This window comes from Quercus robur, chromosome 1 (genome assembly GCF_932294415.1).
Source record: "Quercus robur chromosome 1, dhQueRobu3.1, whole genome shotgun sequence".
NCBI lineage: Eukaryota > Viridiplantae > Streptophyta > Magnoliopsida > Fagales > Fagaceae > Quercus > Quercus robur.
The window spans coordinates 17,076,568-17,332,666 of record NC_065534.1 but is presented as its reverse complement, the minus strand read 5'-3'; the positions used below and the strand labels follow the sequence as shown (position 1 = coordinate 17,332,666).

Sequence of the window (256,099 nt, the reverse complement as noted above, 5' to 3'; positions counted from 1 at the left end):
CCAAAGGAGGCTTAACCATTTCCCTTTCCAAATCAATATTGAAGAAGCCTGCATGAGAGGCACAAGAAACAGCAAAGAGAGCAGCTATACGTGCATGCTTAATTTCCACAAGATTACATGATTCTGATCTATACTTTTCAATGTACAGCTGCTCATTGAAGTGGAAAATAAATAAATAATTTTGAAAAATGTGTACCATTCCCATATTTTGTGGTGTAAATTTAAATTTGTATATGTCTAAAATTTATTTTTTATGTAAAATAAACCTGGAACAGTATAGAAGTACGTACCTATTCTAATATAAAAAACAGGAATGTTTGGATAGAGTATTGGAAACATAAATAGCTATGACTTCAAAGCACTAGAAGACTAAAATCCAATTCAATATTTTCATTAAGAAGAGAGATTCCTTTTATCACTCTAACTAAGATGGGAGGAGATACCTTTTACTTATCTTTAGGCTATGCTTTTCCACGTAGAAGCAGAAAAAATTGCTAGCTAGCACATGTTTGAGCACTCATGGACACAGGAAACATAACATTATATAATAAATATTCCAACCTTTGTACACATAGAAGTGGGGATGAGACTTGAGAGAGAGTGTGGAAAAGTATATGAAATTGTTCTTTCCATCTTCTTTTAAGTACATAGCAATCAATGAATTTTCTAATGCTTTGCAGAGCTTGACCCATATATTGTTGTCTTTTGGAGAAAAGAAGGTGATGTTCCTTTCTAAAGCATATTTTGTCTTTCAAGTCACTCATCACCAAGAGTATCTTTCCACCTTTTTTTTCAATGAAATTTGAAAAAATAAAAAAGCTTCATGAATATGACATTATTGCTTCTTCTCAGGCATCCCTAAACTCACTTTCACAAAGGGGAAAAAAAATTTACTAAAAAAAGGGGGAAAAAATTACTAGATATGCATGAATATACCAACTATTTGGTTGGAACCCACTTCTCCAGAAAGTGAGAGAAAGAGAGGAGTATGGCTCTTTATCATTGGAATTTCAATCATATTATTCTAGTATGATCCTTCTTTAGAATACTGTACAGAGACAAATGCATGAGAGGTAATGATGCAAAAATCCAAGATGCAAACCCATTTCTCTTAAGGAACATAAATCCATTATGAGTTAAAGTTGTCCTTAGATCCTTTGCATGTGAAATTTAATGATTTGGCTGAGATATGGTGGTGCAGGTTTTTTTTTATAATAATTTTTTAAAAATATTGTATTAATCTAAACCCTGAACTTTTCAAATTTGGTTTAGGGGGTTTGATTTTCCAATTTGATTGGGAGTTTAAATTTATACAATTTGAAATTTTCAGATTTTATTTGAAACTTAACAAAATTATATGGTTCAACTTGTAACAATTTCAAAAAGTATCTTTAAAGTATGAGCAAGACATATGTACAATACTTAGATGTTGTTCTTTAGGTTTCACTCTTAAAATTCTGTCATGTGGATTTTTTTTCATAGGATGAAAGTATATTTTTTAATTAAGTAACCACATAGCAGAATCTTAAGAGGGGAACTTAAGGAACAACACCTAATATACTGTACCTAAGTTTTGTCATTAAAGTATAATTAATTAGCACCTCCAATTATTTCAAACAAAGAAGTTTATGGGTCAAATCCTCCTCTCTTTCTCTCTCCCTAACTATAGAATTATGAAAAAAAGAAAAAGAAAAAGAAAAAAAAAGTGAGTTATAGTTTGCATTATTAAGAGACAGCAACATTATGAAGGGAATAGGATCACTATAATGGGAATAGTCACCATGATAATTGATAAGTACACCATACCAATTAGGCATATAGTATGTGGTATGTTCTGTTGTCAGATACTTTGAGAAAGTTGATGTTTTATATGCAAAACCATGAGCATGATGTGTGTGTGTCTGCAATGATAAGTGAAGGCCTTGAAGATACTAAAACCGAGGACTTTTAAGGCCAAGTTTCTGGTATATCATTTCCCCATAACCAATTTTGATCTATCAATTATTTGACAAGACATTGAAGATTAAAATGCAGATGCTTACTCTTCAAAGCAGACAAAGATCTAACATGAAAACAACGAGGTATATGACAATGATACTCTAGCGTGACTATTTGTTGTCTGCAATCTGCATGTGAAAAATGTACGTACTTTCTTTTAGCCTGTGTTACTGTGTTAGGATTAAAAATTTGGGTCTTATTCAGCCCCTTATTCAATCTGTTTTGTACTTAACACACACAAAAGGAAAGGACGAGTTGGTGTTTGGTGTCACCGTTATGCTTGCAAGCAGGAGAAGAAGGAAGAGCTTATTATAACACTTAGGTTTTCATATGAGTGTCAATTTAGTTCCTGTTTTTAATCAGCTTTGAGCAATTAATCCCTAAACTTTATTTGTGATAAATTAAATCTTCCAATTAATATGTTCAATTAAAGATTAACGAATTTAATCGTGCGATGTACACATGGTTCTACCACGTCATTTATAATTTTAAAAATTACATGATTACTATATCACATGCTTATATATGTTATTTTTAATGAAAAAAATCGAACATATTTGATTTGTCACAAATCTAAAGATTAGAGAGTTAATTATTCAAATCAAAAGTATAATAACTATGTTGACACTCACTTGAGTCCAACTGACACTAATATGCTTAAATCTGTTAGTTTTAATGACAAATTATTAACATATTTGATTTGTCACAAATCTAAAGATTAGAGAGTTAATTATTCAAATAAAAAGTCTAATAACTAAATTGACACTTGCATCAAAGTTAAAAAGGTGGTGTTTGTAAAACTTTCAAAGTTTAAAAGCAGCACTTTCTCCCTACTTATTTTGAATTCACATAATAACAAGAACTAAATCTATTTTGTAATTTTCAGCAATATATTGATATATAATTCAATCAGACATATATGTTTTTGTCCTCTATATATGTACTAAAATATTCTTCACCTGCAACCATACTTTATTGCACCAATAACGTGGAACACTTGAAGCTAAAAATTGAGTGAATGTAGCTCTGCTCGATCTGCAACTTTATCATTTTTAAAATTTTAAAGCAAGGAACTTTCATGTAGCTTCAGTCAGCAAACCATTGGAATAAACTTTATTAAGCTGAAGACAATTTTTATTTCCTTTCTGCAAGAATCTGATCAAAATCTCTACTTGATGTAACATATGATATTCTTGTTTATTGATGGTTCCTCTCGCTCATAACCCACATGCAATACATTTAGATTTGTGCCAATATAAGACAAAGGGTCTCTCTTTGTTCACTTGTTGATGCAAAAGTGCAAGCAGTGGGTCACATGGAAATTTGAGATATATCATGTGATGTAATGCGTAACACGTCCACTGCAAATTCTGAACTCTGAGGAAGTCGGTCATATTAATTTGGAATAGAATCTTCCTCATTATTTTAATCTCTTCCTTTGGACCTTAGGATTCTAAGCATTGTATTCTGAAACAAAGGTCTCCTATAGGGAGGACCAGTCAATCATTGTGTAACACATGCAAAAGGCAAAGGGTGTGTTTGGATCCACCATGGTAATCAAAGAAATGAAATCAGATGTGGCTTTCATATGATTTTGGTGCACTTTCCCTAAAATGTAAGAGAAAAAAGGGGGAAAAGAGCCCATATTATCTTATTAAAAGTTAAGTCTGTCTTACCATCCGAGTGATTTGAATCTTTGAAGATATATAGAGTGGAAGTTATAATTTTCAATCTATGTAATGATACTTACTGATTGGGAATAGAAAATGGTTACAAAATTTTGGATAATAAATTTCCTTTCCAAGCCAAAATCCAATTACAATGTTATAAGAAATGTTTAAATTTTTATTTTGCCTTATGGTTTCATAGTGATCCTATTATAATCGACTTTTTCATAACTTTTAAAAGTATTGATAGTTTATATTCAATTGTACCCTGTACAATGTAATGATATGAAAACTTCTTAAAATTTTCAATTGACCAAACAAATATATATATGCAAAAAGTAATACAACATAAAGTGGTGTTGCAAGCTTTTGGCATAAGGAGACTAGCATTTGGTTTTTCAAAAGCCTAAATAGAGTCCCGAAGCACCAAATCACCCTTAAATGTCCCTCACCCTTAAATGCAATGTTGCGTTGGTTGATTGGTTCTGTGGTTTCAAGCTTTGAACCCCAACTTTCCCCTCCTCCCCCCAACAAAACTATCTACTTATCTATAATAAAAAAAAGTTTTGATCACACCAATTGATAAAGAATTTAGCCTTTTGAATTTACGAGCATATTGTAATGGAGATTTATTTTGCTCTTTGTTTAGCATAGGGCTTCAACCTCTCTTCACCTCTGAAAGTAATGTTTATGAGGCTTTCTTTTTAAGTGTTATAAGTAGGGTTTCAATAAAACACCAAAATCTAGAGTATATTTGGATACTGCTTATTTTATTGAAACTGAAAAGTTATTATTAAAAGTACTGTAGATAAAGGTAAAAGTTAGTTGAAATAGTACAATGGGGCCATAAATAGTGCCAAAAAGTGCAATGAGACTCATGAATAATAGCAAAAACAATCTGAATAGTGAAATAATTTTAATTTTTCCACCTAACCCAAACGTACACCTAATAAAAAAAACAAGTTTACGTAAAACAAGGTCTACAAATCTCAATCGATTGATAATCAATCAAGTTTTAGTTGAAATTTAGTGCTTCTTGGATTCAACATTCTTGTGTCAACTCCAAACAATTATTTCTAACTTATTTAAAAAAAATTCAAACTCGGTCAAAGTTGTCTATGTTTTGAAGAACCGAATATCTACTTTCTAATGAAACGAGTTTCACTCATTTTGATACAAAAGATGTGGGCAAAAGAAAATCTATTCTCATTTTTAAGTAATTTTTTTACCAAGACTTAACCCACTTTTACAATGAAAATATTACACCAATAAATTAAAATTTTCCCTCATAAATTCATTTTGGTGCAAAAATATGGGCAAAAGAGTATCAACTCCCCATCTTGAACATATTGAAACTTTATCTTCTTTAAAAAATTTATAACCCAAACTCAACCAACTTATACAATGAATAAATTACACCGATAAACGTAACTTTTATAAGCAGATGTCATTGAATGAGTTAAATACTAAAGAAATTAACATATATTTTCAAACAACTTGCAATCACATCTTCCAAATTTTGGTTTTGTTTGATTTTTATGTTTAAAAATACAATTAAACTTAAGGTGCCATACAAACAAACACATGGTGTTACAGGTCACCAATTCTATGCAAGGTATTGATACAGGATTCTATCTGCCTCAGCAGTTCTACTATGCTAACCAAATGAAAACCTCGTCATCAGTGTCATGTCAGCAACATAAGATCTTGCCACGTCAGTCAGCATAGGTGCCACACCAAACTATACATTCAAGACATTTCAAACTCAAACTTTCTCCTTTAGTATGAGGGGTGTGCATAACTGATTATGACCCAGGTAGTCCAAATCAATTGTAAGTATACTTTCAGATATATAAAGAAGAGATATCAAGAGAAGGGACTCAGTTGACATCTCCTAATATTTTTAATGAAAACATTCGTGAATCACACTCAACCACCTAAGTATCCGAGAGAGAGAGAGAGAGAGAGAGAGAGAGAGAGAGAGAGAGAGAGAGAGAGAGAGAGAGAGAGAGAGAGAGAGAGAGAGAGAGAGAGAGAGAGAGAGAGAGAGAGCCTCATATTAAATTATTAATTAAGACTAATGTGATGGGGTCATTTGCGACATTCCCACAATAAGGGAATCTAATGGGGTCGTGCATGAGACCAATTTTTTTCCTCTCATAGAGGGAGGCAGCTTTGAGAATTGAAATCCGCACTCCTTTGGCCATGAGTGACAGAAATGAGAATTAGAAAATGATTTTTCATTTTAAAAGTAGTCTTTTACCAGAGGATAAATATACTATTTTTTTTGCTCTGTTACAGGAAGGAAAAACTTTCCTAGACCCTTTAAGTCACGGGTGTGCCTTGGAATGTGTACAATGCTATGAAATAAATGAATAAAGAGGTCAGAGCTCAGAAATGAGGGAAGGCTAGGAATGTTCCAACTAACATACATAAAATACATCCATATTCTTTTCTCTTTTTGAGTAAAATATATCTATATGACTATATGCAGACATAAGGGAAAGGTTATAAAGAGCGGATCCTCATGTGCTTGCCTTTGTGTCTCACTGTTAACCAACCTTATAGATCAATTGGTGAGGGCAATATACTGTGGAATAAGTAATGAAGATTTAGATTATAATACTGTTTACATCCTTTAATGTGAATTGCAAATTTTGAAAGTTGAAGGACGAATTTAAAACCAACCCTAAACTTAGAGGGTATAAATTACATTTTAACTAGGATTTATCATTGTTTAGAAGTTCCTAGTTACATTAACTAGAGGGTATTTGCCTTGATTGAAATACAATTGAAATGACACCTAATATTCAATCCCTGGTTTGGGAAGCACATCTATATTGACAAACACATTTACTATGTCCAAAATTAAACTCTATAAGTTAACTTGAATAGATGAGAATCACAAATTTTTTAATAAGATGATTGAACAGTGTTAATTATAACAAACAACCCAAGCTCATTGGATTATCTTAGTCAATTTCAAGTACATTATATAATCTTAGTCTGGGTTCTTTGTCACACAATTCAATCTATTCGCAAGTCAAGTTACATGACTCTACGAGTCCCTACTTGAAAAGGCCACACATTGTGTCTTGCATTTCTTATTCTTCCTTCCCTATTATCACTCGCTATCACTAACATATGTCTTGCATGCTCTATGAATTATAACCCTACCTGTAGTGCAAGTAATTTGATTATATAACACATGCTGTAACCATAGGACTAGTCTACTATATGCATACCATTTAATGGATTTGTTGTAATATGCAAAGTTTAATACTAAATATTTAGTAATTTAGTAATTTCTATTGTACATATAAGGTCAATCCATGTTGATCTTTTGTTCTCTCTCTCAAATAGAAAGAAACCTTTCTAAATTGCATGCACCAAACATATACACATTGTTCATGTGATTTCTCAAAATTAATAAGTGCATTCATTGTAAAGTATCCCAAAGTTGCAAGAATTAAAGGTTCATGGTAAGCATGTGATGGCTTTCAATAAGAATTTTTAGAATAATAAGTGCATTCATCGTAAGATATCCCAATGTTGACTCAATCTTGTTAGAGAAATAATGTTTAGGATTCCTTTTCTGATTATTTAATTAGGTAAATGTTCAAAATATGATTTCTGTTGAGGTAGCTTCTAATAATTAAGCTTTCCTTACCATATGCAAAATATAGGCATGTGAATGTCCTATTTAGTTTGTTTAATTGGATCTTTTATCTAAAATTGGCATGGAACTTAAGCTCTTGTACAACCATTCTATTCCTACATTGATTCTAATCAATTACAAACTATAGTATGTTGTACTTGCAATAAATCAGAGACAAATAAACTTTTCCCTTACAATTAATTAATGTACTAATTAATTAGATAAAAAATATTAAAAAAAAAAAAGAGGCAGGAAAGTCAGTGCGTCCAACATATTGAAATGGACGGTGTAATTGGTGAAATCGCGGGCCTATATGCATCAAGTGTTAAAATCTATGGATCACATTAATTAATTTATGTCATCATGAGCTTTCAAGTTCCATTTCTAGATAAGAATGATGTCCCTCCTAGAAAGAAATAAAAATCTAACAATGTCTTCACATTATTATCCTAGGAAATTGCAAGACTTGGCTTCTTTATGTTTGGAACAAAAATATAAGCATTTAAAAAATATATATATATATATATATATAAATATATATATATATATATATATATAAATCTTTGATTTGAGTCTCTACCCTTTATTTTAATCCTTTTCCCCTTGAACATAGGGAAGAGCCTTCTTGATTTTTGGTCAAGGATAGTGGCAAAAATATAAGACATCAAGATTATTGTATGGGATTTGAAAGTAATATTTAGTGTATAAAACTCTTATTTGTATTAGATTTGAAAGTAGTGGTTGGTAAACCATTTTAATTTTTTCAGAAAGACTGAATTCTTAACATTAATTTTATTTTATTTTATAATTTAAAGAAGAGGAAAACGACAGTGATAAGCATATCTATTTTCTACTCAAGCATCAAGGATTCATGGTAGTTTAATTGGTGTGAAATTGTCAATACACTAAAGGGCACTAAATAGTCAGAAAAGTGGAGTGCCCATATAAATTCAACTATTAGAAAGAAGAAGAAAAAAAAGGAGGGGGGAATAAACAAATGTAAAAGCTTAAGAGACATCCACATACATCTCTACTGTCAAATGCAGTCAAGGGAACAATCAATAGCTAATTAATAGCTCATAGGATCTTATTACATAATAGTAATTCTAGAAATAAAAAAATGAAATAGTTTACTGACATGCCCATCTGCTTTTTAAAGGTAAAAAACCAGAGAGCACAGGGATTAACTTTTATTTTAGTGACATGGTCATATGTTTTTGTTTGCTAAAGTTAGAAAATTCTTTATGTGTGTGAGAGAGAGAGAGAGAGAGAGAGCTTTAAACATGTTGCGGGGTTGGAGTGAATGAATAGAGAGTCATTGTAAAGACATATGTGGTAGAAGAAGAAGCATAATAGTCTGGTGGTAATGGCTTTCACAATGGAGAGGTGTGAAGAGATGGTGTTCTCAGTGGAGTCTCAAAAGACAGTGCCAGCGCCATTTCTGACAAAGACATACCAACTGGTTGATGACCCTCGCACTGATCACATTGTGTCTTGGGGTGAAGATGAAACCACCTTTGTTGTGTGGAGGCCTCCTGAGTTTGCTAGAGATCTCCTACCAAACTACTTCAAGCACAACAACTTTTCAAGCTTTGTTAGGCAGCTTAATACCTATGTGAGAATACAACACTAATCTCTCTCTCTCTCTCTCTCTCTATCTCTCACACACACACACACAAGTCTCTGGTTAACCTGGTCACTCTATTTTGAGACCATGAAAAAGTCTTTTTCAATGGGTGATTTTCAAATCACGTTAATTGAGATAAGTAAGCTGGATAGTGCTTTTTTCCCTGTCTTTATCTTTTCAGTTCAATTGGTATAAATACCTATACACCAAACACACACATACAGCTTTATTTATCGATTATATTTTTCTCTATAAACTATACCTTTAATCAGTTTCTGTAAACTGTTTGTGTTTGATGAGTTGGTTTATATCAGTTTGGATACATTCTAGTGTGTTTGTCACTTGCTCTAGCCTTTGATGACAAGTGAACGTCTGAAGTACATTTACAATATATATTCCTTTGGATAGTTTAAAGACCAGTAGTATCAATTAAAAGGGTGAGAGAGTCAAATCATTGATGGCTTTGCTTTATAAACTGTAGTCCTAAGACCATTGTTCTACCCTTTAGAAACCTTAGAGAAAAATTGTAGTTTGTTTTTTTTTTGGAAAAGACATGAGATCACCCAAATGGAGATCTAAGTGTGCAAAATACAAAACATCTCTCAAAATAAAATTTTTGTATCCACCTCTTAGTGTTATACTTTATATTCCATTAGTGATAGTACATCACATCATAAAATAACCAAAGTTAAAAATAGAATAAATGAATAAAGAATTAGACACATGACATGTTACGATTGGTAATTGGTGAAACATAAAATGAAAGATCAAGAATATAATAGATGATTATTCATTCCATTTTCATCTCAATAAATATTCCATCATAATTTTTCAATGGGTGTCTACATACTTCTAATATATATATAGACAAAACTTTCCCTCTCTTCTCTCATTCTTGTTAATGGCTATACTTTCAGGGTTTTAAAAAGATTGTTTCAGACCGATGGGAATTTGCAAACGAGTACTTCAGAAAAGGTGCAAAGCACTTATTATCCGAGATCCACAGAAGGAAAACCCCTCAGCACCATCACCAACAGTACTACCATGACCAACCACACCAATTTTTCCAACCAGATGATAATGCAGCTTGGTTTGACTCTCCATTGCCATCTCCAAAACCCAATACCGATATCCTTACGGCTCTCACAGAAGATAATCAGCGACTGAGGAGAAAAAACTTCATGCTATTGTCAGAACTAGCTCACATGAAGAATCTCTACAATGACATTATCTACTTCATTCAAAACCATGTAAAACCTGTATCTTTTGACCAAAGAAACAGTCATGCTATTCCCAAGCTCATAGAGTTGGATTCTTTATGTGAGGCTCAAAATGTTGTGGGTGTTCATGGGGCTAAAGGCTGCAACTTGGGTAATAAGTCTTTGGTGACTTCAACTGAGGATACAAACAGTACTGTCAAGCTGTTTGGAGTCCCTCTTAGTGGCAAGAAGAGATTGCATTCTGAAGAATTGAAATTTGGGGTCTCTAATGTTTAAACTGTTGGTAGGCTCCAGTTGTTTTGGCTGAGATTTATTAGCAAAAATGTTATGTACAGTTGAGAGCTCAAGTTCAGCTGAGCTAATTAAGCTACTTCATGATTCAGTAGCAATTCTTGGAATGAGCAAGTTTGGCTTTTCCTCTACAGTTTTTCCTAGGAAAAAATAAAATAAAATTAAAGACTATGAAACCTTACCAAAAATTACTAATATGCAAAGCCATCTTTCATTTTTTTTTCTTTACCCTGAGCATAAGCTGGTATCTATAGATTCTATATTGTTAGCAGATTAGGTACTATTGTAAAGAAGTAATCCTGAAAATAAAGAGAGATAGAGAAGTTAAAAAAAGAAACACGTAACTGATAGTAGTCTGCTATATGATATATTTATTAGATCATTCACAGTAAAATAGGTCCATCTTTACTATATTGAATTGTACATTATAATGAATTCATTATTGAGGGTTATATAAAGAGATCAACTCGAAGCTTAACCAGAGAGACTAAACCGTGTAACACAATTTAATGTATAGTACAAATACCGCAATACAATAATTCAAAATTTTTTTTTTTTTTTTTGAGAAACAAAAATAAGGGCCTTTATGGCTATATTACACCCCCGGGCAGAGCGCCAGATGGCCTCGAACAGGGTAGCCTGATCTCGTGGGTCTGCTTGTACCACTATGTGGGGAGTTACCCCATTAAGGATGCCCACCAACGGACTCCTGCGGACAGCGAGATTCGAACCTAGGTGTAGTGCACGAAGCGAACGAACCTTACCCACTCAACCAAGCCCCCGTTGGCTAATAATTCAAATTCAAGTGATATAAACAAGACAAGTACATTGGACTTACACGAAAATCTACACTTTTATTTCATCTTGCTTAAAACAATGTCAGCTCTAGACCCAGGATTAAGGCTCCACCTATCCGAAAATTTTATAGAAGGTCACAAAGCCCTCCATAACTTAAACAAAGGGGCGCCAAAATTGTACAAAATAGTCCTAAAAGTGTATGTAGATAATTGATTAAAAAAAAAAATCATATATATATATATATATATATATATATAGGTTTTGCATTTTTTTCTCCCATCTCCAAAAGTGCCCCAAAGTATTGAGTTATAGAGATCCAACCCAATTGAAATTCTAAAAAAAAAAAAAAAGGGCTTTGCCTTTATCAAATAATCAATGATAGTCAATTTTACTAACTTGTAAAAGATATATTAACAAAATCTAAATACAAAAACTTAGTTAATAATTTGCAAATCAAAAAACACAGAACGATTTTGTAACTAACCCCCCCCCCCCCCGCACCCCCACCACCACCACCACCACACACATATATATAATACAATAAAATATATCGTTTTAAGCTTCAAAATTTATTAAGGCAGCCCTAGCTTAATTTAAGGACAAATTTTATGATTTTTTTTAAATTGTAGTCTTATTTATGTTTGAGATATAATGAGGCATTAAGAACCTCTTATGTTATTTTATTTGAATTCATTTTTTTTATATAATTCAATAATTATAATAAATAAGGAGGGGAGATTCAAACCATGGTTCTCCTCTTATAAAAGACCAAATAATATCTCTAAATTACAAGACTCTTAATAATTTTGATTTATAAAAATGAAAATACATGTAGCCATAAACCTAAAACCAAATACTTTGAGTGCTATGATGTATTGTCTACTCAATTAAACAAACCAAAGAGGTGATTGCGATGAAATCTATAACCTTAAAATATGGCATCGTTTTCATAACTGCTTCCAAGTGTTCCTAGGCAAGGTGGAGCCAAGGCCCTCTTTACATAGAATTTCTAATTAATCATTATACCAAATTATCCATAAGGAAAAATTAATAGAGTCGTTAATTTGTAACAGATGGTCAGAAAAGGGAGTCATGATTTTTCTTTAACCAAAATGTTCTACTGTAGGAATCTGAAGCTTTGCATTATTCGTATTTAATAATATAGATTGTGTGTAAAATACCATAGCCATACATAATCTTTGTAAGCTTCTTCTTTCTTTGTTTAATTTTTCCACCCCCTTAATTTGTATTAATATCCCATATAAAAAAATTGTGCTGATGAGACCAGATCTTATGAAATAGTTTAAATTTCTCATTTTTCACCTATTGGGGCTAATTAAAATTAATTACTTCTCAATGTGCTTTTTTTTTTGTTTCTGTGTCCCTCACTTTCAATTCCAACAACAATTTAAACACTAACCACTACGGCTAATCATTTTTCTTTACTAACAAACTAACTAATTAGGCACTCAGCAATCTAGGTGATAAAGCAAACATTGTTTTCTTTACTTTTCAGCCAGAATTCTAGGGAAACAAACAGATCATAAGTGGGTAAAAAATAATGAATTCGAGAATATCCAGAGGGTGTAAGTGGAGAGGATATTGAGCAATCATTTCATGCATTGAGTTTGGCGATTTCATCATGTGGAATCTAATTTTATTTTTACTTTCTGTTTTCTCTGAAAAGAAGAAAAGAGGCCATAGAAAAGGGGGGAAAAGAGTAGCCAATTAAGCAAGCAAAGTGAGAAAAAGAATATTTTTGATGAAAATTGCTTTGGGATTGTAATATAATACACCTTTTTTTGTGCCTCGAGTTTGTTTCCTATCTTCTTATATAAGTTATTAAGGTTTTTTTTTTTTTTTTAAATTTTAATATTATTTTTTAATGCTCATAATATAGGTGCACCTTCAACATCAAGAATAGCAGTAAAGTAAATTATCTCTCAAGCATGTTGGGCCATTTTGTGCGGGGCCTGAGTCGGTGCAACCAAAACTATGAATGGATTTATCCAAGGCCCAGAAAATTAGTTGTTCAGAGTTCAGACTTGGGTAAAGAATGCTCTTTAGGGACGGAAAAGGTTTGGCTTCAATTACTAATAGGAAAATAATGTGTCCCATCATTTATAATACACATAACTCACTTAAATTAACTAACCAAATAATATAAGTCATAGGCATTGTACATGACAAGTACTAATGTCATTTTTCTATTGGTGGTTGGAGCCTAATTAAGGCTCCAAACATATTTAGAGTCAAATTTTGTATGTTAAGAATTAGGTGTCCAATTTTAATTCATGATCTCAAGTGAATTAAAAGTAAACAATATATCGTTCTAGCATGTATAGATCACTTATCTCATGTTATTTATGTATGTGAGAGCCATGCATATGGATCCTACACGTGTGTCATGAGTAAGATTTTACCCGGTCGGATCGAGGTTAAAATTCTTAATCAATTTCTTCTTGGTGGTGGTGGGTTAGGAAAATTCCAAACCATCACTGACCCACCAGCCTCTATAGTTGGTTGATCGATTGAAAATATAGGTGGTTTCAATACGCAGATTGGCCGGGTTACCAATATATATTTGATTAAATTATAAATGGGTCATAAAATATAACTTTTAGTGTGTCCTTGATATTCTTTCAAATAGTTTTTTGTTTTCTCTCGAATAGCAAATGAAAGAAAAAGAATAACAAAAATAAATAAATAAATAAATAAAATTGACGCCTAAGCTTTTTTAATAACCATATTTTTTTTTTGTTTCCCTATATATATATATATATATACACATATATACACATAAATATAATTCAACCCACAGAACAGCCCAACCTACTATTTTTTGAAGTCAAGTGGGTTTTTCGCATGGCCCAAGTGGGAATAAAGTTCTTGTTTGATGTGGTTGAAAATCTTAGTTAACGAGAAATTTTCTTGAAGTCAACAAAAAATAACCAAAAGAGGATTACTTTAATGATAAGTGCGCAATAGATATACCCAAAAAAAAAAATAGTCCCAGAACAGTATTTCGAGCTCTCATAAATGGTCTCTCAAAAAAAATAAAAATAAAAAGCTCTCATAAATAAAGGGGCTCCATGGTGGGTCCCACCCTCTTTGTGAGAGCCCGAAGCACCACTGCAAGACTACCTAACTTTTGCCCAGATACACAAAAAGATTGGTGAATTTTCAGCCAAGTATCAAAAATCTTTCTATCTTATTCTTGAGTGTCCTATTTATTGTAAGTAGTATAAGATAAACAATTTTGTTTATTGTAAGTGTAAACCCCAAGTCCACTCCCCCCCCCCCCCCCCCCAAAAAAAAGTTTCTCTAATAAAATAGCCATTATTTTAACAACTGAAGAGAATTATATTTTCCACAAAAATCTTCTTGGAGTTGGATTTTTCTTAGTTCTTTGTTAAGAAATAAGAATTTCATTGTATATTGTAATATGTACAACGACAGCTTAATCAATTTCTTAGAATGCACTTTTCTATATTTCAAAAAAAAAATTTTTTTTTTTTGAGATAGTTTTAAATTATAACATCCGCTTCTGATCATTACTCTTTATAATTAAATCAAGATACTAATTTGTTTTTAGTGTAGGTGGAGATTTAATGACAATGGATTTTACCAATTAAGATAACTGGAACTCACATATTTCAAGATGATCTAAAGTATTCTACCAATCATATATATATATATATATATATTTATATATTTATATTTGTTGAAAATTCTTGTTAACTCTTTACAAATGATATAATAAAAAGTAGAACTAGTGTAACCAAACCAACCCTTTCTGGGTCATCAATTCAAGACAAACCCAAAAGCCTGTATGTTATAACTAAAGCCCCTTGAGGTCCATCATATACAAGATGTTATGGATCAACCCCGCCTGGCCTACACAGTACTCACCGACCCACTATCCTGGTCCATTGCTCTTCCATCCGTTTCTCCTTACAATTTACAAACAAAATTTTATCTTTTTCTCTCTCTTAAAAATTTATAATTAAAAGAAAAATCAAATTCATGGAATAAGATTAAGATTGCAAATGACTTTGTATCTTTGGTAATTCTTCTACGTTTCAAGAAGAAGGTCTAATTATTTTGCGGGCCTTAATTATGGAGGATTTTTCATTTTTATGCAAATTACTTTCATATTTGTATTGTTTGTAATGAAAAAAACTTACAGAATAAGATATATTGATGTGCTCAAAAAGACTTGTATTACATCACGTTTTACAGCTATTTATCAAGACAACACATGTGATGCCCATCAATATTCCATTTTTTTTTTAACTCCATAACTTAGCAATAATTTATTGGATTTGTTGCTAAAATATCGGTATTAAACCCGAAACTCCCGGTGGATGACCATAAATCCATGGAAAGGAAAAAATTGGTTATATTTTTCATATAATCTCCTCTTATATATAGATAGACTAATTATCTATTTTTCCCTATTTTATATTTTATTTAACTATATTTAGAAAATTAAATAGACTTTTTTTCTCAATTTTATTATATTTTTAAATAGAAAACGCATATTAGTTTTTTGTGTGGGATTTATTTACTATTTTCCTTCATCTAACAGATTTCAAGAAACCAACGTTTTCATTCCCTTTTTTTTCCCTTCGAGCAACAGAATTTGAAAAATATGATAAATAGCAGTCTAATGGTAACCCTCTCTATCAATCCTCCAACGTGGGCAAGGTTGTTTGGAGAATGCATGCTTGATATGAATTTGTTGTCGCGTAGAAAATTAAAGGACATTTATTCATACACTTTTAACCATAAACCCTTTTTTTCTTTTTTGAATTTTGATTCATTCAAGTGATCATATGTGTCTAATTATGGGTAGCTTAAGTTATTGGAGAGGATGCAACCCATGCCCATTACTACTCATTCATAAATGTCAAGATGAAAATTTTTCCTTACAACAATCAAGCAATCAAGCATTAGTCCTAAAACTTTTGAAACTAGCTTTGTATTTTCATAAACTAATTCTAAGAGATATTTCTCCTTTTTATTTTTATTTTTATGAATATATATATATATAAGGAAGAGAGAGAGAGAGAGAGAGAGAGAGAGAGAGAGAGAGAGAGAGAGAGAGAGAGATTTACTATTCTAATAAAAGGAAGAAAAAAAATAGTATAAAAAGAGAAGCAAAAAGTAAATATCTAAGAAATTTTAGATTCTTAAGTGCATATGCCATGTAGATATCCATGAACTCCAATTATGTATCAAAATTGGTGTTTATTTTCCCGTTTTGTAAAACTTAAAAGTAGGGGGATTGAACCCTAATACACAATCACCAGCTGGAATCGGGATGATGATTGACCGAAAGGCAATTGGAAATGAAAGACTATACAACAATTATTGGCATTATCTTTTTGACAACGAATCACTCGTCTTAAAAGTTTAATCGATAGACTTCCTTTTAAAATGACTTACTCATGGCCCACATATATTTTAGGCAATACCCCTTCTATTTAAGAATATATAGAGAGGAAGATTTAAATTTACTATTCTAATAAAAGCAAAAATTAAAAGCAAAAAATAAATATCTAAGAAGAAGCTTTAGATTCTTACGTGGATATGTCATTTAGCTATCTATTATCTCCCATTATTTTTGAAAATTATTGTTTCTTTTTATGTTTGGTAAAACTTAAAGGTGGGTGGATTGAACCCTGATACAAGATCACCAGCTGTAATCAAGATGCCAACTAACCAAAAGGCAATTGACAATGAAAAGCTATATGTTGAAAATTATTATTATCATTATTATGATAATATACCACTTGTCTTAAAAGTTATAATTTCTAGATTTCCTTTTAGAATCATTGATTCAAAAAAACATTCAACCTAAAAGGTTTAAACCGTTAAGAATTTGTAATTTTAATCATTTAACTTAGATTGTTACTCCTTAAAATTTTAAGGACTTCATTTGTATCTCCCATTTCATCATGATTCATATGAGTGGAATTGAATATTGATCTCAATCTCTTAAGAATTGAAATTTGAAAAGGGAAAAAATTATCTATTCTTTACAACCTAGCATTACAAGTGTCATAAAAAGAGGCTATTCTAGGACGGGCCGGGAAAACTGGAGTCTTCACGAGCACCATGACTCTAAGTGGGGCTAAGGTGTATTATTGATTAAAATTTTAAGGAGTCCACATCATAGTTTTCTTGATGGAGATTGGTAAGAGAGAAAGAGAGTGATAATTTTGTATTGACAAAATAGGTGGGGCAACTAACTTCAAAGATGATGGGTTTGATGGATCATGTGCTTAAACTTTAGGAGACAAAGCATCTAAATCTAAAGTTTGTATGCCTTAGTGGAAATCTCCAAGTAAACAAAAGAATATGTCTAAATGCCATATTACCTCATCCATGATCGAACACCAAGAACTGTTTGTAAAGCTCTTTCAGTGACAATTCATCTATTTGCTCCATACTCTATGGAGAGAGAGAAAGAGACTTAGAAAAACAAAGAAAAATGCCATTTCCTCAAAAGAGAATGAGAGAGTTTAGTGACTAGTTACTTAGTGATGAGAACCAAAAGGGCTTCTATTTTTTCATTGATTATAGCATATGCAATGAGATAAGATTCCAAGAATGCATGTCACAAAAAAATAATTGTAGTATGACACACTTTGCCATAACTGTCTTACTTTTATGTAGTAAATTATGATTGATTGTTTGTAATTATCATCTGAACCTACCATTTTTTATCTACTACTTACGATCTGTCAGGTAATTAAGATAGTTGTGACAAAATGTGTATAAAAGTGTGTGACCTTAAAATTATTCTTCACAAATTCACAATGTCACAATTCACATGACGACATACCACATCTATACCTCTCTTTCTACCTATGGTCCTTGACTAATATATAGTTGTTGGTCTAATATATATTCTTTTATTTCACTTGTCCCACCCCACCAATACCATTATACTAATGACAGTGTTCCTTTAGACCATCATATGAATTATGTGCCAGAATCATATCTTGCATGACTTTGCAAAATTCATTCTTAGTGTGCCAAAGTGGGGGCTTGTTGGTGGGGGTCAATTTTGGTTACATTGCTCTTCTCGAGCCACATCACCCACTATACCAAACAATAAAATGTTCATACTTTTTCGGGGTGTCAATTCTGAGGGTTTCTTTGGTCAGGTGGGTCTAACCTTATCCTCATTATGCACTACCCTTTGAAGAACACTCTACTGCTTTAGGGACCAATTGTTGACCACATTTGGGGTCCCTTTGAAATTGATTTTTTTTTTTTTTTTTTTGGGCATTGTTTGAAATTGAAATTGTTGTTTGAAATAGAGTTTTACAAGTTTTTTCATCATCACATGTAGATTTTTAACATGGAGTTTTAGTAATAAAAAGATTGTCAAAAATGGAGAGAGTATAAGAAATAAACGTATTATTGATTGGTTTAATTACGTAACTAGCTTCCTTTACTAATAAAGCTTTGTTTTTTATAAAAAATAAAATAATAATAATAATAAAGCCTAACCAACTAGTTAACAACTACCTAATTAAAAAAGGCACGTGTGGAAAATGTGAAAAATATGTAGAGAGAAAATCTAACCTAAGTACAATTTCTAAAGACTACTTTTTGAAACTAATCTAAATTAGAATTATAACATGTTTTGAAACTATTACACTGCCTATTTAGTAGTTAAATTAATAGACTTTTTACATGTGACAAATTATAAAACATTATATTATATAAGTGTTACTATTTTATTATTTATTTATTTTCATACTTTAATCCAAATAACTCAACTAAGGGTTAATGTTTTTCTAAAAAAAAAAAAAAAAAACTAATTACTATTATTATTATTTGATTATGAGGATTGGATTTTTTATTTTTGAAAAAGAACATGGACAATTCTGTCATTTCACTGTCTTTATGAAAGTACGAAATAAATCTTAAAAGAGCTTTTAGGGCAAAAGTTTCAAATTTAAGCCTTCCAAAATTGACCATAAAAATCCTTAGCAACTTCTTTAAGTTCCTTGATAATTTTATCAAGTGGGGTCTATAAAATTCACTATAAGCCTTTTTAGCTTCTTTAAAACTACTTTAGAGATTTCTAGATTTCGGTTAACTCAATTAATAAAATTTCTTGTCGTTAAATAAAAGATTTAGGTTAAAACTCTACTTATATTAACAACCAATTGATGTCTTAATTTGATGTTAAGGAGCAATTATCATAAAGCAAACGTTAGAAGTTGAAACACCATCATATCTAAAACAAATATATATATATATATAGACACAAAAAAACTATTTTAGAGACTTGCTAGTTCAATGCTAAACTCGATATTACAATCCATAGCTTCAACCAAAAAGATGAATTATAGGTAACTGACCTAATTGGCATCAAATTCTTTAAATCAGAATGTTTTAGTGCCAATCTAGTAGCCATCCATTAATTTGCTGCAGAAAGTTAAATAAAATGTTATCATTTGCCCAAAATATTTGCATATAGTGTTGTCCAAGCATATGACTCGACCAATCAGCAAGAGCATGCTATTGTTGGATAGGAACACAAAGCTTTAGAAGCCACTGGACCTTGTACCAAAAATGGACACACATACATACACAGACAATTTTAAAAAGAAAAAGCAATTCAAAAAGTTTTGATTTGGACTAAAAAGGAACGGTGGTCACTCATTGGTAACCTTTATGTGATTTTCAAGTTACCATAATATGATTGCATGTCATTTGTACTTCATTTCTTTCTTTCTTTTTCGTACGAGATAAAAAGTGGTTCTACATATAAATTATTAGCCTAATTGAGTAGAATAATAGTTGTTTAAACTATTAATTCTGCATCCTTATGATTCATGAATGTGATACTTTCTCTTTTGATCAATCTAGAAGATGTATTAATTATTTGCTAATCTATCAACTTTTTATCGATTCGACCATGTGTTGACCTCCGAGTACCCAGATCTTTTAAAGCTGAAAAATCAATTAAGCTAACTAATGAGCTAATTAAGACAGGTTCCTCTTTTGTACCTAATTGTTTGCTATATAAAATTCTCTCTTATTGCATTCAAATCAAGTGGAACATTTTTATTTTTATTTTTGTAGGGATCAAGTGGACGAAGTGGAACATTGAGTAGTTAGTTTGTTTAGCATGCATGTTAATATAGGCAATAATATAAGCAGGGGAACAAGGTAATCCAATAGTAAATTTGGCAATATATATGATTACGCCTCATATAATTTTTTTTTGGTTAATGTTACACAATTTAATAACTTTTTATAAACATTAAAATTCTAAAAAACTCACTTTTGGATTCTTGACATGTATATCAAATTTTGTGCTAATTGGAAGTTATTTACAATCCGATCTATAAACCCAAGTTTTTTATGTATAATTTTAAAGTATTCAAAACAAACCTTGAACTTTAAACATTTTACCAATGAGATAAATATTCATATTTGATTATCTTGATGTTTTGTAAACATTAAGGAAATAAGGAGACAATGTACCTTTGAGAAATTAAAAAACAAAGCCATAACATAATTTATGTATTACATTTCATTAAAACACAAAAGAAAACAACAACAACAACAACAACACAAGTTTTATATTAGACAAAGTACTCATACTAATTAAATATTATGATCAAGGATTACTTGATCAACCACCAATTACATCGACTTCAAAGATCCCTCTTGAAACATTTTTCAAATACAACAAGAGTTTGATCTCATTGATTTTACCAATTCCTTACATGTTGAGGGGTCGCATGGGCAATTCTTGAATATCAATAAAATGTTGATCAATATTCGGGAAGAGATCGAGGATCATAGCAAGATCCTAGCTATGTGATCTTTTTCAATACATGACTCTGAGCCATCTGCTCAAACAAAAGTGTAATCCTTTGGAATTGAAAATTCCTTTTAGATTTATTAAAATCTAAATACACATCTAATATAATTTTTTTTTTTTTTTAAATCTCCCTTCCCGAATGGCAACAAGGCAGCCCACCTACTAGTTCAGATCTTGGTTTGAGGAAGACCCAAGTTTTCTTATTTCTGTTCTAAATGAGGATGGATGTGCTGTATCTTGACTGTTTGTTTGGATTAAATGAAATTTTCCTTATAAAAAAAAAAAAAAAAAAAAATCCCTTCCAAACCCCCCCCCCCCTCTAAAAAAATTCAAATAAAATGACTTTGATTAAGTAATTAATATTATTGCATAAAAAAGTGTTAACCATTATCTTGAGGTTCTCAACGTTACCAGTGGCATCAGTCGAGAAAAGGACTTTTCCATTTTTTTACCCACTTGAAAATAATAGTCTAATTGTGTGATGTGTTTAGATGATGGTATAGCTACGAGTACATGGAAAAAACATGTTACGGAAATCATCTTCTTCTATTTTTTGGTTTTTTTTAATTTGGTGTCCAACGTAATTAATTCCAATTGCATTTGTTATTGTTTGTGCGTGCTTTTTTTTATTATTGATTTTGTATGAATTACGATTTTTTTTCCCTTTTGAATTAGCAATACTTATTGGGTTTTTTAACTTTAAAAATAGGTTTCACAAAAAAAAAAAAAAAAAAAAAAACTATAAAAATAGTGTACATATAATGACATAATGAACACGAGTTTCATTTAATTTGTTATTATGGGAAAGTCAACTGCAAAAGTTGAATCTTTTGATTGTGTACATTTAAAAAGGAAAATGTCTTAAGATTTAGTATAATAAGAAACAATTATTTTGTCATGTAGTGTCTTTTCTTTTATTTATATTTTGTTAACATTGCATAGATATTACTTTTAATTTCATATATTAATTTAGTCTAAAATTTTAATATATCTCTTAATTGTAAATTTTGAAAGAAAAAAAAAATCAACTTTGTCTCTTCAAAAAAGGAAAGGAAAATTCTAATTTTGTCCTTTTATCTATCTCTCTTTCTCGAAAAATATATATATATATATATATATATATATATATATATATATATATATATATTTCTCGCTTTGTAACAAAGTGATATTGTTTACACTCATTTATAAAGCAAAATAAGGTTGAATCTCGATTTTTCCACATAAATAAATAAATATATATATATATATATATATATATATATATTTCTCATTGAGTTTTCTTTGACAAATTCTTTCGCATCTATCTGTTATTCGCTATTTTGGCCACCACTATTATAATTTATAAGTTTATAACAAGACCCTTTTACTAGAATTACTTGTATTTTAAACCTCTCTTTTCTCATCTAAATTTGTATTTATTTACCATTGTCAACTTCATTAAGAACTTAGTTTGTTTCACATATATACAAATGGAAAAAAAAATTATATATATGTATATATATATTACTTGGCTGAGTTGACCTCCAAACTAATATGATAAAACCATTTGACTAGAATTACTTGAAACTTGAACAACTCTTTTCTCATATTAAAATTATTTAATTATTTATTATTTTTCCAAAATCATTTAAAACTTATTCTGCAAAATATATATATATATATATATATATTAGTTTGTTTATGGATGATTTGATTACCACTAATTAATAATTTAATAGTATGATAAAAGTCATAGATAATACTGATAGAACTGTTAGACTATAAATACTTGAGTTTTAAAGATATCTTTTTCCATATAAAATTTTACAATTATTAATTATTGTGAACTTTTTTAGTTTATTTAGAAAACGTACTCAATATAAGTATTATAAGTTGTATGACATAAAAAAAAAAAAAAAAAAAAAAAAGTATTGTAAGGATAAGGGCCCAAAATTATATATTAGGCCTTGAGTCTTGGCCAAGGACATTGGTTAGTCCGAGGGCGAATAAATAATAATGAGGGTGTTAAGCTTAGAGTCCCATGAGTATGTTGCAAATGGAAAGGTTGGGGGAGGTAGTCCAAGGAGGAGTATCTCCTCGGATAAAGGAAGCACAGACCAAATGTATGCCCTATCGTTCAAGGTGACCTTCCAGGAAATTCCACTAATAAAAACGTCCATTATGAACGTATAGGAGGGATGGAAGTTCAGAAATATCTAAGGAAATGCTACTGCCACCGCATTAAATGCTCTGCAACTAACTTTCTAGTTGCATTAATGTGGAGAAGACCCCTGAATTGTGCTACCTTGGCTACCCCAACTCACAGAGGGCTTGGAAGGGTGTCCAATGGGACAAGCACTCCAATAGTGGCTTAGATGATTAACAAGTGTAGGACCAAAATTGTTCAAAGGGAAGTATATAATGTAAGAGACCCTCCATGGAGGAGGGATCGAAGAAAGAGAGGAGAAACACTGTAGCAATCAAGAAACAAAACTTGTAATCAAACTTGAGGATTAATACAAAAGAGCTGATCCCCTCGAACTTTGCCGATGACAATTTTCTTAAAGTTTAAACTTGTCCATCTTTATTCTATTGTCACCAAGATCTATCTTATTTGTTGACTAATTCACTAAATCCCAGTTTTCTAACTCATTCTTTATAAATTCATTGTTTTGAGCTTTTTGGGCCGAAGTCCATTCATCTTTTAAGTTGCGGACTCAAATCGGGTCCTTACAAGTATTATAAGTAATTCTATCTATTATTTCCAAAAAAAAAAAAAATTGTATGACATAATTATGTCATATGACTCATTATAACTACAATAAATTATTAGTATTGTTTATTACTTTATTTAAGTAAAACTCTATTATCAAAGATTTAAGAACAAAATAAAATCATTTGATTAATACTCAACTATCAAAAGGTTCAATAAATTAATAAAAGTTTAATTATTTGCTTTGAATTATTTTAAGGTCTATTATAATATTTGTATTTTTACTATCTATTTCATTACTTAATTTTATTTAAATTATTGAAATAATTTATTTAATTTACATATGATTTTTGACTAAGCCATGGACTGCATGAACATAATACAAGTTTTATAAAAATTTGAGTTATATATAAAATGGGAGAAATTTGAAATTTTCTTACAACTGCACCAACTAAAAAAAAAATTTGCAGAGTCAATTATATAGCTTATCTTACAAATATTTGAGCTTATCTATGGGCAGAGTTTACAGAGAACCCATTATGAGAGATTTGGGGCTCCTTGCAATTTCAAAAATACATGGATAGATAAAATAGAAAGATAGTATTTTTTTTTTCTTCTAATTGTGGTCCCAAAAAAATCAACTACATCTTTTTAGACTTTTACATTCTAGATTTTCCTCATAGAGGTGGCACTAGTTGTGGTGGTGACAATAATTTATATAAATAATATATTCCCCATGAATATTGGATGCTCCCAAATAAACTTTCACAATAATTTTGAATTACCTTTCTTTTAACCCAAATCAAGGAATTCAATATTTGAATGGATATGTTTCTCAAGAGGAAACCAACAACAAAGTAACATTCACTTATTATTTTCAAAAAAAAAAAAAAAATCTCTCACTTATCAAAGATCACCGCATTGAAAAAAAAATTAGTTCAAAGTAAAATCATATTGAAACTAACTTTAAAATTATTTTTGCAAATGCTAAATTATGGATTAAACTTCAAATTACTATCCAAATAATTGGAACAATTTTTAGAATTTACACCCACTGTGGGAAATTCTAACTCCAGGCTTAAAATTACCCATGCTACTTTTTGTAGATATGAAATAATTTATCATTTTCAGGTGACAGAATTAAATCAAGTTTATAATGAGATGGGACAATTTGGACAAGCAACATTTTCAAGGCCTTAATCCTGTCTGGTCTCAGTTATGGATCCAACTTATTGATGTTGTTTCCCCACCCCACCCCCCCCCCCCCCCCACCCCCCCCCAAAAAAAAAAAAAAAAAAAAAAACTTATTGATGTTGAGATCTGAATCATCTGATCAATACCCTTGCTACTTGTTGAGGCCAAAAATTTATTAGTTTGTCTAGTAAATTCGGAGCACTTTTTTTAATGATTATTTGAGCCAAACAGTGCAAATATTCTTTGGTCCCTTCTGTTTCAATACTCATATTATGTTGAATTACAAATTTGAACTTTTTTCATTAAAAAAAAAAATATATATATATATATATATATAATTTGATTGTAATTTTGTAGAGAATAATTACGCTTAAGATCTAGATTCTCATAAACCTAATTTATTTTGGAAATCTAGTTACTTGGAAGAATTTGTTAGTCTTAGATTCTTAACTTCAATTAAGTCCCAACAAAATTATCATAACATTAGATGAATATTGACATTAACAATTAAAGTAAATACTTAAAATCACAGCGTGACAAAAAATGAATCCTCTAATAATACCCCTCTTTTTTCCTTTTTTATATTTATGTTTTTTTTTTTTTTTGAGAAAGAAACTAATGGGTTTTATTAATAAAATTCAACTACATCCAATTGTAAAATCGAACTAATATGAGATGGGACATCTTCCATCTATACTTGAAAATATGGCATGCATAATGCATTTTTAGCCATACTATAAGCAACCTCATTATCGTTTCTCTTACTGTGAGAATACAACAATCCTTCTCTATGAACATGTGAAAACCTAATACAATGAAATAAACTTGCAAAACATTTACTCATCACTACTCTATTTCTCTCTTTTCTATTTTTGTTAGTTATATTATGGAGTATATTAAAGGATACCTTTAATATAATTGTTAATAATGTCCTTAACATAGCTCTCTTACGCTGAGAAAGCAAAAGGCAAAAATTAATTAATAAAAAGATGAACTAGATTATTTTGAAAATTTCACCCATTCGTTTGTTTTAGGACACTCAATAATTAGCTTGCTTCCAAGCCGGCCAACCGTAAAGAATCAAGAGATCTTTTTCGATGCTAACTTAAATCTCGGGTAATGAAAAAAGGTAACTAAAAGCGACGAGCCATCACAGTTGAAGCTTAGCTCTAGCTGTGACTTGTCATATATATTAGGTCACATTGAATTTTATCATTATCCCCTTCTCCAATCGAGATATTCAAACGTGAAATACAATTAATCCTATTTATTAGGAGTATTAAATTGTTTGCTTTATTGGTGAGCCGACAATTGAAAGCCAAGTCCTTTTCAGCATAAAGCTAGCCATGTTGCACGTGAATGGAGCCTTGAAGGTTGAAACGTGTCAGACCTGGATTGAATCATTTATGTCTAATACAAATTAGAATAAGCAAATTCATATGCAGATTAATGGACGAGGTTAAGCTACATCATTGGAGATGGGCACACATCCCTATGCATTAAATTATTACAGTATGTCGTAAATCATTCATATGGAGATTTTTAAATTCAATTCACATGGATTATATATATAGAGTTGGTATCAGAAAGAACCCAGAAAAAAAAAAAAACAAAACAAAACAAAAAAAAAACAAAATAGAGCAATCCTAGATATTCAATTATTTCCATAATTTGATTTTCACAATTTATCAGAATAATAAGACATTATAGAGAAATATCAACTTCATGCATAATCACCAGTACTAATACTTTTAACTCAAATTAATCAATTATTGAAAAAAAAAATTGTAAAATATTTTATATCCCTAAATTTATTATTCAAAAATAATCACCAAGCAATGTGAGGAAAATAGAGTTAATCTATAACAAAAGTTTGAGTTTACAAAATCAAAAAACTGTGGTTACAAAATTATCTTGAATCCAATAAACCCACTTGAGGTTGAATCTTGATATCAAGAAAGATTTATGATGTATGCCAACACAAAACAGGATAGCCAAGGAAATTAGGAAGAAGAAATCTCCCTCAATTGAGTGCCCTTTGATCCCTACAAATTCAGGGGGATTTCCAATATGTGTGTATATATATATATATATATATATATATCTATCTTTGCATTTTCCAATCACTTCTTGAAAATACACCTTTGTAATTTCATCTCTATCTTTTTTGAGAGAAAATCTCTATCTTGATATATGGTTCTTGACATTCAGAATTTATCAAATACCTTAACTAGTAAGTCTGCTGGACTAAAAGAAGAACTAGTAAGTCTTCTTTTTTTTTTTTTCTTTTTTCTTTTTTATGGGAACTAGTAAGTTTATTGACAACGTATGAGTGAACTTCTTCAAACTTTAGCCCCGCCAATAATGTTAATGATTTATCAAACACCCATAAAGAATAAGTGAGTCAAATCAACTCTTACAGTGTATATATGATCTCTACAAGGCTCCATCTCCAAACTAAAAACAATAAAATATTCAGCAAAGAAAAAAAGCTAATTAAAAGCAATAATAACCGGTTACATTGTTCCTAATTGATCAAGCTCTATGATTTGTCAAACGCCCCCATAAAGAATAGTAGTCAACTCTTAGAGCATAAATATGAACTCTACAAGGCTCCCAAGTGAGAGAGAAAGAGAGAGAAAAACCAAACCCTTCAAATTTGATTGCAATACGCAACAATCTTTATGATTAGTTTTTAAGTGGTCAGTGTGAAAGCAATCTATGAATAAGATTATATTCCTTTACCTAGATTAGAGAGGACACCAAAAGATTGATAAGAAATGTTCAACAACTTCCTTAAGACCATGATAGCCTGAAAAAATTAATCCTTAGTTGGTTTCATGTTGAACGAGTATCAAAGTATGACTTAGACCTTAGCAACCAACCTTAGCTTAACCCATTTATTTTATTGAGTTGAAATCCAAATTCAACCTATTAACTATTGGTTGGCTCAAGTGCCTATATTTTTGGCTAGTTATTAGTGAGCACCACTAAGAAGTTTGGCTACATTGAGCTGCACTTACTAATTAGCTTAGGATTATTAGGAGCTTTAGCTCTCTCAATTTTGATAATCTCTTATTGGGGTCATGTACATCATTGCACACATGACACACGAAAAAAAGTGTTTAATGATTAAAATTGAATTTTGGGATAAATTTGAAGGATATAATTACATACAGCTTTTCTCTATATTTTACTAGTGTTAACTGTTGATCCCTATAAGACAAAAATTGCAGTAAGTTTTAGTTTCAACATGATGTGATAAGGTTAGCACGCTTGGTCGAAATTTTGATTGAGTAAATAGTTAGATGTAACAATATTGCCAATGGGTCTATTTTAAATGAGATCTATTATGTGGTTTTCAATTAGTTCAACCGATAAAGATTTTTGTTGTCAAATAAGCGATATTGGTTTGAATCTTGGTTTCATAAAAAATAAAATAAAAATAAAAATAAAAGTTTTTGTTTGATAATAAAAAGACAAGTATCATGAAGCGAATACCATAAAATCAAAAGCAATAACAAGTTTTAATTACTAAATAAAAGTAGTTTGAGTCCACACAGTAAGGGTTTGGCTTACTTTCAGTATTTTTTTTAACTGGACATGTCCTTTTATTTTAATGAAAGATTGTCGCATCACTCACTAACTAAATAAAATGTGAAGAATAAAACTCACTACCACTTGCCATTGTATATTTAAAATAAAATGACATGTCTAGTTAAAAAAGTACTGGAGGTAAGCCAAACCCACACAGTAAAATATCTCTCGAAGCTGTGTCGATAGTTACCAACCAATAACAAGAATATCTTTAGGACTTTAACCACTTAAGAAGAATCTACCAATGATAACTATTTTTATCCTTAATTATTCTCACACTTGTTGATGTACACTTTTTACTAGAAACTTAATTATTCTCTCACGGTTGTTGATGCATTCTTTTTATTAGAAACTTCATAAATTTAAGTGCGATTTACATATATTTTTTAAAGGGAAATGTTAACGAATGTCCTAATGGCATTGGTTTAGGAAATGTTTTTAAAACTTTTTATGAAAAAAGAAAAAATAAATATTAAAATTTTTTAACGGCTATTTATATTTTCATTAAAAGTGGTGTAAAAAACTTTTATAAAATGGTTTATTAACAATTGCTCTAAAGATACTCGTTAATATAATCCTTTTCTAAATAAGATTTATTTTATGGGTTTCAATTAGCTCAACTAATAAAGGTTTTTGTTTTCGAATAAGCAACATTGGATCAAATCTTGCTTTCACAAAAAATAATTTATATATTTGTCTGATAATAAAGAAATAAATATCATAAAGCAAATACCACATAATCAAATTCTCAAATTCTATAGTATATATATATATATATATATATATCACCTACCCCAATGAGATCCAATCAAATCTATGGTCTCGTATTATAAATCTTTGGTCTCATATAAAATATGAGACTATAGATTTGACTAGATCTCCTTGGAGTGGGTAAGGTCCATCAATAGTAAATTCTTAATGCTACATGAAAATCTTGTTTTCAATATAAAAGCAATAATAAGTTAAAATTAACTCAAATAATAATAAAAATTTATGATCGAATAGAACTATAAAAGAGTTGGATTTGAATTTTATTTCCACAAAAAGATTCTATTTAACCAGCAAAACAACATTAAAATATGAGAAAAAGTTAACAAATGTTCTAAGGACATTAATTTATGATATATATTTTTTAATTTACAAAAAAAGAAAATAATAATTTTTTTATTTTTCTCATAAAAATAATTTTAAAACTTTCCTAGTTTATTAATAATTGCGATAAGACTCCGTTAACCCAACCCATAAAATATAAATGCATGTAAATAAACTGTCCCAGGTGGATGTGCCACATGTTGCTAATTTGTTGGTTACAATTCACAAAAGATTGATTAATTACTAAACTAAAAGTAGTTTGAGACCACATAGTAAAACATCTCTCAAAGCTGTTGGTTGTTAGTTACCGACCAATAAAACAAGAATATCTTTTAACTGCCCAAGAAGATTCTACCAATGATAACTATTGTTTTATCCTTAAGTGTTCTCTCACACTTCTTAATGTACACTTTTTACTAAAAACTTCAAAAATCCACGCAAAATAATTATTATTATTATCCTTAATCGTTTTCTCACACTAGTTTAAGTCCAATTTACACACACACACATATATATATATATATATATATATATATATTTTTTTTTTTTTTTATTACGTTTAAAATCGAAAAATAGTTAGCTGTGTATGAACCAAAATAACTAATATGAGAGGATTTAATGTCTCTGGCTAAACGTTTTTTCCTCCAATTTGTAACCAAAAGAGAGAGAAAGAGAGAGTTCAGCAATTACCATGCATTTTCTATGGAAATCAAAACAGTTTATTTGTTGTTTAACTTGTTTTGTCCACACAAATATACCCTCCAAAAATATTTGTTCAGTTATGGCCGCCCATTCAATCTCATAATTACTACATATAAGACATAACCATTTGTAACCAACCTCTCATATTTTTCCCTCCCTTGAAATTTTGTACACAACCTGTTTGCTATTTTGTCTTAAGAGAGAAAAGAAACAGAGATTATTTAGAGGCCTGTGGGTGGAGGGGGATTTGATTGAATTGAAGAATTTATTTGCTGGACTGAGGTGTGAGAGGGACCCCACACTTCACGTCCATCATCATCTTCTTCAATCTTCATAAATCTCTTTTGGCTTCTCTTCCTCCTCCTCCTACTACAAAGCTCCTCTTGTTCTTGTTGTCTTCTGGTGTCTTTTTCATTAGTTTAAAGTTTGAACAGGTCTTGTGGCGTTGGGTGCACCTAATTCTGCTTCAATCCCAACTACCCAGATTTGTTTTCCACCTTATTATTGGCAAAACATCATATTATTTACCAAAGATCTTGTTTTTGTTGTTTCAATAGCAATTCAAAGATTTTGGAGATACGGGTCTTTGTATCTAGACTTATCTTGGTATCTTTTTTTTTTTCTTGGGATTCAACGAGTTCCATGTGTCAGATAAAAAACCCATAACAGATCTGAGTGAGAGTGCCCCACCTTCATTAGGTTCCTGGTTCATCCAATACAACCCAATTTCACTCTTTATCCCCTCTCTTTGTATGACAGCTGTTGAACTTGTCTGTACGGTTGGGTTCTTTACTTGGGGGGCCTTCTTTTTCTTTATCCAAAAAAAAAAGGGTGAAGAAGTTCTTAACTTAGCTTCTTTTGCTTTTTAGATAAAGATTGGATTGGCTAAGGTGACTTCCTATGCATCAAAGTTTAGTCCTCTGAAAAAGCAAAAAAAAAAAAAAAGTTTAGTCCTCTGAGGTGTTCATGTTAGTTGCCCTCTTTTATTCCTGATTAGACTTTGACAAGGAGGCCCACCTCTGGGTTTGGTGGGCTTTGGTAGAACCAATAAAAACCCAATCTGTTGTTGAAAGCTTTTTGAAGATCCCACTTTGCTTTCTTCTTTTTTTCAAGGTGGTTGAGACTTGAGAGAGAAAATTTGAGTTTTTTTCTTTTGTACTATTACCCTTGTGTTTTTTTTTTTTTTTTCCCCTCAGTAGGTTCCTCCATTGATAATTGCCATCATATTCATTTATACGCAACCCGTTTTTGACCCTTATTAGTAGTCCCTCTTTCTAAATGGTACTTTGCTTCTTGATCACTTGCTTCTCCTTCATCCTCTTTATAAAGTCCCTACCTCTCAAGCCACTCCCACCATGGGCTAATGAGATGAGACTGTTGTCCTTCTGGTTTTGGAAAGACTTACCATCATCCTTTCTAATATCCCAGTTGATAAACAATAGCCTGTCAAGTTTCTATCTTTCTCTAATCCCACCTTACAAAATGTCTTTGATAAAGAAGAGCCTAAGTTCCAAAGTTGAGAATGTAGAGGAAGAAACTGCAGAGATGTCAGTGTTGGACTTGCCAGAATTGGCCTTGGAACGCATTCTTGAGATGTTACCACCTGCTTCACTATGTACCATGGCTGGCGTTTGTACCTCTTTGAGAGAGAGGTGTAAAAGCGACCACCTATGGGAGAAGCACATGAAGCAGAAATGGGGCAGAGTAGTTGGTGCAGCTGCTTACAGGAATTGGCAATGGCATATTTCTTCTAAAACAGATTCAAACAATCTCAAGCAAGGCAAGCAGAAGGGCCTGATGAGGCTTCTATCTCTCAGCTGGCCTGTTTCATGGTTTAGATCCAAAGTTGATGACTGTAGCAAACAGAGAAGCTCTTTGCCGGTTGATTCAATCATGTCTTGGTATCTTGCTCTGGAAACTGGCAAGTTCTGGTTTCCTGCTCAGGTCTATAACCGTGAGGTATTGACTGTAGTTATATGTATTCAGCTATGTATAAAGCTTTATTCAGCTTCAATTTTATATTTTGGTTGTTCTCTTTTGAACTAGTTGTGCTGTATTGCAGAATGGCCATGTTGGGTTTATGTTGTCATGCTATGATGCTGAACTTAGCTATGATCCCCGCACTGACACCTTCCAAGCCAGGTAAATGAACAAATAGCCCTTCTTTAGAACATGGATTTTTTGGTGGTTCTTAGTATTCAATTTTTTTCATATATAATTTTGGACAATTGATGATAATAAGTGGTTATTTGATCTAGGTTGCTTAACTTTAGATGATCTTGTCTATTGCAGGTATCCACCTCATGGAAGGAGAGCAATTGCCATTGAGAATGCCGTGCCATGGGAAAGGCTAAGAGCACCACCTGTTGAAACTACTCCTCATGATCTTCATAGCTCTGACTGTTTGAATGAGTTGTGCCCGGGTGATCACATTGAGATTCAGTGGAGAAGAAACAAAGAGTTCCCTTATGGTTAGTTTCTCACAGAAATTATGAGTATGGATATGATGAATTTTATCTTTATGAATATAGGGTAGCTACTTGTTTTAATTTTCTAGATCTTTCTTTTCCCTCTTTGCTTTGCTGTTTATTTTTTTATATAATTTGGATTGGTGAGAGATGGATAGAAGCATAAGAAGAGTTTTGGAGAAACTTCTAGGAATTAATGAATGTGATGTCCAGAAAGATGAATAGACATGTCATGTTACCCATATTCTGAAGGAGAGGGAGAGAGGGAAAAAAAGAAAAGAAAAATGACAGTTCAGCCTTATTCCTATCAAAGAAAAGTTGTTCAATCATAGTCATCACAGTATTGCCTTTCACAAAAAACTGTTTACACCTAATTTTATATATTGTTCAATCTAAATTGGTATGGAAAGTTTCATCATAAAAAAATAAACTTGTTGTCAAACAGAGCTGAACAGGGAACTGCTTTTAAATTTAAATTATTCTTCCTTGCATTTGGTGGTATGGTGTTGTAGGGCACTTGGAATACATAATATAACCATCAGATATTTCAAAAATATATATTAATTATTTGTAATAGTTCGCTTTGTGATAAGATGTGCCATATATGCTGCAGGTTGGTGGTATGGTATTGTAGGTCACTTGGAATCATGTGATGGAAATGAACTTTACTGCCGTTGTCATATTAGTGGTGAGTTGATCTAATCCTTCTTTTCCTTGCATAGTTGCATTAGAATTTGATACTCCATATGAGTCTGTGACTGCCTAGGAAATGGATGAAAGGGGGGAGGGGGGGGGGGGGGGGGGGGGGGTGGGGGGGGGTGTGGTTTAACAGCTAAATTTGGCTGTAACCGATCCAAACTTAACAAAATTTTCTTCTCAAAGTATATAGAAGTTTTTAGAGTTTTATATTTATATTTTTTGGTATTGGCAAGTTTGCACACGTGCCTACTAGCGGGTCTTGAACTCACGACATTACCTCGAACCATTTCTTGGGGGGGGGAGATGTGTAGTTTGAGCTTATTAGATCGGTTGGGGATTAAAAATGTGTAAAAGTTGAAGTTAATTTTTTAAAATGTTTTCTAGAAGCCAATAACTTCTTTAAAAATGTGGACGACATGAATGTAAAGTTTACTTTCACAGACCACACCAGTTTTAGCAAGGTCCCTTTCTTGAACCCCATTTTTCAATATGTGGACCACCATTTATGCTATTTGATTGGTCCCCAAGACATATCGTTGTCAACATGTCATAACTTCCACCAACATAGTGATAACTTGTGTCTCAGTGGAATATTTATGGCCAACCATACTGAAAGAACTCAATGCTTCCCATACCCTGTCTTTTACCAAGATGGAATTTTATCTTGTTATGTGGGCCGCAATGATTTTTATAAGCTTCCAAATTTCTTTGATTTTTCCGACTTCTTGGCTGCCAAATTGTGCGCCTCAAAGTGACATGAATCCACTGCTCAGCTCACAAAAAATCCACCCTTTCCTTGACCACAACAAATTAATAAAGAAAGAATGATTTATATTAAAAACAAAAAGAAATGTATGCTTGCTACTTGCCACTTGACAAATGAGGCAACAAATTGATCTGAAATTCAGTTGTTTCAATCTTAGAAGAATCTGGTTAAGGATGATTGGTTCCATGCTTCTACATCTGTGAGTCACTTTTATCATGGAATTGGGGTGTTTGGAATTTGGATAGGCATAATAACAATGGAATACTAAATTTTATAATTTCCATGAGTAGTTCAAATGGTCATCCAAATTCTCTGGAAATTGCAGAAAGAGTTAGGGAACACAATAATATACATTTTTCTCGGTTACTTCAAGACTTTGAGTCAATTGCCTCAGTTTAAGGCGGTGTTTTAATAATTTGCTTATGCTGATTTACTGGTAACTTTTTGTAGTAATAAATTCAAATGAATGGTATATGGAAAGAACATGAAGAACAAAAGAAAAAGGCAAAAGGAAACAATGGCATTAGTAACTATTAATGATGTTTACTAGATGCTAGTTTTAGTTTTTAACCTTGAATTTGTGCCAACAGACACTGTGGTGCTGGAGTTCAATCAGTACACCCCTGGTTCACGGTGGAGACATACAGCCATTAACAGGAAAGACCACAGGGAAGAGGGGAATGAGGCAGATGGGTTCTATGGAGGAATCAGAAAGCTTAAGCACAAGGATGAAATTTCCACTTGGAAGCAACTTTGGCCTAAAGAAACCTTGGAATAGTAAGCTTTGTATGGAAAGGGTTACTATACTCAACAACACTTTGAATGTAGATTCTTCTGAATCAAGTGAATTATCTTTACAAAAGTGGTTGCAAGAAGTTGAAAATCAGCTTTTTGATCCAGTTGCATGGATGTGGAGGACATGTTCCCTTTTTCTATCAACATCATTTTTTTGGGGAGGTTTCAGGATGCAATGCCAAATCACTCATGTAAATTACCTTCCATTTATGCCAAATTGATGTACAATATTTACCCCCACGATATATTGAACTAGTAGATAATCTTCCTTTTTAGTTGTTGGAACAACAAAACATAAGAAATTATTAGCTTTGAAATCATACAACATTCATTTCCCCAGATTTTGGATTATCTATTGTTTACCTGCATCATTGATAATTAAATGGAGAATCGGTAACAACCCCCCCCCCCCCCCCCCTCTCTCTCTCTCTCTCTCTCTCCATGCGCAAGCACACACCCCCTTTAAAGGATGGACTCCAATAAGCCTTTTTTGGTTTATCCATCCTCATATGCTAGTTTAGACATCCGTTAAGAAAGTACTTAATGGAATATTCTTTTCTTTTACTTTTATGATAAAGTGAGCTATTTTTATATAAAGAAGAGAAATGAGTATGAAAAAGTTGAATTCTTAATAAAGGGATGAAAATACCCTTCTCACATTTCTCTTTAAATCAAATGACTAGCCATATTTATTATTTTTTTTAAAAAAAACTCAAATATTACATGAGTTTAAGTTAAATGTGAGAAGGGCATTTTAAACCTTTATCAAGACTTTAATTTTTCATAGACGTATCTCTTCCTCTTATAAAAATTGCTCACTTCTCTATAGAAAGAGAAAGAATAAAGTCTTACATTAAATACTTTCTTGAAGCATCTGTTAACCATATTCTTTTTCTAATCTCAAAAAAAATGGGAGTATTTTGTTGTAAATAATTCTCTACCTTAATAGATGCCTTGAAGCATCTGTCAACAAAAGCCAAAAAAGAATACTCAACAGGAAAAGCAAATTATTGTATTTGAGGATCTTGAGAAAAAGCAAATTATTGTATTTGAGGATCTTGAGAATGATGAGCACCATCTAATTCTATCTTAGGCCTTATCCTAATTAAAGGCATCTATTGAATGGTTCATGTTTCTCTATGTGAAAGATTCCTAAGTCACTAATTGGAAGAGACAAGACAATTCTCTTTTGCATTGGTGATGATTAAAAATTTGACTCAGACATAGTAGGCTGTTGGATAACTTGGTGGTGTTAAGCTCAAACAAGTTTAAAGCTTGGGTAAACCTAGTTGAGCTCCATATTGCTGCATTTAAGTTCAAGGAACCTGATCTTAAACAGGGCTATAGTTTGAATATGTGCCAAAGGGATCTTTAATGTTTGATCGAGGACTTAATCCGATTCATGATGTTGATTGGTTAGGTATAAGTTGAAAAAAACACACAAAAGACAAGCTCATAGAACTGTTTTTGGAAGTAAGTTTTTACTATAAATTTTTTTTTTTAGATGCAGAGTGTGTTTGGATGTAACTTTTTACTATAAAACCTTCTTTTTTTCTTTTTTTTTTTTGAAAATTAGTTAAAGTATAGTAGTTTTACCTAAAATAAATATGAAAAAAAAAAAAAGTAGTACATAATTAGATTAGATAAACTAAAAAAACAATATCATAGACATATGGTGTATTTTTAATTATATCAACTTTTACAGTCTATTAGAACAAATGGATCTTCTGTTACATCATTCAAATCTTAACCCAAATTTAATTGTTTAACAAATTAACTGTTACTAATTACATTGCCCATGAAAAACCCACTTAATTGAAAGTCACACACGAGGGCTATCATAATTCATAAAGATAAGAAGAAGAGCACAACATTCTATCTGACACAAACTATTTTTTGATTTCTTTGTTTTTTGTTTCTGCCACTTATCCCCCATTCACTCCACATACTTTGCCCCAAAGCCCATGCATAGAAGAAGCCTTGGCCTGTATTGTATCACAGTCATCTTAGCAACTTTAGCCACCTTTTTGTCCTCATTGCATTGGGCTACATTTTGCTCTCTTACTGATGCACTCCTGAATAGGAATTTCTTTATTTTCTGCCTCTTATTTTCCCTTGTAAATGACCCTCCAATTTCTTTACCACTCTCTTCAGCTTCCACAGTGGGGCCTGAAGGTGTAGTCATGTTGGGCTTGCTAGGAATTTCATGATCCATTTTCACAAGTCTCACTTGTCTTGCAAATGACAACCCCTTGGGCTCTGCCAGCTTCTTTGGGCTTGGGCCTACTTGTTCTATTGGCTCATGGGGATTGTTCAATGTAGCACAAGCAGAGCCATTGGACTCATGCTCCATTGGAATTTGGGGGCCCAATTTCTTGTCTTGATGGTGGATCGAGCCCGTCGAGTAATTGGACTCTTGTGGTCTTGCGGCCCGCAATGGCGAAAGGGACCGAGCCCGCCTATTATTGTGTCCTTGTGTTTTCCCTCTCTTTTCTTCCCTTACATTCTCCAGAGCCACCATGAATGGATCAAAATCATCATTCCACTTGCTCCGGCGAGAAAACGAGAGCTTAATACCCGAACCTGGCGACCGAGGGGGTGACCCAGCTGGGCTTTGGTTGCCACTTTTGTTGTTAACATTTTGAAGGCGTGGTGGAAGCTTGAGAGGTGATTGTGGGAGTACTTTGCCATCACTAAACAACTCATCAGCAAATGCCATTGTTGGAAGTGAAAGTGAATCCTCACTCTGTCTTTCTTGCTTTTGTTGTTGCAGTTGATGTTCTAATGGGTTCTCAAAATTCTGGTACGTTTCAGTGTTGTTGCTAATAAGACTGAAACGCCCACTAGTATCAAATTCAAAGTCATCAAAACTGGATTTGGCATCTTCATATGTTGGTGTTGTAGGCTCAATTGCAAACCCAAGTTGAGCACTTGATAACCCTCTTGTAGGACTAGTTGGCATACTATAGAAGTTCATGTTCTCTATGTTGAATCTACTTGGACTAGTGGGTGCACTCACATAAGAGAATTGATTTGGGATCTCCATTGAGTGAATGGAAGAGATGAGGAAACTTTGTTTTGACTTTAAGTTTGATGGGTACCTTGGAAAAGGGATTGAGTCTGGAGATTTTTGCTCCTGGATTAAAGGAAAGCCTTGTCATATATATGAAAAGTTGGTTTCCATTGTCCAAGGTAGTATTCAAAGCCTAAAAAGTATAGAAACTAAATGAAAAATATGTGGTTCATGTCCTTTTCTATGCACTTGGTACATTGATAGGGTCTGAAAATGCATAATGCATATCATTATACGTTTCATCAAAAAAGTATAATGAAAATGCATTATCTATATATATATATAAAACCGAAGACTTTGCTGGTACCACAATTTTCCACGTCAGCACAAGAACTATTTAGGTATGTATCCCTTGCAAACACACATGAACTTAAATTGTCTTTTAATATATGCATGCTTTATTATTTTCTAATAGTTTTCCCGTGTATCGCACGGGTTAGCGACTAGTGATTATTAATTCTCGTTGCTATCATATCATTTTAGGAGTTATAAAATTACACCTAATCTCTTGGTGTCTTGCTAGTTGATATTCATCCATGACGAGATATTTGTCTTGTGTGTCTAAAATATTCATTGCATTAACCACTCACTATTCATGGTGCTTAGCCTTGTAGTTTTCTCTCTCTCTATATATATACACAAAAGAAAATTACGAATAAAATTATGTCACCTATTGTTTTGCGATCAAGCAAATAAATATATGCAGTGCAAAACAATAACAAAGAGAATCAAGCATCCCAACTTTGATTTACCAAATATTTTCCGAGTGAAATGATTGAGTCACGGAGCTGGATTGTGGTTGAAGTTGATCCAAGATTTCAACCACTCTGGGATAATCAATCAACCTCTATTTTAACTCTGAGACATTCCCCTCACAACAAGTGAAAGACATAAAATATAAAAATAAAATAAAAAAACAAAAACAAAAACAAAGACAAAAATAAAAAATAGGAGAAAATGAAAAAATAAATAGGTGATCGAATATCCATGTTGGTTTGTCTATAATCAACAAGAATAATTGATTTAGACTTGTGCAATTTTTATTTTATGATAAACACATATGAGTATGACAATATAGGACTCTCAATATCTTGCCTTTAGAGATAGTTCATAGTACTTCTTGTGCATGTACCGTTAGAAATTAGAATAGCCATTTTTATTTTTTATTTTTATATACGCTAGAATAGCTTAGCCATTGAGTAGCTAGCTTTGGCACTAATAAAATGTGGTAAACTTAGCAGCTTTAACACCAATAATATATTGAGGTTCAATAGGAAGTCAAGGAAAAGATCTACGGTTAAATGAAAATTAGGTTGGGATATATATATATATATATATATATATATATATATATGTGAGAGAGAGAGAGAGCCCGAATTTATCGATATGAGGACCCGACTCATGATCAAGTCTAATATATGAGATGCACCTTATATGGCAGACCCGACTCATGATCAAGTCTAATATATGAGATGCACCTTATATGGCAGGTATATATATACGATGCATTGTATATACCCATTGCAAAACATATTTCTTTTACTAAACTATATCAATCTTTTGCCAACGGAGGCTTGGCTGAGTGGGTAAGGCTCGGACGCTTCGTGCAACACACCTAGGTTCGAGTCCCGTTGCCCGCAGGAGTCCGTTGGTGGGTTATCACGCTTCTTACCATCGTGCTATGGCCCGGGGGTGTAATATAACGATAAATCCTCTCTTTTTTTTTTCTCAAAAAAAAAAAAATATATATATATATATATATCAATCTTTCTCCATTTTTCTTCTCTCTTAGCATTGTTCTCTCTCTCTCTCTCTCTATATATATATATATGCACACGTACAGTCACTTTAATGTTTTTCCCTTAGTTTTAGTTTTAGTTTTTTTTTTTTTTTTTTTTTTTTTTTTTTTTTTTTAAGTTTTCATATATCTAAATTTTCAAAACTATTAATAGTTTGTTTGTTATCAGCTTATCTATAGAATATCTAAAAGCTGAAATATAGGATTTATAGTTGCTATCTCCTTTTAAGCAATATCAGCGTAGCATTTGGGTCCACTTTGATCTATTTAATATATTTTGGTCCAATTCAGCCAATTCAGTCTAATTTAGTCAAGTTTAGTCCACTTCAGTTTACTTAGGTTCATTTAGTCCAATTTGATCTAATTCTATCCATTACGGTCCACTTTAGTCCAGTTTGCTCTAATTAAGTCTATTCGGTCCACTTCGGTCCATTCAATCCATTAGACTAATTGAGCCTAAAATTCATTCTTTTTGTAGGTTGCCTTTTAGAGCATCAGCAGTGGGGCTTCTAAATGCCAAATGTTAGGAACATTTGGCATTTAAGCCCCAAAACTACTCAACAATGGGAAGGCTATATGCCATATGCCAATTCCAAATTTGGGATTTAGCTACAGTACCATCTCAAATGTAAGATGGTACTGTAGCTGAATGTTATAAAAAAAAACAATTTTTTAATACTCTCATTTCTCTCTCCTCTCTCATTTAACCCGGGAATTTCTCTCTCCTCTTTCGTTATTTCTCTTTCTTTTCTCTCTCTTCCTCCTCTCATTCTGCTCTCTACTCTATCTCAGATCAGTTTGTTTCCATATAAAAAAAAAAAATCTCAGATCAGTTTGTCTCAGATCAGTCTTCTATAAATTCCGATGGGTTTGTTATGGATTCCTTCCTCACTCTTTCTCTCATCTCACATCTCTCTTTCTCGTTCAAGGCTTGCACTATAGCTGGGTTTGGTTCGTGGTCACGGCATGGAGATCGGTGGATCGGTGTATCGGTGAATCATGGGTCAGGTGGTGGCGTGGGTTTGGATCGGTGTATCGGTGAATCATGCATGGGTCAGGTGGTGGCGTGGGTTTGGATCGGTGTGAGGGCTGAGTTTGGATCGGTGTGAGGGCTGGGTTTGCTGGTGATTTGTTTTGAATGGGTTTGCTAGTGGTGGCTCCGATGGGTTTGAATCGGAGCTCTAATGGCTCCGATATTGATTTTTTTTTTTTTAATGGGTTGATCGTTGGGCTTGATGGTTTTTTTTTTTTAATGTAGTTTTGGTTTTGGTTTGATGGTGGTGGCGATTTGTTTTGAATGGGTTTGCTAGTGGTGGCTCCGATGGGTTTGAATCGGAGCTCTAATGGCTCCGATATTGATTTTTTTTTTTTTTAATGGGTTGATCGTTGGGCTTGATGGTTTTTTTTTTTAATGTAGTTTTGGTTTTGGTTTGATGGTGGTGGCGCTGCTTTGGGGTGGTGGCGCTGTTTGATGGTGGTTTAATTTGGTTTTGGTTTGACGGTGGTTGAACGGTGGTGGTGTTAAGCCCATGAGAGACCTTGCCGGTTGTTTTTTTTTTTTTTTCTTATCCGTTCTTGTGCCAGAGGTTGAGGGACAGAGACGAAAAGGAAAAGAGAGAGAGAGAGAGAGAGAAATAGTAAAAAAATAATAAAAAAGAATATTTAAATAAACTGAGAAAAGAAATAGAGTTTTGGGATGTTGGGTGTATTGAAAAATGGTATGGTATAATTGATAAAGTAGCTTTTTGGGATGGTAAAATAGGATAGGATGGCATTTCCGGCTGTGGATGCTCTTAAGTTTTTGGCTCAAAAAATCAATTTTTTTTTTCATAAAAATTTGATGGAAAAATATAAAATTTTATTTTGTTTAGGCAAAACTTTTTAGGTTTGGCCTAAAAAATACAAACAAAATAGGCATTAGAATTTAAAAATATGAGCCTTAGAAAAACAATAATATGATAATTATTCAAAAAATTATCTTAAAATTCAAGTTTTAATAATATAGGCATTATACTTGTAGGGGTGAAGGCCCAAGATCGTATATTGGGCCTTGGGTTTTGTCCGAGGACATTGATAGGTTCGAGAATGAGCAAATGGTTGTTAGATGTTCCCAGTTAAAGTCTCAAAAGTGGGGAAAAAATGAAAGGTTGTCCGAGGAGGAACTTCTCCTCGGATATGATGAATATAATTCATAGTATGTACTCCAGCAATTAGCGTAATCCTCTAAGAAGCTCCAATGATAGGGACATGCCTCATGAACGTACGAGAAGAAATGAAACCTAAAAATATATAAGGGAAAGCTGCCACCACCGTATTAAATGCACTGCAGTTACTTTTCTAACCGCATTAATGTAGAGAAGACCTCTGAATAGTGTTACCTTGGTTACCACAACTCACAGGAAACCAGAGAGGGTGTCTAATGGGATAGGTACTCAAGTAAGGGCTCGGATGATCAACAGGTGTAAGGTGAAGATGGTCCAAAGGAGGATATATAAGGTGAAAGACTCTTCATGAAAAAGGGATCAAGAAAAATAGAGAGAAAAGACTGTAGCAAATTCAAATTATCTCTGTATTCATTTGTGATTAATTTATACGAGGGGGACCTCCTCGAACTGAAAAGATATTAAGATCAAATCTCTTACTTGTGTGTGACGGTCGTTCAAATTAAACCTATCCATTGTTCAATTCATTAGGGCTTAGTTCTTCAACCCACTCTTTACAAATTTATTGTACTGAACTCATTGGGCCAACATCCTATACATTTTGGGCTTGGACTAAAAATCGAGACCCTACAATACTTATATTTGGAAAAGAAAAAAAATGCTACAATTCTAAACTTATATGGGAATTTAAAATTAATGTAACATGTTCCATAAAATGGTGGTGTACATTTTAAATATATATATATATATATATATATATATATATTCTTAGATGTGTTCAAATTAGTAAACCAATTATGGTATATCTTAGAAAAATAAAAAGTCAATTTAATAACATTTTCTTCATTTATATAAAACAATATTATAATTATGTAATTTAAATATTTTTATTTAATTATATTTCTCATATATATATATATATATATGTATGTATGTATGTATGTATTGTTGTTGAATGCAAAATACATTATATGTTCCATTACATAAAACTTATAAAAATAGAAAATATTTTTAAATAATACATGCACTATTTAACTTACAAATTTTACATTTTTTTTCATGAATAACATGGATTTGAAACTGGCTTTAACTGATTTTCAATAATTAAGTAATAAGCAAATACCAAAATTTTGCACCTAAATGCAGACTAGGATAGATATGACCCATTTCTTCTTTTATTTCTTTTTTACCAATAAGATCGATAGAGATTTCTATATTTCTTTGTACACCTATTCATATAATTTTAAGGTAAAAAAGGAAAAAGAAAAAAAAATTCATTTTTAAATTTTAACATATCTTATAATATTAAGAAAAATACAAATTACACATTTTAAGTTTGATCAATTATTGTCATTTCTGGCATTACTAAAAATTAATCTTGTTAAATACTCAAAAATGATAAAGTAATTTGTTAAAATAAAATCTAAAATTTTATAATTAAAAAAAATCACTATCAATGGAGCATCAACAAGAATAACGAAAAAAAAAATCATACCTATGACCAAAACCCAAAATCAAACATTGAATTTTGACCTAACAAAATCAAATACAACCAAATAAAACCGAAGACCCCTAAAAAAATTTCAAAGAAATACCCACTGCAAATGTAAATCAAACATCACACAACATTAACACAACCTCCATCACTCATTTCACCACATAAAAACATTCAAAACCCAAACACCATTTGAAACCCTCTTCAAGCCAAGATTCAAAAGTCACTTAACAACCAAATATAATACCGAAACCCTCAATAACCCAAAAGCACCAACAAAACTTGTTATTTAAACTTCTAGTTAGCTCAACAGATAAAATTTTATATCGTCGAATTAAAAATTTAAGATTTAAACCCCGTTTACTTCATTAACAGGTTGATGTTTTAGCCTCTAATCATGGAGTGGATGCAATAAATTAATATTTTATGTATTTATATAATAAAAAATTAAAGAACTAAAATACTAAAAATAATTTAAGTAATAAAAATGACAATGATCAAACATACCATTTTTTTTAAAATAATTTATATTTTTGCCTTAATTTTATTTCTTATAAGCTTTCAAAAAAAAATTTATTTCTTCTACTTCTTCCTCTTTACCCCTCAGTCCGCCCCAGCATTTTTTGAACTCTCTCTCTATCTTTCTCACTGTGTGTGGTTTTGATGGAATGGAAGCCCTCCAATTTCACTTCCAAATCAGCCCACACCATCATCAACAACTAAACCAACCCAATTTCTTCATGAACTCACACCCACTCTCACTCTCCTCCAAGCTTCTCAAACCCACAGCAAACCGTTTCTTCTTCTCTACCTCTTCTTCTCTAACATCCTTAACAAACTCAGACCACAAAACCCCACCTCCAAAAACTCAAAAACCAGCGCTTTCAACCAACGTTTCTAGAGTTAGAGCTGTGAAGACCTCCCAAGCCCATGAACATGCCCAACTGAAGGAGAACTGGTTGGACTCCCTCACTTGCCCATTGAATGCAAATGGGGCCTCCACTCCCACCAATGTCACAGCTTCCAACTGGGTTATCGGTGTCGACCCGGATATTCATGGCGCTTTGGCTCTCTTGAACTTCAACACCCTCCATTCCTCCATTTCTTCTGCTCAGGTAAAATGGGCTTCCTTCAATTTTCGTTTTTTCTTCCATTTTTATCACATATATGTGTTTTGTTTGTTTTTATCAAATTTTGAGTGAGATATGTACAAGTTGTGTTGGACTTCTAAGTGGGTATGTTGAGCATAGTGGTAAAATGTGGTTCTTTTTTGGGTACAAATTGCTGAACTTGTTGGTTAAATCCCTAGTGCAAGAAGATGGGATAACCCAGAACTGTAACTATAATAAAGCAGTAAATTCAGGTGTGTTGCTATGCGTGTGGTGCATTATTAGGGAATTAGCTTGGTTGCCAGTGTGTACAAGCTTTAGACAAAGGTTTATTTGCCTTTATTTTGAGAATGTTTCCTTGACTATGGTTTTTAACTTTTTGTTGAATGGGGTCCTTTGAAAATGGATTTTGATGCAGTGCATTTGGAGCAAGCATTGTCGGTTCAAGCAAGGCCATTTGGGAATTAGCTTAGCTTGCAATTTTTTTTGCATGTGACACATTCATTTACTGATGCACTTAGGAATAAGTTAGTTTAGTTTGCTTTCTTTGTGTTCATCATTGTGAACTCAATATTTTTAATATTTTGATCAATATAACTACATTTATTAAGGATTTGATGAGAAATTGAGTAGGATGCTTGTATCTTACTTTTGGGCATTTTTCTTTTAATTCATTTAGGTCTTCTAGTGATTATTTTGGCAGCTCTGGCACTTGGGGGAAGGGTTCCTTTTATTTTAATCTGTCTTATTCATCACGTTTTGAAGGCTTTTGAGCCGTTTCTTTTTAAGAAAATAGATGGGGGATTCGTTTGATGTTTTTTAACCCTTGTAGATTCCCATTTATCCATATATATACCTTTTTGAGAAACAGTCACACACACACAAGGGAGAGGGAAAGGGGTTCTAACACAAAGGTATACTACTACTCCACTCAAAAGCCATGGTACCTTGTAGATGATAACTTTGCATTCTATGGATAGTACAGTGTGATATGGGATAGTGTTCTTCCCTTATGTATTATGCTTTGAAATTTGTGAGAAAGAAATGCTAGACACTTGAGGGGACCAATTTTGATTGACTAAAACACATTTCAAGTTGATGGTGGGATCTTCTCTCTCTCTCTTCTTCTTCTTCTTCTTCTTCTTCTTGTAATTATTAAATCCCTTAATAACATAGGACTTAGCTAGAGTTGCATTGCACCCCTTGGTGCTTTTAAAATAAATTTCTCAGCTATGCATAAAAAGAGAGGGAAAAAAAAAAGTCTTGCTGCAAATTATGACTATAAGGTGGGGTTTTCTTACATTTCTTGTGTGGGGCTTCCATGGATTCAAGTTGTAAAGAAGTAGGCTAGTACAACTAACAGAACTGCTTACATCCCATTTGATAAGGTGCTGTTCAAGCTAACAATGACTTAACTTGTAGGATAGGTGAGTCAATCTTGAGTAAAGTACTGATAGTCTTGCTACAAGATAAGATTAGAAAGCTAGCTCATAATCAAAAGTAACATAAATTACCTTGGGCTTGAGCAGCCTGCTACTTCGCTTAATGTGCCTTAACTTTGAATGCGAAGCATAATCTAGCCACCATATAAGTATAAATATTAAAACTGGCAACACATTTTAAAACTTGAAATATTTCATGATCAATACAGATTGCTTCATCCAGTTATAGGTTACTTTTAAAATAAATTTTGGATATGTGAGAACCATAAATCTAGATATTCCTAAGCATGGCTTCTAAGAGAAGATATGTGTGGTGAATGTGTATCATAACATTTTGCATGGTTTTGCTTTGCAATTCATCTAGTAAGATTATATAGTAGCAAGGGCTCTATGGTCACCATTTGGGGTATAGTTGGTGATCCTTGGGGAAATTATGGAGATGCTTACATGATGAAGGGAAGGTTTGGTGGCAATAGTAGCTAAAAGATTTGGTGTACAATATGACCTTGCATTATGTGGATTTTAGGGCAAGAGCACAGAGATCAAACATTTAATAGCATTAAGCTCAACCGCAATGCACTTAAGAGTGTGTTTGGATGAGATTATTTTGTTTAAAAAATAAACGGTGTAAAAATACAACTGTACTTAGTAAAAGCGATGTCTTAAAAAGTTGTACATAAGCAGGATGAAATTAAGCTGACATTTTAAGCTTAAACAAATAAACCCTAATTCTTTATTTCTAAAATCATTATATGATTGGATGAATTCCCTTGGAAGCATCTCTTGTAATTATTTTTTAGACCTACACACAATATATGTATGTATGTATGTATGTATCTCAACAATGGATGGGGATTGTTTTAAGAAGAAGATTCTATTTTATTAGCTTCTGAGGCCGTGCATGGCTATAATTTTCATGTTTCAATTGATAAGCGTTCTGCAGTTATTGATTGTTTTGTCATGAGAAGGACAATACAAGACTTGACCTGTCATGTTTAAGTGCTTTATCTGTTTTTGGTTTTATTGCATCTTGCTTTGTCTGGTTCAATAATACTGATTCTCTAATGAGTTTATAGGCCTTGTGGACGTCTCAAGCTTAGAGGCTTTCTTCTCTGATATTATTATTTTTGGTCTAATGCTACAGGTTTTTGATTCTCCACACTTGCCAGTACTGGTTAGCAAAAGAGTTCGACGACGTTTAGATGCCAAGTCAATTGTTCAGTTGCTTCGCAGTGTTGATGCTCCCATAGGTATCAGGGTTTTTTTTTTTTTCTTTACTCTCTCTCCGCACACACCCCCCCCCCCCCCCAAAAAAAAAAAAAGTATATATATATATATATGTTTTTCAAATGGCCTGATTTGAGCACTGAGGTTCAGCTGACTGCTTTATCTTCTATTTGCTACTCTATTCCACTGTCATTCTGACACCTTACTAGATCCTTTCTCTTTAATTTAAATCTTGTGAGTTCATCACCTTTATGTTGGTAAATCCTCATGAGAAGATACATGCTTTTCTCTTTCCTTATGTTGTTTAATTTTGTATCTTCCCATGCTGTGCAACATCTGGAAAGATGTCTGGCTTTCATTGGTTGGTTTTTGAAGCAATCTTCTTCAGATACACTTATATGGATGCTGTCTTGTTATAAATTCTTGAGTCTTTTTCTAATAAACCAACTCTTCTTATTTTTCAGGAACTACTGCATATATAGAACAATCAATCCCATATCCACAGGATGGAAAACAGGTTTTTCTCTATAGAAGATTTTGTTTTTGTCCTTTCCTAGTGCTTTGTTTTATGCTCTTGTCATGATCACTGTAATTTTTTGTTCTTGAAAGTTTAGCAATTCCATTTGTGGTGTTATGTTGGTATTCTGTCAAATAACAGTGCAAAAGAACCTCCTTACTAATCTACCACTGTGATCAAGAGAAACCAGCTAAGTCCCACCCCTATGCCACGGCAGCAGGGAGAGGTTCACTTTTGATCTAATGCATTACTGTACTAGTGCAATCAAAATTAAAGCTGCTCACTCTGCAGTTACTTGTCATCTTATCTTGACACTTTTTGAGTTTTCCACTCAATAAGTACCAGTTTATGAGTTTGGGCTCACCCTAATGCTTAGAAAGGAATCTGTTAGTGATTAGAAAGAATATCATAGACATTTTCTTTTAAACAACCTTTTTTCCAGTTAGAACAAAAAAATGTTCTGAAAATTTTCTTCTTTTATTTAATCCCTTTGCACCTGCACCCACTATTTCTGTATTGAATTGACATCTCACCTTTGAAAATGGGAGTACTGCTATACATGTGAGTTTTTCTCATTAATGGGAAGTTCGTTACTCAATGGACATTAACAGTAGAAACTTTGAGATTATTATGAAATGTCAGAAGTTTTAAACAGTACTTATCCCAAAAAAAGAAAAAGAACCAGAAGTTAGTGGAGATGCTAAAAAAGTTTGAACTTCTGGAGAAATCCAATGTCATATTCATCCTATAATATTGTATCAAACTTACTCTAAAGGTGCATACTCTTTTTTCTGAGTATGCACTTTTAGATTAAGTTTAATGAAGTCTTCAAATAATTGAAAATTTTGTACAAGTGATGCAGCCCCCCCCCCCCAACCCCCAAAAAAAAAAAAAGTTGGAAAGGTTCGTTTCAAAGACATAGAAACAAGATTGTTTTGGAATGCTTCCCTAGGTATCATGAGAACTATACGGAGGGAGAGAAGCAAAAGGATATTTAATGGTGTGAGCTTCCTATGATGTAGCTTAAGTCTATAGTTTTGAGATCATTGTATAAATGGAGGCTTTCTTTTAGCTATATCCTGGGTTCATCTCTTTTAGATTTCATAGATTGGTTGAAATTTGCTTTTTATTCTTTAGGTGAACCTTTTGCATACATTTCAGATACTTAGAGTCCCTTTGGATACAACTTATTTTGCTGAAAACTGAAAACACTATAGCAAAATAATTTTTAAATATATGAAAAATTACTGTTCACTCTTTTTTACTGTTCATATGTCTTGGTGCACTGTTCATGTCCCATGAACAGTGCACCAGGTGTTGGTCTTTGAAAAAAAAAAAAAAAAAAGAAGCTGAAATCGCTCAAACATGAAAACTGAAACGTGAACGTACTATCCAAACCGGGCCTTAAGGTTTTTCTTCGGTCTGATAAAATCTGTTTATTACTCATCAAAAAAGAGTTAACTAAACCTCTGATCCATCCTGCTTCACAAATTTTGTTTTCTAAAACATCCTTAGATTGTTAGATTGTGTTCAGTTTTGCCTGAATTTAACTTACTACCAATTTCTTATAGTTCATGCTATGGTATTTTCTCTTTCTGAATGAAGGGGTGGTGGAGTGGAGGATTTGGGTATGGATTGTGGATTGGGGTCTTAGTTGCCTCAGGATTTTCTGTTGTTCCAGTTCCATCTACATCATGGAAAAAGGAATTTGAACTCACTGGAAAGAGCTCTACTAAGGTTGGTATGATCTTAAGTTTACACGCTAGCAGGGCCTTTTCTCATTCATATCTAATGCAGTCCTCTTACTTTGATTTGTTATTCTATCAAATTTCCCAGTAATTGAGCTGAAAGCAAATATAATTATGTGAACATTATTCCATTAGGTTGCCCAAAAAAATTGAGAATAGCCTTAAGATATCACATTTATATTGTTGAAAAAAAAATTTCAAAACATAAATCTGATGTGATAGTTTAATTATTAATTACACTTTCTAATTGCCTTTGCACCTAGATTTTTTTTAAATCCCACTAAGCTAGTGCACTGCATAGATAAAGTTTAGGGATTTTCTCTTGCTTTAGATATTACTTTGTCACTTTATGCTGGCTGTGTTTTTTGTTTCAAACTTTTCTCTGGTATTTCTTTTTTCTGTCAAGTAGAACATTATCAACTTCCTTTTACTCAATATAGATGTTGGATTTTGACTTAACAGGATGATAGCCGGAGAGTTGCATCTGAATTATTTCCATCGTTAAGTCCGCTACTGAAAAGAAAAAAGGATCATGGTAGTCATACTGTCTCCTTTATTGTGTAGAAATTTATCCTATGTTAATGTTATGATTAAAGATAAAACTTGGGCCAAACCCTTAAGTCATGTATTGTGTTGGAGTTTAGTATCGTGTGGCTCTTTGGTGTATAAATCGTTGCTTTGACATATACCATATATGGTTAGGTCTTTAGCCAACAAGCCCACATAGTCCACAGAATAAATGTTGCCTTGTGAAGGGTCTGGACCATTCCAAGTGACTTCATGGGTAGATACTATTCCCAAAATTTCTTTATGGGACCTTCTGTACACTTTCTGTGTACTAGATTGTCTCATTTGGGTAATAAAAGTTTTATTATGTGACACCAATAAAAGTTAGGGTAAATACCCATTGTTCTGGAGAGACAAAATTTTGTAATTTAATTTTTTTTTTCTTTTTTTTTTTTTTTTTTTGTATCACTTGAACATACTGGGTTAGTGAAAATGTAGTTTTGTTAACTTATCAATTATTATTAGATTGTTTTCCCATTTGCTTTGGTTTTGATTGATTATCCTGAAATTTGCAGGAAGGGCTGAGGCTCTACTCATTGCTGCCTATGGCAAGGGCTTGAAGAATTTAAACCCATCTTGCATGTCAGAGGAATTGGTCCCTTGACATGGGCAGATAGCCCCAGCAGACTACATTCAGATTCTAACATTCCGGATGTCAATTCTCCGAAACAGATTAGTGTTATGAATGAAAATTGGACCGATTGACAAAGCGGCTTAAGATGTTTGCTCTAACATTTTGTGATACTGAGTAGAAGACTGGCGTAACCATTTATTGACAATCCTATAGGTATTGTGGGATTGAAACCCCCATCCTGTACAACTGTACATCCCATTGTAATTTTGCACATATTAATCAAAGGAACGTTAGGTCATTTTTGGTAACTACTTCTGTTTTCAATAACTTGTATTTAAGAGTGAACAAAAAACAGTTGTGTGTGTGTGAGGGTCTGCGCATGCATCCCATGTCTTCTTCGACCTGGATGTGCTCTGTGAGCACATACGCATCTTCGAGGCTGTGATTGTGCTGTCATGGTGGCTCTTGATGACCTGTTATTATTGGGGGAGACAGATTGATGGTCAATGGAGAAACATAAGGCAGAGGAGAGAGAAGGCAAGGTGTAGAGGTAGATGGGGGTAATAATGGTGATTCCAATGGTTCCTCAAGGTTGGCTTCTTCTCTGCGGATTTTTTCTTGGCCTTGGATGCCATTGGAATTTAATTTCTTTCTTTTATTCTTGGAAAACAAATACAAAGATTTGAGAGAGAGAGAGAGAGAGATTTTGAACTCTGGTACGAGTTCATTTGTGGCTGTTTTAGAAATTTGAAAACAATTTTTTTGGACTATGAAAAAAAAAAAAAAAACTATTCTTAGAAACAGAAAATTGAGGGGGAAAATTTTAGTTACCAAACCTAGTCTCAGATTCCTTAGATAGGACAGGGTCACTTATAAAAGTGTTTTTTTTTTTTTTTTTTTTTTTTTGAGAGAGAGAGAATTATAAAAGGAGATTGAAAGAGCAATTAGACAGCAAGTCAGGAATAGCCCTTTCTTGAAAAGGAACCAAAAAGCAAAAATAAAAAATAAACAAAGGGTCTTGCTACCTGATCTCACAATTAGCAACTAAATTACATACCAAACTCAAAAAGGCTATTTAAAGCCAATTTTCATTAAAACGTGAATCCTCAGCTTTTGTTTAGGGTATATTAATGGCTAATCCAGAAAACTTCTTCCCTCAATTGGAAGGGTTGCAGTCATTTGCTCTATCTTCCCACGGTTATATTTCCTGTGAAGGTTGTGTATACCCTTGTGCATTTATTGAAGGGTAACCTCAAAGATGACTCCATCAAGATTTCCAACAATGCTTCGAGTCCCGGATACTTCACTTATGTGCATCCCATACCGGGTAGCTTCACTAATAACCAATGAATCCATACTGCAGAGAGGAAAATGAACATGTAAGAGAGAAGAATTCTGAGAAAGGTTAGATCTGCAACTGTCATCTCCTAGCAATCAAAATTAACAAAACAATTGCCACCATGATGTTTCAGTGATCTAGTTGACAATCCAGATTCATGCAATAAATCAATAAAAAGTAGCTACAGCAGGCAGATATAGAAGATATTGATAAAGTACTGTACAATAAACAGCCATTGAACAATGAATATTCATGGAAGGGCATTTACAAAAATGGACGCTGGGCTTAGATAAAAATCATTGTAGCTAGGGTGATAAATAATCAAAGAAAGAAGGTGAGAAGGGGAGTATAATGTATATCCCCTTTTTATAATTTCTACCATATTTTTATTCTGCAAAATTCCTGGCACAAGATGTACCTAATAGGTCAGATCTTCTAGATTTGGCCAAATCTTTTTATTAAAAGGGTTGGCCAAATTTTAAAACAGTAGCCTAATAATTCAGTGGGAGTTCTATTTGAATCAATCCATACTTGCATCAGACCCATATATGTCCAAGGCTTTGAATTCTATTAGTTCTATATATTCCTAAAATGTTTCAACAATAACTTACATCAGAATCAGTAGGTGTGCACATCAACTAAGGAATCTAGTCAATCCACATGGCGCTAGGGGGTTTAGAATAGAATATTTCAGTGACAATGAAGTAATAGTACTGTCTATCCATAAAATTCATTAGATGAAGCAATCAACAAAATTTAGTTGGACATTGTGAAGAAAATCACAATCCACATCTGTTTTTTTTTTTTAAATAATAATGAATTACTTACGTCTTAGCTCGGGATACATAGGCAAGTATGAATTTGCACTTTCCTTTTCCTCTTATTTGAAGAAGCTGTTTCACAGTGTCAAAAAGCAAAGGAATGCTGGACTGCTGAAAGCTTATCTACTGTCAAGGAAATGTGATGGTGTGAAGCAAAGATGAAATGCATGATACATGATAAAGAGATGTTTTAGGTTTAGCAGCCATAGCTTATGATAATGAAACTTGGCCAGGTAAATGCTTTCAATACAAGTGCAACAACATAAACAACAACAATGACAAATGCAATGAAAGGTGTAGAAGAAATTAGAGAGACCTCATACAAAATAACCATTAAGAACAACGTGAACTCATAGAAATGCTATGAATGACATAATAGATTAACTATTACATCCTCAAAGAAGGATATGGATAGTTCTTCCAACTAGCCAAGTTCACAGATTTACTTCAATTTTACGTCAATTGCAGATGCAGGCCTGACAATTTTCTGGCTTTTGTGCAGTTATGCACTTTATCCGACTATTAGTACTTTAGTAGTTGAATAAAAGTGAGTTTGTTTGAAATTATTAAAAATGAGAGGAAGAAAGAAACATTTAAGGATATAAATGTCAGCTCCAAGAACTAAATCAAACCCTCCAGAATATTTTTGTAAAATTTGGTTAATCTGGTCAGAATTTCCCCATTCTAGCTTCTCAGCTACTAATCCTGCATATAGGAGAGGGGGGGAGAAAAAGAAGAAGAAGAAGATATTAGGTGAGCCAATTATATATCTTTCATTTTGAGTTTATTTCTCTCACCAGCACAATCATTTGGATTTTCAGAAGATGCATGCAGATCTACATTTTTCTTCAATATCTGAGGATATAGGTAATATAAATAGTCAAGATTGGAGATTACCTACCAAATGTCAAAGCATTGAAATTTAATTTTGTTATCTTGCCTTGAGGACTTCATCATTATGGTCAGTCAACACAAAATCACGGCAAAATCTACTGCAAAGTATTCCAGTAATCCCTGTATTTCAAACAGCATAAACCATGTAAGGTCTGACAGTGAACCATAATAAAGCTAATTAAAGCAGTCATAATAATCGGGGAAAGAGAGAAAACATTGCATAGAATGTAGTCCAGAAGTTACAAATGATATGAACCAAAAATTCCATGTGGTCTTAGTCTTAGTCTTAGTCTCACAAGATACATGTACTGTACAGTGTACACACAAACTTTGATGAGAAATTCATTTCCAACAACAAATTAAAGTTCGAGGACAATTTATCCAAATCAGAGTAGCGATTCCAGCTTTTCTACTTGTCATAACAAAAATCACATATTTTTAGGGATTACATATTTTTTGAGAGGACAAGAAACAGATAATCCTCATATTTGCCTGACAAATGTTATTAAACATAATATACAGTGTACATTCAGCTGAATTAAGTAGTCAATTCAAAACCTTCACCACTAACAGATGCTTTCATGTAAGAACGTAGTATTATTCTTGAAATAAATAAAATTAAAAGTAAGATAGAGTAAACTGACACATAAAATGTTCACATGTACTCCATGAACCAAAACTTTCCTCAGACACCCAAGGCATCTGGCAATGTCTCTCTTAGTCTCTTATTATATTTTGGTAAATATCTAATTTATTTTTTAGTTTTTTTGATGTTCAATTCCTGATCATGACACACATATCCACTATAGTAAATTTTGCCTTATTAAAGAAAAAGAATTAAGACTCTTAAAATAACCACTTACCAACACCAGAGCCCAATTCAATAGCAGAACATCCTTGTAGCATCTCATCATTCTTTGAAAGGTAATCATTCAACAGCATGGCCCCAGGCCAGACCAACTGTCCTGTCAGATCAAAATCAGCTGTCTCAAGAATAGTTAGTACCATGAAAAAATTATGTATAAATCGATAAATTAGTGACATAGAGGGAAATAAATTACTATACAACTCATAAGACCATACAATTTGAAAAATAGGATGATTCATTTGGGTAAAAAAATTCTATGTAAGATAAACCAGAAGAAACTTAAATCATTGCAGAAGTAAGAAATTTTGACTTCAGACCTAATAGAGCTTGCTAAAGACACTAAGCTAACTACACAAAAGTTTGGAATACTACAATATTCTAAGCTCTCCACAAGATCAAATATTCTTCAACTAACCTCTCATTATATTGCAACTGGAGTCCAAAAAAATTTCATGCTAGCATGCAAGCAAAATGGATTACTCCTTTGGGAAGATCAGTCACCCCAGCTCATAATTGCAATTGCAATATACTTAGGCAACCCTGCTGAACATAGTTAACGTGACAGTTCATTAAAAATTTATCATCCAAAATATCTCTATCCAGCTGGAATCCGAAATATATTTGTCCATGCGGGGCACTTGAAATTGGGGATTATAAGCATTTTTTTGTTAAGACCCCTTCTTCTTTCTTATACATTTATGCAAGAAAGGGTGATCAATAAATATGTCACCTTTTGATAGTCACTAGAATTTGATTGTGGCTTCATTTAGCAGGCTGTTTCAAAATCCCGTACCCACTTACACGAACGTGTAAAGAAAGACATAATGGGAAAAATTACACCATTGGGTTAGATTTTAGAAAACACAATATTCCACTAAAGATTGGATTTTTATCCCATCCAATGATTTCAACATTTGTATCTTGATAATTATTAAATTGATAACTGTGCCACTTACTAGTGTAATGACAAAACTTAGTGTTGTTGCTCAATTTTACAGAATTCTTCTTTGGCTCATTTAACAAACTCTATAACAGTTTCACAGGTTTTCAGGTTAAAAAACCTTATTTTCCAGAACAACAATCATCTTGCTGGCTATTATAGACCAACATGCAAAAGTTACTAGCTGCATCATTGGAAATCAATATCAGAAATACATAAAAGATATAAAGTTGTTCAATTTACCTATGCCCAATTCATATTTCACTCAAAAGAAACCAAAAAAAAAAAAATCCAAACAAATAATAAATAAATCAGATAAAAACATGAAATGGGTTTAACTTAATATAATTGTGTTGCAGAACTGAAACAGTATTCAGAAGAAACTCACTGGAAGCAGAATGGAGACAAAAGAGCTGAATAACTTGAGACCCAAATGTGAATGTGGTGAGCTGGTAACTGCACATTTTGACACACCATATTATAAGATACAAGCTTAAAAGAACAGACAGATTATAAAGCAGAAAGAGAGAGAGAGAGAGATTGAAGAACTCACTTGTCATTGATGAAAAAAGATTCATCCAAGCAAACTATGTCTTCTTCTTCTTCTTGTTGGTCTTCTTTTCTTTCCATGTTTTTTTTCTTGTTTCTGGACTCTCTGTATTGGAGAGACGGCTTGTTTATGCTCTTTGATTTGTTGGGCTTGGGCACTCTTTGAGGTTCTATAGGCTTTATGCTGTGGCCTAAGGAAGCCCTATTGTGGGGTTTCCCACTTGGGCTACTAACCCGTATCATGTTAATATTTAAGGTAAAATTATATTCTAATCCTTAAATTTTATTGATAGCTCCAAATTTTAAACCCTACAATTTATGCGAATATTTAAGGTAAAATTATATTCTAAACCTTAAATTTTAGGGATAGCTTCAAATTTTAAACCCTAAAATTTTAGAAGTTTCAAATTAAACCCTAAAGCTTAAGATTGTTACAAGCTAAACATTATAGTTTCATTGGTTTCAAATTGAATCATAAGTTTTTTAAAATCGTATTAATTTAAATTGTGGACATTTCAGATTTGATTTGGGGGCTTAAATTGATATGATTTTAAAGATTAAGATTGTTACAAGTTTTTTTTTTTTTTTTTTTGAGATTGTTACAAGTTAAACCTTATAGTTTCGTTAGTTTCAAATTGATTCATGAGTTTTTAAAATCATATTAATTTAAATTGTGGATATTTTAGATTTGATTTGGGAGCTTAAATTGATATGATTTTAAAATTTTAGGTTCTATTTAAAACTAATGAAACTAATAGGGTTTAATTTGTAATGGTCTTAAATTTCATGGTTTAATTTTAAACTTTTGAAACATTTAAAACTATAGGGTTTAATATGATATTGTTCACTTTGAGTTGTTCCTCACAATTTTAAAATGCAGATACCAAATATGGCTTTCTCCTTTTCCGTCCCCGAGCAATGTGAGACACCAAGATCGTGTCACCTTTTGCACTTGTGTCACACATACTCTTGGTGCTTGGGACTTCACATCCTATTAGAAAGACTTCTATAAATCTTTTGTGTTCTATGTATGGATATCTTACTGTTGTTTCATTAGTCACTTCTTTGGCACACATTATATACTATAAACAAAAGTTGGGTTTTAAAAATCGTTGAATCAAATATTTATTTTCTCTTTTCAAACTAGTGGTTACACCCTTTTTGAGCCAAATGACTCTCTGTTTGTTTCCATTTTAATTATATTATTGAAAAGCAAAATAGATAAGCTCCATGCATCCCACTCAAATATGTACATCTTTTTCTCTTTCTTTTTTGGTTCCAGAGAAACTTAAAAGGAACTGTAGGGACACGGTTTATAGCCCAAGCCCAAAAAGTATGGGAGCTTGGCCCAATGAGCCCAATACAATAAATTTGTAAAGAGTGAGTCGAAAAATTAGGCCCTAATGAATTTGACAACGGCTAGTATGAGTTTGGAAGATGATCAAGCAAGAACAAAGAAAGTATAGCTGAACGACTTCACCGTCTAAGGAGGTCAAACTTATATAAATTGGTTACAATTGAATACAAAAACAATTTAGATTGCTACAATGTTCTCTCTCTATTTTAAAATCCCCTTTCTCATGGAGGATCTCTCATATTATATAACTCCCTTTGGGTCATCTTGATCCTACATTTATTGATTATTTGAACCCCTACTTGAGTACCCGTCCCATCAGACATCCTCTTTGGCTTTCTGTGAGTTGTGGTAGCCAAGGCAACACTATTCAAAGGTCTTCTCCACATAAATGCGGCCAGAAAAGTAGCTGCAGTGCATTTAATGCAGTAGTAGCAGCATTCCCTTAGATATTTTAGGGTTTCCTTCTTTCTCGTATGTTCATGAGGCACGTTCCTATCATTGGAGTTTCTTGAAGGGTCACTCTAATTGCTATAATACATACTTGAGCTGCATTCATCATATCCGAGGAGGAGTTTCTTCTCGGACCACCTTCCACCCATTTCTTACTCATGAGACTTTAAATTGGAACATCTACTAAATATGTGTCTCTCCTCGGACCATTCAACATCCTCGGACAAAGCCCAAGGCCCAACATATGATTTTGGACCCTTATCCCTACAAGAACAAACTTCGTTCCAAACAAGAGGAAATCATAGAAAATATATATTTTTCACATTTTTATGACGTTTATGTATCCAAATAATTAAATTCGGTACATTTTATAATGTTTTTGCATTCATTGTGTTTATCTATCCTCTCGCCTTTGTCTCTCTGGAATGATTTTTTTTTTTTTTAGAGATAATTACAATATGCTGCTAACCCCGCAGCTCGAACCTTTTCCCCCCTAAACCCTCAAGCACTTTGTACATGGGGAGGTGTCAATTCAATTACAAGGCCTTTGGCTTTCTGGAATGGATTGAAATTTGAATGAGATATTCAAAATATAGAACTTAATGTTTTTTATATCTTAAAAGTTACTTTTAGACCCCTAGAAGGGGTTGCTACTGATTTCAACAAAGTTCACATAAGCCAAGAGATCTATTAATTCAAGTTTTGTTTGCAATTCTCATAAATAAACCTAGTGGAAAAATAAATCACAGCAAACACACATGGATTTGATTAGAGAGATAAACCCTTAGACAAAAAGTCAAAAATTCTCTTGACCTAGCCACTAAACGAATTCCACTATGAAGATAGTTGAATTACATAACAACTTACAAAACCTCAAACTCTTACTAGCAAGTTAGCAACAGACTACACTAATCATTTCTCTTCACAGTCTCTAAACACAAGTTTGATCTCTTGAACATTCCAAGACCTCTTAAAATTTTCATCAAGTCTTTGAGGTTTTCCAACAATCCAAATCATTATAGGCTACACTCAATGTTTAAGTGAAGATCTCCTCTCAAGGATGGTTAATAGGACAGGATCATAGATATGGGAAAAAGCAAAAAAATCTCTCTAAGGGTACATAAGCCTTTGCCTTTGTTCTATTGGATTAGGGATTATTTTTCATGCATATAATGAGTACAACTACAAATCAACAGTTGGCAAATTGCTTGCAAATCATGAAGAAATGATATGGAAATTTTATGAGTAGCTCGCTCGCCCGAGGTGTTGGGTGCGGGTGGAGCGAGCTTCTCTAAAATTCAAATTCTAAATATGTCTCTTGCTATCTCGCTTGACATATCCAAACTTGGCTTGACTGAAATCTTCATTGCAATAACTTCAATTTTCAATATTCTTTTTTTTGTTGATCCGATTGAAGATAACTCAAATAACAAAATTACATGTAAATATTTGCATTACATTTAAAATTTTTGACACAAAATTTGCCAACACTAAAATAAACCCAACCTATAAAAAAAAAAAAAAAAAGGACTAAAAATAGAACACTTTAATTGATATTTTAATTACTTATTTTAAGTTTAAAAAGAAAAGAAAAAACTTAAAAACTCATAAATAAAAGTTCATAACAAATTATATATAAAAAAGAGGATTCTCCTCTTTCAACTGGACTTTTATGTAATTCAAAAATACCTTCATTAATGAAGGGTAACTTCATTTAGAAATAATGTCATAAATATCAAATAACAAATTTCATTTTAAAAAAGAAAACTCCTAAAATTTAAGACCTTTTTCCCTTCACATTCAAAAAAGAAATTATAGTTACTCTTTATTTATAAAGTTTAACCTTTTTATTTGTTTGAAATATAAAAAAAAATATTTTTAAATTATAATAAATACGCATTATTAACATTTATTTAAAAAAAAATAGAAGAACATTTAAGCACGCGCACATACATACATACATATATATATATAATCATCTAAGGAAATTGAAATAAATATTCATCTAAGGACTTAGCTAAAATCTAGTATTCAGTCAAATTGAACTTACAGGATACTAGTTGTAGGGACACGTTTTGCGTCAACCCGCAATAGAGTTGGGTTCGCACATAAATGGGCCCATACAATATCATTTGTAGAGAGTGGGATCGAAAGGCTAAGCCGTGTTTACCCGGCGGTGGTTTTATTAAGGAGCTCATGTATGATTCGGGTGTATTCACCTCTAGAACCCCTCCTCCTTTTTTCCCGTGGGATTCCAGCCCCTTCTTTAGGTTACATATTTTTCTTTTATACTAACATGCGTTCAATTTCCTTCGTCCACGTGTAGGGTCGACCTTTCCAAGACTGATACTTGTCCCATCTGTCCTAGACCTAAGTCGTTGGGAGTAGTTGATAAAGCTAAAGAGCATAGCTCTGTTAGGTGCCAAGTTCAGTCGGGGAAAAGGCAGTAAGGGCAGCCTGTCCTAGATATTTCAGATTTTATTTTAAGATTATCCCTATGCCGCTTTTGCCCCTTTTCTTGGTGGAGCTTTGGGCCAGCCGAGGGCTGTACCGTCCTCGGCCGCTTTTCTGGGCCCATTTGTGCTTTGCGCTAATGAGCTTGGACTGCCACCTTCTTCGGCTTTGGGCCTTAAAGCTTCCCGTGAACAAGTGGGCCTGGCCCATATATTGTTGGGCCCCACACTAGTAGTTTCCAATTAGCTTAACTGGTAAAGTCTCAAATAGTTGAATAAGAGATCTAGGGTTCAATCTTCGCCTACACTAAAAACTGATTGGTGTTTTGATTTGATGATAAAAAGCTATCATCAAAAATAAATATCATAAATTAAAACTCTCTTAATATATATATATATATATATATATATATTTTTTTTTTTTAAAAAAAAAAAAAAAAAAAAAAAAAACCTAAACTTACAGGGACAAAGTTTAGCTACAAAATTGGTTGTAGCTTAAAGCTACAAACTCACTTAATAAAATAATTATTACAACATATTTTGAAAATCTAACCGTTGAATTGCATGTTCTTTATGCTCTTAATGCAAATGTAAAATTTTGTGTCAATCGGATATTATTTATTATATGATCTATAAGCTTATATTTTGTGCATAATTTTAAATTACAAAAACTTGCAATTTAAAAAATATATTGATGACATAGCTATTGATATTTAATTTTCTTGAAATTTTGCAAGCATGGAAGATATAATAAGAAGATGTAATCCAACGGAGGATTTGTCAAAATTCACCTCCAATAAAAAGATATTAAGTAAGTTTGTAGCTTAAGGCTACAACCAATTTTGTAGCTAAACTTTGTCCAACTTACAGGACACCCAAAAGCATATTAAATGTGGTAGTTCACCGACATTCTAAGACAACAACAACCAAAGTGACCAAAATAAGTGGTAGCTTAAAGCCATAAACACGTGTACTATCGAATATGAGAAATATCTCAAGCGGGTCGCTACATCCTTTGAATCTTGTGATGGATCTCCATTCACATTGCAGAGCCACAATTTTGATAGAATATTTCAGATAGCTGCCCATCAAAACATAGCCACGTAGAGGGTCACATAACCACATTTGTTTACAGTTTACTCCCACCAAACATTAATTTGCTCTGCATGTGTCTGTGGAGTGTGATGTGAGTAGTTTGTAGTTTGTTCATGGATAGGGTTTTCAACCAGGTTTAACCACAAAATTTGTCCTTACTTAAAATTACAATTTTATTCAATATTTTTTTTTTATTGAAATTGAATTTTGACAAATTCATTATTGAATTAGATTTTCTTCATATATCCTCTATACTTGTAAAATTTCTAGAAAATTAAAAATCAATAACTATGTTATTAATAAATTATTTAAATTGTAAGTTTTTGTAGTTTAAAATTATACATAAAATATAATATTTATAGATTATATACAAAATTTGACATATATATTAAGAGCTTAAAAAACATGCAATCCAACAATTAAAATTTTAAAATATTTTGCAATGTTAATGATATCGAGTAAAGTTGCATTATTAAGTTACAACCAATTTCATATATAGCTAAACTTTGTCCTATTAGTTTATCATATAGTTGCTAATTATTGTTTAACACAACCTGTTACACACTATTAGACACAAAACCTATAAAATCGTATTTTAAAAACATGATTTTAATTATAATTGTAATTTTGTTTTAACTGAAATCGTGTTTTGAATTTTAGTTGTGTCTTCTGTACATACATTATGGACCTTATCACCGCTCAATATCACATGTATAATTTGGGACGCATAGCAAATTAGCGTTGAGTATTCATCTTGGTCCATAAACTACAGTGGAATGTTCCAAATTTTGCGTATTGGTGGTGAAGAGATAAAAAGAAAGCCACACGTCACCCAGTTCCTTTTTTGTATACAAGTATATTTTTTAATTCACTTTTGCAAAATATATTGTTTTTCTTACAATAATTGGGAGTGGGAAGGTTCCAATAAGATGAGATAATACCATGAAACTACAATATTTTTTTCTGCTCCTCCTTTTCTCTTGTATACCTTCTTTTCTTTTCTTTTTCTTTTTTTTGGGAGAAAACTTCTCTTGTATACCTAACACAATTTAACTAGCAGCCCAAAAAAAAAAAAAAAACCCTTTTAATTATAGCCATCCACCCTTATTTACATGGGTATTTATAATATGCATCCTAGACTTTAAAATATCTATTCAAAATCTTAATTTGACAATAATTTGCAGTATCCACACACCATCAAAACCAAATTTATAACTATATTTGAATTTAAATAACAATGCGTTTAAGAGAGCTCAATTAGTAAAGTCTCTTATTATCGAATAAAGGATATGAAGTTCGAATCTTGCCTATACCAAAACTTGATTGGTGTATTAGTTTGATAACATGGAGTGAAATTTATAAGTTGGAAACTCTATTGTATCTATAAAAAAAATAAAAATAATAAGCATTTTTTTTTAATTTAAAAAACCTTAATTGCATATTGTCTTTAATATATTTATTTATTATCTTTTTTAAAATTATGTTTCCTCTATTATTTTTTATACTCTTATTGCACTATAATTTACGAACGTAATATATTCTCACTTTTGATTCTATATATGTTATTCTTTGTATAGTTTCAATTTTTATTAGATGTTCTTTAATTCCTTTGATCCTTTCTATTGCAACTTAGTGTACATTTTTAGTTTGACATTAGAAACTGCAACTTGAACTTTGGTATAGTTTGGTAGCTCATGTATGTGCTTTAATATGGCCTATTCTCTTCCAAAAAATTCTAACTTTTATTTTTTAAAATTATTGGACGCATGCACTAGGCTACTTGCCATTGATTTCATTATGTCATCGCAGCAGAAAGTTTTGAAGTCCTAATTTATTCACTTGCTAGAAATTTATAGAACTCAATCATTTTTCTCTATTTTTTTTTATGCTAATCATTTTTCTCTATTTAATACATCATTATCACTTCAAATTCAACACTTTCTCAAAGAATTTGTATTCTCTTTACGCATTACTCCCTATCATTTTTCATCTTGATATAAACAAAAAAACATATGTGCTCTTCCAAATCATTCAAAACACTGAAAACTTTGATACAAACCTAAACAATGCCATTTAGAATTCAATTCTAGAATCTAAATGTGTAGCCTTGACATCTCGCTTGACATATCCACACTTGACTCAACCAAAATTTTCACCGCAATAATTTCAATTTCCAATCCTCTTTTCTTTGATGACCCAACTCAATACAACTCAAATAACAAAATTACATGTAAACATTTGCATTTTCGTTCAAAATTTTTGTTTACTAAATTTGCCAACACAAATGATCTTCACGCATCTAAAAACGATTAAAATTAGAACACTTGAAATGATATTTTGTTTTTAAGTTTAAAAGCAAGAAACTTAAAAACTCATAAATAAAAGTGCATAATAAAAGAAAAAATATAGTCATTTGATCAAAATCCCATAATGTGAAAAATTGATCTTCTCCCTTCATGACTCTATGAATCCACCACAGAACATGAAAATAATAAGCCAATAGAAATGAAATGAATATTCATCCAAGGACTTAGCTTAAGTCCAGTATTCAGTTAATCAGTCACACTAAACCCAAATCTTACCCTTAACAATGTTTATAACAAACATGTACGACATCTTACAGGACACCCAATGCATATTAAATAATTTAAATGTGATATTAAATAATACAACAACCTAAGTGACCATGGAAGCTTAAACACATGTACTACAGCAACGCCCAACAAGTCATATCAAAATTCAATATAAGAAGCTCCTCGATCATCAAAACATTGCCACGTAGAGGGTCAGATAGCCACGTGTTTTACCCACACCAAACATTATTGCTCTCTGTGACTGTGACTGTGGAGTGTGAATGAGTACCTTTTAGTTTGTACATTGACAAGGCTATATTAATTTATCGTATTCACTAATTATTGTTTCACGTAGCTTGTTACAAACTGTAGTAAAGTTGAGTGTTGAAAATATAATTTTAATTATAATTATAAGTTGTTTTTAATTGAAATCGTGTTTTGAATTTTAGGTTTGTCTTGTATACACAGTGTATACCCTATCACCACTTCATATATATACTTTGGATGTATAGCAAAATTTAAATTCGACAATAATTTGTGATATCAGCACACCATCAAATTAATCCAAATATATAATTAGATTTAAATAAAAATAATAGTGAGTTTTAGCTAAATAAAAATAAAAAATTGTATATTGTCTTTAATATTTTTATTTATTTTATTTTTAAAAAATTATGCTTCCTTATTATTTTCAATACTCTTATTGCAAGCTAATTTAAGGCATAGTTGTCAGATCGTACAATATGTATAGTGTGTAAAAAGTTTCGTATCGTAAGTATTATTGCTAACGTAATATACTCTCCTTTGATTCTATTTTATTCTTCGTATAGTTTCGATTTTATTGGATGCTCTTTAATTCCTTTCTATTCCAACCTAGTATATTTTTTTCATCAAAAAAAAAAAAAAAACCTAGTATAATTTTTTATTTTGACATTAGAAATTTAGAACATGTAACCTGAACTTTGGTGTGGTTCGGTAGATCATGTATGTGCTTTAATAATTGCCTAATCTCTTTCAAAAAAATTCTAACTTTTAAAAATAATAAAAAATATCTCTTGCAAAAAAAAATATATATATATATATATATATAGGAGTAATTCTTAGGTACTTTTGAAACATGGTGAATTGTGCTCTTTCTACCCACATTCATTGTGGGGTTCACTCATTAAATTCATGATGGGATCTACCATGAATGTGAGAGGAGGAAGCACAATTTCTTCGTATTCCAAAAATAACTAAGAATTTTCCATGATATAGATCTAACCTAAAGTGTATCAGTTAGCTAGCTCATGTTTCACAATGAGTGCTTTTAACTATAGTTCTAGCCTTTTAAGATTACAAATTATTCAACAACTGTTTTGCCATAACTTTGACATGGTAGATTGTAAGTGGTTAACAATCACTTACACATGAACCCACTATTTTTTTTTAACCAATCACATTCTGTCATGCCACAATTGTAAAAAGAAGTTGCAAAAATTTGTGTGATCCTAAACTTTTTCCATAAACAGTGACATTTAGATCTTGCCTACCTACTAAACCTTGTCTCATACATCAACATCGTGGTAAAGTAAATGGACTAAGAGAGTTTATAATAGAAATTAATAAACCATTTTATGAAAATTTTTATGAAAAAATGAAAAAGTAACTGTTTTGACAGGTTTTTCAATTCTTCATAAAAACTTTCATAAAACAGATGATTAATGTATGCCTAAGAGCACATATTAACCAAACCTTAGAAAAAATGTGTAGAATTTACATTATTTTGCTTAAAAATGACTCACATCAGTTTATGTATAATTGTGTAAATTTATAAGTTTATTATAATAACCGTGTAAATTTACACTGACACTATTCATTTTGTATTTAGTTATTTATTCTTTTTTATGTGTCTTCGGGATGAAGAAAAAGAGTGAAGAGAGGTTGTTGTTTGTAAAGAAAGAAAATTTTTTTAAATCAATAAAATTGATATTTTAATGAAATGTAATATAAAATAGATAATCTAATGTGTAATATTTTAAAAAATTGAGTATTTAAAATAAATAAATAAAAATTTTTATGCTAAAATAGACCGAAATTTTTGCACCACGCAAATACTCTAAAAAAGAAGGACCACATTATTTATTATTATTATTTTTCATCCACTGAATAACAAAGGACCACTTTCACATATTATTGAGCTCTCTATGTTCAAATGTACACGTGGCATTATTTAGTCGATGCCTTGAGAGTTTTCTCTTACCATTTCATGATTTTGAAGAGGTACAAGGTCATGGTTCATATCTACCACTTGTGACCATATAAATGCAGAATTGACCCTACAACCACGCTTGTGAAGCTGGCTACCTATGTAAGACAAAAAATATTTTTTGGAGGGCTATGGCCTACATGTAGAAAAATATGAGAAAAGCATGGCTGATAATAATAATAATAATAATAATAATATTTTCTTTTCTTGAGGTTTGGAGCGATAACAATTCACCCTAAATCTGAAAGAAAAAAAAAATCTCCCTTTTAGTTTATATTAGTAAAGAAATATTATAAATTTATATAAGATTATCTTTACCAAAATTTAACCATGATTAATAAAAAACATAACTTTAAATTTAGAATAATAATGCAAAGTTTATTAAGCACAAAAGGACATGCAACTACAAATCTCTTCACAATCCGTTAAAAAAAAGAAAAATGAAAAAGTCATATTAAATATTTTAAAATACTCTTTAATTATAAATTCAAATCCATAGATTTTAGTTTTGAAAACCTGCCTTTAAGCAAAGGATTTAAGGGTAGATTAGGCATTAGCACACAATATTTTTAACAACAAATTTAACAGGGTTTAGTCAAATGGATATTAAGGAGGGAAAATGTATGTGTGTGTGTGTATTTTTTTTTTTTTTTTTTTTTTTTTTGAGTTTAAGGTAGAGTGTTATTTTTTTAAACTTCAAGGGAGGAGAGTGCAATTACCCAAAAAAAAAATGATAATAATAATACCATCACACTTTGCGAATAGGGAAACTAAGTGTTCGATTGGCATAATTAATTTTGTTAACTTATTTTACTATTCAGCTTATTTTTGATACTATTCATGAGTCCCACTGTACTTTTTAGTACTATTTATGGGTCCCATTATACTATTTCAACTAACTTTTACCTTTATTTTCAGTACTTTCAGTAAAAAAATTTCAATTTTTGAAAAAAATGAGCGGATACTAAATAGATTCTAAAAGGGGCAATTTAAGAAGGGGTGGAGCTTGTCCTATATGTTAGAGTCTCATTTCTCATCCTAGTCTGTATTTGCCTATCTGTTTTGGGTTATGGCTCGTGTTTAATTTCTGTACAAATTGGACATAATCAAATCAACAAGTTCAATTATAAAAGAATTTCACAACTGTTGAGATAATATTACGCTGTGATACATGTATAATATTAAAAGTGATATCAGTGATAAATTTATATAAAAATAACATTGCATCAATTACAATTTGTCACCTTACAAAGTTTATAATTTTTTATTTTTTTTATATCTCTAACAAGTGTGCCATATATGAAGATCACCGCTAAAGGATACGTGTCCACACCTAATCAAGTCTAGTTCGAAAAGAAACTGACAGAATTAGCTGAACCATCAATAAAACGGACTGAAGTCTATTTATTTATGTCCCAAAAGAGGAGAGGCAGTTGAAGGTAGGCAATAAAACAGCACTATGTGCCAATGGTCCATACCAAAGTTAGTAAACTCTTTTTTTTTTTTTTGTTTGTTTGGTAGCTGAATGTTAGTGAACATTTTTTTTAAAATATTTTATTTACGAAAGTAATTACTAATTAGTAAACATAAAACTATGGTAAATATTCCTTAATCCTGAGCTGAACATGTTCCTATCTCCGACTTGTAAATATTTTCCTTTCTTTAATGTAGTCCTGGGAATACCATATATACCAATTCACACAACTTCTCAATATAAAAAGCAAGTGATTCATTTTTTTTTTTCATACTTTCTATGTTCCAAATTGTTAGTCTTTTATTCGATTTTAGGATGATCTAAATGAAAATCTGCTTTAAAAGGTCAATAAAAAAATTTCCTAGCATATCATTTAAAGTATAAATTAAGGAGATAACTTTGAAACTTGTACATTTTTATGTAAAAGATAATGTATTTATATATATTTTATAGCCAAAGTTGAGAGAAAATTTAATTAGATTCCAAATTATATTCTACTTGTGAGCTAATTTTGTGTTATGTGTCCACTTAAGTTTTTTAATCTTTGTGCTAAGTGAGTTAATGAGTGCAAAATACTAAAGCCCAATAGTAATGAACTAAAAAAAAACCAATCATATATCTACTCAACAAAAATCATCACACATTCTATCTTATTAAAACTTAGAATAAAAATGATTATAAGTAGTATTTAACTTAGACAAGAATTTTAACATGCATCTAATTACGTTTATTTTTTTTCTAATAGTTTGATTAATTATGTATATTTTTATGATAAAAAACGTGTTTAATTATTTTTAAATTATTTATGCATGAGTTACAAGTTAGCTAAAGTGATGGCAATGTGAAACAATGAAAGTAATATTGTGTGTGCCAATCACAAAAAGTCATATCTACAATTGTATATAAAAAAAAAAAATTGTTTCCATGCATTACTCACATAAAATAACTAGGGTTTGGTTTATTTTCAGTATTTTTTTTAACTGAACATGTCTTTTGTTTTAAAAATAATATTAGAGGTACAAACTATTTTAGAAAAAATTTTACAAACCTCTGATATGGTGAATAATTATTAGTAAGTAAAAAAGTGATATTAATGGTATGCCTATATGAGAATCAATAAAAGATTGTTCACATCAGCAGTTTGTAAAATTGTTGTAAAATAGTTTGTAACTGTAACATTACTCTTGTTTTAAATATACAATGGCAAGTAGTAGTAAGTTTTAAACTTTTAATCTTCACATTTTATTTAGTTAGTAAGTGATGTAGCAATTTTTTAATAAAACAAAATGAAATTCCTTTTAAAACAATATTGAAGGTAAACCAAACATAAATAACTAAGCAAAACTGGGGTAGCTTTGTAACTTAGATTCTCCATTAGATTCAACCTCATAATTATATAATATACAATATTATCTTTTTAAGGAAAAATTAAATTAAACCATTTACTAAAAAAAAAAAAAAAAGCAACCATGGTCATTACAAGCAATTGAATTTAATTGGAAAACTAAGTACAACACTTATACATAGAGTTTTACTTTAACCCAAAACTAGTAAAGAATGTTTAAGAAAAAATGACGTTTCAACCGCAGAGACCAGAACCGTAAAAGAATACGACCAACTTCCAACTGAAAACTACCTACCACCCCCTTGACATTCTCTCTCTGCCAGTCCTTATTCAATATTCATGCCTCTCTCTCTCTCTCTCTCTCAATCACAAACAAGAAAATTGAAATAACTAAAAGAAGAAAAACCCAAAAAGATTAAAAAAAAAAAAGAGAGAATAATAAGAAGATCCAAAAAGCACAAGCACAACAACTATTTATAACATCTTTGTACCAAACAAACACAAAGCTTTGGTTTTAAACAAAGCTTTGGTTTCAAACAAAGTTGGTCACGTTTCCTTTACCTTCTCTTCCTTCATCTAACCCCCCCACCTAGACCAACTTCTTTGCTTTTACAACTGCCCACAAAACAAAACCCCATATTTATTTTTTAATTTTGAACCTAGAATTCTTGGAGTTTCTTTTCCCTTGAATTTTCAGGTCCGTCTCTCTGTTTTCTCTGATTCTTGGTATTCAGTGTTTGGTTTCCCAGAAAGTGAAAGAAAAAAGGAATCTTTATGGAATTGGGTGCTTGATTTTCATGGGAAATTTTGGCAATTTGGGTTCTTTTGCTTTGCTTTGTTTTCATGGCAACAAAAGAGAAGGAAGGCTTTCCTTTTTGGGATTATATTTGATTGTTTCATCTGGTTGCTGAGTTATTGGTTTGATTTTTTAGTATAAAGCTATAATAAAATTAGTTGTAAAAGCCTAGGCTAACAATGAATATATGTTTGGGGATTTTAATTTCTACTTAGAATTGAGCTTTGGTTGTGTTCCATATGTATTTATTTATTTTGGCATAGATGATAATATTATGTCGGCCTGACCTGCTTGTGTATCATGTCATTCACAGACGGTTGAATATGTCTTTCTCTTTTCTTGTTTATGTGGCATTTTGATGTTTTGTTCCGCACATTTACTATTTATTTATTTTATAACATCTACCATCCTTCATGTTTATGGGGTTCCATAAGAGCAACACAATCCCTAGCATATATTTTTCATAGCCTTCTGTATTCTGGAATTTCTTTTGATTGTAGAAGTAGAAGATATTATTTGTTCAAATTTCACTAATGCATTTTCCTCATTTAGCAGTTTTGACACAGTTTATTTGAACTCAAAAGGTTTCATAGCTTTTAGTGGCTTGATAATGGTCTACTGGGTTGATGTATATTCTTGTACTTTGCTTCTTTCTGACATGAGAGTATAGAGCGTTGTTTGTATTTGTTTCCATTGGTATTTGGTAGCATGTTCAAATGTTGAATCCTTTTTCTTTTGCGTGATGAATCTAAATTGAAATGAATAAAATCTGTACTTTGGATGATATACTGGAGTTTTCCTGGAGAGGCAGACATGCTGTGCTTAAGTTTTTAAAGTATGTAGTTGAGTTCAAGAGTAAAATTGTTTTCAATAATTTTTTTGTCGTACTAATTGAATTGCCTTTTTTTAAGTTGAGCCAATGGTTCATGGTATACTGTTAATCCATGTTTGCACCTGAGGTCTTACATAAGTGTTCATTGCAAAGCACTTACATTTATTTTGCATTCATTTCAGTTTTGCTTTTTTGCATCCGTTTCAACCATGTCAAGTTTGGAGGAACCCCTTGGTGTTGACAAGTTGCCAAGCATGAGTACTATTGATAGGATTCAGAGGTTCTCGTCTGGTGCTTGCCGGCCAAGAGCAGAGGATGTGGGAATGGGAAACTGCTGGATTGAAGGAAGGAGTTGCAGCTCATCCAACAGTTGCAAGTGAGTAAAATTTCATATATTTGTGCTATTTTGTCCTAAGAGTGCTTAAACCATCTTTGTTGTATAAATTTACATCATACAATTCCCTTTTCTCCCTATATGCATAAGATAGATGTATGTATGTATGTATGTGTTACATTGCTTCTTTTCTTAGTTTTGTTAGCATAGCCTAGCTAAATGAGAAATTGTGTTCACACCCTGGTGGAATGAGTTTCAAATTCTGGTCAAAGTGCCAAGCAGAGATTTATTGCCAAAGAGGATACCATACTCGTACTAAAACAATTTATATTGAGATTTTCCTTTTATCATCTACTTTGAGTGCTAAAAGTAATAGCCTTTTATTATTTCCTTCAAATATATGCTTTCATATATTAAAAGGAAAAGAAGAGGCGGCCGCAATGCCCCTTATCTTTTAGTTTATCTCTTTCGGAAGACAATTGAAATGCACAATTTAAACATTTACACAAAGGAAATATCAGAATATCTTGGAACTTTCATTTCTAGATAAGGATCAAAACTATTTTTCATGCAATCATTTCTAGGGCCAATAGCTTACTGCTCCTAATCATTTCTTGCCATTTCTATACCTCTTTTGCATAGGGCTAATTTTCGGATACATCAGCCATTTATATTATTGATATAATAATTATTACATTGGTTTACTTCCTAATTTTAATTAAATAATTTCACAACCTAAACCTCTATCCATTTGCAGTGAAGATTATGAAAACTATTCAAGGGAGGCATTCCCATGGAAAAGACATACAAGAGACGTGTCTCAAGGTGACTCCCTCAACAAAAGGTCTTTGAGCTTAGGCCGAAATACCTTGGTCTTTAGGAATGTTTGTGATTCATGGCACATTCCAGACCATCAATACAACTCTAACGGTAATCACCAAGACATACGACAGATGACAAATAAGGTGATTTGATTTATGAATTGAACTTTTTGTGTCTGTAATTTGTCTTTATATGAATATTACTGTAATAATACTTTGTTTGATATGTAGAATTCTCTTTCCTGAGATGATAAAATTGTTCTTTTGTCATGGTGTGGGTATTTATCCATGTCTCCATAATTTAGGGGAATTTTTCCCTCCTTTTCCTCTCATACTTCTTTTCGTTCACAATTCTATTTTTCTATCTTTCAGATTGTCAATAACTTATTTGCATTGTTCTCACTCTGATCTTTCATTGATTAAAGCAGTTTTTGAAAGGTATACCAAATTTCGTAAAGATAGTAGAAGTTGGTCCAAGAGATGGATTACAAAATGAGAAGAATCTTGTATCTACTGCTGTAAAGGTCGAATTGATTCAGAGACTAGTATCTTCTGGACTGTCAGTTGTTGAGGCTACAAGTTTTGTATCTCCAAAATGGGTACCTCAGGTAACATTGTTTACTATTTCATGTTCACACTGTAAATTTGATTCTATCTTATTGTACTAAAGCTTTATAAGTTAGGTTTTTGTCAGAATAGAGAAGCTGATAACTGCAACCAGTTTTTGTAAATTTGCCATCAATATATCATCCCTTGAAATGCTTCTATTGATATTTTCCCTATATATTATTCTTGTAAAGGCATTAGAATTGGATACTTATTTTGAAGGCTGACTGATGACACCAAATAGTTGGGATGAAAGTTATGGAGGTTGACCACTGACAATGTTTTTCTTTCAGAATTTGTGGATTGTGTTGTAGCTGCATGTATTATATGGGTTGTTTCACAATTTAACATCTTGTTATGCTGTTGGGAGTTGGAACAAATAGAACAAGTGAACTTGTATTTTCGCATTACAGAGATATAATGGCCATATTTCTTGAGGAACCTTTTCAAAAATTCAAGCTGGTATAGAGTGGCACTTAGAAATATCCTTATCGATAAACTAGAGGAAATCTCTTTTACATTTGAATTGACATTTGTATAGAAAAAAAAACTAAATCGGGAGCAAAAAGTGAAAAGGAAAATTCGAAGGGATATTACGTGTGATTCTATAATAGTTTTTAGCAGCAACCCTTAGTAACTCAGAACTATCTTGAACAATCTTCCCTATTCAAGTGGAAAAAAAAATGTCGGGCCACGTTTTGAACCTGGTAATTGCTACTTAAATTTTGTCTAGTTTTATTTAACACTTTCAAGTGGAAAAAAAAAGCTTTATTTAAAATCTCAGCAACTATGCTCTTTTAGGTTAGTCTGGCTAGGTTCTATATTATTGAGTCAGAAAGCATCAAGAAAAACAAATACTAAAAATGGATGATATTGGAAAGTAAGTTTATATGTAAAATAAAAGAATGGAAGAGTTTGGCATGTGTTCTTCCCTGTCAGACTATTATATTGTCTGCATGATTGCAAATGGAAGAGTAACATATTTCATGATCTTTTGGAGGCACATGTGAGCAATGAACCAAAACCTTTTGTAACTTCCATTTGTGGGATTCACCATGCAACAATCTGTAATAGTAATCAGCCATACCTTTAACAACTCCTTTGAAGCATGTAATTTAAAGCATGCTTCAGTCATTCTTCTTTTGGCTTGAGATGTGTACCATTGGATTTAGAGGGATGTTTAGCAGTTATCTGTATAAAACCTTTTCAATTGATTGCTGCTCCTTGTTAGACCAGTGAGGCTGTCTGTGAGTTTGATGCATCTCTACATCCTTGTGAAAATTTGAACATGTTTGAAGTTGGTGATAAACCAAGTGAAACTCTTTGAACCTTTATTCTTTGTCCTAATTCCTGAATTCTTTTTGGAATTTGAGCTTTTAGAATATTTCCTTGGAAGAATCGAATATGTCATTCTTTATTTTTATGGTTTTGCCTGATCAATGTATGCATATGAGACAGCATTCAGAACAGTCTTGGAGGTAGCTTGAAAGTTGCCTTGTTATTCTACTCTTTTATGAGGAATGAAATCTAGTGTTAATGGGCATGAAATCTAGATACATTATGGTATAATATGATGAGATAACAATTTTTGAGGAGTTACACGAAGTATAAGTTGGTTGGTGAACAAATATTGATATGACAACAAACTTTTTTCTGTCAGCTAATTGACTGACCAAGATCTTGCTTCCTTGGAAAGTACTGTTGGTTTTTCCATTCACATCCTATTAGAGTCACAACCACGGCTGCTATGATTGAAGGAATTTTAGATCACATCTGCTTAGAAACCATTTGAAATGTTCAGGTTTAAGATTGATATGTTTTGTAGTTCAGTGACCTAATAGAAACTAACCTGAAAATTGAAGGGTCAATTGCCATGGTGCGTTCAGAGGTTGAATGGTTATCAGAGAACACCCCTCCCCCACTCCAAAAAAAGAGAGAAGATTAGAGTTTTATGGGCACTGTACTTTTGTATGTTCCTGTCTCTGATCAAGAATTCATCTTCTCATGGAAAATTTTTGTTTTTCCCATTAGAGAATAAGGATCTCTGGTGAAAGGAAAATTATAAGTCCTAAACCTTCTATATTTTCCAGAATATTCTATAGTATTTTACTTCAACTGTATCAATGGTTGTGAATTGATTGGTTCTGAAAAATAAACTGCATTGATGGTCATGAATTCAATTTTTGTGACAAATTTTGATTGTTTTATAATTACATGCTCATTGTCACTGAATAAGCAGGTTCATTTAGATTTTCAATCTGAAAGTTGATTGTCTTTATGGTTTGTGGACCATTTCACTTATTCTTTTATAGAATGTTCTGAATGTTTAATTCTTAATTTTTGTCAAATTTGCTTGGTTCTTACTCTCATTGTAACTGAAGATCCTACTTTAATATTCTTTGATTACCTTCTCAGCTAGCAGATGCCAAGGATGTAATGGCGGCAGTTTGTAATTTGGACGGTGCTAGATTGCCTGTTCTGACTCCTAACTTAAAAGTGGGTAATCTGGAAAAACCACAGTAGTTCAATTAATGGCATAATTTTCTGATGGAGATTCTCTGAACTGCTTCATCTTCTTCTTCCAGGGCTTTGAAGCTGCTGTTGCAGCTGGTGCGAAGGAAGTAGCAGTATTTGCCTCAGCTTCTGAGTCATTTTCAAAGTCAAACATCAATTGCAGCATTGAAGAGAGTCTTGTACGTTATCGTGCTGTTACTCGTGCTGCTAAAGAGCTCTCAATTCCTGTTCGTGGGTATGTCTTATTTTTCTGTTTGCATTGAATCTCTCTCTCTTTGCCTCTCTGTGCACATGCAAATGCGTAATGTTTACCAGTTGTCTCATCTTCCTGTTTACAAGCCACAGCTAACATAAGATGGTTATTTTTATTTCCAATGGTCTTTTGACCAAATGGCATCTCCTCTCATAAATAAGTGTTTCATTGGATCAATTCTGTATGGGTGCGTGAGTTGGTTATTTGTACTAGATTAATCTCTCCAGGAAGGATTTTAGTGTCAGTACTCTGCTGTTTCTTCCATACACTTGACACTGGCCATTTTGGCTTTGCTGAAACTATGTTATTTAGGGAAGAAAAAAAATGTTGTTATACAGTGTCAGCTACTCCCCATTAAAGCATGGGCATGAATGACTGGTATCTAATGCTATATTACCTTCTTCCTAGATGTGCTTCTGTTTCACAAGAAATCTCCAATTTTGGAGATATTATTTTGGGGACCTATTAATTTATTTCCCATTATCCCCTTGACTATCACTTCCACATTTCCACCTGCTCTTATATATATATGATTGTGGCTTTCTTTTACATTATGTTCACTTTATCTTTACACGGTAGTTGGCTACAGAATATGTTCCATGTTGTAACATGTATATAAATACCAGGAAAGAGAAACAAATGGCTCTGATTTGTGACTAATAGAGACCCAGTACAATATATATATGCCTTATGTTAGCCTAGGGTATGGAACAGTATTTTCTTCAGGAGTTCTCTATTGGTTTCAAGAATAAAATGAGACATTGCATTTAGAGTTCAAATTATGGATTCTATATACTGGTACATGTTGCCTACCATGACCTCTCCCAGACCTTGCAAAAGTGGGAGTTTTGTTCACTGAGTACGACTTTTTTTTATGTACTATTATATGTTGACATCATTATTCTTTTAGGTGGGCTGCATGTGTTAATGCTTCTTTTGAAAATAAACATTATGCTTTATAATATTTAAGTGGCTCTGAGATGAACGAGTTCGAATTGAACTTTGATAGGTATGTATCGTGTGTAGTTGGCTGTCCAGTAGAAGGAGCAATCCCTCCTTCAAAAGTAGCATACGTGGCAAAGGAACTGTATGACATGGGTTGCTTTGAAATTTCCCTTGGTGACACAATTGGAGTCGGTACGCCAGGTAAATGTTTTTACAGACTTCTCTTCTGTATGAAAAGATGTGTTTGGTTCCATTAGAAGTGATTATTGAGCAAGTTTGCTCTTGCAACTTGCTTCAAGTTGCTAGAAATTTAAGGACTTAGAAGGATTTAGAATAAATAAATTTTTTTAGGCATCACACCTTGGAGAAGGTTGCATCACACAGTCCTAAAACAAAGTTTCATATATTTAAAATTTTAGAAAACATATTCTTTATTGAATATAAAGCATTACTTCTGTATAAGTAGATGATTAATATCTATTCATAGCCAAACTTGGACTTTTTGTAACCCTAATAAGAGTTAGACCCCTTGTACTTTTACTACTAAACCTAAACTATATAACTAAAGTAATATAAAACCTTAAATAAGACCGAATGGACCTTTAGTGCAGCACATGTCTAGAACCAGAAAATTACACAATTGCCTGACTCTTTAAAAAATAAATTAAAGAAACTTGACCAGAAACTAATTAATGCTAAAAGACATAATTAACATGAATTTCATACATCCAAAAATATTTTTGGGATCCCCCTCCCCTCCATCTTTGCAATGCTCCACTACTTGCAGTGCTTGATTTTCTGGTTAGTGGAATTGATAATTGGATCCTTTAAATGCTCATTTATAATGGTTTTACTAAGAGATATTTGAATCTCTTTAGGACCTTTTCTGGTAAGAATATATTTCCTCGTGTCAATCTTCCATCTTGGCATTTCCTATGCTAAACATTTTAGTATTTGTCAATCATCTCACATTTCCTTCTCTTTTCTTTCTTCTGTTCTCTTTGCCAATCTATGTAAAAATAGAACAGTTAAAAGAGTGCCTATACAAAGAGTGCCTTGACTTTATCAATTTTATTTAGATTAGCAATTCCCTTTTCCATCTCCCTCTCCCATGGAGTATTGAACTTGGATTGTCCACTGGTCTCTCTTTCGTATCTCTAACCATTTGTCTTTCATGATCTCTCATTAATACTCCCAAGTTTATATGAAAATTCTTGTGTTACTCTTTGTTTAGTCATTGGTTTCCTTTATTCTATAGTGACTCCTACATTATGCTGCTTTAGTACTTCCAATATTCTTAGGGGAATTTTTTTTTCTTATTTCATTAATTTAGCAGTTTTTCTTACTCACCAACTTAATCACCTAGGCTACAGCATCATATACCACTAGGTTCTATCTTGATTATATTCTTCTACAGCTTCTTAACTTCAAATTGAGTCAATTCCTTCAGGTTAATCTTGTATCAGCAGAACATCAAGTCATATACTTCAGTACATCATGTAGTATTTGTTAGTAATTATATAGAAAACTTTTTCATTATTATTATTAGTCTCCAAACTGTTTGTTGCTCACCTTTGATGCTCTAAAATATTGTTCACCTTGTCATTATTATTATTATGGATTCAGCTAATGCTGGGTTCATTGTAAATACCAGCCCTCCAATCCCCTTATTTTGTTTGCAACCAGAAAAAAGAAAAAGAGAGAGAATCCAAGTGTTCACTTATATTAAAATTAGAAAGTTTGCTATGTTCCTCCTGCCACTCTTCCCACCATGATTAGATATTCTGACTCATGCCTTAGCTTCCCTTGTTTTATATTTTGGTTTCCTCATTTTCTATGCAATTTCCATGATTTGTAGTGCTCATTACCATCACAACTTTCGCATTACAGCTTAAATGTCTACAAATGGTGGTCCCTTCTCTTCCAATCTCCAGGAAACTATTCTAAAATTATTACAAACAAATATAGTTGATGTAACTTTACGTCACCTTAATTTCTATCTCTCTCAATTGCCTTTCATTAATATAATTATCTTTCCCACTTATATAAATAATAAGTTTCTTTTTACTATTAGTTTATTCCCTTCATTTTTCTTTTTACAAGTTTGGGACCTGTATGGGACCATCTCTCTCTCATTACACAATAAAGTTAACAAAAATTATTTTTTGCACTTTGAGCTTATTCTTACAATGTTTTCCAATGCTAATAAGAGGTATTAGTGCATTATTTAATGCTTTTGATAGAATATAGAAAGAACGGCATTTAATTACGCAGTGCAGTTGTTCTTCACTAGGCACATAATGATTATTCAATGTCAAGGGTTCGGTAGCTGACTTTTTTCTTCAATATGTTTGTTGTGGGCTAAAAAAGTCTTTAACTTTTAGGCTTGTATAAGTATTTATCTATTTTTAATCTCTTCTTCCTGTTTTCTTTGGTATAGGGACTGTTGTTCCCATGCTTGAAGCTGTAATGGCTGTTGTTCCCGTTGAAAAGCTTGCTGTTCACTTCCACGACACTTATGGGCAATCTCTTCCAAATATTCTTATATCCCTCCAAGTAAGCCATCAATTTACCAGGTCTAATTATGCCTGGTATTAGTGGCAGGCACTTGACTATGACCTTCTCTGTTCTGGATGAAGCAGTTTGAAACCTGTATTAGTTGGCTTTCATCTAAGGTTTTGATTTGAAGAAATGATTCTATGATCACTTAATTCAGGACAGAATGCCTTTGGAGTATAATATTTTAGCATTTGTGCCTCAGCAGCTTTTCATGTGAATGAATGGTCTTAAGTGACCATGACATGACATGTATTTAGTTAATGAAGTAAAAATAGAAGAGGGGTTTCACTTAGGACTCCAGCAGTCCAGCTGCAGTTTTTATGCTTAAACCAGGGAAACTTTCTTATTGTTGCAAATCTGATAATTGATTCAGTGAAATTATATGATTTGTTTCTCAACAGATGGGGATTAGTACGCTGGATTCCTCTATTGCTGGTCTTGGTGGGTGTCCATATGCTAAAGGAGCTTCGGGGAACGTTGCCACAGAGGATGTTGTGTACATGCTTAATGGTCTAGGTGTAAAAACAAATGTGGATCTGGCTAAGCTCATGTTGGCTGGGGATTTCATCAGCAAGCATTTGCGTCGCCCATCTGGTTCAAAGACTGCCACTGCCTTGAACCGAGTAACAGCCGATGCCTCTAAGATATAACAAATTACAGGTATATAAATATATACTCATATATTTAAAGCAAGGCAAAAAAGGAACCGGTCATGTATCCAAGAGAAGATTTCATAGTTACATCTTTCATGGCATGATTGCTCTGTGTAATGCCTTGTTTTAGGAATAAAAAAAACCAGTCATGTATCCAATAATTATTGTTTCGGGAACAAGGAAGCATTATTTTTCAATATCTGCCAATCTCATGCAGAAATTGCCTATAGCAGTGAATAGAAATTGTACCATCTTTATTGTCTTAAACTCAATCTGAGAAAAGGAAAATCAAGCATATAATACTTATTTGTTCCCCCCTTTTGTTGTTGCCACTAAAAATCATTTAAACATAAACTTATACCACGTTAGGTATTCATATAAGCTTGAGCTATAGTTTGTGTTGTGCATATAATTGCATGAGTACGAGATTTGAACCCGAGCATTGGGAAAAATTGCACTTGCCACTCATTTCCTTCATTTTCTGTCAGTATGATTTGGAAAATCAGTAGTAAAGAACATTGAAACACTTCGATGTGTTGGCATAAAAGAAATATCAAACTTTTATATGGATTGAAATCCTTGAACAAACAGGTGAAATAGACATGGTAGGTGTGAAACTAAGCAGGAGTCATACCTCCTTTTATGCTTCTATACTAAATTTATAAACTTTATGCTTTTTATTTACCATTTATTATTGTTATTAGTTAGTGGCCGTAAAGAGGCGGGAGAGGAGAGTTGAACCATTGACTGTTGCTATTGTTGAGTTAGTAACCATGTGGACTATTTGTTCTAATGGAATTCATGGAGAATAAAAGCAATAAATGCAGCAAAAAACAGTCGCATACTAATTGATGCAAACAACCACTCCTAATAATGCTGGACAGTTAGTTAAGGGAAATTGCCCTTAATGCAAAATGTACAATGCCTCGAATGCAACTACTTAAACAAGTGCTTCTAATCAATATTGGCTGCACTTCATTATAAATCAGGTTAAGGTTTCGATTGGATACCTTTTGAACGTTTTATCTGAATCCAACCTTCTGTTACATTTAAACGAGAATTTTACTTAGTAACATCAGTCATCAATACCTCACTAAGTAAAAAGACTTGGAAAAATGCAAATAAGAAATTTGTAGTATGTTTTGTTAAAAAATTGTAGTAAACGTCATAGAATGTAGATTAAAGTAAAACTTTACTTGTAATAACCACGCATACAATCCATCCTTGATTACCTTGGAACAATTTTAGCTTTTCAGAAGAAATTTTTGAAAACATGGAAGTAGAAGTTGAAGTGGATTTAACAAGCTTCATTATTACATGGGACCAATTTGAAGGGGGGGCTTTTAAATATGTACCAAATTATTTCTAGAACTTACCTCAAAGTTGAAATTAACTTGGTAGTCATGAGTAGGGTAAAAATCAATCTCAATGGTGTTACAGTTCATGGAAGCAGTTGAGATCCCAATGATGGTAGAGCACCATGACTTTGACTGGTAAAAAAAAGGGACAAAAAGCAAAAAATAAAGAGAGACTAATTGCTCTTTGCTTGCCCAGCAATTTAGTTTCTCTGGCTTAATAATAGTCTAATGTACTCATAACCACCTTGTCTGATACTTTTTTGCTCATTGTCATTGTCAGTCAAAGCTATCTTGCACTCGAAAGCTTTTTGGCTGAGCTCCCATTCTCAAAATTTGAGAGGAGTGGTGGGTGCAACACATCATGAAAAAGCTGGCTCTACCTTTCATTATGTTATGTAATGGGGCGGTCTAATTCTCCCACAGCCTAAAATCTCTATATGTATGCATGCCAAACAACATGTTCTGCAAGTAGAGAACTAGATTACATGCTTATGAGTGTATGCTTATAATTATATTGGGTTATACTTATAGGGGTGGATTCCAAAAAAAAAAGGATGGAATGGAATCATAATAAGGATTTCAACAAAAACTATACTTAAATGGGTCTATGTAACCGGATTGATACCCTGCTAAGAAAAGGAAATATCTTGATTCATTTGAAACCAATCAATGGGGTTGGCTAAGGAGGTTCCAATGGTTAAGTCAATAAGGTAAACTTTTTTGAAAGGATAAATAGTAATAGTGAGTTTGGGTGTGCATATTTGGGGGTGATGGGTATTTATAGGATAGTGAATAGGTGAGTTAGGTGAGAAATACCCTTAAACTAGGTGATAGGCATGTCGGTAGATTATTCCTTCAAGTTGGTTAAGGGAACACGCGCTAAAGTTAAAGGCTAATGGAATAAGTTCAATCATATTTAATATAATTGATGGTTGGTGAGGCTCAATAAATGCAGATGTATGTAAGAAAAAGTGGTGATTTTCGATAGGCACTCTCCTTGAGGAGGGTCATTCATATCAACCGACTTTGAGATTGATACTCATAGGCCTTTTAATATGTCATCATTAAAGCAATTGACCATTGTGGTCCTCGAGCCTGTCGACTAGGAAGCTGTGAGTGTCCAACCTTGATCTAGGAGGCCGAATGCATTCTCTTTGTAGGTCATGCCTACATGGTCTTTAGGCCAAGGTCTTTTTTTGTTTGTTTGTTTGTTTACTCATCACATTGATTCTTGAGGGAGTTTGTTCTACCCAGGGCTAGCCCTTGGCTAGTGCCTAGGCCTCCTAATAAAGAAAGGCTCCAAAAGGGGTGAATAAGTGATTTAAAAAAAAATGTGAGTTATAATTTTTTTTTTCTCCACAATAAGTAATTTAAATACTTATTAATTAACTCTTAGCTGTTGAAGTCCAACCAATCACATTCTTTTCCACATCAATTTGTAAGTTTTTTTTTGTAGTGAATCATTTTCCTAAAAATAAATTATAGATTAATAGTAATCCAACCAAATCATCATTAAGTGAATGAAAAATGCTGAAATTGCTACAAATTTTACTACAAAAACTTATAAATTGATGTAACAATAATATAATTGGTGCCACTTAAATAATATTATAAATGAATGTTTGAACCGACTTTTTCTGATTGATGACACGTCAACTGGTAAGGCTTAAACAGTTAAATTTGTAGAATCCCTAATATCATTCAAGTGACTTAGTCATATTAAACCAAGAAAATAGTGAATTTCAAAGAAAAATTAATTTAGAACATTAACTAAATTGATAAAAAAACTAAATATTATTTAAGTAATATTGCAATATAAAAAGCCCCATTTAAAATTTTTGCCCTTAGACCTCGAATTGTATCGAGCCGGCCTGCATTCCACCATATGCCTTTAGTTAGAGCCATCGTCCTATTTTGCACATATTGGGCCCACCCTCCAATGCTTAAAAATATATGCAAAGGCAAAAACTGTAGAAACATTCATATCCTAGACCTTTGAGTAGCAATTATGTAGCTGAAGGAAAGAAATGTTCCTATCTCGAATAGGATTAGGAAGAAGTGCTAATTTTCTTTTTCTGAAAAGCATTATCTTCCGCGGGCACCAAGTGCGGCATCAAAGATTTTTGTGTGGATATATTAGGTTTGTAGGGTACTCTTAAAGTCGCAAATACAAACAAATAGTGGTGATTGAAACAAAAAAAAAATCATTCTAAGAATTGTGTGTTAGCTGTTAGGTTGTGTTTTTAGGAAATGTTTAATGAAGAAAAAAAAAAAAAAGTTAAAAACACTCACAGATTAAATGTATTCAATAAGTTCATTTTCTTTTGAAATTAGAATTTTCAGAAAATGCCATTCGCTCAACAAATAGTAATTTTGAGTTACCATTTTCAAAAAACTGAAAACAAGAAACTCTTTTCCAAATAGAGAATGGAGAACTCAAATATTTTTTTGAGACAAAAAAAAAAAAAAAAAAAGTTTCTCAACAACACTCCCTAAGAGCATTAGCATCGGGTTATTTATTTCCCATTTTAAAGCTAAACTCACTCCAATTTAGATTCCACGTTTTATTAGAAACCTTTAGTACAGAACAAGTCTATGACTCTATAACAAAAGTCTCTAGATAGAGCTGCAGTTTTGAGAACAACTATTTTTTTTTTGCTAAATTGAGAACACTATTAGGTTAGTGATATAGCGACGATTTTAAACTGCGGCAACAAATTTGGTCAAATAGTCTATACCAATGGTTTAAAAACCACTGTAATAGGTGCAAATGGTGTCGTTTCCTTCTTTCCCGCACTAAATTTCACCAAAACCATCTTCATCCTTTCTTACTTTTCACTTCTTTAAAAAAAAAAAAAATCATTTCCCATTTCTTACATTTCTAAATTTTCATTTTGACCATTTCTGTATGATTTCATTATTCATATTGAACCCATTGTCCACTTCCGTTAGTAATCTAACAATTAAGTACCCATCATGCTTAACTATTTCACAAAGTACTAGCTCGAAAATGCTATAAAATCCAAGTATTTCATTGTTAGTGAAAAACATATTATGGATGGTCAAATTACTATTGGATATTGACAACAATACCAATATGAAAACAAAATCAAATATGAATGGCCAAAATAAAAATTAAAGGATCAAAATGAAATAACTCCAAACTTTAAGGATAAAAAGTGTACTTTAGTCATACTTATTTAGTACCTATGGCCCACCCTTATCCTCCATGACTAGGGTTGTTCATAAATTGTCCATCACCAACGTAGCCAACCATTGCTGAGCTGATTGAACTGTCAATGGGGTTGCTGACAATAAATGAAACAACGATTGGTGGAGGTTAGGGTTTTTTGATGTCAGTCAATTCAAATAGCGGTTATGGGTTTTTGATTCCAACAAGGAAGGCAACTGGCCATAGGTAACTTAAAGAGTTAAAATTCTATGTAAATTTGGAAGTATGTAGATTAAACTAGATCCAAGCAAGTCTGTTCCATTTTCATTGTGTTAAGACATATGTGGACCTTGTTAGAACATATGTTATATAAAATTGGTTAATCCTTTGACAAAACGCACTTTACTTATAATTGGGTAGATCTAGGATGCGTTTAATACTTCAAGGAACAAGAGTTCAAGTCCAAGTATTGAAGCCATACAAATCTGTCCAAAAATCAATTGAAGAAGTGATGTTCATTAAAGCTCAATAGATGTATCTATCGAGATTTAATATTTGAAACTCGATAGATATCTCGACAGCTGTATCTATCAAGAATTACGAAATTCAGATTTTCAGATCTGATTTCACGCATATCCATGTGTATTTGTGTAGGGTTTCTTTTCTCACAATCCTAGACATATACAAGATTATTTTAAGGACCGTCAAAGGTGATGATACAACTTGATGCAAAGTGATTATTCACTTAAATTGTGACCGGAGACAATTTGCCCTAGTTCATCTTTCTCTTGAAGAAGCTATTGCGTTTGTGCGCCAAAGGTTTTGTAATCAAGTAGCTTCTTGATTTTCATCGTGTTGATGAATTGAAAAACTTTGCAGCCAATATCCTTCTCAAGTTGGTGTGTTAGTCATGTATTTGGATCCGTGCATCGATTGGTTAGTCATGTACTGGGAGCCGTGCATTGAAAGGAGAGATTGTCACTACATTACAAGTCCAATTGGGTATTGAGGTAAGGGTTCAACTATAGGTTGGTATAAAGTATTGGGATTCCTTTGCTTGTAACTGCTTGTTTTGATAATAGTGGATTCTCGGGAGTGGTGACCTTAAATTCACCTAGTGGGGTTTTGCCTCGGTGGTTTTCTCCATTCATAAACAAATCATCTGTGTCAAATTTATTTTCCACTACATTTAACTTAGTTGGTGATTTGTTTGTGCTACCACACTCGTTGCATGTAATTGAATCTAATTAATTTCATTTGGCTAAATTAATTGATTAAGTTATCAAAGGGGTCAGTACATTTTTGGCTTATCACATTGAGTTGTTGTTATGGACCACCGCGTGCTGTGGTTGTGTAAATTGAACCAAATCTACTTTTTCTCGACCTAGATTGGAGCCAACTTGAAGTAGATCCACAACTCTAGGTTCATAATATTGAGATCTTCTTCTCAATAGTAGATCTGTTGTCGTTTTTCCTATTTGTATGGCTACTTTTTTCTTTTTCTTGTCAAAGATCAAAGCACTGATGACTGTTCCGTTAAAACCACCACCACGTAGCTAGAATTTCGATCCAATGGCATTGTTCATCTTTAAAGAATACCGTCTAGGTCGGCACAGCCCAAAAAACTCCCCTTCTACCAGCCGCACCACGTCATGAACATCCCTACCCATGACCCCCTTATATAAAGGAAGAGACAAAGTTTATTGTCTCCATTGTATAATGGCAAACGAGGAACTTGCTCATTGGCCATATTTTTTTTAAGGCAAATGTTGACAAGCACTGTGCGGTGCTTGTTAAGGTTGGATTAATGCGGATCCTACTTAATAAAAAAATTGGATAATGTAGAGAATTAACCTGAAATTCCCAACTTGTGAGAAACAAAAAATAGAGAAAACACATGCAAAAAAAAAAACAATCACACGCATAAGACAATATTTACGTGGTTCGGCAATTTGCCTACATCCACAGAATTGCAGGAATTTCACTATTATCAGGGAAAAAAATACAAAGTGCGACTACAGTTTTTCCCACTATCTCAAAACGACAACAATATATTAAAAAATCCTAATCACTAAAAAACGGTTTCTATATCCTGCACACAGGATTCACAATGGGTTACAAAACGGACCAAATTTTTTTCCCTATAAAGCTAGTCCCATAGCCTATAAGGCAGCTAAAAAAATTATTTAAAGTTGGCTGTTAATGGGCACCTTATGGTGCCCGTTTAAAACAACCCTTTTTTTTAATATTGAAAAGTTTGGTTAACCATAATTCCTCCTAGAAATAAAATTATATACGTTGATTGAAGGAGGATCTTGGCTACTAGCTACAAGATCTACTACTTAAAACAAAATTTTGTGACGTATGACTGTATTGTACATCCTTCAAGATGTACAATTAGAATTATTCACCATCTAAAGATTTTTGTACAATTACAAAACGCTACAAAGAGAATGAAGAATCATTACTTTTTAAGAGAATGAGTGCATATACGTTTTGGTGTCATCACAAATCTACATTAGTGAAAGGTTTTCTTTTTCGTGGTATTGGTTCAGAATAATTATCTTTTCCTTTTCTGTGCAAAGCCATAAAGGGGTGGGGGATTCGAACCCGACATGCCCCATACAAAGCTATTAAGTATGTCTTGGCTGCTTTCATGGGTTATGCGTGTTTGTCAAAATAATGATTTACATGGACTTGCTTCCACACTTGCATTAACTTGTATAATAGGGCTTCCTTTGTCATTTTCCAACAATTATTCTCAGTTTCCAATTTGGGAGTAAGCCAAAATCCTATCAGAAGGAATCTAGAAATTATTTTTGTCTTTTTTTTTTCAGTTGAGTTAGCTGATCTATATAGCAAAGTTGAAACCCAATGAAACTCGAATTGAAGCAAAATATATATGTATGCGTGTGTGTGATTTCATTTAGATTCTCTAATTGGAATCTTATTTTTTCTACTGAATTTCTAGCTTAACTTTACAACTGGAAAGACTCAATAGTATAGTACTCCTCTCTCTATTGATTGATTTTGGATCTATGTGTCTTTCGAGTTCCAACATTGGGAAGATGCTAATGATAAAAACCATGCAGTGATATTTCAAATGGTGAAGAAAAGCAAGTAATTATCTTTAAGGTTGATTTGCAATACGTTTTTTTCTACCAAGTAATTCAGGTTACCAATTATAACCAAATATTCATATATTTCATGTATTGAGCTTTATTTTGTCATTATGTAAAGTGAATAAGGACAACATCATTTGCTCTAAGAAAAAAAATTGCTCCACATATTATATACAACCTGTAGATGGCCCACATGTCTACCTCAACCTGTTTGACCAATTTGAGTTGATTTGCGCTTGATTAAGCTCTATATTAAAAAGTTATAATGAAAAAAAGTCTAGGTAAATCAATGCCCAAATTTTGGAACCTTTTGTTTTCTTTAATGTTTTAAATATTGGTAAATCATGTCTACGCATTTGGTTTTATTCTTTAGGAAGGCATCCTTTTCATCTGCTTTGCTTAAGCACTAACTTGAAACTTTGAACATGTTCCCCCCCTTGTTATTGTTCTTGTTCTTGTTCATTTTTATTTTTCTTTCAATAATAATAATAATTAGCAACATTTATCTTTTGGTAATTTAGTTAAACCCTAACCTTATTCACGAAGGGTTTAACCTAGATTTTTACCATTTAACAAAAAGAAGTGGTGCATGGTTTTTTTTTTTTTTGGCTAAAAATAAATTGGGGGATTAGAACCCAAATTCAATCTCTTTCTCATACATGAGAAAATTGGATAGTGTAAATGAATTATAAAAATCTTGGCAAAAATAATCTTAGGTCACAAAATCATATTCATGTACAATATTGTATTAATATTGCATGAGGTAATAAAAGATATGGATGATGAAATAACTATTTGACATTTGAGGATGTCCAACAAAAAAAGAAGAAGAAGAACAAATATTAAATTCACTATTTGAAGGATGTTTGCCAACTTACCTAATAGTAACAACAATAGTGAGTTTCAGTTAGTTCAATTGGTAAAATCTCTGATGGTTGAATAAGAAACTTAGGGTTTAATCACCGCTTATACTAAAAACCAATTAGTGTCTTAGTTTAATAATAAAAGGCTATCATCAGGAGTAAATGTCATATATTAAAACTTTCTAAAAAAAAACTAACAACAATAGTAACGATAATTACCTAAAATATAAATATCCAATAATATTTTAGGCATAAGATTGGGACATATATATGAATGAATGATAGCATTTCTCACTCTTTTGGAAAAGAATGTTTAAAATTCAATTCGTCAAACAGTGGTGTTGAATTTGTACTATTAAAATCATGACACGTTGAGAAGAAAGACAAATCTTGTGTGTGTATATATATTGATCTTGATCAGTCATGATTGTTTTTGCTAGGTCATCTTGAACCATAAATGGGATCCTTGCTGAAGAAGCTCAGGCCTAGCTAGCGCGTGACAAACCTTTTTGATTTACAAAAATAAAAAAACAAGAGTATGATAATTAATTAAAAAAGAAGAAGCTGGTCTTGGGAGAAGATGACCACTTTTGCTAAAGGTTTATTTGGTGAATCATTCTTAGGAGCTAACATAGTATATTTTAGATTTGTCTTTCTTTTTTCCTCGTATATATTATTACCATTCATGGTTGTTTAAAATTTGCAATAAGAACATATGGAGCACTTCGTGTGGCATTAGGCCAACCACTTTTTATTTTTTATTTTTTGAAGTAATGACCATATGATTTATGATGTAAACAATAAAATGCAAGCTTTTTATATATATATATATATATATATATATATATATATATATTTCAATAATTAGGGGAGGAAGGTTCAAACCCAATTCTTCTCATTGGGAAAATCATAATAGTACTATTAAATTATAAAGTTATTGAAAAATAAATGTTTGTTTTGTTTTTTGTTGTAGAGAGATTCAAACCCAATTTATATATATATATATATATATATATATATATTTTTTTTTTTTTTCCCGTTTTAGAGTGTCACTTTACACCAAGCAGAATGTGTTATTTGCAAAAACAATAAGATGAGTGTCACTGTGTCACAATATTTGCAAAAACATCCTAGGATTATTGATTTAGGAAATATTTTAAAAAGCTTTTATAAGAAAAGAAAAAAGTAACTTATTTTTTGAATTTATTTATTTATATTTTTTATAAGAGTCATATCAATTTTTTTTTAAATAGTTAATTAACTAATACTCTAAAAATAGCTGTTAACTAAATCCAAACAATCATAAAATGGTAACATGACCTATTACAGCTGGTAAAAATAAAAGTGGTGTAAAAAAAATGTAATGTTTCTCAAATTACCATGTTATCAGCTGTGAAAAAAAAAGTGATAAATATTATGCCACTCGCAATATAGGAGAAGAAAACACTACAGCTAAACACAGGAAAATTCCAGAAATGATTTATGTGACCTGACCCAAGATTGATATTAGACAGAGACCCAAAGTCTCTCTCTCATGTAGTAGATAAATGCAACATTTACAAGGAAGCATCATCTTGATGAACTCCAACAGAAACAGCAGCTCTCTTTAGTCTTTCCCCCTGTGTCCCTCTGGAGTCTGGTCCATAACATAGAGGTTTCCCAGGTAAAAAATGAGCATTGAAATTAGCATCCAAAGTTCCAAACACCCTCACAAAATTTATTTACTTTCAGGCACCAAAAACTATGCATTTTGACTCACCTCCTTCATTGACTATCCTCATTTTCAGAGCTCATATTTCAAGGCCATACCTAAACCAAAAAGTCCAAAACATACACCCAAGTTGAAAAACTATAACCAATATATATAATATAAAATAGATGAAAAAAGAAGCATTAGATCCCTCTTTTTTCTAGTATCTCTCTCCCCCAAACTTCTTTCTTCTGTTATCTTTCAAGAAAGAGCCTTTTCATTCAGATTCAAAAGAGGAAACTCTTTCTTTCTCTACTTTATAGGGTTTTGAGCTGATTAGAAGTTTCCATGCATGAAGCAGATGGGTCTGAAGAAAGGGTTTGCTTGTTTCTCTCTCCTACTTCTAATTCTTCTACTGCTTGAAACTTCATCTTCTGCTGATGGGTCTGCCACTTTTGGAACCTTCAAAACTGGGTCTGCCTCTGAACTGAGTAATGCAAAACACAAAGGTGGTTTTGGTGGTGATAAAGATAAGGATGGTGATGCCGTTTTTGGTGATGAAAAGAGGAAAGTCTATACTGGCCCAAATCCTTTACATAATAGATAAGTACATAACCAAAGCTTGGTTCTCTTCTTCATTTCAGGCTACAAGTTTACTAGCTTTTAAAAATATATTCTCCTTCCTCTCATTTCCTTTTATTTTTCCTTCAAAATTTTTGATTATTTTGATTTTTGATGATATTTTGATGGTTCAGTTTCAGCTCTATTGTCTTTAGGAATGTAAGCAATGTCACAATTGCAGATAAAAAAAAATTTTGTAGTAAATTTTCATTTATGTTAAATATAGAAAAATTTAGAAAGTATTATATTATATTGTTGTTGATGCCATTAATGGAGTTGTTGGCGTAATGACTATTGCACAGTGTTTGTTGTGGTTGTTGGTAAGTGTTTTTACTTTTGGTGTCTGTAAATTAATAATATGGATTAGGCCATCATTTGAGTCAGCTTCACAAATGTACGGTATTAGAAAAATTGAATGGAGGGGAGAGATAGGTGAAGGGTGAGTTGTCCACAGTCAATTCCTGACCGGTGAGAGAGCTTGACATAATGTTTGTTTAAGGTGAGAACTTCATGCCAGACAATTACCTAATATGTTTAGGGTCATTGGTCAATATATCTTAAGCAATGTGTACAGAGTTTCCGTGAAATTGATATTTATGCTATTTGCTGCTTACCTTTTTGTTTTGGGGGTTGAAAACAAAATACCCTAAAAAATAAGGGGAAAAAGGGTTTATTTATTTTTGATAATATAAGTTTAAAGCAGTAAAAAAAGTTGACTTATTTTGTCACTTGCCATAGTAGTCTTAAAGACATAATAATAATAATAATAATAATAATAATAAATACATGTAATCAACACTAATAATTATAACCACCACTTCTAGGTGAGATAGTACCCGGTTATGTAAGTGACCTATTGCTTGGGGGTTCAAGCCCCCACATTTACCTAGCAAAAAAAAAGAAAAAACACTAATAATTATAATTAATGCGATATCATTTTTATATAAACTTATTACTATTAACACTATTTTAGTGTACACTAATTATATTATGTTACCTTAGAGGTTTGACATTTTTGTGTGGATTATTGTAAGTGTAACTTAGATAACTGCCTTAAAGATAATATGGATTATGATCTGTTTAGTTAAATGTTATGGGAGTTTAAAAACGTATTTTTAAAACTTGAAATTCTGTTTTTTACGCTCATTTTAAATTTAAAATTTAAAATATTGTTTTGCACAACTTATCCAAACCACCCTATGTCATCTCCGTTATTCTACTTTGATTGTATGGATTGATGCAAGATCTGATCCAGTATCATAGGAAAGATTCTCTTTAAATGAGCCAGTCTATTTTCTGTGTGTCATTTATGAGGTAGTTGGGAATAAGTACACATTTTCCATACTAATAGGTTGATTGGGCCAGATTTATCAAAATTGTACATACTTTAAATCCAAGCCCAATCAGGCTCAGGCTCAGGCTCAGGCTCAGGCCCACCCCTTTTTAGAGAGCTATTGTGGGATGGGAAATTTTTTTGAATGAACTAGTTGGCCAGTGACCACCCACGGGCTACTCCCACACCCACTCTCCCAATCTTTAGGGCATTTAGGCAATTAAATTTAAGAATTAAAAGATTAAGAAAAAAGTAATAAAGAAAATCATGGCACTTAGGCAATTAGATTTAAGAATTAAATGATTAAGATAAAACTAAATTTTTTTAAAAAAAACATGATAATTAAATTATGTAAGGGGCAAAATTTGACTATAAACTTAGTGGATACGACTAACAATAAGAACATGACATATGTTCTTGTTATGTGCAAATAATTGTAGAAAATCAAATAAGTGCTGTTTGATAAGTAGACACATGTCATCTTCCTATTGTTGGTTATAACCAAACTTTGTCTTTAGGTAAGTGTGCTCTCTCTTTGTTTTTATTTATTTATTTATTTTTAATTTTTAATTTTTTTAATAATTATTTTAAGAATAAAATTTGACTCCAAACATGTCTAGAGCTATCTTTTCCAACTAATTACGTAATGATTTATAAGATTATTTGTGTGTTATTTAAAAGAAAATATTTGGCTCCAAACATGTTAGAAACCTTGAATTTCAACCTCCTATAGGAAAATAACATGTTTCCTTGTCATGTACAATACACATGATTCATTCGATTGGTTGTGTTAAGTGTGGTAAGTGGTATTGCACATGACAAGGATTAGGAACGGAGCCAGGAGTTTGATTGAGAGGTGGGGGGGGGGGGGATTAAAAAAAAAAACTTAACATCAACTTTTTAAAATTTTGCTTTAAGAATTTTTGGAAATTGGAATATCAACATTTTATTGAATATTTTGGGAATTGAGATCAAGATTTTGAATTCAATTCCGGATTGACTATTGGAATGAAATATTTTAGTATTGGCGTGTACTGATACACTGTTTCGCAATTAACATTGAATATAAATATGAGAAATGATATATCCACAATATTTTCATAACATTTTTATAACAAATCCTAAGTGTTAGGTTGTTATTGGTGGGGTAAAAAAGTAATCTTAGTGTTAGGTTCAAATTTGAACCAATAACAACTAACCACCTGTGATTTGTTGTAAAAATATTGTAGATGTAGCATCTCTATATATATTGACACACTATTATTAAACTAAATGAAAGTATAATTTATAATGAATTTAATGTATTGTTTTACAAAAATCAAATAAAAAAATGATTAGATTGTGTGTGTGTTTGTTTCTTAAAAAAAAAAATCAAATCAAATGAGTAGATTGTTAATAAAAATAAATAAATTATGGCATTTTTTTAAATAAACAAACATGTAGGGTATTTTGTAAACTATGACTAATTAAAATCACTTTTAAATCACTTTTTCTATTCCCAATCCCATCCGTCTGTGATTTTACTCATTATCTCACATCTGGCCTTTAAACATGTATTACTTACTTTTCACATTTCTGCTTGCTCTTCTTCATTAGCGCGCCTCTAAATCTACCTTTTAATAATCTTCTTCTTCGTCTTTATTTATTTATTTTTTAACGTCTCTTTTATGTTTTTGTTACATCATGTTCTTCATTTTATTCTCACATTCCTTTCTCTCACTGTGCTTCTTGATTACTTTAGTCAAACTCAAATCCATCATATTTTTCCCCCTTTGTTTTAGACGGAGATGAATAGAGCCTGAGTAGTGGTTCACAGAGTGGCCAACTGGCCATAAATTTATTTGGGTCTAGAATGCCAGGAGTGAGTTGATAATAAGCAAGAAGAGACCAATGATGACCCTGTTTAATTTTTTTGGGGGGCTAATTGAACATTAAATATGCCAATAGAAATTTTTTTCAAATAGTAGCTCCGTTTCTGACAAGTACACATGTTAACTTCCTATTGTTAATAATTGTACCATTATCTACGTAGTTTTTGAAATACAAAAATACCCTTAAACATTATATATTTTACCTTTGTTCTTTATGAAAGTGTGCTCTTTTCATGGGAGATGTAATTCAAAAGAATTTTGTCAAATTAACGACCATATTATTTTGGTGCAAATTCTCAGTATATAAATTCTTGTAAGGACTCAATTTGTAACAACTCCAAATTGGTATTGGGTTCGCACGTTTAAGGCCCAAACAATAAAATTTGTAGAGCGTGGGCTGAAAGGCTAGGCCTTGGTCACCAGACGGTGGTTAATCATGGTACTCATACAGAGGTGAACCATGTTTGCTCGAGAAGTCTTTCTCCTCGGCATGGCCTGGGAGGCTCTGGTTCTTGGCCTTTTTTCCCAGCCCCTTTCTCTAGATTGCTTACTTCTCTTTTTATATTAGCCTTTACTTTTCCTCCAACGTCCACGTATAGGTTCAGTTTTCTAGGGCTAATACTTGTCCCATCAGCCCATACCCAAAGTGGTTGGGGGTGGTTGTAAAAGCTGAAAAGCATTGCTCTGTCTGGCGCAGAGTATTTAATTGCAGTAATGACAGCTTTTCCTTTGTCCTTTGTCGCCATATTGTCCAGAGGTCCTGTCTCCATCAATGTTAAGGTGTTCAGCTTTTCCTTAAACTGTTCCTATATCGTACTTGTGCTTTCTTTCAGGAGCGCGTTAGGATGCCAAGGATAGAGTCATCCTCGGCTATATCTCTAGGCCATTTGGACCTTCACTATATGTCATCGGCAATATCCCTCCTCGGCTCGGGCCTTGGGCCCTAAAGCAAAGTGGGCCAGGGTCACAAGCTCTCTGGCCCCACAATTCTTATCCGAAATTCTTGTGTAACAATTTCATCCAAAATGTATAATCTTAGGCCTTGAAAGCCATTCAACTTTTCATATAGTCCTTCTAAAAAAAAAAAACTTTTCATATATTCAATTTGTGATTCCCACATTGATTTTGTCTAATATAAAAAGACTAATAAAGTGTGTTAATCATTTATAACATTTATAATATTCAAAGTAATTTAGTTTTTAGTAACTGAAATTAGTACCACAGACACATACTTTATATACATGTATTCAAGGGCGGAGAAAGGAATTTTTGTTTGGGCAAAGTTGCGGTACTAATATATTTATTAAGACAACCCCTAATACACATCTATATATACACACAGACATTTTTTATTATTATTATACACATATATAAATACACACACTTTATTTGATAAGTTTTTTGTATACACACACCCAACAAAAAAAAAGAGCTTAGTATTTTCAATCAAAATTATGTTTGATGACAATGTTTCATAAAATAAATTCATTTTTACCATCTTCATAGTGAAAATCTTAAAAAGTTTCATTTTCAATACAAATTATCAAATTTTATACTAAAGTAAGTAAAAAAAATTTCAATTGAACTAATGAAATTTTCAAAAATATGAATGATCCAAAACTTGGAGGAATAAGTTAGGCTCCAAACATATTTGTAGTTATCTTGTTTCAACCTATTATGTGACAACTGAAGAGGCATTTCATGCGTAGTTTTAGTGACAATATTTTTTTAATGAGTCAATAACTTGTTAATTCCTACATAACGAGTTGAAAAAGATAAATTCAAACATGTTTGGTGCCAAGCTTTATCAAATATTTAACAGATATAAGAGCATATTTTACAATAAAAAATAAAATTTTAAAAAATAAAGTTATGTCTTTATAAATATTAGACCATTTTTTTTTAAGAGCATCGTTGGAGTGATTCAAATATTTGGGGGGGGGGACTCTTCTTTTTGTAGGCTAAAATTTAAAAATATTAAAATAATTATATATATATATATATATTAAAGGAAATTTCAAAAATCTGGGAGGGGGGGGGGGGGTGGGGGGCCATGGCCCCCCACCCGTATACATAGCTCCACCCCTACTTGTATTTGGTCCAATAATAAGGACTGAATTCAAGATTGGATCTTACAAATATTTGATTTTTAAGCACAATGCTAAAGACATACTGGCTATTAAGAGAATGACTGACCACTTAGTTCTATATGTTTTGCTAAAAATCTTTCTATAAAGATAGTTTTCCACATTTTTCAGTGTTTGGTAGTATAAAAAAAAATGGTTAATGGAAAACTATCTTTAGTCAAAGGAAAGCTTTAATAAAAATAAAGTTTATTTTCTATAGGTTGATTTCCAAAAAAAATAGAAAACAATCCCTCTCTCACACGGTGAATAACTCCTATAAATATTATCTTCTTCTAGCCAAGGGAAACAATATTTTCTTTCACGCCTTCAATCTTTCTCATGATAAGATCTTTCACTTATCTTTCCTTTACTTTTTCTCTCTTCTCACACCTCATTGTCTGCTGTCACACACTTTGGTCTCTTCTCTTTCCTCCTATTTCTCTCTCTATTTGTCTCCTTTCTCCCCATTTCTCTTTCCCTCTGTAACACCGTTCTTTGATAAGGTTTTTATTTTTTATTTTTTCCCTCACAAATCAGTCAATAGTTTTCTTACAATTTGGTATTTTGGAATTTATTAAACCTATTGTACTAGAATATTTTTCCGATTAAACAATTTGGCCTATGTGGCATTTTAAACTATTTAAAATGGAGATTATGGTTATTTTAAACTATTACCAAGATGAGTGTTTGAGATCATGAAAATTGAATAACTAATTTTGATTGTATTTGTTGTCAAAATTTTAATTTGAAAACCAAATTCATTCTCGGTTATATATATATAAATTTCATTGGGTGAGTTACACAATACACATGTTATACATGTTTTGAATTATACAAGAAATGTTATAAAAAAATCCGTGCATACTGATGACGTCGAAAATTGTCACCAATGGGTCACACCGTACTCGCGACTCGAAGCGAACCTGCACGACAAAAGAAATCGAAAGAAGTCCTTCAGAGAGCACCGGTGTGGTGCCGGCCAAAAGCTCTCCGACGGTCAAGTTAGAATTCCTCTGTTTTACTTAGTGCGTTAGAGAGGGTTCATTAAAGCGTACCTCGATTTCTGTGGGTATTAGGCCTTTTATAGTGATAAAGGGTTGACTTTTCCTTTTTGGTTTCCACATCTTTTCAATGTGGGACTCTACTCCCAATTCTTCTAAGCGTGGTGAGCAAGGATTCCCATTTCCGGATCTTAGGGTTTTTTTGGGCTATGGACGTTTCGGATCATGGGCCCTTACTGTGTCAGTCAGTGATGGGCCTTCAAAGCTGGGACCATCTTTACACAGGCCCAAGAGACCCAATCCGTCAGGCCCATTAAGGTAAGCCCATCAGGCCCAATATTTTATCACCTTCAGTTGCCCCCTTCACCCCAATGGTCCGTCAGCTTTTAGGACAAATGATCAATGGGGTGACGATCATAGCGTAGGGGTCTGACGGGCGTTTTATAACGGAAATGGATCCGTGAGACAGAAAAACCGACTTAAGTTGTCACAACTGGTTGGCGGATTTATACAAAATAGGATGACGGTTCCAGACGAGTCAACCCATCAGAGGAAGATTCATCGAGTTGACGGCTACATGATGGGTACAAATCTGTTGGTACGTACTGACAGGTTGTCAACATTTATTGAGCATGCCACGTGTCAATCTCTGACTGGTCGTTGTATAGGATCGAAGCGTCGCTTCGTCTTCCGTGCATCTCCTATATATATAAGGCGCCTCACTCTCTCATTTTTACACTTTTCAATCAGAAATTGTTTGTCAGAGCGAAGCCGTCAACCTTGTCAGAACAATCCGTCGAGGACGAGTGTCTACCGATTACATCAACCGTCATCTATCCTCTGCTAAGTGTGGTAAGTACTTTAATACCATAATCAAGCTTTATTTCCGTCCTTACATTGTTGATAGGTTTACTATACCCGTCAATACTTTCAAACCCGTCAGTCTTAGGTTTCATCGTAAATTGTAGGAAATGTCTAGTGCGTCAAGTAACTAGTCGGTGGTTCGTGACGGGACGGAATACGAGGATGTATACCCGTCCGGTCATAAAGACCAAGAGAGCCCCGGCGAAGATAGGAGTCCGTCTGCCTCCTCTTCATCCTCAACAAATGAGGATGTGGAGATAGTTGAAATAGAGGGTTCCGATGACGACGGGGATCAAGCACTGGAGTCCGTTATAGGTGCTGATGGACTAAGGCAGTTCATCATGTTGCCAGAGTGGACGGTGCATAGGTTTACATCCGTCATCAGGGAGAAACACTTCAGCACCTTCAGAACCAATTTCCAAATCCCTGATTATGTTTCCATCCGTCTACCTTACGCGTCGGAGAAGTGTTACTATGAAGGGATAGACGGTGTCGGAGTGTACGAGCAGGCGTTGAAGGCTGGACTTCGATTCCCGCTTTCTACACTTCATAGGGAACTCTTACAGTATCTGGGGTTGTCCGTCACCCAGATATCCCCTAACGCCTGGAGGGTCTTCATAGCCATGGAGATTCTTTACGGTGCAATGTCAGACGGGGAAAGGAAACTGACGGTCCGTGAATTTCTTCACTGTTACCGTCCAGACGAGATTTCTGGATCAAGGGGGATGTATAGTTTTGCTAGTCGGAGCCCCTTGTTGAAGGTGATCTTTGAGACCCCAGACTCAAATAGAGACTGGAAGAGTCGGTACTTCTTCCTGGAGGGTGATAGATGGATGAACCATCCAGGGTAGACGGAGTACATGCCCGTCGACACAACTTGGGCAGTGATAAATCAGACACGTATGCATCCGTCTTAATTTTGTACTGTTTTTCATATCCGTCCATTTTTATGTGTATATCTTGATCATCTTTCTCTGCAGGTAGACGGCGCCCACAAGTCAGCCTTGAGGAGTTTAGTTTCCTTGAAAAGATTTGCAGGAAAACTACGCCGGAGGAAAGGACTTGGGCTAAGTTGGTGAACCCGATGACCATACATTGGTATTGCGACGGTCCTGAGCCCACCCAAGAGGCAATTAGATACGACGAACGAGTTCATAGACGTAAGCTCGTCAACTTTACTTTGCCATTTAACTGCCCTTACTTAGTTTTAATTTCATTCGTCATTATTTGCAGAGATGGAGGACGCAAAAAGGAGAGCTTTGATCAAATCCCAAGCCGTCAAGAAGAGAGAATCCGACGAGGTGGTACCTAAGGTGTCGGCTTCAGCCCCTAAGAGGAAACCGACATCAAAATCTGACCGTCCATTTAAGCAACCAAAGGTCTCTCTTGAACCTGTGGTTGGTTTAATGGCTGAGGGTAACAAGACCGTCACTCCAGCGAAGCAGGGGACGGGTAAAGGATTGATGACGGCCCCAGACGGTAAGCAAGAGAGACCTCCTTCCCTTCTCCGCGACGACTCCAAGTATGCATTGGAGAAGCTGTCGTCCATCATCACGGCAGAAGACTATGAAGATCTGGGAAACCATTCGACGGAGGCCATGGGGGAGACGGGCTTCTTTGCCGTCGCTCAGGTTGGTTATGTCCGTCAAATAAGCTTATTTTTTCTTTCTCGTTGTTATTTACATTATGTGACGGTCTCTTTTCTACTCGCAGTCCTTGGTCATGATGAAGGGACTACTGGACCGGTGTCTCAACCGTGAGAGTACCTTGGACCGGGTGCGCGCGAAGGCGGAGCAGACGGAGGAAGAGCTCGGACAACTCCATAAATGGAGGTCCAAGATGGAGAAGAAGCTGGAGCTTTCTGAGAAGGCGAGGAAGGAGCTGGAGGAGAAGACGGCCTCTGCGCTGACGGTCATCGAGAAAAAGGAGGCGGAGATCAAAGAACTCAAGGAAGAGATCCGTCATGCGAAAGAGGTAGCCGTCGAGGAGTACCGATGCTCAGAGTCCTGCTTGGGCGAGCTGTCAGACTCTTTCCTTCAAGGCTTCGATGATTCTCTCCGTCAAGTCAAGAAGGCCTATCCAGAGCTGGATTTGTCAATGGTCAAACTTGAGGACCAAGCCCAGACCTCTGCCCTCCCCGTCGCCTCCGAAAATACGGAGGACCTCTTTGGCGAAGGCGTTGCTCAAGGAGATGGAGAGTCTGTCCCGTCCAAGGACGTCCAAGTCGCTGAACAAAAGAAAGATTAATGTCTATGTAATTTATTTTGAGAACAATCCGTCCTTCCCCCTTTTTTTTTTTATTGACATTTCAGAACAATCCGTCCTCTTTAATTGTCTTAAACATTTGCCCTTGGGGCTTTTGGCTTAATGTTCATATATGCTTTCTATCATTGTTTGGTACTTTGTTTAAAGGTCCGTCCTCCTTCTTGAGGAAGGATTTGTGAGAATATTTGTTTATCTGTGATACTCCGTCCACTTTGCAGACTTGTTATCTTGTGTTGATTGAGCATTTACATCGGTGAGGATTTTCCTTTTCCGTCCACTTTGAGAGGTTTATTATGAGGACCGTCCACTTTGTGGCGTTGTACATCATTTTTAAATGTATCGCGTATTTAATGGACTTGTAAAAAATTTTAACGTAGTTAGTTGTCCGTCCACTTCGCTTACACGCTCTTCTATTATTTCCGTCCACCTTGGGACATGAGCATTCGTCCCTGTAAGATGTTATTATCCCTGTAGGATAGTCCGTCCATCTCATGGACTTTATTTCATGTCCGTCCATTTTGTATTTTCCAATTTTTGATGACCCGCCTGTTTTGTGGACATGTATTTCAACATCTTAGTGATCCGTCCACTTTGGGGACAGTTTTTCAATCACCTTAGTGATCCGTCCACTTTGTGGACTCATGTTTCATCACCTTAGTGATCCGTCCGCTTTGTGGACTCATGTTTCATCACCTTAGTGATCCGTCCACTTTGTGGACTCATGTTTCATCACCTTAGTGATCCGTCCGCTTTGTGGACTCATGTTTCATCACCTTAGTGATCCGTCCACTTTGTGGGCTCATGTTTCATCACCTTAGTGATCCGTCCACTTTTTGGACTCATGTTTCATCACCTTAGTCGTCCACTTTGTGGACCTATATTTCATCACCTTAGTGATTCGTCCACTTTGTGGACTCCTTTTTGTATCAGTCCATCTTGTTGAAAGTGATAATCCTCGTAGGCTTATCCGTCCATCTTGTGGACTTGATTTTGTATCCGTCCATCTTGTGGACTTCAAGTGATCATCCTTTAGAAGGATCCGTCCATATTATGGATTTTATTTTGCATCCGTACATTTGGTGGACCTCAGTTATTTTGTGGGCAATTGTAATGACATCCAAGTAGAAAATCAAAGTTGATAGAAATGCGTAAAGGAAAAGTGCCTGCCCCCCCGGGCTTAAAAAGGCATGACAAGATTGTAGCAAAAATAGTTAAACAGTTAAAAGAAAAGCTATTAATGCCAAAAAGTCTTAAAAGAAAAACTGGTTGTCGTGTCACTATTACTGGTAATATTTCCTCAAATGCTCGGCATTCCATGGATGCGGTAGCTTCTCTCCGTCTGTTGTCTCCAGGTGGTATGTTCCTTTCCTTTTCCACGACGTAACTCTATAAGGTTCTTCCCAGTTGGGGCCGAGTTTTCCCTGTGTAGGGTCTCTAGTTGCGCCCATGACCCTCCTAAGTACGAGGTCTCCTACTTGGAAGTTTCTGTGTCGGACCCGGGAGTTGAAATGTCTGGACATGCGATCTTGGTATCTAGCGATCCTTTGCTCTGCTGCCGACCTAACCTCATCTATCAGGTCCAGCTGTAGCCTCATGGATTCGTCATTCCTGCTCTCTTCATGGTTGTGAACCCTGTAGCTTGTGAGCCCAACTTCTGCTGGAATGACTGCCTCGCTCCCGTATGTCAGTCGAAATGGCGTCTCTCCTGTCGGAGTCCTCGCCGTTGTCCTGTATGCCCACAGTATGCTCGGCAATTCTTCTGGCCATATACCCTTTGCCCCCTCGAGCCGAGTCTTGATAATCTTTAACAGGGATCGGTTCGTGACTTCAACCTGGCCGTTAGCCTGCGGATGGGCGGGTGATGAGTAGTGGTTTTTTATTCCTAGCTGTGTGCAGAAATCTCGGAAGTGGCCGTTGTCGAACTGCCTCCCGTTATCTGAGACAAGAACTCTAGGAATACCAAACCTACATACGATGCTCCGCCAGACAAAGCTTCTAATGTTCTTTTCTGTAATGGTGGCCAAAGCTTCCGCTTCTACCCATTTTGTGAAGTAGTCAATACCCACTACCAAGAACTTTAGCTGCCTTATCGCCGTTGGGAAAGGTCCCATGATGTCTAGTCCCCACTGAGCGAACGGCCATGGAGCCGTTATAGGGGTTAGTTCTTCAGCTGGCTGTCCGATAAAATTGCTGAACCTCTGGCATTTGTCGCAGCTTTTAACGTAGGATTCGACATCCTTCTGCATGGTTGGCCAGTAATACCCAGCTCGTACCAGTTTGTGCACTAACGACCGCGATCCAGAATGGTTCCCGCATATCCCTTCATGTACTTCCCTCATCACGTAGTCTGCCTCTTCAGCCCCCAGGCATCTAAGATAAGGACGGGAGAAACCTCTTTTGTAAAGAATATCCTTTATTAAGACGAATCTCGCCGCTTGGACTTTTAGCTTTCTTGCTGCCTCCTTTTCTTCTGGCAGTAACCCGTCCTTTAAGTATGAAGTTATCTGTGTAGTCCAGTTTCTTTCGGAGCGTATCTCCTGCATGTTGTCGGGGTCTATTAGCGGAAAGATTTGAACAAAGGAAAGTACATTACCCAGTGCCGTCATATGTTCTGCTGAAGCGGCTTTGGCTAGTCGATCGGCGAGCTCATTTTCTCCCCTGGGGATCTGGACGAACATTGCTTTTAGCCCGTCGACTCTCGCCCTTACTTGATCAAGATATCTCTTCAACCTTTCCCCTTTGCATTCATAATCTCCGTTTACTTGATTGGTCACGACTTGAGAGTCGCAATGCACGACCACACTTTCAGCTCCGGCGGCTTTGGCTAGGTCGAGTCCTGCTGCCACCGCTTCGTATTCCGCTTCATTGTTGGTAATGGGGAAGTCGAGACGGACCATACATTCAATCTTGTCTCCTTCAGGTGACAGCAATACTATGCCGGCTCCTCCGACTCGCTTATTGGATGATCCGTCGGTGTAGATGTTCCAGTGGGGGGGTTCTTCTGCCCCCTTGTCCGCGTCCCGCGTAAACTCTGCTATGAAGTCGGCTATAGCTTGTCCTTTAATGGCCACACGTGGTCGGTACTTGATGTCAAACTCACTCAATTCTATTGCCCACAGCGTCAGTCGACCCGCGGCTTCAGGATTACTCAGTGCCTTTCGCAAGGGCTTGTCGGTCATTACGTTCACGGTATGGGCTTTAAAGTAGGGCTTGAGCTTGCGAGCCGCCGTGACCAACGCAAAGGCGAGTTTCTCCATAGGTTGGTATCTTTCCTCGGCACCGCGGAGCGCCCGGCTGGCGTAGTACACGGGCTTCTGTGCCCTGTCCTCCTCTCTGATTAAGGCAGCGCTGACGGCCACCGGGGAGACAGCCAAATAGAGGAAGAGTTCTTCTCCTGGTTGCGAGGGGCTCAGTAGAGGTGGTGAAGATAGATAGGTTTTTAACTCCTCGAAGGCTCGCTGACACTCGTCCGTCCACTCGAATGACTTTTTCAATGTTCGAAAGAAGGGTAAACACTTGTCCGTCGCTCTCGACACGAATCTATTCAATGCCGCTACCTTGCCGTTAAGGCTCTGTACTTCCTTCATGTTTCTCGGGGGGGCCATCTCCATTATGGCTCGGATTTTGTCCGGGTTAGCTTCAATCCCCCTTTGAGATACCATGAATCCCAGGAATTTGCCTGCCGTTACACCGAACGCGCACTTTCCCGGATTGAGTTTCATGTTGTAGGATCGAAGCGTGCCGAATGTTTCCTTGAGATCTTCCAAGTGGTCTTCCTCCTTCCGGCTCTTCACCAGCATGTCGTCGACATAGACTTGGACATTCCTCCTGATTTGCTGTGCGAACATCTTGTTCATTAGTCTCTGGTATGTTGCCCCTGCATTCTTCAGGTCGAATGGCATTACTTTGTAACAGAAGAGTCCTTGACTGGTTACAAACGAAGTCTTTTCCTGATCGTCCTCGTGCATGCGGATCTGGTTATAACCCGAGAAAGCATCCATGAAGCTTAGCAATTGGTGTTGAGCCGTCGAGTCTACTAGGATGTCGACCCTTGGAAGGGGATAGCTATCTTTGGGGCATGCTTTGTTAAGATCGGTGAAGTCCACGCATATCCGCCATTTGCCGCTCGTTTTCTTCACCATTACCACATTCGCCAGCCAATCGGGGTAGTAGACTTCCCTGATGAAGCTTGCCTCTTGGAGTTTGCGGACCTCTTCCGCTATTGCTTGGTCTCGTTCCGGGGCGAATACTCTCTTCTTTTGTCGGACGGGTGGGAACGAGGGCAACACATTCAACTTGTGTACCATGACCGAGGGATCGATTCCTGGCATATCGTCATGGCTCCAGGCGAACACATCCTTATTGCTCCTCAAGAATGCTACGAGCTCTTGACGGATTTCGGGTTTGGCAAGCGTTCCGATCTTGGTGGTTCGATCTGGATTGGAACTGTCGAGAGTTATCTCCTGTAGCTTCTCTGTAGGTTCTGCCGTCGTTCGGTGTTCTTCTATGTTCAAGGCCTGGATCTGGTCTTCCACCTCCATCATAGCTACGTAGCATTCTCGTGCGGCAATTTGACTTCCGCGTAGCTCTCCTACCCCATATTTCGTTGGGAACTTGATCATCAGGTGGTAAGTTGATGTTGCCGCCTTCCACGAGTTGAGCGTGGGTCGTCCAATAATAGCATTGTAGGCTGACGAGCAATCGACCACCAAGAATGTTACGTCCTTGGTGATTTGTTGGGGGTAATCTCCTACTGTCACCGATAACGTGACTGCGCCCAAAGGGAATATTCTACTCCCTCCAAAGCCAACGAGCGGGGCGTTTGTCGGTATTAGCTGCTCCCTGTCAATCCTCATTTGTTGGAACGCTGGATAATACAAGATGTCGGCCGAACTACCGTTGTCGACCAACACTCGGTGGATATTATAGTCGCCTGCCCGCAAGGTGACGACGAGGGCATCGTCGTGTGGATGGTGTAGGCGCCGTGCATCCTCTTCCGAGAACCCGATAATGGGGCCTTCCCTTCTTGCCATCTTTGGTACTGTACCCGCCAACTGGACATTCTGTACCATCCGAAGGTATGTTTTGCGAGCCTTTTTTGACGATCCGGCCGCACCTGTTCCTCCAATTATCATCCTTATGTCCCCTAATGGGGGCCTTGGTCGCTCGTTTTCTCGACGGGGGTGTTGTTCTTGTGGGGGTTGATCCGTTCTCTCCTTGCTGACGAACTTCTTCAGCTTCCCTTGTCGGATAAGGGTTTCGATTTGTTGCTTCAAGTCGTAGCAATCGGCCGTGTCGTGATCATGGTCACGGTGGAAGCGGCAATATTTGTCTCTGGACCTTTTGTTGGGATCACTCTTCAGCTTTCCCGGAAACGTCAGGGATCCTTCGTCCTTAATCTGCATTAGGACTTGGTCTATCGGAGCGGTCAACGGAGTGAAACTTGTGAACCTTCCGCCCATTGGTTTTGGACGTCTCTCCTCCCTCCGATCTCCCATCCGTCCTTTCTTCCGCCCCTGGTCCTGTCGGGGGTCCTCTTGTCTGTCTCTTTTCTTGGGTCTGTCTTCTTGGGCTAATAGTGCGTCTTCAGCGTTCATATACTTGGTGGCCCTGTAAAGCACCTCTGACATGGTCTTTGGGTCGTTTTTGTATAGGGAGAACAAAAACTTACCCCCCTTCAGCCCGTTCGTGAACGCGGCCACCAATATCTTGTCGTCGGCTTCGTCGATCGATAGCGCTTCTTTATTGAAGCGTGATATGTAGGTCCGTAACATCTCCTCCTCTCTCTGCTTGATATTCATCAAACAAGCCGTGGATTTCTTATACCGATGTCCTCCGATGAAGTGCGTAGTGAACTGAGCGCTCAGCTCCTTGAAGGTGCCGATGGAGTTTGGTGTTAGTCGGCTGAACCAAATCCTTGCTGCGCCCTTCAGGGTTGTAGGGAATGCCCTACACATAATTGCGTCTGCCACTCCCTGAAGGTGCATCAGGGTCTTGAAGGTCTCTAGGTGATCGAGAGGGTCCCTGATTCCGTCATAACTGTCCATACTCGGCATGCGGAACTTACTCGGCAGGGGGAAGGAATTGACGGACGCCGTAAATGGCGAGTCAGTCCGGTTGACAAGGTCGTCAAGATCACTGGACACTCGCCCCTTGAGAGCGTTCATCAGTACTTCCATCTGTTCCTTCATCGCCTGCATCTCCGCGATGATGGGTTGTGGAGCTGTATCCGTCACTGAAGGGATGCTAGCGTCCCGTCGCACTTGCTTGCTCGAGGCGTTACTCTCCTGTGGTCCGTCATTATTTCTCCTTTCCGCACTGTTCCCTTCTTGATCTTCTCCTTGGCTATTCATCGCCGCACTCTTTTGATTCAGCTGCTCTACCAGGTCGTGGTTTTGTTTGGTGAGGCGCTCCACGGCTGCGGTGAGCGTCTTGACCTGTCTCTCAAGGGCAGTCGTGGGGGCTTCTTCTTGGACGTCATTTATGGTTGCCATCGAGCGTGTGAGTACCATGTAACTCTTTTGTCTAGGAAGCGATAATGTTACCGTACCCGTTTCCCACAGACGGCGCCAACTGATGACGTCGAAAATTGTCACCAATGGGTCACACCGTACTCGCGACTCGAAGCGAACCTGCACGACAAAAGAAATCGAAAGAAGTCCTTCAGAGAGCACCGGTGTGGTGCCGGCCAAAAGCTCTCCGACGGTCAAGTTAGAATTCCTCTGTTTTACTTAGTGCGTTAGAGAGGGTTCATTAAAGCGTACCTCGATTTCTGTGGGTATTAGGCCTTTTATAGTGATAAAGGGTTGACTTTTCCTTTTTGGTTTCCACATCTTTTCAATGTGGGACTCTACTCCCAATTCTTCTAAGCGTGGTGAGCAAGGATTCCCATTTCCGGATCTTAGGGTTTTTTTGGGCTATGGACGTTTCGGATCATGGGCCCTTACTGTGTCAGTCAGTGATGGGCCTTCAAAGCTGGGACCATCTTTACACAGGCCCAAGAGACCCAATCCGTTAGGCCCATTAAGGTAAGCCCATCAGGCCCAATATTTTATTACCTTCACATACCAAACACCAGAAAACATTCTCAAGCTCATTTTTTAAGGTCGTTACCAAATATTGAAAAATGAGATGGTTTTCCACAAAATGCTCTATAGAAAATGAACAATTTTCTAAAAATCGTTAATACCAAAACAAATAGAGCATGACCAATTGTACTGGTTTAATTGCAATGCTGAGTCTTCTTTATTTAACCAATTGTGCTGTTTTTGTTTTGTTTTTAGTACCTGAAGTTAGTACCATAAGACCCATACTTTTTATACATGTATTTGGTCCAATAATAAGGATCAAACTCAAAAAATAGAATCTTACAAATATTTGATACTTAATTAAGCACAATTCTAAAGACACATTGGCTATTAAGAGAATGGCTGATCGCCACTTAAACCAATTGTACTGGTTTAATTGCAATGTCCAATCATCTTCATATATATATATATATATATATATCTCATCCTCAAAATGGATTTCTGATAGCGATCATTATTTACAGAGGGTAATATGCGAACCATCTATCAATCATGTTATAGACCTCCTTAGGCTTGTACAAATCAGCTACATGACCAGCTCCCTACATTAGAATCAAGAATGAATGAATGAAAATATATATACACACTCAAATGTGCAAGTATCATTGTTAAATTTGAGTGCATTTTTAATAAATGAAGAGGTTCTCTAACCTTGACACTCGAGTATGTCATGTAGAAATTGTCATATTTGTACCTCTCTGTGTATCTATATATGAAATAATTAACAACTTAATTGCAGGTTTGAGTTTTGTAAGCATAGTTTAGACAACTCAAAATTGAAAAAAAAAAATGAAAACATAAACTGCATAGAATTGAAGTATTGGTAATCCAGAAACTAACCCTGCAACTTGAGCATCAACAAACCATGCACGCCATGAATCGTCCAAAGTGAAATTCAAAGACCTTATCCATTCTTGTGTACCGATATGTGGTATTGACAGATCAAGATCAGCACTATAATACATCAAATTTTAAAAAATAAGAAATGTTATATGTATTATTCTTGTAATCAGGGACGGAACCAGGATTCATACCTGAGGGGGGCCAAAGCTTAAAAACAAAATTTTTCTTATGAAAATAAAAACTAACATCTATTTCATATTCAACAAAATACTACATACAAAATTAGTATTTCTTAAACATTTCATATTAGAAAACACATCAACAAAGTATAACATACAAAATAAGTGTTTCTTATTTTGTGCATGATTTTTGTTTAGTCTATATTTATTATTATTTTTTTTTTTTGTAGTTAAAGGGGTATGAATTTTATTTATTTATTTATTTTCTTGTAGGTCAATATCTAAATATTTGAGAAGAGAGGAGATATATATATATATATATATATATATGTATATATATGTATATGTATTAGGGCAACTCTTAATTTTTTTATACTAATTTTTTTTTTTTTTTTTAATTTGGGGGGGGGGGGGGGGGGGGGCAATGGCCCCCCTCTGCCCCAGTGTAGGTCCGTCACTGCTTGTAATAACTGAAGCATAAAACAAATTAAACCAACCGACAGTAATTTTATTATAGGATTTTTGCAAACAATGACAAACCTCTTATATTTTATATAATAAGCCAAGTTCGTATGTGTCAAATTGTCAATTAGTATTTTGTTGGACCATGTAGAGCCTAATTTGTGTTTGATCTGGTTTATAATCCAATCTGAGATAAAAGTGCTACGGTTTTAATGGTAGATTTTCAAAGACTTAGTCGTGGTAAAACTTTTTTGGCCCATTTTTTAGCCAATTGTGGATTCTTTGTGTGGGATATAAATAACCGTTATTTCATATTAGAGTTAAGTACGTCATTTTGAGACAGAAACACTGTATTGCTGCATCTATTATTTTTCTTCGAAAAATAGTAAATTACTGCAACTCAGTAGACATAGACAAATTGCCGATCTACGTAATTTCTTGTGTAGTGTGATTGTCTTGTATCAATTGTATGTGTTGCAAAAAATCCAAAATAGTAAGAGCAAAAGTATGATTAGAAAGGAAGTTATAAGCTATCACCAGTATATGAGAGCTCGGAGTCTGGTTTTACTTAGATTTCGGTGATAATCAATAGTACTCAGAATATCCTTTGTGTAAGCTAAGTCGGAAATGTTGCACAACGTCCAATATCCTTTGGTTCCCTAGATTGGCATCATATGAATTCCAGAATTATTTAATAGATGAAAACCTATATATCTATGCATATCATTGCGTATGTAGGGTTTACTTACCTCTCTAACATGAAGAGCTTCTCGAACACTTGGATCATTTGCCCAAATTTCAACAAATACATCTTCATAATCCTAAAATATAAATCAATCTATTATACATATTTTTTTTTTCAAAATATGATTAGCTAGATGCAAAAGAGAGAGAAAGAGAAAGAGGGTTATTTACTCGACACCATAATGCACTATTTGTAGGCAATGAATGGAGGAAATTGTTGGTAGTCCTCATGAGAATTCTTTGATCCCTATCTACTTTATTGGGTTTCAAATAGCCACTTGTGCATAACGGTTCCAAAACTTGATTTATGTTTATTCCACTGATTAACTGCGCCATCAAATGATCACTCTTATATAATCCTAATGGATACAAAAATTTTCAATAGAGATGATTTTATAAAGGCAAAAAAGCAATGTGTTAACTGACCTCATCGATAGCTTCAACATCCATCATACATCTTTCATTGGTTGTATCAATGTTGACATAATTTCCATTGCAACTTGCTTTGGCCGACTTGAAAAGAAAAAGAAAACTACATTAAGTTTTTATATTCATATAATGTAAATACAAATGAATTTTAGTGGAAATTGTCAGCCAGACTTGTACCAAACCGGTCGATTCAACTGGGTTAATCGAGAACCGGCCCAAATTAAGGCTGGTTTTTGGGGTTATAGTGGCTGCATCATAAAATTGCAAGGTTTTAACTTGGCAACAATACTTTTTTTTTTTTTTTGAGAATTAAGGTGACAATTCTTAAAGACTTCATATTGATAATAGTAATAACTAGCAAAGTGTTAAGGAGATAATATCTTGGAGAGATTTTAACCGAGAAGTTTATATAACATATAGAGACATTACTTGAGCTAAATTATATTATTTTAATTATGTAACTCTTTTGGCCAAGAGCTTTGTTACTTAGTTGTGTCATTGACACCTTTGCCCTTTTAGTGTTTCCAGAGTTTAAATCCTCACATCTCCATTGTAATTATAATTTATTAAAAAAAAAAATTATTAAAAAAAAATTCAACTCCTTTGATTCGTATTTTTCTTCACGTGGGATTGTCATTATTGAACTAAACACAACTCAAACATGAATATTCTAACACAAAAACAATATTAATAACCATATAGGGAGAAAATGCTTTAGAACTTTGAAAATTTATTTCAGCTAAAGAAGAGTAATAACCTTATAGAGTTCATCCGATATAAGAGTCAAACGATGAGCAGCTGGGACTTTTGAGTTAACATCAAGATATGGATCTGTCTTTGGGCTCCCAAGCACATATCCCTGATGTTAATTCGAGAATGTTATGGTCATACATAATTCACAAAAGAGAAGGTTATTGTGATGCTCTTTTCGAATTACGGCGAAGATAAATTATCCAATAGAATAATTTCAAACCAATTTTTACATTTTTTTTTCGTCTCTTTAATTTTCTTTACTTATTATTTTTTTTTTGGAAAGAAAGTAGACTATTAATCATTTCATATTATTCTAAAACATGTAGATCCGAATCATTGTCAGTCTAGAAGAATTTTAAAAGTAACTAAAAAGTCATCATTTTCAGAGGTTTGTACTTTGAGATTGAAGTGTGGCTTGAGCCCAGCTTCGTTACCTGCAATTAAACAAAAAAGAGCAAGTCTTATTGAGAGGAAAACAACAAAATACTAGGGACTTGAGCTTGAACCAGAAATATACATAAACATGCACACACACTCAAATATGTAATTCTCTTGTCATGTAAATATGTTACCATCATATATTTTTTGAGCCAAGACTGGAATGAAAATGCCTGCATACGAACCACCACCAATGTAAAGTTGATTTTCTGCAAATTCAGAGTGGTCGATTATCCACTGCATGGCAATTCCAAAAACACAAGACTTTCATCAAATTTCCTTGTAGTAGAAAGTACCCATGTTAATTAGGACAATATTTGTAATATTATTTGCTGTAGTGCTGCAAATTTCTTAGTCCCAAAACACATCTAGAACAAAGAAATCATTATTTTTTACACAATTTGTTGGAATAGCGAGTTATGATTAGTACAATCTCACTTCTATATATATATATTTATTATTGGCACAATTTTAATAATTATGCACTAATTATAGTAGATGTCACCTCAATTATTATATTATAAAAAAAGGTTATGAATTTTTTTTTTGGTGACAGTATCCCTATCACCCACTATTCTAGAAGACCATTTTCAACTGAGACAGAAAAAAGAGTGCCTTAATGTCACACCTTTTGCAGAAAATTGTAAAGATTTGCTACAGTTTTTCGGTCGGTCGTGGAGTGGCCGTCAAAGCTTTTTGAGTAAGAAAATCCGGCGCCAACTGGTGCATCTATGAACAGCAAGTTAAGGCCCTGAAAATTTGATCATCATATTAATGGAACAGAGTCAATAAAAAGTGCATATTACCAATAAATTTTCATATATAGGATCATCAATCTTGTAGGAGCAGCCAGAAGTTCCCACACCTTTGTCCAAGTGTCTGGGTTCAAATGAAGTGTGGGCAACCTTTCCTCAGAATATATATAATCAAAAGATAAGGGTCCTACAAATACAATGTGCAGATGCAAGTTAGGTGCGAAATTCTTAAGTAATAATCATATTTCATATCACATGCCATACAACAAGATAAATAATATAATATAATAATAAAGTTGGGTTTAAAAGTCATCACTACACTAAGTGACTGCACCATAAATTGCATAAATGTTTTAAATAAATTTTTTTTCACCAATCATGTCTTTTTTTGGGAGGTGTATATATATATATGGTTTTTGGGATAAAATTAAATTAATGGGGATGGTTTTGATTAGTCATCAATGTCCAATATGTCCTAATCAACGTACGTTTGTTTGTTTTTGTTTTTGTTTGTTTGTTTGTTTTTTTCTTTTTTTTTGCGTTAAAAGAGAGTTTATTGCTACACTGAAACCGTATTTCCAATGCATGTTGTTGGGGGAGCAGAATCTGTGCAAAAGGCCCATGCACCCAAAGCCCATGGGTATAAAAGTTAAAAAAAAGAAGGAAAAACTTGGATCCAGCCCAAGGTATATAGTTATAAAAGAAGTAAGTGGGGCACATCAATGTCCAATATGTCCTAATAAACGTTTTGTTTTTTTGTTTTGTTTTTTTTTTTGTTTTGTTTTTTTTTTTGTTTTTTTTTGTTTTTTTTTTTTGTTTTTTTGTTTTTTTGTTTTTTTTTTTTTTTCGCTAAATGAAGTCAAAAGATCTTGTTGGGCCACAAAGCCCGGCCCGCTAATGATCCTCGTTCCTGCTTAGTACATGGCCGAGGATAGGAAAAAATTCTACATGAGACGGGCTTATAAGTCCAATGTCTCACTGACATGTGGGACCCACATGTCAGTTCATCCAAACGATGAAAATCAAGAAACTCCTTGGTTATAAAATCCTTGGTGCAAAGACGCAGTAGCTTCTTCAAAGAATATGATGAACTATAGCAAATTGTCTCTGGTCACAATGTGCATGAATAATCACTTTGCATCAAGGTGCATCACTTGAGACTGTCCTTAAAATAATTTTTATATATGTCTAGGGTTGTGAGAAAAGAAACTCTACACAAATACACTTGGATATGTGTGAAAACATATCTGGAAATCTAAATTTCATAATTCTCGATAGATACTCTTTCTATCGAACAGCTGTTGAGCATCAGCATTAAACCTCAATAGATATCATCTGTCGAGCTATCTGTCGAATTTTAATGAACAACACTTCTTCATTTGTTTCTTGGACAGATTTGCATGGCTTTCAATACTAAACTTGAACTCTTGTTCCTTGAAGTATTGTTAGGAACCTTATCTGCACTTGTGTTGTATAGCATTGTAGTGTATAACAGATAAACACTTGTGTTGTATAGCATTGTATTGTACAGGAGATAAACAAGTGGCATGTGTGTGTGTGTAGTGTATAACAACTAAGCAAGGGCACGTGTGTGACAGTAAGGAAATGACTAGCATTCTATTAGGGAAGGTAGTTACATAGATATAAAGAGAGGATTGGTTTTGTATGATGGACAATGAATAATACTCAAGCATTCTCTTACTCTGATCTTTCTCTCTCTTTCTATGGAGGCCCGGTCCCCTTGAAGTGACCACATTTCTTTTCCTTTTCCATTTCCTATAAGCAGAATCATAACATTTGGTATCAGAGCAGTGATCCAAGATCGGGAAACATGACGGAGACAAGATCAAATTCCCAGAATTTCGAAAAAATTGCTGCTTTATCCAAGATTACTAACAACCATGAACAAACCCTCCGAAAAATCAAGAAGCAATTACAAACTCTCACCACATTTATGCAAAAGTGGGTTGATTCTAAGGAACAACATCAACAATTACCACAATGTAGAGGATGGGTTAATGCTACGGTTTCCAATGAAGGCCATGAACATTTACCACTTGGACCAATCAAGAATCTGAGGCTTGAGTTTCCACGATTTCAAGGAGAGGATCCTACTTGCTGGGTATACAGAGTCAATCAATTTTTCTCATATCACAACACTCCGGAGCATCATAAGGTGTTAATGGCTTTATATCATCTTGATGGTGAAGCTTTAATTTGGTTTCAGGAGGCTGAACAGGCAAGAGGATTTGCAAGCTGGGAAGTGTTTGTTCAAGCTTTGCAAACTCGATTTGGGACCACTGCCTATGATGACCCTATGGAAGCATTGACAAGACTCAAGCAGATGACTTCTGTGGTGGCTTACAAAGGTAATTTCAAAATTTTTTCTAATAGAATCATGGGGTTATTTGAGTCTCACAAATTGAGTTGCTTTTTAAGTGGGTTAAAGGATGAGATAAGATTGTCTGTTAGAATGTTAGTTCCTAAAACCCTTAATGAAGCCTTTGGTTTAGCAAAGATTCAAGAAGAATATGTTAACAGTAGTAGGAAAGCATTTAGAGGTGTAATTGATAATGGGAAGGCTTCAATTTTGGGTGCCCCTAAATTGGAAGCTAGGGTGGAGCCAAGAACTAAGGTCCCATTGCAGAGGTTGACTGGTGCACAAATGGAGGAAAGGAGGAAACAAGGTCAGTGTTACAATTGTGATGAGAAGTGGCAGATGGGGCACAAATGCAAGGGAGCTAAACTATTTTTGTTGGAGGAAATATCCATGGAAGTAGAACCTAGAACTTCAGGTGTGTAGTTAGTTGAGATTTCTGATGATGAGGTGCTGTTAGAGCCTTAAGGTGCATTTTAGAGGAGTGGGGTTGGCAAGGATGGCATTGACCCTGCTGAGATTACTTTATATGCATTAGTAGGGTGCCCTACTTTTAAGACCATGAGGGTAAGGGGAAGAATCAAGAAACAAGAAGTGGTGTCTCTTATTGATTCTGGGAGCACCCATAACTTCTTGGATGCTTCTATGCTACCAAGATTGCAGCTGCAACTTGATACCTCTCGGGTATTAGAGGTTAAAGTAGCTGATGGCACAATCATCAAGACTTTATGTAGCTGTCCAAGAGTCACTATCACTATACAGGGTATCAGTTTGTCATAGACTTTAATGTCTTACATTTAGGAGGTTGTGAGGTGGTTCTTGGTACTTAATGGTTGAGTACTTTGGGGGAAATTAGCTGGGACTTCCAGTTATTGACCATGAAATTTATGTACTTGGGTAAAAGGGTGTTTTTGCAAGGATTACAGACTGCTCCATTAACCATTTCAAAAGCTACAGAGGTTGATAGGTTTCTTAGTGGTTTAGAAAGGAAAGGCCTAGTGCTGCATATCTCAGCATTCCCTACAGCTGCTGTTACCATTGTTTAGTCTCAATTGCCTGAGGTGCTTGCTGCTTTATTGGTTGAATTTACAGACGTGTTTGCTGTTCCCACTGGTTTACCACTTGTCAGAGGTCATGAGCATGGCATTATCCTCAAGGAAGGCTCCCAACTTGTTTGTGAAAGGCCTTACAGGTATCCTTACTTCCAAAAATCTAAAATTGAGAAAATTGTGAATGAGTTATTGGAGTTAGGTTATATTCAGCCTAGCCAAAGTCCATTTTCTTCACCTATCTTACTTGTAAGGAAGGTTGATGGTAGTTGGAGGATGTGCATTGACTATAGGGCTTTAAATAAGGCAACCATTAAAGATAAGTTTCCTATTCCAGTGGTAGATGAACTGTTGGATAAACTAGCAGGTGCTTCCATTTTCTCTAAACTCTATTTAAGGTCAGGTTATCATCAAATAAGAATGAAGAGTGAGGATATGCCCAAGTCTGCCTTTAGAACTCATGAAGGAAACTATGAGTTCCTAGTCATGCCCTTTGGGCTGACTAATGGCCCATTCACCTTTCAAGCATTAATGAATTCTATTTTTAGACCTTATTTGAGAATATTTGTTCTAATATTCTTTGATGACATCCTTGTTTTCAGTAAGTGCTTGGATGATCATGTTTCTCATTTAAGGATTGTTTTAAGGGTTTTGCTGTCTCATCAGCTTTATGCTAAGCAGTCTAAATGTGTTTTTGGGTGTTCTAAAGTGGAATATTTGGGCCATATAATCTCTGGAGAGGGTGTTAAGGCTAATCCTAAGAAAATTTTTGTAATGCTCTAGTGGCAAATGTGAAGGCTTTAAAGGGTTTCCTAAGTTTGACAGGATATTATAGAAAGTTCATTAAGAGTTATGGTTCAATTGCCCAACCTTTAACTGATCTTCTTTGAAAAGATGCATTTCAATGGACTGACAAGGCTTTGGAGGCATTTCTCCATTTGTTATAGAATGTGATGCATCAGGTTGTGGTTTAGGGGCTGTACTAATGCAAGACCACAGACTGATTGCATTTCACAATCAAGCTTTGAAAGGGAAGAACTTTCATCTGTCTACCTATGAGACTGAGTTATTGGCTTTGGCTACTGTAGTAAAAAAGTGGAGATCCTATTTGATTGGTAGACCCTTTGTGGTTAGGACTGATCATCAGAGTTTAAAATTCTTGTTGGAACAAAGAATTGCCACTCCATTTCAGCAAAAATGGCTAGCTAAACTTTTGGGTTATGCTTTTGTTGTGGAATACAAAAAAGGCAATGACAATAGGGTGGCTGATGCTCTTTCTAGGCACCCTGCCTTCAGTTATGAGTTGTCACAGTCTGATGCTAACTCCAAGACTAGTTGCTTCTTTTTGCTCTCAATACATGATCCTACTTGGCTGCCGCTATTAAAGGATAGTTACTTGCAAGATGACACTATTCAAAACATTATTGCTGCCATTCAAGCTGGAAATCCACCTAGAGGATTCACTTTCCAGAATGGGTTATTGTTTTACAAGGGTAGGTTCTACATTAGCTCACATTGTTCTCTCAAATCTCAGTTTTTGCATCATGTCCATAACAGCCCCTTGGCTGGTCATTCCGGATCCTTAAAGTCTTATCAAAGAGCTAAGAAGGAGTTTTCTTGGCCTAGAATGAAGCCTGATCTTAAGAAGTTTGTGAGGGATTGTGATGCATGTTAGAGGATTAAATTTGCCACTACTTCCCCAGCTGGACTGCTTCAGCCACTGGCAATTCCCACCACTCCTTGGACAGATGTGAGCTTAGATTTCATAGAAGGTCTTCTTAAGTCTATGGGGTATAAGGTGATTTTAGTAGTCGTGGACAGATTAACTAAATATGCTCACTTTGTCCCAGTTTCCCATCCCTATAATATAGCCAAGATTGCTTCCCTCTACATGCAACATGTTTTCAAACTCCATGATATGCCTACATCTATAGTTAGTGACAAGGATGCTACCTTCACTTCTCTATTTTGGTCAGAATTGTTTAGGCTTCAGGGAGTTGACTTGGTTATGTTTTTAGCATATCATCCTCGGTCAGATGGGCAGATTGAGATTGTTAACAAGTGCTTATAACAGTATTTAAGGGCTTTCACCAGTGACAGACCACATCGGTGGGCAACCTAGCTTCCCTTGGTTGAGTATAGGTTCAACACTTCCTTTCACACTAGTTTAAAGTTGTCTCCCTTTGAGGCTTTGTATGGTTTCCCTGCCTCTAAATTGCAAGCTTATATTCCTAGCACTACTAGGCTGGATGCCTTGGATTCCTTATTATGTTAGAGACAGGTTGTTTTAGACACCTTGAAGACTCATTTGGTTGCTGCACAGGCTAGAATGAAGTTTCAAGCAGATAAACACCGGTAGGACAGATCATTTGAAGTTGGAGATTGGGTTTTTCTAAGATTGTTGCCATACAGACAGTAGTCTTTGGCTTCCAAGGGGAGATGGAAACTTTCACCAAAGTATTTGGTCAATTTCAAGTCTTGTAGAAGGTTGGTCCTGTGTCATACAAGCTGGATCTTCCTCCTGAATCCAAAGTTCACCCTATGTTTCATGTTTCTTGTTTAAAGATGAAGCTAGGACAACATGTTACACCTATTCCTACCTTACCACCTGTTGATGAGTCAAGACAGGTACTCTCAGAACTTATTGCCATGTTGAAGACTAGGACAAAATCTTTAAGATCTCGGGTCATTACTGAGGTTTTGGTACAGTGGTTGGGCTTTTCAACTACTGAAGCTACTTGGGAATCTCTGCATCAGTTGCAACTTGCCTTTCCTCACCTTGTGGGCAAGGTGCTTTGAATGGGAGGGGTAATGTTAGGAACCTTATCTACACTTGTGTTGTATAGCATTGTAGTGTATAGCAGATAAACACTTGTGTTGTATAGCATTGTATTGTACAACAGATAAACAAGTGGCACGTGTGTGTGTGTAGTGTATAACAGCTAAGCAAGGGCACGCGTGTGACAGTAAGGAAATGACTAGCATTCTATTAGGGAAGGTAGTTACATAGATATAAAGAGAGGATTGGTTTTGTATGATGGACAATGAATAATACTCAAGCATTCTCGTATTCTGATCTTTCTCCCTCTTTCTATGAAGGCCCAGTCCCCTTGAAGTGACCACATTTCTTTTCCTTTTCCACTTCCTATAAGCAAAATCATAACAAGTACTAAATCTATCTTAGATCTACCCAATTATAAGTAAAATGCGTTTTATCAAAGGATTAGCCAATTTATATAACATATGTCTCTAACAAGTTCCACATATGTCCTAACAATTATTTATATCAAAATCACCTTAAACCCTTCTTTGATAACATAAGCGAGGGATTTGATTAATTGATTCCAAGCCTCTTGATGTTAACTGACACCCGCTTGGGCACTATTCTATGTCATGGCTATTAATCTAGCAATTATTATTATGGAGAGAATAATAATAAGCTATTTCCAAACAGATTTTTCCCCAACATGGAGAGAAAACACTAGTGACAAAGTTGTAACTGTAGAGTTACATATTTGCCCCCTTGGATAACTCATCTTCTCTTTTTTTTTTTTTTTTTTTTTTTTTTTTTTTTTTTTTTTTTTTCATGTTGTACCTTTTTTCTTTCTTGTTTGTTTTATTTCTCTCTTTTTTTTTAGTAGTTCAGTACCCATCTCATCTCTGTGCTCTCTTTTTTTTTGCATTGTTAAAAAAAAAAATGTAATAGATATAATAATAAAGAGAAAAAAAATATAATAGGTATAATGTTTTAATTTTTATAAAATGTTATTTTAGTAATTTTAATTGATAAATAAGTAATATTTTATTATAAAGAAATGTATTTCTTATATATAATGAAATAAGGACATAAGAGTAAATTTGGACAAACCATATTTTTCATCCCTCCACTTTTCTACTCCCCTAACTAAACACAAATGAGAGAAAATAAAATCTTTTCTATTCTCTCATTTTTCCATCTTCTCCCCATTTTCTATCCTCCCACTTTTCCATCATTCCAACCAAACACCCTTAGGGTGCCATACTCTTGTTTCATGTTATAATTTATCAAAAATTGCTCGTGTTGCTGTGTCGTACCCATATCTGTATCCGTGTCCATGCTTTCTTAGGTTTAACACAAAAGTATAAAAGCGTACACCCATAGAAGTAACTTTTAAAGGAGGATAGACTAGGTTATACAACATGCAACCTTGAGTTTAGGGGTGTCAAATGGGTGGGTTTGGGGTGGGCATAATTGGGTTGGGTACATAAAACTCATTTACTCATTTATTGCCCATTTAACTAATTACTTCTAACCCAAACCCAACCCAATTATTATGGGTAAACCCCAACTCACCAAATTACCCAATAATCAAAATTACCAAAATGCCCCCAAAACTTGAAAATGACCAAAGTACTCCTAAAATCTTTTAAAATGACCAAAATACCCCTTAAACCCAAAAAAAAAAAGACCAAATATGCTCAAAAACCACTAAAAATGACCAAAATACCCCCAAAATCTAAAGAATGACCAAAATACACCTAAACCTAAAAAAGACCAAATATACTCAAAAACTACTAAAAATGACCAAAATACCCCGTAAACCAAAAAAATGACCGAAATATCTCCCAAAACTTAAAAAATTACCAAAATATCTTTGAAACCTTAAAAGTACCAAAATAACCCCGAAACCTAAAAAATTACCAAAATACCCTCGAAACCTAAAAAATAATCAAAATACCCCTGAAACATAAAAATTATCAAAATACCCCCTAAACTTAAAAATGACTAAAATACCCCCGAAATCTAAAAAATTACCAAAATACCTTTGAAATCTAAAAATTAACAAAAATACCACAAAAACTTAAAAAATGTCCAAAATACCCCCAAAACCTAAAACATTAACCAAAATACCAATGAAACCTAAACATTTAACTAGAACCCCTTCGAAACCTTAAAATGACAAAAATACCCCTTAGACCTATAAGATGATAAAAATACACCCTATATCGAAAAATGCCCGAAATACCTCCAAAATTAAAAATAAAAATGATCAAAATACCATGAAATCTTAAAAATGACCAAAATACCCCAAAACCTAAAAAATTACCGAAATAGCCCCAAAATCTAAAAATTAATGTAACACCCATAAAACTTAAAAGACTACTACCATTCCCTCAAAACCTACAAAATGAATAAAATACTATTAGAACCTTTAATTTGATGAAAATACCCTCGAAACTTCCAAAATACCCTAAACCTCTATTTTGGTCATTTTTTAGGCTTCGGGTGTATTTTGTTCATTGTAGATATTTCGAGGGGTACTTTGGTCGTTTCAGAGGTTTAGAGCTATTTTGGTTGTTTTAGAGTATTTTTGGCAATTTTAGAGGTTCCGGGTTATTTGTGGTCATTTTAGAGGTTTTGGATGTATTCTAATCATTTTAAAGGTTTAGGGGTATTTTCGTCATTTTAAAGGTTTAAGGGTATTTTCGTCATTTTATAGGTTTGAGGGTATTTTCGTCATTTTTGAGGTTTCAGGGGTATTTTGGTCATTATCAAGGTTTCGGGGTTATGTCGTCATTTTTTATGTGTAGGGGGTATTATGGTCATTTTTTAGATTTTAGGGGTATTTTGGTCATTTTTAGGTTTCAAAGGTATTTCGGTCATTATAACGATTTTGGGGGTATTTCGTTTTTTTTTTTTTTTTTTTTTTTTTTTTTTTACTGTTTAGGTACTGTGGTCATTTGTTAGGTTTTAAGGGTATTTTGGTCATTTTTTTAGATTTTTGGGGGTATTTCAGTCATTATAAAGGTTTCGGGAGTATTTCGTCATTTTTTTTATGTTAAGGGGGTATTTTGGTCATTTTTAGGTTTTGGGGGTATCTTGTTCATTTTTAAAGTTTTAGGGGGTAGTCCAGTCATTTTTTAAGTCTATGGGGGTATTTTGGTAAGTTTTTAGGTTTTGGAGGTATTTCAATCATTTGTTTGGTTTAGGGGGTTTTTTGGTTAGTTTTTAGGTTTAAGGGGGTATTTTGACCATTTTTTAGGTTTACGAGAGTATTTTGGTCATTTTTTAGGTTTCGAGGGTATTTTGGTTTTTTTTTTTAATATTTTAATTTCGGGGGTATTTCGGTCATTTTATAGGTTTAGGGTGTATTTTGGTCATTTTTTAGGTTTAAGGGGTATTTCGGTCATTTTTAGGTTTAAGGGGGGTATTTTGGTAAATTTTAGGTTTCAGGGGGGTATTTATGTCCTTTTCTTAGGGGGGTATTTTGGTAATTTTTTAGATTTAATGGGTATTTTGGTCTTTTTAGTGGTTTTGTGGTATTTTAGAGTTGGGTAATTTGTAGAAATGATACCTAGGTCATTATTGGGTCTTATTAGGTACCCAATTAAAATTTAATAAACATTAATGTTAATTGGGTTAATACCCATTTAACCCAATTAATAATTGGGTGGGTTTAAGTCTTATTTAAGTGGGTAGATTTGGGTTGATTTTGCCACCCTTACTTGAGTTAGAGTAATGACTTCAAAATAACTACGATATTCCGTTTTCATAAAAGAATCCCCGGAAAGAAGAACAACCGGGCCCTCCGTTGATCCAAACTAGGAGCGAATCACTTGAAGGTTCTCTTTGAGACTCAACAAAAGAGTAAAATAGTTGTATATTTCACCCATACCTACGTAGCTGTCCAACAAAATCTTCAGTTATTAAGACCACTATGCGGAATTTTTAAATGACAATCACATGCTCAGAGATATTAGAAAAAAGTTATAACATGCGTTTGTTTGAAAATAACTTATTTAGTTCTTTGTTGAAAACTTTTTGTTGAAGGTGTACTAAAATATATTTGTACTTTGAAAAAGTGAGAAAAAGTAAGAAAAAAAAAATGAAGTTTTAAAAAACTGTATATAGAAGACTTTTTGTTGCTAAAATCTTTCTGTTGAAGCTGACCGTTTGAAAATTTCTTATTTTCAATAGCTTATTTGCACAAGCTGAGACAAATAAACTAAAAGCTAACATTTTTTCAAAAAAAGTAAAAGTTAAATTATTTGAAATAAGGTTGAGATTAAAAGTAGTGTGGGATCTGCAAACTGTACATAAAATAAGCAAAAAGTCAGCTTATAATTAGTTTTAAAACTTACACCATTCTAGTTAACTCAACTGAAAAAGTTTATTTTGTATAATATTTACTAAACACTAAAGAAGATAATTGAACCTAATTTCTATAAAAAAAAAGTAGCAAAAAAAAGTTACAATATAGAAGTTATAAAAGTGAATAATTAAGTTAACTAACCCAATTTCAAGCTTGAATGGGAGATCACCACCAGGGGCAAAGCTCCATGGATGAGTGGGGGGACATCCCTCCACCCCCCCCCCCCCCCCTCAAGCACCAAAATTTTAAATTTTTTTAATACTATATATAAATACATAACATTTTAATTATTAGCCTACAAAACCTAAAATATTTGAGCTAGTCCAATTATGCTCTTAAAAAAATTGTCCAATTGATCTACTAGTTATAGAATTTTTTTTCTCACATTCATTTTTTATCGTAAAATGTGTTCTTATGTCGGTTAAAGTTTTAGATCATTTATGTCTTTAAATACTTCATTAGTTCAATTGAAATTTTTTTACTCACTTTGGTAGACAATATGGTAACTTATATTAAAAATGAGATTTTTGAGGATTTACTATGACGTCCACTTCTGATAATTACTCTTTATCATCAGACTAATACACTAATTAGTTTTCTTGTAGGCAGAAATTGAACACTAGGTGTTGGTTTGGATACGGATGAAAACGTCCCTGCATCTGCGGCTTTTTTTTTTTTTTTTTTTAACACCTAATGCACAGTATTTTCATTAATGAACAATAACTGGAAAATATTTTTTTTATTGTTTTCAGTTTTCAACAAAATAAGCAGTATCCAATACATCCTAGATCTCTTATATTTTAATGAAAAATTAATATCATTTTTAATCCTTAAGGGCTCATTTGGATTGAGGGAGAAAGGAGGGGGAGTAGAGGGGAGTAGAGTAGAGTAGAGTAGAGCTGGCTAAAAATAGACTAATTCTTGGCCAATTTCACTTTACCCTACTCTACTCCCCCTCTTTTTTCCCTCAATCCAAACAAACCATAAGTAATGAATAATGACAAAAATAATTAAAATTTACCGATTCCATAAAAGAACCCCTGGAAAGAAGAACAACCGGGCCCTCCACCGATCCAAATTTGGAGAGGATCACTTGAAGGTTCTCTTTGAGACTCGACAAAAGAGTAAAACAGTTGTACGTCATCCATTTCACCCACACCTACGTAGCTGTACAACAAAATCTTCAATTATTGAGACCACTATGTGAAATTTTTAAATGATAATCACATGCTCACACAGAGATATATATTAAAAAAAGAATAAGTTAGGTTTAAGTTACAACATGCTCCTAATAAAAAATTATGGCGAGTCCGTTTGGAAATTGATAGCTTATTTGCATAAGGTGAGACAAATAGCTAAAAGCTAGCATATTTTCAAAAAACTAAAAGTTGCATTATTTAAAATAAATCTGAAATAAAAAGTAGCTAGTTTGGTATTAATAAACGCTCTCTTCATGCCTATTTATGCCAGATTTTATATTAATATAATATGATTTACTATCTAATACTAATCTATAAATTCATATACTTAATATATTTGGAAAATCTTAAAATCTAATATTGTGAAATTTTATTGGTGAGATGGTAAATGTTTGAATAAAGATGGGTATTAGAAAAGAGAAGTGATATGTCCACAACATTTTTACAATATATAATAGGTAGTAAGTTGTTGTTGGTTTTAATTTAAATTTACCACTGAAATTACTTTTTTAACCATTAATAAGACAATAACAACCTATAACAATATGCATATGTCACTTATGATATGTTGTGAAAATGTTATGGACACTATTTCGCGTTAGGAAAGCAAAGGTTTGATGGCATACTTATCAGATATGTATATATATATATATATATATATATTGATAAATAGGATAGGATTTCAATTTATACTGTTTTCTTTAAGATGTTTGCTCTTCATTATCATATAAAGACATCAATTAGTTTTTGGTGCAAACATAGTTAACCCAAATTTTTTATTCGACGAAAAAAACTTACCAGTTGAGCTAATTAGATCCACCAATAAAAATAGTTCTCTAATTAAAAGGCATTAGTAACTAATAATATATTAACTAAACACTGTAGAAGATAATTGAACCTAATTTCTAAAAAAAAAAAAATCTAGTAAATAAAAGTTGGAGTAAAAAGATAAAAGTTAGAAAAGTGAATTATTAAGTTAACTAACCCAGTTTCAAGCTTGAATGGGAGATCGCCATCAAAACCTGGTAGAGTCTTGACTATGGAACGTGAAGTGGCATAGCTAGAGAAGAACAATATTTGAAGAAGCACATAAGAACATATCCATGTCATTCTCCTACCAGTTAGCTCCATAGATAGCTGCTTCTTCTAATGCACCAAACTATATGACTGAAGGCATGTATATATGTTTCAGTTATCCCTTGTATATGGAGTATATATTAAGGTCGCCTCTCAGCTTTAATCATTATATTGTATCCTAATCATTGTGATTAAACAACCAGTCAGCAACAAACTTTCCTAAAATGGGAGGGGGAAATTAGACACCACATTATTTTTGCTCTTGTTGCCTGTGGGCGGTGGGGCCAAAGAGCAAAGACCTTATACAATGTATTATTGGAGAAAGAGAAAGAAGGGTAAGAAGTCATTAAAATGTGAGATCCACAAATAATTTTCTTTCTTTGTCTCTTTTCTTTGTCTGGTTCTTTTTTATTGCTCTATATTTGATTGTTTTGTTCGGTGGTTTGGAAATTGAAGGAAAGTCACAAAAATTTGCCAATGGGTATTTCAATTAGTCCTAGCAAAATTGGATGTGGACTGTTAACTAAGAGAGTTAATACCATCAAGGTTTTGAAACCTGGACCGTTCATTGAATCGTAAAAGGAAGAGGTTCAAGGTTTTTGAGTTCGAACCGAAGTTGAACAAGGTTCGAACCATGATGATGTCATAATTAATTTAATAATTAATTAAAGGCTAAATAGAGATATTAAATTTATAAAACTAGCAAAATTTACTAATATATCTATATATGTGAGGGAAATTTAATGATGTTTAAGCATATATTTAATAATTAAATAAGAAAGTTAATAAAATAAAATAATAACCATGAAAACATTAAAATTTATGATTAATTTTTGAAGTAAAGTTGAATATCTTTGAAGGATTTTAATTATATATTTTTTTATTCCTTGTAAGAGATGGATAATTTAATTAAGTAGAATAAAATTGTGTTAAGTTGTTTTTATTAAAAAAAAAAATTGCTAAGGGGTTGGACCCCATGGTTCTTGCCACCAGTTTTGCATGAACCGTGCGGTCCAACCTCGGTTTTAGGGGTTCACAGAATTGCCACATATGCCCGGTTCTCTATGCTTAAAAAACCGGATTTCAATCCGGTTTCCGGTTTTCTCGGTCCAGTCCGGGTCTAAAAACAGTGAATACCATATCGGAAGCCGTTTTGAATTGGTTAAAAGAATAAAGTATTTCAGCACCATTTAATACCGAGTACAATTTTGAGTTTACCACTATTATATATATATATATATATATATATATTATCGGTCAAAACCTATTATATAATTAAGTTATTAAGAATTTTAAAATTTCAAACTCATATTTCAACAACTATGTCAAATCTCAAACTTAAAATATCACCCCAATAATAATAATATTGATAATAAACATTTATTTAGAATATATTAGTATAATAAGTCGTTTCTATACGTAGTTTATATTGAAAACTAAAAAGTTTAATTGATGTGTTGCAATTAATGCTTCTCATAAGTATTGTTTAACCTAGATCTCATAATTAACCTAAGTAAAAAATTGGCTAATTTATTAGGTTAAACAATCTGTTTTAAAGGGTCCAAACAAACAAACAAGAGTCAATCTTAAACAATGTACAGAGTTTCCACTAGTAATTGACGGTAAAATTAATGTTAGGGTGTTTTTTTTAAAAAGAGTTTTATTTATTTATTTGCTTTTGATAAAATAATCTCAAAAATTCCAAAAGATTGACTTTTTTTGTCACTTAATATATATATATATATATATTTCAACCTAGGTCATTCCTTTCATGATGATAGCTTTTTTTATCCTTAGATTAATATATTAAACAATTTTTGGTGTAGGCATGACTCAAACCTTATATATCTTTGTGGTCGGCATTTTTATATCTTAGGCTGGACTGAGCTTATTGCACTGTGGCCCAATAATTCTGGTGTAGTAGAGTCAGGACTGGCTCAATTGAAACTCACCTTAAGCCAGCTTGTGCACAAGTTAGGACCCCTGACAAAGATCTTGGTCACGTGCCCATAGCAAGGAATGCTGCCATAAAAACGTTATGGCAAGAGAAACATAATACAACAGGATAGTTAAAATCTTCTAACTAAAGTACTTGCTACTGACCAAAGATAACACTTAAACAATCTTGCAAAAGGGAAATATGATAATGTAAGTATGTCAGGAATGAATAAACAACAAGAAAAATAACGTTAGTACTTAAACAATCATGATAAAAGAAGGAAGGAGATTAGTTTGCTAAACTTGGCTCCTTAGAAGATTCAAGTCCAAGAAGGGGAACCAATCTCCAATGTGGGTAATCTCACAGGGAAATCCTGCCATAGAAATTACATACTTTGGAAAAGGGACCTAAGTGGCTTAATCTCAGATTCTTAACGTGCTAGAGAGCAGGCTATTGAGAGGGAGAGAAGTGGGTAGCCTATTGGTAAATGCTCTATCACTCCTCACATTCATGTTTTCTCACTTCACTCTTTACTCTCCTATTTTTCCTTTTGTTTTATCTTCTCTATTTTCTTTATTTTCTATTTCTTTGTTTTTCAGTGTTTTCTCCTATTCCTTCTCGTTCCTGTTGTTCCTCCTCCTTTACTGTGCACGGCTAAGGCCTTTTTATACTGCCTGCCGTGATAACATTTGCCATTTTACCCCTCAACTACTTTTGGATTGTTGTGGGTGTCCTTCTTGGACTGCCCGTTAGTCTGCTAGCTGCACCATGCTTCATTCTCAGACAAAAGTAGTTTTGTTTTGTTTTCTTGCTTCCCATGGCATTCCCATCCGGATAAGGGTTGGGCTTTTCTCTTACTAACTATTATAGCATGCACCTAGTAATTCCAACTCATTTTTTTCTCTTTTGGGTGATATGTCATCCCAGCAGAACATTTCCCCCAAAATAGCTTGAGTGAGAACCCCAGAATACGCTTCCCCTTTCTCCCCACCGCCAAATTATACCCTCTCTTACCTTTGACCCATGGACCACCAACTCTATACTGGCTTGGGCTTTTCTCTTACTAACTATTATAGCATGCACCTAGTAATTCCAACTCATTTTTGTCTCTTTTGGGTGATATGTCATCCCAGCAAAACATTTTCCCCAAAATAGCTTGAGCAAGAACCCCAGAATACGCTTCCCCTTTCTCCCCACCGCCAAATTATACCATCTCTTACCTTCGACCCATGGACCACCACCTCTATATTGGTTGAGTACAAGTGGGTGATGCCTAAGTCTTGTGCGTGCTTCACTTCCATATGATTCCACTGCTGGTCTGGCATTCACGTGTTTGCCATTGCTTGTGAGTTTGTCTGGTCCTGTTGCGTGTTCTGCTGCTCGTTTAAATTTTTGTGGTGTGGATGAGTGATTGGGTCTTCATTCTTTGCATCTTGTTTCTTCTTTGGGCTGAGCATTGCTTGGGTATAGCATTTTCTTCTTTAATTCATCCCTTGTCTCCTTTTACTTCCGGTTTATGGGCTAACTGGTATTTCTGCCATGCCACTGCATTATTTCTGTCATGATATCTTTTAACCAGTGTTTGCTGGGCTTCCTTGGGGCTTGCCATGTATTATTCATTTCCTTAGTTTATGTTGCCCAATACTCTTGATAGGTCAGTTCTCATATCATCTTGGGCTTCCTTGGCCCATTTTATTCCCTTGGGCATCCTTGCCCATTTTATTCCTTTGGGCATCCTCAGCCCGTTTCATTCTTTCCTATTTATTACATTCCCATGAGCTTTTTGCTAAATCTTTTAGGATTCCCCGACCCAATTATCATATCCTTTACTTTTGGGTTTATTGGCCTTCGAACCAATCTTATTTACTAAATCCTTTCTTTGGGCTCTTCCGGCCCATCTTTGCTTGCTTTCTACTTCTTATGATTCTCATGGGTTTACTACTTCCTTCTTTGGGGCTCCCTTGGGCCCGTTTGCTTTCTTTGGGGCCTTTTTACAATTTTGTGGGTTTGTGTACCATTATTCCTGCCATTCAGGCTTAATGGTTTTTCTTACTTTGCTAATTCTTCTTTCTTCACCCCTTTTCATATTGTTGGGCTTTTTCTATCATTAGGCCCTTTTGCCAAAATGGCAATCAACAATCTTATTTGACGACAATAAACTTTACTAGTTAAATTAACTAGAACCCACTACATGGCAATCTTTTAAGGGGAAAAAAATTTCACAACTTATGAAGATCAAAATGTTGTGATTGATATGACATCATTTTTATATGAACCTATCATACATTACTCATGATATGTATCTCAACCGGAAATTTTTTTTTAAAAAAAATTGATGGATTTATTGTAAATGTAACTTAAATAGTGAAAGATAATATAGGTTATGTCACATTGAATATAAATCATCTTTTTTACTTTTTGTGTTTTATTTTATATTTCATCAATCATAATTTATAATTTTTTTTTTATTTTAAAATTTAGTGATTTTATAAGGAAAATAAAATGATATGATAAGTTGTGTAGGAAAAAATAAAAGGAAAAAAAGGAAAAGAAATTGTATATATTCACATCACATCACGTCACTTGTTCTTTTGGAGCTACGTTTTTATTTTTATTTTTTTGAGGAGAGTATGGACCTACGTTAATGCATGATATAATCAAGTATCATAGATAAGATTCTCTTTAAATAAGCCAAGCCTATTTTTTTCTCTGTGCCATTTATATGAGGTAGTTGGAAAAATATTGGGATAACGAGGTAGTTGGAACTTGGAAGAAGAACCTTTCAAAAAAAAAAGAAAAAAGAACTTGGAAGAAGAACACGTTGAAAAAATATTGGGATAACGGGGTTGATTGGGACAGATTTCTCACAATTTCACATATTTTAAATTCAAGGCCAATCAATCTAATCCTTTTTTTGAAAAAAAAAAAAGTTGTTAGAACAAATGGAGAAATGAATCGAACCATAGAATGCTATTGAACTATATATAAGACTTTGAACAAAAAGTTAGCATATTTGATAACATTTGATTATACTCGTGAAGAGTTTTGCAATTCAATTATATTGTCTGGTTCTCTTTATATAAGCAATATAGATTTCAATCCCTTTTTTCCCACTTATTGTAAGGGGAAAAAAATGTTGTGTTGTATGTTTATTAATAATGCAATAATCCATTTCTAATAGATGAATTGCAGATTTTGATTTCTCTAATATATTCAGTGATTTTTCTAAGATCGGATGATATGGACTCTTCTTTTTTATTTTAGAGGAAATTACACTTTATTATTCTATACTATATTTCATGTTACATTTTGTACCCTAAACTCTGTGAATGCACTTTTTACACCCCTATACCATGACTCTTGTTACACTTTGCATCCCGATGTTAAATTTGCTATTAACTTGGATGGAAGAACATGACACCATGTGAAAAGACTTAATTGCTCATCTTCTCAGTGCTTTAAAAACAGAAGATAAATTACATTTAATTACCCTAAATTATACTCTATGTTACACTTTGCACCTTAAACTTTGAATTTTCATCCAAGTCAATCTTTAACGGTAGGATGCAAAGTGTAACAAGAGTCATAGTTTATGGTGCAAAATGTGCATTCGAAAAATTTATGATATAAAGTGGAACACGAAGTATAGTTTAAAGCAATAAAGTATAATTTCTCTTTTACTTTAATGAGCGGAAAAAAATTACATGATATAGATTTATGTTGATAGTTGATACATGAGTTGAACTTGAAGGAGAATCATGTTCTTGGTGTTTTGTACACTCTAGCGAACAGCCCAGCCTGTGGAACAATTGTTTTAAGATTTTTCAACCATATAATTGCTTATCTTTTGAACCTTTTTTTTTTTTTCAAAAAAAAAAAAAAGTATAATGTTTGAGAATGCTTTACATCACGAACTCCAGCAATTATGGAAGCTTTAAAGGGAGACTTTTTTTTTTTTTGGAGAGAATGTAAAGGGAGACTCTTGATTTTTATAAAAGCTGCGTAGTCTCATTATTTGGCTGACTATTATACAAGTTAAGAACAGGCGCGCTAAAGGCATAGTACAAGAATTTGTAAGGATGAGGAAACATTTTTTATTTGTTGACATTTCTTCTTCTTCTTTTAGTTGGAGTGCAAGAATTTGACTTCTTGTAAGAAATTTTAGAAGATATTAATTGAATTACAAAATTCTTGATAATACAAACACATTCTTGAAGACAAAATAGAAAAGTAATTATTTAACACTTTCAAAAATACAAGGACATGATGCTTATTTATCTCACATGAATATCCGGTAAGTTTCACTAATTTAATTCATGATTTAATCGACCTATCATGTGAGACAAGGATCCAATACCACATTGTTGCAGTATTTTGAGAATACAAAATAAACCAACCTGTTTTCTTTGTGCCATTTATGTGGTAGTTGGAATAATATTGGGACTAACGAGGTAGTTGGAATAAGAACACGTTTTAATTCATGATTTAATCGACCTATCATGTGAGACAAGGATCCAATACCACATTGTTGCAGTATTTTGAGAATACAAAATAAACCAACCTATTTTCTTTGTGCCATTTATGTGGTAGTTGGAATAATATTGGGACTAACGAGGTAGTTGGAATAAGAACACGTTTTCCATACTTGTTGATTGGGTCAGATTTATCAAAATTTCACATATTTTAAACGCAAGTCCAATCAGTCTTAGCCTCTTTGGCCCACTCCTCTATACTTTTGGGAGGGATGATATATATCTGGAAAACTAGTTTGGGATTAAGGGCAACCGATTAGGCAATTAGATTTAAGAATTAAAATATTAAGAAAAGACTAATAAAGAAATCCATGATATAATTATACGCAAATTATGGAAGTATGCTATTTTCTTTTAATGGGAGAAAGTTAGTTTATATTGTTTTTTTACACAGCTTAGTTTATACGTTATTAAGATCACATTCATCAAATTCTAATTAAAATAATCCACCACATATATTATATGATATATAGGCCAATGTAGGTTGTCTAGCGGTAAGGGACTTGAGCCAACAGGACTCCGGTTTTGAGTTCAAGTGTTCCTCCTCTTGCTAGCGAGCGCATTTTATCCTAGGCGTGTAGGTAGTGGCGGAGTTAGAATTTTAGGGAGAAATGAAGATTAAAAGGCAAAATTGAAAGTAAAATCAATATGAGAAATATTAATCAATAACAATAACATAATAAATAAACTATTATATATTAATGTAATTGTTATACACAATCTAATATAAAATGTAAAGTTTAATTTATTTTTCACACTTATTTTTTAAAAAATTCGTACTTAGTTTGATTTATAGTATTTACTCAATAAAAAATAATATTATCAGTTCATAGTTAATACAAATCAATCGAGAGATTAATCTAGATAAATAAATTGAAAAAAATTAAATTAATGTAAATTTTTTTTTTTGAAACAAATTAATGTAAAAATATTAAGAATGTAGAAATATACATTTTTTTTTTCAATGTATATTTAGTATGTTGTGTTAAAGCTTTTTGCTGATGTTTCATCTTTGTAGGTGAGGAACGAAGTCTCTCTGTGCATATTTAGATGTTTCTACCTTAGTATCAAATTATCACTTAGAAACGCATTATGATGATACCAATTCAAGAACTAACGCTTAGGCCACTTGCTACATCAAAATAAGACTTGCTTTGCTCTTTTTCAAGAAAAATAGTGAAAGATCTCAACAAAGAGAATTATTAGGTACTTCTGGAATATGGTGATATGTTGTTCTTGTAAGATAAAATTTAGCCCATGCAGCGGAAACAAAACAAATATAAACATACCTTTAGGCTTCAGCTATAGTTGTTTAAGCGTATAAACTGTTAAAGAAAAATAAGACTCACTATATGATAGTTTACATAAAAGGTGACTTCTAGTCTATGGCATTTACCTTACATATTTTCTTTTGATGGAGATAGACTATATATATAGGCTAAACTAGGGATCCTTTTAAATTAAGATTTGTTCCATAACCTCCTTTCATCAAGGAGTTTAAAACTTGTAACTTTAATGTGTTTATTAACCAAAGAGGTTATATCACTTGAGAGTTACTTAGAAATTGTTATTTACCGTAATGTCTTTTACAAATAAAGTCCTTAAGACATGAGTTTTCATTTATCATTTAAACATGGGCCACATAAAGTTTTCTTAAAATCTTACATTCTCCCACTTAGCCCACTTGACATTTAAATTACTTGATAAATGATGTTAACTTTAACATGGTCATGATATTACTCATGTCATCTAGTTGTGAAATGCTCCCACGCTCAAATAAAGAATTCAATACATGAATCATGGCGGTATTACCCTTAATGATAATAAGTACTTCCTTCCATGTATTATAATGTATGGTAATCCTTACATGAGTACTTTATGAGCCATTAATTCTTTATGAATGGACTACCTATTAACCATTCGGGTCCTCTTTTATACATCCCCACGGATATATCATCCTTATATATCTCCAGAGATATATCTAACTTAATTCATATACTTTATGTGCACAAAATAAAAATCAAATATTTTCTTCTCCAAAACTAACCAAATATGTGTCTAAAACATAGAATAATTAGAGTGAAATTAAACACCAAATGAGCTAACAAGTTCCATATGTCTAAAAGACTTTTATACTGCTTTGCCGGCAAACCTTTATGAAAGTTCAAATATGTGTATAAACACCCTTGAACGTTTAGACTCCCAAATTACAACTTAACCAATTCAAGCATTATGTCAAACAACTAGTGTGCGGAAACTTAACATAAGCTATAATATGGAATTGGTAAAACTATCTAAGCCAAATTAAAATCACAACCCATAGCAGATAATAAAAAGGCAAAGATAGAGAGGAAGGAAGATACAAACACAAAGACAACACGCGATGTGTTATCGAAGAGGAAACCAAAGCCCTTGGCGTAAAACCTCTCCGCCGGCCTCCAAGCGGTAAACAATCCACTAGAAAACATAGTTGGGATACATGGACAGCAATAGACCCTCCAATCCTAATCTACCCAGTGTACCTAACCCCTCCAAGCTTCTTGCTCCAACGAGGTTGCGCCGAACCTTTTTCTTTTCTAGCTTCCCGGATTCCGCTACTAGACCGTAGCATCAACCAATGAAGATTGGTTCCTTCCTAACTGCTTCCCAGAAATCCAAACAGCTCTCTCACAGTAATGAAAATGGTGAGAACAAGGTTTGGTAAAATGCCTCTCAAGGATTTGACAATGGAGAGGAAGAGAGTTGAGGAATTTGAAGAGACTCTAATGTATAGATTGTGGGTGAATCAATCTTGTTTTTCTTTAGGGTTTCTCTCTCAAAATTCTCTCTGGAAGCTCTCTTACATTTGTGGGTAAAAGGGGTATTTATACTGGAGTGGGAGAGGAATGTGAAACGTCAGGTTTTACAAAACAGGGGTGGCTCGTGGCTTGACTAAGTCGCGAGATCCAGTCGCGAGATAACCGTATGGCCAGTTGTCCTGTTTTGTCCTGTAGTGCTCCAGCTAGCATGACTGTTCACCTTCCGACATGCTTGGCACGTGTGCTGCGTTTGGCGGCTTGCAGCCGCAAGTCACCCGCGAGGCTAAGCCGTGAGTCTCTGTTTTCTTGCACACTCTTGAGCAAACTTCACTCTATCTCACTCACTACCCTTACAACAAACCCACCTAAATACAGGATAACTAAATGCTGAAATACAAGCAAATTTGATACGGAATAAAGCCAATTAGATGGTTGAATAAATTCAACCTTACACTTTAGTTATGAAATTAACATATATTAGCTCAATAATTTTAACACAATGGACACTTTCAATTTCTTAAAATTCTCTCTTAGACTGAGTTACTTTATGTCAATATGTTTATTTTGGCTTTCACAATCATTGTCCTTAGAGAAGAAAATTATAGCCGAGTTATCTTTAAAATCTTTAAAGGTCTCATCATAAAATCAACAACCTTAAGACCTATCCATAATGCCTGTCTTATAGCTTCATATATAGCATATAGGATATCTTACATAACAAAATGAAATCACTCCTTCCAAGTAGTATGTCATTCATATTTAGGCGTAAAAACAATACATTTACTCCCACTGATCTTAAGGTATATACACCGATTACCAATGTGTCTAGTAAAACCAAATGGCACAACAAAGTTGGTAAACCTTTATATATCATTAGTAGGATACCTATATACCTAAACAATTAGATCACTCTCACCCTCGTACTTAGTTTCTTATTTGACATATTTATTCAATGAGATGGGCGTAGGTTCATCCACATGAGTACCAAAACAAAGATCCACAAACCCAAACAAAATAAACTTTAATGCTATGAAATTTAAACTTTAATTCTAATTAACCAATGTCAATTTAGTAATAAATTCGACCTTCTTATGGGCAGAGGTACATCATGCATAAATTTACTATAAAACTTTATTCATAAAACTAGTAAATATAAATACTAAGAATCAAATTTTCCATACCTATGGGCCTAGGAAAAATCTCATCTTGATGCTACATTCACCATCTTATTCCAATTAAATCATAAAAATAATAACCTCCCTATGGGGCCAAGTCATTAACTTCATGAATTAATTGCCATATAGATGCCTTTATTCCTAATGAAGTCTTGTAAAAATTTCTTGACGTGGTTATCATGTGGCTTAAGATGCTATGGCCTCTCATAAGTCATTTTGATATTCATCATAAAGATCAATCAATCCTAATATTGATCATGACAGTATGCACTCCAAGATGACATGAAATAATATTTCACAACATGATAAGTGCAAAGAAACCTAAAATGCACTTAATTAAACACATTCTTCACTTCAATGATCCAAATCTCAATTGTAACAATAAACTTTATGAAATAATTGCAAACTTACATGCAACACATTTATCCCCATAATTTATTGTTAAAAGTTATTGTTTCCAAAATATAAGGATTATTTGTATTATCATGCCAAATATATTAATCCACAAAAAAAATGTCTCTAAAGCAATTTACAATTGAAAATTGTACAAATTATTGAGGCATGTTTGTCATATGAGCCACCATACTGTTACAAATTATTTTCCAAATAATTAAGATTTTATATCTTGGAAACAAACATATATACTTGGATGAGCACTTGATGAATATCAAAATCAAAATCAAATTTATGAACACTTTAAGTGCCTTGGCATGTATTTTAGTCAAATTACTCACTAGTCCACATTAGCATATTGTAAAATACTATACGTGGACAATTTAAGATTAGAGAAAACAAAATCCTTGAGTCGCACATGTTATGAAAACAAATACATACAATGTAACTACCAATGAAAATAATAGAAATTTCTCTAACTAAAATCACTAAACAATATAGCGAAGGATGGCTCTGATACCAAATGTACGTAAGATAAAATTTAGAGCATGCAGCAGAAACAAAACAAATAAAAACATACCTCTAGTTATAGTTGTTTAAGTGTTTAAAGAAAAATAAGACTCACTGTATGATAGTGTATATAAAAGGTGTCTTCTAGTTTATGACCTTTATTTTACACATTTCCTTTTGATAGAGACAGGTTATATATATATATAGGCAAGATTAGGAACCTTTTAAATTAAGATTTGTTCTATAACCTCCTTTCATTAAGGAGTTTAAAACTTGTAACTTCAATGTGTTTAATAACCAAAGGGGTTATACCAATTGAGAGTTACTTAGAAATTGTTATTCATCATAACGTCTTTTACAAATAAAATCCTTAAAACATGAGTTTTCATTTATCATTTAAACGCGGGCCAAATAAAGTTTTCTTAAAATCTTGCAGTTCTCTCCTCTTACATTCATGAGAGTACTTATTAATTACTCCCTCAATCCAGTGATTATTATTAATTAGAGAGGATAATATGCGAGCCATCTATCAATCATGGCATCGACCTCCTTAGGCTTGTACTCTTCAGCTACATGACCTGCTCCCTACATTATTGGAATCAAGACGCAATTAACATTAAAAAAAATTGTTTGCATATTTAGAAAAAGAAAAATAGCTAAATTAAGATATTTTTTTTCTTACCTTGACACTTGAGTATGTCATGTAGAAATCATTATTTTTGTACCTCTCTGTGTATCTATATGAAATCATTAACAATGTAATCCACGTTTGAAGTTAGTAAACATAGTTTAGAGTAGACAACTCAAAGTTGAAAAGAAAAGAAAGAAAAAAAAGAAGTTAGCATAAACTGCGTAGAATTGAAGTTGGTAATAATCCAGAAACTGACCCTGCAACTTGAGCATCAACAAACCATGCACGCCATGAATCGTCCAAAGTCAAATTCAAAGACCTTATCATTTCTTGGGTAGCGATATGTGGTATTGACATGTCTAGATCAGCACTATAAGACATCAAAAATATGATTAATAAGAAAAACTATTCATGCTACTGGTAATAATTAAAGTAATTAAAAAAATAATGATACAAACAGAAATATACACGACTCTTGCAAGCAATGAAAAACCTTTTATATATTATATTCAATTTCTGTGTTACTTCATACGTACATGCACAAGTGCACTGCTTGACCTGTAATTTCTCTAACATATATGGTTGATGATTTCTTCGACAAATAATTTTTTTTAAGTGTTTTCAATAGAAATGTTCATAATTCAAAAAATTTTCACTTAAAATGTATCAATATATATACTCCTATATGTATCCTAACCTAAAATTAATGTTCTAATTTCCATTAGATCTTTGGCGGTACTACATATGAAACTTAAGAGATCTGACATGACTCATCAATAATCATGACTTTGGCTAATTAAGGAGTTGGGTCCTTCACAACTTGGCTTAATGATCCTATTTGACTTCACAGTCTGTTATTGTAAATTGAACCGAATTACATGTTCGTATGACCGAATTTATCAAACATTTTCAATTATGTATATATAAATTTGCGTCACAGCAATTTCAAAATATTGTAAAAAAGGAAAAGTGATTGCAAAAGGAAGTTATAAGCTATTACCAATATATGAGAGATCGAAGGTTGGTTCTACTGAGATTTCGATGGTAATCAATAGTACTCAAAATATTCTTTGTGTAAGCTAGGCTGGAGTTGCACATTTGCCAATTGCCTTTGGTTCCCTAGCATCATATGAAGTTCTCAGTTAATTACAAAATGAAAACTCATGCATCTAATTGTATCATTGTACATATATAAGATTTATGTACCTCCCTAACATAAAGAGCTTCTCGAACACTTGGATCATTTGCCCAAATTTCAGCTAGTAGAAGCTCGTAATCCTAAAATGTAAACCAATCAGTTATGTAAATACTTTCCAAAATGAGATTAGAAGCAAATTAGAGAGAGAGAGAGAGAGAGAGGCTTACACGACACCAAAGTGCACTATTTCGAGGCAATGAATGGAGGAAATAGTTGGGAGTACTCATGAGAATTCTTTGATCCCAATCTACTTTATCTGCTTTCAAAGAACCCTTAGCACATACCGGTTCTAGAACTTGAAGTGTGTTTATTCCACGGAGTAACTGCGCTATCAAATGGTGACTCATTCTCAATGGGTACAAGATGCAAGTTACACAACTTAAGTTTAGGGTCATTTTGTCCCATTATGTTTACAATTTTGGATTTTTATCTTAGTGTTATATATATACCACTTTGTTTCAGTCTCTTTTATCTAATTTTGTTGATGAAATGACCGTTAAATGCCACATGATCAACTTAAATCAATGTAGTTTTAAGAGCTAAAATGCAAAATTCACCATTTAAGTTTCACAATTTTTCATTTCAGTCATCTAAGTTTGTATTTTGTCATTTCAGTCCTCTAAGTTTCAAATCTTCTCAATTTAGTCTTCTGTTAACTCAACATCTATATCTGCCGTTAAGCTGCCCAAAACGACGTCGTTTTGGCCATTATTTAATATTTAATATTTTTAATTAAAAAAAAAAACGTTTATTTGAAAGAAAAAAAAAATTTAAATTAAGCAAACATGTCGTCCCTCCCTCATCTAAAGAACACGATACAAATCCCACCCACCCCTAGCCTAACCCAATAACTGAGACTGAGATGGAGAAAGAGAAATAGAGATCGAGAGACCGAAATGATCTGCATCTTGCTGTCCATCTCTCAAAGCTTAAAAAAAAAAAAAAAAAAAAAAAAAAAAAAAAAAAAAAAAAACTTCGAAAAAGGACTAATGGCCTGTTTGGAAGTTTAGAGAGAGAGGAGAGTAGAGAGGGAGGAGAGTAGAGGGGAGTAGAGGGGAGGAGAGTAGTGGGGAATAGTTATCCTTTACCTTGTTTGGAAGTTTTTAAAATTAGTAAGGGGGAAGAGAGTAATTAACCCTTCCTTTTGTTTGGATGTTTTAAAAATTAGGATAGAGAGGAGTAGAAATGATTTAAATAGACAAATTTACCCTTATTTAAAAATGGACTTGCAACATTAGTCTATGATTAATTTATCAGTTTTGTAAAGTCTTGAACCTGATTATCATTCATCCAAATCTTAGAATATGTTAGTGAATTTTTTTTTTTTTTTTTTGGAGAAGCATAAATAAAATTAAAAAAATAAAAAAAAATAAAGTATATACCCAAAAACTAAAAAAAGAAAAAACATATATATACCACTAATATAGAAATAAAAAATAAACAAATAATCCACACCCACACACACCAATAATTAACCTTTGCTTAAAAAATGAACGTATTTCCATTTTTTTGGGTTCAAATTCTCCATCTTTCAAATACCCATCAAAGGAAAACCCCTACTTTACAAAACCCAATTAAGGAAACTGCGAAAAAATAAATGACTGGAAATGTTCCGTTGACTTTCTATCCCAATATTCTCAGAAAACAAATAGGAATAAAGAGAGAGAGAGACGATCTCGACGAGGTCTTTGAAGAGGACGCGATCGACATTGCTACCACTTGGAGTTGGAGCGAGTAAGGAGTGAGTCATCAGGAGGTGTTGAGGACGAGTTGATGTTGATGTTGTTGTTGTCATTGTCACCTGAAAGCCATGACTTTGGGTCTCTGAAATTTGGATTGTCTTGCAAATCCATCAAACGCTGCGCCTCAAACATTCTTTGGTTTTCTTTGTGATTTGTTTGTGGATTAGTTTTTGTTTGTGGATCAGACGACCCACAACTCGGCGGTGTCTAAATAGTGAGATTCAATTTTTTTTTTTTCATTCACCTTAAATTTTCTCAGGAAACAAACAAAGATTATTTATATAATCAATTTGCAATTTTGTTAATTTAGAAAGGGTAAATTGGAGAATTCATTTGGTTAATAATTTATCTACTCTACTCTCCCTCCAAATCACTGTAATTTGGGGGAATTAAAAATGAGAGGTTAAAGGTAGTTGAAACCCCTCCAAACCTCTCAAAATTCCTCCCCCCCTTTCCTTAAAAAACTTCCAAACAAGGTAATTAAATTACTCTCCCTCCCTTTACTCTACTCTCCCTCCTTTTTTTAACTTTCAAACAAGCCATAAATGACCTTTGAAAGAAATAAAAAAATTGTGTTGGGATGCAAAGATTGTTGAAGACTTTGATGGGAAAGATTATATTACTTTGTAGCTAGAAGAGATTGTACACTATTGATAATCTCAATGACAAAGATTAGGGACGAGGGTTCATCGCCATTTTCTAGAAGATCAACCTCCAGAGACATTTTCAAATTTTATTTTATTTTTTTGTGGTTTAAAATTTGGTGATTTAGTTTGATCAATCTATGTTCGTTTGTTTGTCTTGATTGATGGTGTAGAAAGATACGTGTTGATTTGTATGACAGGAGTCTGAGGCAACAACATCCTCTTTTGGTCCTCTGATCTGTGCCTCATCTCCCTCTAATTTCTGGGTTTTATTTAAAAAATATTTAGAAATAAATAAAAATTAAATACTAAATTAAGGCCAAAACGACATCATTTTGATCAGTTTAACAGTACCAATAGACAGACTGTTAACAGAGGATTGAATTGAGAAAGATTAAAACTTAGAGGACTGAAATGACAAAATGCAAACTTAAAGGACTGAAATGAAAAATTGTGAAACTTAGAGGGTAAGTTTTGCATTTTAGCCAAGTTTTAAATTTTAATGTATTAAAATTTTTTAAATAATGATGTTGTTTTGTCCATGTGAAGAAAATACTTAAATGATATAGCATAATTGGACCAATTTTGAAAAATATTGTATGCTTAAGTTAGGGATGAAATTCCCACTAAGCAAAAAAGTTAGGGATGAAATTCAAATTTTCAAACATAAATGAAAAAAAAAAAAATCAAAATAACTTAAAACTTAAAAGGTATAATTTACAATTTACTCTTAATTTTATAAGGCAAAAGCATTTGTTAACTGACCTCATCTATAGCTTCAACATCCGCCATACATCCTTCGTTGGTTGGATCTATATTGACATAATCACCCTTGCAACTTGTTTTGGCCAACTTGAAAAGGGAAATAAAATTACATCAAAATTCAGAATTCATATAATATGAATTAACAAATGAATTTTAGAGAAAATAAGATAATAAGATATTGTGTAAACAAGAAGCTAAGCGCATGTAACTCTATGAATCCAGCACTATATATTAGTGGTTCTAACATTTACTTGCGAATTAGGTGGGAAAAAAAATTCAAGAGTGGAGAGAGATATAAAGAAAAATGACATTGGTCTTTATAACCTTAAAAGCATCTGGTAAAATAAAAGAAAGAAAAAACTCATACTATTCATGATTATTTATTTACACTGATTAGACTAAAAAAAAAAAAATTTATTTACACTGAACCTTACACAAGATACGTATAAGAATTAAAGTTAATTTAATTAGGAGAATCCTTTGATTAGACTAAAATCAAGAACAATTAATATATATATATATATATATATATTTTTTTTTTCAGTCAATCAAGGATATTAATGTGCTAAATGTGATATTCATGATAGACTAGCTAACAAGTAACAACATCTATATATATATATATATATACATAGCTAAAAAGGTTTTTTTTTAATAAATTTTTTTAAAAATTTTTAAAGAGAGATTTATTTCATGAAAAATCACTGTTTATGCGCATGATAATTGTTTTTCTCATGCGTCATTAAATCTTAAGCTGTGTTGGAAATAATAAGGTGACGATGAAATAGAGAACTTTAAAGGCTTCATATATTACTAGCAAAGGAACAATAATAACCCTATTGGGAGGAAATGAGATAGAACTTTAAAATTTTATGTAACTAGCCAACGAACAGTAATAACCTTATAAAGTTCATCTGATATAAGAGTCAAACGATGAGCAGTTGGAACTTTTGAGTTGGCATCAAGATATGAATCTGACTTTGGGCTCGAAAGCACGTATCCCTGATATTAATTCCAAGAATTTTATGGTCATACTTAATAAACAAAAGAGAATGTTGTGATACTTTGTTTGAATTATAAAGAAGATAAATTTAAGAAAATGCTAAAGTTATATGTTATCCAATGGAATTATTTCACAACCATTAATTTTCCATATTATTTTCTTCATCTCTTCCTTCCTTTTTATTTTTAATTTTTTAATTTTTTAATGAATGTAAACTATAAGGAAAAAGTTTGGCTCCAAACTTTTTTGAAATTATCTCGCTTCATTCCATTACATGGTGATTAAAGAGATTATTCGTGTATAGTTTTAGTGACATGACTCGGTTAAACAATACATGTGAATAGTTTTATAAATCATCACATAATGAATTTAAAAATATAGCTCCAAACAAATTTGGAACCAAAGTTTATCTTAATCTTTTCAAATTATTCTAAACCATGTAGATCTGTGTCATTGTTAATCTAGAAAAAATTCAAAAAATTAACTAGGAAGAGATCATTTTCAGAAGTTCGTACTTTGATATTAAAGTGTGGCTTGTGCCCAGCTTCGTTAGCTGCAATTCAACAAAACAAAAAAGACCAGTCTTAGTAAGTGGAAAACAACAATTTAATTACTGGGTCTTGACGAAGAAATAAACATAAAGCATGCATAATTGCACACACTCAAATATACATATTTTATTGAAATACTAGTAACCTTCTCAAAAAAAAAAAAAAAAATTATATATATTTATATATTTTCTACATGAGCTAATAGTTATTGTCATGTAAAAATGTTAGCGTGTTACCATCATATATTTTTTGAACCGTGACTGGAATAAGAATGCCAGAATACGAACCACCACCAAGGTAAAGATGATTTTCTGCAAATTCGGGGTGATCGATCAACCACTGCATGGCAATTCCAAAAACACAAGACTATCATCAAATATGACAATATTTGTGATATTATTTACTGCCATATAATCTTGTAGACTTGTAGCCACGGTGATTTTTTTTTTCAAGCATGATCACTCGTGCAGAGTTGGATGTTTCTTAATTAGCCCCCAACACACTTCTAGAGTCAGGGGGGGTCGAGAGGGGGCACTTGCCCCCCCTGACCTGCCCAAATTTTTTTTTTTTTTTTTTTTTTTTTTTTTTTTTTTTTTTATTATGTGTGTAATAGTAAAAGGTGTAGATTTAATTGAAATTGTGATAAGTAGTGTGTGAGTAATTGAGCTATATTGAAAATCTCTTTAGCTATATGTTTCAAAATAATACTATAAAGTGCAGAGCCACAGTAAACAACCACATACATCCTTTTTTTTCTTTGTGGGTATATGTATCTCCCTATCTTTTTGAAAAGTCAAACTCAATTGATATATCATATATCTTCATATCTTTTTTTACTTTATCAATATTTTTTAAAGTTCAAAATTTATAAAAATAAACTTAAATAAAGAAGAAAAATCTTAATTGAAGAGACGAAAATAGCACCCAAAAAAAAAGTTTCCTTTCAAAAGTATTAAGATATAAAATTTGGAAACAATTACATGACAAATTCCATAAAATATATTAGGGGATTATTTTATTCGCTATATATATATATATATTTTTTAAAAACACTAATAAACTATACACAATATAATGATATGCAATGATTTTAGGGGATCTTTTAATATTGAATGATCACTTACTATTCATATTATTGGCATTTAATTGTCAAGTTTGGTTAATATTGTGTATATATGATGCATATGTTGTATGCTACATACACAATATGTATTTGTTTATAGAGACACATGTATATTAGTTATAAATTTTGCCCCCTCTAAAGTCGAATCCTAGCTCTGCCACTGTCTAGAGTTGTAGTCATTCACCAGTTAATTTTGATTACATGATGATTTTCAACTTTGCAATGCTAGATACACACAAAATCATAATTTTTTCACAATTTACTTTAGGTAACAAGTTGTGATTGTTGAGGTGTACGTATAAAACAGCTTAGTCCAGCCCACACGGTGTATACCCAATTGTACGGGCATGGCCTTGGTTTCCTATTCCTAATAGAATTAGGAGAAAACAATGACATGCATATATAAGTGAAGCAAATGGGTGAAGGGTTTGGAATATATATATATATACACATACACAGAGAGGCAGCCGCATATAGTGTAAGGTTGAAGAGTTCTGGCTGGAGTGAAGAAAAAGAAAAGAATAGCAGTCAAAGAAAGAAAGGTGTGTGTGTGAGAGCAAAGAAGATAGATAGATTTTCTTTAGCCATGAGATAACACAAGAGAAGATTAATTTAGAGTTTTTCTCTGAGGATATAATTTGGGTACTACAACCACGGGTAGTTTTTGTATTCAAAGTATGATTGAAGATTTCAAGTGAATATATATTATTCCCAAAGAGATATTATTGTAATTGGTGTGGATTTCAAGTTAAGCATAAACTTGAGAGGATATTATATTTAATTTGATAATAGTAAAATCATTGCATTTCTGTAGATGTAGACAAATTGCTAAACCACATAAATATTGTCTTGTGTGATTATTAGTAGCTCATATAAAAGTTTTCTGTCAATAGTTTTAATTAACAAATATACGATGAGAAAGCCCTTATGTCACACCTTTTGCAGAAAATTATAAAGATTTGCTACTGTTTTTTGGTCGTCCGAATAGTAGCCCTCATAGCTTTTCGAATAAGAAAATCCAGTGCCAACCGGTGCATCAATGTACAATATGTTAAGGCGCTGAAAATTTGATCACATTAAATTGAACAAAGTTATAAAGTGTATAGTCTATAGTACCAATAATTTTTCATAGGAATGATCAATCATGTATTAGAGGCCAGAAGTTTCACACCTTTGTCCAAGTGTCCGAGTTCAAATGAAGTGTGGGTAGCCCTCTTTCAGAAAATATATAATCAAAAGATAATGGTCCTACACATGTATGAATAGAGGCAAGTTGAGAACAATACTCTAAAGTACTAATAATGACAATAATTAAGGAAACTCATCCGGAAATCACATGCTATTAAAATCCAAAACTCACCCGCAAGTTGAGAACAATAATTTTTATGAAAAGTCATTTATTTACCAAAAAACAAAAAGTCCTGTTCCGAATGCTATAGGGGTGGCTCTAATTAATAGATAGTTAAAAAAAAAAAAAAAAGTACTCTTTAGATCTGTTTGGTTGAAAGAATGAAAAAGTTTGAGAATAAAAAAAAAATTTTTCCTCTCATTTGTGTTTGGTTAGGGGGAGTGGAAAAGTGGAGAGATTAAAAACTTACCTGAAAAGTTGTTTATTTACCAAAAAAAAAAAAAAGGTCCAATTCCGAATGCTATAGGGGTGGCTCTAATTAATAGATAGTTAAAAGGAAAAAGTTAAAAAATACCCTAAAGATCCGTTTAGTTGAAATAATGGAAAAGAAGTTTTTTTCTCATTTGTGTTTGATTAGTGGGAGTGGAAAAGTGGAAAAATGAAAAACTTTTTTGTTTGGTTAAGAAGAGAAATGGAAGGTTAGAAAATGTGATTTGTATAAATTTACTATCATGCTTGTACGCTCCAAAGATGGACTTGCTTGGCCAAACCGCTATTTGGGCTCACAATTTAATTGTCTGGTGGGTCTGGGTATTCTACCTTGGGTTGTTCTAGGCTTAAGGACCCAATAAGATCACTTTTCTCTCTTTCTCAATGTTTTCTTCTTCTTAGACCCTCTCTTTCTCTCTCCTTTCTCTCCCCAAAATTGCATCCCCCTACCATTCGTTCGTTTCTCCTATTTATAGCCCTTGTTAATGGGGTGATCATCATTATCTTCTTCCTTAGTGCAAAGAGAGGTCTAATGTCAATAAACTTAAGTGGATTTTTAGGTATGAGTGGCTTTGGGAATGGTTCCCACTACAGCAACTATGTTCAGTAGCGGAGTTTCCTAAGGTTCTGTCGAGCACTCAAATGGCGATGTGACCGGGCATGTGTATAGAGCCCAGAAATGGTTTCCCAGGCAGCATGCAAGCAGAGCGTTCGCAGTCCGCTTTCCAAGTACCCGGACAACACCCAGTTTAGACTAGTAGTTATTGTGGGCTTGTGTCGGAGCTTTTGTTGGTGAGAAGGTTGGACCCCTGGCCCATATCATTAATTCATGGCCCAAGGCCCAAATGAACTTGGACGTTAGGTGCCGTACAATGCTCATATTAGATTTAAAAAAATTATTAAAAAAATAGTGTATGGGTGTGCATTTCATTAAAATAGAGAGTACAAAAATCCAAAAGAAACGAGGAAAAAAATTGAAAGAAAAAACAGATGAATAGCGGGCGAAAAAAGAAAGGATAAAGTGAAAGTGAACGTTGCACAGTGAAGAGGGCAATTTAGTCTTTCCAAGTGGGACTTTTTTCATCTCAAGTTTCTCCCAAAATTGGGGAGATTGCATTTTTTGTGGGAGCTGGGAGAAAACCTCACTAATTTTCCTTTCCATTTTCTTCTCTTGTCAAACACTCTAAAATACCATTTTTTTTCCCCACCCATTTTCTTTCCTATTTTTTTCCATCCACCAAACCAAATGGATTGATTTATTAAATAATTTTAGAAAATTTTTATAAGAAAATAGAAAAGTAACTTTTTTTAAAATAATTTCTTATATTTTCCATAAAAGTAAGATCAAAACTTTCTCAAAATAACCCATTAATAAATGCTTTAAGTGTATCTGTTAACATGAGTCTATTCTTTGATTCTGAATTATAGATATTTTTGATCTTAGTAGTTGTTGAAATTTGAAAGCAAACATGATTGTTGCTAAAATAGTCAAATTTATATCATGGTTATTAATCTCATTGTTAATCTTTGAGTAGCAAAAAAAAAAAAAAAAAAATCCTTGAGTAGTGACTAAATAACAAATTAAAATTTTACCGTTTGCATAGAAGAATGGACTGAAAGAAGAACAACCGGGCCCTCCAGTAAGCCAAACTAGGAGTGGATCTCTTGAAGGTTCTCTTTGAGACTCAACAAAATAGTAAAACAACTGCACATCATCCATTTCACCCACACCTACGTAGCTGCACAACAAAATCTTCAATCCTTGAGATCACTATATGAAATCTTTAAATGATAATCACATGCACACAGAGATATATATTAGAAAAAGAATAAGTTAGGTTTAAGTTACAACATGAACAGTGCGTGAACAGTGTTTTTTGTCCCCTATACAATAAAATCATGTGATATTATTGTTCACACGCAGGGAAAAAAAAAAGGTTTGAAAACGCAAAACATAAACGCCACATTCAGTTGAATCCAAACGGGTACATATATTAGAAAAAGAATAAGTTAGGTTTAAGTTACAACATGCTCCTAATGAAAAATTATACCGAGTCCATTTGGGAATTGATAGCTTATTTGCATAAGGTGAGACAAATAGCTAAAAGCTAGCATATTTTCAAAAAACTAAAAGTTGCATTATTAAAAATAAATCTGAAATAAAAAGTAGCTAGTTTGGTATTAATAAACGCTCTCTTCATGCCTATTTATGCTAGATTTTATATTAATATAATATGATTTACTATCTAATATTAATCTATAAATTCATATACTTAATATATTTGGAAAATCTTAAAATCTAATATTGTGAAATTTTATTGGTGAGATGGTAAATGTTTGAATAAAGATGGGTATTAGAAAAGAGAAGTGATATGTCCACAACATTTTTACAATATATAATAGGTGGTAAGTTGTTGTTAGTTTTAATTTAAATTTACCACTGAAATTACTTTTTTGGCCATTAATAAGGCAATAACAACCTGTAACAACTAACAATATGCATATACCACTTATGATATGTTGTGAAAATGTTGTGGATACAATATTTCGCGTTAGGAAAGCAAAAGTTTGATGGCATACTTATCAGAGATATATATATATATATATATATTGATAAATAGGATAGGATTTCAATTTATACTGTTTTCTTTAAGATGTTTGCTCTTCATTATCATATAAAGACATCAATTAGTTTTTGGTGCAAACATAGTTAACCCATATTTTTTATTCGACGAAAAAAACTTACCAGTTGAGCTAATTAGATCCACCAATAAAAATAGTTCTCTAATTAAAAGGCATTAGTAACTAATAATATATTAACTAAACACTGTAGAAGATAATTGAACCTAATTTCTAAAAAAAAAAATCTAGTAAATAAAAGTTGGAGTACAAAGATAAAAGTTAGAAAAGTGAATTATTAAGTTAACTAACCCAGTTTCAAGCTTGAATGGGAGATCGCCATCAAAACCTGGTAGAGTCTTGACTATGGAACGTGAAGTGGCATAGCTAGAGAAGAACAATATTTGAAGAAGCACATAAGAACATATCCATGTCATTCTCCTACCAGTTAGCTCCATGGCTGCTTCTAAATGCACCAAACTATATGACTGAAGCATGTATATATGTTTCAGTTATCCCTTGTGTGTGTGTATATATATATATATATATATATTAAGGTCGCCTCTCAGCTTTAATTGTTATATTGTATTAAATATATTTTGTGATATCCCATCCAAAAATATATATATATTTTGTGATAATCATTATGATTAAACAATCAGTCAGCAACAAACTTTCCTAAAAAAGACGGGAGCAATGCTGTTGTTCAATGCTGTCCTTCTCCTACCAGTTAGCTCCATAGATAGCTGCTTCTTCTAATGCACCAAACTATATGACTGAAGGCATGTATATATGTTTCAGTTATCCCTTGTATATGGAGTATATATTAAGGTCGCCTCTCAGCTTTAATCATTATATTGTATCCTAATCATTGTGATTAAACAACCAGTCAGCAACAAACTTTCCTAAAATGGGAGGGGGAAATTATACACCACATTATTTTTGCTCTTGTTGCCTGTGGGCGGTGGGGCCAAACAGCAAAGACCTTATACAATATATTATTGGAGAAAGAGAAAGAAGGGTAAGAAGTCATTAATATGTGAGATCCACTAATAATTTTCTTTCTTTGTCTCTTTTCTTTGTCTGGTTCTTTTTTATTGCTCTATATTTGATTGTTTTGTTTAGTGGTTTGGAAATTGAAGGAAAGTCACAAAAATTTGCCAATGGGTATTTCAATTAGTCCTAGCAAAATTGGATGTGGACTGTTAACTAAGAGGGTTAATACCATTAAGGTTTTGAAACCCGGACCGTTCATTGAACCGTAAAAGAAAGAGGTTCAAAGTTTTTGAGATCGAACCGAAGTTGAACAAGGGTCGAACCGTGATGATGTCATAATTAATTTAATAATTAATTAAAGGCTAAATATAGATATTAAATTTATAAAACTAGCAAAATTTACTAATATATCTATATATGTGAGGGAAATTTAATGACGTTTAAGCATATATTTAATAATTAAATAAAAAAGTTAATAAAATAAAATAATAAACATGAAAACATTAAAATTTATGATTAATTTTTGAAGTAAAGTTGAATATCTTTGAAAGATTTTAATTATATATTTTTTTTATTCCTTGTAAGAGATGGATAATTTAATTAAGTAGAATAAAATTGTGTTAAGTTGTTTTTATTAAAAAAAAATTGCTAAGGGGTTGGACCCCATGGTTCTTGCCACCAGTTTTGCATGAACTGTGCGGTCCAACCTCGGTTTTAGGGGTTCACAGAATTGCCACATATGCCCGGTTCTCTATGCTTAAAAACCGGATTTCAATCCGGTTTTCGGTTTTCTCGATCCGGTTCGGGTCTAAAAACAGTGAATACCATATCGGAAGCCGTTTTGAATTGGTTAAAAGAATAAAGTATTTTAACACCATTTAATACTAAGTACAATTTTGAGTTTACCACTATTATATATAAATATATATTATCGGTCAAAACCTATTATATAATTAAGTTATTAAGGATTTTAAAATTTCAAACTCATATTTCAACAATTATGTCAAATCTCAAACTTAAAATATCACCCCAATAATAATAATATTGATAATAAACATTTATTTAGAATATATTAGTATAATAAGTCGTTTCTGTACGTAGTTTATATTGAAAACTAAAAAGTTTAATTGATGTGATGCAATTAATGCCTCTCATAAGTATTATTTAACCTAGATCTCATAATTAACCTCAGTAAAAACTTGGCTAATTCATTAGGTTAAAGAATCTGTTTTAAAGGGTCCAAACAAACAAACAAGAGTCAATCTTAAACAATGTACAGAGTTTCCACTAGTAATTGACAGTAAAATTAATGTTAGGGTGTTTTTTTTTAAAAGAGTTTTATTTATTTATTTGCTTTTGATAAAATAATCTCAAAAATTCCAAAAGATTGACTTTTTATGTCACTTAATATATATATATATATTTCAACCTAGGTCATCCCTGTCATGATGATAGCTTTTTTTATCCTTAGATTAATATATTAATCAATTTTTGGTGTAGGCATGACTCAAACCTTATATATCTTTGTGGTGGGAATTTTTATATCTTAGGCTGGACTGCGCTTATCACACTGTGGCCCAATAATTCTGGTGTAGTAGAGTCGGGACTGGCTCAATTGAAACTCACCTTAAGCCAGCTTGTGCGCAAGCTAGGACCCTGACAAAGATCTTGGTCACGTGCCCATAACAAGGAATGCTGCCATAAAAACGTTATGGCAAGAGAAACATAATACAGCAGGATAGTTAAAATCTTCTAACTAAAGTACTTGCTACTAACCAAAGATAACACTTAAACAATCTTGCAAAAGGGAAATACGATAATGTAAGTATGTCAGGAATGAATAAGCAACAAGAAAAATAACGTTAGTACTTAAACAATCATGATAAAAGAAGGAAGGAGATTAGTTTGCTAAACTTGGCTCCTTAGAAGATTCAAGTCCAAGAAGGAGAACCAATATCCAATGTGGGTAATCTCACATGAAAATCCTGCCATAGAAATTACCTACTTTGGAAAAGGGACCTAAGTGGCTTAATCTCAGATTCTTAACGTGCTAGAGAGCAGGCTATTGAGAGGAAGAGAAGTGGGTAGCCTATTGGTGCATGCTCTATCACTCCTCACATTCATGTTTTCTCACTTCACTCTTTACTCTCCTATTTTTCCTTTTGTTTTCTCTGTTTTCTTTATTTTCTATTTCTTTGTTTTTCAATGTTTTCTCCTATTCCTTCTCGTTCCTGTTGTTCCTCCTCCTTTACTGTGCACGGCTAAGGCCTTTTTATACTGCCTGCCGTGATAAGATTTACCATTTTACCTATCAACTACTTTTGGCTGTTGTGGGTGTCCTTCTTGGACTGGCCGTTAGTCTGCTGGCTGCACCATGCTTCATTCTCAGACAAAAGTAGTTTTGTTTTGTTTTCTTGCTTCCCATGGCATTCCCATCTGGATAAGGGTTGAGCTTTTCTCTTACTAACTATTATAGCATGGACCTAGTAATTCCAACTCATTTTTGCCTCTTTTGGGTGGTATGTCATCCTAGGAAAATATTTCCCTCAAAAGAGCTTGAGCGAGAACCCCAGAATACGCTTCCCCTTTCTCCCCACTGCTAAATCATACCCTTTCTTACCTTCGATCCATGGACCACCACCTCTATATTGGCTGGGTACAAGTGGGTGATGCCTGAGCCTTGTGCGTGCTCCACTTCCATATGAGTCCACTACTGGTCTGGCATTCACGCGTTTGCCATTGCTTGTGAGTTTGTTTGGTCTTGTTGCGTGTTTTGCTGCTCATTTAACTTTTTGTGGCGTGGATGAGTGATTGGGTCTTCATTCTTTGCATCTTGTTTCTTCTTTGGGCTGAGCATTGCTTGGGTATATGCATTTTCTTCTTTAATTCATCCCTTGTCTCCTTTTACTTCCGGTTTATGGGCTAACTGGTATTTCTGCCACGCCACTGCATTATTTCTGACATGATATCGTTTAACCAGTGTTTGCTAGGCTTCCTCTAGGCTTGCCATGTATTATTCATTTCCTTAGTTTATGTTGCCCAATACTCCTGATAGGTCAGTTCTCATATCATCTTGGGCTTCCTTGGCCCATTTTATTCCCTTGGGCATCCTTGCCCATTTTATTCCTTTGGACATCCTCAGCCCGTTTCATTCTTTCCTATTTATTACATTCCCATGAGCTTTTTGCTAAATCTTTTAGGATTCCCCGACCCAATTATCATATCCTTTACTTTTGTGTTTATTGGCCTTCGAACCAATCTCATTTACTAAATCCTTTCTTTGGGCTCCTCCGGCCCATCTTTGCTTGCTTTCTACTTCTTATGATTCTCATGGGTTTACTACTTCCTTCTTTGGGGCTCCCTTGGGCCCATTTGCTTTCTTTGGGGCCTTTTTACAATTTTGTGGGTCTGTATACCATTATTCCTGCCATTCAGGCTTAATGGTTTTTCTTACTTTGCTAATTCTTCTTTCTTCACCTCTTTTCATATTGTTGGGCTTTTTCTATCATTAGGCCCTTTTGCCAAAATGGCAATCAACAATCTTATTTGACAATAATAAACTTTACTAGTTAAATTAACTAGAACCCACTACATGGCAATCTTTTAAGAGGAAAAAAATTTCACAACTTATGAAGATCAAAATGTTGTGATTGATATGACATCATTTTTATATGATCCTATCATACATTACTCACGATATGTATCTCAACCGTAAATTTTTTTTTTTAAAAAATTGATGGATTTATTGTAAATGGAACTTAAATAGTGAAAGATAATATAGGTTATGTCACATTGAATATAAATCATCTTTTTTACTTTTTGTGTTTTATTTTATATTTCATCAATCATAATTTATAATTTTTTATTTTATTTTAAAATTTGGTGATTTTATAAGGAAAATAAAATGATATGATAAGTTGTGTAGGAAAAAATAAAAGGAAAAAAAGGAAAAGAAATTGAATTCACATTAGGGGTGTCAATGTTAGACCCAACCCGCGAACACGACATGAACCCGACACGGATTTTTTTGGGTTAGGGTTGGGCTTTAATGGGTTTGGGTCATAAACAGGTCGACCCGAAAGCAACACAATAATAAACGTGTCATAAGTGGGTCAACCCACGTAACCCGTAATAGACACGTTTAACACGCCAATTTATTTATGTCAACCCGAAATGACTCACTTAACACAACCCGTTTAACTCTTATAACAAGTAAATAATTATTTTATTTTAGATTTGTCAAATACCTTTTATATCCAACATATATTTTAAATTTAAAAAGAAAAGTGAGTAATTACATAAATTTACTAGGGATATAATTGGAAATTAAAACTTTCAGACCCTAGAACTACTAATACTTTTTTTTTTGGCATAGAACTTGCACAAATAAAATTGGATGAGCTTGTGGAAGATGTTATGAATTTGGACATCAACAAAGAATCTATGAATGATAATCATGGTCATAGTCAGGATTAGTCTACTGTTTGCTCAAATTCTTTCAATATTGATACTTAGCATTTGGCGAGTTCCAAGAATATTATATTTTTTGTTGAACTATGTTAATTTATTTTTGTTAAACTTTGTTATTTTGAATTTGGGTTGAAGTATATGCACTTTTATTGGAGTGTAAAGAACTTATTTTTAAATGAAAGTTATATTTTTGTTGAACTATATTATTTTGAATGTGGGTTGAAGATTTGAAGTGTATGCACTGCTTTTTGGGATGGTAAAAAAAAAATTAAAAAAAATAAAATTCTAGATTAATGTTATATTTAATATTATGCAGGTTAAAATGGGTTGTGTTACATTCGTGTCAATCCAACACGACTCATTTATTAAGCGTGTCAAATGGGTTGGGTCAGGTCAACCCTCCTTATAAACAAATCAGGTTAGGGTTGAAGGATCAGGACACGATTATTAAATGGGTTGGGTTAGGGTTGAGTCATTTAGTCGAATACTCCTACCTCGACACGACACGAACCCGACACGCTAACCCGAATTGACACCCCTAATTCACATCACATCACGTCACTTGTTCTTTTAGAGCTACGTTTTTATTTTTATTTTTTTGAGGAGAGTATGGACATACGTTAATGCATGATATAATCAAGTATCATAGATAAGATTCTCTTTAAATAAGCCAAGCCTATTTTTTTCTCTGTGCCATTTATATGAGGTAGTTGGAAAAATATTGGGATAACGGGGTTGATTGGGACAGATTTCTCACAATTTCACATATTTTAAATTCAAGGCCAATCAATCTAATCCTTTTTTTGAAAAAAAAAAAAAAAGTTGTTAGAACAAATGGAGAAATGAATCGAACCATAGAATGCTATTGAACTATATATAAGACTTTGAACAAAAAGTTAGCATATTTGATAACATTTGATTAAACTCGTGAAGAGTTTTGCAATTCAATTATATTGTCTGGTTCTCTTTATATAAGCAATATAGATTTCAATCCCTTTTTTCCCACTTATTGTAAGGGGAAAAAATGTTGTGTTGTATGTTTATTAATAATGTAATAATCCATTTCTAATAGATGAATTGCAGATTTTGATTTCTCTAATATATTTAGTGATTTTTCTAAGATCATATGATATGGACTCTTCTTTTTTATTTTAGAGGAAATATCACTTTATTATTCTATACTATATCTCATGTTACATTTTGTACCCTAAACTCTGTGAATGCACTTTTTACACCTCTATATTATGACTCTTGTTACACTTTGCACCCCGATGTTAAATTTGCTATTAACTTGGATGGAAGAACATGACACCATGTGAAAAGACTTAATTGCCTATCTTCTCAGTGCTTTAAAAACAGAAGATAAATTATATTTAATCACCCTAAATTATACTCTATGTTACACTTTGCACTTTAAACTTTGAATTTTAATCCAAGTCAATCTTTAACGGTAGGATGCAAAGTGTAAAAAGAGTTATAGTTTATGGTGCAAAATGTGCATTTGAAAAATTTATGATGTAAAGTGGAACACGAGGTATAGTTTAAAGTAATAAAATATAATTTCTCTTTTACTTTAATGAGCGGAAAAAAATTACATGATATAGATTTATGTTGATAGTTGATACATGAGTTGAACTTGAAGGAGAATCATATTCTTGGTGTTTTGTACATTCTAGGGAACAGCCCAGCCTGTGGAACAATTGTTTTAAGATTTTTCAACCATATAATTGTTTTTCTTTTGAACCTTTTTTTTTTTTTCAAAAAAAAAAAAAAAAAGTACAATGTTTGAGAATGCTTTACATCACGAACTCCAACAATTATGGAAGCTTTAAAGGGAGACTCTTTTTTTTTTTTTTGGAGAATGTAAAGGGAGACTCTTGATTTTTATAAAAGCTGCGTAGTCTCATTATTTGGCTGACTATTATACAAGTTAAGAACAGGCGCGCTAAAGGCATAGTACAAGAATTTGTAAGGATGAGCAAACATTTTTTATTTGTTGACACTTCTTCTTCTTCTTTTAGTTGGAGTGCAAGAATTTGACTTCTTGTAAGAAATTTTAGAAAATATTAATTGAATTACAAAATTCTTAATAATACAAACACATTCTTGAAGACAAAATAGAAAAGTAATTATTTAACACTTTCAAAAATATAAGGACATGATGCTCATTTATCTCACATGAATATCCGGTAAATTTCACTAATTTAATTCATGATTTAATCGACCTATCATGTGAGACAAGGATCCAATACCACATTGTTGCAGTATTTTGAGAATACAAAATAAACCAACCTATTTTCTTTGTGCCATTTATGTGGTAGTTGGAATAAGAACACGTTTTCCATACTTGTTGATTGGGTCAGATTTATCAAAATTTCACATATTTTAAACGCAAGCCCAATCAGTCTTAGCCTCTTTGGCCCACTCCTCTATACTTTTGGGAGGGAGGATATATATCTTGAAAACTAGTTTGGGATTAAGGGCAACCAATTAGGCAATTAGATTTAAGAATTAAAATATTAAGAAAAGACTAATAAAGAAATCCATGATATAATTATACGCAAATTATGGAAGTATGCTATTTTCTTTTAATGGGAGAAAGTTAGTTTATATTATTTTTTTACACAGCTTAGTTTATACGTTATTAAGATCACATTCATCAAATTCTAATTAAAATAATCCACCACATATATTATATGATATATAGGCCAATGTAGGTTGTCTAGCGGTAAGGGACTTGAGCCAACAGGACTCCGGTTTTGAGTTCAAGTGTTCCTCCTCTTGCTAGCGAGCGCATTTTATCCTAGGCGTGTAGGTAGTGGCAGAGTTAGAATTTTAGGGGGAAATGAAGATTAAAAGACAAAATTGAAAGTAAAATTAATATGAGAAATATTAATCAATAACAATAACATAATAAATAAACTATTACATATTAATGTAATTGTTATACACAATCTAATATAAAATGTAAAGTTTAATTTATTTTTCACACTTATTTTTTAAAAAATTCGTACTTAGTTTGATTTATAGTATTTACTCAATAAAAAATAATATTATCAGTTCATAGTTAATACAAATCAATCGAGAGATTAATCTAGATAAATAAATTGAAAAAAATTAAATTAATGTAAATTTTTTTTTTGAAACAAATTAATGTAAAAATATTAAGAATGTAGAAATATACATTTTTTTTCAATGTATATTTAGTATGTTGTGTTAAAGCTTTTTGCTGATGTTTCATCTTTGTAGGTGAGGAACGAAGTCTCTCTGTGCATATTTAGATGTTTCTACCTTAGTATCAAATTATCACTTAGAAACGCATTATGATGATACCTGATGACGTCGAAAATTGTCACCAATGGGTCACACCGTACTCGCGACTCGAAGCGAACCTGCACGGCAAAAACAATCGACGGATGTCCTTCAGAGAGCACCGGTGTGGTGCCGGCCAAAGGTTCTCCGACGGTCAAGTTAGAATTCTTCTGTTTTACTTAGAGCGTTAGAGAGGGTCAATTAAAGCGTACCTCGATCTCTGAGGGTGGCAGGCCTTTTATAGTGATAAAGGGTTGACTTTTCTTCTTGGTTTCCAAACCTTTTCAATGTGAGACTCTCATACAAATTCCCTTGAGCGTAGTGAGTCAAGATTTCCGTTTTCGGATCATAGGGCTTTTCTAGGAGATGGAGATTTTGGATCATGGGCCCTTACTGTGCCTGTCAGCGATGGGCCTTCAAAGCGCGTGGGATAGTCCTTGCACAGGCCCAACAGTCCCAACCCGTCAGGCACGTTCGGGTAGGCCCGTCATGCCCGTCAGGCAGGGCCGTCAGGCCCGTTCAGGTGGGCCCGTCAGTCCCATCAGGTAGACCCGTCATGTATGTCTTATTTCTTACCGTCTTCAGTTGCCCCCTTCACCCCAATGGTCCGTCAGCCTTTAGGATGAAGGATCAATGGGGTGACGATCCAAATGTGAGGGTATGACGGGTATGTTTATGACGGAAGGAGGCTCATGAGACGGGGAGTTTAAAGTTGTCATAACGGGTTGACGGGTCAACGCAAGATAGGATGACAGTTCAAATGAGGAGTCCGTCGACCACACCAACTACAGACAGGTTGTACGAAGGTAATTAATGCCGATGACACGTGTTACAAGCTGATTGGACCTTGTCTCGGATCGAAGCGACGCTTCGACTTCCGTGCATCTCTCTTATAAATAATGGAGTGATTCCTCTCATTTCTTCAGTTTCAGTAGAAATCAAGCTGTCAGAGCTCACCCGTCACCCTTGTCAGAGCGCACCCGTCATAATCTGCTGATCCGTTCATTTACCTTAGTCGTCAACGCCGTCCTTCATCACTTCGGTGACAAAACTGGTAAGTGCTCTTCTCAAAACTTATACTTGTTTTAATTTTCCTTACAATCCACATCCGTTATAGACACATAGACCGTCAGAGTCTTAGGCTCTTGTCGTTTCATGTAAGAAATGTCTAGTGCGTCGAGTAATCAGTCAGTTATTCGTGACGGGGTGGATTACGAGGAAGTATATCCGTCCGGTCAACGAGAACAAGGTAGTCCAGATGATAGTAGTCCGTCCACATCCTCCTCGTCCTCAACATATGAGGATCTGGAGGTGGTTGATCCAGACGAGGGACCTGGTGTTGGTGAGGATCAAGTTGTCAGATCCGTCATTGGTGCTGATGGGCTTAGGAAGTTCGTCATGCTACCAGAGTGGACGGTGAATTTCTTCACGTCCGTCATCAAGGAAAAGCACTTTAAGACATTTTGGGATAATTATCAAATTCCAGAAAATGTTACGATCCGTCTACCCTACAAATCAGAGAGGTGTTACTATGACGGGGTAGAGGGAGTCGGGGTGTATGAGCAAATGTTGAAGGCCGGACTTAGATTCCCATTGAGTTCGCTTCACCGTTTGCTCCTCCGTCAGCTGGGGTTATCTGTGAACCAGATTTCCCCTAATGCTTGGAGAGTTTTTATAGCGATGGAGGTACTGTACGGTGCCATGTCCAACGGAGAAAGGAGGCTGACGGTTAGGGAGTTTTTTCACTACTACCGTCCGGACTAAATTGACAAATCCAGGGGAATTTATAGCTTCGTCCCCAGGTGTCCGTTGCTGAAAGTCATCTATGACACGCCGGACTCAAATAGGGATTGGAAGAGTCGGTTCTTCTTCCTAGAAGGCGACGGTTGGATGGGTCGTCCTGGGGAGACAGATTTCATGCCCGTCGACACTACTTGGGGCATATTGGATCCGTCTAGTATGGACTATCCTCCAAACTTTAACATTACTAAGTTTTTTTTTTTTTTTTTTTTTTTTTTTTTTTTTTGAATATAATCTAACCGTCCTCTTTCTTCTTTGCAGTTAGACGACGGTCCCAAATTGACCTTGAGGAGTTTGCTTTCATTGAGAAAATCCTCTCAAAGACCAAGCCGGAGGAAAGGACTTGGGCGAAGCTGGTAACACTAAATACCATTCACTGGTATTGCGACGGACCGGAACCTACAGCGGCTGCCGTCAAGTACGAAACACAGATAAGGAGACGTAAGTTCGTCACCCTTTACTTGAAGAAATTGTGCATCTTATTTTTTGTTAATTAACTCCCCCGTCCACGTTTCAGAGATGGACGATGCTAAGAGAAGAGCCTTGATTCGGTCAAAGGCTGCAAAGAAGACTGCTGACGACACTCCCCCTGTGACGGGCCCAAGCAATCCGTCTGCTAAGCGGAAGACTCAGCCCAAAGCGGACCGTCAGGCCAAGAAGGCCAAAGTGTCTTTAGATCCCGTCGTGGGACTCATGGCGGAGCCTCCGAAGACGGTCACTCCAACCAAGCACGGGGTTGGCAAGGGTTTGATGAAAGGCCCGTCGAAGGTTGACGAGAAGCCGCCCGTCCTTCTTCGAGAGGATTCTAAGCATGCCTTAGAACAGATTTCCTCCATCATCTCGGCGGAGGATTATGAAGACTTAGGCAACCACTCGACGGAGGCCATGGGGGAGACGGGCCTGTTTGCAATTACACAGGTAAGATAGTCCGTCTACTACTCAAATACAACTTAAATCATCTGTCGAAAGTTTGTTTTATAACTGTGTTGTTATTTTTCAGGCAATGGTCATGATGAAGGGGCTGATGGGACGGTGCCTCAGCCAAGAGACAGCCTTGGATCGTGTACGGGCCAAGGCGGAGAAGACGGAGGAAGAACTCCTCCAACTACGAAACTGGAGACCCAAAATAGAGAAAAAGCTTGAGCTGTCGGAGAAGGCAAGGAAGAGCCTTGAACAGACGACGGAGGAGGCAAAGAAGGCTCTAGAGAGCAAGGACAAAGAGATAGCCGAGCTGAAAAATGAAGTCCGTCAGGCTAAGGACGCGGCGGTTCGTGAATACCGTGACTCCGACGCCCTAATCACTGAGCTGGGCGATTCTTTCCATCAGGGCTTCATGGATGCCCTCCGTCAAGTCAAGCAAGCTTATCCAGACGTGGACCCTTCCAAGTTCAAAGTTGAAGACCCGGTCCAGTCATCTGTCGTGCCTGTTGCCTCCGAGGATACAGACGACCTCTTTGATGTCGACGACGCCGTTGTTGACGGGGTGTCTGCACCAGCAAAAGTTGACCAAGCTGAGCCTGACACGGAGACGGTTCCACAGCCCGTCGATAATGCGGACAAGGCTCAGTAGAAGGATTTTTATTTTTATTTATTTTATTTATTTATTTATTTTTTTTTTTTGGAACAATTCTCATCCGTTGTTGATGATGTGTAAACATTGCCATTTAATGGCCTATTTTGTTAAATGAATCCGTGCACTTCATTTTATATGTTTTGAATTTTGCCGTTGCTTGACCTGTTTACATCCGCTCGTGTATAAGTATGTTTTTTATCTTAAAAACTTATTCTTTGCAAAACCTGTGGAATGCTCCGTCCACCTTGTTGATACTACTTTGTTGTCTAAAATGATTAGTCCGTCTTGTTTGCTTCATCTTATTTCCGTCCACGTCGTGGACGACCCGTCCAACCTATGAACTTTAAGTGGTCATTTTGTGGACTAAGTTATCCCCCATTTAGTATAGACGTCCACCTTGTGGTGATCGTCCATGTAGGATAATCCGTCCAACTTGTGGACATAACGTTATCGTCCCTGTAGGACGATCCGTCCATCTTGTGGACTTCTATTGTGTCCGTCCATCTAGTGGGCTTATATTTTGCGTCCGTCCATCTTGTGGACTTAAGGTTATCCGTGTAGGATGATCCGTCCACCTTGTGGACTTAGGGTGATCGCCCCTGTAGGACGATCCGTCCGTCTTGTGGACTTCATATTGTATCCGTCCATCTTGTGGACTAAGGTGATCATCCCTGTAGGATGATCCGTCCACCTTGTGGACTTAGGGTGATCGTCCCTGTAGGACGATCCGTCCATCTGTGGACTTCGTATTGTATCCGTCCAACTTGTGGACTTAAGGTTATCATCCCTGTAGGATGATCCGCCCACCTTGTGGACTTAGGGTGATCGTCCCTGTAGGACGATCCGTCCATCTTGTGGACTTCGCATTGTATCCGTCCATCTTGTGGACTTAAGGTTATCATCCCTGTAGGATGATCCGTCCAACTTGTGGACTTTATTTTCGGTCCGTCCACCTTGTGGACTTAAAGTGATCGTCCCTGTAGTATAATCCGTCCATCTTGTGGACTTCATTTTGTTTCCGTTAACTTTGTGGACGATTGCAATGACATACATTCAAGTAGAAGATCAAAATAGCATCTGATTATAGAAATGCGTAAAGGAAAAGTGCCTGCCCCCTTGGGCTTAAAAAAGGCACGACAATATTGTAGCAAAAATATAGTTAAACAGTTAAAAGAAAAAGTTAATAATGCCAAAAAGCCTTAAAAGAAGAACTGGTTGTCGTGTCACTATTACTGGTAGTATTTCCTCAAGTGCTCGGCATTCCACGGATGCGGTAGCTTTTCTCCGTCTATTGTCTCCAGGTGGTATGTTCCTTTCCTTTTCCACGACGTAACTCTGTAAGGTCCTTCCCAGTTGGGGCCGAGTTTTCCCTGTGTAGGGTCTCTAGTTGCACCCATGACCCTCCTGAGTACGAGATCTCCTACTTGGAAGCTTCTTTGTCGGACCCGGGAGTTGAAATGTCCGGACATGCGATCCTGGTATTTAGCGATCCTCTGCTCTGCTGCCGACCTGACCTCATCTATAAGGTCCAGCTGTAGCCTCATGGATTCGTCATTCCTGCCCTCGTCGTGGTTGTGAACCCTGTAGCTTGTGAGCCCAACTTCTGCTGGTATGACTGCCTCGCTCCCTTATATGTCAGTCGAAATGGCGTCTCTCCTGTCGGAGTCCTCGCCGTTGTCCTGTATGCCCACAGTATGCTCGGCAATTCTTCGGGCCATATGCCCTTTGCCCCCTCGAGCCGAGTCTTGATAATCTTTAACAGGGATCGGTTCGTGACTTCAACCTGGCCGTTAGCCTGAGGATGGGCGGGTGATGAGTAGTGGTTTTTTATTCCTAGCTGTGTGCAGAAATCACGAAAGGGGCCATTATCGAACTGCCTCCCGTTATCTGAGACAAGGACTCTAGGAATGCCAAACCTACATACTATGCTCCGCCAGACAAAACTTCTAATGTTCTTTTCTGTAATGGTGGCCAAGGCTTCCGCTTCTACCCATTTCGTGAAGTAGTCAATACCCACTACCAAGAACTTTAGCTGCCTTATCGCCGTTGGGAAAGGTCCCATGATGTCCAGTCCCCACTGAGCGAACGGCCATGGAGCCGTTATAGGGGTTAGCTCTTCAGCTGGCTGTCCGATAAAATTGCTGAACCTCTGGCATTTGTCGCATCTTTTAACGTAGGACTCAGCATCCTTTTGCATGGTCGGCCAGTAATACCCAGCTCGTAACAGTTTGTGCACTAACGACCGCGATCCAAAATGGTTCCCGCATATTCCTTCGTGTACTTCCCTCATCACGTAGTCTGTCTCTTCAACCCCGAGACATCTCAGGTAAGGACGGGAGAAACCTCTCTTGTAAAGAATGTCTTTTATCAAGACGAACCTTGCCGTTTGGACTTTTAGCTTTCTCGCTGCCTCCTTCTCTTCAGGCAATATCCCGTCCTTTAAGTATGAAGCTATCGGCGTAGTCCAGTTTCTTTCGGAGCGTATCTCCTGCATGTTGTCGGGGTCTATTAGCGGAAAGATTTGAACAAAGGGAAGTACATTACCCGGTGTCATCATATGTTCTGCTGAGGCGGCTTTGGCTAGCCGATCGGCGAGCTCATTATCTCCCCTGGGGATCTGGACGAACATTGCTTTTAGCCCGCCGACTCTCGCCCTTACTTGATCAAGATATCTCTTCAACCTTTCCCCTTTGCATTCATAATCTCCGTTTACTTGATTGGTCACGACTTGGGAGTCGCAATGCACGACCACACTTTCAGCTCCGGCGGCTTTGGCTAGGTCGAGTCCTGCTGCCACCGCTTCGTATTCTGCTTCATTGTTGGTAATGGGGAAGTCGAGACGGATCATACATTCAATCTTGTCTCCTTCAGGTGACAGCAATACTATGCCGGCTCCTCCAACTCGCTTATTGGATGATCCGTCGGTGTAGATGTTCCACTGGGGGGGTTCTTCTGCCCCCTTGTCCTCGTAATGCGTAAACTCTGCTATGAAGTCGGCTACAGCTTGTCCTTTAATGGCCACACGTGGACGGTACTTGATGTCAAACTCACTCAATTCTATTGCCCACAGCGTCAGTCGACCCGCGGCTTCAGGATTACTCAGTGCCCTTCGCAAGGGCTTGTCTGTCATTACGTTCACGGTATGGGCTTGAAAGTAGGGCTTGAGCTTGCGAGCCGCCGTGACCAACGCAAAAGCGAGTTTCTCCATAGGTTGGTATCTTTCCTCGGCACCGCGGAGCGCCCGACTGGCGTAGTACACGGGCTTCTGTGCCCTGTCCTCCTCTCTGATTAGGGCCGCGCTGACGGCCACCGTGGAGACAGCCAAATAGAGGAAGAGTTCTTCACCTGGTTGCGAGGGGCTCAGTAGAGGTGGTGAAGATAGATAGGTTTTTAACTCCTCGAAGGCTCGCTGACACTCATCCATCCACTCGAATGACTTTTTCAATGTTCGAAAGAAGGGTAAACACTTGTCCGTCGCTCTCGACACGAATCTATTCAATGCCGCTACCTTGCCGTTAAGGCTCTGTACTTCCTTCACGTTTCTCGAGGGGGCCATCTCCATTATGGCTCGGATTTTGTCCGGGTTAGCTTCAATCCCCCTTTGAGATACCATGAATCCTAGGAATTTGCCCGCCGTTACACCGAATGCACACTTTCCCGGATTGAGTTTCATGTTGTAGGATCGAAGTGTGCCGAATGTTTCCTTGAGATCTTCCAAGTGGTCTTCCTCCTTCCGGCTCTTCACCAGCATGTCGTCGACATAGACTTGGACATTCCTCCCGATTTGCTGTGCGAACATCTTGTTCATTAGTCTCTGGTATGTTGCTCCTGCATTCTTCAGGCCGAATGGCATTACTTTGTAACAGAAGAGTCCTTGACTGGTTACAAACAAAGTCTTCTCCTGATCGTCCTCGTGCATGCGGATCTGGTTATAACCCGAGAAAGCATCCATGAAGCTTAGCAATTGGTGTTGAGCCGTCGAGTCTACTAGGATGTCGACCCTTGGAAGGGGATAGCTATCCTTGGGGCATGCTTTGTTAAGATCTGTGAAGTCCACGCACATCCGCCATTTGCCGCTCGTTTTTTTCACCATTACCACATTCGCCAGCCAATCGGGGTAGTAGACCTCCCTAATAAAGCTTGCCTCTTGGAGTTTGCGGACCTCTTCCGCGATTGCTTGGTCTCGTTCCGGGGCGAATACTCTCTTCTTTTGTCGGACGGGTGGAAACGTGAGCAACACATTCAACTTATGTACCATGACCGAGGGATCGATTCCTGGCATATCGTCATGGCTCCAGGCGAACACATCCTTATTGCTTCTCAAGAAAGCTACAAGCTCTTGACGGATTGCGGGTTTGGCAAGCGTTCCGATCCTGGTGGTTCGGTCTGGATTGGAACTGTCGAGAGTTATCTCCTCTAGCTTCTCTGTAGGTTCTGCCGTCGTTCGATGTTCTTCTATGTTCAAGGCCTGGATCTGGTCTTCCACCTCCATCATAGCTACGTAGCATTCTCGTGCGGCAATTTGACTTCCGCGTAGCTCTCCTACCCCATACTCCGTTGGGAACTTGATCATCAGGTGGTAAGTTGATGTTGCCGCCTTCCACGAGTTGAGCGTGGGTCGTCCAATAATAGCATTGTAGGCTGACGAGCAATCGACCACTAAGAATGTTACGTCCTTGGTGATTTGTTGGGGGTAATCTCCTACTGTCACCGATAACGTGACTGCGCCCAAAGGGAATATCCTACTCCCTCCAAAACCAACGAGCGGGGCGTTTGTCGGTATTAGCTGTTCCCTGTCAATCCTCATTTGTTGAAACGCCGGATAATACAAGATGTCGGCCGAACTGCCGTTGTCGACCAGCACTCGGTGGATATTGTAGTCGCCTGCCCGCAAGGTGACGACGAGTGCATCGTCGTGTGGGTGGTGTAGGCGTCTTGCATCCTCTTCCGAGAACCCGATAATGGGGCCTTCCCTTCTTGCCATCTTTGGCACTGTACCCGCCAACTGGACATTCTGTACCATCCGAAGGTATGTTTTGCGAGCCTTTTTTGACGATCCGGCAACACCTGTTCCTCCAATTATCATCCTTATGTCCCTCAATGGGGGCCTTGGTCGCTCGTTTTCTCGACGGGGATGTTGTTCTTATGGGGGTTGATCCGTTCTCTCCTTACTGACGAACTTCTTCAATTTCCCTTGTCGGATAAGGGTTTCGATTTGTTGCTTCAAATCATAGCAGTCGGCCGTGTCGTGACCATGGTCACGGTGGAAGCGGCAATATTTGTCTCTGGACCTTTTGTTGGGATCACTCTTCAGCTTTCCCGGAAACGTCAGGGATCCTTCGTCCTTAATCTGCATTAGGACTTGGTCTATCGGGGTGGTCAACGGAGTGAAACTTGTGAACCTTCCGCCCATTGGTTTTGGACGTCTCTCCTCTCTCTGCTTGATATTCATTAAACAAGCTGTTGATTTCTTATACCGATGTCCTCCGATGAAGTGCGTAGTGAACTGAGCGCTCAGCTCCTTGAAGATGCCGATGGAGTTTGGTGTTAGCCGGCTGAACCAAATCCTTGCTGCGCCCTTCAGGGTTGTAGGGAATGCCCTACACATAATTGCGTCTGCCACTCCCTGAAGGTGCATCAGGGTCTTGAAGGTCTCTAGGTGATCGAGAGGGTCCTTGATTCCGTCATAACTGTCCATACTCGGCATGCGGAACTTACTCGGCAGGGGGAAGGAATTGACGGACGCCGTAAATGGCGAGTCAGTCCGGTTGACAAGGTCGTCAAGATCGCTGGACACTCGCCCCTTGAGAGCGTTCATCAGTACTTCCATCTGTTCCTTCATCGCCTGCATCTCCGCGATGATGGGTTGTGGAGCTGTATCCGTCACTGAAGGGATGCTAGCGTCCCGTCGCACTTGTTTGCTCGGGGCGTTACTCTCCTGTGGTCCGTCATTATTTCTCCTTTCCTCACTGTTCCCTTCTTGATCTTCTCCTTGGCTATTCACCGCCGCACTCTTTTGATTCAGCTGCTCTATCAGGTCGTGGTTTTGTTTGGTGAGGCGCTCCACGGCTGCGGCGAGTGTCTTGACCTGTCTCTCAAGGGCAGTCGTAGGGGCATCTTCTTGGACGTCATTTGTGGTTGCCATCGAGCGTGTGAGTACCATGTAACTCTTTTATCTAGGAAATGTTACTGTACCCGGTCGTTATTCCCACAGACGGCGCCAACTGATGACGTCGAAAATTGTCACCAATGGGTCACACCGTACTCGCGACTCGAAGCGAACCTGCACGGCAAAAACAATCGACGGATGTCCTTCAGAGAGCACCGGTGTGGTGCCGGCCAAAGGTTCTCCGATGGTCAAGTTAGAATTCTTCTGTTTTACTTAGAGCGTTAGAGAGGGTCAATTAAAGCGTACCTCGATCTCTGAGGGTGGCAGGCCTTTTATAGTGATAAAGGGTTGACTTTTCTTCTTGGTTTCCAAACCTTTTCAATGTGGGACTCTCATACAAATTCCCTTGAGCGTAGTGAGTCAAGATTTCCGTTTTCGGATCATAGGGCTTTTCTAGGAGATGGAGATTTTGGATCATGGGCCCTTACTGTGCCTGTCAGCGATGGGCCTTCAAAGCGCGTGGGATAGTCCTTGCACAGGCCCAACAGTCCCAACCCGTCAGGCACGTTCGGGTAGGCCCGTCATGCCCGTCAGGCAGGGCCGTCAGGCCCGTTCAGGTGGGCCCGTCAGTCCCATCAGGTAGACCCGTCATGTATGTCTTATTTCTTACCGTCTTCAATACCAATTCAAGAACTAACGCTTAGGCCACTTGCTACATCAAAATAAGACTTGCTTTGCTCTTTTTCAAGAAAAATAGTGAAAGATCTCAACAAAGAGAATTATTAGGTACTTTTGGAATATGGTGATATGTTGTTCTTGTAAGATAAAATTTAGCCCATGCAGCGGAAACAAAACAAATATAAACATACCTTCAGGCTTCAGCTATAGTTGTTTAAGCGTATAAACTGTTAAAGAAAAATAAGACTCACTATATGATAGTTTACATAAAAGGTGACTTCTAGTCTATGGCCTTTACCTTACATATTTCTTTTTGATGGAGATAGACTATATATATAGGCTAAACTAGGGATCCTTTTAAATTAAGATTTGTTCCATAACCTCCTTTCATCAAGGAGTTTAAAACTTGTAACTTTAATGTGTTTATTAACCAAAGAGGTTATACCACTTGAGAGTTACTTAGAAATTGTTATTTACCGTAATGTCTTTTGCAAATAAAGTCCTTAAGACATGAGTTTTCATTTATCATTTAAACATGGGCCACATAAAGTTTTTTTAAAATCTTACATTCTCCCACTTAGCCCACTTGACATTTAAATTACTTGATAAATGATGTTAACTTTAACATGGTCATGATATTACTCATGTCATCTAGTTGTGAAATGCTCTCACTCAAATAAAGAATTCAATACATGAATCATGGCAGTATTACCCTTAATGATAATAAGTACTTCCTTCCATGTATTATAATGTATGGTAATCCTTACATGAGTACTTTATGAGCCATTAATTCTTTATGAATGAACTACCTATTAGCCATTCGGGTCCTCTTTTATACATCCCCACGGATATATCATCCTTATATATCTCCAGAGATATATCTAACTTAATTCATATACTTTATGTGCACAAAATAAAAATCAAATATTTTCTTCTCCAAAACTAACCAAATATGTGTCCAAAACATAGAATAATTAGAGTAAAATTAAACACCAAATGAGCTAACAAGTTCCATATGTCTAAAAGACTTTTATACTGCTTTGCCGACAAACCTTTAGTTATGAAATTAACATATATTAGCTCAATAATTTTAACACAATGGACACTTTCAGTTTCTTAAAATTCTCTCTTAGACTGAGTTACTTTATGTCAATATGTTTATTTTGGCTTTCACAATCATTGTCCTTAGAGAAGAAAATTATAGCCGAGTTATCTTTAAAATCTTTAAAGGTCTCATCATAAAATCAACAACCTTAAGACCTATCCATAATGCCTGTCTTATAGCTTCATATATAGCATATAGGATATCTTACATAACAAAATGAAATCACTCCTTCCAAGTAGTATGTCATTCATATTTAGGCGTAAAAACAATACATTTACTCCCACTGATCTTAAGGTATATACACCGATTACCAATGTGTCTAGTAAAACCAAATGGCACAACAAAGTTGGTAAACCTTTATATATCATTAGTAGGATACCTATATACCTAAGCAATTAGATCACTCTCACCCTCGTACTTAGTTTCTCATTTGACATATTTATTCAATGAGATGGGTGTAGGTTCATCCACATGAGTACCAAAACAAAGATCCACAAACCCAAACAAAATAAACTTTAATGCTATGAAATTTAAACTTTAATTCTAATTAACCAATGTCAATTTAGTAGTAAATTCGACATTCTTATGGGCAGAGGTACATCATGCATAAATTTACTATAAAACTTTATTCATAAAACTAGTAAATATAAATACTAAGAATCAAATTTTCCATACCTATGGGCCTAGGAAAAATCTCATCTTGATGCTACATTCACCATCTTATTCCAATTAAATCATAAAAATAATAACCTCCCTATGGGGCCAAGTCATTAACTTCATGAATTAATTGCCATATAGATGCCTTTATTCCTAATCAAGTCTTGTAAAAATTTCTTGACGTGATTATCATGTGGCTTAAGATGCTATGGCCACTCATAAGTCATTTTGATATTCATCATAAAGATCAATCAATCCTAATATTGATCATGACAGTATGCACTCCAAGATGACATGAAATAATATTTCACAACATGATAAGTGCAAAGAAACCTAAAATGCACTTAATTAAACACATTCTTCACTTCAATGATCCAAATCTCAATTGTAACAATAAACTTTATGAAATAATTGCAAACTTACATGCAACACATTTATCCCCATAATTTATTGTTTCCAAAATATAAGGATTATTTGTATTATCATGCCAAATATATTAATCCACAAAAAAAATGTCTCTAAAGCAATTTACAATTGAAAATTGTACAAATTATTGAGGCATGTTTGTCATATGAGCCACCATACTATTACAAATTATTTTCCAAATAATTAAGATTTTATATCTAGGAAACAAACATATATACTTGGATGAGCACTTGATGAATATCAAAATCAAAATCAAATTTATGAACACTTTAAGTGCCTTGGCATGTATTTTAGTCAAATTACTCACTAGTCCACATTAGCATATTGTAAAATACAATACGTGGACAATTTAAAATTAGAGAAAACAAAATCCTTGAGTCGCACATGTTATGAAAACAAATACATACAATGTAACTACCAATGAAAATAATAGAAATTTCTCTAACTAAAATCACTAAACAACATAGCGAAGGATGGCTCTGATACCAAATGTACGTAAGATAAAATTTAGAGCATGCAGCGGAAACAAAACAAATAAAAACATACCTCTAGTTATAGTTGTTTAAGTGTTTAAAGAAAAATAAGACTCACTATATGATAGTGTATATAAAACGTGTCTTCTAGTCTATGACCTTTATTTTACACATTTCCTTTTGATAGAGACAGGTTATATATATAGGCAAGATTAGGAACCTTTTAAATTAAGATTTGTTCTATAACCTCCTTTCATCAAGGAGTTTAAAACTTGTAAATTCAATGTGTTTAATAACCAAAGGGGTTATACCAATTGAGAGTTACTTAGAAATTCTTATTCATCATAACGTCTTTTACAAATAAAATCCTTAAAACATGAGTTTTCATTTATCATTTAAACGCGGGCCAAATAAAGTTTTCTTAAAATCTTGCAGTTCTCTCCTCTTACATTCATGAGAGTACCTATTAATTACTCCCTCAATCAAGTGATTATTATTAATTAGAGAGGATAATATGCGAGCCATCTATCAATCATGGCATCGACCTCCTTAGGCTTGTACTTTTCAGCTACATGACCTGCTCCCTACATTATTGGAATCAAGACGCAATTAACATTAAAAAAAATTGTGTGCATATTTAGAAAAAGAAAAATAGCTAAATTAAGATATTTTTTTTCTTACCTTGACACTTGAGTATGTCATGTAGAAATCATTATTTTTGTACCTCTCTGTGTATCTATATGAAATCATTAACAATGTAATTCCACGTTTAAAGTTAGTAAACATAGTTTAGAGTAGACAACTCAAAGTTGAAAAGAAAAGAAAAAAAAAAAAGAAGTTAGCATAAACTGCGTAGAATTGAAGTTGGTAATAATCCAGAAACTGACCCTGCAACTTGAGCATCAACAAACCATGCACGCCATGAATCGTCCAAAGTCAAGTTCAAAGACCTTATCATTTCTTGAGTAGCGATATGTGGTATTAACATGTCTAGATCAGCACTATAAGACATCAAAAATATGATTAATAAGAAAAACTATTCATGCTACTGGTAATAATTAAAGTAATTAAAAAAATAATGATACAAACAGTAATATACACGACTCTTGCAAGCAATGAAAAACCTTTTATATTTTATATTCAATTTCTGTGTTACTTCATATGTACATGCACAAGTGCACTGCTTGACCTGTAATTTCTCTAACATATATGGTTGATGATTTCTTCGACAAATAATTTTTTTAAGTGTTTTCAATAGAAATGTTCATAATTCAAAAAATTTTCACTTAAAATGTATCAATATATATACTCCTATATGTATCCTAACCTAAAATTAATGTTCTAATTTCCATTAGATCTTTGGCGGTACTACATATGAAACTTAAGAGATCTGACATGACTCATCAATAATCATGACATTGGCTAATTAAGGAGTTGGGTCCTTCACAACTTGGCTTAATGATCCTATTTGACTTCACAGTCTGTTATTGTAAATTGAACCGAATTACATGTTCGTATGACCGAATTCATCAAACATTTTCAATTGTATATAAATTTGCGTCACAGCAATGTCAAAATATTGTAAAAAAGGAAAAGTGATTGCAAAAGGAAGTTATAAGCTATTACCAATATATGAGAGATCGAAGGTTGGTTCTACTGAGATTTCGATGGTAATCAATATGTAAAAGCACAGAGGAAAACCCAGAGAAAACAGAGAGGAAGAGAGAGTTTCTGGTATTGAAAAGAATACTGAGATTTGATAAAATGAATTCTTGATTACAATAGTGTTCGTCAACTACAATATATATATCACTGAGAAAGCATAGGAAATATCTAAGTAAATATTTCCTAGACTAAGACTTACTCTAACAACCCTGTAACTAACCTTTACACGTGCACACGTATAAGCACTAATCCAAGACTAACTTACATAACATAAACGACAAGCGTTTTCATTTACTCTTCTTAGACGACACTGGTTTTACTGAAGCTCTTCAATTTTACAGCTTGAGCTTTCATCCCCCCTCAAACGAAAGGGGAATTTCCACATGAGTTTGGATGCAAGCCAGTGAAACCGTGGAGAAGGCAGGCCCTTAGTAAAAATGTCAGCAAGCTGGTCATGAGAAGAAATATACTTCACCAAAAGATCATGCTTAAGAACCCTTTCACGCACAAAATGGTAATCAACCTCGATGTGCTTGGTCCGAGCATGAAACACAGGATTCGAAGCAATAGCCAATGCACTAACATTATCACACCACAATAAAGGAGGCCGAGGAAGAAAGACACCCAAATCTCGAAGAAGCATACGAATCCAACAAAGTTCAGCAGCGGAAGAGGCCAAAGCTCTATACTCAGCCTCAGTGGAAGATCGAGAGACAGTAGCTTGTTTCTTGGCAGACCAAGTAATAGGACAATTTCCAAAAAAGACAACAATTCCAGTAATGGACCGACGATCCACAGGATCCCCTGCCCAATCTGCATCACTATAAGCAGATAAAGAGATAGGGCCAGGGGTAAAAGCAAGACCATAGTGTAAAGTCCCTTGAATGTACCTCAAAATACGCTTAGCCGCTTGAAGATGATTCTGAGTAGGAAGACTCATAAATTGGCAAGCTTGCTGGACTGCAAAGGACAGGTCAGGCCGTGTGAAAGTGAGGTACTGAAGGGCACCAACAAGACTTCTGTATGGAGTAGGATCAGCAAGAAGAGAACTGTCATGAGGAAGAAGGTGCTGATTTGGGGAGCAAGGAGTCTTGCAAGGTTTGCAATCAGTCATAGCAAACTTTGCCAACAAATCTGAGGCATACTTTGTCTGATGCACAAATAAACCATTGGATGTATAGTCAATTTGAAGACCAAGAAAGTAATGAAGAGGGCCGAGATCCTTGAGAGCAAATTCAGAACCCAATTGATGAATGAGAGAAGTAGTAAAAGAAGAATCATTGCCAGTAAGAACAATGTCATCAACATACAATAAAAGGAAGACCAAATGACAACCATGCTTGTAAATGAAGAGATTACCATCAGCACTTGAAGCAGAAAACCCAATGTGAAATAAGTGAGAGGTAAACCTCTCGAACCAGGCCCTAGGGGCTTGCTTAAGACCATAGAGAGCCTTATGGAGAAGACAAACATGCTTAGGGAACTTAGAATCAACATACCCTTGAGGTTGAGCCATATACACCTCCTCCTTTAAAAAACCATGTAGGAAGGCATTACTCACATCAAGTTGCCTTAGTTCCCAATTCTGATTCACAGCCAAAGCCAAAAGCAACCTGCCAGTGGTAGGCTTCACAACAGGACTAAAAGTCTCCTCATAGTCCAACCCAAACTGTTGAAGATAGCCCCGAGCAACCAACCTAGCTTTGTACCTAGCAATGGACCCATCACTGTTCCTTTTCAATTTGTACACCCATTTACAAGTAACAATGTTTTTAGTAGCTGGCCTAGGAACCAAAGACCAAGTCTTTTGCTGCTGAAGAGAGTTAAATTCAGAATCCATGGCTGCAACCCACTGAGGATGTTTAGCAGCAATGGCAAAAGATGGTGGTTCTGTCACAGTGTAGTCATGGGTAACTTGCAAAGCTTTAGGCTTATATATACCATGTTTAGATCTTGTAACCATAGGATGATGATTATGAGTGACAGGTAAAGAAGAGGCAGAAGGAATAGAAGATGAATCAGGTATAGGTGGGGAGGAATTAGGTAGAGAGGCAGCCGGTATAGATGGTGAGGATGCAGGTAAGGGAACAACAGGTATAGGCAATGATGAAGCTAGAGCAGAGGGTAGTAGAGAAGCAGTAAGATCCAAAGGAAAAGAAGAGGCACAAGAAGAAGAAACATCAGTAGGTTCAGCAATAGAAGGAGATGAGGAAGGAAACCAATGAGAGAAATCAGATGTGAAAGGAATATTAGGATTAGTGCAGGCAGAATTATGAGTGAAAGGAAAAAGAGATTCATTGAATAACACAAAACAAGCAATATAAATTCTATTTGAAGAAGGATCAAGGCAGATATAGCCCTTGGATAATGGAGGATATCCAAGAAAGATGCACTCTTTGGACTTGGGTTGAAGTTTATTCCTATTATAAGGGGTCAGATATGGATAGCAAGCACAACCAAATGATTTAAGAGCATGAAGAGGAGGTGGTTTGGAATAAATGGACTGCCAAGGAGACTTGAAGTTCAAAACAGAAGAAGGCAGCCTATTGATAAGATACACAGCAGTGGAAAAAGCATAAGACCAGTAGTTATAGGGAAGATTTGATTTGTAGAGGAGAGAAAGACCGGTTTCAACTATATGCCTATGTTTTCTCTCAGAAACACCATTTTGCTGTGGAGTATGGGGACAAGAGGTTTGATGAAGAATGCCAGTGGAAGAACAAAATGCTTGAAAGGCAGTGTTGGTATACTCAGTACCATTATCTGTCCTAAGGACCTTAATCTTGGTAGAATATTGAGTTTCAACAAGAGCTTTAAAGTGTTTGAATACAGAAAGAACTTCATGCTTATGTTTCAACAGAAATAACCATGTAAATCTTGTATAATCATCAACAAAAATCACATAGTAGTTGAAACCAAGAATAGATGTGAGAGGGGCAGGACCCCAAACATCACTATGAACAATATCCAAGATAGAATTAGACACAATGGAAGTCTTATTCAAAGATGACTTGTGCATTTTAGCACTTATACAAAATGTACAGGAAGAGCAAAGTGTATTAATCTGAGACAAAGACACATTCTTTATTACATTTTGCAAGGCAGAATATAAAATTCTAGAACTTGGATGTCCAAGTCTATGATGCCAAAGCAAGATTAGATCAGATTTGATAGAAGTAAAAACAGACACACTGGACTTAGAGTTGAAAGCAGCAGAGGATGAAAGTGGAGAAGCAGTGGGAATGGGATAGACTCCATCCTTACTCAACCCTTTGTAGAGGATCCTCCCCGAAGGCAAATCCTGAATTGAGAACTTCTCAGCATCAAAATAACAGAATGCATTATTTTGAAGACACAACTTATGAACAGACAAGAGATTGGATGCAAGATCAGGAACTCTAAGTATATTATTAAGCCTAAAATTATGAGTAGAAGTTTGAAGCTCACCATGACCCACATGAGTGACAGGAAGCTCTTGTCCATTGCCTACAGTGACTGTCTCATTGCCCTGAATTGGTTGCTGATGCAATGACAACTGAGATAGATTGGGAGTAACATGGTCTGAGCATCCAGTATCAGTAAGCCAACCATTACAGGACTGCACTTGTGAAGAGTTAGCTACCATTGAGGCTAACTTGGCAGGAGCATGTTTTCCCTGATATGCAAAGTCCATCCTGTGATAGCAATCAACTGCTATATGACCATTTTTACCACAAATCTGGCAAATTGGCCTATTGGATTGATTTTGTCCTCCTTGAGACTTAGATTGATTATACTGTGGACCTGAATGAGGACTGTAACCTGAATTCCCATATCCTCCAGAATTGGGATTAAAACCTGAATTAGGATTATATCCTGAATTACCATATCCACCATAATTGTGACCACCATTTGGATTATATCCACGACCACCTCTGCCTCTCTGATTATTGTTTCTACCACCTCTTCCTCGAGGGAAACCCTGATTCTGTGGCTGAAAATTCATTGCCATGGCCACTGAATTAGGATCAACAGCAAAAGCTTTAGATCTCTTCTTAATCACTCTCTCTTCAGAATTGAGCAAAGTGTTAAGTTCTTCAATAGACAGAACATCACTACGAGTCCTAATTGCAGAACTGAAAGAATCATATTCAGATGGCAATCCATCAAGAGCTATATGAAGAAGCTCTTCATCATCAAGAAACACTGAAACAGCAGCTAGCTTATCACGAGTCTGCTTGATCTTTTGAAAATAACTATCAATTGAATCAGAACCTTTCTTGATTGCATTCAATTCATTTCGAAGACTCATCACATGAGACCTTGAAATTGAAGCAAATCTCTTTTCCAATACTTTCCAAACTCCTTTGGCAGATTTTTGCCCAACAGTAAGAGCAAGAATTGAAGGAGACAGAGTTGAATTGATAAAAGTAAACATAGCTTGCTCACGGTTTTTCCAGGAAATGAAATTAGGGTTAATCTCAGTAGTGAAATTACCAGAAGAATCTTTGAGAAAACGATCAGGAGCTATAACAGAGTCATTGATTACATCAATCATTGAGTAAGTTTCAAGAATTACCTCAATTTGATGCTTCCAAACGATGTAGTTGCCATAATCGAGCTTTACAGTCATCATCGAAGACATATTGGATAGCAGAAGCAGTGAAGTATTGACAGGTAAAGCTGTATTAGCCATAGCAGGTGTTGAATTTGAATTAGGAGACGAAGAAGTTGCATTTGCGGAAGCCATTGTTGTGGATTCAAGCTCTGATACCATGTAAAAGCACAGAGGAAAACCCAGAGAAAACAGAGAGGAAGAGAGAGTTTCTGGTATTGAAAAGAATACTGAGATTTGATAAAATGAATTCTTGATTACAATAGTGTTCGTCAACTACAATATATATATCACTGAGAAAGCATAGGAAATATCTAAGTAAATATTTCCTAGACTAAGACTTACTCTAACAACCCTGTAACTAACCTTTACACGTGCACACGTATAAGCACTAATCCAAGACTAACTTACATAACATAAACGACAAGCGTTTTCATTTACTCTTCTTAGACGACACTGGTTTTACTGAAGCTCTTCAATTTTACAGCTTGAGCTTTCACAATAGTACTCAAAATATTCTGTGTAAGCTAGGCTGGAGTTGCACATATGCCAATTGCCTTTGGTAATTCCCTAGCATCATATGAAGTTCTCAGTTAATTACAAAATGAAAACTCATGCATATATAAGATTTATGTACCTCCCTAACATAAAGAGCTTCTCGAACACTTGGATCATTTGCCCAAATTTCAGCTAGTAGAAGCTCGTAATCCTAAAATGTAAACCAATCAGTTATGTAAATACTTTCCAAAATAAGATTAGAAGCAAATGAGAGAGAGAGAGAGAGAGAGGCTTACACGACACCAAAATGCACTATTTCGAGGCAATGAATGGAGGAAATAGTTGGGAGTACTCATGAGAATTTTTTGATCCCAATCTACTTTATCTGCTTTCGAAGAACCCTTAGCACATACCGGTTCTAGAACTTGAACTGTGTTTATTCCACGGAGTAACTGCGCTATCAAATGGTGACTCATTCTCAATGGGTACAAGATGCAAGTTACACAACTTGAGTTTAGGGTCATTTTGTCCCATTATGTTTACAATTTTGGATTTTTATCTTAGTGTTATATATATACCACTTTGTTTCAGTCTCTTTCATCTAATTTTGTTGAGGAAATGACCGTTAAATGCCACATCAACTTAAATCAATGTAGTTTTAAATTTTAATGTATTAAAATTTTTTAAATAATGATGTTGTTTTGTCCATGTGAAGAAAATACTTAAATGATATAGCATAATTGGACCAATTTTGGAAAATATTGTATGCTTAAGTTAGGGATGAAATTCCCATTAAGCAAAAAAGTTAGGGATGAAATTCAAATTTTCAAACATAAATGAAAAAAAAATCAAAATAACTCTAAACTTAAAAGGTATAATTTACAATATACTCTTAATTTTATAAGGCAATAGCTCACTCATCTTCAATTGAAGTCACTTCTAGCCCTCCCAAGTTATGGATTTTAAATGCTTTGGATGAACATGATCAAGAATATATAACATTTAATATTTTACCTGTAGCATACTCACACAAATATTCCTTGATTGAACTTCATAATTCAATCATGGTTGCTACTTGCTTGCCTTATAGCCATCTTGTAATTTTTTTTTTTTTGTTAACTGACCTCATCTATAGCTTCAACATCCGCCATACATCCTTCGTTGGTTGGATCTATATTGACATAATCACCCTTGCAACTTGTTTTGGCCGACTTGAAAAGGGAAATAAAATTACATCAAAATTCAGAATTCATATAATATGAATTAACAAATGAATTTTAGAGAAAATAAGATAATAAGATATTGTGTAAACAAGAAGCTAAGCGCATGTAACTCTATGAATCCAGCACTATATATTAGTGCATGGTTCTAACATTTACTTGCGAATTAGGTGGGAAAAAAAATTCAAGAGTGGAGAGAGATATAAAGAAAAATGACATTGGTCTTTATAACCTTAAAAGCATCTGGTAAAATAAAAGAAAGAAAAAACTCATACTATTCATGATTATTTATTTACACTGAACCTTACACCAGATACGTATAAGAATTAAAGTTAATTTAATTAGGAGAATCCTTTGATTAGACTAAAATCAAGAACAATTAATATATATATATATATATATATTTTTTTTTTTTTTCAGTCAATCAAGGATATTAATGTGCTAATGTGATATTCATGATAGACTAGCTAACAAGTAACAACATCTATATATATATACATAGCTAAAAAGGTTTTTTTTTTTAATAATAATAATTTTTTTTTTAAGAGAGATTTATTTCATGAAAAATCACTGTTTATGCGCATGATAATTGTTTTTCTCATGCGTCATTAAATCTTAAGCTGTGTTGGAAATAATAAGGTGACAATGAAATAGAGAACTTTAAAGGCTTCATATATTACTAGCAAAGGAACAATAATAACCCTATTGGGAGGAAATGAGATAGAACTTTAAAATTTTATGTAACTAGCAAATGAAGAGTAATAACCTTATAAAGTTCATCTGATATAAGAGTCAAACGATGAGCAGTTGGAACTCTTGAGTTGGCATCAAGATATGAATCTGACTTTGGGCTCGAGAGCACGTATCCCTGATATTAATTCTCATGGTCATACTTAATAAACAAAAGAGAATGTTGTGATACTTTGTTTGAATTATAAACAAGATAAATTTAAGAAAATGCTAAAGTTATATGTTATCCAATGGAATTATTTCACAACAATTAATTTTCCATATTATTTTCTTCATCTCTTCCTTCCTTTTTATTTTTAATTTTTAATTTTTAATTTTTATTTTTTAATGAATGTAAACTAGAAGGAAAAAGTTTGGCTCCAAACTTTTCTGAAACCATCTCACTTCATTCTATTACATGGTGATTAAAGAGATTATTCGTGTATAGTTTTAGTGACATGACTCGGTTAAACATGTTAGTGTGGCTTGAATTTTGCCACAAGCCCATAAGGCCCAACCAAGCCCAATCCAGTCATAGAAATTGACCTAATGCAAGTTGTATTAGGAATCCCAGTAGCCGACTTTATAAAGTAACATATATATATATATATATATATGTATGTATATATATATATATGTGCTTTATGATATGCGGCAAGATGAAGAGAATTGATGATAGAGATAATTCCTAATAACCTAGCAGCCGCATAAGAAGAAAGAATAGTGTTTTTTTGTCTTGTGGGTGAGAGAGAGTTAGGGTGTATTGGGAATTGGGTTTCTTGAGAGCGTTCTTGTGCACTATTGTATTTTCCCTGATAATAGTGAAATCCCTACAATTTCGTGAACGTAGGCAAATTGCCGAACCACATAAATATTGTCTTGTGCGTGTGATTGTTTTCTTTGGCGTGTGTTTTCTCTATTTGTTTTGTTTCTCACAGGTCAGGAATTTTGGTTAAATTCCCTACAACTGGTATCAAAGCCCATGGTGGTGTGCGGCGAAGGTAGTGAGGTGTTCATGGTCCCTACTCAGCGGGGACAGAGAAAGCCTAAACGGCCCACACATAAAGATCCTGGAGAAGAAAAAAAGAAAAAGCCTAACAAAGGAATATTGCTAATGGTGCTAAATAATGGTGTGGTGCGAGGTTCCCATGGACATGGACGTACGGGGTTCCCATGGATGTGCGTGTGGGGTTGACATGTGGTTCCCATGGATGGCGTACGAGAGACCCATGGATGACACGCTGATAAAGAGAAAGCTATTAGGCAAGAGGGAGTGAGTAGGACTTGTTCATGGCCCACAAAGAGGTCTTGAAGCCCATAAAGAGGCAGACTCACACGTGAGGGGGAGATTTGTTGGGTTACACGTGTGAGTGAAGTCCCACATTGAATAAATATAAGAAGAATGAGTGGTTAATATAACATAATTGAGCACATACCTATTAGGCTTAGGCCTTTTGGGTTAAAGTGTGTCTCTATATGTTATATTAATTACTCAAGAAAGCTGCCCAAGGTGTTTATTTACCAACAAGTGGTATCAGAGCCTAGGGTTAGGTTTGAGTGGGAGCAATGGCAGAGGAAGCAGGAAAGGCCTCTGGAATAGAAAAGTTCGATGGCATAGACTTTGGATTTTGGAGGATGCAAATCGAGGATTACCTTTATGGGAGGAAGTTGCATCTACCGCTTCTAGGGGAAAAACCTGAGGCTATGAAGGCTGAGGAATGGACTCTTCTTGATAGACAGGTATTGGGAGTTATTAGGTTAACTCTGTCTAGGTCTGTTGCACACAATGTTGTAAAGGAGAAGACCACAGCAGATTTAATGAAGGCTTTGTCCGGTATGTATGAAAAGCCGTTCGCAAACAACAAGGTGCATCTGATGAAGAAATTGTTCAATTTGAAGATGGCAGAGAATGCATCAGTAGCACAACATCTGAATGAATTTAATACTATCACAAATCAATTGTCGTCTGTAGAAATTGATTTTGATGATGAGATTCGTGCTTTGATCGTCTTGGCTTCTTTGCCAAATAGTTGGGAGGCAATGAGGATGGCAGTAAGCAATTCTACAGGAAAAGAAAAGTTGAAGTACAATGACATACGAGATTTAATTCTGGCTGTGGAAATTCGCAGAAGAGATGCAGGCGAAACCTCAGGATCTGGTTCTGCCCTAAACCTTGAGACAAGAGGCAGAGGTAATGACAGAAATTCAAATCGAGGCAGATCAAAATCCAAAAATTCTAATCGAAACAGAAGCAAATCTAGATCAGGCCAACAAGTACAATGCTGGAATTGTGGGAAAACATATCACTTTAGGAATCAATGCAAAAGTCCTAAGAAGAAGAATGGAGATGATTCTGCTAATGCTGTAACAGAAGAGGTACAGGATGCATTACTTCTTGCAGTAGACAGTCCACTTGATGATTGGGTTTTGGATTCAGGAGCTTCGTTTCATATCACTCCACACCAAGAAATCATACAGAATTATATTGCAGGTGATTTTGGTAAGGTGTATTTGGTTGATGGTTCAGTCTTGAATGTTGTAGGTATGGGAGACGTTCGGATACTGTTGCCCAATGGATCTGTTTGGTTACTGGAGAAGGTTAAACATATTCTTGACCTAAGGAGGAATCTGATTTCTGTTGGACAACTTGATGATGAAGGACATGCAATACTATTTGTTGGTGGTACTTGGAAGGTTACAAAGGGAGCTAGGGTATTGGTTCGTGGAAAGAAGACTGGTACTCTGTACATGACCTCAAGTCTAAGAGACATAATTGCAGTTGCTGATGCAAGTACTGATACAAGCCTATGGCACTGCAAACTTGGTCATATGAGTGAGAAAGGAATGAAGATGCTGCTGTTAAAAGGAAAACTACTAGAATTGAAGTCCATTGATTTTGACATGTGTGAAAGTTGCATCTTAGGAAAGCAGAAAAAGGTAAGCTTCTTGAAAACTGGTAGGACACCGAAGGCTGAAAAATTGGAGTTAGTACACACTGATTTGTGGGGGCCTTCTCCGGTTGCATCCCTTGGAGGTTCAAAGTACTACATCACTTTCATTGATAACTCAAGCAGAAAGGTATGGGTTTATTTTCTGAAAAATAAATCTGATGTATTTGAAACCTTTAAGAAGTGGAAGGCCATGGTTGAGACAGAAATATGTTTAAAAGTAAAATGTTTGAGTTTAGATAATGGAGGAGAGTACATAGATGGAGGGTTCAGTGAGTATTGTGCTGCACAGGGAATTAGGATGGAGAAGACCATTCCTGGGACACTACAGCAGAATGGTGTAGCTGAGCGCATGAACAGAACTCTTAATGAGCGTGCTAGGAGTACGAGGTTGCATGCTGGACTACCAAAAACTTTTTGGGCTGATGCTGTTAGCACTGCAGCTTACCTGATAAACCGAGGACCATCAGTTCCCATGGAGTTCAGACTTCCTGAGGAGGTTTGGAGTGGTAAAGAGGTAAAATTTTCACATTTAAAAGTTTTTGGTTGTGTTTCTTATGTTCATATTGATTCTGATGCTCATAGTAAACTTGATACAAAGTCTAAAATATGTTTTTTCATTGGCTATGGTGATGAGAAATTTGGCTATAGGTTTTGGGATGAACAAAACAGGAAAATCATCAGAAGTAGAAATGTGATATTTAATGAACAGGTTATGTACAAGGACAGGTCAACTGTAGTGTTAGATGTTACAGAGATAGATCAAAAGAAATCTGAGTTTGTCAAATTAGATGAATTGACTAAAGGTACTGTCCAGAAAAGGGGTGAAGAAGATAAAGAGAATGTAAATTCACAGGTAGATCTGAGTACACCTATAACTGAAGTCCACAGATCTTCCAGGAACATTAGACCTCCACAGCGTTATTCACCCACTCTAAATTATCTCCTGTTGACTGATGGTGGTGAGCCAGAGTGTTATGATGAAGCATTGCAAGATGAGAACTCAAGCAAGTGGGAGTTAGCCATGAAGGATGAGATGGATTTCTTGTTAGGGAATCAAACATGGGAATTGACTGAATTGCCAGTAGGAAAGAAAGCTTTGCACAATAAGTGGGTATACAGAATAAAGAATGAGCATGATGGTAGCAAACGTTACAAGGCCAGATTAGTTGTTAAAGGGTTCCAACAGAAGAAAGGCATTGACTATACAGAGATATTTTCTCCAGTTGTGAAGATGTCAACAATCAGACTGGTACTGGGATTGGTGGTTGCAGAAAACTTACATCTTGAGCAGTTAGATGTGAAGACAGCATTCCTTCATGGTGACTTAGAGGAAGACCTTTACATGATTCAACCAGAAGGGTTCATTACTCAAGGACAAGAGAATCTAGTCTGCAAACTGAGAAAGAGCTTGTATGGATTAAAACAAGCTCCTAGACAGTGGTACAAGAAATTTGACAGTTTTATGCATAGAATTGGGTTCAAGAGATGTGAAGTTGATCACTGTTGCTATGTTAAGTCTTTTGACAATTCTTACATCATATTACTGTTGTATGTGGATGATATGCTTATTGTAGGGTCTAGCATTGAGGAGATTAATAATCTGAAGAAGCAATTGTCCAAACAGTTTGCAATGAAGGATTTGGGAGCTGCAAAGCAAATCCTTGATATGAGAATCATTAGAGACAAGGCTAATGATACATTGAAGTTTTCACAGTCAGAGTATGTGAAGAAAGTTCTCAGCAGGTTCAACATGAATGAAGCTCAACCAGTAAGCACACCCTTGGGTAGTCATTTCAAACTAAGCAAAGAACAGTCACCGAAGACAGAAGAAGAAAGGGACCATATGACCAAGGTGCCCTATGCCTCAGCTATTGGCAGCTTGATGTATGCTATGATGTGTATAAGGCCAGACATTGCACATGCAGTGGGAGTTGTGAGCAGATTCATGAGTAGGCCTGGAAAGCAGCATTGGGAGTCAAGTGGATTCTGAGATATCTGAAGGGTTCATCAGATACATGTCTTTGCTTCACAGGTGCAAGTTTGAAACTGCAGGATTATGTAGATGCTGATTTTGCTGGTGATATTGATAGTAGAAAGAGTACTACAGGGTTTGGTTTCACTCTGGGTGGTACAGCTATATCATGAGCTTCAAATCTACAGAAGATTGTTACTTTGTCTACTACAGAAGCTGAGTATGTTGCAGCAACTGAAGCTGGAAAGGAGATGATTTGGCTACATGGTTTCTTAGATGATTTTATAGCATATAGTTCAATCACTTCAACGGCTGGTTTGATGAGCTAGCTAGTTATATATCTAATTAAAAAGTATTGGCTAAATCTTATACAAGATAATTGAACCAAATTTCTAAAAAAACCTAGGAAATAAAAGTTACAAGATAGAACATATATAGAAGAGTGAATTAATAACTAACCCAGTTTCAAGCTTGAATGGGAGATCACCATCAAAACCTGGTAGAGTCTTGACTATGGAATGTGAAGTGGCATAGCTAGAGATGAGCAATATTTGAAGAAGCACATAAGAACATATCCATGTCATTCTCCTACCAGTTAGCTCCATAGCTGCTTCTAAATGCACCAAACTATAAGACTGAAGCATGTATATATGTTTCAGTTGTCCCTTGTGTGTGTGTATATATATATATTAAGGTCGCCTCTCAGCTTTAATTATTATATTGTATTAAATATATTTTGTGATATCCCATCCAAAAAAAAAAAAAAATTGTGATAATCATTATGATTAAACAACCAGACAGCAACAAACTTTCCTAAAAAAGACGGGAGCAATGCTGTTGTTCAATGTTCAACAATCTAGGGTATGGGACTTTTTTTTTTTTAATAATACTTCCATCATTTCAGTAAAAAAAACAATCTAGATTTCTAATTCAGGAAGCTGGCCTTAGGCATGGGAGTTCTTAGGTTGGTTGTGGAGTTGGATGCTAAAGTGGTGGTTAATCTCATTACTTCCACAGGTGGTGCTAATAAACCATATCTCCCTCTTCTTAATAATTGCAGATACTTGCTAAGCAGGTTCCTCCAGACCCAAGTGGTGCACGTGTTCAGGGAAGGGAATAGGTGCGCTGATGCACTTGCAGGACTGGGTAGCAGCATGGCTGAGGAGTTTTTGGTTTTTGATTATCCTCCTAGTCCTGATGTTTTGTATTTTGTTAATCCTGATGCAGCTGGTGTATTGTATAATAGGACCTCTTACTCTGTTCTCACTGATATAGTGAGTTAGTTCTGTTTGTATTTTCCCCTGAACCAAAAAAAAAAAGATTTCTAATTCAGGAATTTATTTATTTATTAAAAAAGATTTCCACTTTTGCTGTTGTAACCAAGACATCATAATTTATATTTTATACACCAAATTATTTTTGCTCTTATTGCCCGTGGCGCCAAAGAACAAAGACCTTATATAGTGTCTTTTTGGAGAGAGAGAAAAGGATAAGAAGTCGAAAATATGTAAGATCCACAAGGAATTTTCTTTCTTTGTCTGGTTCTTTTTTATTGCTCTATATTTGATTGTTTTGTTTAGTGGTTTGGAAATTGAAGGAAAGTCACATAAATTTGCCAAGGGGTGTTTCAATTAGCCCTAGCAAAATTGGATGTGGACTGTTAACCTGTCTGAACCCGTAATAAAAAGAAAGAGTATGGATAATAGGAATGGCAACTCATTTTCGTCCTTTTTTTTTTTAATAAATATTTTGCATTGCATTTATCCAATTTGACTTTACCAGTTTACTTGATTCCTCCCATTCACCAAGGCTTTATCATAAAATTTAAAATTTATTTTATATATTGTAAACCTCGCATTCAGGGAGGCTATATTATAAAATTTAATATTTTATTTTATATATTGTAAATGGAAATACTATAGACATTACTTGTTATATACCCGTGTGAGTTTGGATTAACTTTTTTAGCTTATTTAAAGCACTCACAGCAGTGGTGCTAAATAGCTATATTGCTATTTTTAGCATTACCAATCACAAAAATGGAGCTACAACAGTGGAGCTATAGCCAAAAAATTTGGCTTCTCAGCTACAGTATACATCTATCTCTAAAGATAGATGTGCATTGTAACTCAAAGGTAAAAAAAAATATTATTTTATTTTGTGTTCACACTTACGGAGAATATATATATTTTCTTTCTCCTCCTTCCCCATTTCTACCCATTGCTCCTCTCTCCCCTCAGTTGGTCCTCACACTCTTCATTTCTTACCATTGCAAGCTTCAATTCCTCCACTTGCCACCCACCCAAGCCCTTGCCCAGCGCAGACCCAAGCCGCTGCTAGGTTCGATGCTGAAACGGTTTGTGGGTGGTCTCAGTGCCAAAACGGTTGGTGCTCTTCTTCCCTCACCTCCACTCTGCCCCTAGGTTCGTGGGTGGGTTGCTAGGGTCGTGGTGTGTGGTTGCTATGTGGGTCTCTTTGGATTGCATATCCGGGTTTTAAGATTTCTAATTGTGTGCTCTTGGCTTGGGTATCTTGAGGGTGAGTTTTTTTTTTTTTTTTTTTTTTTTTCAATTGGTTGCTAGTTTTTTGGTTGAGCTTGAGGCTAGCTATTGTGATGGTGGTTGTGGTTTGGTTGTGCTACGATGGTGGAGGTGGATTTTGATGTGGTTTGGTGATTTTGTTTGGTTTGGGTTGAGGAAAAAGTTGGGGATTTGGGTTGGTGGTTTTTTTTTTTTTTCCCTGCTGTGGACTAGTGGTAGTGGTGGTGGTGGTGGTGGTTGTGGTTGTGGGTGTGATTGTGGCTGATGGTGGAGGTGGTTGTGATTGGTTACTAAAGTTTGCTATGAAAGTTTTTATTATTATTCTAATGAGTTTTTTGTATTATTTTAATCAAATGGCTAAAAATATAGATCCATTGTTGTAGGGTGTGAAACGGTAAAATAGATAGTGACTTTTGTAAGTGCCAAATAACTAAATTTTTAGCTCCACTGCTGTGGATGCTTTTACGAGTATTCACAATGGAGCTGCTAAAATATTTAGCTTTTAGCATCTCAAAAAGTTACATTATTTACTTTAACACTTCATCTAACAATACACCCTACATCTCATCTCTTATCTTAGTACATCACTTATTATGATAAATAATACATCCACCCACAAAAATCCATAGCAACTAGCCACAACCACCCACTACCACAACCAGCCACCATAACCATGGCAACTAGCCACCACCCACTGCCACAAGCACCTACAACTAGCCATCACAAACACCCAAAGCCACTATAAATCCTAATTAAAATACCACAAACACCCATAGCCACTATAAGTCTATAACTCCTGATTAAAATAAAATAAAATAAAAACCACCACAAGCCCACCTCAACAACCACCACAAAACCCAACAACCCATAATTGTCGCCGCACGAAAGGCTAAATTTTTATTACTATACTCTAATTGAGTAGTTAATATAACATATAAGAATACCACTTGACCTAATAGTTTAAATCAATGAATTTGGGCCTAATTATTTTTTATTAACTAGTGTGTAGTCCCATATAAATGCACGGGTACAATCAAAAATAATCACAATTATATGGTTCAAATTACACATTTTTTTAGTAGATGTTCAAATTATACATAATATTAGCTTACACTTTTTTTAAACCATACGTTTCTAAAATATGTAATGGTTTTTCATATTTTATATATATATATATATATATATATATATATAAAATTCAAAATTTGATTGGTTTTAGACTCTTTGATTTTTGCACTCAATAATTCACTTGTCACAAAAATTAAAAACTTAGATGGACATATGGCAGAAAATTGAACTCCAATTGAAATCCAATTTTGAATCTAATTGGATTTAGACTCTTAGCACAAAATTAAAAATTAAATGGAACACGTGGTGCAAAATTGAAAATCCAATTAAAATCTAATTGGATTTTCTATAAACTTTGGCTATTAATATATATATATATATATATATATAGACTAGCCACTCTTCTCAATATTATTACATGTGAGACTTTACTTCTATATTCTTTGTTATAAACAATTGATTCCAACTAAGCCAACAAACTATTGATTTCTGGCCTTGTTGTCTCTACCAAAAATTACTCATAGTAGGTGTGAGTTCTTTATATCTTGTATGGTATCTTGAAGCAACTCATTGCACAAAAGGATATACATTGGGCTACTATTTTAATCAAGACTTTCCTCCCGTCCCAGTTTGTGACAACATCCTCTCTTTTCACCCCTGTAGTTTCTTCTGCACTCTCTTCATACACTTTTATTTTGGTTGATAAATCACTCTCTTCTTACACTAGCTAACTCAACTCAAGGATTTTGATGGAATAGTACTAAGCTCCCTCTCTCCAAATCCACCAAAGTAGTGGAACATTGGAACGTGCGCTTTGCCACTAATAATTAAATTCTAATCAAATGAAAATGTGTAAAGTATATCTTTAATTAGTTCTTCACTCCTTTGTTTACTCTCTTTTTTTTTTTCTTTTTTTTTTTCTTTTTTTCTCTTTCCCTATCTGTTTGTAGTTGTAGGCATGAAAGATTCAGCCGCTAGTCAATACCACACTTTCTGAATGGAAATCAATGCTGCTAATCAACAAAACTAATTTACTTGTTTTCCTTTCACTCGTAAGATCTTCTTCTTCTTCTTCTTCTTCTTCTTCTTCTTTTTTAATTTATTTTTTATTTTTTATTTTTATTTTATCTCATCTTGTCTTGGGAATGTTATGATCAATTGCAGTAGTTAATATAAAAACATAAGGCGTAAATACACTTTTGGTCTCTATATTTTGGGCAATTTCTCGATTTGGTCCCTAAACTGATTTTGCTCTTACGTCAATCCTTGATTTTTCAAAATCGTTTTTAAAATCGTCCCTACCGTCAACCCGGTTACGGAAGAAGCTGATGTGGCAAACTAAGTGCATACGTAGCATGTTAATCGCTGACGTGGCAAATAAAATAATATTAAAAAAATTTATTTTGCTTTTAAAAATGACAAGTCAACATTTTAATTAATAAAAAATTAAAATAATTAAAAAAAATTAAACTGAAAAAATTCAAAATAAAAAAAAAAACAAAAAAAAAACGTTTTTTCAATTTTAAATAACAATTAATAGTTTCATTTTTTCTTGAACTTTCTTAAGAAACAAACATTAAGTTAACACCTCTACTCATTCTAGGCTGGCGTGTCTGTGTTTGTGTTTGTATCTATTTCATTTTCTTCTTTCTTTTTAAGATAAACCAAAAAAAGAAAAGTCAAAATAAAAATAACTTAATAAATATGTGTTTGTATCTTTCTTTGTTCAAGCTTTCAATCCCTCTCTCTCTCTCTCTCTAAACCTGACTCTCTAATCTTTGGGTTTTTCTAGTTTTTCGTGGGGTGGTTGGTAATGGAGGTAGAGATTAGTGATCGAGGTGGAGATCGGTGTGGTTAGGGTGGAGATCAGTAATCCATGGGTCTTGGATTATGGGTTTGGTTGGAGATGGAGATGGAGATGGAGATGGTTGGGTTTGGTTGGAGAGGGCTAGGTTTTTCTGGGTTTGGTCGGGGTGGAGATCGGTGGTCCGGGTGGTCATTTTTGTTGGAGAGGGTTGGGTTTTTCTGGGTTTGTTCAGGGTGGGTGGAGATCGGTGGTCGAGGTGGTCGTTTTTGTTGGAGAAGGCCGGTTTTTTCTGGGTTTGATCGGGGTGGAGATCGGTAGTCGTTTTTGTACTGTTTAGTTAATCGTGACTCGGACTGGGCTTCGACCAGGTGGATTTAGTGTTGTTGATGGCAAGTTGACGGTGGATTTGGGTTTGTTGACGGCAGATTTGGTGTTGTTGATGGCGGATTATTTGTTGTTTTTTGGATCGGGGTGTTGTTTGATGAAGTTCTGGGTTGGAGGTTTGATGATTTTTCTGGGTTGGTTTTCTCATGTTGGTTTGGGTTTGATGAATTTTTCATGTTCTAGAGGTGTCGGTGGAGGATAGGGATTTTGTATGAAATTTTGCATTGTTCTGGGTTTGATTGTGCTCTTGCTCTGGGTTTGATTGTTCTTGGATTCAGGAAGAACATTCTTGTGTTCTTAGCTAAAAAATAATGAAAGCAATAATAATAATAATAATAATAATAATAAAATCAGATTTAAAAGTTTGTTTTTTTTTTTTTTAATTTAGTTTGAATTAAATTGAAATGAAAAATATAAATTATTTTTATTTTTTAATTAAACTGACGTGGCATTTTTTAATTTAAAAAATACTGACATGGCATTTAAAAAATATTAAATAAAATATTTTATTATTATTTTATTAATTGACTTTGACACCTGGCACTTCCGTTTGCCATGTCAGTTTCTTCCGTAACCAAGTTAACGGTAGGAACGATTTTAAAAACGATTTTGAAAAATCAGGGACCGACATAGGAGCAAAATCAATTTAAGGACCAAATCGAGAAATGGCCCAAAATGTAGGGACCAAAAGTGTATTTACGCCAAAACATAATAAGCATAAATAATTCTATAGGTGTAAGTCCAAGTATATTACACCATTTTTTTTTCTCCAAAATATTTCTTCCTACTATATATGTTATTTTAAGCCATTGTTTTTATTTGCTAGATATTGAATGTTATGTTAAACCCTCCCCCAAATAACCAAATATTTGTCAGATTCTAAAGAAAGAAAGAAAATGTTTTTCACAACCAAGTTCACTCTCAATTTGATTGATTTGGCAACAAATTTCAGCCAATATCTCTTTATCATTTTCATTAACTATCAACCCTACATGATTGTCTATTTTGCGTCTGTGAAGATCAGTTTAAGTGATCTTTGTAAGTTCATGATGGGAATGCATACATATTGATGATGCACAAAAATCGTCAATGAGTTGATCGTCCACACACGTGTCAATGGGTGTACCTGAAGAACAAAAGAGAAGAACCAATCAAAGGGCACCAGTGGGATACCGACCAAAGACCCTCCGAAAGTTAAGTCAGAAAAGAGCTCCAACATTGCTAGAGAGTATGAGCTTTAGAGAAATTGTGTGTCTCTTGACAAGGCTAAGGTACTTCACTTGCTCTCCTTTGGTTTCATAGTCTTCGTTGATATGCCTGATAGCAACTTGGGAGTCACTATGGATGACGACTGATGAGGCCTTGACTGCTTTGGCTAAGTCGAGTCCCGTTAGTACACCTTCGTACTTAGCTTCATTATTGGCCGTCGGGAACTGGAGTCGGATGGCACACTTTATGACGTTCTCTTCAAAAGATTGTAGGACTACCCCGATCCCTCCAGCATGTCTGTTGGATGACTCATTCAACTGCCATGGCGAGGGTTTGCATTTGCCTCTCCAAGGCGTTAGGCAGGTTTTTGGTCTCTTGGTTGATGGTTGCCATTGATCGTCTGGTCCATGCAACTCTTTGTCTTAGGAGCGGTGACATGGCTAATCACTTGTTTCCCACACATATTATATAGAAGCCTGTAGTTGGCTCTAGTTATTGCCAAGTTTGGAGATGACTTAAGTCTCTATTTGGTCCATTAGCAGGCACTGTGCGAATGCGGTATTACATGTCTTAAATTCAATGAACAAGGGGAATAAGTTGTCTGGAGGTTAAACTAGGCACAATCATAGTTGTCAAACCGTGAATCGTATCGTGAATCGATTTTTAATTTTTTCGTATCGTGTATCGTAAGATACACAAACACTTAATAAAATTTATAAGAATTATAAATATACATATATAAAGGATATATTCATTATAAATTTTAAATATATTCAACTAATGACTAATTTATTCATCCCTTATGTAATAATATTTAACAAACTAACTAAATAAATCAAACTAGCATGTGTTCATAACATTCACATTAAAATTACTTAAATTCAAAAGTGATAATATATTACAAATGACTCAAAAACAATAATTTATTTTCATCATCTTCATCAAATTGCATAATCAACCCCATCTAAGTCAACGCTATCATCATATTTATAATTTTACAAATTTATTTCTTCATTAAAATTTTCTACATTGTCATTCGTTATTAACATTTACTATCTCTTCTTGTTCTTTCCATTTCTATAAATAAAAAATAAAAAATAAAAAAAAAATAATAATTTTGGCATTCTAGTTTCTTGGACTTAAAACAATAACGATAAAAATAAAATAAAATAATTTAAAATAAATTTTAAAATATTAAAATGAAAGGTAAGTATGTACTTTGTAGTGCAATTGTAGGAGAGGGGAAAAAACTTATGAATATGTTATTTTAGTAAGCTAAATTAAGTAAACTAATAATTTTGTGTTAAAAACAAGTCTAACAACTTATTAGATTCAAATAAAAGTATAAATTTTAATAAAAAATCTCATTTTAAAGCATTTGTTTATGTATCGTACGATACGTACAATTTTACAATACGATACGATTCATACGATACACACACTGTATCGTACGATTCATGAACACTTACGATACGCCGATACGATACGAAACTTTTTACACACGATTCGATACGTATCGTACGATACGTATCGCGTATCGTACGATACTGACAACTATGGGCGCAATTCATTAGGTTCCTCAATTAAATCCACATACACTCAATATGGTCACATCTTTGAATTTAATTGAGGAACCTGTTTTACTACACTTAAGATAGTATACCTAAGTTTTACCCTTGACATGTTATATTTTAAAAATAAACAAAATAATTAAATTTATTTATTATATGGTTGACATTGCATTTATATATTAATTGTCATGTTATCCTTATGCTTGAACAATTTTGACCTGGAAAAGCAAGAACGGGGCCAAATGTACAATCATCACTGTAGGAATTGAAGAGAATGCTAACATCTCTGTTATTGTAACCACATGTGATTCGTGTTATATATTCCTGAATTTAGATTCCAGTGATCAAACATTGTTATTTATTATAACTATTTTTTCTTATGCTATTTATTATAACTATTGTCTTTAATCTCCATATCAGTTTCATATTTAATTACTAATGAGCTTTATTTTAGAAAATACCCTATAAAAAATGTCTTCTAAGCTTTGAGTCATTTCATAATGCAGCATGAAATTGAAATTTGAAGTGTTTGATATGCATTTTCATTTTTTGCGTTCACAACAGAGCTAAAAACAAGAACCAAAAAAAAAATTTTAAAAAAAAAAAAAAAAAAAAAAGATCAAATAAACCATCCTAGAAATGAACTAATTAAATAGAGAGGACTTGAAATGAAGAGGATCTTCAAAGGTTTTGCAAGAACGTTGTAGGTTCTGGTACATGCCACATTTTTCACCACCACAATCCCACAAAACTTTTCACTTAGCAGCAGCTGTTGTGTCTTTCTTCTTTTCCTCTTCTTCAATACTGATGTACGTCTCACCTCTATACCTCTTGTAAAGGTCACCTTTGTAGAACTCCTTAGTTCTCGCCACCAAAATCACCGAAATGAAGGCTGCAATTAATGTTGCAAGAGCCATAACTTTAAAAGATATGTTAAAACACTGAACCCCTTTGCAAACCTTATTTTTTTCGCCCCCCAATCCAGGCATCTTCTTTGCCTCTCTGTCATATAACCTTCCAGTGAGCTCTTTATTGAATAGAAATGACCCAATTGGACTTGCCATTTGTCCACAATTGAACAACGTGGAGTAGTGCTTGAGCCCAAAGATCTCAGAAATGATAGCAAAAACCAATGGTAATTGTGCACCAAATGTGAAACCGATGATCAAAGATGCCACATAGATTGAACCAGGGAAGGGAAAAGCGATCATAGCGAGTCCAATGCTTAAGAGGAAAAGCACAGCTGACAAAAGAACTGGACGTGGAACCTTATATTTCATGAGTAAGATTTCTGATATGAACCCAGAGAAGACTCTGCCTGAGTAATTCCAAATGCTAATCATTGATACAAAGGTCTTCACGGTTTTTGGCTCATATAAAAGGGCCTCTCCAATTTGTCCTAGATTGTCAATGGCTGTTAAGCATGATCCAAGTCCAACGAGTGTGGCAATAAATATAATCAACATGTCAATGCTGAATATTGCTTGTAAGATGCTATAGTCTTCCCCTCTGGATGGCTTGTTAAATACATCAGCAAAGAAAGACTTTTTAGGCTCTTCTCCTTTCTTAGAAGGGTTTTGTTGGAGCTCATCCAGTTGTAATTTCTCAATAATTATGTCATTTGGGTGCTCTCTTATTTGCCTCCACAGTAACACCTCTTGCCTTATGGCCACCACGCCAGGAAGGAACACAAAAACGCAAGCAACTATGGCACTCGCCATATAGGCTGTTGCCGAAAAGTTAACACGTTGTTGGGTCAGAGTCATTGCCATCAAGAACACAGCTAGTGCTGCTGAGAGATAGAGGAAATGATAAAAAACATTCACCTCATTTGATTGCTTCACCTTCACCTCTTTTTCACGAATGGTATACAAAAACAGTAACGATATAATTGCAGGCAGCCAGCCTATGAATAGGATCAATGAGGTAGAATCATCACCATATATGGCTAAGTACATTTGTGTAAGTAATGAGCCACTAAGCCCCACGTACCCTTTCAACAGACCCAACATAATAGATCGACTCTCAGGAAAATTCTTGACACAGGTGACTAGAGAACCTGTGTTTGCAAAATTCTGAGAATTGGCTGCAATGAAAATGTAGAAACACATTTGCCAAAATTGTGGCTTTGCAATCCTGCCTGTCACAGCCAACCATATCATAAAGTAGCCTACAAAGTTGGTCAATGAGCCAAGGAGGAGTATAAACCAGGTGGGGGTAATCTCAGCAATAAGCCCTGACACAATCCCTACACTAGCACCAATATCCTTACAAGAACTCATTGTGTTCAGCATGGTTTGGTTGTATCCAAGGTTCTTCTTGATGTCACTGGAATAGACTGCAAAAAGGTAAGTTGCACCTGCACCAGCCATGATCAGAAACGAGGCAAAAACCGAGGTCCACCTACCGGTCACCAAATGACGAGCCAAACCACAGCTCTGCAACTCAGCCATTATGCCTCTAATGCTATGATAATGGCCAAGAGAGAGGGGTTTAATTTGTTTATGGGATTTATAATTTAAATTAATAAGTGGGTTCTGGGTACATATTGGAAGAAATGAGCTATATATAAATAAACCAAATGGAGGACTAGTTAGTTTATGCAATTAGCTAATTGATGTTTTCCAATTCATTAAGTAGTTACTAGAAAGTAGTTTTCATAGGATGATAAGGGAGACGATGGTGTTGTCAAGTTTGTAGTTTTCTTAACAACAATCAGTTTGGTCCTTTGGTAATTGGCCTATCATCATTCTATATATGTATATCCTCAACAAGAAACAAAACACAACTCGTGGTTCAGTGCTGATGTTTGTTGCAACAATGTAAAGAGTGTTACATAACAGCAAGGCTATAAGATAGGAATATAAAAATAATTAAACAAACCATAACAATTGATTTTGATACCTTTAATATAAGTGTGTTAGATTGAAAGGTATGGTTAAAGTACTAAACTTAACAGTTCTAACCCCCATTTACTTAGTTTTAACGACAAAAAATCAAAACCCTAGTAATAGTTATAAGGTGGTTTCCAACAGAAAGATGAACCAAACAACCCAGAAAAAGATTACCATTCATGGTGAGGGAAAAGTAAAACTTGGTGAACGTTGAGAACATAATTTAGCAACATATTATTAAGAGTCTGACTACTTTGAGATTTTTAGCCCAAAAAACAAAAACTACTAAAAGACAGGATGAGTACAATTTTTGAGAGATTAAAATTTTGACACCCTTAAACGACCGCTAACACAGTAAAACATATTAATAGAATGCTCAACCTTCGAAAAAATATAATAATTTTAAGAATAATTTTTATTTATTAAATTTTTGAGCTTAATTAAAATTGTTACATTGTAAAACCAATAGAAAATCCATTTTATTGGCCAATAGAAAATGTCCTTTTTTTTCTTTTCTTTTTTTCTAGTTGAGAGGTCTTACTTTAAAAAAAAATTGACAATACTACTATAAGACAAATAGACATAATATATTTTATCATTACCTAGTCGTTTTAACTTTATTTCAAAATAATAACAAGTGTACATAAAGAGCAACTGCATCAGTCATTGCAAACTTTCTGTCTATTTTTTTTAAAAAAAAAAAAAAAAAAAAAAAAAAAAAAAAAAAAAAACTACTTTTTTCTATTTTACACACCCATTTTTACAAAATACCCACATTAGTCTATCTATTCTACACATTTATTCAATAAAATATTCATTCTTTTACAATTTTTTATTATTTCCTCACTCATAACCCCTCTCTCTCACAGACCCAACACTACCCAAAAAAAAATACCAAAATATTAAATGCATGAGCTACATATACACGGTTACTGTAGCATTTGTGCATTTATGCACAATTTTACATCCACTAATGTGAGTGTTTTTTTGGTCAAAATGTGCATATCCCAACACTTTTTCTATTTTGCACTATTTTGCACTTACTGATGCAAGTGCTCTAAGTATGCATATAGGAGGGATGGAAATTCATATTTTACAATTTGCATAAACTCTTTCATTACACTCTCAAGTCTCAACATCCTCTTTTCACAGATTTCGTAGTCATGAACAAGAGAAATGCTATGTCTATTACATTTTTACAACACTTTCACAATAAATCTTAAATAACAGGTGGTTACTGACTGTTATTGATAGGCAAAAAAGTAATTCATATAGTAGGTTCAAATTAGAACCAATAACAACTCACCATTTATGATTTATTGTGAAAATGTTGTAAATATACTACTCCTCCAAAAATAAAGGGAAAAATGACAATTATGAAACCCATGACTCAATACCAAATTACACACTTAGTCAACTTAAATTTGAAAAGAAAAAATACATCTTTATTTTTTTTTTTTTTCTTTTAATATTGAAAACTATGTGATTTATAGGGTCAATGCAACACTCGAATCTAGGTTATTATCTCCTATCAGGAAAAAAAGAAAAAAAGAAAAAAAGAAAAATTGTAGCTTATTATTTATTGATAGTTTGATACACTTCCTTGTATATAATTATAGTTTATGACACTAAATAGTTGACTTGAGTTTTTTTTTTTTTTTTTTTTGAAACCGACTTGAGTTTAATTGAATAACCTAAAATTACAATATCTAAAAAACTATTCCTAAGTTTCACTTTTTTTTTTCTTTATTATCTGAAACATTATTATTAATTTTTTTTGAGAAACATTTTTTACAATATCTAAAAAAACATTTTTTTCTTTTACTAGCTCATGTGGTGCATGCTGTAAAATTCATCTTGAGATATATTCAACTTTTAAGACAATCTCAAAAATAATTTGAAAATTGAATACGTTTTAAAATTTATACTATTTTTAATCTGAAAAATTAAATTGACTAATTTTTAAACTTTGGGATACAAAATTAAAATAATTTTAAATCTAAGAAAATTTAGTCATAAAAAAGAAGATAACATATTTTAAATTGGACAAAATTTAGCTATAAAATTGGTGGTAGCCTTAAATTACAACTTTACTCAATATTTTTTTATTAGAAGTGAATTTTGACAAATCCACTATTGGATTACATCTACTTCTTATAACCTCCATACTTGCAAAATTTTTTAAAAATTAAAGATTAATAACTATGCCATCAATAAATTATTTAAATTACAAGTTTTTGTAGATTAAAATTATGTATAAAATATAAGTTTATAGATCATATAGTAAATAATATCCGATTGACACAAAATTTGACATATATATTAAGAACATAAAAAACATGTAATTTAACAATTAAATTATCAAAATATATAGCAATATTTATTTTATTAAATTTTATAACTAAATTTTGTCATTTTATATTTTCTATTTTTCACCGAAAAAAAAAAAATTGGGCAATTGCGTAACTTCACTATGTTAGATGAGCATTCTTAAACCCTCCAAACATAACCCCAAAGGCCAAAGCCCCCAAAGAGAAGGTTCTAGTTTGAGTTCTAGTTCTTCACTCACTCTCTTTCTTCTTCTGGTTCTCGCCAGCAATCTCATCCCATCTTTTTTCAATGGCAAAGCGTTTGATCCCATCTCTCAATCGTGTTCTCATCGAGAAAATTGTTCCTCCTTCCAAAACAAACTCTGGTATCTTGCTTCCAGAGAAAACCACCAAGGTGAGTAACTCTCAATGTTTTATCTCTTTCTTTCTTCTAAAAAAAAATTGTTCTTGTTTTTGGCTGATGAGAATGTTTTTTGGGGAAGAAAAGTCTCCAACTTTGAATGTTTCATCTTTTCTCTTATTTGTATTGTGGTTTTTGCTTGAAAATGAAATTGGGTCTCTCTTTTCCTTTCTTTTTTGTACTTTGATTATGACTTGTATAGTGCCCTTCTGTTACATGCTTTGGCTTTGTATTGCAATGTTTCATGTGGGTTTGGACTCTGGGGATTGTTCTGGTTTTTGGGTTTTTTTTTTTTAATTATATATATAAAGAGTTGGCTTTTTTACCTTTTCCTGATTGGTTTGTGTCTTTGCCTTTTTGGTTCATATAAGTTGTGTATTGTATTCTGATTCTTCTGGGTATGGATTTGATCTCAGTACTCTTTCTAAGTGAGCTTTTACATTGTAATCCAACTCATTTATTTTTTTAGTTTGAATTTCTGGAATTGCTTCGATTTGGGATTTTCCCATTTAACTCAAATACCTCTTTATTTGTCATGTTCCTTTAATTGTATGTAATAAATTTCTTATTTGTTTCAATATCTATTATGTTTTGGCCCTGGAAATGGATTTATCCTAATAATCAGTTGTAGATTTCTTTTACTACCGAGGAGCTGAAAAAACTTAATACTTTCCTGGACTAGCACAACTACTTTTTAAAATTTATTTGATTATTTCATATTACATCTAGAACAAGAACTTAAGGACTTGAATTGAAAATGAATTTAGGAATGTTTGACAACTGTGTTTGATAAATTCTTATCTATACTGGAATGGCCTTACCTGTTTTTCTGCTCTTCTATCAAGTTTCTGATAGATCAGACACTAGAAGAGCCTTTTATTTTTTTCTGAGATTAAATTATATTCTGGGAATAATAGAAGCAATGGCAATAATTAAAATAGTGACAGTTGCTCACATTGAATGAAATTTCACCACTTGTAAGACTTAGTTTACTCGCATAGTTTACATGTTGTACTTGTGTAATCTACAAAACTGTTGGATCCCACTCTTAACATGAAGTAATTTGAATGAAGGCAAGCATCAGTTGAGATTGATTCTAGCAGTACTTTTTCATGTATATTTTCTTGTACCGTTACTTATTGTTCTTGTTGGTCTACATTGCTTTTTTGCTTGATAATTCAGCTGAACACTGGAAAAGTTGTTGCTGTGGGCCCAGGAGCTCATAGTAGAGATGGGAAGCTTATTCCGGTTAGTGTGAAGGAAGGAGAGACAGTTCTTTTGCCTGAATATGGAGGAACTGAAGTAAAGCTTGTTGATAAAGAGTAAGCTATACTCCTCTTTTATCATGTGGCCATATCTTATTTTATGAATGTGATGTAATATTGTATTTGACAGTCACCATTCATTTGATATTTAATAGTTGTCTTTTTTCTTTCATATGTTTTTGTTTCAAAGAGTTTGTTTTATAGTAGCCCATGTCAACACCCATGGAGATGCTTTAGTGGTAGGAAGCTCTCCAACTATTCACCTTGAGAGTCCTAGGTTGAGAGCTTGAGCGTTGGTATGCCCCATTAATTGCGCAAATGGTCCCACGCCATTCATGAGAAGAGTTCAAGTTAGCCAAGAGCAGTGAACTCACCCGCTAGCTCCCTTTTTTCATTTAGCAATATATATATATATATGTATGTATGTATGTATGTATAATAGCCGATGTCATGAAAACTAGGAGAATTTTATTGCCATTCTATATTTCCATCAAGGTATTATCTTTGGGTAACTTTATTATGATTGGATGTATTTAATCATTAGATCACCCTTTAATTTGCACTGTAAAGCTTTTTATTCTTTAATCTTATTTTGTCAAACTTATCATAGTCTACTTAGGCCTTGTAATCAACTCATCTATAGAGGCAATATAGTGCCATCGGACGGATTTCAGCATGCTGTGGTAGCTGAGTGGTTCCAGGGGCACGCATTAATGACACTCAGGAAATAAATCATGATATAGTTTAGCTGGTGACAAAGTAGCCAAAGCAATAAAGCGTTTTGCCTGTTTTCTCTGTGATGGCCATAATACTGTTACATGTGGTTTGAATTCCTTCTATATCCATTGAACAAGTATATCGTCCTAGATGAGACAAACCACCAAAATAGCTTTCAGACTTCTCTTAGATGGCTGCCAAACCTAGTTTACACGGAAATTGCTTTTATAACTCTGGGCAAATTCTCATTAGTGGAATGCTACATAAATGGTATAATTATGTTTGTACAGCTATGTTTTGCATTAGGTATAGATCAGGAAAATGTTTCTAGGGAACTGACATTAACCATGTTTGCAGAAAAATATTGTTAATAATACTTAATATGCTGTTCATAACTTTATACATAGAAGAGAAAAAAAAAAGGGTCGCATTTTGGTGATCTTGGACATTGCAAACTCTTGTATAACATGCCAATGGTGTTGCATCTCTCCATAAATCAAACTATTTGTTGAACTGTACATAGTAATTCCAAAAGGCCTTTGTACTTTATTTGTATACTGTCCAACACACAGATGGGAAACATGGGTTCTATGACAGATTTGACTTTAGACCAAAATAAATGAGTAAAGATGACCTTTCCCTTTCCAATCTTGTTAAATTATGCTCTTACGGAATGAGCATTGCATTATCTGAAGATATTCTGAATACTTAATATACATGACTAGTGGAGGGCCTGGAGGCACTTCTGTTTACAAAATTTAGAAAGCAATTTTTTTGCATTTTACAGAGAATTACTCATTTAAAGTCAATGTTGTTGTGCATAAGTTCTATAGCATTGATTTGATATTGAAGCTATGTTGGTATCAAGCAGTAAACTCATTTTCAAATTTCTAGTTTTATAATCCTTCCTCAGTTTCCATTGCTTTGTGTGTAATCTTGATCATGTTTAGTAATTATGCTTCTAGAAATGATACACGGTGATGGTATATCTGTTGAAATATTTGTGCTTCCTTTGTATTTCCACATATATATTTGGAATGGTTTATTAATCATTTTATGTTGATACTGACACAGCAATCCATATGACACTTCCTCCAAACACTTATATTTGTCACAAACATATTCACCTTTTATTTCTCTCGTCACCATGGAATAATTGCTGTACTCATAACATATGTTTCTTGGACTTTATTCCAGATATCATCTGTATAGAGATGAGGATATTTTGGGAACTCTCCATGACTGACGCATGGAACTTCACTATCACCATTCCAATGGGTTGGATTCTTGTTCTTCATGAAGCATAGAGGCAATCATCATATCTGCAGCTGCATACTTTGTGCTATTTGTATCTTGTATTAGACTAGACACCATTGTTTTGATATTCTCAAATAACCAAGGTGTTGAAGACAACTCCATGGTGTCTCATCAAAGATTCTGGATTATGGTCCGGGAAATGCTGGATTTTATTGACTTATTTGAACTTGGTCCATTTACATCGTGTCTTTTGTGTGTGATTCAGGGTCTAATCCAACAAAATTATAGGTCAACCACCTCATACTATTAATGGGCATAGACAATTGGAGAATTTCTGACGGGGGGAGTCATATATCTATGGTTCACTCCTAAGGGAGTGCCCTGCCTTAGTGAGGTTCTACGTCATTTATATATATATTAGAAAGAGGTTAATTTTAACAGCCCCTGTTATATTAGAAATCTAAGGATTTCCATATGTGCAAATTAATGGTGGTGGAGATAATAAACGGTCATTGGTAAGAATGGTAGTGGCTTAAGTATTATTGTGATGTGGGCAGACCATAAAATGCTTGTTGTGGTGGATGGTGGTGATTGTTGCAGGGGTAGATGAGCGAGAAATTGCAAGTTGAGGGTTATGCTTTCATCAAAACTAATAAACTATCTGAATAAATTATGAAATATTCACAATGGGAACTATGGATGGATTGACTTTTAATTAAAGACGTCTTGTGAAGGATTGTCTTCCATCACTTTTCAGGAAGTTGGCGTTTAGTTTGGGAGAATTTGCGTTACCACAGATATCCAGATTTAGGGAAATGAAATGTTTGAAGTCTAAAAGCCTAAGAATGTAATTATTTCTATGTTTGGTATGATTAGGAATGTAATAAGAGTCTTCGGAATATGAAATACTTATATATAGTTTATTTATAGGAAATCTTATAAGGATTATTTATTTTTTTACAAAATGTCATGTGATTTGTAAGCACAATAATTATTTAAATTGTCAATTTATAATTACTATTTTTCAAATTTGTTTCTATCGGTTAAAGGGTTGGAGGAATGGGTGAAATTATCTGTTAAAAAAAAAAAAAAAAAAGAGTAACTTTTTCCAAATATAGGGGAATGTGGATACCAACCTTTTTAAAAGGGAATCTACATTCTTTCAAATACCTCCAGGCATTTGATTTCTTTATCTAAACGTAAGAATATTAGAGATTTTTTCAACATTTTTAGGAATCCTAAAATAAAAAAATAAAAAAATAAAAAAAAAATAAAAAAAAAAGAGAGAGAGAGGAAGAAGCCAGATGTTACATTGGGTTGGAAATGTGTTAATGATTCTATTTGCAGATTTAACTAACATTAGATTCGCCAATTGTTATAACGAGAGATAATTTAGGATTTATTTTTCTCAACTTCCGCTTTTAAATGTAGTACTAGTCATTGACTCATGTAATGGGTTATTTTGAGATGTGATATAATGCATAATTTAATTTCTAAATTTTATTGTGAATAATTTGTTCTCTCTAAAAATTCAACAATTTCTAAAAGTAATTTCAATCTCTCTATTTTTACAAATATATAATTATATCATTTTTGGTTTTTTTTTTTTTTATCGATAATTCTAACTATTGCGTTATATTTTCGTAATTTATTTTGATACAACAAAAATTTTTAAGTTTCAAATCTCTCATTCATCAACCTAAAGTAGAGTTGCAAGAAAGAATTGAAAATAATATATGTGTGTGTGTATATATATATATATATATATATATATATATATAGAGAGAGAGAGAGAGAGAGAGAGAGAGAGAGAGAGAGAGAGCATAATAACCTCTCTTTTTTTCTCTTTTTTTTTTTTTTTTTTTTTTAAAGTATATGAGAGAGAATAACACATTCATAGAATAAAAGATTATGAGAATAATATTCAAAATAAAAGATATAGTTGTAAACACCAAATTATCTAAGTCATGCTATGTAATAGAATAATATTATATCATTATATACTATATTTATAATAAAATAGGATTACATCTAACAACCAAAGGAAAAAAAAAGATAACAACTTAAAAACACAACCAAATTAGATCAACTTAAAGTGTATTTCAACACAAAAATTAATCAACTTAAAGTAAAGATGTAAGGTTGGATTAGAAGTCCACTAAAGGGGAAAAATACACACGCACACAATAATCACCTTCACGTATGGGAAAAATGTGGATTGAACTAAAGATTTAGGGTCCATTTGGTTAAGCGTTTTGGAAGCCTAAAAGAGCATTTTTAAAACCCAAAACTCTGATTCACAACAGCAACTTCTCATAGTTTTTTTTTACAAAAGCTCATTTTAAACCCAAAACACTATTTTGCACCAGCTTATACAAATGCACCCTTATATGGATTGAAAAATAAGAATTTATATGGTTTGATCTCTTTTTGATGAAACCTCAACACATGCCGCCTCTCGCTGCATTAGTGATGTTCTGATCAATTTTGTTCATGTGTTCTTCTCAACCATTGCAAGCTTTGCTCAAAAAATTAAAGGTTGAAAGCTGTAAAAATTCCAAGGTGGAAGAGCTAGTTGCACTTGAGATGGGAAAAAAGAAGAGAGTAGTAATGTTGAGTTAAAATGGAAAGTTGAAAACATGGGAAAGCATCAGATGCTGCTAAGAAGAAGAAGAAACGTGAGGATAGTTCATGGTTGAATTCAATCAGTGGGTTTTAAATTCTGGGAGAGGAAGAGACAAAAAAAGAAAGAAATCTAATACGAGAAGAGCTGAATTACCAATGAGTTTGATTTAACGTGGAAACGTTAGCCAATTGTGTCGTTGGGCAGATGTGGAGTCTAGAATATAGATGCAAAAAACATTTCAGCTTTCATTGAAGTGGATTGAAGTTGACCAAAGTGGACCAAAACGGACCAAATGGACTGAAGTGACTGAATTGAGAAATTCTGACATTCAAGGGAATATTCTAAAATAACCAAATGCAGAAATGAGAAATGTTATATTCTAAGGAAAACAACAGAGTTGTAACTTGTAACAATCATTTCGAATGTGAGAATGTCAATCTGAGAATTTGTACTTCTATGAAAATCAAGATTCAGCAAGCCAAACAGCCGTTGAGAGTATAGAGTACGGTTGTTCTGCCTCATATTGATTTTTGCTTGGCTTGGTGAGGGGCTGATGCTTTCTGTTTTCAAAGTGTAGTTTATGCATTGTGCTGCAACTCTTATTTGTGCAATATATATTTTCACCAAAAGAGAAAATGCAGAACATTAATTTTTTTTAAGAAACTGAAGACTACATCAAAAGCTATTGGCACGACACTTTCTATGAACAATTCAGTTTTTCAAAATTAATTTCATAATTGATTGTTACACATAATAACTTAATCCAAACCCCAAACATTTCCAAGACAACAATGTCTCTTCCAAACTGACACTCTTGTACTCAAGGGACTAGAAAATGAAGAATGCATGCATGAAACCATTCTTCAGAACTCTATGACGAGTTTAAAAAGCTCCGAGCAGCATCTAAACTCAGTTCTTCATGCACCTGGAAACAATAGGAAAAGAAATTTTCATTCCATTAACAACAGAAAGAGAAAATTTTATTGGAGAATTCAGTACATGTATATGACTTACAAGTTTACTATGAATTCGTTGAAAAGCCTTGCAAAACCTCTCGGCTTCTACTGCCCCAACCTATAAATCAAATAAGCACCAATTGAAAATTGTTAGTTTCCCTTTCATCCCTCATATCTTCATTGTGCATTTGCCCTTTTTCTTCTTTTTGAATAAATTTCTTTTTCCACCCTAAATTATCATTCGAATTGCAATATCCCCTTAAATTTCAAAACTGAGCAATCACCCTTTAATGTCAATCAAAAATTCAAAGTCCCTTGCCTAAATGCACGAAGGAACTTTTGTGTCTAGAAACTTGATGATTCACAATTCCATATGCACATGCAAAAAATGCCTCTTAAATTAAGAGTAATTGAAATGATAACGGGGCTATTTGGAATTTTCAAGGACATTGAAAGCTTAATTGCCCAGTTTTGAACTTCCAGGGGAACATTACAACTCAGATAATAGTTTAGGTTTAATAACTTCATTTTAATTTTTAACGTTTCCATTTTATTAATGAGGATATAGTGAAATATTCCCCCCCCCCCCCCCCCCCCAAAAAAAAAAAATTCAAATCTTCCACAGACCTTCCCAAAAATATTTGCTGTGATACAGAAGAAAATATCGTATTATAATCTCCCCCTTTAATATGGAACAAAACATGAGTCCAATTCTAAATAAGGCATCACTAACAGCATCAAAAGTTTCCAATCAATGGCTGAAATTGGTACATATATACATAGAAAATAACTTATTTTTACAAGTAAAAGCCACCAAAAAAATGCAGTGTTTGTACTTTGATGATCAAGTTGAGATAAATAAAAAAAGTTCAATGAAAACAGAACAAATAGTAATCAATCAGCTTCTCGCTTGCTCTACAAGATCTGGATACTAAAACAAACATTTAATCATTCAAAAAAACTTAGTGAATAGACAATGGAAGATAATGTGTATTAGCTAAGCACTTAAAGCCATCTTTTCTGTGAGAAAAAAATTTCAGTAACAGAGCCACTTAATGAATTAAAGGCAGCTTATGGAAAGAATGGTATTTAGATCTTCAAGAAAGCAATGTTAGTTTGATTACAACAGTATACTTTGGATGGGAGCGAGGAGAGGATAGGAGAGAAGAGTGGGGGGTTACACTCCCTGTTTGGTTCTCTCTTAGAAGGGAGGGAGAAAGGTTTTGAGAGGATTTGGAGGAGTATCTTACCACCCTCAAATCTCCTCTTTTTTTCTTTTTCTTTTTTTTCAAATTGAGGGAATTAGGAAGGATAGGATATGCCTTTAACGAATTTTTTTTGTACTAGCCTTTTTACTGTTAACAATTTGTTAAACTTCAACAATGTCTATCACTTCCCGCCCAGTCAATTTACATAAACAACCAAACAAGAGGGGGGGGCAATACCTACTTCTCTCTGCTTTCTTTTATTTTCATAGCATCCAAAATAAATAATAATAATAATAATAATAAAAAGGATTGCCATTCCCTCTCCTCTCTCTCTCTCTCTCTCTCTCTCTCTCCAAAATTTTCAACATAAGTGATATGGATCAACGAAACTGTTCTAACTTCTAAGTACCCTGAAAATTCCATTCAACAGCACTGTAGTTCCACTTACACATCATACCAACTCAAAACTCCAGAAAATCACCATTTCAAAGTATGACACTTCAGTCAACACTGTTAATTTTGATTGGTGAACAACTCCCCCATATAGCATGGTCACTCTAATCTTGGTTAACCTACTCTTTTCTCTTATAAATCACTTCCCTTTCTAACATTTACGAAATAAGGAGTAACCAAAAAAGCAAGCTAAGAAGACAGCAAAACCAATCCCTATAACATTGAGCTTCAGAAAACACTCTTCAACCTGTGTATATTGTATAACTAGTGATGTCCACTATATGCAAATTTGTCATCAGATGGCTATGACGAGGTTCCAAAGGTTTAAGAAATGTATTATAGTGGACAGGAGTTCAGCTATTAAAAAGTTACAAATAACTGCAGGACAGAATTGCATTTTAAGATCTCAAATTACTATATCATAAATATTTGGATATCCACCAGAATATGGGGACTCATGGCCTGTATTTTATATTGGAGTAAGCATCAAAGTGGATGTAAACAAAGAAAAACCTATACAATGTAGAATAACCACAAAATGATCAAAACTTAAATCACAACAACTACCAACACAACAGAAGGACAATGTTACAATAGATGAGCAAAAGCAGGTGTAAAGTGAGAGTGGTGGAAACTTTACCTTTTTTTAATTGTATAAATGAGATTCAAACATAATAATAACAAATTAAAAAATGCAAACACAAAAAGTTAACCATAAAAAGAAGTATTCTTTGAGTACAATTGATCAGTTGTAGATTTGTCATGCTTTCTCAGTATCACCAACTTTTGTGAGCATAAACACTATTTAAGTTGAATTGTTCTCCCTCCTCTTCCTCCCACCCTCACTCAACCCAAAAAACACACAAAAAAAAAAAAGGACAAAATGATGCAAAGAAATGAGTTCAATCCCTTTTCTATTTCTTCTCAGTTTCATAGATCTCCATTTATCCAAGTCACCTGACAGGAGAATTCAAAATCTTATAAAGGCTAAAAAGCAAAATTAGGTTTTACCTAAAAAAAATATGAGTTGGATTTACTGAGTTTGAAATAGAAAAATTACGTTTTACCTATCCAAAATATGAAATATTCCAGCAATCATGGTCAACAAATTTCACACATTAGATCGTGTTGGTAATTCAAAATATTAGAAATGGCAAGATTATGAGTGCAGCATACCTTCCTTTCAGCTGCTGACTTTAGCTTCTCCCAAAATGCATCTGTTAGCACAAGTTCATGTTAGCATGACAATTTAACTTTCATAATAAAATACAAGATATAAGTGGAAATGCATCTTAGTAAACTAATTTGAACCATGCCACTGCGCACTATTTAATTAATGATATAGAACTTAAAAAGTAAAAAGTTAACCATAGATGTAGAGAAGAAGAAACATAAGTCAAGAAATAACTATAAATACAATAATACAGAACTTCTTTCCAATCTGTCCAGTGGCACATAACTGTATTTGATTCCAATTTCAAAAACCTGATAACCACAGCAAGGTGCAATGTGCTTTTCATAAATGAGTATGTCAATTTGGAATAAAGGCTACACAAGAAAAGTGCAAATTCAACATACCCACCAGGTGAAACTTTTCAAAGGTCTCCAAGCAAGTACATATTTTTCCTTGAGAAACTCATGATCACACAATGGAGAAGAGACAGAATCGTAAAGGTGGGCAAGCAATGAGGTCCAATCCCAATTCAACAACAACAAGCCTTTGTCCCAAAATTGGTCAGCTATGAATCCTTAATAGAATAGTCGGGGTCAGCCACATTTATTCTTTTCCACCAATTTATCCAAGCCGAATTCCAAATTCATACTCTTTGTTGCCTCCTTATTTAACATGTCATTTTTTACTATTTCTACTAATATTATTTAGGCCTTCCTCTACCTTTTCTCATTTTCACAAATTGAACTACTCACTCTTCCCCATTGGTTGATTGATTGCTCTCCTTTGCAGTTTGCATATGACCAAACCATCTCAAACAAATCTCCCTCATCTTTTTATCAGTAGGGGTCACCCACTCACCCCCATGGCCATGGCCCTATCTCTAAGTGAATTTCCTGATTTTGTATCCTTTCCTTCCTTGTATTACCACTTATCCATCTTAACATTCTCATTTCGGCTACACTCATTATATTAATGTGTTGCTTCTTAATAACCCAACATTTAGTACCATAAAGCATAGTTGGCCTTATAAAATTGTCCCCTTAACTTAATATGTATTCTACAATTACACAATACTCCTAACGCACTTCCCTAGTTCTTGCACACTGCTCTTATCCTATGATTCACACTCTCTTCAATAGTTCAATCTCGCCATCTTTATAAATTATTGATCCAAACTATCGAAAACTCTCACTCTTTGGTATCTCTTGACTATCATCAAGTATTATAGACCTCATATCTTTCCATGTACTCTCTTTAGTCCTTGCATCCTAAAGGTGCATCCTGAGGATAAATAGCTTAGCCCATCAAGAGTGAAAAACCCCTAGATTACCCAGTAATGGGTTCTGACAAGTGCAGTCAGTTACTCGCAAGAGTTTGATTGACAGTGAGGATTGGTTTACAATATGCTTTGCGACGTGCAACTAATCCTATGCCATATAAAAATAATAATAAAATTTCCAAAGCGTCTCTCCAAATTTCTAACTTTAATTAACACCACCTTCAATTTCATCCACTCAACTATATCATTTGCAAAAAAAAAAGAAGCATTCACCATGCTGGTAATTTCTAAGATAAAATGGGTCAAACTAAAGAGCAAGACATAAATCCCAATGATAAACTAGGTAGAAAAAAAAAAGCAAAATAGCTAACCAAAAAAATCATTATAAGATATATGAAAAAAATTAAATACAATAGTATGACATACCATCATGCACACTAGTTCCTTGATTCTCAACTTCTTTTGTATCTCCCTCATCCCATGCACTCTGCCATTCCTTTACCTGTTGTGAACTCAAAAACATCAATTATTAACACTCAATACATAAACACACGATAATATAGTATAGAGTCGAATCATACCGCCTCATTCTGCATTGACTTAGAGGTTGACTCTCTTGACGCCTCTGATTCTGCCTGATATTTTAATTAAAAAATATATATACAAATATTGTTTCAGAAAAATTCAATGGAGATATGGGTTTTGAGTATTATGGTAGATTGAAGATTTGAAAGTGGGAATGAATGAAAAGTAGATATAAAGAAAAGGAGAGAGAGAGAGAGGCAGACGTACATGGTAATCGCGAGATCGGACTACAGGGAAGAGATCAAGAAGCTTTCGGAATTCAAGTTCGTCCATGCCTGTCTTTCTCGATTGAACGCCAAAACCAAAAACCAAAACCAAAACCAAAACCAAACCACCGCTTTTCTATCCTGTCTGTGTTCTTTTCAATTTTAGGACTTTAAACTATTTCTCTATTTCTTTCTTCCTCTGTTAAAGAGTAATAGTTAACGACTAACAGTATAAATAATCAGTAGTATATTTTAATAAATAAATAAAATTAAAACAAAACACAAATAAGTTGCAAGTAAAATGACGTAAATATCCTTGTTTCTGTTTTTGGTTTTTTTTTTTTTTTTTTTTTTTGGTGGGGGGTGGTGTGGGAAATGGTTCTTTTATTTATCAGTAGATAGTAGAGGAGGGCACCTAAATGACTTGATTCAATTTAAACTAATTTCATGACTACAATAAAAATTACACTTTTTAAAGTTGTTTTAAGTTAATTTTGACTTTAGTGCATAACATTTATGATCTTTTTAATGTAATTGTAACTGTTTATCACCATTTAATGATATTTGTATTGAATATAATTTTAGCTAAAAATGATATAGTTTTTCAAAAATTATGTTTGAGGCTAAACCTCACGTCCGTTTGAGAACAACTTATTTATCTGAAATTGAAAACTTTTTACTGAAAATACTATAGAAAAAACTAAAAACTAGTTGAATGGTACAGTGAGACCCATAATATAGTATCAAAAAGTGTAATGAGACTCATAAATAGTAGCAAAAATAAACTAAAAACTCCGATAAGTTGTGGGTTTCATCACACTTTAAATGGTTCTAAGGATCTTGGGTTCAAAACCACTTGCCAACATTTTAGGTCCACTCTAAGGAATTTCTCCCTATAATAACCTAATATGTATGCCACGGAGGGATTGTACATGCTTGAGAGAATAATTTTTTTTTTTTTTTTATTAACGCAATTTTTCATAATCCATTACCCCTTCTTTGTTTCTTTTTTTTTTTTTTCTTTACTTTTTTTTTTTCCCTTTAACACAATTTTTATTAATACCAACGTTATCAAATTTCATTAGTCTTGAACCAACAATCAAGAAGTAAAGAATTTCCAACCACAATTTTGTTTTGAGTCATTAGTCAAAGTCAATTGGTTGGTTTTCAAGTGAGGGATCAAGATGACATTGGTGAGGAAAAAAAGGAAGCACAATGATGCACGACAATTCAAAGCAAGGGACAAAGATTAGACATGGAAATATGGGTAAGAATTTTCTGACCTGACCCGAGCCGAAAAATACCTGACTCGAACCCCTTTTTTTTACCCAAAGCAAAAATGGGTTGACTCGTGATTCGACCTTTTTTACGGGTCAACCTGACCCATTAAAAAAAATTTGTTAAAAAAATATTTAAATTACGTCCTGATAGTAGGTGCATAAAGCACAAAGTACCAAAACTAATAATCAATATATTATAGATATAAAGTTATAAACAATTAAAACTGTTGTCAAGACATTATATGAGAGAATGACTATTTGAGCTTCATCACAACTAATATGAGCTTCACTGCTTGACATGGGACAAGACAACACATTACACAAGGCTGTCAAGAGTCAAGACTTGTTTGAAAAATACAAGTCAACCCAACCCGCAACCTAACCCGACCTGCCCGTTTTGCCACGTCTAACAAAGATGCAGTAGAAGGGACGACAACAACACGAGGATATACAAGGATGCTATATTCGGCCTCCCACAACCATTGTTAGCTCTTTAATGATGGTGGTAATCGACAACACAACATAGATTTGACCTACTACGATATGGGTTCAATCAATCAATTTCGACAATTCAACTCCCTCGACCCAAAAGAATTGGCTAGTTCAATCAATCAATTTCGAAAATTCAACTCACTTGACCCAAAAGAATTAGCTTTCAATGATGCTATATCGGATGTTTGTTCACCCCTAGAATCTCACCAGATAGACTAATGATCTAGATATGCCTTATTTAACTTGTCTTGCAAGTTGGCAGAGAGGTATTTAAAAGCCTCCATGTAAAATATTATCTCTAGCTTATCCACAAATAGTCACAGATGATGGCCTCAAAGATTGCGAATCTTTTGCTTCCTACCCTATCAGCCCCAGTATAAATGGGTTTATAATGCTTAACCAATTGAGACATAGTGATCTCAGTCCTCCAAACTTAGCACTTCATCCCCAACTATCGATGTATTTACACACAAAAATTAATGCAAGTGACAAGGCCAAACCAAATTTAACAACACCTGCTCAACTCAGCGGCAGGGGATTGGATGAAAAAATGTTCCAAGGTATCAACATTCTCTTTGTACAGCAGTCTCCAGGCCTTACCATAGCATCGATTTTTTTCTCTCTCAAGGATTTTAGCTCTCCAATGTGAAGTTCGTTAAATGGATTGGAGTCGGGAGTGGCTTGCTTGAGAGTATGTGGAAAAAAGAAATTTATCACGTTCACGTTTTTATATACAGTGGAGATATGTAGAGACATAAATCGATGGTTCCTCCATCTATGCTATGCAATACAATTTATTTGAAAATGGAAAATGCTCAAATTTAAACCAATGGTGAGAGAGAGAGAGAGAGAGAGAGATAGAGAAGATAAAGTTAACCCTTTCCATTAGCAATGACAAATAAGAGAACAATGTTATTACTAGCATAGCTTGAGCTCCAAGAATGATACAAAAATCTAAAGTAGACAACTAGTGCTTCTATTTGTTTCCATTGTGAATATTTCCCATCTTGCATGCATTTAGTGGCGCTTCCTACCACCACCCTTCTTACCTCCATTCTTCTTTCCCTTCCCCTTTCCCTTTCCCTTTCCCTTTCCTTTCTTTTTCCCATCACTGAACAAATGGGTACCTGAATCACTCCCTCTAGAAGGAGCTGGAGCTGGAGCTGAATGTAACAGATGCTTTACATCAAGTACACCATTTCTAAAATGACCTTCACTTGCTTTCAAAACCCTGTCTTCAGGTTTGCGCCTCCCCATTGATCTTTTATCACTACTGCTGGACTTGCCTCCAAATTGTCCAAGAATCAAACGCTAAAAGCTAAAATAGTTAGTGAAACTACAAAAAGTCTTGCCAGTCAGAAAAACTATAGATAAAAAGGCCAATGAAATATATTAATCACCTCTTCTAGCATTTTCTGCTCTCTTTCCTTTTGTTTCTTCATCATGGGTCGTGCTACACTGAGGGGTAGTCTCTGCTTCTTAGTAAGCTGTTTTTAAAGGAGATTTAGGAAGCTTTAAATGAATACAATACAGTCACAGTAATTGAAAAGTTCACTTCAGTGTTCACCACCTGGCCGTCTGCTTGTTGCAAACAAAATAGAGCTAAAAGTGAAGATGAAAGAAGGGCAAAGAGTTCTTACCTTTCCACCTAGAGCAATCACCTTCCTATTCTCCATTTCCTTTCTCTCTTTCCATGTCATATGTGAGGAGCCTGAAAAAATGGCATTGCCTTACATTAGGTCACAAGCAAATGGAAAAATGAAATTAAAAAGACAAATGTGCTACAAATTATCCCAATAGAGACCTTGACGGTTGATACTGTTCAGCTTGAGACACGTTCTATTTGAACCACAGAGAGAACCTTTACAAGGTTATGATAACCAAATATTTCTTTTGGCTCTCTAACAAGACAAAAAGTAACTTTACAAAGCAGAAACTGTTGCATGGATATCTAAACACAGAAGCCCACACTGCAACATATGGCAGTGACGAATTATAATAATAATAATAATAATGATCATAAATAGCAGGTGGGGATCTATGTTATTCTTAACATTGATATCTTGTTCTAGAAAAAAAAAAAAAAAAAAGTTTCCATTATGCATATCTTAGGCTACAAAGAGATTATAAATTTAAAAAATTAAAAATTAAAAATAAATAAAAATAAAAATAAACTCAATATAAAATTAATGCAGTGAATTAAAAGGGGAAGTTAGAAGGTACAATTTCAGGACTAAAAAAGCAACAAAGGTGAGAGAAAATTGAAACATACTGATATTCTCAATATCCTTCATAATCTTCTTGAAGTCCATTTCTTCATCCTTGGTATCTGTTTGGCCTCTCAAGGGTCCTGCTCCATCAGCTTCTTTCATCTTCTTATACATGTTTTTATTTCTCCCCTCTTTGTCCAAAGCTCAACTGCAAATAAACAAAAAGTTAGATAACAATTGAATAAATTGTAAAATAGTATAGTGTGCTTGTGTGTGAGAGATATATAGAAAGGGGGGGCGGAGGGGTATGGCAACTGAGTGAAGACAGTGAGTGTGTTGACGTGGGGGTGGCCGGTGAGAATTGAGAAGGAAGAAAGACCTAACCTAATATTCGATAATTAATATTAGGTTATTTAGGAAAAATTTTACTCCTTGTGTTATATTGAACAACAACAACAACAACAACAAAAGTTTAAGACATTATAATGCAATTATACTTCCCTAAGGAAAGAAACAGAATCAGGCACTATGTTTGCTTCTCCGTATTTTTATCCAACTCAATAGCCACACACCTAGCCTTTTTAATAATTCTAGAAAATAGACTCAAGTCTCATCCATTTAAGAAACATGTCCACGATAGAAATGAGTATTAGCAAATTTCTAAAATAACCAAAATGAACATTAATTTATCACATATTCATTGTTAACGAAACAAAACATTGTCAAAAGTACGTGCATGGAAAACAAATAGCCCAACAAGTCATTGTTAGAAACAAACAATGTATTGCAAAGAAATCTCACACTTGTTAATTGTCATATCTAGACATCAACTTCAACAAGATCTCTTTGCTCTTAGTAACTAGGCAGCCAAAGAAAGATTCCTTATTCATCGGATTATGATTCAAAAATAGTAGACATCACTTAAAAAATTTGGTTCAAGGGGATCGGAAGGAATCCAACATAAGCAACGGTGTGAGGGTTCCGTGGATGCAATTATAGATCAAGGATCGTAAGACTATATATGTATATATGAAAAAATACCAGTAATCATAATTCATAATAGATGTTAAAGAATCATTGGGGAAAAAGAGAGTAAATTTTGACACAAATTACTTATAAAAGGGCAATAATTACTATTAAAAAAAAAAAAACCAAGTTTCAAAGTTCAAAGTTACAAGTTCTAAAACCACAAACATAAATATGTCCCAAATAAAGGAAATAAGAAAGTTTCCAAGCAAAATGATAGCAATCAACAAAGAGAATTATAATCCTGGGTGAGCCTATTCTGCACCAGTGAATGCCATTCATGTCACTGCAATTTACTAACACCAAATTGCAACTCTAAATAGAACCAACCAAAATGACAACAATCAACAAAGAGAATTATAAACCAGCTAAAGTTTTCAGATACCAAAAAACAAACAGATAAACTAAAAATCCGGTCAAAACAATCACAAATCAAAACCCTAAAAATTATACCTTTCTCTCTAGTCTCTGCTCTCCGCCTCTCTCTAGTCTCCAGTCTGTTCTCCGCCTCAGCCTCTCTCTGATTGTCTGCTCTCCGCCTCTCTCAAGTCTCAACTGCTCACCTCACCGTGTCCGTATCAGGTTCTGAGGAGGTTCAGGAATCAGGTATAAAATTATAATAAATATTTGGGCTTTTATTTGTTAAGAACTTAAAGATAACTTTGTTTATTTGGGCCCTCCCTGTCCCTGGCTGCTTTTGTAACTTTGTTTATCATTATGGCTGCCTGGACCCTCCCTGGACTGGGCGTTAAGTTTGGGCCTTCAAGTTTTTTTTTTTTTTTTTTGGTCGGTGGGTCTTATTAATAAGTGGCTGTGTTATGGCTGTGCTTAATTTTTCTTTTAATTTAAAAAAGTTGAGATTGCTAAAAACTTGTTATTGTTTAGTGAAACTACAATAATACTTTTTATATAAATCAGGTTCTATTTCTCATTTGCTCTACACTTGAAAGTTATTTTTTATTTTAGTCTTTATAAATATATTGTTCGATTAGAAATGTCTACTAGAAAATATGCATCTGGATATGAAAAACTTAAAAAAAGAAAAAAAAAATTAATTGAGTCTCAAAAATGATCAATGAATAAATTTGTTATTAGTAATAAACAAAATATAACACAAAATTTAGATGAAAATATCACAAATGAGCAAGAAATTCACCAAAATAATTTAGAAGAAAATGATGTTCAATTTTGCAATACAACAAATCTTGATAATGAACTTCAAAATAATTTAGAAGAAAATGAAAATAATGATGAAAAATATAATATAAAAATATTAAATAAACATTAATTTAATTAATATATAAGTATAAAAAAAGACCCCATTTTTAGTTCTCACCTTAGGCCCCAAAATGTCTAGGGCCGCCCCTGTTTCCCTCTCATTCTCTCTCTGCCTCAACCCACGTCACACCGTGCTCCATGCCTGACCATCAAACTTTCCTTCTAAACCTCCATGGCCGGAGCTTTTCAAGCTCATCACCTCCAGGGCACGTTTTTCATCACTATTTGGGGTTGGCTTGTTTGAGGAAATTTGAAAGGAACTGGTTGCAGTATTAGGGGTAAACAGTTGCCTCAGCTTGTCATAATTAGGACATCCTTTCTTCCCTAATATAGGTGCTTCAGGATTCCCTTGAAATGACAAGATGTACATCAAAATCCTACTAATACGAAATGGAAAATTAGAAACAAATATGCAAAGAATTAGGGTAGTAAATATAACATACTGCAACCACGTACGCCCACACCTCCTCAGAAGCACTAACCGTTTGGGTTGTCTCATCCCACCCCAACTCAGTATGCCTCAAAAGCTGGCCTCACTTTCTCTATTTTTGCTTGAGTCTATTATGCTTATCTTTCACTTGCTTAGGGAGGAAACTCTACACAGTTTGCTCATTTAGGGTTTTCGTAATTGATTTCCAAGTTGTAGCCTTAAAAATGCCATGTTCTATATTCCCCTTATGTAGTTCATCCACTATAATGTCAATGAAAATTTGTTCAATGTGGGGAGGCCACATTTTGTTGTTAGCATCCTGAGTTTCATGTGCCATCTAATACAAATTTTCCAACACAATTGCATATGTTAATATATATGTATATCAATAGTTGTATGAATGGACCACTTGGATCCTTTACTGGTATACTGTGGAATAAAAGGGTGAGGTGTAAACCATCTCATCTTTAGTTGAGACTGGAAGCTAGGGGGGGGGGGGGGGGATGTGTGATTGTATACAGGTAATTATATCATGAAAAATTATTGAAATAAATGTGTTGGACTACTTACCAGGCAGGGGTAGGGGATAAGGGGCAGGGGACTAATCATGTGATCATATGCTTATATGCTTATATAAGGAATTATATGCCAAACAGTATCATATGCTTATAAAAGGAATTATATGAAGTTTTTCACCTTTGGAATTATATGCCAAACAGTATTATATGCTTATAAAAGGAATTATATGAAGTTCTTCATCTTTGGACAAATATATATAAGAACCACACTGACATAAATTAATTACATGGAATCTATGTTATCAGTAATGTAAAGCAAGCATTTAACTCATTTTAGCATCTTTACTAACATGTCTCAACACAACACAAGCACATAAACTACAGCACAAGCACACAAATTTTTTAAGCAGAGCACTAAATGCATGTGGACTCTATTTTAAATGGACTGGCAAGGGCGAGAGATACCAAAGTAACTGATGCTTACACTGATAATGGCATTTGCAATGGTGGCTTGCTAATCGATAAAAGAACAAACAAGAAAGAAAGATTTAAAAACAATGAAGTCAATACCTATGGTAGGAACCATAAACAACAATGGCATTTGATTTTTGAGAATAGATAGGGGAAATAAAGCTTAAGCCTTTACATTAGAAGCTAAAAGGGTCCACTTTAGTCAATTGAAAGAGGAAAACAAACAAACAAACAAAAAAAAAAGTTCATTTTTCGTTTCTACAGAATCAAACAAAGGATATGTAAGGACAAATAGAAAAGTTGGATAGATTTCAATTTATTGTCCTTCAATTGTCACATAGAGCAAGTAATTACTAGTATAAACAAAAAGGGTCATCAACATCAGTCCATGGAGAAAAACCCATTTTCACATCTAAAGTATAATACTAGCAAAAATTAATGAAAAAAAAAAAAATTAAAACTACCCAAATTAGAAAATGGACATGGAAAATGGAGAGGGAGAGAGAGAGATATATTGCACTTGGGAGAAGATCATGATAAAGGGCTTGATATGGACACGGTGACAGAGCTCGGTATGGACTCGCTAGTGAAGATTCAATTTCGCCTCAAAAATGGTCTCATTGATCACGGAGTGTTCATCTTAGAAATGGTTCAGTGCTTCTATCACGGAGTGTTCATCATGGAGCTAACTCACTAGGGATGAAGTAGATGAAATGTGAGAGGAGGCAGAGAGAGGGAAAGTGTTGCTAACAATTTTGGGGGAGAAATGAAAATAAAATAAGGAGTTTGCAACGGTAATATCAACAACCTGACTTTGATTTGATAATGCACTAATAAGGGGCCCACGAAGTCACTCTATTTACCAAATTTGCCACTGAATCTTAGTTTTCAACTTTTGAAAACAGCAAAATCTTGTTTCTATTTTCCATCATCCAAACTCAAAATTTTGAGTTTTTGAGTGATGAAAACAAATGTTAAAAACCAAGCCAAACACTCTTTCATTTGTGGGACCCATGAGTTTTGGATGATGGATCATAAAAACTAAGTAATATCACTCAGTTTTTGGCCAATCCAAACAAGCTCTAAGTTTGTGTGAAATAGTGCATATAGTGAACTCCAGTCTTTATTAAATTCATTTCACCCATCCCAAGTATTGTAGATCAATGGACATAACTACCTCGAGTTTGAAAGAAAAGCAAGCGTAGTAGAAATTAAATTAACTAGAGTGAAAAGCAAGAAAACTCTCTTTCAATAATGAAAGAGTACAGAAGGTACTATCAATGTGATATTTATATTACACATTAGGATGTAGTTTTTTTTTTTTTTTTCTTTAAAAAAATTATTTAACGAAAGTTGACAGAAATGCCTTAGTTGAATTATAAACTTAAAACTTAGAAGATTAGAATGAATAAAATCAAAATTAGAAGACTTAAATGAATTGTGGTAAAATTTATTAGAATGCCAGTTATGCATTTTAGCCTAAATTTAAACATATAAGTGCTATGAATTTAATTATCCTTTAAAATGCATGTCTTATTAAAAAAACCCTCAAAAATGATAACACTATTTGTTAATTCAGTTATATATTTGGATTTAATTTGATAGCCAATGCTATACACCTAAAATCATGTCATATTGGGGTTCAAGTGACAACCTTCAAACCCCCACCACACTTTAAGATGTCATGTAGTTGCTTTTAAAACGAAAAGAAAAAGAAAAAAGTTAGTTTTAGCGTGTGTATGGCTCTAGCTTAAAAAACCAGTTTATTTTACTATTTAACTTATTTTTGCTACTATTCATGAGCCTCACTGCATTTTTTGGTACTATTAATGAGTTCCATTATACTATTTCAATTAACTTTTACTTTTATCTACAGTACTTTTAGCAAAACGTTTTCAATTTTAGTAAAATAAACGGATCTCAAACAGACCTTTAAGCTACTTTTTTTCATTATACAACATGTAATTTTTTTTTTTTACAGAAAAAAAATGACAGGTTGTATAATATAAAATAAAATAAAATAAAAATTTACATGTTGTATAATGAAAGAAAGTAGTTTTAAGGGTTTGTTTGGGATAAATTAAGTAACTTACTTAAATAATATAAATAAATAATCTTATAAATTACTATGGAGTGGATCGGGTTATAATTGTGTGTGCTAGAGTGTGTGTATGTTTCATTAAATATAAGTAGTGGTGTCCCTTGATTGGTGCCGTAAATAAGAGACTTTACGCCAGATCCTAACCTTTTTTTTTTTTTTTTTTCATTCCGTTTCATTTCCAATTTTATTGTTTTACCGTACTAGTTTAATTATTATAGTAATTGAATGGAAACCACAAAGCTATTAATAGCATGCATGGATTCTAAATCACTCAAGCAAGGCAAGCTTATCCACCAATGGTTACTCTCTCTAGGCTTACAAACCAACACTGCCATTTGCAAAATCCTCATCAACTTTTACTTTTCTTGCCATTTCTATTATTCTGCAAAGCTTGTTTTCCAAACCATTGATAACCCATTAGACATCTCTTTGTGGAATGGCCTCTTTGGCTGCTTACTCCAAAAACTTCAAATTCATTAAAGCTCTTGAATTGTATGAGTGCGGTATCCATATTTAAAACCCGATAGTTACACTTACCAAGTGTTCTTCTAAAGGCCTGTGGTGGATTGGGTAGAGTTGGTTGTGGTAAGATGATTCATACCCACTCGATAAAAAACTGGTTGTGCAAATGATATTGTTGTGGTCAGTTGCTCTTGTGAGCTTGTATGCAAAATGCAACGCTTTTGAGTATGCTATAAACCTGTTTGATGAAATGCCTGAGAGGGATGTGGCATGTTGGAATACCGTGATTTCCCGTTATTAATTTATTATCAAGATGGACAAGCTAAGCAAGCGTTGGAATTGTTTGAAAGAATGAGAGGTTATGGGTTTGAGCCTAACTCGGTGACACTCACAACTGTTATTTCATCGTGTGCAAGGCTTTTAGTTTTAGAGTTGGAAAGAGGGCAGGGCCGGCTCAAGGCCTAGGCAAGTTAGGCCTAGGCCTAAGGCCCCACCAAAAAACAAAAATTTTCTTAAGAAAAAAAGTCCCATTTTTTATAGTTAAAGACCCAAATTTTTATATATTTTTTAAAGGTTGTACATTTTTTTTATTAGTGATGTTAAGGGTACTACAAATTTTACTATTGACTTACAAATTGTCATGTTATTAATCACAAATAAGTGATATAAACATTCATTAGTTAAATTGATGAAGTTCATCAATGAGAGACAGTGTCACATTATATTTTGAAAATTTTATAGTGCTTTTAATTAGTGCATTTTTCTTTTTCATTTCTATTAATGTTCTCAAATTACGAGACCAATAGAACCTTAACTCAATTGAAACCCTAAAATATTTCAAAAAGATGTTGCAAATGTGTTAAATCATCAATTATAGATTAATCTCCCTTGATAGTTTGAGACTTTGATTTTTGTAAACTAATATTCTACAAAGTCACACACCAAATAATATCTATCTCTCTCTCTTAAAATCAAAATATAAAATTAAAAATTAGATTACAACTTTATTTAACTATGCATCGTCTTATATCCAAAATAAAGTATCTTTTTCAATCGTAATATATTTTTATTTCTTTTTATTAATATTTATAATTCAACTATGATATTCAATTCTCTATATGAAATTAACATTAGTCTAGTTGGTATTATTTATGTATTTAATGTATCAAATTAACTTTAATTTGATTAGTATTAAATAATTTTGTTTAATTAATATTTACATATTAAAGGCCCCGCATAAATTTTTCGCCTTAGGCCCCAAATTATGTTGGGCCGCCCCTGAAAGAGGGTAGGAGATTCACATGGAGTTGGTGAGAAATGGGTCTGAGTTGCATGGTTTCATCAGCTCTGCTCGTGGTCATGTATGAAAAGTGTGGTTGTTTAGACACGGCTTTAGAGGTTTTTGAGCACATTTTAAGAAAGACTGGTTTCATGGAACTCCATGATTGCAGGATACGGTTTAAAAGGTGACAGTAAATCATGCATGGAACTCTTTAAAAGGATGAACGAGGAAAGAATTAAACACACTATGACTACTTAACCAGGATATTAATGGCTGTTCAAGATCAGCCCAACTGCAACCGGAAAATTCATACGTGGATATATAGTAAGAAACAGAATGGAGGCTGACATCTTTACTGAAAGCTCCTTAATTGATTTATATTTCAAATGTGGATGTGATGGATCTGCTGAAAATGTTTTTGAAATGATGCCAAGTATAATGCAGTTTCATGGAATGTCATGATTTCTGGATATGACAGTAGGAAATTTATTTCAATGCTCATGGCATCTTCTATGAAATGAAAAAAGCTGGTATTAAACCAGATGCCATTTCATATATTAGTGTTTTACCTGCTTGTTCACAACTAGCAGCCTTGGAACAGGGTAAGGACGTTCACAACCATGTCATTGAGAGTAAGTTGGAAACCAATGAAGTAGTTATGGGGGCTTTACTTGAAATGTATGCTATATAAATGTGGTGCAGTAGATGAAGCAATTAACATTTTTCATCAATTGCCAGAGAGAGAAGTTGTGTCATGGATGTCAGTGATCACAGATTATGGGTCTCATGCTCAAGCTTTAGAAGATTCGAAACTGTTGGGTGAAATGCAGCAGTCCAATGCAAAACCAGACATAGTGACTTTCCTTGCAGTTTTATCTGCTTGTAGCCATGCCAGATCGGTTGATGAAGGTTGTCATCATTTTAATAAAATAATCACTGAGCATGGTATTTGTCCCAGAATTGAACACTATTTGTGCTTGATTGATCTTCTTGGACGGGTTGGAAGATTGCATGAAGCTTATGGGATTCTCCAAAGAACCCCAGAAATCAGCAAGGATGTTAGGTTGTTAAGCACACTATTTTCTGCATGCCGTTTGCACAGAAATGTAGAATTGGGGGTAGAAATTGCAAGATTGCTTATCAAAGAAAATCCTGATGATCCATCGACTTATATTATTTTATCAAATATGTATGCATATGCAAGAAAATGGGATGAGGTGCAGAAGGTGAGATCTAAGATGAAAGAGCTAAGATTGAAGAACCCTGGGTGTAGCTGGATTGAGAATAACAGTAGGGTCCAACCTTTCTTTATTGATGATAAGTCACACCCACAAGCCGAAGTGGTGTATGAATGCCTCAAATTACTTACCAATCACATGGGGAAAGTTGAGCTATTGTCATGTTGTAGATGAGTCAAATGATTGCTAACTAGTAGCTGCTACTTGTATTAATATAATTTTATTATCTCTATTCTATTTCATTATATTTACAACTACAGTAACATTTAGAGACTTCCAAAAAGGATGGAGATTAGTTACAAACAATTTCACAAATGTTGTAGTTGATTCTCCAACTATATTAAAAATATAAGTACATTTAATTTAATTAGACTTTTAAAGAAATGATAACATTATTTACTAATACAGACATATATATATATTTGAATTTAATTTGGTAACCAAAAATATACACCACCTAAAATCTTGTCTTATTGGGGTTCAAGTGACAACCTTCAAACCCCCACCACCTTTTAAGATGGTAAGTAGTATAGGTCCTTTTGAAACATAAGGGAAAATTTTAGTTAGGAGCCAATTTTTAGCTATTTTCCTTCAACCATTAATATGACGATTGAAGAGACTATTCTTGTGTAGTTTTACTACTATTTAAGACACATTACTCTTTTAATAAGTTATGTGAGTTGCTTAAATAATTTGCATGAATAATCTTATAAATTACTATTGAATGGATTTGATGGTTTGTAGACTTGTAGCTAAACTTTGTGTGAAAAAAAAATCCAAAGATTAGGTAACTGTTATTTCCTGGTGGTCAAATAAGTGCAAGTGTGGGATCACAAATTCTCAATGAAAAGTTGAGAAGTGAATAATTTAGTCGTGCCCTTGTCGTGCAGTTGATTCTCATAAAGTGGCAAGGTTCCCTATTTGTATAGCATGGAGTCTATAGGACACTTACAAATTATAAATGAATAAATACATCATCACAAGATGAAGGATATATAAAATACCAATCGGCAAAGTTAATTTAGACAACATAGTTTTAATCTTTTATCTCAATATAAAACTCTTCAACAAAAATCATAAACAATCAAAACATACAACTAGGATGAAAATCGAACAATTAACAAGTCATGAAATTTTAACCAAAATCTTTATAAAAAGGTTAACAATAAAACAACTTAATTGGCTGAGAGACAATGGGCAACCCGAACCATTCTATTGAAAAAGTAAACTTGAAAAATTAAGACATCTAGCTAGCATCGAATTCATTGCGATGGTGGCACAACCCAGAGTGGAGGTGCCAAATACCTGTGTTTATATTCCGGAGTATAATGCTTTTGAAAGGTTCCATTCTCCAAGCAATATATACCCATGTCAAAAGGCCCCTTCGGACGATACGTATTTTTAATAGCAAAAACGTCGATAGAATCATCTGTGAAGTATATCGAATTTGGTTGGCACCCAGGAAAATTTGAAGCCAAAATCGACATTGATTGGTTGTCGCCCACAAAGAGAGCCTCATCACCCAAGCTTTTCACCTCAACATGCTCCTCTAATGATCCCTTTGTTTGATCATTTAACAGCAATTTGTGAACCTTGAAAATTTCGGTTACACTCTTACGCTCTTCTTCCTCTTCTTCTATTTCTTCCAAAAGCCCTTCTTTTCGTTCCATAAACCTCCGAACAACCATTAGGTCTCCCTTCATTGATTCAACAATATACACTCTTTCAGCATATCTAAAAGTCCTGTGATAGCAACTTGGCACAATTATATTTGGTTTTAGTTGCTGATGAGAACTATACTTCTTACTATTAACGTCAAATGACACCACCATACCCCTACGTCCCACAGCATAGACCAAACCTCCATAAAAGGTGATATCTGTAAAGCCCATAAGATTTTCATCAAGGTAAGTCCAAGCATATTGTTGCGTTGGGTTGATGAAAGCCAACAAATCGGAAGGAGCATAAATGACAACCACCGCATAATTGTCCTGACTTGAAGTTGGATTGTGAGACAAAATAACCTTAAGAACATTAAATTGTGGAATCTTAATGCGTTTACGGTGCTTTAAAGAGGGAAGAGTGATTTTGGTGGCTGATTTTTTGAAAGGATTCAAGAGGGTTATAGCCATGTTTTCATCTACGGTGGCCAACCAACCATGGCTGAAGCCGCAGCATCTCCTAGCATAAAATACTTCTAAGTTGATATTTTTAAATATTTTTCCTTCGGTAATCCCATATAAAACTCTCCTTGTTTTATGATCATTGTTAAGGGAGAGCAATAGCATTGGAAGTGCCTTCTTTTTCTTATTGTAGTCCTTTGCAACTAAATGCCATTGTTTACAAACACCAGCAAACCAAGCATGGTATATGGGTTCCGACAAGTTGTCCATAATCAAGCACAAAACAGGTACAGGAAGATGTGCCCATTCAGGTTGAGAACTGAAATAAAAAATTTATATATGTTTATATTATGTCAAAATGAAAGCCTTAAACATATGTATACATCGAGAACATAGAATTCTTTAAAACTAATCATAATTGGATGTATATGCGCAAGTAGAATTAAGAGCATGCTTATATTAACACACTATTGATAAGAAGTTTTTACTAATAGTTCTTGATTTCATGACAAATTTACATAAACCCTAAAAAAATTGGTCAAACAAGGTAGAAGATAAAATTAGGAGAAAGTTTAACTACAACTTCTTTTAATAAAATTAACATTACTACTTATTTTGAAAATCTAATCGTTAAACCGTTAAATTGCATATTATTTACGCTTTTGGTACACATATCAAATTTTGTACTAATCAAATATTATTTATAATATGATATGAGTTTATATTTTATGCATAATTTTAAACTACAAAAACTTGTAATTTAAGTAATTTATTGATCACATAGTTATTGATATATAATATTCTCAAAATTTTGCAAGCATGAAGGATATAAGATGAAAATGTAATCCAATAGTGGGTTTGTCAAAATTCACATCCAATAAAAAGATATTGAGTAAGGTTGTAGTCTAAAGATACAACTAATTTTGTTACTAAACTTTTTCCATGAAATTAACACACTTACAAAAAAAAATCAAGCAAACTTCTTTAACTATAAAATGTAAGTTGAAACAAATAGAAAATTCACCGAATTTCTATATCTTGCATAAATATGAAAAATTGACCTAATTAAATTGGATAAGTGTTAGCCTCAATAAACCTTATTGCATATATAGACAATGTGGATTATTCTATTTCCCAAAATAAGGATGGCATACTAGAACTCAAAAATCCTTTATTGCCCAATATTTTAAAATCTATACTAAATCATGCACAAGGCTTGTGTATTTCATACAAATTTTATAATCTGTATTGCAGAAGGGACATGCATCTTGAAACAGGAGTTTAATTAGGGGTTGCAAACTGTATTCATGTGTCAGGTTTAATTGTGTCATGTTGACACATGAGTATTTGATTATATGGGTTGACACACTAACACAATAATAAACGAGTAAGCAAGTTATGATTGCTCAACCCTAACGCACATGTTTATTAAATGGATAAGTCATGTCGACTTATTTATCAAATTTATAGTTATATATATAATTTCATGTATTACCATATAGGTCGTCTTTTAAATAGTAAAAAAAAATATTTGCAGGTTTTGTAGAATTTAATTTATATTATTTTATAAAAATAGAAAAATAAAATTTTAGTAAAAAAAAAAAAAAAACAATTTCTATTAAAGCATCAAGGAAATATTTCCAAAAAAAAAAAAAAGTTTTTTCTTCTTTTGAGAACTAACAAAAAGTATTTGCGGGTTTTGTAGAAATTAATTTATATTATTTCATAAAAATAGAAAAATGAAATTTCAGTAAAAAAAAAAAAAACAATTACTATTAAAGAATCAAGGAAGTATTTAAAAAAATGTTTTTTCTTCTTTTGAGAACTGAATTTCTTAAATGTCCACTGTCCAACACTATCTTCATACAAATAAGGATGGCATACTAGAACTCAAAAATCCTTTATTGCCCAATATTTTAAAATCTATACTGAATCATGCACAAGGCTTGTGTATTTCATACAAATTTTATAATCTATATTACGGAAGGGACATGTATCTTGGAACGGAAGTTTAATTAGTGGTTGCAAATTGTATTCACGTGTTAGGTTTAATTGAGTTATGTTGACTCATGAGTATTTGATTATATGAGTTGACACACTAAAACGATAATAAAAGAGCAAGTTATAATGATTTCTCAACCCTAGTACACATGTTTATTAAATGGATTATTTATCAAATCTATAGTTATATATATAATTTCTTGTATTGCCATATAGTTAGTCTTTTAAATAATAAAAAAATATTTGCAGGTTTTGTAGAAATTAATTTATATTATTTCATAAAAATAGAAAAATAAAATTTCAGTAAAAATTAATTTAAAAAAAACAATTATATTAAAGCATCAAGGAAGTATTTCCAAAAAAAAAAAAAAAAAAAAAATTTCTTCTTTTGAGAAGAGAATTTCTTAAATGTCCACTGAGAGATAGATTAAAAAATAAATAAATAAATAAAAACAAATAGGCAGATTAGATTACCTATTTTCAGGCTTAAGAACATTGGGGGACTGCATATTGTATGATGTTCCAAACTAGTATATAACGCCAAACCTTGCAAGAACGATTGAAACCCGTTGTATTAGAAGCTCGCCAAGAAAAAAAAAATTTGTATTCAACAACAATCAACGGCATGAGAATCATTAACAATTGAAACACATGAAAAATAGATTATACCTTCTAACCACCAGGGCCGGCCCTTCCCTTAGGCGAGTTAGGCAATTGCCTAAGGCCCCCAAAATTTTAGAAAAGAACCAACCGGGTAGTAGAAAATTTAGTTTCAAATGAATTACAAAAAAAATCTGGCACATCCTTTTAACCAAAAAAAAAACAAAAATTTTGGTAAATCCTATTAAACATTGGTTCTAAACAAAATCATTGACCAAAAAACAAACAGATAAACTACAAATCCGGTCTAAGAGATTAACCACAAAACAATCACAAATCAAAACAAATAAATCCACTCAAAACCCTAAAAATTTTACCTTTCTCTGTAGTCTCTGCTCTCCGCCTCACTCTAGTCTCCAGTCTCCACTGTTCAGTCCTCTCTCTGATTCTCTGCTCTCCGCTTCTCTCAAGTCTCAATTGCTCACCTCACCTCACCGTATCAGGTTCGGAGGTTCAGGAATCAGGTATAAAATTATAAATATTTGGGCACAGGGCACTGCATTTTATTTGTTAAGAACTTAAGATAACTTTGTTTCTTTGGGCCCTCCCTGGCTGGTTTTGTAACTTGTTTATCACTTATCAGTTTATCATTATGGCTGCCTGGACCCTCCCTGGACTGGGCGTTAAGTTTGGGCCTTCAAGGTTTTTTTTTTTTTATTATTATTTTTTAAAGTCTGCATTTTTTTTTTTTTTAGTTATAGATAGGATTTGTTTTTTGTTTGTTTGTTTATTTTTTTTTATTATTATTTTTTTTTTGGTGGGTGGGCCTTATTAATAAGTCTTGTGTCAGTGTTATGGCTGTGCTTAAATTTTTGTTATGCTTGTGCTTAATTTTTTTTTCAATTTATGTAGGTTGAGATTGCTAAAAACTTGTTATTATTCAGTGAAACTACAACAATACTTTTTATATAAATCAAGTTCTATTTCTCATTTGCTCTACACTTGAAAGTTATTTTTTTATTTTAGTCTTTATAAATATATTGTTTGATTAGAAATGTCTACTAGAAAATATATATCTGATATGAAAAACTTAAAAAAAGAAGAAAAATTAATTGAGTCTCAAAAAGGATCAATGGATAAATTTGTTATTAATAATAAACAAAATATAACACAAAATTTAGATGAAAATATCACAAATGGGCAAGAAATTCATCAAAATAATTTAGAAGAAAATGATGTTCAATTTTGCAATACAACAAATCTTGATAATGAACTTCAAAATAATTTAGAAGAAAATGAAAATAATGATGAAAAATATAATATAAAAATATTAAATAAACATTCATCTATATATATATATATATATATATATAAAACTGAAACTTTCGAAACTCCCACAATTTTCCACGTCAGCATTACTTAAATAAATAAATAAAAAATTCTAAAAATTCTCTACCACTTAAAAACAAAACCCGATAATACTTCTCCTATAACTAAAACCCAAAAAAAAAAAAAAAAAAAAAAAAACGTAAACGCAAAATCAGAGAAGCCCTAACACGCTCTGCCTTCTCCTTCCTCCAAAATGCCGACCACGCTCTGCCATTCCCCCACACGCAAGTCGCAGCTCAACGGCTCCACCTTCAGTCCAAAACACAGGCCACCATCAGTCCTTCTCTCCCACAACTCAACAGCTCCACCTTCTCCGGCACCACCCTTCTCCAACTCTATATTTGTTGGCGTCTGTTTTTTTTTTTTTTTTTCAAACCAGATTCTCTCCGCAAACATTACTGGTAAGTTTTTTATTTTGTTTCATAATTTTGGTTGTTTAATATGATTTAGGGTTTCATTTTTGGTTGTTAAATATGATTTAGGGTTTCAATTTTGGTTGTTAAATATGATTTAGGGTTTCATTTAGGAGTGTTTCTTTTGAATGATTAGTTTAGATTGATGGGTTTGGAGCCGTAGTGGGTTTTATTAATTTCAATTATTGGCGGCTAATTTTGTTATGTTTTGTGTAAGGAGTTTTGCACCCAAAAAAAGGTGATGGCTTGAATGAATAATACAAGTTAAGGTGAGTCATTTTATTAGACTAGCATCCTTGGCATGCCCTTGATGTTTTTGTGAGTCATTTGTTTGTGTTTGGATTTACTTTAAGTTTCTGGGTTTATATACAAATGCAAGTATATTAATTTAGTTATTGGAGCAGCATGCCCTTGATGTTTTTGTGAGTCATTTGTTTGTGTTTGGATTTAATTTAAGTTTCTGGGTTTATATACAAATGCAAGTATATTAATTTAGTTATTGAATAATTAACTTTCTGTTGTAGATTATTGAATTATTTTAGCCTCATGTGGATTTGTGGTTAATTATATATACTTGGTGGCAGTTTTCAGTTTTGATCTTAGCCTCCCAATCCTATAGGTTTTGCTTTCATGTGTTTCAGTTTCATGGCTTTTTTTTTTTTTTCCCTTTTGCCTATCTGGGATTTATGGTTTCATGATCAGGCTATATTTTATACTACCTCATGTATTGTTTTCATAAACTGCTAATTCATGGTCAACTATAATGTTTTTATTGTGAAGTGAATGTGACAGTGGTTTTGGGTTTTGAAGGTTTTCTGTTTACTATGATATGGACATTAGCAAAAGATTTTTAAGTTTATTTTGAGAGTGATGTTATGTGTGTGGGGTAAAAGACCAGTAGGCCCATGTCGATGACTACATTGGGCTAAAGGCCTAGCCTAAGGGAAAAATCTCTCCTCGGCCGCGGGGAGAGTCCTTCTCGGCACAATGTAGCCGAGGATGGAGGAGGTAACCTGCCACCGGTAGTGACACTCCTTATCATCTCACGGAGCGGGAAAAGTACTAAAGCAGAAAAGGACAATGAAAGTATTGAAAGGAAAAGCTGCCATTATCACATTTGGTGTCTTGTGCCTGACACGGCCATACCTCTCTGTCCTTACAACCACTCCCAACAACTGGAAGGAAGGACTGATGGGACAAGTGCCTATCCTAGAGGCCCCATTCAGGAGGAAGGAAACTACTATAAAAAGGGAGTAAAGTGAGATAGAAAGGGCGAGGCGAAGACCCCCCAACACACCAGAGGCACCGAAAAGAAAAGGCCCCCCAAACCGTGGCAAGGACCGATCCTCTCTGATGAATCCGATCCACCTCAACCTGATCGTAAAGAGTACCATGATGACCGTTGTTCATACGCTAAAACCTAGCTTTTTGGCCCACTCTCTACAAATTCATTGTACCGAGCTCACAGGTATAAAGTCCCATTCATTTTGGGCTTGGCCTGAAAAACGTGACCCTACAATTGGCGCCGTCTGTGGGAAAGCTTGTGTGTTGGCGAATATAACGGTTAGTCACGGTCAAGCTACAAGAATCCCTCAGGAGGACAGTTTTGGCAGCGGTGTGATCTGCACCGAAGCCCCTCATCATTCCCAGGAACACACCGCCATCATCATAGCTCAGCCTTCGTTTTGGGTCACGCTTCGAAATGATTCATTACGAGGGGAGGATCACTAAACAGCGCAGTTCAAGGGGCTTCGAACATCAGATATGCGCCCCTATGCACTTGTCAAGGGGCTAGCTCTTGAGATCCATAATATTCCAGTCCGCTGAATCCCCTACGGACAGGGGAACCGAGGGCTAAACAGGAATCTCTCCAAGAGCCTAAATGCTAGACAGAACCAAGGTCTTGCATGATCCTTGGACTCAAACCTATGGGGAAACTAGGCACTCCAAGAGCCTAAGTGCTAGACAAAACCAAGGTCTTGCATGATCCTCAGACTTAAACCTATGGGGAAACTAGGCACTCCAAGAGCCTAAGTGATAGATAGAACCAAGGTCTTGCATGGTCCTCGGACTCAAACCTATAGGGAAACTAGACACTCCAAGAGCCTAAGTGCTAGACAAAACCAAGGTCTTGCACGGTCCTCGGACTCAAACCTATGGGGAAACTAGACACTCCAAGAGCCTAGGTGCTAGACAGAACCAAGGTCTTGCATGGTCCTCGGACTCAAACTTATGGGGAAACTAGACACTCCAAGAGTATAGGTGCTAGACAGAACCAAGGTCTTGCATGGTCCTCGGACTCAAACTTATGGGGAAACTAAACACTCCAAGAGCCTAAGTACTAGACAGAACCAGGGTCTTGCATGGTCATCGGACTCAAACCTATAGGGAAACTAGACACTCCAAGAGCCTAAGTGCTAGACAGAACCAAGGTCTTGCATGGTCCTCGAACTCAAACCTATGGGGAAACTAGACACTCCAAGAGCCTAAGTGCTAGACAGAACCAAGGCCTTGCATGGTCTTTGGACTCAAACCTATGGGAAACTAGCAACTTCAAGAAAGGCCTAAGTCCTAGGCGGAATGGAGGTCTCGTGTGGTCCTCGGCCCCCCAACCTTATGGAGGCTAACACACAGGGGTGTCTTTCTGAGTGTTTAGACTAGGTACAGTCATGCCTCGGTCCTTGGACCAGACACCTAAAACGAGTTAAAGCTACGGATATCATTGGAAAAGCGGGAAAGAACCCTAGGACCTAGCTATCCCCTCAGACAGTTTATTTTAGATTACACATCCTCAGGCAGTCACCCCATTCGCAATACAGAACGTACGGCTGTTATCTCGGTTAGTCTTATATAGTTAACCTATTTAAAGTCGGCGTTGTTGTGCCCGGGGGTTCCGATAAGTTCAAAGTAATAACTCTTTACCGGCAAGGGCATCGGTTCTAAGTGCGGTTCAAAAGAAAAGGCACTGGCACATTCATTCACAAACTGATTATTGCAGAAAAGAAAGGATACATAAAATACGATAAAATCATCTTTTATTAGATAAAGAGATAGTACAAAATACATAAAAGGGCTTAGACAAGCCTATAATCATAAGCTAACTAAGGAAAAAAAAATGAAGAATACACAAGGACGATAGATCCTTCAATTTTGCTCTAACAACAACTAAGCAAGTCTGGATGGCACCAGTGAGGGAAGAGAAGAAGAGGCAGAGGCACCTGATCCGCAACCTTGCTCTAGCAGCGACTAGGCAAGCCTGGGTGGCACCAGTGATGGAAGAGAGGAAGAAGTGGGGATGCCCAATCCCCATACCTGCTTTAGCAGCAACCGAGCAAGTATCGTTCTAGCAGCAATCGAGCAAACATGGATGGTATCGGTGATGGGAAATCCAAGCCCTCATGTGCATGACATACGGCACCGGATGGAGGTCCCAATGCTATCGCACCAAAAATCTGATGTGACCCCCACCCGCTTCGGATTTTGGCTGAAGGAAGAAGAGGCTCCTTTCTTGCCTTGTCGAGGAGAAAAAATGTCTTGAGCCTTTGTCTCCCTTGCCCTGACTGGGCCATTCTGAATCTCGAGGATACCCAAGGCTTCTGAAGAGGGTATGGTTCCTTCACCCTCACCCTAGCCTTGACCATTTCACCTCCTAAGGCTTAGTCACACTGGCAATGAGGACTTTGGGCACAATTGGAGAGTTAGGAATTTGAAAAGCTTAAAGGGTCTGCAAATAAAGGGAATGACCTCCCACCAAGCTTCTTCTATGGGAGGCAAATTTGGTGGCAATCAATTCCCCCAAATCTCCAAAAAGAAATTACAAGCGAAATAAATCTCACTCAATTTCCAAAGTGATCTTCAACCGTTGAATTTATGTCACCTGGTGAAGAAACCCTCATTAAAGCACGCCTCGTATACCGAAGCGACGGGGACGCGGCTTGGATAGATTAAAAGAATGTCTCGCAGCCGGGAGCGTGCCTTGGGCAAACGAAGAGGCTCTGGCCTTTAGTGGAGGGTCTGACGTGGCAAGCCGAAACAGAGGCCCAATATCACCAAAACCCTCCTCTCTACCCGAGGAGCCAGTCAGCAGGATTTTGAGGGGCTATTGTGTGGGGTAAAAAAAAAAAAAAAATACCGCCTATAGGAAAAATAATCTTTCCTCTTCTCATTCGAAAACTTTTCTCCACCGCCTCTCACAATTCTACACATATAAGTGAAAGTTGGTGTTACTTTCCATTTTTCATATCACAAACTCAGTTTCTCTCTTTTGCAAAATTATAAGGCTCTCTCTCTCTCCTGTTGCAGTGACAGTGTAGTGTAGTTAGCCATGCCCGTGGTGGTTCGAGATAAAGCTACTACGTGGGACATGGGATTAACCCACGACAGGCTTTCATGCAATAACCCATCTACTGTTGTCTTTCATCTACACCCCGACTCCACCCATCATCATATCTTCAGAGATGCTGAATATGATGAAGTTCAACACCAAACCCAACTCCCAATAACCGGACTCAGCACCGTTGAGATTCTTCAACAAGAGTTTCTCAATCGAGATGTTGATTTCTTGTATCCAAAACTCTCTTAACTTTTTCCTCCTTCCTTAGATCAACTCGACCCTCGGCAACGCGAGAAGTTGGTGCTTCAGATCATTGCGAGGGCTTATGGGATTTTGCTCGATTATTCCAAATATTTCCCTACTATAGTAAATTTGTTGATGCGTGTGTATTTGAATATTATCACAACGTATAGTGTGAGTTTCGAATTTGAAGGAGAAGACCATATTTTTACACCTGCTGCTCCATCAGCCATCGCGGCTTTGAAGGAAGGAAGGCTTAACTCAAGCTCTACTGATACTTCTTGTACCATCTGCTTGGAGGATTTTCCAGTTGGTTTGAGTGTCACATGCATGCCTTGTTCTCACATCTTTCATCGGCAATGCATTGTTGAGTGGCTGAATAATTGCCATTACTGTCCTGTTTGCAGGTTCAAGATGCCGACTTAATTAGATTGTAGTTTATAGTAGCAAGTTTTTTTTTTCTTTGATATTCTTTCATGTAATGGATGAGAACTACAGTTTTCAAATTTTGCTTTTTGTGACTGCATATGTATGAAAACGAAATTAAAGTACAGCCTGTGTTCTTATTTTCTTTTATAAAAATTTGAATCTTGCAAGTTTTTTAGGCAGTAGCTACTATGGATCTTTTGGACTCGGTTATTATTATAAAGGACTCAGAATGCTTTCAATATTAATAATGCCTAGAACAAACCCCTTCTCACACCCAAATTTATATAATGTTTATGCGTCAATTCATGATTAGTATATAAGTTGACACAAGATGCTCAAGTATTTATGCCTAGCTACTTGAGCATGTTGTGTGGAATATTAATCACGTTAAATTTAATTTAGATTGTGAAAAACCACATCCCCTTAAACATGTGTTGAATCTTTGATCACCTTAGAAATTCATTTAGGAAAATTGCTATGTGACCAATCAACATAAAACCCACTAACTACAGCAACATCAATGGAAAATATGGAAGCTGGGCTTAGGCTTTGTCATTCCAAACCGTAGTCCAACAAAAATCACAAATTTAGAACATAAGCGGACAAAACTATTTGGAAATATAGTATGCAACCTAAAGAACAAATCCTACTTACATTAGAACCATGCATCCATAAACTGAATGCCAAAGCAAGTAGATTGCATGATGTCCAAATCTTAAAAGGTTGCGCATGAGCAGTGCCTTTAGAATTTTGGACCCTCAAATCTAAATCGCCAATCAGATCAAATTCCAAAACCTTTTGGATACGCAAAGACATTCTTTGAGAGCTGACTGTGGATAGAAATAGCCAAATAGGGCTCTCAACTGCAAACTCCATGGCATCCTTAACTGCTTGATGTATCTTTCTTTTCTATGGCCTTTAACTCTACTTCATTGGCTAGAATGATCTAGATCATGTAAGTCTTCAACGCTGAGATGGGATCTATACTCTCTAGCAACATAGTGTGCCTTCTCAGCTCCCAAAAGAGAACCACAAATTGAGGTGAACATTTATCACCATCAAGGTTTTTTTTTTTTTTTTTTTTTTTTTTTTTTTTTTTTTTTTTTTTTATCAAAAAAAGATATTAAAAACATCATACAAGAAACAGAAGAAATTAAAGTCATCCTTAGGTACACATCCAATTCTATTGATCTATAATAGATACTCAAACTTTAAAGCATTTACAATGCAAGATTAATTCAAAATATCGGTTAGGATCTGCAAATCATGATGTCAAGATTCTACGCATGTATAGTGAAGCATATTATGAGTAAAAGACCCATTCTTGGGCACAAGCTCATTGAATTCTATGTTTATACTTGTGGATGTATTTTCTATAAATTTATCTCTGATAAATGAAAAATGAAACAGTAAAATGTCTACAATGGCATATATTCTAATAAAGAATAAAAGGCAAAAGCCAGAGGCCTACATTCCCATCATCTCATAAAAAAGGTTTTCTAAAAAATAGGACTAATACAATCAGCTCATGTCCCAACAATTCAACAACTCGATCCTCTTTAGTTTCAACAAGAAAAATTTTGCACTTGACAAAGCAAAGCTACCTTTCCAATTGAAATGCTTCTTCAAATCAAAGTAAACAGCTGCCAAGCTGATCCAGATAGAGAACTAGCTGCTTATCAACCATTTAAGATGCTATTCAATATAATCCTTAAGCCATAATCCAACAAAAGTGAATTTGTTATTGCCAATTACACAAGCATCCCATTGGTTGACCTCACCCTCCACCTTTACTTGCATGGGAAGGGGGTGCCATTTGACTTAGAGCTCATTGGCAATCATCCAACTCAATTAATTCAACATCAGAATATAGAATAATTTCAATACAAATGGCATATACAACTGAGGATGGGGCAGCATCATTTGAATTTGGTTCAACTACATGAAACACTCAGAAAAACAGAAGTCAAACAATGTGAAAAGAGGTCAAAACTGGAACCAGCTATTTACTTGTACAATTCATAGAGAGAAATCCTTTCTACAAAAATATAAATGGAAGTAAATATGGCACTTACCCATAAAAGAAAGAAATTAATAATTGCAAGAGGCAAATAAAAGTCAAATGCTCCCCAGGGTCACAAAGCTCACCAGGATCAGCCAATAAGTGTCCTCTAAACCTATGTCTCAAATTCTGCCAATGTCTGCTGTTCTCTCCTATCCCTTCCAATTGCCTCTGCCACCTCCCTACCCTTCAAAATATTTCATACCATCAACAGGAATTCTTGACATCCTAAATGCAGGCCTGTAGCCACCAAAACCTTTCACCAATGAACTCTTACCCACCAAGCAAAATGTGCTCTTCTGACATCAAACAACCATGGTCTCAGCAACACCCAGTGCCCAAAGTGCGAGCTCACATATCACAGCAGAGGCAAGAACCCATTGCTCATGTATGTCATGTTATGTACTGATCACACAATCTTCCATCTTCAAAACTAGATATACCAGGTTAACACAGCCTCTTCGCCTCTTCATCAATGTAGAGGAGAAGGAAACCAAACATATTTCTCGTGACACATCTAGGTGCACACATCATAAACAGCCCTGCCAAGTACCATGTCTACATAGAGCTCCAAACCTTCCTCTTTTTGTGATCATTTGAACACCCAATTAGCAAAAGCAGAAAACTGGAACATTGTTTCTCACCAAAAAATATTTAAAAGGTAATTTTCCAATAATCCCCCAATAAAAGAGAATGACTAATATAAACATAAATGAACATAAACATAAACACACATGCACATACATATAAACATAAACATAAACATACATACACATACACATACACATATACACTCATACACATACTCATACACATACATTTTTAGTTTTCGTCTTAGGCCCCAAAATGTCTAGGGCCGCCCCTGCTAACCACACCAATAACTTGAACACCATACATAGAAAGTAACATGCTCATGTAACTCCTTCAGATAGTACAATAAGTCATAAAATTCAGAAACCCCAAAAAAGTCCCCAAATTTATTTCAAAAGTCCAAAACTAAATGCACCATTTTGGCTTACAAAAGCAAATACTACACTTGGTTCATTTCAAATGTATCAAATTATTCATAAACTCCAAAATATACATTTTACAAAAATACTTCAGTCAATTCATAAACCCTAATAAACACATCCAAAATATTCATGAAAAAAAAAAAAAAAAGCGCTAAAATCACCATGACCCAGAAAGAGATTGAGATTAGGGTGATCAATTTTCTAGTTCAAGGTCCAAAATTTGATCTCACAAGCTCCAATTCAAGGTGAATACAAAAACCCTTAGCCCAAGATTATGCAATCAAAAACCATTCGAAATAAAAACTAAATACAAACAAAAGTGAGTGAAATTAGGGTTTTGATTTGATCTAACTTGTAAGTAAATTGGCGGAAAAAGAGCAAGCAAGAGAGAAAAAGCAGGAGCAAATTTCTTCAGAAATGAGCGAACCTGAGAATTTGTGAGAATGCGAGAGAGAAGGTTTTTTCTTTTTTCTTTTTTCTTTTAAAAAGAATAAATTTCTTAATATGCATAAACACACATGCGTATACACATAAACATAAACATACACATACACACACATAAACATAAACATACACATACACATATACATACACACTCATACATATACACATACATAAACATACACACATACATAAACATAAATGAACATAAACATAAACACATATGCATATACACATAAATATAAACATAAACATACACATACACACATATAAACATACACATACACATACATAAACACACATACATATGCACATACATTTTTAGTTCTCCCCATAGGCCCCAAAATGTCTAGGCCCGCCCCTGCTAACCGTACCAATAACTTGAACACCATACATTGAAAGTAACATGCTCATGTAACTCCCTCAGATAGTACAATAAGTCATAAAATTCAGAAACCCCAAAAAAGTCCCCAAATTTATTTCAAAAGCCCAAAACTAAAATATTCATCCAAAAAATACATTTTACAAAACTACTTCAGTCAATTCATAAACCCCAATAAACACATCCAAAATATTCATGAAAAAAAAAAAAAAAAAAAAAGCACTAAAATCACCATCACCCAGAAAGAGATTGAGATTAGGGTTATCAATTTTCCAATTCAAGGTCGAAAATTTGATCTCACAAGCTCCAATTCAAGGTGAATACAAAAACCTTTAGCCCAAGATCATGCAATCAAAAACCATTCGAAATAAAAACTAAATACAAACAAAAGTAAGTGAAATTAGGGCTTCAATTTGATCTAACCTGTGAGTAAATTGGCGGAAAAAGAGCAAGCAAGAGAGAAGAAGCAGGAGCAAGTTTCTTCAGAAAGGAGCGAACCTGAGAATTTGTGAGAATGCGAGAGATAAGGTTTTTTCTTTTTTCTTTTTTTTATTTAAAAAGAATAAATTTCCTAACAAGGAATATATAAATATTATATATTTAATAAATAAATAAATTCAGGACTTAGTAATTTACTTTAAATAAAATAATATTATCAATTTTTTATTATAAAAATTAGACGAATCACTTATACTAAATAGTTTTTTAATAAATTTTTTTATTACATTTTTTTTTTTGCCACCTAACTTAATCTAATTTTCCCTTTTATTTTTACACTAGATTATTTGTGCCTCTATCGTTGAGAATTTATAAGTAATCTCTCAATTTATTTCAGGATTACATACATTTTTTTCCCCTTTCCTTTCTTGTTTAATTTGAATTGTATGCTTTGAATTTTTTTACTTCTATGATTGTGTTTTCTTGATTTGCGATTGACTCTCCTCATTTCATATCATATGAACTTGTGACTGTGACAAATATTTATATCATCTTGTAGCAATTGATTATGTTTTCCTAACACAAACTATTTATACTAGTTTTTTGGGTAAATTTTAATAGTTTTATTTATTTATTTATTTATTTTTTGATGAATGTGGGGAGTTTTTTTTTTTTTTTTTTTTTTTTTTTCAATAGGAGCGTGGGTAGATAATTGATAGAGTGTTTTTTTTTTTTTTTACTTGAACTTTTAAAGGCACGGAAGAGTTTTATTTATTTTTTATTTTTTTCACTATTGGGAAGAGGTTGTATTTGTGAGAAGTTACATGGGTAGATAATTGATAAAGCGTTATTTGAACATGGGGAGTGTTTTTTTTTTTTTTAATTAATGAACGTGGGGAGTGTTTTGGTGTTTAGGGAGTGTTTTTTTGGGTGGCTGGGTAGTTTTTTTTTTTTTTTTTTTAAAGAACAGGGGATAGGATTTCAACGTAGAAGTAGAAATAGTGTTTCAACGTGGATAGGAATTTACTTAGGAGAGAATTTACTTTAACCTCATTTTAATTGGTTTAGATTAATTAAATTAGGGGTATTTTTTACAGTAAAAAAAGTAATAACTAACTTTTCGAATCATCTTAATATATACAGATAAACTTGTGATTGTGACAAGTATTTATTTTTTTTACAGTTTGGAGTAGTTTCAAATTAAACTTTAAAATTTTAAAAAGTTTAAATCAAAATCATGAATTATGAAGTTTGAAATTCGTTTTAAATCACATTTTTAATGAGTTTCCATTAACTAAAACTAAAAAAGATGAATTTAAATATATGTTTTTTATTGGAAATTTTTAATATATATTAAAAACCTATCCAAAAAAAAAAAAAAAAACAAAACAAAAAAGTCAATCCTTCCGCATGAAACTATAAAACATATAGTACACTATATAGTAATAGTGAAGTTATATAACAACCAATCTTACTTACTTCTTTCTCCAACAAATATATATATATATATATATATATATATATATAACAACCAATCATTTAATCATTTTTACCAAAATATTCTTAATTGAATTTCAAACTATATAAGTTCTTATCCAAATTATATCATATGTTATATAATTAAATTGTGTTTTATATATTGTGATTGTACCAAGTGGACACCATTTTCTTCTCCCAAAAAAGGGGAAAAAAAAAAGGTGGACCCCATTTCTTTTTAAATTAATATCTTTTCAAAATTTTTCCCCTTTATGTCATGTAACATACTTTAAGAACATTAAAATAACTAGTACAATTGATTTAAGCAAAAGTTTATTACAAAAGTTTCAAAAAGGATTTAAGAGTTTCTATAATTTGTAAAAAAAAATTATTATTTATTTTGTTATTTTAATACTCTACACAATTTTTGGTTTAATCTAAGATTAGATAATGAAAAACATTAGATGATAGCATTGTCGTTAAAAAAGAGGCATGAATATTGTTATAGTGCTGGTGTGGTTCAACTTCATATTTGTAACCTTAATCCTAGATAATGCTCTAATTGAAAGGGAAAAAAATAAAATAAAATAAATAATTGCAAAAATTGTTGGATGATGTTAAGTTCAGTCTCATGAAAAACAACTGTTCGTTTGGTGTTAAATTATGTCTTTTTTTCTTTTTTCTTTTTTTATCACTGAATAGCAACTCTCTTTGAAGAAGTTTATTGGACATACAACAAAGGCTCATGCCAATATCAACATGAATGCAGTGGAGGGAGTGATCCCAAAAACAAGATCATTTACTATTCAGCCAGAGCTTTGTGTTCTAACAATGTTCCTTCATCAAGTAATTTATTCATCCTTTTACTTGAAGATTCTATAATTTGACAATCTTTTATGCTTTGTGGAATTGAATGTTGGATGGCATGTTATATGTTCTTCATGTCCAAAAGAATAGATTGTTGAGATCCTGAATGGCAAGATGAGAAAGGTTAAGAAAATAGAATTTGAAATTTGTGAGAAAGTCATCTGGAATTTCTGGTCATGTGCAAAAAAGACCCTTGATTTCACCTGTAAGGAGTATGACAAGGAAAGGAGAAGACACAGAGACACAAAGTAGTGTGTCTTTAGGTGGTGAGAAAACCTCGTGAATGTTAACATTAATATTCTAGACAATTTTATCAATTCAAATTAATATATTAGATAGCTTTATCTTCCATTCAAGGGTAGTTATTTTCGCTGTGTAAAGTGTACTTACTAAAAACTATCCTTCCTCTATTGTTGTTACCATAAATTGGTCACTTTGTAGCAAATTTCATAGATTAATATCATAGTAGAATGTGCTACCTAATGAAATTTGGTTCGGGGTCGATGTGATATAGATTCCAACTTTTCTTTATCCCAAATCCAGTATTTTGGAACAAGATGGTTAATTTTACCATTTCTAGTACTGCCACATACAGTTTCTGTAATTCCTACATCATTTATTTAAAGTTCCAGTAATATATTTTTCCTTTTCTTATGTTTTATTGGCAAATAAATAAAGATTAACCATATCTTCAAGTAATTGCCTAAAAAATTGCTTAACTCATCTTTAGGCCAATGCGAGAAAAGCAATTGTGTAGAAAAGTGCGGTGTTCTAGTAGCAGTGATGTGTTGATCCAGTATCTTGTGCAGCACAGTACCTCCCAAGGCATGCTCTCCAAAATTAAAGCATAGACAACAACACTTTCATAGTGGTAACTCTATAAAGGCAATAAGAAGAACTTGCAATATTCAGACATCACTATGATAGTGGTAACGCATAAAATATAGTTTCTAGAACATGAAGAAATTGCAATATTCAAACACAAAGTAAGATGCATTTGCAACTCTGGAATGGCAACTAACAAATCCTGACAGATTCCTCTGATAATTTCGTACAATTGTTATTTTATACCTTTAACAATAAATCCTATTCTGGAATATACTAGGCCACAAGGATGTGAACAAGGATATTTGATGCCTTTTGTCAATTTGTGAGACATTTAACAATATTGGACAGATTGAATTTTGATGAACAAAAATATTTCATTAATCAAGACAAAGTTTAATGATTACATCAGCAGCAAATATAGAATCAAGCCTTGCATTCAAACTGAACCCAGCAGAAAATGACAATGCAGCCCATCCAAAAAATAAGTTTAAAAAATAGAAAGCACAAGATCAGATCCGAAGAAATTTTTGGAACTGTTCAAGTACGATGCACAAAATGAATAGTTACTGACAGATTGATGCCTTTTGTGAGGTATTTTCCTGTTTTTCAATGGTTACCATTACTTCTCTTCACAAGTTGCTCAAGCCAGTTCCAAAGGATAGTCCATTTCGATCAGAAATAAAGCATTCAATGCAATTGTTGTGTGCTAGATAGCAACGCAAAATGAAGGTATACATTTCTTTTTATTATAGAAAGTCATAGTATTCCTGATATTCAAAAATGAGAAAACAAATCACAATATGACAGTAATAGTAGTAAGAAAGCAATGAAATATGGGTGACATTACTTGCTAAGAAGAAGAATATTGAAAGTATGAATTTCTGGTGCTATGGCTTTTTTTTTTTTTTGATGCAATGCCAATGAACCAAAAGAGAGTAAATAGGCCATAGCTACTTTGTGGTGAACGATGGAGTCCAATTCCTATATTATCAATGTCATGTGCTGGATCATTAAATTGTTATTGCAGTAATACAACCCAAAGCTTAAATTCACTTTTGTGCAGTAAATTGAATATGCAGTAGCAATTCTTGTACATGTATTAATTGAATAAGCTCCCTTACAATTTGTCATTGCCAATAACAGGTACTTCCTCGTATTTAGAACTGTCTCTAAACCTCTTGGGAAGAATGCAGCGGCCTTTAAATAGCACACCAAATAGCAGACCACCACAACAAATCACAACCATGGTAATCCCCAAATTCATTTTCCAAATGGATTTTTTAGCTTGGGTAGTGGTCATCGAATTTGAAGACAGTTGAAGAGGTTGAAAGTAAAGAGGATCTGACTTTGATCGCCTGCTTTCAATAGTTCCCTTAGCAATTTCAGCCTGCTCTGCATGCAGTGGAGGGAATTGAACAGTAATCCTTGCTTCACAGTCCACTGAACCATTTTTTATATTTCGATCATGTGATTCAAAATCAAGATGCCGACGTCCTATCATGCACAGGAGACCAATATCCCTATCATATATTCCTTCAGCAGAAACAATGACTAATTTGGATAAACCATCAGTCTCAAACAAGAAGGTTATCTTGTAACTCATATTCAGCATTCTGCTATGGTTACTTTTCAGCTCATCCTGATGTACATAAATCACATCTCCCACAAATTGTGGCCTTAAGAAACCCGATGCTACCTTTCCTTCAGTGTTCCTCACCAACAAACCAAATCCCATGTCCAGGGAAAACCCATCAGGATAAGACTTTCCCGTGCCCCTAACAATTTCCTTCCCTTGTGCACAAGAATTTCTTACAGCCTCAATCTTAGTATACTCATATCTAAGACCTTGGGGGTCAATCACTCCTACCCAATTCTGAAACCCAAATCTTCCAAAGTAACCTGAATCCTTCACATCTTTCTTGCTCCAAATTTCCCCCACCATACCCCAATTCCTAATGACATTACCGCCGGAAATCTTAAACTAAACCCAATTGAGCAATCTCCAACTGAAGCATTAGCCAAAATTCTGCATGCAACACCACAAAACTTATTCTCATTCTCATCCCAAGCACCCTCAGCAATTAATGTTGCATTAGGACCGGGAAAATCAGATTCCATATCATTAGGATTGGGAAAACCCAACAACAACTGTACCTTTCTGCTGCGCTGGTCACACCTAACCCCACGATAAGCAATATAATAAGGCAAATAATCAATACTCCCACGTAAAGGATTGCAATTCACACTACCACAATCGCTCCAATATTCCAATTCATGAAGACTAGTCCGGTCACCAAAAAAGAAACAAACACCACGGTCCAATTTGCTTGGAGACAAATTAATATCTCCACCACCTTTCTGCCCACTCAAACAATCACTCTTATCCACCTTTGACATGCTTCTTCAAATCAAAGTAAACAGCTGCCAAGCTGATCCAGATAGAGAACTAGCTGCTTATCAACCATTTAAGATGCTATTCAATAGAATCCTTAAGCCATAATCCAACAAAGGTGAATTTGTTATTGCCAATTACACAAGCATCCCATTGGTTGACCTCACCCTCCACCTTTACTTGCATGGGAAGGGAGCTCATTGGCAATCATCCAACTCAATTAATACAACATCAGAATATAGAATAATTTCAATACAAATAGCATATACAACTGAGGATGGGGCAACATCATTTGAATTTGGTTCAACTACATAAAACACTCAAAAAAACAGAAGCCAAACAATGTGAAAAGAGGTCAAAACTGGAACCAGCTATTTAATTGTACAATTCATAGAGAGAAATCCTTTCTACAAAAATATAAATGGAAGTAAATATGGCACTTACCCATAAAAGAAAGAAATTAATAATTGCAAGAGGCAAATAAAAGTCAAATGCTCACCAGGGTCACAAAGCTCACCAAGATCAGCCAATGAGTGTCCTCTAAACCTATGTCTCAAATTCTGCCAATGTCCGCTGTTCTCTCCTATCCCTTCCAATCGCCTCTACCACCTCCCTACCCTTCAAAATATTTCATACCATCAACAGGAACTCTTGACATCCTAAATGCAGGCCTGTAGCCACCAGAACCTTTCACCAATGAACTCTTACCCACCAAGCAAAATGTGCTCTTCTGACATCAAACAACCATGGTCTCAGCAACACCCAGTGCCCAAATTGTGAGCTCACATATCACAGCAGAGGCAAGAACCCATTGCTCATGTATGTCATGTTATGTACTGATCACACAATCTTCCATCTTCAAAAACTAGATATACCAGGTTAACACAGCCTCTTCGCCTCTTCATCAATGTAGAGGAGAAGGAAACCAAACATATTTCCCGTGACACATCTGGGTGCACACATCATAAACAGCCCTGCCAAGTACCATGTCTACATAGAGCTCCAAACCTTCCTCTTTTGTGATCATTTGAACACCCAATTAGCAAAAGCAGAAAACTGGAACTTTGTTTCTCACCAGAAAATATTTAAAAGGTAATTTCCCAATAATCCCCCAATAAAAGAGAATGACTAATATGTTAAGTCTATTTACTTATTAAAGCTAATATGAAATATCATAAAAGTTTCTTACATATCAGGTTAAGACGTATAAATCAGGATCATAAAAAACAAAAACAAAAAAGAAACTTCAATGTCATGACCTGTGTCCTTTTGGATCCAATGTATGAAACAGTCTCCACCTAATTAAACAAATTGTTCCAAATAGGACGAACAACCAAAGAGCACGACGAACAACCAAGCGACTATTATTTACCCTCTGCGGCAATCCTTTTGCGTATCTCATGAGCTGTATTGAAAATGCCAAGAGTAGGTTTGTTGCAAACAAAGCATTTCTTGTTCTTTGTGTGATGCTGAAAAAGAGAAGAGCCTCCAGTTAGAATACACTTTCAAATAAAGGAGAGATGGGCAACAATGAAATCAGACTGACATGTTTTGTAGGAAACCTTTGGCCATGCTTAAGCACAGAACAAAAACAAATAAAAATGACAACATGATATATATATTTTTAACAGAGTTGTTTTGACAATGCAATTTGCTAAAAGCTCATGTCATCAGCTGCATAATCAATCTTGCTAGAAACTTCATAATAAGAGATTTTATGACAACAATCAAAAGGAAATCCTAGATCTGATGACCACATTGATTTGTTGGACCCAACATACACCTTGACTGAATGCCCAAAATTGCAGACTCAACAGTTGGCTTAAATTTAACAAGCAATTGGCTCAAAATTGAAACCACAAAGAAAAAAAAAGCATAACTCAGTTCTCTAATAAATAGGACTTCAAACTACTTATACAGAAAACACATGTTTTGAAAGACTTCACTAAGAAATAAGTTTATAAACCCTAATCATCAAGTTATTTACACCCATATAACAACCTTATGTGTTTGATCCATGCACAAACCCTAAGCCCATTATAAGAACCCACTACCATACCTAGGCAAAATATGTCTTGACAGAAATGCAACCTTGAACTTTGAGAATAATTATGACACCTGAATTTTTTCTCAAACTTAAACCAGCTCTAAGTTTTCTATGTTAGTGCATTGGAAACCCATCTGTCAGCATCTTGCTGAAAAATTCACTCATAGCATTTGATTGTATCATTAATTTGCATGGCAGAGCTCCTCATCTAAAAATTTAACTAGTTTACATATGTACATAAGTGTGTAAGTATGTGCTACTAGTATTGGGGAGGGGACAACACTGGTAATAAATCTTTCTAACAAGCCTACACTTTGTCATGTTTCATAAACTACAAGTCTGCAATTTAATCCATTGCCAGGTTCACTCTTAAAATTTAAACAGGCATCATAAATTCACAAACAGTAGACTGATTATGCTCCATAATTTAAGTTGGTATAGAAGGGATACCTTTAATGCGCAATGCTCACAGAAATAGTGCTTGCACTTGGTTACAACAGCATCAACAAAAGGCTGCCTGCAAATGAAACATGCAAAGGGCAACGAATCATCATCATCATCTTCCTCACCAGGGTCTACACCACCATCATCCTCATCATCTAATCCCAAAGCTAGATTTCTCTTCCTTACTTTCTCTGCTTCATCCCACTCCTTCTCCATTTGCCATCCAGACTTGTAATCCCCTCGATCATGCATAAACTTACAAGAATCTCCATACCCACAATAACCAGTCTCTTTGTAATCCTTACATATGTCCGGTTGATAATCAAATCTCGCTGAAACTCTTATGTGAGCAGAAGCCCTCAAAGGCCCATGTGCTCCGCCAGCTTTCTCACTAGCAACCGTTTGCTCTCTTCGGAAACCAGCCTTGTAATCAGTATATCCATTAATTCCTCTATACAACTTTTCATCCCCAGAGCTTTTTCCTTTCCCCTTCAAAGCCTCCTCTGCTTGCTTAAGAGATCTCTCACGCAATGCACGAGCATCTCTTGAGAAATCGGTCTCAGTTTCTAGAGTTGCTGTCGCTCTGCTATCATGTTCAACTTGAATTTCCCTTGAAGACTCAAACTGAAAAATTGGCTTCTCAGATTCTTCCTTTGCTTCAGTAGACGTTTTGTTCTTAGAGGATCCAGTCGAAAAATACAGCTTATTGTCAGGCTTTATGGTTTTCTTTTGACTGTGTAAGAATGAGCCTTCTGTTTTTGAATCATCCTCATCTTCTTCATCAACTGTTCTTTTTCTGATGTTTTTATTCCTTGAAGGCTTTCTGAAAAAGTTGCAAACTGAAAAGACAAAGATTATAAATATTTTGGGATGAAAATAGCAAATAACCACAAAAACAAAAGATAAGAATGGTATCCAAATGGTGAATATACAAAGAAAGAGAAGGGATTACAGCAGAAGAATTATACCTTGTTCAGGCTGTTGATTTTCACCCGAATCTGCCATTAAGGACTCCTGAAAATCATTAACATATAGTGTCAGTCCCATACTAATGCTTCAGAAAATATAACAGAATATTAAGCCAAATTAATAGAAACTACGGCAAATTTGGAATCTACACAAAAGACCATAATCAACCAGACAAAAATATACAATGATACATATAGATACATACACACACACACACAGATACTTCAGCGACACTAAAGAGTGTACTAACAAACAATTCAACTATATTTGGTGGGATTGTAACTCCGTTTCTTAGAAATAAGTTCGTCTTAGTATTGGCGAGGCATGAGACCCTAAACAGACAAAAAGTAAAGTAGTTTCTACCCCTTTGAAGAATTTCATCAAACAGAAAAGGCACTGCCTACTTCTAACCACCAGGGCCGGCCCTTCCCTTAGGCGAGTTAGGCAATTGCCTAAGGCCCCCAAAATTTTACAAAAGAACCAACCGGGTAGTAGAAAATTTAGTTTCAAATGAATTACAAAAAAAATCTGGCACATCCTTTTAACCAAAAAAAAAACAAACAAAAATTTTGGTAAATCCTATTAAACATTGGTTCTAAACAAAATCATTGACCAAAAAACAACCAGATAAACTACAAATCCGATCTAAGATATTAACCACAAAACAATCACAAATCAAAACCCTAAAAATTTTACCTTTCTCTCTGGTCTCTGCTCTCCGCCTCTCTCTAGTCCCCAGTCTCCACTGTTCAGTCCTCTCTCTGATTCTCTGCTCTCCGCCTCTCTCAAGTCTCAACTGCTCACCTCACCGTGTCCGTATCAGGTTCTGAGGAGGTTCAGGAATCAGGTATAAAATTATAATAAATATTTGGGCTTTTATTTTATTTGTTAAGAACTTAAAGATAACTTTGTTTATTTGGGCCCTCCTTGGCTGCTTTATAGCTTTGTTTATCATTATGGCTGCCTGCCTGCCTGGACCCTTCCTGGACTGGCCGTTAAGTTTGGGCCTTCAAGTTTTTTTTTCTTTTTTTTTTTTTAAAGCCTGCATTTTTTTTTTTTTTTTTTTGTGGGTAGGTCTTATTAATAAGTCTTGTGTCAGTGTTATGGGTGTGCTTAAATTTTTGTTATGCTTGTGCTTAAATTTTTTTTTTTTTAATTTATGCAGGTTGAGATTGCTAAAAACTTGTTATTATTCAGTGAAACTACAATAATACTTTTTATATAAATCAGGTTCTATTTCTCATTTGCTCTACACTTGAAAGTTATTTTTTATTTTAGTCTTTATAAATATATTGTTTGATTAGAAATATCTACTAGAAAATATGCATCTGGATATGAAAAACTTAAAAAAAGAAAAAAATAAGAAAAATTAATTGAGTCTCAAAAATGATCAATGGATAAATTTGTTATTAATAATAAACAAAATATAACACAAATTTAGATGAAAATATCACAAATGAGTAAGAAATTCACCAAAATAATTTAGAAGAAAATGATGTTCAATTTTGCAATACAACAAATCTTGATAATGAATTTCAAAATAATTTAGAAGAAAATGAAAATAATGATGAAAAATATAATATAAACATTAATTTAATTAATATATAAGTATAAAAAAATGCCCCATTTTTAGTTCTCATCTTAGGCCCCAAAATGTCTAGGGTCGCTCCTATTTCCCTCTCATCCTCTCTCTGCCTCAACCCACGTCACACCATGCTCCATAGCTAACCACCAAGCTCTCCTTCTAAACCTCCATGGCCGGAACTTTTCAAACTCATCACCTCCAACCACGCACCACTACCGAAACCTAGCCAAAATCAAATCACGACCAGGACCACGACCAAAACCCAGCCAAAATCAAATCGCAACAAAAACCCAGAAGCCCTTCAAATCACAAATCAAATCACACCCACCGAAATCAAAGCACAAAACCCACAAAACAACCAAAATCACAAAATGAAAACACTGAAAGTGAACCCACCGTTAAAAAAACATATATTGGTTTTGTTATTATATTTTAAAAGAAGAATTATCTTGTTGAACTAATTTTATATCCAAATTAATCAAACACATACCACAAGCAAGAATGATAGACTGAAAGCAAAGCAAAAAAAATGGTATTTCCCAAAAGTGTTTTCAGAAAATAAAAAGGGTAAGCAAAATATAAAAACTATTTGCTTCATAATCTCAAATAAATAAATAACCAAAAATCACACACTATAATCCGGTGAAACCTCGTGAGCCACAATTTCACCTAAGAGGATCATCTGAGTTGAGAGGAAGAGATTTTCATAGTTTTTGGCTCAACAGTACAATCTTTGATTTCATTTCTTGACGTGGCTTTCGCTCGCTCCTCTCCTGTCAACCTAGGTGATGTATAAAGAGAAATAAAATGAAGAAGAACAAAGCATCGCATAAAAAAAAAAAAAAAAAATGGTGAGAGAAGAAAGACAGACTGAGATCAAGTGCACTGTCGTAGATATTTTTTTTACATTTTTTACTTTTTTTTTAACTTTTTAACTCTCCTTTAATATATTTTATTTAATGGTTGCATTGAAATTTTTTTTTTCAATTTTTAATCTCAACCATTAATTACAATTGCATTAAGGTATTGCACTTGAATCTAAAAAAGACAAAGAGACATACACATACAAATACACATACACATACACATACACATATATAAGCATACATACACATACACATAAACATACATAAATATAAGCACGCATAAACACATACACATACACATACATAAGCACACATACACATACACATACACATACACATAAACATACATACACATACACATAAATATACATATACATAAACATAAACACACATACACATAAATACATATAAACTCATATAAACGTAAACATACACACACATAAACTCAAAGATAAATATAAATACACATAAATGTTCGATTTAACACACCAAAGTAACTAACGAAATTGTTATAAACATAAACACACATGCACATACACATACACATACACACACATAAACATACACATACACATACACATACACATACACACTCATACACCTACACATACATAAACATACACACATACATAAACATAAATAAATATAAACATAAACATAAATATAAACATAAACATACACATACACACACATAAACATACACATACACATACACATACACACTCATACACATATACATACATAAACACATACACATACACATACATTTTTAGTTCTTGTCTTAGGCCCAAAAATGTCTAGGGCCGCTCACATATACATACATTTTTAATTCTCACCTTAGGCCCCAAAATGTCTAGGGCCACCCCTGAAAACATTGCACCCTTACAAACAAAGAAGGAACTATACTGATACTAAAAAATAAAGAAACAAAATGGGGAGAACCCACTTCATCTCAAGTCAATTTAAAACAGACCCATAAGAAACATTGCGAAAATAAATCAGAAATCAAAATGACAGTTCATTTTATGCTATTTCTCTTAGAGAAATACTAACAAACACGTAGTGCGCACAAAATCTTTAGCAAAAACCCAGTATAGAATTGACAAAAGAGAACTCACAATGAAACCACAAATCGTCTCCTTCTCTCTCTAACAGCGCCAAGCAAGTTTCGCAGTTGTAGCTCTCTCTCTCTCTCTCTCTCTCTCTGTGGATTGTTTTGTGCAAAGAGTTTAGTTATTAGGGGTTTTGTTGTTGGAAGTTGGATATTTAAAGGTTTTCATGGGTTGGGCTTAACAAATATGCTAAACTTTTGGGCCTATAATTAAAGGCCCAATAACCCAAAAAAAAAAAAAGATCAAATAAAATAAGCTTGTGCTTTGCAGCACATTCATGTGGCTCTGTTTGGGTTCTTTTTAGGTCTTAAACAATGTAACAGCGAATCAATTAAGTGGGATTTAAAGTTACAAATTCACTTCAATTTTAGTCTTTGGATCCTAAAATTTTTTAACCAATGGACTTTTTACTTTTTTACCTTTCATAAATTTTTACATCTTGCAACTCCATAGTAATTGCACGGATATAAATCCTAACTTTCAAACAGTTCATTAAACTTGTGGGAAAAATCAAGTGTCATCCAATTGCAGGCATAAAACTTTATATAATAAAATTGAATAGTTTTCACCTAGACCAAACCCATTTACTTGGATAGATAATGGATGACCAATTGATTTGAGCTGCAAAGACTTGGGCAAGTGTACCCAACCCCATTTATAGAGGTAAATTTTACGGTTGTAGTAATAATTAAAAAAAAACATTTATTAAAGCAAAATTAAATGTGTTGAGATAGTGTTGACAAGATTGTTGGAGTTGGATATTGCCACTCTCAATTTCTCATGCTTCACAAAATAAAATTGATAAATTAAAAAATCCGTTACATATTTTTTGAATTGAAATCGTAAATTGAAAATATGTTTCAGATTTAATGTCTTTTAACCCAAAATTTTATTCTGGTATCTTATAAATTTGCTGCAGTGCTGTTTATTAATCAAGGTTTCAATCCAGTTCAACTATTTTTGTTGGACCGAATCTTCTTTTTTTTTGTAGAAAAAATATTCACATAATTAATTGAACTGTGTGGCTCAACCCAAACTTTAGGGGAGTTACTATTTTATATTCTACTTTGAGAAGAAATCTTCATTTAATTAATTGAACTGTGTGTCTCAACCCTAACTTTGGAGTGTTACTATTTTATATTCTACTTCAATTAAACAGTTTGTTTTCAATTATGGACTAAAAGTTTGATTGATGTTATATCATGATAATGGGACTAATTAATGAAGTCACTGTAGAATTGCAGTGTTTTCAAGTACCCAATTTCCGACCAAAATGGTCATATACTATTCTTTGGGAAAGTATATATGGATCTACTACTGTTTGCTAAATATTTAGTAATCTATCACTTTTTTGAACCTCGATTATGTGGAAATCAAGTTTTCCATGGTACTCAAGTTCATAGAACTCGAGTACCATGAATTTTTTTTTGAAATTTTATGATTTAACTCAAGTTCATGGTACGAACCAAGTTCAAAATACCAAGTTTTGTAACTCGAGTACCAAGTTTTACCCTATTTTATATTGTTTGTGTGAATATATTTAAATATTTTAAACTTGTGATTTATGGATTACCGGTATTTTTCAAAATTTTATAAATTTGTCTTTTTTTTGCTAATTTTAAGGGGAGGTGGGATTGAACCCACAATATGGGGGAAGATTAGGAGAAGGGGAAGAAAATTTTCATTCTTTTGAAACGAATCCCCCCTTCTCTCACAGGGGTTGTGGACATTTGTGAGACCCATGGTATAAACCAAACTCTTTGTGAAAGGAGGAAGAACTTCTCCAATAAGGAGTAATTAATTTCTTGGAGAGAAGGGGAACTGATGCCATTAGGGGTGTTTGGATTTTACACCTTAAAATTTCAGAATTTGGATTTTACTCCCAAAAGTTTGGGAATGTTTGGATTTTAAACCCTACAGTTTCAGAATTTAGATTTTACCCCCTAAAGTTTGGAAGTGTTTGAATTTTACTCCCTAAAGTTTGGGGGTTTTTGGATTTTACTCCCAAAAGCTTCACAATTTAGAAGTGTAAAATTCAAACACCTCCAAACTTTAGGGGTTAAAATCCAACACTCCCAAACTTAAGGGTGTAATTTGTAATTTACACTACTTTTTTTTTACCACATATTAAATTCTACAAAGACTTGATGTTAAACCCCCCTCCTCATTTGGGAGAAGGGAAAGAAAAGAAATGAAAGTGAACGAAAAAAATAATTTTAAAATATTCTTCTCATTTCTTATTTGGGAGTTTTAATGGGAGGGAATGAAATTGGTAAGGGTGAACACTCATTTCTCTCTATTCTCTCAAAATTTCAAATTTTCATTCCCCCAAATTTGAAAGGAATTGAAGGGAATATAATTAGACTTAATGAATTTTTACTAAAACTCCAAAAAATAGTCATAAATATTCAGTCATTTATTTTAAAATAAAGATCTAATAGTAATATTTTCATAAAATGGTTTCATTCCTTTGATCCTTTCCCTCTATGTTAATCCCAAACAAAATTACTTACTTTTCATTCATTTACATTCCTTTATTTTAAAACATCCAAACAAGAGTACTTAATTTCATTATATTCTTTTCTAATCCATTCATTTCTCTTACTTAAATACATCCAATTCAATTTCATTCATTTATGACCACCACACACCTTTGGTGCGATGATCACTCCACAAGTATAAGTGTTTGTGAGGTGTGGGGGGCAAGGGTTAGGGTTCAAGTCTTCAGGAGTGAGCTTTACACACATATGCACTTAGATTAGATTAGAGTAGAAATTCTATCTTGTATAAAAAAAAAATAAAAAAAATTCATTCATTTATGAACTCCCAAATGGAAGGTCAAAACAATAAATCATTTATGAGAAAGTTAATAATGGGACAATACCAATTGAAAATAAAAAAAGAGAAAGGGGGGGGGGGGGGGGTGAGGGGGTTATGCCAATTTTAGAAATTAACATTTTTTTTTAGATGGAGAAATTAACATAATTCATTATATGAAAGTATGTACCCTAAATTAAAGAGCTTTCGTAAATCTATATATTTGAGTATTATGAGATTTTTAGATGAATGTGTTTGATGAGCTGATAATCCAAAGGTTTTGCGTGTTTGAATAACATGGTTCAAATTGGCAAAAGGTTAGGAAGTAAGTACAGGAATACAACCAAGAAAGTACAACGAAAAGAATGTCACGAAAACCTTATCATGAAAAATAAACTGTTGTATCAAAATGCAACATTTTAGCGATTTTAAAAATGCAATTTCAATCATATCCTCAGGCCAAAAGATTGATTTTACTTATTTATGTATTTTAAATGTGGAAATCACGTGTTTACCCGCAATTACGAACCCTAAAGATGTCAACTGACCATTAGAAAGATGCATTATGAAATTTATTTGATGTCTAAAATTATGTTACAGCCATCTTATCAGTGGAATTCTGATTGGATGTATTAACTAACATGGGTTTAAAATTACAAAAAGTTCAATTAAACAGTCAAAATTATAGATGTTGCCTTTACTTGTCATTTTAAGTATCCCATCGTGGGGAATCATTATTTGGTAGAGAGAACAGAAAATTGAAAGAGAAAATGTGGGAAGATATTTGGTTGGTGGGAAGGCAAGAAAACATAAAAACTTGTATTAAATTGTTTTTAATTGAACTAGAAGGATAAGACTGTCACATAATCACATTACCATGCAAGACATTTTCTCTCCTATTTTCCTCTCAATTTGGGAGGATTAAGAATGTTGATCCCAGATAAAAAAAATAACCATCTATGATCTATCTCCATTTGTTCCTTCCTTTCACTTTTTACTCGTATCAAAATATTAATCCATCTTCCATTTTTTCTCTACCATTTTCTTTTTTCTTACTTATCCACCCAACTAACTGCACCCTAGGCTATACTTTCCAACAACCTTTTGATAAATATGTTGTGAAGATGGAAAAATTGATTCCGTGATTATGCAAATACATGTCCTAAAACCCTCTTCATGTTTAAAAAAGGTTTGCAACAATGATCCTATTTAAGTCCAATTATCATTTACACTTTTAGGAGTTAAGGCTCGAGTTTTAGTATGATCACAAGTGTCTTATCACCAAAAGTGACAAGTTATGGGTTCGAGTCTGGGAATTAGACTCCCCAAAAAAGAATTTGGGATAAGGTTGCCTATCAATTATCTCTTTCAGATTCCGCAAAAATTGGAGTTTTATGCATTGGGTACAACCTTTTTATAATTACCACTTTAAGAGTTAATTATCACATCCTTTGAAACTCCTAAGGAAAAAATCCCAATAGGAACTCAATCCCATCATGTTCTAGATAGCTAGCTAAAAGTTAAAAATCATATTCCAAAATTTTGAAAAGATTAAATATACCTTCACCATACCCAGCTCAATTAATATGAACTATAATTCTAAAGATAGGACTGAAAATCTGAATACAACCTGTTTTGGCAGCATCACTTGCCAAGGGTGCTTGCCTAGACTTATTGAGTGCGGCCAAATTGCACATATCAAATAAGAAAGGAAAGTCCAAAGGCTTTTATGACCTGTACAAATACATGAAGGAAAATAAAGAAAAGAAGTCGAATCTCAAATTAAAACTATAGGTAAGTAAAAGAAGTCGTTCTTCATCAGTCACCATGAGAGCATATATCAACAACTCATAATACAGTCTAAGCAATGTCAATAGTTCAAGCATATATTGGAAAATGACCCAGATAAATCAGTCAAAAATACAGCGTAGCGACATCTGACTTCTTGCGGTGAGGACACCAAAAGATGTATATTAATGATGACTCATGACTGGTTTCATTAGACCTAACACATTTATCTTTTCAAATGGTAGGTAGAATGTAGGCATGGTTTAAACTCAATGCCACATACTCTGATACAATGATAAGTTATCAGTTGTTCTAAAAGTTTAAGTCATTAGCATATGGTTCTAATATAGGTAATTTTAGAGTCTATTTAAAAGCCTCAGTATTGTAAACTTGATAGTGGGTTTATAAAATTTGGGTTGGAGGTTTTCTTCCAGTGTTGGGTCCTTATTCCAGTCAAACTCAGGTGTTGATTCCTTGGTTCTTATTGATGCGAGGGACGCAAAAAGATTTTTATAGTATTATTTATGTTTGTTTTTTTGAGAAAGATCTTAGTAGTTTATTAGGCTTTTAGTATTTAAATATTTGGAAGCAATTTATTTTTGTAATAAGGCAACTTGGGTTTCTTACACAGATTAGAACTAGGGTTTAGTTCTCCTTATATAAGCAACTTCTTGTACTCCTTTAGTTGATATTTTGATGAATGAAAAAAAAAAAATAGTATTTTGGTCTCTTTGGTCTGGTGCTAACTCTAGTTCCATCTTTAGTGCTAACTCCAAGGTTATATCCCTTTACGGTTCAATTGTTCTAGTTGTCCTGCATGACTGCATCACGCCTATCATGTATGGTGTTGATTCCAAGCAAACCCAGGTGATAATGCTTTAGATACTAACTACTTTTCTATTTTATCCACTTGGTGCTTATTCCTAGCCCCTAGGTCCTACCCCTTATTTTGTTTCCCAAATAAAATCCTCTCCTCCTGTAGTCTATTTCTCCTGCGTCATCCTGTCAGCTATTTTACATTCAGCTAATGCCTTTGATTACTGTCGGAAAAATGTAGGTGAGGAACCAATACTCCTTACAACTTCAGTATGAAATAGTGAAATTGAAGAATCCTTATATGAAAGTTATATGAAGTGAAAATCGCACATAGGTTCTACTGTCCAATATTTCCAGAAAATATATGAAGCATTTCATGAATATTTTACAGCAGCAATCATACAATTCTAATCTGTTCAAGACAGGAGAAACCTGCTTCATGTATTTCTTTACTTTTTCTGTGCATGCAGAAGATACCATACTCAAAATGGCATTGGGACTGGCAGGATCTCCAGTGGAGATTGCTGCATGGCATGATGCAGAGAGAGGACCTAAAGCATACAATAGAGCATCCCTCCACTGTCACTCAAAAAATTGGTTCTCAATACTCGCAAAATAGGTTAAAATATGAAGAGGAAAAAAAAAAAAGGAAAAATCTTACACTATGGCA

At 34.2% G+C, this 256,099-nt stretch overlaps 14 protein-coding genes and 2 pseudogenes across 28 annotated transcripts; 8 read left to right on the top strand and 8 right to left on the bottom strand.

Annotated features, from left to right (window-relative positions):
* Positions 1-8,505: 8,505 nt before the first annotated feature.
* Positions 8,506-10,592, top strand: LOC126723695 (heat stress transcription factor B-4b-like). The gene is made up of 2 exons (XM_050427417.1): positions 8,506-8,938; positions 9,868-10,592. Exons 1-2 carry the CDS (start codon positions 8,690-8,692, stop codon positions 10,444-10,446), a joined length of 828 nt encoding a protein of 275 aa, XP_050283374.1. The 5' UTR covers positions 8,506-8,689; the 3' UTR covers positions 10,447-10,592.
* Positions 10,593-30,473: 19,881 nt separating this feature from the next.
* On the top strand, positions 30,474-35,468 carry LOC126723691 (F-box protein At2g26850-like). Its single transcript, XM_050427401.1, has 5 exons — positions 30,474-32,360; positions 32,464-32,543; positions 32,694-32,872; positions 33,483-33,557; positions 34,925-35,468. The coding sequence occupies exons 1-5, from the start codon at positions 31,680-31,682 to the stop codon at positions 35,110-35,112; spliced, it is 1,203 nt and encodes a 400-aa protein (XP_050283358.1). The 5' UTR covers positions 30,474-31,679; the 3' UTR covers positions 35,113-35,468.
* Positions 35,469-37,065: 1,597 nt separating this feature from the next.
* LOC126725365 (uncharacterized) lies at positions 37,066-38,175 on the bottom strand. Its single transcript, XM_050430101.1, has one exon. It carries the CDS (start codon positions 38,173-38,175, stop codon positions 37,066-37,068), a length of 1,110 nt encoding a protein of 369 aa, XP_050286058.1.
* A 6,080-nt stretch (positions 38,176-44,255) lies between these two features.
* LOC126723684 (Holliday junction resolvase MOC1, chloroplastic) lies at positions 44,256-51,149 on the top strand. 3 transcript variants are annotated; one of them, XM_050427371.1, is made up of 6 exons: positions 44,256-44,772; positions 47,353-47,458; positions 47,900-47,952; positions 49,558-49,689; positions 50,163-50,235; positions 50,783-51,149. In XM_050427371.1, the coding sequence occupies exons 1-6, from the start codon at positions 44,326-44,328 to the stop codon at positions 50,869-50,871; spliced, it is 900 nt and encodes a 299-aa protein (XP_050283328.1). In that variant the 5' UTR covers positions 44,256-44,325; the 3' UTR covers positions 50,872-51,149. The 3 variants fall into 3 exon arrangements, with proteins under 3 accessions (XP_050283328.1, XP_050283339.1, XP_050283347.1); XM_050427382.1 differs by lacking the exon at positions 50,163-50,235; XM_050427390.1 differs by lacking the exon at positions 50,163-50,235 and having other exon boundaries at positions 49,558-49,693; positions 50,787-51,149.
* Positions 51,150-51,785: 636 nt separating this feature from the next.
* Positions 51,786-56,423, bottom strand: LOC126723678 (uncharacterized). Of its 4 annotated transcripts, none has more exons than XM_050427344.1 (9): positions 56,257-56,319; positions 56,092-56,159; positions 55,179-55,306; positions 54,759-54,878; positions 53,942-54,015; positions 53,799-53,856; positions 53,605-53,706; positions 53,009-53,120; positions 51,786-52,198 (listed from the first exon to the last, which is right to left on the bottom strand). In XM_050427344.1, exons 3-9 carry the CDS (start codon positions 55,183-55,185, stop codon positions 52,078-52,080), a joined length of 594 nt encoding a protein of 197 aa, XP_050283301.1. In that variant the 5' UTR covers positions 55,186-55,306; positions 56,092-56,159; positions 56,257-56,319; the 3' UTR covers positions 51,786-52,077. The 4 variants fall into 4 exon arrangements, with proteins under 4 accessions (XP_050283301.1, XP_050283312.1, XP_050283281.1 ...); XM_050427355.1 differs by having other exon boundaries at positions 55,179-55,303; positions 56,257-56,273; XM_050427324.1 differs by lacking the exon at positions 55,179-55,306 and having other exon boundaries at positions 56,257-56,423.
* Positions 56,424-69,726: 13,303 nt separating this feature from the next.
* On the top strand, positions 69,727-79,827 carry LOC126723672 (hydroxymethylglutaryl-CoA lyase, mitochondrial). Of its 2 annotated transcripts, XM_050427298.1 has the most exons (9): positions 69,727-69,944; positions 71,058-71,251; positions 71,967-72,174; positions 72,456-72,638; positions 75,052-75,132; positions 75,222-75,385; positions 76,413-76,549; positions 78,789-78,904; positions 79,309-79,827. In XM_050427298.1, exons 2-9 carry the CDS (start codon positions 71,085-71,087, stop codon positions 79,555-79,557), a joined length of 1,305 nt encoding a protein of 434 aa, XP_050283255.1. In that variant the 5' UTR covers positions 69,727-69,944; positions 71,058-71,084; the 3' UTR covers positions 79,558-79,827. The 2 variants fall into 2 exon arrangements, with proteins under 2 accessions (XP_050283255.1, XP_050283265.1); XM_050427308.1 differs by lacking the exon at positions 69,727-69,944 and having other exon boundaries at positions 72,459-72,638.
* A 27,237-nt stretch (positions 79,828-107,064) lies between these two features.
* LOC126723631 (serine carboxypeptidase-like 16) lies at positions 107,065-183,320 on the bottom strand. 6 transcript variants are annotated; one of them, XM_050427227.1, is made up of 14 exons: positions 147,926-148,148; positions 123,118-123,263; positions 111,648-111,724; positions 111,411-111,533; positions 110,917-111,019; positions 110,741-110,778; positions 110,349-110,450; positions 109,589-109,675; positions 109,334-109,489; positions 109,168-109,239; positions 108,956-109,077; positions 107,775-107,888; positions 107,586-107,640; positions 107,065-107,476 (listed from the first exon to the last, which is right to left on the bottom strand). In XM_050427227.1, exons 1-14 carry the CDS (start codon positions 148,108-148,110, stop codon positions 107,393-107,395), a joined length of 1,464 nt encoding a protein of 487 aa, XP_050283184.1. In that variant the 5' UTR covers positions 148,111-148,148; the 3' UTR covers positions 107,065-107,392. The 6 variants fall into 6 exon arrangements, with proteins under 6 accessions (XP_050283184.1, XP_050283200.1, XP_050283210.1 ...); XM_050427243.1 differs by lacking the exon at positions 147,926-148,148 and adding an exon at positions 124,281-124,539; XM_050427262.1 differs by lacking the exons at positions 107,065-107,476; positions 107,586-107,640; positions 107,775-107,888; ... (9 more) ...; positions 123,118-123,263; positions 147,926-148,148 and adding exons at positions 136,026-136,304; positions 136,402-136,456; positions 136,607-136,720; ... (9 more) ...; positions 146,588-146,733; positions 183,301-183,320.
* On the top strand, positions 157,556-159,158 carry LOC126725317 (uncharacterized). The gene is made up of 3 exons (XM_050429979.1): positions 157,556-158,000; positions 158,453-158,632; positions 158,709-159,158. The coding sequence occupies exons 1-3, from the start codon at positions 157,556-157,558 to the stop codon at positions 159,116-159,118; spliced, it is 1,035 nt and encodes a 344-aa protein (XP_050285936.1). The 3' UTR covers positions 159,119-159,158.
* On the bottom strand, positions 169,518-170,886 carry LOC126723668 (serine carboxypeptidase-like 13). The gene is made up of 4 exons (XM_050427287.1): positions 170,839-170,886; positions 170,100-170,213; positions 169,894-169,948; positions 169,518-169,796 (listed from the first exon to the last, which is right to left on the bottom strand). The coding sequence occupies exons 2-4, from the start codon at positions 170,198-170,200 to the stop codon at positions 169,713-169,715; spliced, it is 240 nt and encodes a 79-aa protein (XP_050283244.1). The 5' UTR covers positions 170,201-170,213; positions 170,839-170,886; the 3' UTR covers positions 169,518-169,712.
* An 8,855-nt stretch (positions 183,321-192,175) lies between the features above and the next one.
* Positions 192,176-193,873, bottom strand: LOC126725184 (protein NUCLEAR FUSION DEFECTIVE 4-like). The gene has a single exon (XM_050429770.1). It carries the CDS (start codon positions 193,871-193,873, stop codon positions 192,176-192,178), a length of 1,698 nt encoding a protein of 565 aa, XP_050285727.1.
* Positions 193,874-196,823: 2,950 nt separating this feature from the next.
* On the top strand, positions 196,824-200,522 carry LOC126723625 (10 kDa chaperonin, mitochondrial-like). Its single transcript, XM_050427218.1, has 3 exons — positions 196,824-197,038; positions 198,227-198,366; positions 200,224-200,522. The coding sequence occupies exons 1-3, from the start codon at positions 196,934-196,936 to the stop codon at positions 200,270-200,272; spliced, it is 294 nt and encodes a 97-aa protein (XP_050283175.1). The 5' UTR covers positions 196,824-196,933; the 3' UTR covers positions 200,273-200,522.
* A 3,084-nt stretch (positions 200,523-203,606) lies between these two features.
* LOC126723616 (uncharacterized) lies at positions 203,607-208,980 on the bottom strand. The gene is made up of 6 exons (XM_050427206.1): positions 208,772-208,980; positions 208,561-208,614; positions 208,406-208,481; positions 206,703-206,743; positions 203,924-203,983; positions 203,607-203,834 (listed from the first exon to the last, which is right to left on the bottom strand). Exons 1-6 carry the CDS (start codon positions 208,835-208,837, stop codon positions 203,781-203,783), a joined length of 351 nt encoding a protein of 116 aa, XP_050283163.1. The 5' UTR covers positions 208,838-208,980; the 3' UTR covers positions 203,607-203,780.
* A 2,420-nt stretch (positions 208,981-211,400) lies between these two features.
* On the bottom strand, positions 211,401-247,267 carry LOC126723582 (probable F-box protein At1g44080). Of its 4 annotated transcripts, XM_050427170.1 has the most exons (6): positions 247,207-247,267; positions 226,660-226,726; positions 212,815-212,960; positions 212,183-212,253; positions 211,943-212,029; positions 211,401-211,853 (listed from the first exon to the last, which is right to left on the bottom strand). In XM_050427170.1, exons 3-6 carry the CDS (start codon positions 212,924-212,926, stop codon positions 211,560-211,562), a joined length of 564 nt encoding a protein of 187 aa, XP_050283127.1. In that variant the 5' UTR covers positions 212,927-212,960; positions 226,660-226,726; positions 247,207-247,267; the 3' UTR covers positions 211,401-211,559. The 4 variants fall into 4 exon arrangements, with proteins under 4 accessions (XP_050283127.1, XP_050283119.1, XP_050283111.1 ...); XM_050427162.1 differs by lacking the exon at positions 247,207-247,267 and having other exon boundaries at positions 226,660-226,810; XM_050427154.1 differs by lacking the exons at positions 226,660-226,726; positions 247,207-247,267 and adding an exon at positions 214,232-214,398.
* On the top strand, positions 218,762-219,932 carry LOC126723611 (pentatricopeptide repeat-containing protein At5g27110-like; annotated as a pseudogene).
* On the top strand, positions 220,325-221,796 carry LOC126723574 (pentatricopeptide repeat-containing protein At5g27110-like; annotated as a pseudogene).
* On the bottom strand, positions 244,111-247,292 carry LOC126723601 (zinc finger CCCH domain-containing protein 1-like). The gene is made up of 4 exons (XM_050427182.1): positions 247,142-247,292; positions 246,445-246,490; positions 245,483-246,315; positions 244,111-244,454 (listed from the first exon to the last, which is right to left on the bottom strand). Exons 2-4 carry the CDS (start codon positions 246,479-246,481, stop codon positions 244,350-244,352), a joined length of 975 nt encoding a protein of 324 aa, XP_050283139.1. The 5' UTR covers positions 246,482-246,490; positions 247,142-247,292; the 3' UTR covers positions 244,111-244,349.
* Positions 247,293-256,099: the final 8,807 nt, after the last annotated feature.

Bases quoted from the DNA above. Each gene is read 5' to 3' on its own strand.
- LOC126723695 (XM_050427417.1), top strand. From the start codon at position 8,690: ATGGCTTTCACAATGGAGAGGTGTGAAGAGATGGTGTTCTCAGTGGAG. The intron at 8,939-9,867 runs GTGAGAATACAA...CTATACTTTCAG, and splicing joins TTAGGCAGCTTAATACCTAT to GGTTTTAAAAAGATTGTTTC.
- LOC126723691 (XM_050427401.1), top strand. From the start codon at position 31,680: ATGGTACTTTGCTTCTTGATCACTTGCTTCTCCTTCATCCTCTTTATA. The intron at 32,361-32,463 runs GTATTGACTGTA...GCTGTATTGCAG, and splicing joins CTCAGGTCTATAACCGTGAG to AATGGCCATGTTGGGTTTAT. The intron at 32,873-33,482 runs GTTAGTTTCTCA...TATATGCTGCAG, and splicing joins AAACAAAGAGTTCCCTTATG to GTTGGTGGTATGGTATTGTA.
- LOC126725365 (XM_050430101.1), bottom strand. From the start codon at position 38,175: ATGGAGATCCCAAATCAATTCTCTTATGTGAGTGCACCCACTAGTCCA.
- LOC126723684 (XM_050427371.1), top strand. From the start codon at position 44,326: ATGGAAGCCCTCCAATTTCACTTCCAAATCAGCCCACACCATCATCAA. The intron at 44,773-47,352 runs GTAAAATGGGCT...CTAATGCTACAG, and splicing joins CCTCCATTTCTTCTGCTCAG to GTTTTTGATTCTCCACACTT. The intron at 50,236-50,782 runs GTAGTCATACTG...TGAAATTTGCAG, and splicing joins GAAAAGAAAAAAGGATCATG to GAAGGGCTGAGGCTCTACTC.
- LOC126723678 (XM_050427324.1), bottom strand. From the start codon at position 56,333: ATGGAAAGAAAAGAAGACCAACAAGAAGAAGAAGAAGACATAGTTTGC. The intron at 54,016-54,758 runs GTAAGTGGTTAT...TTTGAAATACAG, and splicing joins TGAATTGGGCTCTGGTGTTG to GGATTACTGGAATACTTTGC. The intron at 53,857-53,941 runs GCAAGATAACAA...CTATATCCTCAG, and splicing joins ATAATGATGAAGTCCTCAAG to ATATTGAAGAAAAATGTAGA.
- LOC126723672 (XM_050427298.1), top strand. From the start codon at position 71,085: ATGTCAAGTTTGGAGGAACCCCTTGGTGTTGACAAGTTGCCAAGCATG. The intron at 72,175-72,455 runs GTGATTTGATTT...CATTGATTAAAG, and splicing joins TACGACAGATGACAAATAAG to CAGTTTTTGAAAGGTATACC. The intron at 76,550-78,788 runs GTAAATGTTTTT...TCTTTGGTATAG, and splicing joins AATTGGAGTCGGTACGCCAG to GGACTGTTGTTCCCATGCTT.
- LOC126723631 (XM_050427227.1), bottom strand. From the start codon at position 148,110: ATGCTTCAGTCATATAGTTTGGTGCATTTAGAAGCAGCCATGGAGCTA. The intron at 109,078-109,167 runs GTAAGTAAACCC...ATGCCAATCTAG, and splicing joins AAGCTCTTCATGTTAGAGAG to GGAACCAAAGGATATTGGAC. The intron at 107,889-108,955 runs GTGATAGCTTAT...GATGTATTATAG, and splicing joins CTCCGAGCTCTCATATACTG to TGCTGATCTTGATCTGTCAA.
- LOC126725317 (XM_050429979.1), top strand. From the start codon at position 157,556: ATGTCTAGTGCGTCGAGTAATCAGTCAGTTATTCGTGACGGGGTGGAT. The intron at 158,001-158,452 runs GTTTGCTCCTCC...TCTTCTTTGCAG, and splicing joins CCCATTGAGTTCGCTTCACC to TTAGACGACGGTCCCAAATT. The intron at 158,633-158,708 runs GTAAGTTCGTCA...TCCACGTTTCAG, and splicing joins CGAAACACAGATAAGGAGAC to AGATGGACGATGCTAAGAGA.
- LOC126723668 (XM_050427287.1), bottom strand. From the start codon at position 170,200: ATGTTAATACCACATATCGCTACTCAAGAAATGATAAGGTCTTTGAAC. The intron at 169,949-170,099 runs GTCAGTTTCTGG...GATTTCATATAG, and splicing joins GTTGATGCTCAAGTTGCAGG to ATACACAGAGAGGTACAAAA. The intron at 169,797-169,893 runs GTAAGAAAAAAA...CCAATAATGTAG, and splicing joins TGACATACTCAAGTGTCAAG to GGAGCAGGTCATGTAGCTGA.
- LOC126725184 (XM_050429770.1), bottom strand. From the start codon at position 193,873: ATGGCTGAGTTGCAGAGCTGTGGTTTGGCTCGTCATTTGGTGACCGGT.
- LOC126723625 (XM_050427218.1), top strand. From the start codon at position 196,934: ATGGCAAAGCGTTTGATCCCATCTCTCAATCGTGTTCTCATCGAGAAA. The intron at 197,039-198,226 runs GTGAGTAACTCT...TTGATAATTCAG, and splicing joins TTCCAGAGAAAACCACCAAG to CTGAACACTGGAAAAGTTGT. The intron at 198,367-200,223 runs GTAAGCTATACT...ACTTTATTCCAG, and splicing joins GTAAAGCTTGTTGATAAAGA to ATATCATCTGTATAGAGATG.
- LOC126723616 (XM_050427206.1), bottom strand. From the start codon at position 208,837: ATGGACGAACTTGAATTCCGAAAGCTTCTTGATCTCTTCCCTGTAGTC. The intron at 208,615-208,771 runs GTACGTCTGCCT...TTAAAATATCAG, and splicing joins TCCGATCTCGCGATTACCAT to GCAGAATCAGAGGCGTCAAG. The intron at 203,835-203,923 runs GTAAGTCATATA...TATTGTTTCCAG, and splicing joins AACGAATTCATAGTAAACTT to GTGCATGAAGAACTGAGTTT.
- LOC126723582 (XM_050427151.1), bottom strand. From the start codon at position 226,191: ATGCAGTCCCCCAATGTTCTTAAGCCTGAAAATAG. The intron at 224,001-226,156 runs GTAATCTAATCT...TTTTTATTTCAG, and splicing joins GTTCTTAAGCCTGAAAATAG to TTCTCAACCTGAATGGGCAC.
- LOC126723601 (XM_050427182.1), bottom strand. From the start codon at position 246,481: ATGGCAGATTCGGGTGAAAATCAACAGCCTGAACAAG. The intron at 246,316-246,444 runs GTATAATTCTTC...TTGTCTTTTCAG, and splicing joins AAATCAACAGCCTGAACAAG to TTTGCAACTTTTTCAGAAAG. The intron at 244,455-245,482 runs GTATCCCTTCTA...TCTCTTTTTCAG, and splicing joins GTGAGCATTGCGCATTAAAG to CATCACACAAAGAACAAGAA.